This window comes from Myxocyprinus asiaticus, chromosome 7 (assembly GCF_019703515.2).
Source record: "Myxocyprinus asiaticus isolate MX2 ecotype Aquarium Trade chromosome 7, UBuf_Myxa_2, whole genome shotgun sequence".
NCBI lineage: Eukaryota > Metazoa > Chordata > Actinopteri > Cypriniformes > Catostomidae > Myxocyprinus > Myxocyprinus asiaticus.
Window position 1 is genome coordinate 19,996,082 of NC_059350.1, and position 260,208 is coordinate 20,256,289.

General features: G+C 38.9%; 4 protein-coding genes and 1 long non-coding RNA gene across 15 annotated transcripts; 2 read left to right on the forward strand and 3 right to left on the reverse strand.

Moving 5' to 3' along the window:
• Positions 1 to 30,343: 30,343 nt before the first annotated feature.
• On the reverse strand, positions 30,344 to 37,753 carry LOC127443952 (U6 snRNA-associated Sm-like protein LSm6). The gene is made up of 4 exons (XM_051703041.1): positions 37,652 to 37,753; positions 37,154 to 37,252; positions 30,778 to 30,891; positions 30,344 to 30,544 (listed from the first exon to the last, which is right to left on the reverse strand). The coding sequence occupies exons 2-4, from the start codon at positions 37,245 to 37,247 to the stop codon at positions 30,510 to 30,512; spliced, it is 243 nt and encodes an 80-aa protein (XP_051559001.1). The 5' UTR covers positions 37,248 to 37,252; positions 37,652 to 37,753; the 3' UTR covers positions 30,344 to 30,509.
• A 76-nt stretch (positions 37,754 to 37,829) lies between these two features.
• Positions 37,830 to 40,773, forward strand: LOC127443957 (uncharacterized). Its single transcript, XR_007897726.1, has 2 exons — positions 37,830 to 39,116; positions 39,533 to 40,773. It is a non-coding gene; the product is annotated as an uncharacterized LOC127443957 (long non-coding RNA).
• A 33,070-nt stretch (positions 40,774 to 73,843) lies between these two features.
• LOC127443875 (zinc finger protein 827-like) lies at positions 73,844 to 195,775 on the forward strand. Of its 6 annotated transcripts, none has more exons than XR_007897714.1 (14): positions 73,844 to 74,443; positions 109,636 to 110,841; positions 119,018 to 119,190; positions 119,695 to 120,190; positions 134,569 to 134,796; positions 153,911 to 154,150; positions 156,770 to 156,824; positions 156,935 to 157,035; positions 171,530 to 171,667; positions 178,331 to 178,669; positions 183,309 to 183,506; positions 184,092 to 184,278; positions 190,961 to 191,011; positions 191,320 to 191,405. XR_007897714.1 is itself a non-coding variant. In XM_051702877.1 (14 exons), exons 1-13 carry the CDS (start codon positions 74,401 to 74,403, stop codon positions 191,007 to 191,009), a joined length of 3,444 nt encoding a protein of 1,147 aa, XP_051558837.1. In that variant the 5' UTR covers positions 73,844 to 74,400; the 3' UTR covers positions 191,010 to 191,011; positions 191,350 to 191,486. The 6 variants fall into 6 exon arrangements, 5 of the variants coding, with proteins under 5 accessions (XP_051558837.1, XP_051558835.1, XP_051558834.1 ...); XM_051702877.1 differs by having other exon boundaries at positions 184,092 to 184,269; positions 191,350 to 191,486; XM_051702875.1 differs by having other exon boundaries at positions 73,845 to 74,443; positions 184,092 to 184,269; positions 191,320 to 191,458.
• A 22,477-nt stretch (positions 195,776 to 218,252) lies between these two features.
• zgc:152968 (uncharacterized protein LOC564848 homolog) lies at positions 218,253 to 231,453 on the reverse strand. The gene is made up of 16 exons (XM_051702881.1): positions 231,345 to 231,453; positions 228,103 to 229,910; positions 227,782 to 227,868; positions 227,234 to 227,438; positions 226,918 to 227,138; positions 226,692 to 226,832; positions 226,470 to 226,584; positions 226,300 to 226,371; positions 224,667 to 224,807; positions 224,407 to 224,520; positions 222,769 to 222,842; positions 222,475 to 222,579; positions 219,107 to 219,222; positions 218,873 to 219,011; positions 218,561 to 218,681; positions 218,253 to 218,344 (listed from the first exon to the last, which is right to left on the reverse strand). The coding sequence occupies exons 1-16, from the start codon at positions 231,451 to 231,453 to the stop codon at positions 218,253 to 218,255; spliced, it is 3,660 nt and encodes a 1,219-aa protein (XP_051558841.1).
• Positions 231,454 to 238,511: 7,058 nt separating this feature from the next.
• Positions 238,512 to 251,112, reverse strand: mmaa (metabolism of cobalamin associated A). Of its 6 annotated transcripts, XM_051702972.1 has the most exons (8): positions 250,929 to 251,112; positions 248,917 to 249,336; positions 248,617 to 248,739; positions 242,583 to 242,753; positions 241,484 to 241,569; positions 241,087 to 241,236; positions 240,210 to 240,403; positions 239,227 to 239,374 (listed from the first exon to the last, which is right to left on the reverse strand). In XM_051702972.1, exons 2-7 carry the CDS (start codon positions 249,308 to 249,310, stop codon positions 240,224 to 240,226), a joined length of 1,104 nt encoding a protein of 367 aa, XP_051558932.1. In that variant the 5' UTR covers positions 249,311 to 249,336; positions 250,929 to 251,112; the 3' UTR covers positions 239,227 to 239,374; positions 240,210 to 240,223. The 6 variants fall into 6 exon arrangements, with proteins under 6 accessions (XP_051558928.1, XP_051558927.1, XP_051558926.1 ...); XM_051702968.1 differs by lacking the exon at positions 240,210 to 240,403 and having other exon boundaries at positions 238,512 to 239,374; positions 250,938 to 251,112; XM_051702967.1 differs by lacking the exon at positions 240,210 to 240,403 and having other exon boundaries at positions 238,513 to 239,374; positions 250,942 to 251,112.
• Positions 251,113 to 260,208: the final 9,096 nt, after the last annotated feature.

Sequence of the window (260,208 nt, forward strand, 5' to 3'; positions counted from 1 at the left end):
GAAGTTGTATACTCTATGTTATGGAAATGTTTGTAAATGTTTTGGATTTGTATGCTCCAATGTTGCTGTATCTTTAGAGATGGTCCTTAAATTTGCGGCTATTTGTGAATCAAGAATGTCCAACGTCAGGCCAACTTTATTGCATTATTTATTGACGTGGAGACGCTTGGTCACTTGTTTCAGATTGCACTGCAGTATTGTGGAAAAATAAACTACATGTAGCCGTGCCAACGATGCCAACGTAGGATCAGTACATAACAACACATTAAGCAACATGGAAAAGTGGATCAAGTTGGGTTCTGAGCTCGCAACTACATTGGTACAGCTCGTAAAAACATGCATCAAACATCCACACCAACCCAGCCTTGTTTTTTTTTAGATTTGCAGCCAATATTTTTTTTTCCTTCTTTTGTATGGCATTGGAAATAAATTGATAACTTTAAATTCCTTGTGTACATTTGTGATCTAAAAATTCTGTAGAATTTACAGAATTTCTGTCTGAAAATTTGCTTTTGGTACAGCATGTCACAGTCAGTAGTGAATTTTTTTGGCCACCCAAATAAAATCACTGGGTCTTACCTGGCCACCCCTGAAAAAATTTCTGGCTACACCCCTGGCTCCTACCATTGGAGCAATTTAAGCTTGATGTACCACATTGATGTTTTTGCAAATCTGTGGCAGTAGGTGGCAGTCAGCGCAACTCCAGCTGTACAGGCAATGCACCTCGTCAAACCAATGAAAGCAGGCTACTCAGCATTCCACAGATATCGCGCTGTTGCACTCAAAGATAGCTGGAGCGTTTTTCAAAATTTCAAACTACATTTAACTTGACATTGCATCCTAAAAACACAGCACTTATGACTAGAGACGCTGCAAACTAGTGAGACATGACGCAACCAAAGTGAGATTCTCCAAAATCGTCTGTCTGACGTATGAGTACATAAACCAACAATTCAAAAATAGCACAGACAGAATTCAGCCAATAATATAGTTATATTAAATGATATGGAAATAAAATAAACAATATCTTGACTTTTAAATCCACTTTTTGTAGCCTATTGTCTAAATGCTATACTTGTCTTCTGCCAGAATACATGTACTGTATGTGATGTAATGTTTTTGAATGACCTGAATTAAAATATTTATTATATATTAAATGCATTTTTAATTATTATATACAGTACTAAATTATCTTTATTTAGGGGGCCTTTCTCAGTAAATATTGATATATGCGATTCATTTAATTAATTTATCAGCACATTTTGTAATTACTTCGATTGACAGCCCTAATTATAATTATGATATTAAACTGGAACATTTCCTTTCTCATTGCTTTGTCATACCTTTTATTTAGAAGATAAAACTTATATCCATAGGGTCGACATGGCATAGTTGCTTTTAAAAGAGGTCATTTCACATGGTGGCGCTACATAAGGTTGACTGTGGCCAACTGTGCATTAAAGATCCATCTCTCTATGGACATGCGGTAATGCAGCCCTGCAAAGTGCTTCGCCTCATCTACTCACACAATGTACTTGTCTGTCTCCCTCTCTCTCCTCACAATCGACCCCCATTTCCAAACAATCTCCATCCCATCTACAACTCTTAGCCAGAGATGACTTAAGTCTGAGGAAGAATCCATTTACAATGTGTGCTTTGGAACAGCTCCCTGACAATGCATAGCAGATTAGAGTGACATTTGTGATGAATCTTTCATAAACACTTTCTCCAGCGCCTAGGCATCTCCAAGTTCCCTGTGCTGTAGTGAGTGCCTGTTCAGATGTCATCTCAATGGGTCCTCCGACTGAGGGGAGAGTGACACGGAACCCACTGAGTGGGGCATTAAAATTAATCCAAAAGTCACACACAGCTGCAGCGCATCACAACGACAACCCCCCCCCCCCCCCCCCCCACCCACACACACTAAAAGGCACAGCGACATGTGTCCACCAGCACGTACAGCCTTCAAATTCAGAGTCAATTTCATGTCCTCATCAATTCTTCACTGTGATTCTCCGCATTTGTTTCATTTGCATAACTTTTGTCTGTCTGTTTTTGCCTCTTTGAGTTGGAACATAGTTTTCCTTTCTTTGACATCCTCTTTAAGAATGCGGCTTCAAATTTAATGCGAGCAAAAGAAATATATAAATATATCAAAGGTTGACATGACGTTGCTCCACATTATTCTCTTTGAAACGAGGTTCTGTACATGCATTAAGGATACTGAGAGATAAGTGACAAGAGGGCACAGGCGCACACTGAGACACAGGTTACCTCAAGCATTCATGCCACATCCTATTCCCATCTATCTCCTGGCAAAAGTCTGTCTGCGACAAAGCTGGTATGCAGCAGTGATACTGGCTACTTAAACAAAGCAGCAACCGCAGCTTGCCTTTGATTTGAGTTGACATTTGATTTCAACACCATTAATATCTACAATATTTGCTATGCCTTTTTAGATCTTCTTCAATAAGAGAGATGTTAAAAAAGAAAAATGGTTTTGTCAAAAATGTTTCAATACTTTGAAGCTGCAAACAACTACTTTCTCCCATGAAACATGTAACTAAAACATACAAACATGCGTAGCTATGGCCCCAAAGAGAGAATCACTTTTACATCTTTTATTGTATTTGAATTCTTTATGGCAATATTGTTTTAATTCATATAGTTATTATTCATTTTAATTTATCATTCTTTTGTGCACTGTGGGCCCACCACATTTGCATGTACATGGCTTTTATAGTACATTGATGGTGTGGAACATTCTCTTTAATCCATAGATACATTACAGTCCTGCTCTAAGTATGCAAAGGACACTGACAGGCTGATAAATGATACAGTAGCCAATTTTTAAATGCTTTTAACAGTTCATACCATCTCTAATTCAATCTAGAACAACTTGAAATGAAGAAAATATGGCAAAACATTTCTGAAACACCAGCACAAGTGCAGCACACAGGCGAAAGCCCTCTCTAAATGTTTCATTACCTTATCTTATTGTAAAAAACATAGTCCTACTAGAGTTTCCACTCATTCACATACAGTGAACTTGCCGGTTCCCAGAGTACTGTTGATTCTGATGGATTTTCCGCATTTGCTTGCTTTTCCCACTTCCAACGTGTAAGCGCACTCCATTGTCCACTTTTGGGGGGTTTTGCGTGGGAAGTGGGGTAAAGATTCTGAAAGAAGCTGATGCAAATAACTTCTAGTATTAAATATTGATCCCATTCCATTTCAACTCAAGGTAAACCTCAAACTCGCAAACAGGCACTTGTCTCTTTAAATCAGCAGAGCTGTCGCTTTTGTGGCTGTCTGTTTACAAAATAAGAGACTGAAAATGAGACCTGGTCCCAAAAGACGACCTCCTTGTTTAAATATGAATAATAAATACATATTAGATAAATAATTCTGCATTCTAAATTATTGAGAAGAGGAAGGATTTATGGATTTGTGAAACTCTGAGTGCTGAAACTAGGGATAATGCCACGCAAGAAGTGTCACTGGTAAGGATGATGCACTTTGAAAGAAAGAAAGTTGAACATTTAAGAGAATCGGAGGTTGACAAGTAATCTTTCAGCATGACCTCAGGCACAAAATAAAGAGTGAAGTCACAGCTCATCACGGGTGATTTGTAACTAATACACAATATTAAACATTAAAATAAAAACAATACCATGACACTAAATGGACATACAGTGGCCCCAAATGTATCTGGACACTTAAACTACACTTAAAATGCATAAATGTTGTTGCATTAAACCAAGTGGTACCTGCAAAACAAATAATGCTAGATGTTTTCTCAGAACTAACTTCAATTTTCAAAGCCATTTTTTAATATATTTTTTTTACAGGAATATTCCAGCTTCAATGCGAGTTAAGCTCAATCGACAGCATTTGTGGCATAATGTTGATTACCACAAAAATGTATTTTGACTCACCCCTCCTTTTCTTCAATAAAGTAAAAATCTGGGTTCCAGTGAGGCACTTATAATGGAAATGAATGGGGCCAGTCCATAAACATTAAAATACTCACTGTTTCAAAAGTAGAGCCACAAGACATTAACATTATGCATGTTAACATGATTTTAGTGTGATAAAATCACTTACTAACCTTTCCTGTGTAAAGTTATAACCAATTATACAACTTCATTGTCATGATGATGTAATGTCAACAAACCCTAAAATGACTGTAAGAATGACGATTTAAACAACTTTACAGCTGAAATAATACATGCGTTTTAACAGAAGAATTAATGTAAGTGCTTTTATAAAATTTTAAGCTTCACATTTTTGCCTTTAATCCCACCAAAAATTGGCCCTATTCACTTCCATTGTAAGTGCCTCACTGTAACCTCGATGTTTGATTTTTTTAAAGAAAAGGATGGACGAGTCCAAATTAATCTTTGTTGTAATCAACATTATGCCACAATTGCTGCCGATTGAGCTTAACTTCAATTGAATCCGGAATATTCCTTTAACTTACTGGTCTCAACTGAATGCAAGTCATTGATCTCAGGAAAATTACGTGACTGCAGTAAATTATTTGCAAAATTGACATGGTTCAATACACATATCGCGGCTGTTCCGAGGTAAAAATTCACTGTCACTAAAAGTGAGTTAAATGTAAATGTTTGCCTAAAGATATGGTTTTTAAGGTTAATGCTCTACCCTAAATCTTAAACCTAAACATAAGCAAATGTCACAATAGTCATAATGTGACATGAAAAACAGATGAGGTTGTTAAAGTTAATGCTGTAGTAAGTTTAAATCAACAAAACAGAGCTCCCTACCCTAAACATTATACCTAACCAGTAGTGTCATAAATGTGACATGAAAAAAACAATTGCAGAAGCAACCATATCATTTTGAGGTGCATCAGACATTATTGGTTCACTTTTGATTTGCATGCTCTTCTGGACTCGCTCCTTGGTTTTGCTGTATTTTAATCGTTAGAATAATGTAATGCAAACTTTCAATGTATCGTCTATAGTATGCACTATAGTAAAAGTGTTTAGATGCCATAAGATTTGTGTGAGCAACAAAGCGAAAAGTAAGTGTTTATGAACTGATAATCTGACGTTTTACTCAGTTTGTCGTAATATATAGCGCCTCTAGTGGTTATTTCACATGGAAACTGCCGAAATACCTACAATGACCCATGTAAAAGCATTTTGCAAAAATGAAGGTACAGTATAGTAACATGTTTCTATAAGACCAGGTTGCATACAAGTTCACACAGGTGTCCTAGCAGAGTAACTACAGATAGTAGTTCATCACATTAAATAGGGATGTGTTTGTTTCACAAGAAAGTGTCCAAAAACATATTATTATATATTTTTAAACAATATATTTATTGTTTTATCATTTGAAGCCTAACAAACTACTTTTAAAAAAAAAAAAAATTTGATCGAAAAGTGTGCCTATCTTCTTTCAAAAAATCAAATGCCACTTGCTTTGAAATGTTGTCATATAATGCAAAGACATTCATACAGTTTTAAGTGTGGATAAAGTGTCCAAATACTTTTTGGGGCCACTGTATGCATATAAAAGAAACCGCTCATTCAAGATGAGGCCTGATCATTTAAAACAGATTTAAGAGGCCAAGAGAAAGAGGGAGAAAGAGGGAAAGTTCTGTACACTGGGGGCAGTATTTTAGCACCAACAAATAAAATAAAAAAATATAACATAGGTTTTACCTTCCACCATTGTGCTGCCCTACCTGAGCACCAAAATGAATGTCTGTTTGCCAATAATGTTAAAGTAGGGTCAAAAGCTGGTCTAATGTACACTTTTCAATTGCACTGTTGCTGCAGGTTCTGGGCAAACCTTGTTAACTCAAACAACACAAAAATGTGCTGATGGTCCATGTGTTAAATTGGTTTTGTTGCTATTATGTAGCCCTTTCCAAAGAAGAAATGCCTTATAAACCCATCTAATGAAAGAGGTGGTTTACTCCCCTGAGCCAAAGAGCAAAAGGTGGCAAGACTCATCCCTAATAACGTCATTTAGAATTCACCTTCTCAAAATAGACTAATGCCCTCTTGCCTTGAGGGCCCTTTATACCTTAACAGAAAACTCTCTTTAGTTCAGGTTCCATTAAGAAAGAACACCATGCCTTATTAGTGCAATGTGTGCAGCAGAGAATGAAAAAGAAAGGTGTACCAGTAAGATATGAGAGAGAGCGTGAGAGAGTGAGAGAGAGAGAGAGAGAGAGAGAGTTTGTGTGTGCTACCTGAGGTGATCCTACTTTTGTTTTTAAACGCTTTGAGAGAACAATGTCACAGTGCTTGACAGCTTGTTAATGTCACTACGTTGTTCCTAAAAATCCCATGGTGCTTTACATTAGCACTCTGCTTACCTCACACCCTCGGGCGGCCTCACAAATGTAGCACCATGAACACACTGCCCAAAAGCATTACTCATACACACATGAAAGCTCAGCAGTACACTGCAACCAATGCAGTGTGTTGAGGAGAAACTAAGGCTCTGCGTTTTAACTGGGCTAGAATTATTGGTAAAGAACTAAAGCATACAAGCATGTTCATACAAACACACTCATGTGCACACATACACTATAACACCCAGTGCTTAAAAACATATTCCATAACTATATGAAACAGATATGCAAGTCATGTTTCTCTCTGATCTATACAATCAATAAGGATACAAGAAAAGGTGAAATAAATATCACACTGATTTATGATTCCCTGTATACAGGAAAAACATTTTGAAGAACAAAAAAACTATATGATAAATCAAAACATATGATAAAACTATTAATTTACCAAAAATGCAATTATTTTTTTGCCCTTCTAAATATATCATATAAAGAAGAACTTTGCAGTCCTTGCTATAAACTATATGCCTTTAGAAGATTTCTAACACTTTTCCTTTATTTACATCATAATTACATCTATATGGAACAAATAACTGATCATTTTTGGAGCTCAGGGAATAATACATGAAACATACAGTGTGTATGTATGTATATATATATATATATATATATATATATATATATATATATATATATATATATATATATATATATATACACACACACACACACTACCGGTCAAAAGTTTTGAAACACTTACTCATTCTTTATTATAATTGTTTTTTTGTTTTTTGTTTTTTCACATTTTAGAATAATAGTAAAGTCATCAAAACTATGGAACAACAAATGGAACTATGGGAATTATGCTGTGACTAAACAAAATACATAAAAACTGTGTTATATTTTAGCATCTTCAAAGTAGTCACCCTTTGCCTAGAATTTGCAGACATGTACTCTTGACATTTTCTCAACCAGCTTCTTGAGGTATCACCCTGGGATGCTTTTTAAACAGTATTGAAGGAGTTCCCATCTATGTTGGGCACTTATTGGCTGCTTTTCTTTATAATTGGGTCCAAGTCATCAATTTCAAAAACTTTTTTTTGTATTTTTTTATTTTTTTATTATTATTAAATTGTAGTTTTGTAATGAAATAAATTAATATGGTGGCACAATTATATTTTTGTCTACAAAACTAATTTCAAACATTTAAGCATACACCTTCAGATCAAAAGATTGGGAAACATTTCAGTCAAGTGTTTCTTTTGACTGCTAGTGTATATATAGATATATACATACAGGGGCATAGATTCCAGGGTGGATGGGGGAGGTAATCCTCCAATAATCAAAACAAGCAAGTACAGGTAAATAAAATAAGTACATTTTACTTAACTTTTCGAAGCTTATGTTCCCAGCATGCACCAGGCTTGAATAATTAATGAACTTGCATAGTTTCACTCATAGTTTCTAAGTTGATTTACACATATTTTTCTGTTGATTTTGTTGTTACGTTTGGTAACATCTTGTTTTGTTTTCTACTCAAAATAACCCATTCATGATCAAAAAATTGTTTACTGTCATCGTGTTTTATGCACCAACTGTTCAGTTCTGCATGCACAACTCTGGATCTTTTGTCTATTGCCATTACAACAAGATGATTTTGTCTAATGAATGGTAAATGGTCTGCACTTATGTAGCGCTTTCTTAAACTTAGCAGTTCCAAAGCGCTTTACACTGTAACTCATTCACCCATTCACACACACACACTTACATACCAATGATGGCAGAGCTACCATGCAAGGCATGCTAGCCTGCCATTGGGAGCAACTTGGGGTTCAGTGTCTTGCCCAAGGACACTTCGGCATGTGGAGTCATGTGGGCCAGGAATCGAACCAACCCTGCAGTTAGTGGCTCTACCACCTGAGCCACAGCTGCCCCTCATTTATGAACTACATAATGAACTACAAAGCATGTATTAAGCTTACCTGTGGAAGGCTACTCTGTGTCATATGGTACATGATTAAGTAACATTTAGGCCAATTTTTTCAAATGTGAAAAACCATCAGCATTCTCATTTGGATGTTCTGCAAACAATAAGCATTGCAAGTGAGTGACATTGAAATTAATAGATTCACTGTGCAACCCTGCCCTCTAGTGTTGTTATTTGCATTCACAGCTGGAGATTTCAAATGTGATTAGTTTAAAGAAAAAGAGTTGGTTATACATCGGTGAGCATTTAAATCGGTTTTGGACACCTATCAGTATAAATAGAAAAATCTTTTTTTTTTATTAAATTCTTACTACAATAAAATCCAAAACAAAGATTTTTTTTACACTTACTGAATGCTTTTTCTTTTTTTTTTTTTTTGCATGAACCATACTTAAATTTTGAGTATATTTTGAGTATATACAAAAATAAATGTAAACTGTATTAATGATTTTAAGTTATGATTATCCATATTCATATATTAGAGGTGTTAGATGTAAAAAGATGTAATCGGAAATAAGCCTTCAAAAAAGTGTCTCATTTATCCACTCTACAGATATAGAGAATACAGATAATGACGAAGACAGAAATAGGATGGAATATGGTGTTCGCTTGACTGCTGCATGAATCTAGCACGAAATGTATTACACTAAATAACAGACAGCAAAGATAATGAAATAGATAAAAGATGTATAGGATCTCTTAAGTATATGTAAAATTAATTCCAGTCTGAAAGACTTGCCTTGCAGCCACTTTATCAGACCCAGCTTATAAAATCCACTGTGATCAGGACAGCAGAGACTTTAATGAGAATCACACCCACCCATATCCACCCCATTTACTTTCTATGTCACACAGAATCATACATACACACTCATATAACCACTAACACATCCCTCTAATGGTCGCCAAGTGAATACTGCCTTTTCCCAGGTCCTAGAGCCATGCCTGGAGCAGCCTGGTAGAAGCCACAGCTCTGGGTGGTCCGGGCAGGTTGATACGACCCATTTCCCCCAGCTTCATCAACCCTTTGTCCCTTAGCATATTGCAGTCCTTCTTTGTTCAGTTCACCCCATTTAGTCTGGGGGCCTCTCTGTCACTCAACCGAAGGGTTAGGAGAGCAATCTCATCTAGGTCACAGGGTTCTGGTGTGGGTACCTAGGGGTAGTTCTTTCAGTCCTGCAAAGCTTTGTGGCTCTGAGGGTGAACGGTCCTGTTTGAATAAGAAGCCAGTGAAACTGTTGAATGAAAGCTAAACATCTATGTGAAGAGGGCATGTTAAGTGTCTTGACCCGTTCTTAACCATATGATTGCAGTGTTTCCCCTAGGATCTTTTTCAGCAGCGGTGCTGTTAAGACCGCAACGCCGGACCTGTATTAACGTGCGTTGGTCGAGGAATATCTTAAAACAGGGGTGTCAAACTAAATTTCAGCCTGGGCCACATCAGGGTTTATTTGTGCCCTCAAAGGACCCGTTGAGAATGTGGCGCCAGCACCTGCTTTGGTAGCACCCATGCAATTACCAATAATATTACATTATACAGGTGCATCTCAATAAATTAGAATGTCGTGGAAAAGTTCATTTATTTCAGTAATTCAACTCAAATTGTGAAACTCGTGTATTAAATAAATTCAGTGCACACAGACTGAAGTAGTTTAAGTCTTTGGTTCTTTTAATTGTGATGATTTTGGCTCACATTTAACAAAAACCCACCAATTCACTATCTCAAAAAATTAGAATACATCATAAGACCAATAAAAAAAACATTTTTAGTGAATTGCATTTAGCTCATCTGCATTTTTTGGTCTCTTGTTTCTCATTTTCCTCTTGACAATACCCCATAGATTCTCTATGGGGTTCAGGTCTGGTGAGTTTGCTGGCCAGTCAAGCACACCAACACCATGGTCATTTAACCAACTTTTGGTGCTTTTGGCAGTGTGGGCAGGTGCCAAATCCTGCTGGAAAATGAAATCAGCATCTTTAAAAAGCTGGTCAGCAGAAGGAAGCATGAAGTGCTCCAAAATGTCTTGGTAAACGGGTGCAGTGACTTTGGTTTTCAAAAAACACAATGGACCAACACCAGCAGATGACATTGCACCCCAAATCATCACAGTCTGTGGAAACTTAACACTGGACTTCAAGCAACTTGGGCTATGAGCTTCTCCACCCTTCCTCCAGACTCTAGGACCTTGGTTTCCAAATGAAATACAAAACTTGCTCTCATCTGAAAAGAGGACTTTGGAACACTGGGCAACAGTCCCAGTTCTTCTTCTCCTTAGCCCAGGTAAGACGCCTCTGACGTTGTCTGTGGTTCAGGAGTGGCTTAACAAGAGGAATACGACAGCTGTAGCCAAATTCCTTGACATGTCTGTGTGTGGTGGCTCTTGATGCCTTGACCCCAGCCTCAGTCCATTCCTTGTGAAGTTCACCCAAATTCTTGAATCGATTTTGCTGGACAATCATAAGGCTGCGGTTCTCTTGGTTGGTTGTGCATCTTTTTCTTCAACACTTTTTCCTTCCACTCAACTTTCTGTTAACATGCTTGGATACAGCACTCTGTGAACAGCCAGCTTCTTTGGCAATGAATGTTTGTGGCTTACCCTCCTTGTGAAGGGTGTCAATGATTGTCTTCTGGACAACTGTCAGATCAGCAGTCTTCTCCATGAATGTGTAGCCTAGTGAACCAAACTGAGAGACCATTTTGAAGGCTCAGGAAACCTTTGCAGGTGTTTGAGTTGATTAGCTGATTGGCATGTCAAAATATTCTAATTTTTTGAGATAGTGAATTGGTGGGTTTTTGTTAAATGTGAGCCAAAATCATCACAATTAAAAGAACCAAAGACTTAAACTACTTCAGTCTGTGTGCATTGAATTTATTTAATACACGAGTTTCACAATTTGAGTTGAATTACTGAAATAAATGAACTTTTCCACGACATTCTAATTTATTGAGATGCACCTGTATGTGCATTGAAATGCACATTTGACAGTAAAGCATTGATTTTGAGGTTGGGATGCAGATGAAAATTATGATATTAACAACAGTAACATCTGCAGGGAAAAATGAACACCTAATTTTTATTAATTGAAATATTCTGACAGTGTGACTAAGTTGGATCTTCTTTACAGATTCCTTTCATCAGGCTCCTACTGATTAAACTAGTCATCTCTTGGAATTTCTGAAGGCAAACAAAACAACTTACATTTTCTTACCATCAGAGAGCATTAGAGGAGAACAGATTTTATACAGATGGAAAACTGATAGCTTGGTCCATAATAATTATGAAAAAGTACCATAGTTCTTTTATAGTATTCATAGTTTTAACAATTATATTTGTAATAAGTTCATGGTAACCATTGGTAAAACCATGCATGGTGTCACATTTAATGTGTTTTTGTTCATGTTTTGTGTTCATGTCTTTTATTTTGGAAGTCTAGTTCATGTTTCATGTCATTTCCTGTTTTATAGTCACATGTTACCTGGTCATGTGATATCCTGTTTCCCTCAATGTTCATGTGTCTTGTTTTCATTGTTTTTTTGTCTTGTTAAGATCATTATCAGTTCTAGTTTGTCACTGGTTTAAGTTCATTAGTCTTGTTATCTTGTTTATAGTTCTGTCTTTTCATTGGTTGTCTTGTTACACTTGTCCATGTATTTAAACCCTCATGTTTGCCTTGGTTCTTTGTCAGGTATTTTTTTTATTTTTTTATTTATTTTTTTTTAATATGTATATGTAATGTTGTTTGGAAGTCCAGTCCAATCCAGTTAAGTCCAGTCCATGGTTTTTGGATTCACATTTATGAATAAACTGCACTTGAGTTCTTCACATAATCATCGTCTTCATCTGCCTGTCATTGCCTGCCAAGCCACGTTACAGAATACTTGACCACACTATGGACCCAGCAGTTCAGCTCATGTGCCTACGTCAAGGGAATCGTCCCCTAGAGGAATACGTAGAAGACTTCTGCACTTTGGCCAACCAGGTTTGATTTAATGGGATCGCCCTAAGACACTTCTTCTGGGCAGGCTTGTATGAGCCGGTGTTCTCTGATGCCTGGCGGTTGGAGTACCTTCAGTCTGACTCCGTATATTAACTTTGCCCTGCAGATGAGTGGTTGTCCTTTCACTGTAGGAGAGGCTGAGGAACTATGCACTCCTACAGTGGCCGCCGAGCCAGTGTCCCACATCATGGTCCCGGAGCTTGCGCTATCTTCTATGCTCCGTGCCATATCAGAAACGACGTTGCAAGCCTCAGGGGCTACGTCATGCCATGTTACCACGTCTGCCACATCAAGCGGCCCTGCCTTGGTCCTCCGAGTCTCCAGCTCCACCCTGGCCCTTCGAGTTTTCGGCTACTCTCCGGGTTCCCAGTTCTCCAGTTTCGCCCCTCAAGCCTCTCACGGCTCCACCTTCCACACCCTGTCTTGCCGGGCCACGCCCTGCTTCAATGACCCCGCCACCCAGCTCCCTAATGAACTCCATGTGTTTTTGTTTTGCCGTTGGGAGCCGCCCCTTGTGGGGGGGGATATGTCACGTTTAATGTGTTTTTGTTCAGGTCTTATTTTGGAAGTCTATTTCCCATTCTTTAGTCATGTGATTTCCTGTTTCCCTCCATGTTCCTGTGTCTTGTTTTCATTGGTTTATTGTCTTGTTAACTCCGTTATCAGCTCTAGTTTGTCATTGGTTTAAGTTCATTAGTCTTATCTTGTTTATAGTTCTGTCTGTTCATTAGTTGTCTTGTTACCCTTGTACATGTATTTAAACCCTCATGTTTGCCATGGTCCTTTGTCAGGTATTGTTAATGTAACGTTGTTTGGATGTCTAGTTTGTTTCTGTTTTTGGATTTCACATTTATGAATAAACTGCACTTGGGTTCTTCACATCATCTTTGTCTGCCTGTCATTGCCTGCCAAAGCCACATTACACATGGCTCCTTACTACCATGATTAGTAACTATATAAAGAACTAGCATTTTTGTAACAAAAGTCTAAATAGATTTAGAAACTTTTTCTGCAACAAATACCATGGATACAGTACAGTTAGTGTTACTACAGTAAGTCCATGGTAAATGCTAGTAAGTGTTGTGATCTGAGAATTGAAAAGCATTTATGTTTTCCTTCTAGAATGTGGGGGCTTTTTTATTTTAAACTAGTTTCATCAACGATACATATGAGTTGCAACAGAGTTCCGTACCGAATTCGAACGGGTTGGTGATCTCCACCATGCATTTCACTGGTTCAGAAGCGCATATAAAATAGTCTGTTCAGTTGAGACCAGTCCGTGAATTAACTGCGGTAAAATTTGTTTTATGTTTGACATTCTTTTAATATTTGGAATAAAACCCATTTAACTCTCTTCATTGTTCAAATAAAAAAATGAAAACAACTGAGACATACAGATGCCCTTTAGTCAAGGGTGTAGATTTGGCTTGAACCTTTGGGGGGGGGGGGTTGCAATGTGAAGCATTTACATGTTTCCATTGATCATGGTATAAATATTGGGGGGGGCTGTACTAGCTTGTTTTGATTACTGGGGGGCTATCTTCCCCCCCAATCTCCCCTGGAATCTATACCCCTGTCTTTAGTATACCACATGGAATTAATTTTTTTTTTTTTTTTCATAGCAAGGTTATTAGCTCTATAAATACATTAAACAATTTAACCATTTGAAGTTAGGAAATCACACCAATTTTAAAATACTCATAGAAATATCCCTTTTATGACTCTATTTGGGGAATACACATTTTTTATGTTTTATAAAAAAAAAATGTAGAAATCTAAATTTAAATGTATTCTAGTTAAGTTCAACTCTATGACCGTTTGACCTAAAGATGTCAAACCAACAACATATTACTCAGAATATTATTCCCTACATATCACAAGCCTTCTTTTTTAAAGTTTCAGTATGGTATTTTTTATATAGAATTTTATATCCATATAAAACCATTAAACTCTTTTGCTGTTTGACCTAAAGATGTCAAACCAACTTCACAAAATTCAGAATATTATTCCCTACATAGCACAAGACTTCTTTTTTGGAATTTCAACTTGGTATTTTTTATTCAGAATTGTGTATCCATATAAAACCATTATATGACTGTTTGACCTAAAGATGTCAAACCAACTGCATATTGCTCACTATTATTCTCTACATAGCACAAGACTTTCAACTTGGACTTTTACTCAGTTCATTTTTCACTATTAAAGTGTAAATCAACTCTACATTAGTGAAATATTAACACTATAGAGTTAATTTCCCCTTAGTGTTAAACTGTGGTAACACTATTCAGTGTTGAGCAGTGTTAAATGTTTCTTCAAAATAGAGTTAATTTTATTCTGAATATGTAACACTATGGCAAGAGTCGATTTGTCACCAATTCTGAGTGGGACCAAATACACTTGGGCCCAGTGTTAAATGTAACTCTTATAGAGTTAATTTAACTGCAAAATTTACTGTGAAGGCTTGTGCTATCTAGAGAATAATATTCTGTTTTTTTTTTTTGTTTGTTTTTTTTTTGTTTGTTTTTTTTTTAGTTGGTTTGACATCTTTAGGTAAAACAGTCATAGAGTTTAATAGAATTAGAATAAAATGTAATTTGTTTTATAAAACACAAAATGTATATTCCCCAAATGGAGTCTTGTGTCATAAAAGGGATATTTTTTAAGTATTTTAAAATTGGTGTGATGTCCTAACTTCAAATAGTTAAACTGTTTAATGGAATGGAATTTAATGGACTTATAGAGCTAATAAACATGGTATAAAAATAATTTAAAAAAACAGTTTTGAAATTTAAGCCGTGTGGTATACTAAGGATATCTGTTTATGTATGTCTAAGTTGTTTTCGCTTCTTTATTTGAACAATGCAGAGAGTTAAATGGGTTTTATTCTGAATGTCAAACATAAAAGTAATTTTACCGCAGTTGCGAATTACCGCACCTGCGCTGCGCTCGCACTGCTCTGTCTTTCTGCTGTGTTGATAATTTACCCGGGTAGCATCAAGCTGTTGATAATGATATGTGCAGTCCATCAGTTAAAGCACCTTCTCTATGCTCGCACACCTCTTTCCTTTCTGCTGTGTTGATAATTGATCCAAGTAGCGTCTAGCGCTGTTTATAATGATCCGCGCGTCTGCGAATTACCACACCTGTGCTGAGCTCGTGCTGCTCTATCCATTGAGCTGTGCTGATAATTGATCTGTGCAGTGCAGTTTCATTCCGCTTTTAAAGCGAGCAAAATGCACACCAAAACATAAAGATGACGGGAAGGCTCATTACTGTAATATTCACAAGGAAAGCGCTAACTGATTTGTCAGTGAAATGTTGCGATCCTTTGCCATCCTACGTTTCAGAAATTAGCTCGCGAGCCACATGAAATTAAGCGATTTTGACGTGTGTTGTGCAGTGACGTCACTGTGAGTATGTGCGTGTATGTGTGTGGGGTCTCTTTTGCGGTGTACAAAGCACACAGCTTTGGGATAATTCATCCAAAAATTAAAATTATCATGCCATCCCAGATGTGTTAAGACTTTCTTTCTTCTGCAGAACACAAATGAAGATTTTTAGAAGAATATTTCAGCTCTGTATGTCCATATAATGCAAGTGAATGGTGACCAGAACTTTGAAGCTCCAAAAATCACATAAAGGCCACATAAAAGTAAACCATAAGACTTCAGTGATTTAATCCATATCTTCAGAAGTGATGTTATGTGTGTGGGTGAGAAACATTTTTATGTAATATTTAATGTCTAGTTTACCATAAATCTCTACATTCACTTTCAAACTGTTAAAGAAACTTTTCAGAAAGTGAAAGTGAAGATATTCTTCTAAACCTCTGGGATGGCATGAGGGTGAGTAAATGATGAGAGAATGTTAATTTTTGGGTGAACTATCCCTTTAAGAAGTGTTCGATTGTCAGAGGACAAATATTCATCATGTGGGACTGTGGGTAGCTTTTCTAATCAGAGACCTCGGCCCTGTCCCCTTGATGTGGACATGCGGTCTTGTGGCATTCATTTGCATGTTCCTACGAAGTCCACGAGACCGTAGGGTGTCCCATTTGACATACTTTTAGCACTCAGAGGGGTGCTCATGAGCGACCCCTCTGCACCCTCAATGCTCCATTCGGCTGAGGCCGCATCAGTGGGAGCTCCACAGCGGACTGCTACCCAACAGTACCCGCTGCTGGTCCTCTTGACCAATCACAGCGAACTGGAGTTTCTGTGCAGGAGGAAAAAACATAGTGGATGAGGCGATGTAATTATTTATTTCAATAATAATTTTTTCCTGATTGGCAATGACAGATCACTTACTTTTCATGTGTATATAGTATCACTTTTTTAGTCTGATGTGTATAAATGGTTCAAACTTTGTTTTATTCAGTTGTCCCGAGATGGAATTACTTCTATTATGTATTTATTAAATAGTTTTTCTTGAGGAAGTTTTATATTCTTAAAGGTAAGTAATCTAACACTAAACCTTTGCTATCGTTGTTTCAAAGAGGATTTTATTATTATTGTGCATCTCTAAAACATTAAGACATGAGAGAGTACGTTCCTGCACATATGCTGTAGCTTGAATATTTATTGATATAGCAACATTCGGTCTATTAGCGATGTATATACCTGCAGACGTGATTTATGCGATATACGGTGGTGTGTGACAGAGGTTCTTTGTTAAATTCCCTAATGCTTTATTGTCAGTGTGTTGCTTGGAATTATTCAATAAAAAACACATTTCCAAGAGTTAAAGTGTGTTCCTTTACCCTATCTATCAGTGTCATGACTTTTCAAATAATAATTGATAACTGCATGTATATGAAAAAAAAAGTAATATATGAAAATGCAATTATCTTATTGAAGTCTGTCCCAAATGCACACTTTTATAACTCATGCACCCTCAAGGACTTGCTGACTAGCACCCAATGTCTTTCTAGCAAGTCAGTTCATTGTCGGCCATCTTTGGAACACTCTCAGGAGGCTATTTCCAGTCATGCCAGTGCTGCTCCTATTTTCTTGAATGGAGAACGACCAAAATCTCAAATATGGTTGGTCAAGATTATAATCAAAGAACATATTTCAAATCAGCAATAAAATCTGACAATACTGGTGTCATAAATTTTGATTCTTTACCTCATATTATGCTAAAAAATGCAATTTTCCCTGCTTGTATAGCTAATGCTCATGCGCATTAGCGAGTTGATTGACAGGTGATGTCTGTATCTAAAAGGTGATTGGCTCTTTTAACTGTAAAGTGGGACTTCCTTTCTACATCCGTTGACTGTTAGGCGCTTAGAGCTCCTTGGTTGACCTTTCCAATTTCTCCCATTCATTGTAATAGAAGTGGCCCATCTCTTCTAAATAATCTATGATAGCGCCTTATCGGTTTGCAATCACTTATGTCACCAAAGTCTGGACTCATTTGAGGACCACAAGGGCTTAGTGTGCCAATTGGAACAGGGCCTTCTTTGTAATGTTTGACTGTCTATGAGCATAATGGCTGTAACCAACCACAAGAGGTCAGCAAAAGATGATCCAGTGCATATTTTAAAGGCCAGAACTAAAGCGAGGTAAAATGGGCACAGATCTAATGGAATGCGCTTGACAGCACATTCTATATACCTACATATTCCGCACAATACAATCTGTAAAATCACAAGCAAACTGCATTATTAAGTACTTAACCTTATGTAACAAACACTAACAAAACTAGATTTTAAATCAAAAGTAATCAAAGATGAGACATAAACACCCATAACATGCCACCAATTTACCATTGTCATTCAATAATTACCTAACAACAAAGGATTTTCACTTTTGCAGGTTTACAAAGTTATATGTTCATTCAACTTGTTTGACCATTCACACTAAATATGTATAACAGGTTACAAAATATTGAAGTTCACTTTAAATCCATGTTCAGTTCCTTGATTGCACCATAAACATCACTGGCTTTACAGCAAATAAGATCAATCTTGCTGTCATGAAGACCGAAGAGCTGCTTGTGGAACTTCAACATGAACTTTGATGGATAAGGTTATAAAATGGATAAGGTTATGAAAAGGTTGGCAAAGTTTGAACCTCTCTAGGGGCACCATAATGTCCATTGAAGCAAAATAGTAAACACATGACACAATCCAGATACTGCTAAGATCTGGCTGTCCTACTAATTTGAGCAAACAGGCAACAAGGGCAATTGATGTGACAAAAAGTCTAGCTGACTGAGTTCTTCGACTGAAATGGAAGAAACTATACAGATATCAACAATGTCTTTGGCAGAGTGGTTTGAATAAATCAATTTTTGAGAAAGGCCATCATTGAGTCACATCGGAAGTTTGTTGAAGCCATGCGGCAAAACCTGTAACATTTTAGTAAAAAAGTCTTGTGGTAAAAAATTGAATTTTTTTGGCCTGACTTGAAAGTGCTTTGACTGGAGCAAACTGAATACAGCCCAACATCCAGGTAACATTACTGAGTATGGTGGAAGCTGCATCATGCTGTGGACTTGCTTTTCAGCAGGAGAAACTGAGTGCCGTGTGAAGAGATGAATACAGGCAAATCCACAAGGAGAACCTTATTCTGTCAGCTGGAAGTTTGCTTTGGTTTAAAATTCCTTTTCCAGTAGCACAAAACCCCAAAGCACATAGCAAAAACTGGCCTGAAAAAGCAGAGAAGTATTCTGGAATGGCCGAGCCAAAGTTCAGATAGAATTCAGAAGCATTTTGTGGATGACTGCTATAGAAACAAGTCAATTGACTTGTATTTACTTCTTTCTGGAGCCCATTTTTTTCCTTTGCATAAAATACATGAAAAATATAGTCAACTAAAAGGTCAAGCAATATGTCTTGGACATGGATACATTTTTTGTAATTTAAACACATCTGTTGGGTTGAAAGATAAAGGTATTAGAAATGACACTTCACACTTCAGCCAGTGGATATTCCAGAGCCTGTTGTCATTTACCTATTCAAGAGGTTAGGAAACAATTAAAACAAAAATAAAAAAAAGCGTGAGAAGTGATTCCCTGCTGTAATAGAACTTTATCAATCAAAAAACACTTAGAGAGTAGCAAAAATATATGCCAAAAAAGCCCAAATATTAATTAAAGCCCTGTCTGGGTGGCTGTATATGTCTCGAATGGTCTTTAAGTGGAATGGAATTTAGTAATCTTTAATAAAAAAATAAATAAAAATGAAAAAAAAAAAAAATGTTTTATTAACATTATTTTGTTAAAGATTACACAATTCAATTCGATGGAATTTTTTTTCATGAAATTGAATTGTTAATATCTTAATCTTCCTATTCTGTTTGATCATTTTTGACCGAAATACATTTTTTCCGATGTAATAAAAAATGGTTTGCTTATTTTGAGCGGTGCAAGACTTTGTGACTTTGACCCATCTGAACACACACAAAAACCAACCATAGGAAATGAATGGGGAAGACTAAAAAAACAGAGCAACTTTTTTTTTATTTGTCAAATACAATATATAAATCAGCCACAATGCAGAAAAAACACACAGAAATGAAGAAGTGAGACTTTAACTAATTTTGATGTTTGAAATAAATGACTGGTAACAAAATGATTATTTGATGTCTTCTCTTTGTAACACCAGGTCAGGTTTGACTGCAAGCATAATGTGACATTGCAAAAACTGACACTATAAACAGTTACAAAAACAAAACAAAAACAAATGCTAAACTTTGACTAATAACAGTTTAATAATGTCTAAATATATATCCAAATGCATAATTTGTGATAAAATTTTGAATTACTACACAATATGTGGCTGCATAGAACACTGCAGCCATCTACTGGCTATTATTCATATAATCATAACATAACATAAAATGAAATCATAACATGATTTTCAAGTCATTTTATTTTTATTTTTTCACCAGATGGCAGCAATCTGCCCTCTATACAGGACACATGCTCATATTTTCTTCATGTTTCAACTAGGTTTTTACTGTAGTGAAGTTACATTAATTTGAACATTTGCATATGCAAATTAACGGTGAAATCAATACATTTATATATAAATAAGATTAAAAAAAAATTTTTTTAAACTTATTTTGCTGACCACAAACAGCAAAATAAGCAGCCCTACTTTATCAGAATAGGAGGGTAAAAAATAGGCTATTTTTTGAGTGAATGCTCTATGTATATTTAATATTTATAAATACATTTGATATTGAAAAAAATGAATAAGCTTAATTAACAAGATCTTTGTTCTCTCCAGGTTGTTCACAATTTAAAGTTAGTTAGTTCCTCTCATGATTTACTCACCTTTAAGCCATCACAGATGTGTATGACTTTCCTTCTTCAGCAGAACCGAAGTGAAGATTTTTATAAACACATTTCAGCCCTTTTTGTCCATACAAAGCAAGTACACAGGTGCCATCAGTCTGCTGGCTATTTGACAGTCCAAAAGTCATATTTAGGCAGCATAATCCACATGACTCCAGTTGATCAGTTAATGTCTTCTGAAGCAAATTGATAGGTTTGTGTAAAAAATAAATCGATAGGGGGCCTGGGTAGCCCAGCAAGTAAAGACGCTGACTACCACAACTGGAGTCACAAGTTCGAATCCAGGGCGTGCTGAGTGACTCCAGTCAGGCTTCCTAAGCAACCAAATCGGCCCGGTTGCTAGGGTCACGTTAGATTAACCTCCTCGTGGTCACTATAATGTGGTTCTCGCTCTCGGTGGGCCGCGTGGTGAGTTGTGCGTGGATGCCGTGTAGAATAGCATGAAGCCTCCACATGCGCTAGGTCTACGCAGTAACGCGCTCAACAAGCCACATGATAAGATGCGTGACTTGGACAGTCAGACGCGGAGGCAACTGAGATTCATTCTCTGCCACCCAGATTGAGGCGAGCCACTACGCCACCACAAGGACCTAAAGCGCATTGGGAATTGGGCATGCTAAATTGGGGACAAAAGGGGAGAAAATAAAAAAATAAATACATCGATAATTAAAACTTCAAAACGCAGGTAACCAGCTGAATCCCACTCGTGATCGGGACTGGGGATTGCAACTATTTACCATCAACAAGGAATTCCCAGTAAGCACGGGTCCTTAGCTTGCATTGATTAAGTCCCTGCCCTTTGTACACACCGCCCGTCGCTACTACAAATTGGATGGTTTAGTGAGGTCTTCAGATTGGCCCTGCCGGGGCTCCTCGCGGGCCTTGGTGGAGCGCCGAGAAGATGATCAAACCTGACTATCTGGAGGAAGTAAATGTCGTAACAAGGCTTCCTGCCAGCAGTCGACACAACAGTGACATAAGTGCAATGGTGCGTTTATGTGAAGTCAGAAGTATGCACTTTGTATACAACAGAGGAACGAATGTCACACGAGAGTTAGGTCATTTCAAACAGCAATACAGCGCTGAGTGGAAGCAACTATTTAAAGTTAAATACTTTTTAATTATCGATTTGTTTCTTACACCAGCCTATCAATTTGCTTCAGAACACATTAATTGATCAACTGGAGTCATGTGGATTACATTTATGCTGCCTAAATGTGACTTTTGGACCGTCAAATAGCCAGCATTCTAATGGCACCTGTTTACTTGCATTGTATAGACAAAAAGAGCTGAAATGTGCTTATAAAAATCTTCACTTCAGCTCTGCTGAAGAAGGAAAGTCATACACATCTGGGATGGCTTAAAGGTTAGTAAATCAGTAGAGGATTTTCATTTTTGGGTGAACTAACCCTTTAACTCTTGCATGCTAAACAATGCCTAAAGTGCATTGTGCTGTTTGACCACTTGATGGCAGAGATCTTCAAGGTTGACCTCTTTATCAAATAATGAGCTACTGTATTTCAGCTTGCTATTACTGGAACAATCTGAGATGTAACAATCTGGTGAAAATGACTGCAGTGGATCTTGATCAAACTGCCTCTGATGTTTCTACAGACTTTTTAATCAAATAAAGGGTACCTCACAACAGGTTAAATAACTGATCAGATATAACCTTCTTGGGGGTTGACTTTACAGATATGCTAGATGATTAATATTAAAATGATATGGTGTCAGTGCATTTTTTTATTTATTTTTTTAAATGCCTATGGATGAAACAAAAAAGTAACCACTTTACTCCTGTCTCTTTTGGACTCATAATGTGGAAAATTCAGCTATAAAAACATAAAAATCAGACCCCTGCCTTGCTTTTACCTGCGTTGCCATTTACTAATCATGTTAAAAGAGCCAGCTCTCAGCCTGACAGGCTTAAGTGGCAACTCAAAGGGTATTTATCCAAATTGTAGGTTTTTCATTACTTTCCAGCAACCAAAAGCATGGTGTTGAAAGCAAGTAAGACTACCCTGAAACTCACACTCTGATAAATACATGTATCTAATATTATGTCCTAGATAATATGCCCTAAAACAATGTAATGCATTATGTGTCTTGACACAGTAATAACAGCACTATGTATTTCTTATTTATGTTGTTCATTGGTTTCCTACCATCCTTGTAGGTCAAGTGTGCATGCCATGGAGACATAGTTTTGGTAACTTGCTAACAGCATCCATTTTAGTTTGAGCAGTGAGCAGCTATCTTCCCCCCTGACATCCTGGCCGATAAAATTCTCAAAGTGACACTGCACAGCAGACGTAAGTGCTCAACTTGCCATGTCACTTTCAGTCTAACAGCTCCTAACTTTACAAAACAAGATCTTGGTAGCTTTTGTGTTTGTCATGACGTAAACATGCTGCAACTCACATGCAAGACCATGCTTTACTCTGTTAGCCTAATTATATGTAAGAAAATGCACTGGTCTTCTGGGATGCCAAAACTGTGATTGTGTGGGTCAGGTTTTGCTTACATTGAGGGGACCAACTGTGTTTTTGTATTTCTATGTTTGATGCTGCACTGAATTTACCCTAATCAATAAAGTATTTATCTAGTAACCATGAACATACAATGGCAAAGTGGTGCAGCACTTTGCCATTGGCAATGATTATAAAATGTCAGCCAAACATTTATTAGACCATAATTGACAGCAGTGAGACTGCATGCAGCCTGGCATTTGCACATATTTGTGGCAGCAGCCTTAGACTCAACCATTATGGCAACCATTTGAGTACCCTTTGTCTCTTAATTAACTACAGGACAAATAGTGAATAGATTTGCAGAGATACCGAGAAGGATAGCTGCAGCCCGAGCTCCAAAAAGACACAGCAAAGGCTGTACACGATATTAGGCAGGTGATTTTAATGTTTTGGCTGATCGGTGTAGATGATCTCAGAACATTCACACGTGGACTAAAAGCCACAAAACTCTAATTTTGCTTTCATGGGATCTTTCAGGAAAATGCCAGATGTTAAATATGATGTTGATCTAATACTTTTTCTCTCTATCTATCCATTACATACACTCTCCTATTTTGAGTCTAAAGTGTGCCCCTGATGTCATAACATGGCAAGGCCAAAGGTACTCAGTGATTCCTAAATGTGGCGGCTACAGGACACACTCAATTACCATTGGCTAACTCGGAGACTTGACAGCACAAAGCAAAACACTCTGGCAATTCCATTAGCATGCTGGGTGCTTGCCAACAACCCTCTGCATTATGTTCCATAGTAGACAAATTGGCAGTCAAAATGGTGTTGTGAATGGGGCTAATTGCTTGAGTGCAGGGTTAGCCTGTATTTCATGCGAGACTCAAAATATACAGGGAGATGGGCTGACCAAACTGCCCTACTGATGCAATGATAAAGATAATGCCAGAACACCTCTGGTTATGTCTGCTATTAAGGCCTGACTTTTTCTTGTAAAGGAAAATGCTATTAATTAGCTTTTTGCTAATGAACGCGAATGAGCCAAAAGCTTAATTCACACACTTGGATCTTAGAAAAACTATTTCAATTCATCTTAAATTCATTCAGTCATAACAGAGCTAGCCAAAGTCAACAAAATATCAAGCAAAAAAGCTGTATCATAGATAAAAAACATATTATTAAAATATGTTCAAAAGCCTTTGCTGTGTGTGTATTCGCAACCCTCTCAGTCTGGACTAAACACTTTTGACATCCACATACAAGATTCATTAGCCACATTTTAACAACAGATTAATGAAATGTATCATGAACAGTGTCAGTATAGGCACCTGAACACTGAAAATGAGTGCATTTACATGCACTTCAGTATGTACCCATATCTTCCAAAAATCTCTAAACGTGTGGCGAGCACCCCATGTGCATACCAGAATCGCCCTTGGAGACTGCAGTGAAGATCAATCAGAAAGAGGCGTAGCAGGCTGATTATGCACACCTGTCACTAATCGCTCGGCAGGCATATAAACGCAGACTCTGGAATAGGAGGAGCTGAGACTCCAAACTAGAGACTAATGCTGTGTTCATCCTTCTCTTTTATATTTCAGGACCGAGAAATTAGAAGCCTGCACCTCTAACACCAAAGGAATATTGCTTCACTTTGCAACTGAGAGATCTGAGAAATCACCACAGCCACAGAGTTTGATTATATTCACCAGCTCACACACACAACTTTCTACAATTTGTGCAATAAAAGCCCCTTCGGGGTAAATATTTACCTGCAATCGCTGTCTGTCATCCTTTGTCCCACTACACAACTTAAGAAAACCACATTTACATGATATCTGAAATCATCAGATAATTCTCTGTTCCATACAACTGAAAAGCTGGTAATACATTAAATCTTCTGTTAAAACTTGTGTATTAATTGAGCTGTAAAGTGATTTAAATCCTCATTTTGGGGTTTACAACCATTATGTCATCATGGCAACAGTTGTAAAATTGGATATAGCTTTACACAGAAAAGGTTAGCAAGTGATTTTATCACACTAAAATCGTCTTGTGGCTATACTTTTGAATCTGTGAATATTTTAACGTTTACGGATTGGCCCCATTCACTTCCATTGTAAGTGCCTCACTGTTACCCAGATTTTTGCATTTTTAAATAATTGAGGGACAAGTAGAAATACATTTTTGTACTAATAAAAATTATGCCACAAATGCTGTCGATTGAGGTTTACTTGTATTGAATCCAGAATATCCCTTAAAACCCTTTATTAACTTACCCCAATAAGTTAAGCCGTTTAATGCGTTTATATGAGCAGACACGTTGTCAGCTTATTAAGCATAATCAATGGAAGAACATGCATGTTAACTTTTTAGTTAGCCTAAACTGAGGCAATGTTCTTTTTAAAGATACAGATAGTATTTGGTTACACCAATCAAATGTCACACGCAGACTGATGTCTACCTTCTCTAAATCAATGAGCAGACTCCCAATGCTCCCGCACACATTACAGCATAAGTTGAAGTAATCACTTTTCATCATAGAGGTATAATAGAGAACCACAAGAGGTCGATATACACACACAAGTAAGCATTGCTCTCAGGGCCAACATTCCCCCTGGGACAAATTTTTTCCAAAAAAGAATGCCACTTCTTTCAGCCAACCAGCTTCACTTTGCCATTTGTAGGTTAGCCCGGATAAATCATTCAGCCCCCACTTGCAAACATCCAGAACAGTTCCTTTCAGATAATAAGGTCAGGGAGCACATTCCAGGCCAAGGTTGACAGTATTGGAGTCTAAATTAAGAGTCTGCATGTGGTAGAATGCTAGTCAACAACAGCCCATGAGCTTAAATGGCCCACATATGACATTCAGAGCTAAAGTCCACGAAACCTTATTCTCTCTATTATTTTAACCTTAAAGGAACAGTATTATTATCCACATACAATGGTTTAAGAAAATAAAGACTTCTGGCAGGTTAATTCAGAATACTGCAGAGGGAAATATAGCAGTCAGAGAAATAAATGAATAAATATATAACTGTATAAAATGATAACCCATATAACATGACTCCAATAGTATGCCCTCCGAAATGGTGTAAATTTGAGCAGAAGGTGATCCCTTTCATTTCTATCTTCTCTGCCAGACAGGCATGGTCTCACCAGATTAAGTTCACACACTGTGATATATGGCACTGCCTTAGTCACACACTCTGCTAGCTTTACTTTGTAAATTCGGGAAAATTCTATTACTTCTAGGGATCAGAGAGAAACAGTTTTTATAATATCATTCATAATATTACAGGGTGTACCTTTGTTTACCAAATAAAATACTGGAAAGCCTAAATAATCTCGTATGACTTTTTGACCCAAACTCAAAAAAAATTGCTCTTTGGCTGAACTTGACTCAATTGTGGACAGTGCTTCCACATGTTTGAAATGGGTTTTCATTATTTAAATATACTATGTAATCTCAACACAAACACATTGTGAACATTGAACTGAATTAGGTAAACCTAACAAAATTAGATATGTCAATGCAACTCAATTAAATTTCAACATTCAACCTTTTATTCAGCCGTTCAATAACTGTATAAAAGGGCTTCCGATGAGCCCAGATTACTTCCCAATTTTGAAGGGTTAAGGCATTACAAAGGACATTGTGAGATCTGACCTGGCTCACATTGAAGGGGTCAGCAGTCAGCAAAAGTTTTTTTGTGTTCCGGTTGCTGCCGGCACACTGCACGAGTCTGTTTGTTTGTAGCTTGCTTAACATTGCTTATTCCTCTACGCTCATTGTTTTATCCTTTGCCATTTTACCGCGTGCTTATTCCCCCCCCCCGCTTTTCTACATTTTCAACTGCGTGTATTACAGCGTGCACCATTTTCTTTTTTCCGCTTGACTACATCTCACTTTTCGACTGCGTGCATTCGTTTTCTCCTAGTGGAGGTCAATGAGAAAGAGAGGCCGGTAGATACTGTTTTGGATGTGGGTAGAACAGCGAGCAACACACACACTTTGATCCCAGCTGTTGAGCTTATTAAGACTATTAGTCTTAATAGTGATAGTATTTGACTAAATGGGGCCCAGGTCAGGAAGCAGACAAACTGGCTAATCCGAACGTCTGCTGGCTGCTTAGAGACGTCACACGGGTCACATTAACTACAACGCATAGAGACTGTATCGCCTAGATTTCACATAGAGACTGTCCATTCCCCAAACTACCAAACACAAACTGCATCAAATTTAGAAAAAATTTGATTACGGTAAAACTTGAAAATAACAACAAAAATTTTTTAGATAAACATCAAATAAAGGTAGAGCTACTAAACATTAGATCTCTTTCAACCAAAGCACTAATTGTAAATGAAATTATTACAGATCATAGTTTGGATGCGCTCTGTTTGACTGAAACCTGGCTTAATATGAATATATTAGTTTAAATGAATCTACTCTCCCAGGTTATTGTTATAAACATAAGCCTCGTCTGAAGGGTCGAGGAGGAGGTTTTGCTGCAATTTACAGTGAAGTTTTTGGTGTTTTAGGATATAAGTTTGTCTTTTGAACCAATAATGCTTAATGTGACACCGCCAGAAACAAATAAATCATCTCTGATGTCTTTTGCCCTTGCTACAGTATATAGATCACCCAGGCCGTATTCTGATTTCCATGGTGAATTTGCTAATTTTCTATCAGATTTAGTAGTTACTGTGGATAGAGCTTTAATTGTTGGTGACTTCAACATTCACATAAATAATGAAAATGACACATTGGGATTAGCATTTATCGATATTCTAAACTCTCTTGTAGTCAGACAAAAAGTGACAGGACCATCTCATCACCATAATCATACGCTAGATTTAATTCTGTCATATGGAGTTGATGTTGATACTATAGAAATTCTGCCGCAGAGGGATGACATCTCAGATCATTACCTCATCTCTTGTTTGTTGCGATCAGTTAATGTTACTCAATCTACACCATGCTATCGTTCAGTTAGAACTAATCTTTCAACCACTAAAGGTAGCTTCACTCATAATCTTCCAGATTTCTCTCATATACTCAGTAAAACAAAAAGTCTAGAAGAACTTATAACAAAAAAATATATAGTCTTCTCTAGTACTCTTGATACAATCATGTTTAATCAAACTACACAATGATGACTCTTAAGACTTTATAGATATTACAGTTTCATTTTCTGTTAATGCATGATTTTCTGTAAAGCTGCTTTGAAACGATGTTGTGAGAAGTGCTGTACAATTAAAAATGACTTGACTAACTTCTTTATGGGCTAACTAGTGAAAGTGTATACTAAATACATGCAGGGTGGAAACACTACAATGTGCAGTATAGAAACTATGCTGGTTAGTACAACATTTACAGTGCAGGCAATCATTTTAATGTGTATAATTTACCTTTCCTTATCGTTAGCTCAAACTCCACTCTTCACCATAATGGTAACCCCTAAAACTCAAACATAAACTCTTCTAAATCTCAAGATGACAAAATATTAAACACTAACACTTATCCCCATTCATATTCATCTTGCACAAAAACACATAAAATAATGCTTAACTATAACATTTACTCTCCCTTCCATGCAATGCATGCTGGGAAATGGACATCCCCTGCCTAGTTTCATCAATGCTACCTTAACACCACAAAGTATTAATAATCCCAATTCAAGTGGATTAAGTAAACTTCCATTTTACATATTTAAATGGACAGAACACAATGAGATCAATTTGTGACAAAATGTTCTAGAATTGTGTTGCTTTAGTCCATTTTAAGTGCATTGCGTACTTACAATTCATCCTTCACCCCTGAATCTTACTTTAGATGTGTGATTCATATTTTCAAGCTAGCAGGACTGATTACCTTAAGCAAACATTTTGATATGTATAAATATACATTATTAATATTAGTCTGTATACATGTAAAAAAAAAAAAAAAAAAATTACAAGCCGTGCATTCACATTGCCGTGAAATATAAATATCAGCATTACATGTTTTATTAATTCCATTTTTTTTTTACATTCTTTTGACTAAAGTATGTGTTAGGTTGCAGATAACAGCTAATATTTTATTTTACATTAGTCTATGGGAATTGGGGCTAATTTCTGATCATTTGCAATGAGAGGGTCCAACTGCTTGTGGAGCTGCAGACCTTAAACTCACTGAAAGAACCAACATGTTCACATGAATGCAACAATCCACAGTCTAATAAAGCACCCTAGAAGTGCAACCATGCCATATCTGTTCAGTCAAAATAGTATTATATTAAAGGATAAGAAATGAAAACATCTAAAATATCTCTTGAGCATTCATTATAACCCAAAAGCTATAATGCAGTGATCAAATTCATATGAATATTGCCGATCCATAAAATAAATGCAACACGATGGGAATAACTTGTATAACCCAGCCATAGGTGCCAGTTATGATGCTGCAGGCTGTTACTCTAGGTCATTAGAGCAGCCCTCATAAGACAGAAGCTATTTAGTCATTGGGTCATTACTGTGAACAGTGCTAATTAATCTCGGAGCGCAGAGAAGTGTCGCGTGAGGGGCTTTGGTTTTTTATTACAGTAGAAAAGCATTTGCTGCGGTAGCCATGAAGATACCAAGCTCCTGATAGAAAGCTCCCACTCACTCCGGTTACGGACAAGGTTTAATCAATACCGTGTCCTTCATCCTGCATTCAGAGCCGACCTTGGCAGCCTTTTGTCTCCTAAATGAGGGCAAAGAGCACACATATATATAGGGATTCAGGGAGAAAAGAAATAAAGGTCCAAGCAAACCTCTTGCCCATAAAGACACAGCTCATTAGAAGCCTCATTAATCATATGTTTAGCATTTTTTTTTTTTTTTTTTTATCTTAGCCTAATGAACTGTCACAATGCCAGGATCGTTTGTTAATGTATTAGAGCCTCCTAAAGGAGGCAGAAAGGTTAGAAATGTGCAGACAACACCAGCACACAGAAATCAGGGTGCAGTTGAGGTGTACCTCTTGATAAATCTGAAGTTATTTTAAATCAAATAATAAAATTACAAAATCTGAGAGCTCCTAACAGAAGACCATATACTGTGAAATATGTACAGAAAATAGCCTTGAACAGTCTCCAGATCTGGAAAGGCCAATCAGCAATTCCTTATGACTGAATTTCACAATTAACATTTTTCTTAGACGCACCTCAGGCACAGATCTATAAAATTAATAAAAACAAAAACAAAATCTATCATTGGAAAAAATGTTTTACTGCATTACACTGTGCAGGACACAAAAACTTGAGTTACAAAACATGTAACAAACTTAGACATCATCAACTAACAAAAGATTATGAACATCAGCAGTAAACAATTCACTTATCTACTAATGAATAAAGAAACAAGTAAAATGGCTTCACATCTTCCTCTTCTGGGTACTGATGTATAACACTAGAGGACAAAGGAAAAAAAAAAAAAAAAAAAAAAATCAATCAATCGCAGTGTAGAATGTGAAGAAATGAGCAGTCAAACATTTTATTTGTATCTGGAAAAAAACTTGAGCATGCACACAGAAAGCTTGAGAAACTAAATTTCTGTTAAGAATGCACTGAGCCTGCTTAGGTAGCTCTCAGTAACAGAGAACACTAGATAAACAAAAGAAAGAATCTACAGACACTACACACCATTGTTTCCTCTAAGAAACGCATCTCCATATTTGTTCTTCAGCTGGCCATTGACATATTCCTCCGTCTGTTCCACAGCGATGTTCATGTAGCCATCTAGGCAGGCAAGAACTCCTGAGAGAAAGACACTCATTAACCCTCCTAGGCTCTGCAATAAAGGTCAACACCTTGGCTGTTCGCGGTCAGAACGGGTGTAACTTAATTTTTTTTAAAGAAATGATAACATTGCTTCTTCCCTGAAGTAATAACAATAAAATTGTGTACTTTTGTAATTGCATGCTATGTATATTTTATTTGCCAGTACATTTCTAAATTGCACCTTTAATTTGCATATACAAATAAGCAAATTTGTCAACTTGACTTAAGTAAAAATCTACACTTCTATAACTTGAAACATGAAGATAAAATAATATGAATTTGGGGCAGATTGCTTATATCTGGTGGGGAAAAAAACTACATGACTTGAAAATAATGTCATAAAAATAACCAATAGATGGCTGCAGAGACTGTGTGGCCTGATATAACTTAATTTTTGATTTTATAATTCTAGGTTTAAATTATCACAAATTATGCATTTGGATATATATTTAGACATATTTACTATTTTGTAAAATGTTAACATTTTTACACTTTTTTGTAAATGTAAATTTGGGCAATAATGTGACACTACTCTGTTTACTGTCAGACCTGACAATGGTGTTACAAAGACATAAGACTTTTTTTTATTTACCAACAATTTATTTAAAATATCAAAAAGTAAATTAGTTTGTTTCCATTACAAAATGATGCAGTGTTTTGTCTGTAAGGTGCAGTTCCCACACCTAGTCAAATACATCGCAGGGCTCCAGACTGCGAATAAAATGCGACCAAAAATAATTTATTGCGACTATAAATTTAAAATCTAGTCGCCATTGGCGACAGTCGGGTTGTGGTTCGTTCATATGCGGTTTCGTCAGACATCTTGTGAGTTACAGAATACATGTATAGAGCGTGCACCAGTGTGTCTCACGCCTCTTTTCTGCCGTTCCGTTTCTGACGAGCTCGCTGCACCACACGCAACAACAAACCCAGCACGCGAGAGCCGTGAACAAATGACTCTTTTTGAACTGGATCTTTCACGAATCACCCGAAAAGAACTGAAGGTTTGAACTCAGGAGCTCAGGTTAGCTCAAGGAGCTTTCTCAGCGAATCAGCCGTCAGTGAGCTCACAACTGGGAGTGCACACACTTCAAAATAAGAGTCCCATGTGTATTTCGGGCTTCTTTATAATTAAAAGTCCCATATCATATAAGAGATCAAGCTTTCGACACTTAGGACAATTGAGGGACTTGTTCACACCTATTACACAAGGTGTAAACATTCACTGATGCTCAAGATGACAAACTACTATATGCATTTATGTAATTATCTGTAATGTAGATTATGAAGAGCAGTATTAAATAAAACAATATTTTATCTCTTACATTTGTATAAATGATGAAAGAGACAAAAGGGAATGCAAACTTATCTTCTCAACTATATAGTTTATTAAACCTCTGATTAATGGGTTTTCAGCTGTCTTCCTTTTCTTTGTCTTTCTATCTAAATCGAGCAATTCTGTGAGTTGGCGACTAATAACAGCCATTTGGCTCCTTAATGTTTCAGTTTAGGAGCCAATGGCCCAGCATTGGAGGCAGACTCGGAGTTTGTTTTTAATTCATGAAAAAAAAATAAAAAAAAAAAATAAAAAAAATTTTAGTCTCTCCCATTCATTTCCTATGGTCAGACAATTTTGATCACAAACAGCAAAAATGTCAGGGGTTTTCTTCTTTTTTTCAACAAGTACAGGTGCATCTCAGTAAATTAGAATGTCGTGGAAAAGTTCATTTATTTCAGTAATTCAACTCAAATTGTGAAACTCGTGTATTAAATAAATTCAATGCACACAGACTGAAGTAGTTTAAGTCTTTGGTTCTTTTAATTGTGATGATTTTGGCTCACATTTAACTAAAACCCACCAATTCACTATCTCAACAAATTAGAATACATCATAAGACCAATAAAAAAAAACATTTTTAGTGAATTGTTGGCCTTCTGGAAAGTATGTTCATTTACTGTATATGTACTCAATACTTGGTAGGGGCTCCTTTTGCTTTAATTACTGCCTCAATTCGGCGTGGCATGAAGGTGATCAGTTTGTGGCACTGCTGAGGTGGTATGGAAGCCCAGGTTTCTTTGACAGTGGCCTTCAGCTCATCTGCATTTTTTGGTCTCTTGTTTCTCATTTTCCTCTTGACAATACCCCATAGATTCTCTATGGGGTTTAGGTCTGGTGAGTTTGCTGGCCAGTCAAGCACACCAACACCATGGTCATTTAACCAACTTTTGGTGCTTTTGGCAGTGTGGGCTGGTGCCAAATCCTGCTGGAAAATGAAATCAGCATCTTTAAAAAGCTGGTCAGCAGAAGGAAGCATGAAGTGCTCCAAAATTTCTTGGTAAACGGGTGCAGTGACTTTGGTTTTCAAAAAACACAATGGACCAACACCAGCAGATGACATTGCACCCCAAATCATCACAGACTGTGGAAACTTAACACTGGACTTCAAGCAACTTGGGCTATGAGCTTCTCCACCCTTCCTCCAGACTCTAGAACCTTGGTTTCCAAATGAAATACAAAACTTGCTCTCATCTGAAAAGAGGACTTTGGACCACTGGGCAACAGTCCAGTTCTTCTTCTCCTTAGCCCAGGTAAGACGCCTCTGACGTTGTCTGTGGTTCAGGAGTGGCTTGACAAGAGGAATACGACAACTGTAGCCAAATTCCTTGACACGTCTGTGAGTGGTGGCTCTTGATGCCTTGACCCCAGCCTCAGTCCATTCCTTGTGAAGTTCACCCAAATTCTTGAATCGATTTTGCTTGACAATCATAAGGCTGCGGTTCTCTCGGTTGGTTGTGCATCTTTTTCTTCCACACTTTTTCCTTCCACTCAACTTTCTGTTAACATGCTTGGATACAGCACTCTGTGAACAGCCAGCTTCTTTGGCAATGAATGTTTGTGGCTTACCCTCCTTGTGAAGGGTGTCAATGATTGTCTTCTGGACAACTGTCAGATCAGCAGTCTTCCCCATGATTGTGTAGCCTAGTGAACCAAACTGAGAGACCATTTTGAAGGCTCAGGAAACCTTTGCAGGTGTTTTGAGTTGATTAGCTGATTGGCATGTCACCATATTCTAATTTGTTGAGATAGTGAATTGGCGGGTTTTTGTTAAATGTGAGCCAAAATCATCACAATTAAAAGAACCAAAGACTTAAACTACTTCAGTCTGTGTGTATTGAATTTATTTAATACACGAGTTTCACAATTTGAGTTGAATTACTGAAATAAATGAACTTTTCCATGACATTCTAATTTATTGAGATGCACCTGTATACCACTTATACTCATCGAATCAAGTCCAATTTTTTTTGTGTAGATATTAAGTCTAGGAAAAGTCACAAACTGTTGTACCACTCAAATTGAGGAAACTATTAAAAAAAAAAAAAAAAATTGGTTAAATTTTTAAAAAAATGGCCAAACAGCGCTGGAGGGTTAAACATCACATATAAGCCATAAAGCTGAAGCGTGTAATTTCTGCACCACCAAACAGAATTGTAAAATTAAACATTGTTTTCAAAAGGGCTTTCCGAATACACCCCCCATCTTCTGTTGATCGAACAAACAGATAGTTCCAACCACAACTCAAGCCATTGGTTGAGTCAGTGTTGTTGTGTCGGGCTGGACTGTCCACTCAAAAGGAAGAGGAGTTATTATAGTACCACAGAGACAGTGTTTACAGAAAATTGCAGCTGAAATTTTATCTAAGCACAAACGCAACATTTCAAGCAGAATTCTCTGTTATTTTAGTGGATTACATGTATTAACATGAGCTTCAAATGTGTGTGCTTGTAATCTGTGTCCCTGCATGTTGATATCAGACACACTGAATAAGATCCGTGAAGTTATCATGCTCGTGTATGTATCTGCTTTTTAACATTTTCCGATCTAATGATTATTTCCTTTTAAACGGCAAACTTTAAACTCTTGTTTTAGCACAGCGGTTGATTGACAGGTGAGGTGTTTCACTGTTGTGCGGAACAAATTCAGGACTGATAGCGTTTGCACCACAAATGTGATGTGGTCACATGCATTTTTGACAACATTTGTATACTGTATGGTTTTTGTTATTCGATCACAAACATCATTCATCCTGACCCCATTTTCACCTGTATTTAGTGCTGACCACATGTGATCCGATCACCCGAAACGGATCTACTAGGTGTAAACAGGGTCTAGGATGGGAAAGGAGTAAAGATTTAACCCCTAAAAGTTTCACACTTCAGCTTTAAATGTGCCTTTGAGAATTTTAGCCATAGTTGCAGTAAATAGGATGTGCCAATCAATAAACTATAATAGTTTCATAATAAAAATAACAATACTAATCTATAAAAAGCAGAGTTTTTAAACTAGGAATATTAGTGTATGAGCAGCATATGTCTGCAGAGTGTGCCGATAAAACTAGCGGTTTAAATTAACTGAACCAGGTCTAATTGTATGACTCCAGATTTGAAAATGTCTTGTTTAATTTAAAAACCCCATGAAATTGCGTGACAGTTTTCTTTCCAGCGTTAACACATTTCCTATTGCAACAGGAAGTTGGGCCAAAACACAAAGGTTCTCTTCTTTTAAATAGCCAATAGAGCCGTTCAGCCGTGACGTCAGTTTGTGGGCGAACCCGGGAATTCACGTGAATTTTAAAGCCGGCAATTTAAAAAAATAATGTAATTCAATACGGCTTCAAAATTCACGTTTGAGGTATGGAAGTGTAATTGATAGGAAAATCCAGAGGGAACTCATGGTGAATTAGATTTCCAGGTTTTTAGACTACAAGCTGAACAGCTCCATAGCCTTTTATTTATATCTCCAACATGAACCATGATTTGCTAATTGCTATTACTACTCAGAGACAGGCAGGATGAGAGGGAGGGAACATTCTCATTCTAGAGAACATTTTTAATATATTTAGGACAAAAATACACCTGTAAGTGCAAGATGAGTAGTGAATATTTTTGGTCAGATTTCCAAGACGTGAAAGACTGTACATTTAGGATTTTTATATCTTCTAAAAAAATAAAATAAAAAATAAAAACTTTAGATAACCTACAAAATGGGGCCTGGGTAGCTCAGCGAGTAAAGATGCTGACTATCACCCCTGGAGTCACGGGTTCGAATCCAGGGCGTGCTGAGTTACTCCAGCTAGGTCTCCTAAGCAACCAAATTGGCCCGGTTGCTAGGGAGGGTAGAATCACATAGGGTAACCTCCTCGTGGTCGCTATAATGTAGTTCGCTCTCGATGGGGTGCGTGGCGAGTTGTGCGTGGATGCCGCAGGAAATAGCGTGCAGCCTCCACACACGCTACGTCTCCACAGTAACACGCTCAAGCCACGTGATAAGACGCGTGGACTGACGGTTTCACACGCGGAGGCAACTGAGATTCATCCTCCGTCACCTGGATTGAGGTGAGTCACTACGCCACCACGAGGACTTAGAAACTTAGAGCACATTGGGAATTGGGCATTCCAAATTTGGGTGAAAAAGGGGAGAAAAAAAAAAAACTACAAAATTACTTGTAATAATTCCTTACATTTATATAGTGCTTTTCTAGGCACTCAAAGCGCTTTACCTAGTATAGGGGGAATCTCCTCACCCGCCACCAGTGTGCAGCATCCACCTGGATGATGCGACGGCAGCCATAGTGCACCAGTACGCTCACCACACACCAGCTATTGGTGGAGAGGAGAGTAGAGTGAAGTAGCCAATTCAGGGATGGGAATTATTAGGAGGCCATGATTGATAAGGGCCAATGGAGGGAATGTGTCCAGGACACCAGGGTACACCCCTACTCTTTACAAGAAGTGTCCTGGGATTTTTAACGACCACAGAGAGTCAGGACCTCGGCTTAACATCTTATCAGAAGGACGGTGCCTTTTTACAGTATAGTATCACCATCACTACACTGGGGCGTTAGGACCCGCACAAACCACAGGGTGAGCACCCCCTGCTGAACTCCCTAACACCTCTTCATGCATCAACCCTAGTTTGCTAGTTTGTAGATGACCTATAAAAGCAAAAAAAATCTAATTGTGATTTTCTGGGGCCTTTAACAGGTCTTTAATGTTTTTCAAACAATATCAACATCTCACAACATTTAAGCTATAAAGCTATGGCAAAACTAATTAAAAAATGGCATCTAATTGTTCAACATTAAGGGAGCTAGAAACGGTTGGAAAGAATTAATTTTGTGACTATTTAACAAAATACGATCATGTCTACCAAACAAAGGTGTATTTATGTTTTCACCTCTATAATCCACACCAGAGTTGAGTTTCACCACCACTGGTCTTCCAATGATCTGCTTCAAGAAATCACTTGGTGTCTGCTTCCGGAGACTCATTTTCACTACAAAACAATATCAAGTTGTTATTACTCGCTGGCTGACATAGAAAATAAAGGATAAACGTATCAGCTTGACAATAAAATGCAATGCTGTTTGGAGATGCATTTGCAACTTTAGTTAATCGACAATCGAATATACTAAACGCATGTTAAAATAAACCAGTGAAGCTTATATTTTAAACGCTGAACTTTAAAGTGATACAGTTATTTGGATAGAGTGAAAACACCGCACTACATTTAGCATTAGCGGCTAATTTAGCCTGCCTGCATTACAACCCAGTGCAGCATACAATAACCTCATTGCACCTGTTAAATTGTACACACTTTAAGTCCAATTAATATAAACCTCAGCTAAGCTCAACTGCAGCACTTTTATTCAAGCAATATAAAGCAGTATCTCACCTCTATTGACGCTCAACGTTTGCTGCAAGTTTCAACTAAGTGTTGATGTGACCAATGAACTGGGTCGCTCAGTCTATGTCAGGGTGATGACATCACGCAGCCAATCAGAGTCTTCGATAGAAACACTGCGTATGGAAGCCGCCGAGGACCCTTCATCTTCTTCTCGTTTCTAAGGCTGCGTGCTAGGTAGGGCGCGTCCTTTGAAGGCTGCAGTATACAGAGTGTCCTCCTTTAAACAAGCCTCATTTAAACGAGACGGCCTTCCTAAGACAAACGGAAACGGAACGTAACATGGTTGCTATGACAGCACGCCACTCTTTAACAAGCGCGAGCGCTTTGAGTGAGAAGGGAACAAAGTCCCTCTGGAAGGCAGTGTATGAGGTACATTTTAGGAGAGTTATAATGATGTAAAGGGAAAGAACATAGATTGTTACAGGTGTACGTTTAGTCTAATACTTTATTTTAATTATATATTAATATAATTATACATATTATATACTCTGCACCCATCTGCTGAGGTACTTCAACTTGGGAATTAACATTCCTCATATTTACCGGCAAATTGGAGTAATTTTTTTAGACATTTCCGTTGAAGCAAAGAATTGTGGGTTATGAGTGCCCACGAAGGACACACCTCATGCATTCTCCGAATTCCCGTGAAAGAAGGTCGCATTCGAAAGCAGCATTCGAAGTGTCCTACTCGCTTTTCTGAAAGGAGACAGCCTCGGTGACGTATGAGGACGCATCCTTCCAAACGAGACACAATCAGCTCCCTATATCGTGAACACGAATTCGAGCACTGGGAAGGGTACTGATCCACTGGGACACTTATGACTCAAGCACCTGCAACAGGTTAACGAGCTCGCGCACTGAAGCGCAGCTGTTATTAATGAGCACCATCGTTGAATAAATGGACACGATCGATATTCAAACCTGCAATGTTATTATAACAGAAATGGCATAAGGGTGGCTCTCCTATTGGAGGCACTTTTATGTCCCTGCACCAAAAAGTCATCTAAAAACACTTAACTATGAAACAAACTGTTTAGTCATTAAAAACAATAGTAATTTTACCTTGAAAAAATTTACTGTACCAAAAAATTATGTCTTCCTATTTATTTTTTAAATACCAATACTTTGCTACTTTGGCCTTGTCCCCAACCCAGACTTTTAAACTTCTCTGTTTCGAAAAACTATTGAAAAGTGATCAAATCATGAATATTTCTCATTGTGTGTCTTCATAGTAGTTTAAAAAGTTTTGAGCTATATACATTTATTTTACATCTGTACAAGTTGTATATATTTTTGGACAAGATATCGCTGTCCCCAACATTCTCGTCATTACCATCACAGCATATTGTTTCCGGGGGGTAACACCTGTTTAAGTGATAACCATGGAAATAATAACTGACAGAGGAGTACATGCCAGCCATGAGAGAAGTCTGAAGATTTGATGTTAACAAAAGTGAGTAATTTTATAATGTATTTCTTCTGATCAAAGAGTATACTTATTCACCGTCATTACCATATATGAACCTGATGCAATATTTTACAAAAATAGATGCATATTTTGCTTTATTTTGATGTATTTAAAGTGCATCTTATGTTAGCTACAAAGTAGTGTTAGCAAAACCATGAGCTAGCCTCATTTTTCCCCCCAAAACTAAGAAATGTCATGTCATTACCAACACATTTCTAGTTGTGATGGTAATGACACCTGGTGATTGTAATGACATCCTATCAGTTTATTTTCTAATATGTAGGGATTTCTTTTGTAATATTTAGATTTCTTCTCTGATGTTTAGAGATTAATCTTTCTTATGACCATAATTATGATGAAAAAAAATAAATGAACTTAAATTTTCACTATTTCTCTTTAAGATATCATGGCCCCAATGACGGCAGCACAACGGTCTAGAAAATACAGAGACAAAGTCAAGGAAGATCCTGTGAAATATCAAGAGTACCTTGCAAGAGAAAAGGAAAGATACAGGAAAGCTTAAAACAATCTCCCAGCTTTCAAAATGGGAAAAAAGACATAAATGCCGACAATGGAAGGTTAACCAACGAAATGAAAGAGCCAGTTATAGGAGAAGACAGGAAATACAGTAGTATTTAGCAAGCAACAGCCCATCTGAGTCTCCAGTAGACCAGCGACAGGGACAGAATGATGCTCAACATTTCCAAGAATGTCCTGAATGTTCAAGTGCACATCATAAAACAGCTCACTGACGAGGACGGAAAAAGAAGGCAAACAGAACAAAAGTCTATCGTGACCTTAGTGCAATCCAAAAGAAGCTAGAAGAATCTCAGAGAAAGATGGAAAAATACAAAAAGAAGTGTACTCGGCTTTCCCAGCAGCTTTCTAATTTGGAGTCGCCAATGCTGAAAACTAAAAAACAAATGCAGCTTAAACCAAAGGCCTTAAGGAGGACATTACTCTTTCATAATACGGTCTTGTCAGAGCTTAGAAAAAAAATACCATCAGTCTGGAGTGAAAGACAAGGAAACTCTCAAAGATTCTGGCTGGGAAGGTACTGAAGAAGTACCATTTTCTCAATGAAGTGAAAAAGCAAATTGGAATCTCTTGCAAAACAATGAGCAGATTTTTCCTTCTCATGGGCTACTTTTATGTTAAGTGTTGTTTGTCTCTGTTTTAATCCATTTTTATGTACCATGTTACTAACTACTGTCATCTCCAACATGTTATGTCATTACCAAAACACTGCGTCATTACCACCATGACACTTATTTTTCTGTAAAAGTTTTGCTTAAACTGTTTGTATCCTCACCATTTTGCATGGGCTAATTACCACTCCATCAAAAAGAAACACCAGAAGGGGGTTTTCTGCACATTAATCAAAAGTGAATATTGCTAGAAAATGAAAATATTATTTTGATGGTGAAAACATGAAAAATATGTAATATGTTGTTTGTTTAAAAAAACTCAAAAGTTTTTTTTTTTTAAGTAACCAATGTTTACAATATGAATTAATTTGAAAAACTTTCTTGTTACATCCTTTTACGTGAAAAAAATTAGTTTTTAAATGTTGTGATGATAATGACCATTTGCTGTGGTGCATCAGGGAAAAAAAGCTAAAATATTATAATTCTATATGGGATACATTTAGGCCAGCGTTTGATCTTTATTTCATAACATGTAAAGATTGTTTACGCAACATTAAAAGAACAGCATTAGTAATTTAATTTCTCAAAAGTTTAGGCGGTCAATTGGAGAATCACCCATAAATAAAGAAATACAAATATATTGGAGTGCATTTTAAACCTTCTTTTAACAACTCAAATAATTAAAAGATTGTTTCACTTTCATGGTAATTATGAATGAAAGGCATTACAAACAACATCTCTTTTGAAGAGAAAATAAGGCTTGGACTTCGTAGTTTTACACTTGTGCTCGTCTTCAAAAAACTTGAGAGACTTCAAAAGACATGACGACGTTTCCGGTAAGGGAACATCGTGAGCAACGATACTCCCTAGTTTTTACGGTGCATTGTGAGTTTTTTTTTTTTTTTTTTAGGGAGCAAACGTTTCTGTGCATTAGAAGGATTCTGTGAATGAGACAGCCCTAAAAATGGCTGACTCCTTGATCAGTGCCCTGACTACTGAACGCCTGATTGAGGCGGAGAAGAAAATAGACATTATTCACGCTAGCGCCATCTTTGATTTTTAATGGGAATGACAACGAGGCTGTGAGGGATAGACTTACAGTCTCTTCAATGGGCTGCACTGCAGTTTAAACTGTTTTTGGATTGTTCCGTGAACAAAACATTAATAAAATATCTGTCCAGTAACATTCAGTATACAAAGAACTCCAGACAACATGAGTTGTGGAAAATCAAATGTGATCTAGGAGCTTTTATACAGATTTATACCGTTCGTGCCATTGAAGAGATGTCTATCCCGGACAGCCTTGTTGTCATTCCCATTTAAAATGGCGCTAGCGTGAATAAGGTAAATGGCGTGAATGGGACAAATAGACATGGGTCGGCAACAGGAGGTCAGGAATTGGCTGGTTAACAGGTCCCTGTTCGCACCTGCTGGTAGATGCTGGTACTACACTACCCGATGGCAAAAGGCATGCTTCTCCATAGACAGCCATTCAAAAGTAGCTGTGTTTTATGACTAAATAAAATATTTTCCAAGAACCATTTCATATTAAATTATTGCATTACATTATAGCACATCGTCATCTGGTGACCTACAACTCTGTAGGTCGTTATGCAAGTGAACGGTGATCAGACCTTTGTAGCTCCGAAAAGCACATTACGGAAACATAAAAGTAATCTATATGACTCCAGTGGTTAAATCTATATCTGCAGAAGCTATATGATAGATGTGGGTGAGAAAGAGATAAAAATTTAAGTCCTTTTTTTTACACTTTCACTTTTACACCTGAAAGTCATATATGGTGCCTGTTTAATTTCATTTTCACATTTGAAAGTGAAAGTGGATATTTAGAGTAAAACATTTTTTTTCAGAAGACATACATTTGAATCTGTTTCTCACCCACATTTATTATATCACTTCTGAAGATATAGATTTAACCACTGGAGTCATTTTTAGATTACTTTTATGTTTTCTTTATGTGATTTTTGGAGCTACAAAGTTTTGGTCACCATTCACTTGCATTGTATGGACCTACAGAGCTGAAATATTCTTCTAAAAATCTTCATTTGTTTTTTGCTGAAGAAAGAAAGTCATACACATCTGGGATGGCATGAGGGTGAGTAAATGATGAGAGACAGAGCCAGCCAGCCAACCAGCCAGCCAGCCAGATAGATAGATAGATAGATAGATAGATAGATAGATAGATAGATAGATAGATAGACAAGAAATAGTCTAGAAACCCCATTTAAAGGCATCTTTCTATAACCTAACCTTTTATTAAATAATATGAAATAATTTGACTCTAAATTGTTTTACACATTTTTTCAAATTCAAAGCATATTTGAATTTGTCAACTGCATAAAAAAACTCTCGTCCCCTTAATCTGGTACACCACTTCTCTGACATTTACAGTTATTTATGTGTTTTGTTTTTTTGTTTTTTGTTGTTTTTGTTTGTTTGTTTGTTTGTTTTTTACGCATTTTGTTTTCTCAGGTCAAGCATTAGTGCAAGGCCTAACAAGTGTGCAAAAAATTAAAAAAAAATAAAATTAGTTTTAAAAGAATAATTGTCCCTTGATTTCATGTCATTGGTGTTATCAATATTAAAAACTTTTATTTTGAAAATACAAAAATTTGTGGAAATGAACTTCAAATGTCAAAGTTCAAAGGTAGAACAGGATGCTAAAATGTGCATGTAGAGATTTTTTTCACCATGTTGAAAAAGTTATTAATTTACATTTTAAATGTAATTTTTTCACATGGTTCATTGTAATGTGTCACTGGTGTTACACTATTAATTTTCATGTGAAAGATTTTTTTTGGGAACAAATTTATTTAATGGTAACATTGATTGATTTTAGTCTGATCAGGGGTGTATGTTTTGTGATGCTATTGACACCAACTTAGAAAATAAATCTTAAGAGAATTTGTAACACCAGTGAGATAACACCAGCGACAAATTTGTCTCTGGTGTTATCTCACTGGTGTCACAACCCTTGCTTAATTTGTTAAACAAAATAAAATAATAAAATCTAAGAAAGTCAAATGGTCCTTTGTGAATAAAAATAATGTTGTGATGTTAAAAATGTTTACCCTCAGCTTTTATGGTGGAAAAAAAAAAAAAAAACGGAACTGAACTGAAAATGTTAATATTTTCTAAGTTGGAAAGTCAACATGTTTTGAGAATGAGACAGATGGACAGATAGATAGATAGATAGATAGATAGATAGATAGATGTCACCTTACAATGTTTTAAAAATGTTTACATACAGTTGCTACAAAACGTAAAAACAATGTTTTATATATATATATATATATATATATACATACATACATACAGTTGTGCTCAAAAGTTTGCATACCCTGGCAGAAATTGTGAAATTTTGGCATTGATTTTGAAAATATGACTGATCATGCAAAAAATATTTTAAGGATAGTGATCATATGAAGCCATTTATTATCACATAGTTGTTTGGCTCCTTTTTAAATCATAATGATAACAGAAATCACCCAAATGGCCCTGATCAAAAGTTTACATACCCTTGAATGTTTGGCCTTGTTACAGACACACAAGGTGACACACACAGGTTTAAATGGCAATTAAAGGTTAATTTCCCACACCTGTGGCTTTTTAAATTGCAATTAGTGTCTGTGTATAAAGAGTCAATGAGTTTGTTAGCTCTCACGTGGATGCACTGATCAGGCTAGATACTGAGCCATGGGGAGCAGAAAAGAACTGTCAAAAGACCTGTGTAACAAGGTAATGGAACTTTATAAAGATGGAAAAGGATATAAAAAGATATCCAAAGCCTTGAAAATGCCAGTCAGTACTGTTCAATCACTTATTAAGAAGTGGAGAATTCGGGGATCTCTTGATACCAAGCCAAGGTCAGGTAGACCAAGAAAGATTTCAGCCACAACTGCCAGAAGAATTGTTTGGGATACAAAGAAAAACCCACAGGTAACCTCAGGAGAAATACAGGCTGCTCTGGAAAAAGACGGTGTGGTTGTTTCAAGGAGCACAATACGACGATACTTGAACAAAAATGAGCTACATGGTCGAGTTGCCAGAAAGAAGCCAATGCCGCAAAAAAGCCCGGTTACAATACGCCCCACAACACCTTGACACGCCTCACAGATTCTGGCACACTGTAATTTGGAGTGACGAGACCAAAATAGAGCTTTATTGTCACAACCATAAGCGATATGTTTGGAGAGGGGTCAACAAGTATTGTGCTAGATTTAATATTAGCAAACTATAGTTTTGGCAAGTTGTTTAGGACATCTACTTTGAGCATGATGAGTAATTTTTCTAACAATTGTTTACAATTTTCACTTTTAATTGACTATATCACAATTCCAGTGAGTCAGAAGTTTACATACACTAAGATAAATGTGCCTTTAAGCAGCTTGAAAAATTCCAGAAAATTATGTCAAGCCTTTAGACAATTAGCTTAATTTCCAGATGCCTGAATGTACCACGTTCATCTGTACAAATAATAGTATGCAAGTATAAACACCATGGGACCACGCAGCAATCATACCACTCAGGAAGGAGTTGCATTCTGTCTCCTAGAGATTAATGTATTTTGGATGGGCCAAAATTCCAGCAACTTATTTTGAGAAACTTGTGAAAGGCTACCCAAAACATTTGGCCCAAGTTAAGCAATTTAAAGGCAATGCTACCAAATACTAACAAAGTGTATGTAAACTTCTGACCCATTGGGTATGTGATGAAAGAAATAAAAGCTGAAATAAATAATTCTCTCTCCTATTATTCTGACATTTCACATTCTTAAAATAAAGTAGTGATCCTAACTGACCTAAGACAGGGAATCTTTTCTACGATTAAATGTCATGAATTGTGAAAAACTGAGTTTAAATGTATTTGGATAAGGAATATGTAAACTTCTGACTTAAATTGTAGATACTGGTATACCTGTTTCCTCCAGCATCTTCACAAGGTCATTTGCTGTTGTTCTGGGATTGATTTGCACTTTTCGCACCAAAATATGTTCCTATCTAGGAGACAGAATGCATCTCCTTCCTGAGTGGTATGATGGCTGCATGGTCCCATGGTGTTTATACTTCTGTACTATTGTTTGTACAGATGAACGTGGTACCTTCAGGCATTTGGAAATTGCTCCCAAGGATGAACCAGAATTGTGGAGGTCCACAATTTGTTTTCTGAGGTCTTGGCTGATTTCTTTTGATTTTCCCATGATGTCAAGCAAAGAGGCACTGAGTTTGAAGGTAGGCCTTAAAATACATCCACAGGTACACCTCCTATCAGAAGCTAATTGGCTAATTGCCTAAAGGCTTGACACCATTTTCTGGAATTTTCCAAGCTGCTTAAAGGCACAATTAACTTAGTGTATGTAAACTTCTGACCCACTGGAATTGTTATAGTCAATTAAAAGTGAAAATCTGTCTGTAAACAATTGTTGGAAAAATTACTTGTGTCATGCACAAAGTAGATGTCTTAAACGACTTGCCAAAACTATAGTTTGCTAATATTAAATCTGTGGAGTGGTTAAAAAATGAGTGTATGTAAACTTCTGACTTCAACTGTGTGTGTGTGTGTGTGTGTGTGTGTGTGTATACAGGTGCATCTCAATAAATTAGAATGTTGTGGAAAAGTTCATTTATTTCAGTAATTCAACTCAAATTGTGAAACTTGTGTATTAAATAAATTCAATGCACACAGACTGAAGTAGTTTAAGTCTTTGGTTCTTTTAATTGTGATGATTTTGGCTCACATTTAACAAACCCACCAATTCACCATCTCAAAAAATTAGAATACATCATAAGACCAATAAAAAAAACATTTTTAGTGAATTGTTGGCCTTCTGGAAAGTATGTTCATTTACTGTATATGTACTCAATACTTGGTAGGGGCTCATTTTGCTTTAATTACTGCCTCAATTTGGCGTGGCATGGAGGTGATCAGTTTGTGGCACTGCTGAGGTGGTATGGAAGCCCAGGTTTCTTTGACAGTGGCCTTCAGCTCATCTGCAGTTTTTGGTCTCTTGTTTCTCATTTTCCTCTTGACAATACCCCATAGATTCTCTATGGGGTTCTGGTCTGGTGAGTTTGCTGGCCAGTCAAGCACACCAAGACCATGGTCATTTAACCAACTTTTGGTGCTTTTGGCAGTGTGGGCAGGTGCCAAATCCTGCTGGAAAATGAAATCAGCATCTTTAAAAAGCTGGTCAGCAGAAGGAAGCATGAAGTGCTCCAAAATGTCTTGGTAAACGGGTGCAGTGACTTTGGTTTTCAAAAAACAAAATGGACCAACACCAGCAGATGACATTGCACCCCAAATCATCACAGACTGTGGAAACTTAACACTGGACTTCAAGCAACTTGGGCTATGAGCTTCTCCACCCTTCATCCAGACCCTAGGACCTTGGTTTCCAAATGAAATACAAAACTTGCTCTCATCTGAAAAGAGGACTTTGGAACACTGGGCAACAGTCCAGTTCCTCTTCTCCTTAGCCCAGGTAAGACGCCTCTGACGTTGTCTGTGGTTCAGGAGTGGCTTAACAAGAGGAATACGACAACTGTAGCCAAATTCCTTGACACGTCTGTGTGTGGTGGCTCTTGATGCCTTGACCCCAGCCTCAGTCCATTCCTTGTGAAGTTCACCCAAATTCTTGAATCGATTTTGCTTGACGATCATAAGGCTGCGGTTCTCTCGGTTGGTTGTGCATCTTTTTCTTCCACACTTTTTCCTTCCACTCAACTTTCTGTTAACATGCTTGGATACAGCACTCTGTGAACAGCCAGCTTCTTTGGCAATGAATGTTTGTGGCTTACCCTCCTTGTGAAGGGTGTCAATGATTGTCTTCTAGACAACTGTCAGATCAGCAGTCTTCCCCATGATTGTGTAGCCTAGTGAACCAAACTGAGAGACCATTTTGAAGGCTCAGGAAACCTTTGCAGGTGTTTTGAGTTGATTAGCTGATTGGCATGTCACCATATTCTAATTTGTTGAGATAGTGAATTGGTGGGTTTTAGTTAAATGTGAGCCAAAATCATCACAATTAAAAGAACCAAAGATTTAAACTACTTCAGTCTGTGTGCATTGAATTTATTTAATACACGAGTTTCACAATTTGAGTTGAATTACTGAAATAAATGAACTTTTCCACGACATTCTAATTTATTGAGATGCACCTGTGTGTGTGTGTATATATATATATTATACATACAGGGTTGGGGAGACATGAAATACATGTAACGGGATTACGTATTTAAAATACAAAATATAAGTAACTGTATTCCACTACAGTTACAATTTAAATCATTGGTAATTAGAATACAGTTACATCCAAAAAGTATTTTGATTACTGAAGAGATTACTTTGCATTTTATTGTCATTTGTTTAATTTAAAATTTAGTCCTTTCAGATGGAAAACATTTATACATATTAACGATGCGATCCAAAGTGCATTTGAACAGCGGTGAAACACTATCTTATGATGTGTTACATTCATACGAGCAGACAGAGAAGTAAGTTTGAAGTAAGTTTGGAGCAGAAGAAATAGAAATAAACCTTGTGTAAATTGTCAGTTTTACGCTAAGCTAAAATGCTATTTCTAACCATTTTACATGCACGTTACCAGGCATGATCATATTTCTTTATCAAGAAAATTCACATTGGATCATAATTTCTGTTTTTCTAGTAAGACCTTTGATATTAGGGCAAACATCATATTCTTGATAATAATTTTTGTATTATTTTCCTGTAACAATATCTAAAAATCCTTAAAACAAGATCAATTAAGTTTATCTTGTTTTATAAACAATACTGCATAAGATATTTAGGTTTTTCAGATAATGTATTTTGAACATGTGTATTTTGTCTTACTGTACTGGCAGAGTTTTTATTGTCAAAACAAGTGAAAAAATCTACCACTGCTGAAGAAGTAATCCAAAGTATTTAGAATACGTTACTGACCTTGAGTAATTTAACAGAATATGTTACAAATTACATTTTACAGCATGTATTCTGTAATCTGTAGTGGAATACATTTCAAAAGTAATCCTCCCAACCCTATATATATATATATATATATATATATATATATATATATATATATATATATATATATATATATATATGAAAATATAACCATACTAAACTGCAACTTTAGTTGGTTAATTTATTCAGGTGTTAAAATAACAATCTGTTTTAATATAGTTGTATAGTTATGTTTGACAGACAGACAGACAGACAGACACACACTCCACTGGACAGTCCACTGCAGTCCACCACCCCTTGTATAGTAATAGCTGAGGTGTAACTAAGAACATACATGAGTAGCCAAAAAAAAAAAAAAAAAAAAAAATGATATGGCGAAATGAAACTTGTCTTTTGTTCACAGGAAGAGGAGGGCATGCACCTGAGAGACAGAATCATAAAGCACTTCTGGCGCATCCAGACAGTTTGCTTGTTAGCAGGGCACTGGTAGCCCTGAGGAGGCAAGAGGTTAATTTGGTATCTGGTGCCGTGTTAAAGTAAGGTCAGCACTACAAGTCCTTAAGTCATAAACAAGTGTGGTTAAGAGCTGTGTACACACCTAGGCACAAGTTAATGAATATTCAATGAGTAATTTTCCCCCATTGTTGCCAGAGTTCAGAGTTCATGTCCTAAAGGACAGTTAATAGAAAGAAACACATATTACATCACATTTTTTTCTATCTAGGAAATCATTCATTTAAAATAAGGTTGTCAGTAATAGACATGCCATGTTCTGTGGTAAATAAATACAATATTATTTGAGCTGTATGAGCTGACATGCATGCACACTATGGTGACCTCCTTGGTGTACAACTGCAGCACATTCTTGACTTTACTGGAAAAGCACGAATAGCTTGGCTTGTTAAGTGATGCTGAATAAAAACATAATGGAGCTGTACAGACACAACCTGAGTTTCACAAGCTTTTTTTACTTCACTATTGTGCCTGTTGCTTGGCGAAGGACGGAGAATGTTTCTCTATAACTCTAGGTCTGAAAAGAAGTTTCAACCTTACTGTAGGGATGGGCGGATCGATACTAAAGTATCGATACTTCCGATACTGATGTGGTATCAAGAATATCGATCCTCACATAAAAATATTGATTCTGAAGTTTTTTAAACAAGTGATCTTATTATTTAGATTACATGAATATTAATGCATCTCATAAGCTTCGTAGTGAAAAAAAGAATTATATGAGCGAATAGTTGCATGGCACCAGAACTATTTTTTCTTCTGCTCATCTTGATGTGCAGAAATGCTAAAATACACTAGCAGTCAGACGGCGCTCATCCTTTCAGTCATAGTGTTCGTTCAAAGAGGGAGCAGTGCTTTCCTGAGGTAATGACAGAAAAACACACCTAGACGTGATGTATTATAATGGGCTTGTTTGACAATTTTTACAGGTTTATTTAAATTCAGAGTTGTTAAAACACTGAAAATTATCTTTAATCCTCGTTAATAAATGATACCCTTATGAAAACTTACCATGGATTTACTGCAGCAATATTGTATTAAACATGACTAGTAACCACGACTGTAGTAACCATGTTTATTTTATTTTTTTTTGCTTTTTGGCAGTAACCAAGGTTTTGATACAATTGACCATGGTTTTACTATAGCATTACTGTAGTATCCATGGTAACTTAGTTTTATTAATAGTAACCATATATTAATATCTATGGTTAATTTTGAGGTTTTATATGTGGCTTATACTAACACATTTTTAAAAGGTAAACAAAGCAGCCTAATAATTTTCTGTTTAGGCCCATAAATATATAAAACATTTAAGTAATAATAAAGTTATTAATTTTATCCAAAGATTTCGTAAAAATTCAATATAATATTGGTATCGGTATTGGTATCGATATCGGTGATATTGGCCTAAAAGTACTTAGTATCGGATCGAAAAGAAAATAAGTGGTATCTCCCATCCCTATCTTACTGTCCTGTCCTTCAAAACTTTGCTGCTAAACATTTTCTGTATTGACATGAACATATATTAATTGTATAGTCATGCTGAATGGCTAGACTAGAGCCAAAAAAAACGCTTTCACGTTATTCAGCACAGACAGTCTACTCTCACTATGAGCCTGGGAATACAGAAGCATGTTGGTAATAGCTGTCCAGCAATATCAGATGGGACTGTTTTCACCCTGCTTTCAAGGTGCTGGTGAGCTCAGATGAACAGTGGCACAGCTGATTTGCTGGTACGACCCGGCTCACCTTTCAAAGCCCCCAAAGACCTGAGAGGGAGTGGAGGAAAAATGAAAAGATTACAGAGTCAGCTTCAACAGGGTTAGGGGGGTGGGTCAGAATGAAAGGTGTGAGATAGGAGGGGGGCGTTTGGGGAGGAAGGATTTCTCCGTTGCCACAGGCTGTCTCAAGGAAGAGAATGGAGGGGCATAGAGAGAAGAGTCTAGACTAGGCTGACCTTTGCGGGCCAGGGCTTTTTCTACAGGGTCAAGTTGGATATGGAGGGGGGGGGATATTGGAAAAACCTCAAGGGAGTTTTCAAATGAAATCCAGATTGGCTGCTGGCATGTAGTATTTCTCCTCCCCTTCTCTTTCCATAATCCCAACACTGCATGGGGGTAAAAGTGTGGAAATGATGATGGAGGGGTTGTCTTGATCAGAAATGAGCAGTGGAACCTCGGTCACCTCTTCTATCATTAATCCATTAATGCCCACTATAAATCTGCACAGCATCTGCAGGCCAGGTTATCGAATGCAATTCCAGGCACTGGTTGTAGCCTCTAGACCATTGTCAAATACCTACAGTAGCTGAAATTATTTTGGAAAGCTGCCTTATATTTCTATTCTTATACAGAGTACTTGAAATGAGCTTATGTGAATGTATGAGATTTTCGAATTTGTTATAAACTGTATATTTGCTCATATATATGACACTAGGTCAATGTTATCTTTTTAGAAAAACATTGCAAAAAAAAAAAAATCTCACATTTGAAATATATATATATATATATATATAAAATCAGTTTAAAACATTTGCAGGTTTTACAAAATGGTAATTGTAAATTTTCAATTAGCAATTTAGAGGTCTAACCTTGAGTGAAAGATGAACCGCAGATGTGCTCACAATGAACTATTAGCCTTGTCTGTCTGTGTTGTTGAGTATAATTGCTAATTAAATAGCTAATTGCTAATTAAAGCTAATGAGACACATCAATAGGTTCCCTGTGCACTCCACCATTTTGAACGTGTTTAGCCTTGCAAAAGTATTCAGACCTACAACCAGTTCTCTCATTTTAAGGAATTACACATCCTACAGTACATTTCAATTTTGTTGTCAGTGCTACTGTCATTTTGGTGTTATGCAGAGCTAATATGGTTGACTTGTGCACCTTTAATCCATTCTCAGCTACTGAACTTTGTAGCTTCTTGTGATTGTTTGCCTCTCTGTGGTTTCTCTCACAAGTCTCTCATGTTTGCACAGAGAGTTTGGGGGTACAGTCTTTTCAGTGTCTACATAGTTTGATTTAGCTTTGTGATAACTGAAACAGCAGGGCCCACTGGGATATTAGATACTGCTATTGTGCTGTAAACCATTCTTTTGCTAACTAATGCACTTGTTTAACTGTATTTGTTTAACTGTAATTCAGTTTCGCAACCTGAATAATGCAATGCTTACTGTTCTCCGTCTGTCAACATTGCAAAAGGTGGCTAGGCTAAATGTTAAATGTGTGGATTGAGTATATATGCAAACAACAGCATTTTCAAACTGGTCTCATGGCAAGTCATAGTAATAGTACAAGATGGAAAAATCGTAAGAAATTTTACAAATTGTACAAAAACATATGACTTTTACTCCCATGGAGCAAAATAAACAAATCAATGAACAATGTTATGACGATTTTTCGGAAGCAAAATCCCATAAATTGTTTCCAGTGACAAATTGTTTTTCAACTATAACTTACAAACATTTAAAGACAGACCAACCACAAGCTCTGAGGTTGTTCATCGATGGTATATGCTTCTGCTGAAGCCATAAGTCCACGTTATTTCAACTTCATTGTTTAAAAATCGTGTTTGATAGTGGAATTCCTGGTAAACATCTAAAATACCCATTGTACAGCAGAGAAATCTTCACCAATAAGAGAACGACGGCCAACCAAGCCCGTGAAACGTGCCTCGGAGCAACCGCCCACCCCCATGACACACTGTGAATAATGTGATCAAGCCCATCGCTCTTTACCCCTAAAATATTTTGCAATAAATGTAAAATGTATTGTTTTTATAATTATCAACAACGTAAAATCAATAGTTTTATTTATTCACATCGTTTTTACTGTGTTTTTTTATAAGTGCACAATCTTGTACCTTTGACTTTTTGTCTGATTTTCAAGTACTTTTTTGCCTCAAAACCAAGTTTGTGATGTTGTGATTCACCTTGGAAGTCTTTTATGGAGGATTTTATGAGAAAAAAAAAAAAAAAGACCAAAAAAGTAACCCAATTTGTTCACAGACGTTAAACTTTCTTAAAATAAGTGTTGGATAGGAGACTAGCTAAAATGTGATGCCTGTACTGTATCATTTTGAAAAATGTGTTTGTTGATTGGTTTGTGTCTGTGGGAATAAAAGTCATACCTTTTCGTACAAGCCAAATCACACAATAGGTTACGATTTTGCCATTTCATACAAATTATTGTAAGTTGTCATAAGACTATGTTGGCATATTTCAGGTTTACATTGTTGTTACAAATAGTTTCTAAGCTAAACCAATGCACATTCAAACAATTAATTTTGAGTTTTTGTGCTTAGATATAGGAATAACCCAACAAGAATTTGAAATTGGATTTTTAATTCTGTACAATGTGAGAACTGGTATTGGCACTGCATGTCTTGTCTTTGCCATGGTAACCCATTACCCCTGAACTCTTGCTGAACTGTTTGTGTAGGCAGTGTATATACATCTGTGTGGATGTTAGAGGTAAAGGGAGAGAAGGTCTTTGTACATTGAAGTCTGATGCCTTGCGGTTTACCAGTTTCAGACCACTATATACTTTATGCCAACCTTCAGGACCCACCCTGGAACTATAGCTCATCCAAAAGGCTTCATTAAAAGGGTGGGATATAAGCTGGGCAACCCATCCAACATATCCCAGGCAGAGGTAACAGATAAAAATGGAAACACTCTTAGATAGAAACTGAGAAGTACCTGGCACTTGACATGTGACTATGTCAGCCATATAAGTATTCAATTTGCTCATGTTTCATTAAGTAAAACAAAGTAATTCCTGTGTTCCCAGCTGTCTTTTTTTCTCTATCTAATGGTTTTGTTGTTTGCACCCTCTGGTTGATGCTTGAGATCTTTTTCTAAAATGCCATGCTTGTGTGAAAAAGGCTGGGTCATTTTGCTAGCATACCTGTGGTTTGATTGCACGTGTCATAAGTGATGTAGGGAGAAATGTTTGTGACTGGATGAAAGGGGAGTAGAGCATATACAAAAGAAGCACTTCACATCCATAAATATGCATTGTGACATTTGGAACAAAGCAACCTCATCCTACTTTCATGAGTTCTGTTTGCATCCTGCAACATATTGCACATACAGATTCACTGGCAGTCTTGCCAGTTCATCAGGTTTGCTCATTGCAAAAAAGGTTGTTGTCAGAAAATAGAGAAGCACCTTTTTTCTCACAGGTATCTACATATAGGGAGAGCATTGTCTAATTTGTGAATCAGAGTGTAACGTTGTTGCTGGCATTGGCATTGACGAAGACAATGAAGAACCCAAGTGCAAATTTATTAACAAAAGTGAAATCCAAAAACCTTAACTACAAACGTTAACAAAAAAATAAAAAAACATGAACTGGACCACACAACCAAAGTTACATTCAACAATACCTGACAATGGACCATGGAAAACATGAGGGTTAAATACATGACATGGGAGAACACATGACAATGATAACCAATAAACACAAAGAACTCTAAACAAGATAACAAGACTGTAACACTGTTCAGTGGAAAGGAGAACAGGGAAGTGAGGTTTCCAGGTTCAGGTAAGCGTTTAATTTGGCCACCTTGATGCTTACAACTTCACAAACTCATTAGCTTCACATGCACATAGTAACTTAAACACTGAAGCAGCAAGGCCTTCCTTGTGCCAGTCTCTCCCCCGTTTGCTGGTGGCGTGGCTGTTTATTTGCCGCTCTCCCCCTGCTCACTGGAATTAGAGACAGGTGTTAAACATAATCTAGCTCAGATGCAAGCGTCCTAACCGCTTTCTCTCTCTCCGGACGGACGCTTGAACATGCCCCCGCTGCCACATATCCCCACTGACTCAGGCTGGGGAGGCATCCAGCCTGCCTACCACTCCCCACCCCCCATTTCTGGAAAGGAAGTCGGCGACAGCCATCTGCGCCCCCGGTCTGTGGACCACCTTGAATTTAAACGGCTGAAGAGCCAGATACCAACGGGTGATCCGCGCGTTGGTGTCTTTCATGCGGTGGAGCCATTGGAGCGGGGCATGATCCGAACAGAGGGTCCGCCCCAACAGGAAGTATCAGGAGTGAGGACCGCCCACTTGATGGCGAGACACTCCTTTTCCATGGTGCTATACTCAGTCTCTCTCAACATGAGCTTACGGCTAATGTACAGCACTGGGCGCTCTTCCCCCCCCCCCCCCCACCACCTGCGAGAGTACGGCCCCCAGCCCCCTGTCTGAAGCGTCCATCTGTAAGACAAAAGGGAGAGAGAAATCAGGTGAATGTAAAAGCGCCCCCCTGCAAAGTGCGGCTTTAACTTGCATGAACACCTGCTGACACTGCTCCGTCCACTGGACCAGGTCTGGAGCTCCCTTTTTAGTGAGATCAATCAGCGGGCTGGTGACATCCGAATAGTTAGGTAAGAATCTTCTATAATAGCCAGCCAGCCCCAGGAACTGTCTCACCCCCTTTTTGGTCTTGGGCCTCAGGCAGGTCGCAATCGCCGCTGTCTTATCAATTTGGTGACACACCTGCCCATGGCCCAAGTGAAACCCCAGATACCGTACCTCCACCCGCCCAATCGCGCACTTCTTTGGGTTTGCTGTGAGTCCCGCTCGGTGCAGCGATCACAGAACTGCCCTCAGATGTTGCATGTGCTGCTGCCAATCATTGCTGTAAATGATGATGTCATCTAAATAGGCAGTGGCGTAAGCTGAATGCGGTTTGAGGATTCGGTCCATGAGACGCTGAAACGTAGCCGGGGCCCCAAACAAACCAAACGGAAGTGTCAGAAACTGGTGTAATCCAAACAGTGTGGGAAGGCGGTTTTTTCACTGGAAATTGGTGTCAAGGGGATCTGCCAATAACCCTTCATCAAATCCAATGTCAAATAAAATTGAGCAGTGCCCAACCGATCGAGCAACTCATCAATGCGAGGCATTTGATACGCGTAAAATTTAGATACCGCGTTGACTTTCCTATAATCCACACAGAACCATACAGACCCGTTGCTCTTAGGCACTAGAACAACTGGGCTGGACCAATCGCTGTGGGATTCTTCTATTACCCCCATATCGAGCATTGCATCCAATTCTTCCCGAACGATTTTCTTTTTGTGTTCGGGTAATCAGTAGGGGCGGCTATGTACCACGACCCCCGGCTCGGTCTCTATGTGGTGTTGAATGAGGTTCGTACGACCTGGTAGAGGGGAGAACACATCCGCAAACTCCTGTTGCAACCTGGCAACCACGGCGAGTTGACTCGGTGAGAGGTGGTCTCCACAAATGACCGGGGTGAACTGTTTATGTTTTGAATTCACCTCGGGTCCGAGCTCCGCCCTCTCCGGAACTACCATAGCCAACGTCACAGGGACCACCTCCCTCCACAATTTCAGGAGGTTGAGGTTGTATATTTGACGTGTGCCCCCTCTATCGGTTCGTTTAACCTCATAATTGAGATCCCCCACTCGTCGTGTGACCTCAAAGGGCCCTTGCCAGTTGGCAAGTAATTTAGAGCTCAATGTGGGAAGTAATACAAGGACTTTATCTCCTGGTGCACATTCCCTTAGCTGAGTTCCCCTGTCATACAGTCGGCGCTGTCGTTCTTGAGCTTGGAGCAAATTCTCCTGTGTTAGTTGTCCCAAAGTGTGGAGTTTGGCTCTAAGATCAAGAACGTTTTGAATTTCATTCTTACTATTTGAAGGTCCCTCCTCCCAGGCTTCTCGCAATACATCAAGCACACCGCGTGGGCGTCGCCCATACAGCAGCTCAAATGGGGAGAAGCCAGTGGAGGCTTGCGGGACCTCTTGTACTGCGAATAACAGGGGGTCGAGCCATTTATCCCAATTTCTAGCATCGTCATGCATGAACTTATGAATCATGTTTTTAAGGGTTTCATTAAATCATTCCAACAGGCCATCTGTTTGCGGATGGTACACGCTGATGCGAATCGATTTAATGCTCAATAATTCGTACAGCTCGCGTAGTGTCCATGACATAAACGTTGTGCCTTGAACGGTGAGGATTTCTTTCGGAATCCCCACCCGGGAGATTATTTTGAAGAGTGCCTCCGCAACACTGCGTGCTGAGATGTTGCGAAGAGGCACTGCTTCCGGATATCGCGTTGCATAGTCCACTAGGACCAATACAAAGCAATTTCCACATGCTGACCGTTCTAATGGCCCGATGAGGTCCATTCCTATTCTTTCAAAGGGGACCTCGATCAGCAGAAGAGGGCGCAATGGCGCTTTTGGGGTGGCAGGTGGGTTAACCAGCTGACATTAGCACACCACCTGCAGACATCGCCGCCAATGCCCGGCCAATAGAAGCGGACTATTAGACGGTTCAGTGTTTTCTTTCTCCTAAGTGACCCGCCATGGGATTATAATGAGCCACCTGGAATACCATTTCCCGACGGCTCCTTGGTATCAAAAGTTGGGTTGTATCTTCTTTTGTCTGAGCATCCTGTGTCACTCTATACAACCGGTCATTTATAACTGCAAACTAGGGGTATGGTTTCCAGGTTCAGGTCAGCGTTTAATTTGGCCACCTTGATGCTTACAACTTCACAAAATTATTAGCTTCACATGCACATAGTAACTTAAACACTTTAACTTCACAAAACACAACAGCTTCTGTAGCAGCGTGGCCTTCCTTGTGCCAGTCTCTTCCCCGGTTGCTGGTGGCATGGCTGTTTATATGCCGCTCTCCCCCTGCTCACTGGAATTAGAGACAGATGTTAAACATAATCTAGCTCAGGTGAAAGCGCCCTTACCGCTTTCTCTCTCTCCGGACGGACACTTGAACACGCCCCCACTGCCACAAAGACAATCAACCAATGAAAAACAAGACACAAGAACATGGAGGGAAACATGAAATCACATGACATGAAACAGGAACTAGAATTTCAAAATAAAAAGACATGAAAAACATGAACCAACAAAATACACATGACATATCTCCCCCATTAAGGGGTGGCTCCTGACGCCCCAACACATGAACAAAACACATAAAACATGGCATAATTTTCAAAGTTCAATAGGGAGCTGAGGGGGGGGGTGTCTTGAGGCATTGCTTGGCAGGGTGTGGAGCATGGGATCAGGGCAGAGCCCGTGGGGGGTGGAGCCATGAGAGGCTCGAGGGGCAGATCCAGGGAGAACTGGATACCCAGAAAGAAGCCGAAGACTCAAAGGGCCAGGGTGGAGCCGGAGACAGGGAGGACCAAGGCGGCGCTGGAGGCTCGGAGGAGCTAGGGGATCGGAAGACTGAGGCAGAGCCGGTGGGACTGAGGACAAAGGTGGAGCCGTAGGGAAGGAGGTCCCCGGTGGAGCTGCAGGCTCGGATTGACGAAGCGTAGCTGTGAGATAGAAGAGCTCAGGTGGAGCCAGGTGACTGACTGACCAAGGCGGAGCTGGAGGGATGAGGGACCCTGGTAAAGCCGACAGGCTGAAGGACCACAGTGGAGCCGAGGGAATGTAGAGCCGAGGTGATGTAGAGGGATCGACAGGCCAAGGCTGATTCCAGGGCTCGGAGGGTCTAGGCGGGGTCGGAAGGTTGAAAGTTCCCCTTGCCTGATCAGGAGAACTAAGCGTAAGTACAAGGGCGGGAACCATCTCCAGGTCCAATAGCCCAGATGTGGCTATGACGTGGCGTGGAGCAGGCTCGGGCGTTGCTGTGACATGGCATGGAGCAGGCTCAGGCGTGGCTGTGACAAAAGATGGCTCTAGCTCGGCGGCCATGTCATGGAACTCTGGCTCGGCGGCCATGTTGTGGAACTCTCCCCCACAGTGAACGTGGAACCAATAATCTGCAGGGCGAGGTTGATATATTGAGCCAGGCTGTGGGAACTCTGACTGCCTGGCATCAGAGAAGAGATTTCCAAATCGGAAACAGTCCTTGAGGGCCACCTCATTAAAATCCACACTGCAGGCCAGAGTGCAGAATTCCTCCACATAATCCTCCAGGGGACGATTCCCCTGGTGAAGTCGAAGAAGCTGGATTGCTGGGTTCATATTGCGTTGGTCCGGTATTCTGTAACATTGTTGCTGGCACTGGCAGTGACGAAGAGGATGACGATGAAGTAAAGAACCTAAGTGCAAATTTATTAACAACAGTGAAATCCAAAAACCCTATCTACAAACGTAAACAAAAAAAACAAGACCTTGACTTTAACTTGACTAAACAACCAAAGTTACATTGAACAGTACCTGACAATGGACCATGGAAAACATGAGGGTTAAATACATGACATGGGAGAACACATGACAATGATAGCCAATAAACACAAAGAACTCTAAACAAGATAACAAGACAATCAACCAATGAAAAACAAGACACAAGAACATGGAGGGAAACATGAAATCACATGACAAGGGAACCACATGACATGAAACAGGAACTAGAATTTCAAAATAAAAAGACATGAAAAACATGAACCAACAAAATACACATGACACAGAGAACCATGAATTAATGTACTTAAAAGGATAATGAACATTCTCTCATCATTTACTCACCCTCATGCCATCCCAGATGTGCATGAATTTCTTTCTTCTGCTGAACACAAAAGAAGATTTTAGAAGAATATCTCGGCTCTGTAGGTCCATACAATGCAAGTGAATGATACCAAAACTTTGAAGCTCCAAAAGCACATAAAGGCAGCATTAAAGTAATGCTTATGACTCCAGTGGTTAAATCCATATCTTAAGAAGTGATATTAGTGTGGGTGAGAAACAAATCAATATTTAAGTCCTTTTTTTACTATCAGTATCCACTTTCACATTCTTCTTCTTTTGTTTTTGGCATGTCACAATCTTTATGAATATCGCCACCTACTGTCCAGGGAGGAAAATGTATAGCAAAAAAAGGACTTAAGTATTGTTCTGTTTCTCACTCACAGAGGGCCGGATCTAGGGGGGTGCTGGGATGAAGCAAAAGGTTGAATTGTATGTCATGGCCCTAACCCTAACGAATGTGCTGGAACTGAAGAAACGCGCACTGCAAGCCCACTGCGTCGTCAACGGAATACAAATGCGCAACTCTGTGATATCTTATTACCCCCCTAATGTAAACGTTCCAGTTCCAGATACAAGCCTGCACCACACCTATCATATCGCTTCTGAAGAAATAGATTGAACCACTGGAGTCTTATGGATAACTTGTATGCTGCCCTTATGTGCTATAGAGCTTCAAAATGTTGGTCACCATTCACTTGCATTATCTGGAACTACAGAGCTGAAATATTCTTCTAAAAATCTTAATTCATTGTTCAACAGAAGAAAGAAACATCAGGTATGGTATGAGGGTGGTTAATAATGTGAGAATTTTCATTTTTGGGTGAATTATCCCTTTAAGATCTGATATGCGCCAAAGTCTCTATAAGGCTAGTCAGGTCACTCAACGGCAATGTTTTTAACGCCTCCAGGCAGCTATTTTCTACTGAAACAAGTACAGCTCCTACTGTATCTACTTTAATGGGGAAAGACCGAAATCTCCAAAACAGTTTGTCAAGATTTTCTCTGAATCTGAGCATAGTTTAGTCAAATGCATCTGTCACAGGATTTTGGTTATAACTCAATTTTGTTAAAATGTGTAGTTACTTTTTTTAGCCTTTGAAGGGCAGTAACTGTGTAATGTGTTTATGCTTGTCTGTTGCAACATTCTGCTTGTATTCATAAAATTTCCTTTAGACAGTCATTAGCATTAGTCCCTGAGGAAAGAGAGACATCTTCTGCTGCTTCTATAGCCGTAAGTCTTACATAGCAATGGTATGCCGGTTTCTCCTTTCTAAACACCTCACTGCTTAAAAAGAGATAAAACTCCTGGCTGCCAGGAAGCTAGCCTTTCAAATCCTACACTCCTCTCTCCTTGGGTGAGGATCTCTTCTCTCTCTGTGTCTCTCTCTCTCTCTCTCTCTCTCTCTCTCTCTCTCTCTCTTTCTCTCTGTCTCTCCTTCTTTTATAAACACAAGCATTCATACACAAACTCCCACTCTGTCTTTTGACACCACCAGTGTTTCCTACCACAGGAGTTGTGACTCAGAGGCAGGCAAACAGTGGTCTTTGCTAGCTGAACATTCATTGGACCGGAAAAACATCCTGATTTTATTTTTATTTTTTTCATTTAGCATGTAGACTGCAAAAAAATAAATAAAAATAAAACATTTTTTTTAATTTTTTTTTATCAGTATTTCTGTGTAGCTTTCCAGTAAAAATATCTGTACATCCTTAACCACCATGATATGTTCGGGTCATTTTGACCCATTTAAGAGTTAGAAATAGTGAAAAATTAATCTTAATCTTATATTTGGTCAAAATGTCATTGGATTCTCCACAGCATATAATAATTGTAATTTCAAGGGGTTTAGGGTGGTTACTGGGGCATTGCTAGTGTGTTGCTAGGGCATTACTAAATGGTTGCTAGAAGGTTGCTCACTGGCCCAAGTCAAAAGATACCATCCCCAAGTCTTTATGATATCCCGATCCCTGTGGGGACCTTTTCAATGGAAACTGATTTTTCCTCTGCTGGGTGGACACTTATATTTTGAAATTAAATTTTTTTTAGAATATAAACCAAGATTCTGAATTTGTTTCAAACAGATACAATATGCAAGTATTCAAATTATCAGCTTTTTTCACTTAAAATGAAGAGTTGAGATAAAATGCTAAAAGCTTGTGTTGAGCACAAAAAACAAGCCTACTGAATGTCTATGATCATGTTTATACTCAAAAGGGAGGTGTGCTTTATGTCTACAGTACTTTACAATGTCTTATTTAAACCCGAACAGAATGGTTTTTAAGAATTTGCTTACAAAACAGAAGGTTTTTAAAACAAAATAAATGTACTTTTTGCAACTTAAGATATTGTCTCGGACAATAAATCTTGAATTCAGTTTATTTTTCTTACTCGATTGGCAAATTGTAAAAAATAAACTTCACTGAAGATGCAAGACATGTTCTATGAAAATTATTCTTATTGATATTTTCACTGGAAAATAAGCCAAAAAACTGATTAGGATTTTTTTTTAGAAGTTGATATGGGCAGATACAGTAGATAATTGCATAAAGAAATCAAAGAGGGAGAGAGTGAACAGCACAGCACAGCACAATGCCTAACATTAATTTCTTTATCATCATCACTGGAATGGCGTTTTACAGAACATTCTGGAGGCAAGTCTGCCCGGGCTCTTTCTCTCTCCCTTAGCTTGTCTCAGTGGAATGTCAGCTGGCAAGTGCCCAGATATTGAGACTTAGCCTTGCAGAATGCACCAGTCTCACCCAAGCTCCATATTAGAGCTTCAGAAATGAGCAAGTATATAACCACCAGTCCCCTTATCAAAGCGCTTGTCCAGCAGGGCTCACGGCTCACTGAACCACTGATCACCAAATCCTCTGACCTGCCGTTAACCCGCTTGAATCAGAGCGACAGTGACAGAATAGTCTGTCATGGTGAAGACCTACAGAGGGTCTACAGAGACCTAGAGAGTTGATGTGATGTTTAAATTCATCATGCATCATGTGTTTGGTCGTGAACAGAAATTCCCACACTACCCCACACCACAGTGATTGTTATTATTTCACAGTATTATTTCTGGGAACATCAGACATTTGGGGACATTTTTAGGACATCTTGATTGCATCTATAGGCCTATCATGCTAGTGGTGCATTTGATTTCAACTAAACTTCTCTTGTAAATCTGTGAACTGGGCTGAATGGGCCATCCCATTATGTCTCATTATGTCAAACTTGTAATAAAAAGAAATAGTTTCTTCCATGGAACACAAAAGGAGATGTTAGGCAGAATGTTCAGTCTCAGTCACCATTTACTTGTATTGCATCTTTTTTCTATATAATGAAAGTGAATGGTGACTGAGACTGAACATACTGCCTAACATCTCCTTTTGAGTTCCATGGAAGAAAGAAAGTCATATGGGTTTGGAACAATATGATGACAAAATTTTCATTTTTGAATGAACTATCCCTTTAATCATATACACTCACTGAGCACCCTTATTAGGAACACCTGTACACCTACTTATTCATGCGGTTATCTAATCAGCCAATCATGTGGCCGCAGTGCAATGCATAAAATCATGCAGATATGGGTCAGGAGCTTCAGTTATTATTCACATCAACCATCGGAATGGAGAACATTTCTGGATCAAAGTGATTTTGACCATGACATGTTTGTTGGTGCCAGACGGGCTGGTTTTAGTATTTCTGTAACTGCTGATCTCCTGCGATTTTCACGCACAACAGTCTCTAGAGTTTACTCAGAATGGTGCCAAAAACAAAAAATATCCAGTGAGCAGGAGTTCTGCAGACAGAAATGCCTTGTTGATGAGAGAGGTCAATGGAGAATGGAAAGACTGATTTTGGCTGACAGAAAGGGTACGGTAACTCAGATAACCACTCTGTACAATTGTAGTGAGCAGAAAAGCATTTCAGAATGCACAACATGACAAACCTTGAGGTGGATGGGCTACAACAGCAGAAGAGCACGTCGGGCACTTTTTTAGGACCATAGTGTTCCTAATAAAGTGCCCAGTGAGTGTATGTCCAGGTGACAGTTAGTAAGTGGGATACATTTGTACAGTGTGTTCTGAAAACCTTTTGAAACACTGTATACATGTATTCTGAAATAATACTTTGTTTTATTTTGAGTTTGTAAATGATCAATCCAATGCACCCACAGATAGTCCATAACAACATTCATGACATGTATAGTATAGTGTGTTCATTTGCTGATGCAATATCTCTTTCACTTGATGGAGAATTATGTGCAATTCTCTTGTGTGTTCTGGCTCGTTTTCATGCCTGGTTCATTTTCAAGGTTCAAATGCAGCACTGCCAAATCTAAATTAAGAACTTCATGTTTTCGCTATTCAGCTGGCCATTTTCGATACCGTACAAGCCAAGTAGAGCTGCCAGCACTTGGCTCTGTTGGTTTAATATTTTAATGTGTTTAATTACGACAGGATAGGCTCGATAACCTTCTGTGACGTTCAGGCAATTGTCAGCAAATGAATGAGATTACAGGACAAGCACTGAATGACAGTGCAACCCAGCGCTCAGCCTTCCTGCCACTTATCTGATGGTAGCTTAGCAACAGATCCCTGACCTGGCATTGACCTCCACCTGATAAGGTCAGCACCTGAAGTGTCTCTCATTGGTGGGCCCAATGAAGAGGAGGAGGAGCCTTGAAGGGAGGGAGAGAAAAGGAGAGAAACAAAGGGAAATGGAGAAAGGGCAGAAATCCCATCAGAGACAAAGCCATAGCCACACAAAAGCATTGAAGGCTCGTGTTACAGTGTAAGGATCAAAAGAGAACTGCAATCACCATAGGCTCTGCTCGTAGTATCTCCCATATGCAAAGCAAGAACAGCACATTTAGCCTCTTTCATGAAAGTGTTGGAGAAATGGCCAGTTAAAACGAACAAGGAGAGTCTATGATTTACAATAAATACAGCATTGACAGCACTGCAAAGCATTGCTAAAACACTGCATCTTAGGTTGTTTGATAGAATGACATGCTGGCGTTGTTTTGTAAATGCTATTAATTTCATGCATTGCAGCAGTACACTATGTAAAGCCAAATGGATGCAGGAATAGCAAATGGTGAAATAATTGCCTTAGAGAGCTTGCATTCAACTGCTAAATGTCAGTGTTTGTGTTTCATGGGCTGAGATTGCTTCCTGCTTCTTAGAATGAATGACAACTGAGTATCCACAGCTGAGAGGTTTCCCATTTTGTTCATGTCACCAGTATGCCAGTGAAATGTATTCAGAATCTATTAAAGCAGTAGATTTTCATTGGAATTTATAGAAACAGATGAGATTACTAAACAGAAGATTGTCATAAGGGAGAGGAACTGAACTAACTGACCACAAACAGACATATGCATGAACTTTAAAGTCAACTTGAAATCAAAACAGACTCTGTTTACTTTCTTAAAGGCATGGTCAATTTTACTTTTGCATGGCAAAATTCTGTGGGCAAAGAAAGTGTGGACGGATATTGAGTGTTTGAGAAACCAGTAAAAAACGAATTGCCGAGCAGCCTCTTTTTAATGTTGCACTTTAAACTCTGGAAGAGTAAACTTAAAGCTGAAGTATGTCATTTCTGCGCCACCAGCACCAGAATACGGAATTGCAAATATAACTTTATTTTCAAAACAGCTTTTCAGAATATCCGCAAAATCTGCGAGGGGAAATTCTTCGCCACCAGAAGTCCATTGCGCGATATGACTGCGCAGATTCCCATTTAGATGACTGTATTTCTCCTGTGGAATTTCGCAGTGCAAAGATAAATGTGAGCCCCTCTTAATACAAATTCGTAGTCTTATTTTGAACGATTCATCACTGCACATTATTCTAAAGAAAAAGAAAAAAATTAATTCCCATTTTTTCATGTTGAATATCCTGTTTCACTAGGAAATAAATTCCATCACGGAAGTAAAATGGGTTGCTAACGCCATTTCATGTTGACTTTAAAGACAATATTTACAAAGATACAAAGAAAGAAAGATATAAACACACATACAAATTGTAGAAAAGTTAGTGTTGTTAAAGGGTAGTGCTGATATTAATTCAAATTGTGATAACTAATCATTGTAGCAGTATTCTGTTATACTATAGCATTAAAATCAAGCAAGAACCTGCTGCCACTATCAAAAAATGAAATTAATCAGTGTAACAACCCCAGATGCAAATGCACTAAACAAACAAATATATTTACATACAATGTTTGTTTGTCATTAGTGGTGATTTTGGGGTTAAAGTACAGTATCTTCTCTAGCTTAGAGGCTAACCACCTGAAAAGCTCTTTAAAGACTAAAGAAGCATGAAATGTGCCACAGTAATTAAGTAATTAAAGCAATTAAAGTCTTTGAGTGTCAGACACTCTGTAAGGTAGAATAAATGACTTCAAACTAATTGTCTTTTATGAAATTATTCTTGGTCACAGAGCTTTAAAGAGCAACTGGAATAGATCAGAAAGAGGTCTTAGACTAAATTAAAAGGTTATTGTTTTAAATGGACAGTATTGTGATATTAACTTAATAAAGCCCATAGATGTACAGGTAAATCCACAGTGAAATTAATACATTTATTTAGAATTATTATTGCTAAATGCAATTAAAGGTGCACTGTGTAATTTTTTGTTTATGTTGCGCTGGCTGATATGGTAGTCAAACTGGACTAAAGGGGGTATTTACACTTGGTCACTTCATGCATTTTTACTGATCGGATTGCTATCCAAATGAAAAAACACATTCTATTTACACATGGCCACATAAATGTGTATTTTCCAAACGGATTTAAATACGATCTTCAATTCACTTCTGTGATTATGCTAATGCCGGAAAGCATATTTAAAAGATGTGATTTATTATTTGATTCCAAGTGACTTTGCCCAGTGTGTGGGTATCTGTTTGTGTGCGTGCTGAGTATTTTTCCCCTCGGGGCTTGTCGTAGTTAAGATATGTCCATGCGTGTCAGCTACGCTCATTGTTAGAGTTTAATTTCAGTTTCTTCAGCGATCTGAAGAAAAAGTTGTCTCTCCTAAAATATGATTTTCTTAATTTGATATTATTTATTGCACGATGTGAGTCTTATGCAAATACTCGATGGCAGCTGTTATGTTTCACATTTTCCGTATGCTGACGTAGCGCTGTTTGGGACGGAGTAAACTTTACATGTGTGGCTTGAACAGCCAGATGCATTTACACTTGATCGAGTTTTGAATGGAATGCATCTCAAACCACCTGATCCGATTTATATCCATCTCAAATCGTCTTGGAAGGCCTTTACACTTGGTCTTTTTATGATCAGATAGCTATCCAATCAGTATAAGCGCATGAAGTGACCAAGTATAGATACCCACCTAGTGACACCTAACTCTGTCATAGCTTTCAGGAGAGGTGGGAGAAGAAGAAATCTGCTCTTCAAGGCTAATATCGTTCTTGGTGTTTACCAGTCACCAACTACTACTTTGTGCTTAAAAAAAACTCCTAAGACTGGAATAGAATTATTTTGCCTTTCTCTACTGGATAATTAAATTTAAAGGTCCCCCCCAACCTAACCCTAACTCTAAGTGACTGAATAGTGAAAAAAACAAGGAAAAAAAAAACACTCTTTGTGTGAACAGAGCAAAATTTGTTGTTAGAACGAAATATTGTGACTACATCAAAAACATAAAAACTCATTGGTTCTCATTGCATCTCATGGCCAAACTTTATGTTCATTGAGAAGAATCTGCAGGATGAGAAGCTTTTTTTGTGAGGTATCCTACCAGTTCAAAAGGTCAGAGAGCAAGTGCAGGGGCAACCACCTGCTTCTGTCACACTGCTGAAAGAGGGAGTAAGAAGAGAGGGAAGGGGGACAGGTGGCATGCCGGGAATGACACTGGTACTAGCTTCTGCCATAGTAATCTCTCTATTTCAAAGGTAGCTTCAGTCAGACAAGACCAACGGGTCACTGAATTTGATGTTAAATCATGGTGACCTAGAGTTAAGCCATCCCTCCAGGGTTTTCAAACTTTTTTATGCTAAGGACCCCAGATATGATGATCCCCTTACGAGGGACCCCCTTCCCAAAAGCAGCTATATTACTGTATACAGATACATTCATACTATGTGGATAATAGCAACATTCTGTGTCCAAATTAAATTATTGGCTTTTATTTTTCATACTTATTATTGTAATATCATATGGAAAATATTTACTTTGTATAAAGTTCAAAGTGTACCTTTTTTATACCTGATATTAAAATATAGAGAAACATTTTAGTTCTATTTAAATGTATATGCTTTTCACAATAAACATCTTCCTAAAGCAGCTTTATAAAAATTAGTGCCAGTACCAGTGAGAAAGCAATAGGGACTTTAAACAACAGCTGCAGACGGGACGGCTACGGTGACCGGAAGTAAACTGATTAACTGTCGTATCCAAGACATGAAAAAAATAATTAAGCTACTATCCTACAGGACAGAGGAACAGAGCATTCAATCATTCAAGTACAAAAATGTAATTGAAAACAGCGAATGAATGGTTGCTTTTAGTGTTACTTGATAACATACTGTCAGAAGAAACGTTTTTATTCTTGTCTAAAACCTGTATATTATTATTAATATTACAGATTTCTTTTTTCTTTTCTCCCCAATTTGGAATGCCCAATTCCAATGCGCTTTAAGTCCTCATGGTGGTGTAGTGACTCGCCTCAATCCGGGTGGTGGAGGACAAATCTCAGTTGCCTCCACATCTGAGACCGTCAACCCATCTTATCATGTTGCTTGTTGAGCGCGTTACCACGGAGACATAGCACGTGTGGAGGCTTCACGCTATTCTCCACGGCATCCATGCACAACTCAACACGCCCCACCGAGAGCGAGAACCACATTATAGTGACCATGAGGAGGTTACCCCATGTGACTACCCTACCTATCAACCGGCCAATTTGGTTGCTTAGGAGACCTGGCTGGAATCACTCAGCACGCTCTGGATTCGAACTCGCGACTCCAGGGATGGTAGTCAGCAACTTTACTCGCTGAGCTACCCAGGCTCAACACCAGGAAGAAGCAAGTTCCAAGTTGCACATGCGCACAAGAACATAGAACTCCGTAGCCGTCCTGTTGGCAGCTGTTGCTTAAAGTCGCTATTGTTAACAATGGCGATGAAAAACTTTTTAGATATACAGTATCCAATATGTATACATACTATTCTCAAACATATGTACATTGCAAAGAAGGACAGATAAACATTTGTAGATATGGTGTTTAGTACTTACTATTATAATACATTTTGTAAATGAAATATTTTTTTTTCCATCAAATTTTCCAGGGACCCCCTAGTGCCCCATTGCAGCCCCCTGGGTTTCCCCATTCCCCAGAATTAAAACTCCTGCCATACCTTACACTGCAAATAATTGATGTTAATTTGTAATCAACAATTTACTGTGTTTACAGACAAATTAGGAAGAACTTCACAAGATGTATTTACTGGTGTTGGATATGTCTGAGAAACACTTGTGTCCCATGTGGTAATAAGAGATAATCCCACCAAAACAAGGCCTGAAAGGGTTAAGGAATGAATGATTAATTATGTCTAAAAAAATCAAAGGTTCTGTTTATCGACTAATAGTTCTATATGGGTTTAAATTAAAAGAATAGTTCACCCAAATGCCATAATTACTCACCCTTGTGTCGTTCCAAACCTGTATGCCCTTCTTTCTTCTGCGTAACACAAAAGAAAATAACTTCCATTGTGATATATCGACAGCACATACTGTAGATACTCACTTTAACGCTTAAAGGGATAGTTCATCCCCCCCCCCCCCCCAAAAAATGTTTTATCTCATCATTTACTCACCCTCATGCCATCCCAGATGTGAATGACTTTCTTTCTTCTGCTGAACACAAACAAAGATATTTAGAAGAATATTTCAGCTCTGTAGGTCCATACAATGCAAGTGAATGGTGGCCAGAACTTTGAAGGTCCAAAAAGCAGATAAAGGCAGCATAAAAGTAATCCATATGATTCCAGTGGTTAAATGTATATCTTCAGAAGCGATACGATAGGTGTGGGTGAGAAACAGTTTAATAATTAATTCCTTTTTTACTATAAATTTCCACTTTCACTTTCAATTTCACATTCTTCTTCTTTTGTTTTTAGTGATTCACACTATTTGTGCATAACACCGCCAACTGGGCAGGGAGGAGAATTTATAGTAAAAAAAAAAGGACTTAAATATTGATCTGTTTCTCACCCACACTAATCATATTGCTTTTGAACTTATAGATATAACCACTGGAGTTGTATGGATTACTTTTATGGTGCCTTTATATGCTTTTTGTAACTTCAAAGTTCTGGCCACCATTCACTTGCATTGTGTGGACGTACAGAGCTGAGATATTTTTCTAAAAATCTTTGTTTGTGTTCAGCAGAAGAAAGAAATTCATACACATCTAGGATGGCGCAAGGGTGAGTAAATAATGAAAGACATTTTCATTTTTGGGTGAACTATCCCTTTAATAAAGCCCACAAAATTGTCATAAAAGTAGTCCATATGACTCGTGCATGATATAACAAGTCTTCAGAAGCATCCGTGGAACACACACACATAAAAAAATAGAAATGTTGAAGAATATACTGGCCATTTTTTCCATATAATGAAAGTAAAGCACCATAATGACAAAAAAGCATCATACAGGTATTAAATCACAACTAAAATATACAATGATTACAGCAAAATGTTTAAAAGAACAAATCTCACCTTACTTTATGGCTTCATAAGTGCATGAATATGCCATATGTGCTAACTACCTTAGTAATAGTGATATGCTGAAAATTCTGTTATTCGAGCTTCCTCCTGACTGAAAATCATGTCACTAACCCTCTAATGGTATGTTCAACTCAGTGTTCTTAACACAATCTTGCATCCTAACAAAGAGGAAGAGGCAACAAGGAGTTGAAAAAGCGGTAACCCACACCACTATTCTTGGCCTCAGGGAGAGATATACCTCTTTATCCAACCTCCTTTATCCACTACTGAAGCACCTGAAATTCATTTAGATCTCTAACAGCCTGCATTGCTGCAGGGGAGCCATTTTAATAAGTAGTAATAACGGTAACAGACAAAATGAGTTGCTTTCAGAGAGCGACAGAACAATCACGCTTATCAATAACGTAAAGGAAACTTAATTAGATGGATGTCTGAGACTAACTAAAATTTTGGCAAGGAAAGATATAAGGTTAATTTAGCATGGTAATGGCAGAATTCTATTTTTTGTATGCTCGTAACTGCACTGCAGATTAAAAATGAATATAAAAGGGTGCAACATTGAAACCTATGGAAATCTGATAACATAACATGTGAATGCTTATTTCTTTTTTAATGTGCAGTTGTGGTTTATGAATATGTGTGAGCATCTGTATGATATCTTCATTTGTAATTTAATTGTGAATAAAAAGGGTTAAAATATAGAATGGAAACAGATATGTCAATGGAATGGTCTCCTTTCTTTCACAGATGTTTGTCACTGTCAAGTCCAGTTCATACAGTGCCCATCAAAACCTGATGTTTGCTAGGTGACCTTTAGGTTGCTACAAAGTGTGAGGTCATGCTGCTGTTGCCATGACTACTATCTGCAGATTGTCTGCTTGCACGCATTACCTCAGCTGCCTGGCATCGATGGGGTTACAGAACAGACTGTGACCTCGCCATGGAGACTAAACTAATCTTAAACAATAACAAGCAACACACACTCATACAGGGAAGATTTAGTACGATTACCATAAAATGTGCTACCAAATATTACACCTTACATTAGATATTGCAAACTAGTTCATGATAAAGGGGAACGAGCTAGATTCTTGAGGCACCACAAATATTGAGATACACTGTGAAAGGTAGGTAACCTAAAGATTGTGCTTCATGTGCTATAATTTAAATTAACAGATTTTATTCAAGTTAAAAATATGATTTAATAAGTCTAAATCAACCTGAATACATTAGGTTACATCAACAAAAGTTTTTAGGTCAGATCAGGAAGAAATAGCTCCATAGAGCATCTAGCAAATGTAATTCCATTGCCTACTTAAAGGGATAGTTCACCCAAAAATGAAAATTCTCTAATCATCTGCTCACCCTCATGCCGATCCAGATGTTTATGACTTTCTTTCTTCTGCTAAACACAAACAATCGTTTTTAGAAGAATATCTTAGCTCTGTAGGTCCTTACAATGTAAATGAATGGTGACCAGACATTTGAAGCTCCAAAATTCACAGAAAGGCAACATAAAAATAATCCATATGACTTCAGTGGTTTAATCCAGGTCTTCAGAAAAGATATGATAGATGTGGGTGAGAAACATATGAACTTTTTACTCTAAATCTCCACTTTCATTTCTGAAAGTCACATGTGGTGCCTGTTTAGTTTCACTTTCACATCTGAAAGTGGAAGTGGAGATTTAGAGTAAAAAAGGACATAGATATTGATCTGTTTTTCACCCTCACCTATCATTTCGCTTCTGAAGACATGGATTTAAACACTGGAGTCATACAGATTACTTTATGTTGCCTTTCTTTGATTTCTGGAGCTTTAAATGTCTGGTCAACATTCACTTGCATTGTAAGGACCTGCAGAGCTGAAATATTCTTCTAAAAATCTTTGTTTGTGTTTAGCAAAAGAAAGAAAGTAATTCACATCTGGGATGGAATTAGGGTGAGTAAATGATGAGAGAATTTTCATTTTTGTGTGAACCATCCCTTTAAGAACTTTTTTGCAATAAATTCTCCTCCCTGCCCAGTAGGTGGCACTCTGCACAAAGAACGCGAATAGACAAAAACAAAAGAAGAATGTGAAAGTGGAGATTTAAAGTAAAAAAGGACATAAATATTTATCTGTTTCTCACCCACAACTATCATATTGCTTCTGAAGATATGGATTTAACCACTGGAGTTTTATGGATTACTTTTATGCTGCCTTTATGTTATTTTTGAGCTTCAAAGTTCTGGCCATCATTCACTTGCATTATGCAGACCTACAGAGCTGAAAAATTAATCTTGAAATTTACATTTGTGTTCAGCAGAAGAAAGAAACTCGTACACATCTGGGATGGCATGAGGGTGAGTAAATGATGAGAGAATTTCATTTTTGGGTGAACTATACCTTTAAGTTAACAACTGCATATTTTACAGTGTATTAAATAAAGAAAACATTATACCAGACTTTTTATGTAGACGAGAATCTCTCATCACTTTTACTTTGATGCACACATAAACACTGTACCATTGAGGTCCAAAAGTTAACAGTTGAGCAGAGCCTCTCTGTGAACTTTGAGGGGGGACAATGAGGCAGAGGCATCACGAGGCTGCCATATTCTAATGAGCAAGCTATAAAATATGTGTCTGTCACCTGTGCAGAGGCGAAGTGGGCTAATTTTGGCCTGCGCTAATTGCCACGGTAACGAGCTGCACGTGTGGATGGTTGCGAGGAGGATGGCAGCATGGCATGAGGGAGGATACAGTCCTCCTAGCACCAGAGAGGTGTGAAAGAACGAACTTGTCCAACAGCATGCAGCCTGCTGGAGACCAGCCCTGAGTGGGGAACAGCCGGCTGGTTCAGTGCTATGCATAGAACAGAAGCTTGTGTGTGCTGATGGCTGATTTTTAATCAGGTTACATTGTAGTTGTTACTGTATTATGAAGTGTATTAACAAATAAATATCTATAAATCTTTTGTGCTGCTATTTGCTTTGTTGTAGCTCTGAAGACAATCATTTGATAACGGATTTTTATTGAAGTTACATTGTTGTTACCATGTATTAAAGTATAATAATAAAAAAATGTGTCTACACTCCCATCTGAATAAAAAATAGTATAATTAATTTTATGATATGCATGAAAAGGGTATTCATGCATATCACAACATGAATTATACTGATTTGGGGGTTTCTTTATGGGTGTTAAAAAACTCAATCTTCAATGTAATTCAAAAGCTGGCCAAGATATTTAACATAAAATAAATGCAATTATAACTTTACAATAAGGTTCCATTTTTTAACATTAGTTAACATGAACTAACAACAAACAATCCGTTTACAGCATTTTCAGTAACACTTTACAATAAGGTTCCTTTTTTTAACATTAGTTAATGCATTAGGTATCATGAACTAACAATGAACAATATTTTTTTTTTTTTTTTTTTTTTTTTTTACAGCTTGTACTAATCTTTGTTTATAAAAATACAGTTGCTTAATGTTAGTTCATTGTGCATTAATTTTTTGATTAGGATGTTTTGAAATGAACATCAACCAAGGTTAATAAATGCTTAATAAGTATTGATCATTGTTAGTTAATGTTAACTAATGTTGTTGACTAATGTTAACAAATGGAATCTTATTGTAAAGTGTTACCACATTTATTAATATTAGTTAATGTTAATTTCAACATATTGAATGCATTTTTAAAATGCAAAGTTGCAGGGGCGTAGATTCCGGAGGAATGGGTGGGACGTACAATTGTTTTTTTATTAACTAGCAGTAACAAAGATAAATAAATGCTGTAAATATATACTGTTCATTGTTAATTCATGACACCCAATGCTGCTATTATATACTAAATCACGCTGTGTTGAATTTAAGATTTACCTCATTACATCATATTGAAACATTTGTGAAAAGAGCTATTTCTGTTACATTTTTTTTTTTTCTCCAAGAGATTTACATATGCATCAGTCACAATTTACCATTTATATTACGAATATTAAAAAAAATCCTTCGTGGTCAGTCAAGTATACACCCTGAAAGCTTGGGGGCACCTTGTCCCTTTCTCGCCGCTCTGGCGCGCGAGCTCCTCTCTCTGCGAGCATGTGTGTGCGCGCGCGCGTGTGCTCTGCTGTTGCTGCCCTTTGATCCCTGCATTAGTGTTAGTTAGGGGCTCGGAGACACACACTTACAGAGAGCAGCCATAGTCAAGACACGGCAACAACAACAACAGCACCTCCTCCTCTACTCTTCCCAACAATACACTTAACCGAGGACAGCCAGGTGCACAAGTCCCTGCCAGCAGGATCCCTCGCGAAATTTCAATGGGAAAAGACCTTTTTTCTTCTTATCCCTAAACAAGAAGGAGAATGTGATAAAAGGGGGAAAATGCCAAGGAGGAAACAGGAGCAACCCAAGCGCCTGCCTTCACGTAAGTCGTTTTCTCGCTCGCCGCGATTTTAGCGCTTCTCCGTGTGTTTTGCGCAGTAGTTTTGGATTAAAGAGGTGAAACAGACAAAGGCACGGCGTAGGTTATTTTTCCTTTTTTAGGTCTGTGCTAGGCAGCCATGTTGACGACGAGGGGGCTAGCGGAGCGAGTGCACTAGCGGTGGCTTTAATTGCAGAGAATCGATAAAGGTCCCGTTCCGCCTAAAGGTTGCGGCCAGTAAAGCTCGCGTTATCGCCGCTTATTTGGCGCTTATGGCAGCGCGTGTTTTCTTTATATGTATCCGCGCGAGCGAGGCTGAGTCGCGCGGTAGGGAAAGGGGAGGATCTGGCCGCAATAAAATGAAGGGTCAGTCGGATCAGACTGCGAGCCAGACTCAGCCTTCCATCCGTGCCCCTGCCTTTACTTAGCTCTAGCGCTATCTAGCACTAGTCCGCAACTTACAGATTCGCCCGAAAACACATTCGTCCAACTTTCCCCTTCCGCGGTTGTGTGTGTGTGTGTGTGTGTACTCTGTGTGTGACGCTCAGTGCGCGACTTTTTCTTTCGTTTTTCGAAGCGGGATTTTTTTATGCTGAGGTATTTTCTTCCACCCCTCCCAGTTCGGTGGGTGTTCATGTCTGCAGGCTGCCTGTGTCAAAGCCATGGTCGGTCACCTGAAGTTCAGGGTTTTTTTCCTTCCTCATGCAGCCATTCATTGCAGACAGTCTGCGATCAATAGCGCGCAGAGGCGAAACGCGTTTTTCTCTCGCTTCGAATTGTTGTGCGACGGATATCTTACAGCCTCTGCTGCAGTGCTCTGGTTGCGGTTAGAATGACTAATTACGATATTTGTTCATCTGACCCTGTGTAGTTGGATGGTAAGATTGTGCTTTTATCAGCTCCGTTATAAAGGAATGCAGTTGCTTGTACCGGACGCTAGAGGGGACATGAGGTAGAGTGTGGAAAACATCGATCAAATGTGACACGCTGCATGTTTAGTACTGTATGCACGAGCAAATCGTTCGTAGTGCATCTTTTTAATTGGGTTACCGTTTACAACAGCAAAACGGCGTCTGTTGGGACTGTTTTGAAAGTGGTGGATTTTTTATTTTCCCTTCTTGAGAGTTTGCCGGCGTCTGGAATTGGGAATAGAAAAATACATGAACTTTCTACATGTTTTAGCTGCATTGACTAAAGGTAGAAAGCTGTTGTGTTGGTTAATGCGTTTTGCTGATTGATATGAAATTAGAATGCATTAAATATCTATGGATTTATTGCATTACATTCAATAGTGAAACTATGTCTTAATAGTAGGTTAACGCAGGATCCTCAGTTATATAAGACTGTTAAGAAACTAATGAACAGTTTTCTTGAAATATGAATAACTTCTTTTATGATCTCTTAGTCTTTGATGTTTGAAGGAATAGTCCGGGTTAAGCTCAATCGACAGCATTTGTGGCATAAAGCTGATTACCACTAAAAAAAAGAAAAAAAAAGAGCTAAAATCTGGGTTCCAGTGAGGCACTTAAAATGGAAGTGAATGGGGGCCAATTCGTAAACGTTAAAGTACTCACTGCTTCAAAAGTAAAGCCAGAAAACCTAAACAATATGCACGTAAACATGATTTTAGTGTGATAAAATCGCTTACTGACCCTTTCTGTGTAAAGTTATAGCCAATTTTACAACTCTGTTGCCATGGCAATGTAATGTCAACAAACCCAATAATGACGATTTAAACAACTTTACAGCTCAAATACACAAGCTTTAAGAGAATAATTAATGTAAGTGCTTTTATAAAAGTATAAGCTTCACATTTCTGCCTTTAAATCTCCAAAAATTGGCCCCACTTCCATTGTAAGTGCCTCACTGTAAGTTCAATTTTGCTTTTTATTTATTTTTTTACAGAAAAAGAGGAATGAGTCAAAATTCATTTTTGTGGTAATCAACATTATGCTACAAATGCTGTCAATTTGTGCTTAAATTGTATTAAAACCAGAATATTCTTTTTTACTACATAATATCTTAAAATCCACAAAATCTGTTATATATGCCCCAGTGCTGATCAATGCTAAAAAATTACTCACTCAGCGAAAGCTCATCCAAAGTTTTGGTGGCGCACTGGTGTCCCATACTGAGCCAGTGAGGAGTGATGTAACTTTTCAGTTGTACTTTCTATTTGTATTCATCATGCTTTAACACCTGTGAGCAGCAAGCCAGATGACAAGAACCATACTTGATCTAAAATGTATCTCGTCTGCATTTGATTACTTTATACTGCCTTAGTTAAAAAAATGCCCAAGTTAAGGGCTGTGCAAATGAAACATGTGTGCTGAAACTATTTGTTTACTTTGCATCTGGCATTCCTTTCATTTCTGAACATTTCTATGTAAAGGCAATGACATTTTCTTGTGCAAGTTTGTCTTTCACTTCCCTTTCTTAAGAATACATAGCTGAGTATTTACGCCATGATTGTGCATGGGTCAAGACTTGTAAGAGGGCATTAAGGCCTTAATACTGTCAGATGATCTTCTTGATGGTTAAATATGACCTTTGGCTTTAGTGCCACTATGAAATCCACTGGGATTACAAAACTTTGCTCCTTATAACACTAATGCACACTCCTATTTCCAGAATTCATACATTTTGTTCGAACTGCAGGTCACAGTTCACCAAACTTGTTGTAAATTAATCCAGAGAAGGGAGCCTAGGTTAAAATGTTTCTTCCTTGTAAAGCTGTTTTCGCAGGATTTCCACTCAGAGGTGTAGCGGTCGGCTCCCCCCCCCCTCTACTGTTCTTTGTCTTTTTTGAAGGCCACCATTTTGTGGAAGTACATAGCCCTATCATTCTTTCACCCTGACCTTTGCCATCAGTTAAAATATCTCCCAATGTGAGCCAGCCATTTCCCATTATATACACATGATCTTTAAGTTTATTTGCATTTGCAAATGGAGGAATTGGAGCATTGCATGGATTTTGCCTCTCCATTACAGACCCATGGCGGAGTGTGTGTGACTGGGTGACTCTCCACCTTGCTGTAATGGTGGGTCACTGGCTCCTTTCCACTCATCTATGATTATAATGACCTTGGCTGGGCCAGGGCTTGAAAACATTGGATTAAGGGGAAAGGAAAATGAGGAGAGGTTTCCATTTTGCTCTTGGCATCCGATTTGTAGGGAAAATCTGCCAAGAATATCTCCCCCCATCCCCCCACCCCTCTCCTACTCCTCCTCCACTTCTTTCTCCCCCCTGCCCGACCAACTTGATCAGGCTCTCTCACCGGTGCCTGCCCATTTGAGCTCGAGCGAATAATGTTACACAGGCTTTCCTCTCAGAAATGAATTAAAGGGCAGGGGAAGGGTGGTGGATGCTCTTCTGAGCAAGTGCTTACACAGAAAGTGGCCTCAGCCAGGCATACTGAACCAGAACATTTAGATTAATTTGGCTAGCTGGCTTCTCTGGCTTTCATCACAGGTGTAGTGTAGCAGTGAATGCTCTGTCAAAGGCACTGTGGTGACATAATTAAAAAGAAAATTTCTTTAGAATGCCTGGATGACTGTGATGGACCAGGCTCATCAAGTGGAAGATTCATGTGTATGGATGTATAATGTGTTATTAAAGACTAATGTGCATATTTAAAATGACTGGCCACTAAGAAGCCTGGATTTGCCTGTGATAGTAAGTTTTTGAGTTCTTTTTTATTGACCAAAGATATTGAAGACAACATCTCCATCTATCCTTCAAAGCCCTCAGTTAAAGGTAAAAGTAAAATTGTGTAATTTCTGCATCATAGTGTCACCATACAAAATTGCAGATATAAACTGTGTTTAAAACAGTTTGAAAACACTATTATTAACAGTATAATTTCTGGTGGTTCAGAAATAACACACTTGATTTTTAAAGGTCCACACTAGGGCTGCACGATGTATAAAAGTTATGTAAAAATTGCAAATGTACATATGGCAGGGGCTTGTGATAATAGTATGATTTTAATACAGTAATGTTTTAGGCGACGCAGATAGCAGAGAATAGATTGGTAGCACAATTGTCACTTGGTGTGTGCGCGTGCAGTATGCATAGGCGCTGACTCAAATAATGGAGCGTGTCACAGTTTGTGCATATGTTGTTGTAACCAGCGCTGTCCTGTGCTTTCACTCAGCATTGTGTGTGTACAGATAATAATGATACCAGACGCCAGTACACAAACTCAAACTTGGCTTGTTTATTAGCCTCTGTGGTCTGTGTGAATAAATCAAAGGATGGGTTTCAATTAATGGATTGTCCCGTGAGTTCAGCATGGACTGACAACAAGCATGTTAAAACAAAGCAGAAAGCTATCGGCAAGTGCTTCTGGATATCTTTTTTCAAAACAAAGTCCGACATTGAATTAACTAATTTTAAAATTAATACGAACATGAATTACTGTGTAAAAAAATTAATTAAAAATATTTTACAACACAGATTATTTTAGGATATCCCACAATATTGTGAAATTAACTTTATATATTTAAAAAAAAAATACAAATAATTAAAAATGAATTTTAATATCTGCTACATAGCTAATGGTAAAACATATATAATATATTATACGTAGTCTGTATGCAATTTGGAACAAAAGACAACTATGTTTGTGATCTCTGGGATAAATGGTCCTTTTTTATTACAATACAGTTCAGTTTATTTGGCCAGTGGGGGTTCTGATGTTCCGCACTCTGCTGACGTCATCATAGGATTATCGCATTGCATATCGCATTTTCCAACAACTTACCGGATATTGCATTTTTCCTCCATGTGTAGTTCACTCAGTAATTTTTTTAATGTCATCATGGTCTTAAACTAACACCTAGGGGCATGGATGCAGCCACATTCAAACACAATATATTTCAGGTACTGATGCCATTGTAGAAATTCACTATTCACTAATATAAGCCATTAATAATTCGATTTAAGAGTGAAAGTGTCCAATAACAAAGTGGTTATGGAGATTAAGCAAGTAGCATTCAACTGGTCATGTAATCCTAACATGGCAGCCACCGTGTGGGGACCATTTCAATGTAGAATAGGCCTGTCGCGTTTATTACATAATCGCTCGTTATTTGGTCTAAATAACTGCTATTATTGTGCACTTCAAATTCCAATCACATTTTACAGTTCAAATAATAGAATTTAAGTGAATTTGCCATGAACAGTGCATTTGTGAGTCTCATTTCCAAGTGTTATTGCCACTCCATATGCACTTTGACTGATGCCCACTGCGGACCGCACTCAGAGCAGCTCCTGAAGAGAAAAAAACTTTTCTGAAGTGCTCTGATGCACGTGCTGAGTTTCGCGCCAAACTCCTGCAAAAATATAAACAGAGATTTTGACAGTGAACACAAAGCGCTCCGGTTTCAGTTTAAATTAACGATCGTGTAATGGCAGATGTTCATGGTCTTTGTGGATTCAAACACGCAGTGCTAATGACATGCAGTGACACAGAGGAGGAGATGTCCGCTTACTCTGTTACTGTGAATATAGAATGAAGAAACTTATTTTCAACAGAATCTTAAGGTCTTTCTTAATTAGAAAAATGTAGGGGCTCATGGGTTTAATCAGAAACCCTTAAATAACGTGAAAGTGAATAAGGACAGAAATGTATTTTACTGTTGCATAATATAATACAATATAATTTAACAGCTATTCAGGTTGGCAACAAAACAACAGTATAAATATAAAATGGATCAAGACAAAAGTTAATAAAAAAGAGAGACATATTTTTAAGTATTTATAAATATTTTGATATTTAAAGGGGTCATGAAATGCTCTTTTTTAATAGTTTTATTATCTTCCCTGAGGTCCACTGTCAATGTTAGTAAAGGTTTTTTTGCATTAAAACTGAATTAGTTTTTTAGTAATAAATTATAATTTCCACCCTATTTTTGGCCCTCTGTCTGAAAGCTCAGTTTTGGCTTAAGTGCCTCCTTAAAACTTCAACGTAAACACCTACTGTTCTGATTGGCTAACATCGTGCAGTCCCTTGAATAGAGCCATTTTTGAAACTCAATTGGAAAGAATGAACCAGCTCAACAACATTATAAAATGACATGTTATTTACACATATCGCACGTCCAACACATTGCATCCCTAGCACAATAGTTAACACTCACACCCTGTCTACACCAGACACGAGAGTTGCATTGCGTCAAAAGCAATAGAACCCATTATAATCAATGATGCTATCTACGATGGAAGTATTTGTTCGGCGACAGTAAACAGATGTCCCATTCGCGTTGGTGCTACTACTGCCGGTTTAGAAAGTTTATGTTAATGCGCCCAGTGTAGACAGCCTTAAGCTGTTGTGTCACGTCAACGGACGCGCCTGGTGTAAAGAGGACCATAAACAATCACACTGTCATGACATATGAAATATTCATGAATGAAACTTTTTACCCATGGTTTTTGTGATCGCGTCCAAGTGTTTAAACTGCCCCATCCTTCATTAACAGTTCCTTTGTAAAGCTTGAATCATATTATGACTGGTATGAAATGAGCTGAACATACAATCTACTCTAAAATACGCTGAAGAGACATCCACATCCAGTTTCCAGTATTATTCTTTCATGTTTTCTTACACCAACAACTAAAAATAGCGCATGACGCATTTGTGCTCAGCTGAATGACAGAGAGCTTCTCTTCAGAGTTGTAACTTGACACTGCTTCTTTTAAAAGTGGCCGAAATATGTATCAAGCAGTCAAAGACGTCTCTCTTTGCACGTTTATGTAGAAAAATATTTAAATCCAGACAGGCACATGAATGTGTCCTGTGTAAGCCCACTTAGGATGAATCTCCCATGACAGGCCCCATCTCTCTCCACTTCAACTGTGTGACTGACTGAGCACCAGTGGGCGGGGCCAAGGGTGCAATGACGGAAAAATAGGTGTTGCATATGCAGATGTATTTGGTCCTTGTGACGTCAAATGTTCCACAAATTCCAAACGAACTTGGTTTAAATAAATGCTCTTTTTCTATTAAGGAGGACGTTTTCAGTTCTGAAACTTACAGTAGGCTATGTTTCTATAGTAGAATGACCTCTTATATGTCAAAAGATCAAGGAAAATTTTATTCCTCATGTCATGACCCCTTTAAAATATTATTTTAAAGGAAATTGTATATCCCTATTTTATATGATTGCAAGATAAATATGAATAAATGACTTTTTAAGATGTATATGAAGCACACATGATGACAATTCGTATGACAATTTATCATCATATTTGCATGAAAGTCCTAAAACAGACAAATAATGTTCGTAATCACAATTGTTTGGTTTACAATTCATCTTCAGCCAAATTTCATAATTGTGACATCCCTAATGTAGAATAAAACAGCTTTTATTAGGTTACTGATGTGACTCGAGTCTTGATTTTATACATACGTTTAAAAATTACTATTCTTTTAGGCACAAATTACTGAGTGCACCTTTAAATAAACATTCTCACTTGGTAATATCTTTCTCGGTTACTGCGGGACACACCTTTATTGGCCTGCTATATGAGGTACTACATACTTTTGAATGAAAAAAAAAAAAAACTCCAAACACAATCTTTCCCCCACCCAAGTCTCAATCAGAGCCTGCGTGGAGTAAAAGTGCCTGAGCTGGGTAACGATTTTCCGCATGTTGACAAGTCACAACATGGAGATCTACAGCTTGGAGAGCAGCCCTTTGGCTAGTGGCGGCCCAGCACTGAGTAATAACCATCTCATAACAGCCATTCTGTTGGCAGCGGTTCATAAGGAACAGCTCACTGGTTCAGCTGGGTGGGGTGCTGCTGGAGAACTCCAGGCACTGTCTTGTGTTGTTGTACCACACAAGTGCATCCATCCCCACCAGGACAGACCTTTAACAGGCGTCTAACACTAGGCCACACTGCACGACAGATCAAACAGACAGGTCCGACACAGGCCTGAGCTGCATCGCTATGCCAAACAGTGATGTGATTTATGAGTCAGTACTCTGTGCCTGTCTTAAGAGGATATGAGGCTTACTAGGCAGAATCTAAGAGCAGTCTGTTTAGCTGACGGGAATGGGAAGAGGCAAGCCCTTGTAAATTTTTTAAATTGTTTTTGAATTGTCAAATTGTCATATCTTAGGCAAAGATTTAAGGCAAGAGGGTGGTTATAACAAAGTCTAACCAGAGAGGGGGTGCGAGTTTCCTTCAAACCAAGCAAAAGCAACAGGCCAGTTTTAAAGTAAAATGTAGCGGACTTTTTGTTTTCATTTCTCCACCTTGAAATGGACTCCAGGCCACCTTTATTGAATCCATTGCAATCAGCTTTAATAGATTGTCCTAATCAGTTCTGTTACCATTAAGGCTACTTAATATTTTATTTATTTTCTTGTTGTGATTGGGAAGGCTGATTTCAAACCAACAAAGTAGCACAAAAATGGCAAGTCTCAATCAGTTCAAATGTTGAACTAGACAGTGTTTTACTCACTGAGTTGCTCATAATTATTGGATGATCATAATCTTAGTAGCCTAATTACACAATAACAATAATTATGGTAATTACTATCATTGTCATTATTAACATCAAGAGATACTGGAATGGTAATGTAGTTTCAAAATGAACTGGTCATATGTATACGTTTGTCAGGATTTTGTTGAGCTTATAATGCTTAGGTTAAATGTTATAAGTGCTCATAATGCCTAGGTTCATATAGCCTATAAAATCGAAATAAGTGCTCATAATGCCTAGGTTCATATAGCCTATAAAATCGAAATGAAGTCAAATTCCATTTTCCTCTATTCCCAAGATGAGTCATAATTTCCTAAATTTAGGGAATTCTCGTAGCACAGTGATTCCCAACCATGGGCATGCGTACTTGGAAAGATTTTTCTTTGTTTAAATAAAATATTACATTTTTTAGGGTTGTTAATAAATAATTGCAACTAATGTCTTTGGAAATGTATTTTTTGGCAGTTCCTTTTGAAGGTAAGACAGCAAAACAAGGAATATGAAAAAGTTGTGTCTGTTTGTGTGGAAGAATTTGGAGAGGAATACATGAATGTAGCCAATATAAAGACACCGGACAGAGGTTGATTTTTGCAACTCTTTACTCAATGGACCCTTTTCAAAGACTGTGATGATGTTTCTGCCTTTTTTTATTTTATTATTTAGTGTAAATTTAAAACCCTATATATCTGATGTTATATTACCCTGGCATTAATAATAATAATTTTAAAAATAACTAGTCACAAGTGCTAGTCAACTAGTCAAATACAGCTGCTGAGGGAGTGGCAGTAAGGCCAGAAAAATGCTTTATGCAAGTAAACGTGGGCAGATGCAAGTGCTTGGTCAACGCATTGCCAACACGCTTGGTTGCAGTTGAAGATGCAAAGCGTGCGTTCTTGCTTTACTGTGGCGGTAACAAACATCAGTAGCCTGCTCAAGGGGTGATGAAATTATTTCAAACGTCTGTGCAATAAACTGAATGTGTTATTATTTAGGTAAGTTGCTATAAATACAGGTATATTGACTTTTAATTACCTGCTCAGCAATATTCTCCTCACACTGTTGCTCTGCCATTACAGTAGTTGACTTGAAAGAGAAAACTCACCAGAAAAGCAGACAGTTCACACTAATGTCTATATCGCCACTTGCGGCAACGTTGAGAATGCAGCGTGTACTTGCGTTGTGCTATGAATTGCTGACACATTTTGGAACGCAACAGCACACATAATTGAGCTTGTGAAAATGGAAGCAAATGCGTTCATGTATTTGCGTGGAGTATGTGTCGTCCTTACATTTGTCACCTTTCTCTTTTCTGACTGCCGTTATTCACCAGTCTCTCTCTTTCTCGCTTTATTTTTTTTGGAAAGTCATGGAAACGTAAAAGTGAATTTTTTTCTTGTGTTGTTGGATCAAATGGGAAGTTTCTCCCATTCTGCGCTATAGAAGTTTACCCCACTATAGTTTACTTTCACATTCCAAACCTGGAAATGTATAAAGGGTCCATTTAGGATAATGCTAAATTATTTCCAGTATAATATGAGTTCGAATGAATCAATTTCAGGTTTGGTGTCAATAAAGGGATACTTGAGCCTAATGGATGGGGCTGTGGGTGTAAATAAGACTAAAAAGGTTGGCGAACACTGTCCTAGCAAGGCTAACTTCACCTCCATGTCTCTAAGACAGATTGCACTGTCCAGCGCACAGAGCATAAGCATGTTAATGAGTTTAACTAGCAGACTAGCAGCTGTGCTCTAAGTGTTTTTCTGGAGACGGGGCTGTGTTATAGCTGAGAAGATTAAAAGTGCCAGGAAGGAAACAGACACAGAGTAGTGGCACCCTGAGGTATTGACAGCCTCCAACAGAAGCACTATATCATCCGCAATATTAAAGGTGTTTGGCCGCTTTACAAAGGCGAGAAATTATATTCATGATGTGAAGTCATCTCTGTGAAAGCTATTGTCACTATGTCTGATGCTGATTTACGAGGCTTAAAACGTAGGTGAGTGCCTAAGACTACTCAGCCCCTTGTGTAAAAAATGTCCTTCGCATTTGCAGATGACTTCACAGTATGTTTGATTACTCCTGACCTTGATGCAGAGCTCCAGTATTCATGTTTAGTTGTTACAACGAGGACAGTAGCTGTTTTAGGGAGTCTACACCTGTCTGGGAAGCCAAGCCTATTTGAGTGAATAGTTCTATAGGCACGAGACATACTCTATGCAAGTAGGTGAACGCAGACGATTCTAGCTATGCTTGCTCCATTTTAGGGCTGCGCAATTAATCGCAATAACAATAAAATTGTGATATGAGCAATTGTACAATTTCTAAACTTCAGCAAGCTACAATTGTATTTATTTGGCATACACTCACGGAGCACTTTATTAGGAACACTATGGTCCTAATAAAGTGCCAGATGTGGTCTTCTACTTTGTAGCCCATCCGCCTCAAGGTTCGACATGTTGTGCATTCTGAGATGCCATTCTGCTCACTTAAATTGTACAGAGTGATTATCTGAGTTACCATAGCCTTTCTCTCAGCTTGAACCAGTCTGGCCATTCTCCGTTGACCTATCTCATTAACATGGCGCTTCCATCCGCAGAACTGCCACTCACTGGATGTTTTTTGTTTTTGGCACCATTCTGAGTAAACTCTAGAGACTGTTGTGCATGAAAATCCCAGCAAATCAGCAGTTACAGAAATACTCAAACCAGCCCTTCTGGCACCAGCAATCATGCCATGTTCAAAATCACTGAGATCACATTTTTCCCCATTCTGATGATTGATGTAAACATTAACTGAAGCTCCTGACCTGTATATGCATGATTTTATGCATTGCACTGCTGCCAAACAATTGACTGATTAGATAATTGCACGAATAAGTACAGTTGAAGGCAGAAGTTTACATACACCTTAGCCAAATACATTTAAACTCAGTTTTTCACAATTCCTGACATTTAATCATAGAAAACATTCCTTGTTTTAGGTCAGTTAGGATCACTACTTTATTTTAAGATTGTGAAATATCAGAATAATAATAGAGAGAATGATTTATTTCAGCTTTTATTTCTTTCATCACATACCCAGTGGGTCAGAAGTTTACATACACTTTGTTAGTATTTGGTAGTATTGCCTTTAAATTGCTTAACTTGGGTCTAACGTTCTGGGTAGCCTTCCACAAGCTTCTCACAATAAGTTGCTGGAATTTTGGCCCATTCCTCCAGACAGAGCTGGTGTAAATGAGACAGGTTTGTAGGCCTCCTTGCTCGCACATGCTTTTTCAGTTCTGCCCACAAATTTTCTATCAGATTGAGGTCAGGGCTTTGTGATGGCCACTCCAATACCTTGACTTTGTTGGGCTTAAGCCATTTTGTCACAACTGTAGAGGTATGCTTTGAAGACCCATTTGAGACCGAATTTTAACTTAATGGTTGATGTCTTGAGATGTTGCTTCAATATATCCACATAATTTTCCTTCCTCATGATGCCATCTATTTTTTGAAGTGCACCAGTCCCTCCTGCAGCAAAGCACCCCCACAATATGATGCTGCCACCCCCATGCTTCCCGGTTGGGATGGTGTTCTTCAGCTTGCAAGCCTCACCTTTTTTCCTCCAGACATAACGATGGTCATTTTGTCCAAACAGTTCAATTCTTGTTTCATCAGACCAGAGGACATTTAGCCAATGGTTTTGGAGCAGTGGCTTCTTCCTTGCTGAGCAGCCTTTCAGGTTATGTCAATATAAAGGACTCGTTTTACTGTGGTTATAGATACTTGTCTATCTGTTTCCTCTAGCATCTTCACAAGGTCCTTTGCTGTTGTTCTGGGATTGATTTGCACTTTCCGCACCAAACTACGTTCATCTTTAGGAGACAGAATGTGTCTCCTTCCTGAGCAGTATGATGGCTGCATGGTCCCATGGTGTTTATACTTGCGTACTATTGTTTGTACAGATGAACGTGGTACCTTCAGGCATTTGGAAATGCTCACAAGGATGAACCAGATTGTTAATGTTTTTTCTTGGCTGATTTCTTTTGATTTTCCAATGATGTCAAGCAAAGAAGCACTGAGTTTGAAGGTAGGCCTTAAAATACATCCACAGGTACACCTCCAATTCAGTACACCTCCTATCAGAACTTAATTGGCTAATTACCTAAAGGCTTGACATAATTTTCTGGAATTTTCCAAGCTGCTTAAAGGCACAGTTAAATTAGTATATGTAAACTTCTGACACATAATTGTGATATAGTCAATTAAAAGTTAAACAATTTGTCTGTAAACAATTGTTGTAAAAATTACTCATGTCACGCACAAAGTAGATGTCCTAAACGACTTGCCAAAACTATAGTTTACTAATATTAAATCTGTGGAGTGGTTAAAAAATGAGTGTATGTAAACTTCTGACTTCAACTGTGTGTGTGTGTGTGTGTGTATATATTTTAACGATTTCAACCTAAGTGTATGTAAAATTCTGACTTCAACTGTAGGTGTACAGGTGTTCCTAATAAAATGTTAAGTGAGTGTATATATTATTATTCTATTCTAACTGGTGCATATGTTTTGCACACTGACAAGATCTTGGTAATTACAATTCAGCATGCAAAAAAGGTATCAGTGAGAGAACAAAACAAAAACAGAGAAAGTAAAGAAATAAAAAATAAAATAAAAAATTTACTCAACCATCTATCACTTACGCAAAGACAAATTTTCCTTTTTGAAATATGTTTTTGACCACTGACATTTTTAATTGTAAAATGTATGAATAAGTAAAAACATTTTATAAAATCGCAATTAAAATTGCAACTGCAATATCTATCAAAAAGTCCATATTGTCCATATTGCACAGTCCTACTGCATTTTTTGTGTTGATCGAGTTTCAGATCGCAAGTTTCAGGTCCTTATAATGGAAGTACACGGGTGCCAGCACTTCGACGGTTCAGAAGTCACATTTAGGCAGCAAAAAAGTAATCCATGCAACTCCAGTCGATCAATGAATGTCTTCTAAAGCATTCACTTTTCACCCGTTCTGTTGTGATGACGAGCTCGCTGCACCACACGCAACAACAAACCCAGCGCGAGAGAGTCATGAACAAATGACTCGTTTGAACCGGGTCTTTTTCATTAATCACATGAAAATAATTGAGGGTTTGAACTCAGGAGTTCAGGTTAGCAGTTTGAATCAGATTCACTTTCTCAGCGAATCAGCCATCAGTGATCTCACAACTGGGAGCGCAGACATTTCAAAATAAGAGTCCCAAGTGTATTTTGGGCTTCTTTATAATTAAAAGTCCCGTATTGTGTACCACTTTTTTTTCTTCTGGTAATTATTGATTGGGATTGGAGTAGCACAATAAACTGCATCTGGTATTTCATTAAATGTGCATATATATATATATAACACACACACTGGTGGGAAGTATATGGAATAATGTACAGATTTTGCTGTTTCGGAAGGAAATTGGTACTTTAATTCAACAAAGTGGCATTCAACTGATTACAAAGTATAGTCAGCACATTACTGATGTGAAAAACAGCACCATCACTATATGAAAAAAGTGAATTTTGATCATCTAGACAGGCCCAATTTCCAGCAGCCATCACTCCAATACCTTATCCTTGAGTAATCATGCTAAATTGCTAATTTGGTACTAGAAAATCACTTGCCATTATATCAGGCACAGTTGAAAGCTAATTGGTTTGTTAAATGAAGCTTAACATTGTCTTTGTGTGTGTTTTTGAGTTGCCACAGTACGCAATAGACTGGCATGTCTTAAGGTCAATATTAGGTCAAAAATGGCAAAAAAAGAAACAGCTTTCTCTAGAAACTCATCAGTTAATCATTGTTTTGAGAAATTAAGGCTATACAATGCTTGAAATTGCCAAAAAACTGAAGAATTCATACAAAGGTGTACACTACAGTCTTCAAAGACAAAGGACAACTGGCTCTAACAATGACAGAAAGAGATGTGGAAGGCCAGATGTCCAACTAAATAAGAGGTAAGTACATCAGAGTCTCTAGTTGAGAAATATACACCTCACATGTCCTCAGCTGACAGCTTCATTAAATTCGACCCGCTCAACACCAGTTTCATGTTCAACAGTAAAGAGAAGGCTCAGGGGTGCAGGCCTTATGGGAAGAATTGCTAAGAAAAAGCCACTTTGGAAACAGAAAATCAAAAAGAAAAGGTTACAGTGGGCAAAGAAACTCAGACATTGGACAACAGATAATTGGAAAAGAGTGTTATGGATCTTAACCCCACTGAGATTTTGTGGGATCAGCTAGACTGTAAGGTGCGTGAGAAGTGCCTGATAAGCCACCCACATCTATGGCAAGTGGTACAAGAAGCGTGGGGTGAAATTTCACCTGAGTATCTGGACAAACTGACAGCTAGAATGCCAAGGATTTGCTAAGCTGTCATTGGTGCACGTGGAGAATTTTTTGATGAGAACTCTTTGAAATAGTTTAAGAAGTTTCTCAAATTGTAATAGTCATTTTCACGTTATAAATGTCCTGACTATATATTGGGGTCAGTTGAATGCCACTTTGGTGAATAAAAGTACCAATTTCTTTCCATAAGAGCAAAATCTACATTATTCCAAACTTTTGGCCGCCAGTGTATATGAGATCTAGCTTTTGACACTTAGGACAATTGAGGGACTTGTACACAACTATTACACAAGGTGCAAACATTCATTGATGCTCAAGAAGAAAACACACTACTATATGCATACTATGTGTAAAAATCTGTTATGTAGATTCTGAAGAGCAGTACTAAATAAAAAATTTGAAAGGGGTGTGAACATTTAAGACAAAAGGGAATGCAAACTTATCTTCTCAACAATATACACCGATCAGCCACAACATTAAAACCACCTGCCTAATATCGTGTTGGTCCCACTCATGCCACCAAAACAGGTCTGATCCATCAAGACATGGGCTCCACAAGACCTCTGAAGGTGTCCTGTGGTATCTGGCATCAAGAGGTTAGCAGCAGATCCTATAAGTCCTGTAAGTTGCAAGGAGGGGCCTCCATGGATCAGACTTGTTGGTCCAGCACATCCCATAGATGCTCAATCGGATTGAGATCTGGGGAATTTGGAGGCCATGTCAACACCTTGAACTCTTTGTCATGTTTCTCAAACCATTCCTGAAATTTTTTTGCTGTGTGACAGGGCGCATTATCCTGCTGAAAGAGGCCATTGCCATCAGAGAATAACGTTGCCATGAAGGGGTGTACGTGGTCTGCAACAATCCACATGAATGCCAAGACCCAAGGTTTCCCAGCAGAACATTGCCCAGAGCATCACGTTGCCTCTGCCGGCCTGCCTTCTTCCCATAGTTCATCCTGCTGCCATCTCTTCCCCAGGTAAATGACGCACACGCACCCGGCTGTCCACATGATCTAAAAGAAAACGTGATTCATCAGACCAGGCCACCTTCTTCCATTGCTCCATTGTTCAGTTCTGATGCTCACATGACCATTGTAGGCGCTTTCAGCCGTGGACAGGGGACAGCATGGGCACTCTGACCGGTCTGCGGTTACGCAGCCCCATACGCAACAATTTGCTATGCACTGTATGTTCTGACACCTTTCTATCATGGCCAGCATTATGTTATTCAGCAGTTCGTGCTACAGTATGTCTTTTGTGGGATTGGACCAGACGGGCTAGCCTTCGCTCCCCATGCACTTCAATGAGCCTTCGGCGCCCATGACCCTGTGTCATGAAATGGTTAGCAGGAAGAAGGACCCAAGCACAGAAATGAGTGAAAATAAAATACTTTTATTAAACAACAGAAACAAACAGGCAACAAAAAAACTCAGAGAAGGGAGAGAAAACAAACGAAACAAACCAAAATAAAAGACAATAACCAGGACCGACCGGAAACAGGAACAGGACTGGAACAGACAAACATTCTACCAAAATGAATCGACAAACACAAGAGGAGTGATAGCACAATATATAGAGGAACATACATGGGGACAGGTGCAGACAATCAATATGACTAGGACTAAAAAAGGAGGCGTGGCAGGAGAAAAAACAAGCAGGCAGGGAAAGCAGCGCGCATGGCAGACAGAAAACACAACAGAGCCATGCGCTCAAACACAAGACAGACACAAACACATTCACAGACAACATAAAGGAGAGGGCTATCAGACCGAGGTCATGGACAGGACTGGGTCAGACCGAGTGAGGACCGCAGAGGGCTGGTCAGACTGGGCAGGGACCTCACAGGGCTGAACAGACTGGTCGGTGATCGTTGGGGACAGGACTGGGTCAGACTGGTTGACAACCACCGGGGACAGGACTAAGTGGCACCCACTGGGGACTGAACAGACTGAGCAACAGACTGGTGACTGGAGTCTGATGGGTGCTGGTTACTGGGCTGAGCTTCAGACTGGTGTCTGATGGATGCTGGTTACTGGGCTGAGCAACAGACTGGTTGCTGGTGTCTGACAGGTGTTGGCTACTGGGCTGAGCAACAGAATGGTAGCTGGTGTCTGATGAGTGCTGGCCACTGGACTGAGTAAAAGGCTGGTCGCTGGTGTCTGATGGGTGCTGGTTACTGGGATGAGTAACAGACTGGTAGCTGGTGTCTGATGGGTGCTGGCCACTGGACTGAGCAAAGGGCTGGTCGATGGTCACTATGGACTGGATAGGATAGTCGACGGTCACAGGGGACTGAACAGGCTCGTCAAAGGTCACCGGGGGCTGGACATGATCGTCGATGGTCACAGGGAACTGGACAGGCTCGTCAACAGCCTCGGAACTGGACAGACTTGTCGACAGCTATGGGGAACTGAACGGACTCGTCGATGACCACGGGAAACTGAAAGGACTTGTCGACAGCCACTGGGAACTGGACAGGCTTGTCAACAGCCTTAGGGAACTGGATGGACTCGTCAATGGCCACAAGGAACAGGACAGGCTTGACAGTAACCTCAGGGAACTGGAGAGACTCGATGACCACAAGGAACTGGACAGGCTCGTCAACAGCAACTGGGAACAGGACAGGCTCGTCGATGGCCTCAGGGAACAGGACAGGCTTGTCAACAACCTCAGGAAACTGGACAGACTCGATGACCACGGGGAACTGGACAGGCTGTGTGGCGACTGCCGTGATCGGGAGTGCTGGCAGTAACTGGGAAACGGCCTCCATGGCAGAGAACACTGATAGTGGCAGGGGAACGGCCTCCGTGGCCGAGGGAGCCGGCAGCGTCTGGGAAATGGACTCCATGGCCGGGAATGCTGTCAGCGACTGGGGAACGGCCTCTGTGGCCATGAACGCTGGCAGCAACAGGGGAACGGCCTCCATGGCAATGAGTGCTGGCAGCGACTGGGGATCAGGCACCTTTCTCGGCTTCCTTCTCCTCCCCCTCTGGATGGTCAGAAGCACTACAGTGGGAACGGCTGCTGCCTCCTTGCGGTCGGCAGCGGGAACGGCCACCGCCTCCTGGTGGTTGGCAGCGGGAATGGCCACCACCTCCTGGCTGGCAGCCACGGACTCAGGAGTGGAGCTCCGTCTTTTCCTCTTCCTCCTACAAGTGATGGGAAGAGGGGCTGCAGCACCCAAAGTCGGTGAGGGGGCAGCACTGACCTTGGGCTGGGATGAAGAGAGAGAGCCTTCCAAGACACAGGCTAAGATAAAATAATACCACTTTAAAGCCAATTTTATTGTTTTGGTAACACTCCCCTCTTCATCCCCAACAGGAATAAAAGGCTTGATGGGCTCAACCAGGCCTGCCACAAAGAGATCAATGAGGCATTCCTGGTTGAAGCCCAAACCTGAGACCAAACAATAAAAAATAAAAGACAATAACTAGGCCAGACAGGAACAGGTCTGGAACTGGAACAGACAAACATTCTAACAAAACGAACTGACAAACACAAGAGGAAAGAGGGCACAATATATAGAGGAACATACATGAGGGACAGGTGCAGACAATCAACATGACGAGGACTAAACGAGGAGGCGTGGCAGGAGGAAACAAGCAGGCAGTGAAAGCAGAGCACATGGCAGACAGAAAACAAGACAGACACAAACACATTCACAGACAACAAAAAAATAATAAAACATCCACAGATCACAAAAAGGGGTGGGCTGTCTCACCGAGGTCGTAACACCCTTTTACCGGCTCACTGGCTGTCCTTCCTTATGCTGCCTTCATGTGCTATCGGAATGATCCTACTTCCCACTTCTGAAGTGGTAATTACAAGTATGTCGTGTTCACGTGCTTTGTTGTCGGAAAGAACAGGAAACATGGACTACACCAGGTTCATTCATACATATTTCTTGAGGAACTTTTATTTTGACACCATAATACATATTACTCAGTTAGCTTGCTGACGATAATGGAATTTTGGTCAAATACAAGCTATTTTCACAGTGTAAAAATGTACAACATGCATAGAATGGTTGCTGATATGCATAATGAATTTGACCAAATCGGCAAGCACTAACAATTAGCTGGATTTAGAAAAATGAACAAAACCTGTTATTCACTGCCATGTTGAAAGTTTAGAACTCCTCCCATCTCAGAAACTTGGGTATCAAAATTATCTCAGAGTTTCCCAGTCGTAATTACGACTTGAGTGGTCATTCATCTGCAACTTCCAAGTGGGAAACTCGTAGTTATGATAATTCCGATAGCACGTGAAGGCAGCATTAGACCACTTTTGGTAGGTACTAACCATTGCACACAGGGAACACCCCACAAAACATGCCGTTTCAGAGATGCTCTGACCCAGTCGTCTAGCCATCACAATTTGGCCCTTGTCAAAGGCGCTCAGATCCTTACACTTGCCCATTTTTCCTGCTTTCAACACATGAAATTCAAGAACTGACTGTTCACTTGCTGCCTAATATATCCCACCCCTTGACAGGTGCCATTGTAATGAGATAATAAATGTTATTCACTTCACCTGTCAGTGGTTTTAATGTTGTGGCTGATCAGTGTATACTGTTTATTAAACCTCAGATTAATGGGTTATCAGCTGTCTTCCTTTCCTTCGGCTTTCTATCTTGTTTCTGAACAGCAATCTAAATCGAGCAATTCTGTGATTTAGTGAATAAAAACAGCCATTTGGCACCTTAATGTTTCAGTTTAGGAGCCAGTGGTCTGGCGCCCTGCTAAATGTGACTTTTGGACCATCAAAGTTCTAGCACCTGTGTACATCCATTGTAAGGACCTGACAGAGCTCTCTCTTCTTATAAAAATCTTTTTTTGTGTTCTGCTGAAGAAAGACAGTCATACACATCTGGGATGGCATCAGGGTAAGTGAATAATGAGAGAATTTTCATTTTTGGGTGAACTGTTCCTTTAAGTCAACTACTGTAATGGCATAACAGCAGTTTGAAGAGAATATTGCGGAGCAAGTAAGGTTGAGTCAATGTGTTATAACAACTTAACTGAATATTTTGACATTTATAATGGCGTTTATAAGTACAAATGAATAAACAGTAAAGTAAGGCACATTAACAAATTGAAATGACTAAACAAAAAGAACCAAGAGGGGTCTTTTTATTCATTTTCTAACAAACCAAGTGTAACGAATGAGGTTGGTATCCCTTCAGCCGACCGCCAGAGGGAGCCCTCTTATGAATACTGACACTGAATCGTTTTCTTCTATGGTGACTTCCAGTTTGAACCATATAAATTGCCAGGCTTTTCCATTGTGACTTTGCAAAGTATTGCCAGTTTCACTGTCTTATCAAGTGTTATTCTCATCGCCTGTTTCATTGCCTACTTGTTATGACAATTGTGCCTGCTTTACTGGATTACCGATTTTGGATTACTGTTTTGCTCTGTTTGCCTGGTTGGACTGATTACCTGTTAACAACTACTTTGCCTGCTTCAACGATTACGTCTCTGCCTTGTGTTTTGGATTTGTATGCTGATTGTAAATAAACTTCCTGCATTTGGATTCTACCTTCGCCTCCATGTCGAGTCCCTCACACCAAGGTCCTGTAGGTATAATCCTGGTGTGACTTGTTTAGATTCTGAATTCATGACACTAATTCGCTAACACGTATACGCGGCCATAATATGCACTGATTACACTCTGTTATTGTAATTTATGATGACACTGATACTACTGCAAAGATACTGTAGGTTTATAAAAGAGTGTTAATATTCAGAATAAGACAAAACAATGGAGATGAGGCATATCTAACTTTTGGGCAGATGTGTGAATGACTTTTGCTGCAGTTGGCACATGACTGAATGGGCAATTAAGAGTATTTGAGTAGATTTGATTCCTTTTGTAGATGTTCATGTTGAATACTGAATGAAAAACGTAAACAAAGTAGTAGGTGGAGCTTCATGTCATACCTACCAATGACGTGGACCAATGACAGCAAGGTGTTCAGCAGCCATTTAGAAGTTTTCCTAAAAGTTTGCTCAGGCGAGCTGTTATGAACCATCGAAACGAACGCAAAAACACCTTTTGGGCCAGATTTTGTTCAAAATTACCTCATACCCGTTCATTCTTCGATTTCGTATAAAGTATATCTGGGCCTTTAGTAGGCCCATGTTCTTGCACAAAGTATGTTTCTGGCCATAGGATTGTGTTGATTCTGGCCTTATTATTTCCGCCATTTGGTCAACTGTAGCATGGTGAGCATTCCTTTATTACACCCTGTCTACACCAGGCGCATCTATTGACACGACACATCGCAACTGCTTGAGGCTGTCTACACTGGAAGCGCCATGCATATAGCATGGACCAATCAGCTTTAGGTTTGAGTAGATTTCAGAACTATTTAAATGGGTGAATAAACTGTATAATTATTATTATAATGTTATTGTTGCTAAAACTGCATATACATGTGGTTCAAATCAACTAGAGGCCAGAAGTATCACAAGCTGACTTTAATGTAAAAATCACGCCTCTCACATCCAGTTTAGACAAGGTGTTTGTGTTTTATGGATTAGCACAAACTATATTGAAGTTTTAAATCCTCATCTGGCACGTAGTGTGGACTCTATGCTCTTTATCTTCCTCTTAGTCCACAAGAGCTGTAAGTCACACATATTTTTGCAGGTATAGTTTACACTTGTAGTCATTTAGTGGTGCAGAGACTCTGAAATTAGGCACTAAGGTTAACACAAAATGTTGGCTCTCCAAAGGCACAGTTATGGTTGTCATAGTGATCATATTTCTTGCAATCATTTGTCACTGGCATAGTGTAGGTTTGAATTGATGCACCTAGTTACACTGCCTTTATGCAAAAGTGAAGGGGAGAGGTGACCAACTATTCCTGTTTACTCTATTGACATGGCACATTTTCAGTCATATGTGAGTGCTGTTCCTGTTATCTCGCTTGTATGTCTTTACCCTTTGAAAAGCGAGATGGGTATCGGCGTGACAAAGAGCGCTAGCGCCAAACAATGCAACTGTAACCATCGGCTGCCCTGACCACCATTTAACATGGAGATTGGAAAAGGAATCAGCTCCTTTCCTCCAGGACCTTCATGCAAATGAGGTTAGCCTCTCCCGCTGTGCAATAGCTCGATTCCCCCCACTCTCCTCTCCATCTCTAATGGCTGCAAAACTGCCTCCCCCATTCTTTAGGAAGAAACTTGGACCAATCCTGATTAGTGCCCTTGTCTTGAGTGACAGGCTTGGATTCAGCAGGCATTGCCATGGGCGCCAATGCCAAGCTGCTGTCAACCCAGTATCACTGTAAAAAAGCCATACCCCACCCCCTCACCGCACACATTCCTCCACTCACTCTCACACCCCCTCATATTCTCTCTGTCTTTCTGGGTGGCTGGCTAGTCAAGCTTGGCTGCATCCCTTGCCTGTGCTACTGGGACAAAGTGTGATTTACAGTAGTTGGAGAGGTACACGGAGCATTACTTGTAATATATTGTTTTTGTGAGTTGCGGGCACAGCGAACAATCCATTTTACCTGATCCAACCATCCAGTTCCAGTGTTTTACATTATTAGTTTTCCTACTATAAATGTAAGATCTTCAACAGCATCGAGCTCTGAGCTCCATGCCCCACTTTTATGCCCTCATAGAATCATTATCATAGTTTATAGGAGATCCCATTAAAATTATAGTTCACCCAAGAATGAAAATTCTGACAAATCATTCACTCATCCCCATGTTGTTCCAAACCGACTTTTGACCAACTTTTCTGTGGAACACAGAAGCAGATTTTAGGCAGGATGTTAGCATTAGTAAATGGTGAATGAGGCTATCATTCTGCCTAACATCTCCTTTTGTGTTCCATGAAAGAAAGAAAGTCAGGTTTGGAACAACATGAGAATAATGCATGATGACAGAATTTTCATTTGTGGGTTAATTAAAGGGAAAATTATCATCTCAATGCTTTTCATGTTCACTATGAACACACAGAGCTACCAAGTGGGTTAGTTAGTTTTTGATTGTACATCTGAGATAACAAGTCCAGGCGCACTATTGTTTTTGTTAGTCTCTATAAATGGAAGTTGGGGGAAATAAACAAGAGTGCAAAAGGGCACTTAATCTGCAAAGAGGAATTTCAGAGGTCTGGAAGCCAAAGCCATCTCGAACTCTTCCAAGAACACATCTCCTTCCTGTCTCACCTCTGGCACCCTGCCCAGCGTGCCCACAGACCGCTGAGGCCATGCGGAATATGCACAGATGGTAATATGTAGTATACTTTGCTACTACATGCTGATGAAGGCCACGTCTCAAATGAGTGTCAGATTTTAGGGATGGGAATCGCTATAAATCATACGATAAAATATTGTTACAATACAAACGGGAAGTCTGCATGTTGTTTTTCAAGAGTTCCGGTAACGTAGGATCGGCCACATTATGCCGACTCACGACAAACGCCAAGTGGCATTTCCTATCAGACTTTTTTGCATCGGCTCCAGTGTGTTTACCTTCCCCTGAGGCGTGACCAGAAGTGCGTTGCTTCAGCAGCGTGGAAACCCCAGGCTCAGATCCCACGTTGAAACCAGGAAGTAATCGTGTTCGCATAATCAGTGACAAGCATGATCCGGAGGTTGCATTTTTTCCTCTAACATTACATTTTAACACAACTGATGGTTAGGTTGAGGTTTGGGGTTAAATATACAGTTAAATATGCATTCCTCTTCACTGTATTACATAGGTCTGGGTATCGATACAGATTTCCCAGTTCGATTCCGATTCACAAGCTTTCGATTTGTTTCCGATTTCAGTTAGATTAGATCAATATCGATTCATATGGGTATATTTCAGTTATAATGTCCTTTTTGCTTACATATGAAATAAATTCAGCTATTTCTGTGAAGTATACAGGGGACCTTCTAACTAGGTACAATATGAAAATATAAATTTTACTAATTATAATTTATTAGTTTTCATAATTTTGGCCACATTTAAGCTTTTTAAAAATGAACAAATCAATGTATTCAGAGCTCCAGACTGCGACTAAAATGGTCGCAAATGTGACCAAAAATAAATGATTGCGACAATAATTTAAAATGTATTTGCCATTGGCGGGGATGGTCAGGATGTGTGCTTTCATATGTGGTTTCATCAGATATCATCTTGTGAGATATTGAATACATCTTTAGAGCGCCAGTGTGTCTCGCACTGTTTTTTCCCTTTGTGTTGATGATATGAATTCACTGGCTGCACGCAACATCAAACAGTACGTGAGCCGTGATGTCCGATTCGTGAACAAATTACTCTTTTGAACTGGGTCTTTATAATGAATCACCCAACAAGAGCTCATTTGAACTCAGGAGCTCAGGTTAGCATAGATTTCGAGTCACTTTCTCAGCGAATCGGCCTTCAGTGAGTTCACAACTGGGAGCGCAGACATTTCGGGCTTGTTTATAATGAAAAGTCCCGTGTTATGTACCAAATCTTTTTTTTCCTGGATATTATTGATTGGGATTTGAGGAGTACGATAAACTGCATTTGGGATTTCATACAATTTGCAGTCTTTGTGTCTGGGCCATCTAGTCACAGTAAAGGAAGGCTAAGATTTTTTTTTAAATTATTTATATATATATATATATATATATATATATATATATAAATATATATATATATAAATAAATATAATATTATATTGCATGTATTATAATTTGTTAAATTTTTATTGTTTAATTTCATAATTTGTGCTATTTACAGGCATTTACAGCGATTTGTTTAACACGCTAAAAACCGGTACTACCTCTTTAAGGGAATCCTGCATTTCTGTAAATAGTGTCTTTAAATAAGCGCATTTTAACGAGAGAGACTTAAATGGCTTTATCTCATCTGTGCTATGCCTGATTAGAATTACATGTTTATTTGTTGTTTATGATCAACAACTGACTGTAAAGAACAGAAAGGGTATTAAAAGAGACATTATTCAGTGACAAATGGTCCACGTGTATCTTGTCTTTGGACACGCATTAAACGGAACAACTTTTACTTTCAACACGCAGTGATAGGAACTCGCTGCTGAATACTCCACCACTGTACTACACAATTAATTCACTGGTGACTGAAATCTAAACATTTACCATCCAGTTGCCAAATATAAAAAGTTTTAGTCGCATAGCGTGAAATTTGCTTGCAAATGTGAGTGATTTCCTCTCATTGTAGTGTAGGTTTGCGCATGGTTTAACTAGGTACAATATGAAAATATAAATTTTACTAATTATAATTTATTAGTTTTCATAATTTTGGTCACATTTAAGCTTTTTAAAAATGAACAAATCGATGTATTCAGAGCTCCAGACTGCGACTAAAATGGTCGCAAATGTGACCAAAAATAAGTGATTGCGACAATAATTTAAAATGTAGTTGCCATTGGTGGGGATGGTCAGGATGTGTGCTTTCATATGTGGTTTCATCAGATATCATCTTTAAAAGATCGATCCATGGCTTTTGAGAATCGATAAAAAGATTGTTCAAATGAAGATCGCAATGTATCAGAAAATCTATATTTTGACCCACCCCTAGTATTACATCCTGTACCACTGAAAACCCGAATTTCGGTAAGCACAGGCTGATTTTAGCCAAAGAAAAGTCAACCTACTGTTTCTGATTTAACGTTGAGATCAGTCTGCAAAATACTTCGTTTAAAACATGGTACATGTTGTGGTATTTTTTACGTGGTGCGATACAACAAGTTTTTAAAAGAGATTGTTGTGCTTTTATCCTGTTTTATTTAGCTATAGTGAGTAAGACCTTGATTTTAAAAATCTGATTTTCATATGAAATTCATTTTGAATAACTTTGAATTTCACTTTGAATATTGACTGCTCATCTTGATTCTGTGGGAAGCAATGCTAACTTTTGCCATCAAGATTTTCATGCACAGTTTTTTTAATTTTTATTTTTTTATAATCTTGCAAACTTTACAAGCAATACCTTCAGGTCAGAAAATAGTAAAGGTTTAAAGCCTTGAAATTACAAAGAATTACAATTGAAATATCAATATTCACTGTCAGTGTTAGAATTCAGTATTGTGACAAAAGAATATTGCTATAATATATTATACCCACCTCAGTCAAACATGACCAGTAACTGTTTTTGTTTAACAATTAAAAATAAAGTTATTTTTCAGGGTTTATTATTCAATTTGTTATTTTTCGGATATCAACATTAGGGCTGGGTAAAAATAAATAGCGTTGATCGTAGAGACTCTGTATGCAGCTACCATTTAAACTGACAGTGATTTGACTCTTATATAAACAGAAAAAATTCAAATGTATAGTTTGAAGTTCATGATAACATTATTGATATACATCATTTGAAAGCTGATACTTTTTATTATTATTAAAAACAATGGAAAACCCAAAACATAATTTTATTTTTCCAAAAACAGCCCATTGCAACTCATTTTGGTGAAGCGTGTCACATACAGTATATGCAATGTCAAGACATCATATTTATTAATGTAATACACAGAATTTGTAAAAAAAAAAAAAATAAAATAAAAAACTACAATGTGACCAAACTGATTTTTTTTTTTTCTATAGGATGGTATTGAAGTCTTTTTCTTGCTAGTTCCTAGTTTCACTCAGATTGATTGCACATTTTCCCAGAGATGTGGACTAGTCATACTGGAGCGTTCCTGAGAGCCACCTAATTAACACAATTACTTCCCATCTCTGGTTTCTGTGTTAGTCACTCATGACGATGCGTGGCTGGTGGCAGCAGCAGTGCATTCTTCCCACCATATTGTCGGCCGTCGGCTAATAAGGTAGCGTTGACCGGCGGATGGGCTCATTAGCATTGCCTGCGGCCGTGGTACCCCCCGCCAAGGGCCCAGTTGGACACTTAATTACCGGCACCACTCTTTATCTCCCCTCCAAATGGCACCTCCCCATCCCTCGAACGCCACTGGCACTTGCTTCTACAATCCACAGAGATTGCTGGGTATAGATGCCAAAGTGGTGGTTAGTTAGCCTGTAATATTCAATAGCAGCGCTCACAATGAGGCACTGCAATATCTCTGATAGAGTTAAAGCCATTCGACCCGAGCCTCTCATGCGAGACTGCGTGAGTGTGTCTTTTCATTGGCATCAGTGGAATATTGATGGGTCCACCCCAGCTTAATCAACTAATGGCCTCTCCTTCACTTTGCTGAAGCAGCCTCCCTTCCACCCAGCAAAGCCTCTCAGTGCCCTTTCTGTGACCTCTGGGTCAGGCAGGCCGATGTTTATGTGGCCGATTTTTATGCTTGACTGAGTCGCAGAATAGCCTCAGTGTATTGGTAGGCAACCTTACGTAAGTCATGTGGTTTCTGGCCTTAATAGAAAACGCTCCCATTCTCCTCCTTGCCCTTTTGGCTTGAGATGTTGTGGAATTAACTGTATAGCTGCCAATGGCTGTTATTTAAATGAATCTCATGAAATATATAACTACACCAGATCCATGTGCTATGGCAAAAAACAAAATAGAATGGGTCCTTTATTGTTCACCCACAAAATGACAATTCTGTCAACATTTACTCACCATGATATTGTTCCAACTCCGTATTCTTTGATGTTTGGGTGAACTATAGATACATCTTTTCCATTCATTGACAGTGACATAGTGACCACGGGCTGTCAGGCTTCAAAAAATACAAAAAAGCACTATAAAAATCTGTAAAAGTTGTCGTTATGACTTCCCAAGTCTTTTAAAGTCATATAATAGCATTGTGTGAGAAACAGGCTGAAATTTATGTCATTATTCACTGATAATCTTTCCTTCCGCTGTAGCTCTTAAATCAAATATGGCATCTTTGCAATAGGTTTATCCTCATGACATTTGGTTACAAGACTCTCAAACTATTGAAAGGAATATATTTATGTGAAGATTCTTTAAAAATTATTTTTGTGTGTTCCACGGAGAAAAAAAATATAACAAATGGGGTTGGAATGACATGTGGGTAAGTAAATAATGACATGATTTTTATTCTGGGTGAACTATTCCCTGAAAAGTTGCTTTTTAGTCTTTATTTTATTACAAAGAACAAAGAGTAGTATTCTGTAATACTGAAAAACGACTTTGCATTCTTTTCACTTTTCATGTTCTGTTGAGCTGATGGTTTGCATTTAGCACTTGTGGTTATAAGGTCATGTCCGCAGCAGCACACAATCGTAAGTGCAGTTTAGCCTCGAGAGAGACGAGCAGAGAGTCTCAGTGTGAGTGACTGATAACAGATCTAGACCACAGTACCTACCTCAGCCGTTTTTCTGGCCACACAAAGTCATCCTCACCATTTCGCCAGTCACAAACCTCTTAAAAGCAGACGGCCAGTATCTTGTCGCTCATCCCAAATTGTCAGGCTTGTTGCTATGCGATAGCATTGTTGCTGTTGCAGTTAACTACCAGGGTTTTGTTCCTCTTTATGAAGCCACTAGTGAAGACGCTGTAGGAGTATGTGTGTGTGTATGTGTATTAGAGGCAGGGGGTTGTTTCAGACAAAGCCATGTGGAACTGGGCTCCGAGCCGTGACCTTGGGAAATGTCAGGCCGCCCACAGAGTAGCTTGCCTGTGTCGGCCTCTCCTGTGCAGTGAGGAACAAGAGTGGAGGTGCGTAGCACAACCTAGCTTAACCTAGCGTGGCGAGCACAGGGTTCAGTCTGAGTTTCTGCTACTGCCTTAGAGACCTCTGGTCAGAAATCTAGCCATTTCTCACTAACAACATTATGGTCATTACTGCCTGTTCTCCCTGGTGTTGCATGGAAATGGGTCACACCTCACATACTTCACTGCTGTGCTCAGGTGACCGAGAGCTCAGTCAGTCAAGCACACCAGTGATGTGTTTCAAACACTTAAATCCCTTTTCCACAGAAATAGTGCTAGTTTTCATGCCGGTGTTTGGTTGGGCGATTGGCCTGTGTTTTCACTGACTTGAGAGACAAATGATGACACAACTGACTAGGTTACTACCTACACTACCCACAAAATTAGTTTTGCTAATGGCTAAGCTTTTAAGCACAAATATGTTTAAAATGTTTAAACTCACCTGAGTGAAAAAGTCCTTGATTCTGAATGGTGCTGACCGCACATTCATGAGCGCTACCTTGTTGAGATCATATGACCAGCTTAATTATGCTTGCTTTATTTCAATCATCTTGTGTAAATGGATGTTTTCACTCACTAAATAAAATTAATCATGGCTGACTGCAATTAGCACATTTCTACAATTCCATCAGTAACTTAAAAATTTGTTCTTGTGTGATGCTGCATCTACGAGGTGTCCACAAACATAAACACAAATATTACTGAGTGCACCTAACATCTCAAGTAATTTGTGTTTTATTGCAAGCACTAGCTGCTTTTGATGCATCGGTCAAAGATATAATGTGTAAAATTCATAGCAATCGATACACATGTATGGTATTTGTAAAAAAACAAAATATATTATTTAGCCTACTTTTGTGCAACACGTGACGTGTATTGCATTGCTACATCGGACACTTCCTGTGTAGACAGCATTGTTGATTATAATAGTGAGCTAGTTTTGTACAGTGTATTTTTGTTTTGTGTCAGTCTTGCATGATTAAGTTGTTTTTGATGAATTGTTGCCTCTGATGTTAGCAGTTCCTGGTTCAAGTCCTGCAGGTTTTAGGGGCCAACATGGAGCCAAATTTCCCAGCCCAGAACCATCTTCTTTGTGGTGTAAAATAGGGCTGGGTGATCTGTTGAATATTCACGATATAATCACAGTGATTTTGCTGATGATATAAACAACAAAAACTTTTGCGCCCCCAACCCTGTAAACCGATTCACCAGTTCATTTACGTCATCGCGTAATGACATCACTATACATAATGCTAATACGCCAGTGTCGTAGAATACATGCACAAACGCATTCAGTAAAGCCATATGTAAGCGCGTATTGCTAATTATTACATTTTATTTAATTACGTTATAATAATAAGGGTGATTATTGTCATCAGTGTTTCACTGATCTTACAACACATCCTACATTAAAGTTTTGCACCCAATAATGACACTGATGTATAAACGCGGATGTTCTACGCATGTCTAAAGCATATAAAGTGATTAAAGTTGTCTTTTGTGTGTGTGTGTGTGTGTGTGTGTGTGTGTGATTGTTCTCGCCTTTTCTCCCCAATTTGGAATGGCCATTTCCCAGTGTGCTCTAGGTCCTCGTGGTGGCTTAGTGACTCGCCTCCTATTAAAGTAGTCTTAATCAACTACAGAAACCATGATCCAGCTCATCACAACTTCAGATATAATCTGCATGCACAATACTCAATAGTAAAATTTGTTTACATCTCTTGACTGAAACGTTTCCACCCTCATTCAAGTCCTCAGTTCATGCATGCTCATCAGCAGCTCACTGATCAGCAGTGCTCAGTATTATGTCCGAAAGAGGCGATTCTCAGTTAAGTGTAGTAGTGACTCGCAAACTGCTGTGATTGACGCAATGTACTGTTGACGCGAGAGTGGCTGTTCTCAGATCAGTGTACTGTTGACTTGAGAACTGTTGCGAATGACTCAATGTACTCTTGATTCAAAAGTTGGTGTCCCGGGATCAGTGTTCTGCTGACTCGAGAACTGTAGACTGGATCATCTTCATACGTTGATAAAACGGTAATACAATCAAGTCATAAACATATTTCCAGTATGTTTTATTTGTTACACTTTCTGTTGTTCAGCAAAATCCATCTTAAACATACATTTTGCCCCTTAATCACACGCATGCTCAATGTTGCGACCCGAGCGTTCAGTCCAATTTGTGAACTAGTTGGAGCGGTTCATTGCAAAGAAGATTTAGGAAAAGCAGATATCACCAGTTCTAAGATCATATTACTCCCGGTTATCGGCTTATTTCGAGTCGGTGTGTCAGGCACATCCGAGAGACAGGTTAAGATAGATCAGTGTTGACTCGAGATACAAACTCTTTTAAACGATTCAGTCCGATTTGGTGAACTGGTTCAACTCGTTCACTAAAAAGAACCGGTTCAAAAGAAGGATTAATTCATGAACTGGACATCACTAGAACGCACCTGACACTGCTACATGCTTTGTGCCTTTTGCGCTGCGGTGCATGTCCAAAGTTTAAACAAGGCAGGAGAAAAGGCAGATGTGTACAAATTAAGCTCTAAAGGTGTTTTTAAAGATTTTCTGTTTCAATGGCATACCCAAAATTAAAGGCTTTTTAACTCAAAAAAAAAAAAAAAAAAAACGAGGGTCAAGTATTTGGTATCATTATAAAGAAAACTTTTCAAATGTTTTAATGATATAGATGATGATACATTCTGAGGCTCTCAGCCTAAGAAACTGCTGAAAAATCAAAATATATATTGACAGTATATACTGTATCTCTGGGTGTAAATAAGGTGGCTCTTAAAAACTGCTTGTTTTGTTACCGATCATTTCAACTGTATCTGACAAATTTTTTTGTGTTGATAGGACAAAGCAATCAAAAGTTATAGCCTACAAAATTATCATAGTGTCCAAAAACGTGTCCATTTGTCCAAAAGCCTCTCCAAACAAATAAAACATAATAATTGTACATAAGAACTAATTACACATGCAAACACAACGACTAGAGGTTTGCATTGCATGGAGACATGATTTTAGTAATAAGATTTCATAGAATGAGTGCCTTTTGACTCGAGTCTGTATCGAGCTTGTTACTTCTTTGGCGCCATCTCCTGGTGGCCATATGCAACATTGTGTTTTGTGTGGATTATCTAATGATCTATGCATCCGATTACCTTGTGTGGACTGGTTTGAAAGATAATCACCTCTAAGTAATGGTATGTGATATTTTATGTTTATTTTTGTGTTATAAGTTATAAGCGAAAACGCTGCATATAAGCAACACCAACATAATTGGCAAATAGATATACTTAGCTATTACTCACTATATTTTTGTCTGTGAGTAAAACAAATTGGCTAGTTGTATTCTGCTCTTTGAGAGCTTTCCAACAACATATGACAGGGCAATTGTTTTTTTGTTTTTTTAATTATCAAAATGGAATACTTCTGATTTGTCTCCAAATTTCAAAGCACTTGTTTAGTTTTGGTCATAATGCCTACATGAAAGTAGAGCTTTTAAGCTTTCCAACGATACCTATTTTGTTTTGGTCAAGACTGTAGTTATTCATATTTTGACTATTATTAAATTTCTTGTGGACCCGTGGGCGGGCCGGGCCTGCCGGCTCGCCCATACGAGCTTAAAGGGTTAATGTGCTTTTTATTTGGCTATAATGTTTCAAAAAGGGCGAATCAGTAGACTAATTTTGCAAACCTTCAGGGCTGCACAATTAATCAAAATAACACCAAAATGGCAATATGGTCATATGTGATTATACAACTGAATAATCGGGTGACGCATTGTTCTGTGCAGAGCTCATAGGCTCCTGTTTTTAGCAGTTTTAGAGCAGTTAACAATACATTGTAAAATCAAAGTACTGCAGGTTCAAGCATTTGCACAATTCCAAACATTAGTAACCACTACATGTTATTATACAAATCTACAAACGCCGCATAGTATAACAAAAAATGAGATGACAGCGTTCCACCAGATGTGGAACATAGTAAACTACACACTGCATTTTCAGTATCAAAATAAAATAAATAATGCTTTAAGCCATTATGTATCATTGTATATAAATATAAATGTGCATATCAAAGAAAATGATTAGATCTCATTCTCCCTTGTGTTAATTTAGTGAAAACTGTGGTGAAACATGCCTTTTTAAAAAGATTTTTAATCAAAGCCTTTAAAATATTTAATCTACTTGGCTGCAATAGCTGTTTGGATGAAATTATGGTTTATCTGATAAAAAAAAAGAAAAAAAAAGGAAAAGAAAATCACTTGAGCCATTTCAGAACAAATACATAATTTTTGAGACATAAATTGATTATAGTCAATAGGATGAAAAATATTGAGATATAAATTTTGTAGCCATATTGCCCAGCCATTGTATAAACGCATAGAATGGTTCTAGATCAGGCACTGTCGGTGGAAATGGGTATTAGACTCGCTCCATCTCCCTCCTCTTAATGATGAGGTAGGGGAAGTGAGGAGGAAGGTCACACATGCACACTAAACCATATTTCAGGGTGTGTGTTGGGTTTATATCTTATTTTCTTTAATTTTACGGGTGATACAACATGCTCTGCAGTATTGTCAGTATCATGGTATATGGTAGCATGGGGTCATGCCAGTTGCCACCCCTCTGGACCAAAGTAAGCAGTGCTGGCCAGATGTGTGTTGACTGTAATGATCCCTATGGGTCGACAGGATGCCGTTGCCAGGCAACGGCTTTTCCTTTCCCCTGTAAACAGAGAGCTTACTCACCAGGCTTATGTTGGGGTCGGCAAGGTGAGACCAGACTTTATGTGTCTGAGCAAAAGGCGAAGAAAAGATGCTCAAATGAATTTTTTTTTTGCTGATCATATTGTGATGTCAGGAGTCCTTTGCCCTTTTTCTGCTTGATCTTTAGATTCTCTAGATTTCTCCTGCTTGCACAGAAGTGTCAGGACTTCATTTGGTCAAGTGAACAGTTTTCTTTGTATAGGAGAAAAAAAGTTCACTGGATATGTTTTGACATCCTACTCATCCAGGCTTGTTGCTTTTTGACATGCTCTTGTGGAGGGTTTGTTAATATGTATCAGGAATATTCACATTTTTTGTTCGCCCTTGTATGGCAAGCTGTAATGTTTTGCTTATGAATATTGATAAATTAAGTGTATATTTATGACCCTTGCTGACCTTAACCCTATCCTTATTGGCTCCCTGGTGGTATCGGCAGGCTCATGAATATTAATATAGTTCTGTAACCTCCATTACCCTAATCTTTGCTGTCTAGCCTCCCGGAAGGGCCTGTCACCATGGTAACCCTTTTAGTAGACTCCTTTAGACCCTGGGAAAAAATTATAATAACATGGGTATTTTTCCACTGTTCCTTGTGAGGGAAGCCTTAGATGCTCACTAGGACAGTTCTGAAATGTATTGCTCATCTTTTCAGAAAACAATTCTTTTACGCCATACATTTTAGTCCTGATGAGAATGTCGTTTGGAAAAGGTCAGTGGATGGCTATAAGGAAAATACTGTCAGTGTTTTGTCTTCACAAAATTCTTCCTCCAGGATATTACATTTATTAATAATTGTGCAAATATATAGCAGAGATGATACATTGGTTTGTTTAGGGAAACAATTTAGGGAAATTCTGTTATTATTTACTCACTCATGTCACTTCAAACCCGTGTTCTGATATTTTTTCAGTGGAAAAAATATGAGAATTGTGAAGAATCTTCACGCAGCTTTTTTCCATACAATGACAAATTTATTAGTAACGGACTGTGGAGGTTCAAAAAGGACAAAAAAACACAATAAAAGCACCAATAAACTAGTTCATAAAACTCATGCACTAATAATCCATATGTTTTCTTAAGCCATCTGATATCTTTGTGTGATGATCAGATAAATCTAAATAATTATTCGCTCTCAAATCATAAATGCAATTCATTATGCAGCTCTCAAATTAAATATGGCATTTATATATTTAAAATCAGGAGTTACATCTGACAACAATGGTATCATAAGTTGTGCTTCTTTAAGTCAGATCACACAAAAAAAACAAAATTTTTCAGGCCGGTTTAGCTAATGCGCATACACGTTCTCAAGTAGACTGACTGATAGCGATGTCTGTATCTAAGAGGTGATTTGCTGCTTTACTTAAGGCAGGACTTATTTTTTTACATCTGTTGGGCGTTCCAGTTTCTCCGATTTATTTGAATAGAAGTGGTCAGTCTCTGCTAAATAGTCTCTTTTATTGCTTAGATTCATCAACATCAGTAGCATCAAAGATTGTTGGTTCTTGCATGTGTTCTTTGATCGTAATCTTTACCAACCATTTTGGAGATTTCGGTCTTTTCCCCATTCAAGTAGATAGGAGCTGTACTTTTATGCCGCTTGTTAACATTGAAAATAGCTGCCAAGCCTGCCCGGTAGCATTCCATAGATGGCCGCTAAGTGGACTGCCTTGAGAGGGACTTTGGCTATAGTCACCATATAGTATGGAAAAAGCTGCAGAAATATTCTTCAAAATGTACCTTTGTTTTTTATGGAGAAAATGACAGAATATAGGTTTTGATTGAGGTTTAGATGTTGATGAATAATTTATAACAGAATACATTTTTTTGGATGAACTGTAAGAAATAATAAGAAAATTAGATTTTTTTTTTATGTTGTTTTGCTGGAAAAAATGTTCTAATTTGTTTTTTCTCTGCATCACAGATGTGGACACGGTAGAGGATGGAGGGCCAGAGGGTGGCTCAGTAGAGGAGGACAGCTGGTTTGGGAATACCTCTGACAGCCCCTCTGAATCGTCCTACGGTGATGTGCAGGATGAGCTTCGGGTTTCCCCAGACAATGTCCCCCGACTGGACCACGACACCTCAGCTGACAGCTCCCTGGGCTGTCCCACGCCAGTTCAGCGGGTCTCCCTGGAGCTGCTGGGTCTGGATGGTGGGGTCCTCTCCACCCAGGATGCTCTGTCCTCAGTGGTGTCTTCTCTTTATGGAGACTCCAGCCAGGCCCTTGGCAAGCCGCTCAGCAGCAACCTGCGGCGTCTGCTGGAGGCTGGCTCGGTGAAGCAGGAAGGAGGGGATCTGACCGGGCGTGGATCGTCCAGAGGACCAGATTCACCCCCAGTGAGCTTGGTACTATCTCCATCTTCACATCATGCACAGCAGCTGAGTAACCTCGCAAGGAGACTGGCTAACAGCAGCAACAACAGTGGCAACTCCAACTCTGCCTCACCCGCATCTGTAGCAACTATCAAGCAGGAGCCTTGTGACCCGTTTGGCCCCAGCAACGGCCCTAACTCAGGCAGCAGTGGCTTTGTATGGGTGGGCATGGCAGATAAATGGTCATCTGCTGGTTGCTCGGCGCCCAGTGGCAGCAGCCTATCGCCAGACTCAGCCATCCAGAAGTTAAAGGCGGCAGCCAATGCCGTGCTCCAGGACAAGAGCGCAGTGGCCTCCTCCACCTCTTCATCATCCTCTTCCTCCTCCTCCTCTTCAGTCACCTCTTCCTCCTCACTGGCAGCCCTGGGTGCTCGCACGGATGATGCTGTGCGCTTTGAAGCTTTTGCGTCACCCTTCAGTCCACAGTCAGCCAGCTCCACACTGGCTGCCCTCTCAAAGAAAGTATCTGAAAGAAGTCAGCAGAAGGTGGGTTCATCTGAGCATCAGCCCTCAGCTGGCTCCTTTGTCTCACTGGTTTCCATGACCTCCTCGGCGGCTCTTTTGAAGGAGGTGGCAGCACGAGCAGCAGGGAACCTTCTGGCTGATAAGAAAGAGCCGTCTTTAGTATTGGGTGCCTCCGAGGATGTCAAGCCCCTGTTAGACAGGAACCAGAAGGTGCCCACCCCAACTCAGACCATGGACCTTCTGCTGCCAACAATCCCCAAGGGAAGGGCCAAGCCCAGCAGTCAAGCAGGTAACTGTTTGTTCCTTAAACAGATGCTTGCAGCTTTGTTTGCTTTATTTGTGTATTTTTGTTGGGGAATTGATAATTACTAGCAGGTGAATTGCAATGCTCAAGCTAAATGAAATTGCACTAGCTAAAATGGAATGGTTTCATGAAGAAATATATGTGTATTTGTGCAATGAAGATACATAAATGTTATCACTAGCCAGGGCTCGACAATAAGGACTGCCCGATGGCCCGGGGCCAGTGAGAGAGAGATTCAGGCCAGTTGCTAGAACTGTCACTTGCCTGATCGGGCCAGTGCTGCATTTATAACATTAGTGCAAGAAAACAACAGGTGAGAGAGCACAAAAATTACACTGAGCAAACGAAGTATTCTAACCGACGAGCAAGCGCGATTCTGTTTAGCTCGCAAAGATGAGCAAGCGCATAATATACTGGACGCGCCAAGGCACAGTCGCATGCAGACACCGAGTGCACTCTCCTAGTACTGTCCTCGCTCTTTTCCAAGTGTCTTAGCAGCAGTTATTACCAATGTGTAGAAAATAGAAGGGAAAAAAACCCCACTTAATGAATTTCGTAGCGGGATTGCACGTCTTGCGCAAAATTGTAAGTATCCCCGCACATTCCGTGTTCACAGTGCTTGAAATCCCCACATTTTTTGTTTTTACATGTTGGTGAAAAGCAGTAATCCACACATTGCAACACAAGAAATCAACAGTTTCTTTCTATAGGACTGAAAGTCTCTCCGTGCATATGTCTCATCATCATCATCTCTCTCCATGCAGCGTAGACTGTTTAACATGCATGCGCTCTCGTAAAGGGACAGAGCGCTAGTTTTAATCCCACTGTAAAATTCTCATTAATTCGCCTTTAGAGATGAAGCGCCGAATGAGACGTAATAAACTTTGTTAAACCCCAGTTATACACATGTCTGGAAATCACGAGCTGCTCCATATCCAAAATGTAAGTATAGATGTAATTAGGTTTGTTTCAAAACGTAAAAATTAATTTGACATAATAATAGCATTTGATATGAAAAGAAGCAAAATCACTATGGCTATTAGGCTATTATTATCAGAGCTGTTCAGCTGCAGGGTGAAGATGAATATTCAAAACAGTCTACTTCATATCATCCTCATGAAACACCAGTTACATTTCTCATTTCTGGACTGTACAGGTATTTTTGTTTTTGTGCTTTGTGCAACAGTTTGTGTTGGTCTTTAGGTTGTCTGATTTCATGTTATATACAGTACACATTGTTAATTCACAGATTAGGCCTAATATCTCCCTAATGTATAATACCCGTCACAACCGATTTGGTAGCAAGTCTCTTTTTAGGGATTCATATGTTTATTACATTCAGACAATAATCACATCTTTAACTCAGTGATTAAATCTTTGATCCTGTTTGTGAATCACTACACATGGCCAAAAGTTGCATGACAGCATGACTAAACGGGTGACCGAAAACACATCATCTCTTCCACAGAACTGTTCACTTAAAAACTCATGTGTAAATGGCAGTATGGCTGAGGTTAATATGATGTATTTATTAATTTATATCTGTGCTTATATGGGATTACAGTGCATCCGGAAAGTATTCACAGCGCTTCACTTTTTCCACATTTTGTTATGTTACAGCCGTATTCCAAAATTGATTAAATTCATTATTTTCCTCAAAATTCTACAAACAATACCCCATAATGACAACGTGAAAGAAGTTTGTTTGAAATCTTTGCAAATTTATTAAAAATAAAAAACGAAAAAAATCACATGTACATAAGTATTCACAGCCTTTGCATGACACTCAAAATTGAGCTCAGGTGCATCCTGTTTCCACTGATCATCCTTGAGATGTTTCTACAACTTGATTGGAGTCCACCTGTGGTAAATTCAGTTGATTGGACATGATTTGGAAAGGCACACACCTGTCTACATAAGGTTCCACAGTTAACAGTGCATGTCAGAGCACAAACCAAGCCATGAAGTCCAAGGAATTGTCTGTAGACCTCCGAGACAGGATTGTATCGAGGCACAGATCTGGGGAAGGGTACAGAAAAATTTCTGCAGCATTGAAGGTCCCAGTGAGCACTGTGGCCTCCATCATCCGTAAATGGAAGAAGTTTGGAACCACCAGGACTCTTCCTAGAGCTGGCCACACGGCCAAACTGAGCTGGGGGAGAAGGGCCTTCATCAGGGAGGTGACCAAGAACCCGATGGTCACTCTGACAGAGCTCCACCATTTCTCTGTGGGGAGAGGAGAAACTTCCAGAAGGACAAACATCTCTGGAGCACTCCACCAATCAGGCCTGTATGGTAGAGTGGCCAGACAGAAGCCACTCCTCTGTAAAAGGCACATGACAGCCTGCCTGGAGTTTGCCAAAAGGCACCTGAAGGACTCTCAGACCATGAGAAACAAAGATTGAACTCTTTGGCCTGAATGGCAAGCGTCATGTCTGGAGGAAACCAGGCACCGCTCATCACCTGGCCAATACCATCCCTACAGTGAAGCATGGTGTGGCAGCATCATGCTGTGGGGATGTTTTTCAGTGGCAGGAACTGGGAGACTAGTCAGGATCAAGGGAAAAATTAATGCAGCAATGTACAGAGACATCCTTTACGAAAACCTGCTCCAGAGTGCTCTGGACCTCAGACTGGGGTGAAGGTTCATCTTCCAACAGGACAATGACCCAAAGCACACAGCCAAGGTAACAAAGGAGTGGCTCCGGGACAACTCTGTGAATGTCCTTGAGTGGCCCAGCCAGAGCCCAGACTTGAACCCGATTGAACATCTCTGGAGAGATCTGAAAATGGCTGTGCACTGACGCTCCCCATTCAACCTGATGGAGCTTGAGAGGTCCTGCAAAGAAGAATGGGAGAAACTGCCCAAAAATAGGTGTGCCAAGCTTGTAGCATCATACTCAAAAAAGACTTGAGGCTGTAATTGGTGCCAACGGTGCTTCAACAAATTATTGAGCAAAGGCTGTGAATACTTACGTACATGTGATTTTTTTTTTTTTTTTTTTTTTTTTTTCGTTTTTTATTTTTAATAAATTTGCAAAGATTTCAAACAAACTTCTTTCACGTTGTCATTCTGGGGTTTTGTTTGTAGAATTTTGAGGAAAATAATGAATTTAATCTGTAAACATGTAACATAACAAAATGTGGAAAAAGTGAAGCGCTGTGAATACTTTCCGGATGCACTGTACCTAAGGCATAAATCATATCTTGCAAATTATGTGATTCAATTTTGTGGGACATTGCCTTAAAAACATAACATATGTAAAAAAATATTTATCTTCAGACACATTTTTAAAGCCATGATGGTAAAAACAGCTGTTTATCATTTTTTGTGTTGGGGCCAGTGAAAATTTTGGCAGGGCCAGTAAAAGTCTGAAGCACTGGCCCGACTGGGCCAGTAGAAAAGATCCTTAGCGTTGAGCCCTGCTAGCTATACGTGTTCCCTTGGAATTGAACCAAGACCTTGCCGTTTCTGGTGCCTTGGTCTTCCACTTTAGCTACAGTTCATATATGCATACAAGTTTATGAATATCTGTCCCACATTGATAAAATCAATCATGTGGTCAAATAATAAAGCTTTGCAAATGGTAGCACGTAATAGTATGTAACTGTTTAAATGGGTATCAGTATAAAGCAATTTAATACTGACAGAATAAAGCCATTAAATGCTAAAGTAAAAAAATGAAAATGTAATATGATGTGATTATGAGTTTTCTATGCTAGACTAATTTGAATCAGACTGTCATTGACTCCATTGATAGGATTTACCTCCATTCTTGACTTTATATCTAAATAATATCTTAATAGTTTTTATTTGTTTTCCAAGCTGACTGTCTCTGATTATGGCACTACCGAAGAATGTGCTGTGTAGTGATTTAGTAGTGCCATAAGGTCATGCTTTGTCTGCAAGAGGTTGGCTACAGGATCTGGGAAAGGTCTGTTAGCACAGTAGGAGTTTGCTGGAGTTGGCGGCATGTTCCCAGACCCAGCTCATCTCCCGCGGATGTGGAGCTTGCCAAACGGAGGCCGGCAGTGTGTGCGCTCCCCAAAGCCTGAACAGTCAGAGACCATCTCAGCAGATTCCCCCAGAAAAAAACAACCATAAGAGTTTTCATTCAGCACAGGCTTGGGTTAGTGGGGTAGATATGGCTGATCTTTGGGGTATTCTTGAAGTTCTGTGGCTAGACTCAGGATTGATTGAATTTCAAGCAATCATAAGTATGGTTGGGAATACTTTTAAAAAAAATACTGAAACCAAATTAGTTTCATGACATTTGGTTCTGTTAACAGCTAAACGGTAAACAATACACCTTTCTATTGCACTGTCCTTGCTGGTCGTGTGCAACAATAAACATATTGCTTGACCAGTTCGTAAATTTGTAAATGGTTCTTTTTAATGAATCGAGTCCAAAATACTAAAATCAGTCTTAAACTGATAGGTTTGAAATCTGTCTAATGACTTACTTGCTAACTGAAACTGAACCGAGACTACAAGGTCTAATAGATTAACCAAATAAAAAAGGCTGTACTTATGGCTTGTGAGAGCCAAGTCAGTGTACTGATAATTACTGACTAGTTGTTCATGGCATTATGTTGTTAAAGATTTACATTCAGAAAAGAGTTTTGTTGTAATTAAAGGTTTTGAATGAAAAAAAGTTAAATGTTATTGAAAATATTATTTTTTTTTGTTTTTGTTTGTTTGTTTAATAAATAGTTATGACCAATTATTCAGGGTTTGAGCCGCTTCGTCAAAAGTACAAAAAGAATCGTTCTAAAAGAATCGTATTAAAACAGTCATTAATGGAATGTTTAAGCTGAATTGTTAAGTGGAATCTGAACCAGATTCCCATCCCTAGTCATATTATAAAAAAGGATTGTGGATACAGAGATTGATATTACAGTTGTGCTCAAAAGTTTGCATACCCTGGCAGAAACTGTGAAATTTTGCCATTGATTTTGAAAATATGACCATGCAAAAAAACTGTCTTTTATTTAAGGATAGTGATCATATGAAGCCATTTATTATAACATAGTTGTTTGGCTCCTTTTTAAATCATAATGATAACAGAAATCACCCAAATGGACCTGATCAAAAGTTGTTTTGGTCTTGTTATAGACACACAAGGTGACACACACAGGTTTAAATGGCAATTAAAGGTTAATTTCCTACACCTGTGGCTTTTAAATTGCAATTAGTGTCTGTGTATAAACAGTCAATGAGTTTGTTAGCTTTCACGTGCATGCACTGAGCAGGCTAGATACTGAGCCATGGGGAGCAGAAAAGAACTGTCAAAAGACCTGCGTAACAAGGTAATAGGACATTATAAAGATGGAAAAGGATATAAAAAAATATCCAAAGCCTTAAATGCCAGTCAGTACTGTTCAATCACTTATTAAGAAGTGGAGAATTCAGGGGTCTCTTGATATCAAGCCAAGGTCAGGTAGACCAAGAAAGAAAAACCCACAGGTAACCTCAGGAGAAATACAGGCTGCTCTGGAAAAAGAAGGTGTGGTTGTTTCAAGGAGCACAATACGACGATACTTGAACAGAAATTAGCTGCATGGTCGAGTTGCCAGAAACAAGCCTTTACTGCGCCAATGCCACAAAAAAGCCCGGTTACAATATGCCCGACAACACCTTGACATGCCTCACGGCTTCTGGCACACTGTAATTTGGAGTGACAAGACCAAAATAGAGCTTTATTGTCACAACCATAAGCGCTATGTTTGGAGAGGGGTCAACAAGGCCTATAGTGAAAAGAATACCATCCCCACTGTGATGCATGGTGGTGGCTCACTGATGTTTTGGGGGTGTGTGAGCTCTAAAGGCACGGGGAATCTTGTGAAAATCGGTGGCAAGATGAATGCAGCATGTTATCAGAAAATACTGGCAGACAATTTGCATTCTTCTGCACGAAAGCTGCACATGGGATGCTCTTGGACATTCCAGCACGACAGTGACCCTAAGCACAAGGCCAAGTTGACCCTCCAGTGGTTACAGCAGAAAAAGTTGAAGGTTCTGGAGTGGCCATCACAGTCTCCTGACCTTAATATCATCGAGCCACTCTGGAGAGATCTCAAACGTGCGGTTCATGCAAGACAACCAAAGACTTTGCATGACCTGGAGGCATTTTGCCAAGACGAATGGGCAGCTATACCACCTGCAAGAATTTGGGGCCTCATAGACAACTATTACAAAAGACTGCATGCTGTCATTGATGCTAAAGGGGGCAAAACACAGTATTAATAACTAAGGGTATGCAGACTTTTGAACAGGGGTAATTTCATTTTTTCTTTGTTGCCATGATTTGTTTTATGATTGTGCCATTCTGTTATAACCTACAGTTGAATATGAATCCCATAAGAAATAAAAGAAATGTGTTTTGCCTGCTCACTCATGTTTTCTTTAAAAATTGTACATTACCAATTCTTCAAGGGTATGCAAACTTTTGAGCACAACTGTATATTCATAACTGAACTATACACTCACTGAGCACTTTATTAGAAACACCTGTACACCTACTTATTCATGCAATTATTTAATCAGCCAGTCATGTGGCAGCAGTGCAGTGCATAAAATAATTCAGATACAGGTCAGCAGCTTTAGTTAATGTTCACATAAACCATCAGAATGTGGAAAAATGGGATCTCAGTAATTTTGACCGTGGCATGATTGTTGGTGCCAGACGGGCTGGTTTGAGTATTTCTGTAACTGCTGATCTCCTGGGATTTTCATGCACAGTAGTCTCTAGAATTTACTCAGATGCTGCCAAAAACAAAAAAACACCTTGTTGATGAGAGAGGTCAATGGAGAATGGCCAGACTGGTTCGAGCTGACAGAAAGGCTACAGTAACTCAGATAACCACTCTGTACAAATGTGAGCAGAATAGCATCTCAGAATGCACAACACATCGAATCTTGAGGCAGATGGGCTACAACAGCAGAAGACCACATCGTGCATGTTATTTGGACCATAGTGTTCCTAAAAAAGTGCTCAGTGAGTGTATTTCAAAAGAGAGTAGTGTAGAATAGATTGTAATTGGCTATGATATAGCACGTTAGAAAGTTTGAAGCTTAAATGCCAAGTGAGAATACCTCGATTAAAATCATAATTGAGTTTCACCTAGGCTGAGTTTCCTGTACTGTAATATCTGCGAGACAGACATGTGCAGAGTATCTGTTCAATTTATAAACAAGACCAAATGTGCCGAAAAATTGTGAAACCAGCTAATGGCTCCTATTTCTTTCCCTTGATACCAAAGACTTAGAGTCATTTTACCTCACGAGCGGTTTCCACCGTGATCTCATCACCGGGAGAGGTTGAGCCACAGATGGTGGTTTATTGTTGCAAATAGGCAGTCTCGAAGTTTTACACCCCGGGTCAATGAATGCCTGAGCATGGTAATTTCACCAAACACTGATTACCAGATGTTTTTCGAGGAACACGACTGGAATACTTATGAAGCCATCCTGACAGGCCCTCGTAGAATTTGTAATGCAATCATGCCAGCTTCTAATAAGACCAATTAAGCCCTAATGGACACCGGATAAGGAGCCAACAACAATAATCGGCTTACTAAAAACATTCTTGTGTTTGGCTTCCTTTGGCGTCTGTGGCACTGATCGGTGTAATCATGCCTCACAATTTTTATCTCATTCACACGAATTGATGCAAGGGTGACAAGAGTAAAAGGCTGTTTAGCCTACATGTTATTGCATGCCAAAAGCATATCTAATATTTGTCATCTTTGCCTACCTTAATAGTTCTTGTTGAAATTATTCTATTTATAAATACTTGTACCACTTTGCAGAGTCTCTGTCAATCCGTTTCCTTGTTTGCAATAAATAATTTTGTTCTGGTTTGTGATGTAACTTTTGATTAAGATTTTTTTCTAATGATTGCGATTCATAAATAAATAGAATAAAACTAATTTTAAACATTGTTTTGTTAACAGTGTCACATACAAAATAGTCAGGCCTAGAAAACTTCACACATTGTAAAGTGACACATAATCGTATATATGCAAAACAAGTATGAAGTAAATATTAAAGTAGTGGTTAGACATATTTAGCATAAACTCTTCACCACAGGCTTAGTGTTATACTGCATATCCTGCTATACAAAATATGGTCAATAAACAATTTGCTGGTTTCTTTCAGGTTCTCCTGAGGATGGAGGGAAACCCTTTCAGTGTCCTGTATGCGGTCTGGTTATCAAGAGAAAGAGCTACTGGAAGAGACATATGGTGATCCACACGGGCTTGAAAAGCCACCAGTGTCCCCTCTGTCCCTTTCGCTGTGCTCGTAAAGACAATCTCAAGTCCCACATGAAGGTGACTCCAGTCACTGAGAATGCAAATGCTTAGCCCATAAATCATGAGCAAACATCATAACATCTATATGTAGATCATGGGTTCTGGTGGGTCGCAGCCCAAAAATGGGTTACAGGTTGGTTCTGATAGGGTCATGGACAGCAGGGAAAAGCAATGTAAATGCAGATAATAAAATGTAGGTAACAGACAATTGTGCAAAAATAAATAAGCTTATCAACTTTTTAAAGGGAGGAGAAAAAATGCTTCTAAATTTTTTGTTATTGACGTCAAAGGCATTGCGTCCAAACTCTACAGTATTTTGGTGCCAATTAATGTCACTTGGCAGAGGCTAGACAAATTAGGCAAATGTCAACATGGACAGGCTGCGTGGCATGATTTCCATGAACAAAACTATGCAAGGTAAAAAAAAAAATGACCAAAACTAGATTAAGTATATGTTCACCTGGATGAGGATTCATCTTTGATATGCATCATCTAATCCAGACTTTTCTCTGATGTTCTCAGGTACATCAGCACCAGGACCGAGGGGAGACCTTCCAGTGTGAGCTCTGCCCCTTCACATCCTCTCGCCACTTTAGCCTCAAGCTGCACATGCGTTGCCATCAGCACTTCCCCCGTCCCGACCTCAAAGTCAAAGAAGAGCCTGGCACAGACACAGAGGAGGGCGAGGGCCTGCTTATGGGGGATGTTAGAGTCATTAGCGATCAGGCCATGAACACAGACGCTTCCACATCTCCCACTGTCAGCCATCCGGATGGTCGATTGATGTCCTCCCCTGGAGAACCTTTGAACCACGTCCAGATCAAGGAGGAACCCCAGGAGAGGGATGTGTCTGTGATGTCCCCATTCGCCCTCTGTAGGGAGCGACCCAGCAGCAGCAGTTCTCTGGATCTGTCTAGGCCCAAATCCAGTCCGCCGGGCCCTGGACCTACAGCTGCCTCACTCTTCAGCCCAGACATCTCCACCAAGACGGCTACGGACCTCCTCATGAAGCTTTCGGGTAAGATCTCAGCTAAAGGTTAAGCCACAGTATTTGTGTAAAAAGCAGTGTGAAGGCTTGAGATGCAGGATTACGTAAACTAGCTTAATTTATCCAGTTATAATTCTTGTAATTATGATGGCTGAATTGGGGGTGTAATTACAGATTGGCAGAGGCAGTAGAATTCGAGTTCACTAAATGGGAATCCAAAGCCTAGATCCTGCAGGACTGTGTCTGTGTGCATGATTAAAGAAAGGGATAGTTGCAGAAAATTCTCTCATCATTTACTCACTCTCATGCCATCTCAGATGTGTTTGACTTTATTTCTTCTGCTGAACACAAACAGATATTTTTAGAAGAATATCTCAGCTCTGTAGGTCCATACAATGCAAGTGAATGGTGGCCAGAAATTTGAATCTCCAAAAAGCACATAAAGGCATCATAAAAGTAATCCATAACACTCCAGTGGTTAAATCCATATCTTCAGAAGCAGTTATGTATGGGTGTGGGTGAGAAACAGATCTTAATTATTTTTTTACTATAAAATCTCCTCCCTGCCCAGTAGGTGGCGATATACAGGAAGAATACGAATCGCCAAAAACAAAAGAAGAATGTGGAAGTGAAAATGAAAGTGGAGATTTATAGTTACTTAACTATTTAAGGACTTAAATATTGATCTGTTTCTCACCCACACATCATATCACTTCTGAAAACATGGATTTAACCACTGGAGTGTTATGGGTTACTTTTATGTGGCCTTTATGTACTTTTTTCAAAGTTTTGTAATTCTTCTAAAAATCTTTGTTTGAGTTCAGCAGAAGAAATAAAGTAATACACATCTAGAATGGCATGAAGGTGAGTAAATTATTTTGGGTGAACTATCCCTTTAATACTTATCCTCTGTTATAGCTCTACCACAGAAAGCCAGTTTATTATAGATGTGCTTTTTTTTTTTTTTTTTTTAACCTTCAGTCTTGCTACCTAATCCTGCCACACCTTGTTTCTTTTAGTTTGGTTCAGTTTATTCAGTAGTTTTAAAATTTAAGGATTATATAAAAATGGAACACAGAAAGTAAGTGACTCATTAATGTTGTAGTCCTTATTGAAGATGACATCAGGGTTCCCAGTCATGGAAAATAAATAAAATCTTACAAAGTAATGGAAAAGCCATTAATATTTCTATAGATAATAATATTAATTTTTCTAGTTATGCTCTGCTCAAAAATATTTCATGAACAAGAAATTGCTCGTTGAGTGCAATTTTAATAAGATTATATTAAAAAAAGTATAACAGAATAATACGGTCCAGATTATGTTTAATTTGCTTCCAGAAACGAAACAACACAGTAGACGAAATCGTAGTTAATGTACATGCTGATATTAATGCTTTAATTAAAGGTATCATTTAATAAGCTGTTTAAGGGTGAGATTTGGCTGATCAGGTACTAAACTAACCATGGCACTTGTCAACAAAACCCAAACTTTAGACCATTAAACAAAACCCAAACTTTAGACCATTAAACACATGTTGTTGTGGTGGAAAGTATAGGTAATTGTGAGACAGCAGCGAGATTGATGCGAGAGGGTTGACCAGGGGTCGCCCAGGAGGTCGGCAACAGGGTCGCTGCTCCCTTGCTTAATGCAGAGTAATTAGATTGAGATCTCGGTACAGGGAAAAAAGAAAACCTTTGGAACATTAGATTAATTAAAAATTCATGCATAATTCATAATTAAAAAGGAATCCGTAATTGGAAATGATTAGCGGCCTCAGCTCCATCGCGTGACCTATTGCCTGGAAGCGCGGGGACTGTTCCAGCTTAGTTAACTTCATCTCCGTCTTGGTGGAACGTGCAGAGCCCATGCTCGGTGCACGGCTACCACCTTTTCGCCCATGACACCACGTTCTAGACTTCCAATCAAGCGGGTTTAGGTACTACATGATTGGATATACTCCTCAACAATGTCAGCCTAGAGTTGAGAGACAGCAGAGATATTTCCGGTGTTCAGTTATTCAAAGACAAGACGCTTCAAGACATTAAAGGCGGGTTTATACTTCTGTGTTGGTGTGTCTGCTTGTTCTGCGAGTACACAGCCAAAGTGTTAATGTATTAAGAAAAAAAGTCTTCATTTCTGAAATGATTATACATTTTATAAATAAACAAATGCAATGTTATTTATGGGTTCGAAAGTACTTATTAAATTGCATTAAAAGAGTTCATCAAAGTATGTGAGCATGTTGACATTTAAGTACATATTGTTTCTCATACATGTTGTCTGCCATGCAGAGAGAAAATAAATCAGGAGTAAGTCATCTAAATTATTATAATATATTTAGCATACTTAAGCCATTTTACACTGCAAAGGTGGCACAGAAATGATGCTGCATTTAATTTACACAAAACCAAAGCAGCATTAGAACAGCTTTTGATACGAGGGACTGATGTGGTCAGAACAGGCATAATTAAGTCTGGCTTTTATGCACCATTGCGTCTTTACACAGAATTTGGAGCAGGCACAGAGCAGACTTAACTCAGCTGTGAAAAGCCATCTTTTCACACGCTGTGCTAAAATAATAATCAAATTAATTAACTCCTACTCATTTGACCAACACAAAATGGGTGTCATTTTAAAGCTTAGAAGGTGGACTTTACCATTCATATAGGCAGTATAACCAACTCTTAACAGGTGCTTTTAGAAGTGTTCATTTTCATAACTTATGAAATATAATTATTTACTGTACACAATTTCCGCTCGTTATTTCATGAAACATTAAACAGAATATAAAAACAGCATATGTTCCCGATTAAAACAACACTCCCAAGTCCAAATACAGTGTGATATTATGCATAGATCTTAAAGTAATCTTGGAGAAAATGCGATGCTACCTCAGATATCTTTTTACCATCCTGGGGGACGGTCTCTATTTAAATCATCCACAGTTTTTGCACAATGTGGGGACTTTTCAGACAGCCCCTTACCACACCCTCCACAGTATTAGCATGTTTCAGCACAATGTGTGGACTGTTCAGATGACCCCTTACTCACCGTATGAAAAATGTCCAACTTATATCAGTTTTAAATTAACGATCTGGAACAGCCAGTTTCGCCGTGACGCCATCTGACCAGCTTACGGGACAAATCGTGTCCCGTATTGATTCGATACGGGATGTAACATTTCATATTTAGATACGGGAGGATCCCGTATTTTACGAGACTGGTGGCAACCCTACCTGGAGGTCTAATACATTCTCATGAGCAAAGTGTGGATGTGGAAAATCCTGAGTTTATCGGGAGAAAATGTAAATCGGGAGTACATCGGGAGGAGGGGTGGAAAAACGGGAGAAACACGGTAAATTCAGGAGTGTTGGCAGGTATGATTAAATATATCGGTAATGTAAACACTTGTTTTCCACCAGTAAAGATGGCAAAGTGTTTGTGCACATCCTCTAAATGCCTAAAGCAGTGTCTTGAGTATTATTCTCTTTTGCTTGATAGCTACTGTTGTCATACATCCTATTGTAATCCATGAGGGAGAGACATAGATAGAAACAAAAGAAATGAAAATGGGAAGGGAATTAGAGAATAGAGGATGAAGAAGAAGAATGAAGTGAAAAATAGAAGACTAGTGCTTTTAGAGTTCCCCCGGTGAAACACACACATGGGGTGACCTCTCGCTGACCTCTGGCATAATTGGCCTATCATTTCTTTGGACTGCCTGGTTCTCCTATGAGCTTTAGACCAATCCGCTTTGATTTTCCTCCATGCTGACACAACTGTTAGCCATCCAGCCATGATTTGGAGATGAAAGCTGGAGAAGTGCTTTGAAATGCGGGGCCCTGCACATGCTTACTGGACCTAATTCAATAATGACAGTTTACACATTGTCTCCTTCTCTGTGACAAAGTGACACAGGTGTGACTGACTCTGGTCATGGGCTAATAATTGGCCAATGCAGTTCTGGGAGGTGTTGAAATAGTTAAATATAAGAAAAAAGAGTGAGAAATAGAGTGTGCTCTCATTCACATTGTTTTTGTTTGTACTCGATTAATTTTCGAAGCAGTGGGTTTACACATGCTCTGTGTCCAATATATGCACTTCCCTACTATACAGTATGCAAAAAGCAGTATGTGTAATGAATCAGAATATGCAGTATTCATTAAACGGTTGGTGAACAATTCATGGATGACCTACTGCATCTGCTGAGATTCTGAAGAGTGCAACCACTGGACACTTTGCTATCCCATAAGGTCACAGGATTTGAGGAGCTGTCAGATTCAATACATTAAATTCAAAAAGAGGAGAGAACAGCGAGTCAGGTGGCTCTTTTTAAGTTTAAGTGCTATAGGAACCAAGAAAGTTGTTCCTTGTGGTTAAATTGTAATTGTAAATTATTTTCACGGTTGTTGATAGTATATCATATGTCCAAGAAGATACATGCCTCTGTCACAGGACAATGCCCATGTTTCCGGGTGTAGTATGTTCAGGAATTTATTTATACAGGGTTCTGATGGTCATGGAAAACCTGACAATATTAGGTACTTTAAGATTGTGTTTTCCAAGTCTGAAAAAGTAATGGAAATTAATACAAGTTAATGAAATTTCTATATTGAAAAATTATTCTATTTGTGCTCTGTTCTAAAATAGTTCATTGGCTGCATATTGGTCTTTGGTGGAGTTAAACTTGCTCGTAAACCATAATGATGTCCCATTGGTGAGCGAATTGTTCTTTTCAATGAATCGGTATCAAGTGATTCATTAGTGAATCAAGTCTAAATTTAAAAAAAAAATTATAAGAGCTGTCAAATTTAACACGTTTACACATGCGATTAATTAAACAAGTTTAACGCATTAATTTTTCTTAATCACGATTAGCGCATTTACCATTAATAAGGCATACACCAGCATGTACACTGGTCGGAGTAGTGGGGAACCTTTGCTATGTGTCTGCCCGGGAGTCATTATACTGACGCACACACAGGGGTGGGCGATATGACCAAATCTTATATCGCGATATGAGTAATTTTATATCACGATAACGATATGTATCGCAATTTTGTAATTTTTTCTCTGGAAAACCAATAAAATCGGTTAAAATAATAATTAACCATATTGTGATGCCTATTTTGGGGAAATCTAGTCAGTGAAATAAATACTTTTTAAATGAAATCTACTCCCACCCTATATAATTTTCTCTTTATTTAGAACTCTTTATTCAGTTTTAAAGCAACCATAATACTCAATTTCACATTATGCCACATTTCAGTCTGATATGTTGTTGACAAGTGTTATTATAAACTTTCCTCAAGAAACTGAAGATCTTTTCAAAGCAAAGTCACAACGTCATGCTGAAAATTAATTTAAAATATATTTATAAACACTTATTACAAAAAAAAAAGATAAAAAAGGACAGAATTAATGTGAAGTGCATCTTCTAGCTTTCATAATATTCTTTAGCGTAGTTCATTTTAAGGTATTAAAACAGATTGTTTGTATTACCACAAGTGATTATCGTCGCGCGACAGTTTGCAGATTAAATTTTCTTCTGCATCCTTCTCTGTAGAGCGCTCAGAACCGGCCCACAAAATCAGAATCACAAAGAATCAGCCACGAGTTTGTGGGCGCGTTTGCGGCGGTGCCTGATAGGGCTGGGCAATATGACGATGTAATCGGATATCGACAAAGATCCCGATGCCGACTGCGAACAGATGATGATCGACAATATCGGGAAATGGCAAAACCATGGATCAGGGAAGTCGCCAAATATATTAAACATCGGCCAGGTTGTGAAACTAGCACCCGCCACTCGCAAAATGCGACGAGGCTGAATCCAGTTTGCAAGCTCCTCGTCCAAATGTATTTCATGCGTGCGTAATTTTCCTCATCTGCCCGCAATAAGCGGGCGACCTGTAAGACAGAGTGACACACGACAAGAAATGTTGTTAGTCACAAAAACATGCGCTTGAAGAAACACACTTGAATATATTTTTAAGAACAGACAAAAGAAAAGCCGTCAATGCTTGTCTGATTCGCTGTTTGTTCAGAGACGTGCAGCACGAGCCTGTCTTGTGGAACAAGCGCATGTAAAGTGTTTTCAGTCTTTTTTCTCTGTTTCATTCATCTAAAAACTGTTTGCAAGAATAACGTCATCTATGAGAATGCTGCAAATTATCTCTGATCATCTCAGGATGTGCTGTGAGATTAGTTCGCGTTTTTTCCACGCGGTTAGCATGCATTGTGAACTCAACTCTGCAGGTTCAGTAATATATATCTTTGTATTAAAGAAACAAAGACAAAAGTCTTTAAATCATAAAGTAATACAAGACACATTCACCTTGAACCTAAAATTGAGTTTTCTTTTCTTTTCTTTAGGCAGCATTAACGTATTACCAAAATGCAATACAAACACAAATTTGATAAGACATTCGACATTTGGCATTATTATTTTGTTAACACAAGGGAATTTATTAGGTCTCAAGTTATTATGATTATTATTATTGTCTTTACATTAATAATTGTCTTTGGTTCTTAATCTGTAGGCTATTAAAATTGAGTGCCATCTGGTGCCGTTGACGGATTCCTAATGCAAATGGAGCTGTTGGATATTTGGGGAGGTGGTTAAATAAGATTTTTTGATCACTTTGTTATTTTATTGCTTTTTTCATTTAGTTTAAAGTGCAATTTAAATTTAGAAATTTCTTTTATGTTTTTCGTGTTTCAATAAATTAATACAATTTTTAAAGCAAAAAATAAAATCACCGACCCTCGGCAGGGGGGTTGACGATGTAATCAGATATCACAATATTTTTTAAGGCAGTTATCGCTAAAATATTTTTTACATATCGCCCAGCCCTAGTGCCTGATCTATAATTCCTTTAGTGAATCTGGAGTTAAACCAGCGTGTGCAAATAACAGGCGAATTCATTCCCTGCTCAAGCCTGGTTTCAGTTTCACGTGAAGCATGCCCATGGATAAATACGGTCACACTGCTCACATGGATATTTACATATCACGATATAGCAAAATCTCTGTTGATTAACACTTTATATCATTGCCACGATATATATCGTCATATCACCCAGCCCTACGCACACATCACACATACAGTTGTGCTCAAAAGTTTGCATACCCTGGCAGAAATTGTGAAATTTTGGCATTGATTTTGAAAATATGACTGATCATCACTATCTTTTATTTAAGGATAGTGATTATATGAAGCCATTTAATATCACATAGTTCTTTGGCTCCTTTTTAAATCATAATGATAACAGAAATCACCCAAATGGCCCTGATCAAAAGTTTACATACCCTTGAATGTTTGGCCTTGTCACAGACACACAAGGTGACACACACAGGTTTAAATGGCAATTAAAGATTAATTTCCCACAACTGTGGCTTTTTAAATTGCAATTAGTGTCTGTGTATAAATAGTCAATGAGTTTGTTAGCTTTCACGTCGATGCACTGATCAGGCTAGATACTGAGCCATGGGGAGCAGAAAAGAACTGTCAAAAGACCTGCGTAACAAGGTAATAGAACTTGATAAAGATGGAAAAGGATATAAAAAGATATCCAAAGCCTTGAAAATGCCAGTCAGTACTGTTCAATCACTTATTAAGAAGTGGAAAATTCGGGGATCTCTTGATACCAAGCCAAGGTCAGGTAGATCAAGAAAGATTTCAGCCACAACTGCCAGAAGAATTGTTCAGGATACAAAGAAAAACCCACAAGTAACCTCAGGAGAAATACAGGCTGCTCTGGAAAAAGATGGTTTGGTTGTTTCAAGGAGCACAATACGACGATACTTGAACAAAAATGAGCTGCATGGTCGAGTTGCCAGAAAGAAGCCTTTACTGCGCCAATGCCACAAAAAAGCCGGTTACAATATGCCCGACAACACCTTGACATGCCTCAAAGCTTCTGGCACATTGTAATTTGGAGTGACGAGACCAAAATAGAGCTTTATTTTCACAACCATAAGTGCTATGTTTGGAGAGGGGTCAACAAGGCCTATAGTGAAAATAATACCATCCCCACTGTGATGCATGGTGGTGGCTCACTGATGTTTTGAGGGTGTGTGAGCTCTAAAGGCACGGGGAATCTTGTAAAAATTGATGGCAAGATGAATGCAGCATGTTATCAGAAAATACTGGCAGACAATTTGCATTCTTCTGCACGAAAGCTGCGCATGGGACGCTCTTGGACTTTCCAGCATGACAATGACCCTAAGCACAAGGCCAAGTTGACCCTCCAGTGGTTACAGCAGAAAAAGCTGAAGGTTCTGGAGTGGCCATCACAGTCTCCTGACCTTAATATCATCGAGCCACTCTGGAGAGATCTCAAACGTGCGGTTCATGCAAGACGACCAAAGACTTTGCATGACCTGGAGGCATTTTGCCAAGACGAATGGGCAGCTATACCACCTGCAAGAATTTGGGGCCTCATAGACAACTATTACAAAAGACTGCACGCTGTCATTGATGCTAAAGGGGGCAATACACACTATTAAGAACTAAGGGTATGCAGACTTTTGAACAGGGGTCTTTTCATTTTTTTCTTTGTTGCCATGTTTTGTTTTATAAAAACTGTTATTCTATTATAACCTACAGTTGAATATGAATCCCATAAGAAATAAAATAAATGTGTTTTGCCTGCTCACTCATGTTTTCTTTAAAAATGGTACATATATTACCAATTCTCCAAGGGTATGCAAACGTTTGAGCACAACTGTACAAACACAACAGCCATGTCAGTGATCAAATTATGGGGAAAGAAGCTCTTAACGCTATCTGTTGTACAACACAAGCCCATATGGGCCTCTGTAAGGCGCAATTTAATTACCACAGAAGCATGTCAAGTCTTAACTATCACGAAAATGCAGAACACGACGTTGTTTACAAGTGCTTTTAGTGGAGTTCAAAGCGGTGCTTGACGCTGGTGTTGACACCCTGACACGAATCATGAATGCAGCTGCACGATTGCTGCAGTAAAGCGTTCTGCCGGCTGATTAATATTATGGAGGATGAGAGTTTAAGAGGTTTAATGCCCATTGCAATGAATATGCTATCTGTGGGTGGACTAGTTTTTTCAATTAGTGAACCTCCCATTTAGACTTTGGGAAACGTTTAATGTTATTTGGTGCTATTTTAGTGCATTTATATCTTTATAGTGTGGAAGGCTTTGTTTGGAAAATATTAATAACGCATTAGTGTTACATATTGTTTTGTTTTCTTTCCTAAGAAGGAAATAAAAGCATTTTGACAGGAAAATAAGTATATAGAGTAAAATTTCAGCACTCTCAAAATCTGCGATTAATCGCAATGAACTATGAAAAATTATCTGATTAATCGCAATTAAAAATGTAAATCGACTGACAGCACTAGTTTTTATTAATTAAAGACAAAATCCTTATCCAGTAATCACAAATGACTTGACAAAACATGGAAAATTCATGGAAATTCATTGTGTTGCAACCCTGTTTATAATACACACCTACATACCTTAAGAACATACTTTATTTACAGTTGAGAAGTTTTCAGAATTCAGAACATACTCTGTAAGTATGGGACTTCAGATTTTTCAGTATGCAGATACAGAGTTTTGCCAGCCATTTCTCACATTCACAATGCAGCGCTTCCTCGTGGCCCCTGCTGCAACCAGCATACAGCGATGTGTAGCTGCACCCTTGCTGCTTCGTGTGGCAAAGCCTGCCGAAGCAGACTGTTGGCTGTTGTTGCCCCCTTAACCTGACACTTTAAGCCATCCTCGGCGGAAGCGGTGACCAATTGTCAGAGCTGGGAGCAGAGCTGCATGACAGAGGTGGAAAGCTAATGAAGTGGTCCAAGAGTGGGCAGCCACAAAAGAGTGAGAGGTGACAGGGTACTGGACAAGCGCCCAGCAGAGAGACGAATCAGCCCACAGAGATGAGGACAGGAGGAGGAGGCAAAAAACTGAGACCAGGTGACAGCAACGGCAGATGACAGCCTCACCACCGGGAGCAGAGATAGCTCAGTGTTGATGTAACACTGACCGGGTACATCACTCCAGTCACAGAATGAGAGAGAGAGACAGAGAGAATTGAGACAGCAAGAGAGAAAGAGAGAGAAGGCAGCTGTTTGGCAAACTGTTAATGTGGAAATGTATACCCCTTCTTTAAAGACCAGCATGGGATGCTGGTGTGCTGGTGCTCCTAGTAGGCTTCTTAACTAAGTTAACCGGCAAGAGTAACTTGGTCAACCATCATCACTAGAAAGCGCATGCAGGTCAACCAGCTTCAACACAAGTTTTGCTGGTCCACTTGCTAGATCAGCACTAACCAGCAAAAACCTGGCTGGGCCAGCATTTCAATTGATGCTGGTCTATGCTGGTCTTTTCAGCAGGGTAAGACCTCAATGGTAGCTTTATGAGAGAAATAAATGCTTAAGATGAGATTATGACAAGATGGAATCTGAAAGATCAAGATAAGACACTTGGGATCATGGTTTATGAAAGTCTAATAACACAGTAAGTAAACAAAAAGTACTCATTTTCGGTGAGCTTAATCTTGGTATTTTGGAGTCATTTGTGACTTATAAAGGAAAAAATAACAAATTTGGCTGGCGGATTTAGCTGATAAATTATTCAGTGCTCACTGTAACATGAATTTGAATGGAAATTTTGCTCTATTTTTAGCGGCTAACCGAAAGGTCACCGGAGTGGTGTGACTTTGTATCTCTGCACTCACATCTCCAGCTTGTACTTTTCTGCTTATCTTCGAAACAAAGGGCATGTGTGCGTGTGCCACACGCCCCGTCTCTGTCTGATAGGACACGCGACCCAACACGCTCTTAATTAGAGAATGCCTTTCCAGGTGCTGACTGGGCTACACTAGGTCCATCCGCTGACATCTGACTGGTGACATTACCAGCCGGTGCCTCCTCATACAACACCCCATCGCCACCTCGCTCACTGCCTGCACTTGCGATATGAAGCTTGCAAACTCTCCGAATGGCTGCTGATGCTCTTTAGCTTGGGTAGTCGTATCCTGTACCCTAACCCTGTTTTACCTTAAAACCTGTTTAGGATGCACGTCATCATTAATCAGAGGCATCGGCGTGAAGCGTGGTTCGCCTGTGCAGATTGATGAGAGGGGTCAGCTCTGTTGTGGATGGTGTATGTACAGGATTTTGGGGTGGAGGGGAGATCAGATGACTGCTGAGGAGAGTGTGGTACAGACAGGGGTGAGTGATCATTGCTGATCTGTAAGAGAGATGAAAGGAGCGGAGAGTGAGGGAGGCAGGGAAAAGGATGGGTAGGCACTTGCAAGGAAAAGACTGACAGTAAAGGAGAGAAAGTGTGATACTGAGATCAGACACAGGCGGAACAATTTTTGGCATTGTGAATTGCCTTAGTGACTAGTCGACTAATTAGTCTGAAGGAAGGCCTTTATAATTAGGTTCACTTGACCATAAACGGACACCTTTCTAAAGCCCAAAGTATACTTTGTTTTTACGCGTATGCTAGCGTGTGCATACAGGGTGCATGACGTAAATTTCGGGTACGCTAGCACTGTACTCGTGCAGACCTATTTTTTTCTAACCGTGCATACTCTGTACGCGTATTCTACGTATGCACCTGAAGTTGTTTGCATTAATCACTGCAACACTCACAGTTGGGCCATTGTTTCAAGAAATATTGCAAGACAACATAAATGCTGGTGAGCAACAAGAGACGAAGGTGAACACAACAACCATGAATATTCACGTAATGAGCACGTGTATGAGGTGGCCTGGAGATACCTGCGTTTGTTTAACTCGAGTCTGAAAGACTGTAAAGGCATCTTTATGGGTGTAACTCCTGAAAAGCAATAGTCCAGTATCACATGGCAGTCGTAGTGTGCATATGTCGATCTCATGTGTACGCACGTGTACACGGTCAGATGAAGTATAGTTTGAAAGGCTAAAGCGATCAAGCGTATGCGTACATTTGATCGCTTTAGCCTTTCAAAGAACCAAAGTATACTTTGGGCTTAAGGGGGAGTTTACATAAGACCTGTTTTTAAGATGAATGGAGCATAACGAAATTATGCAGAATGCAGGGGTCACAAAATGTTTTTTTTTTTTTTTTTTATCTTCACAACTTAAAAATACAACGCTTGTGGTAGGACATTCATAAACAATGTGAAATGAGACGCAACGGTCAAAGTTTATATGGCTGTAGTGGGTTTTTCTCTGCAAACTGTCTAAGAAGTTCTGCACAGCATGCTAGTTAAACCGCCAAGACTAAAATATATAATGACCCCCCCCCAAAATCAACAAGAATTAGTCAAACTCACTAATCGACTATTCGGTTGTTGGGAGAATAGTCAACTAGACAATCATTGTGTGTATTAATAAAGTATAGGTTTTGTTAAAAGTAGAGGAAAAAGGCCTGTGTGTAAATTTGAAACAAGGAGATGGTGTGTGAGACAGAACCAATGGCCTGTGTTCTTCTCCTGGCACTGTGGCACCGATAGGAAGTGGCTCCATGTCTTAATGTTAATTATTCATTGAAGCCTGATTAGAAATGGCCCACTTTTACGGCATAGTGAGTGAGAAAATAAATGGTTCTTACTCTCATCAGGATCTATGAAATGGGCAGTGTGAGCTTTGTAATGCTGAAGAAACAAATCAACACCAATTCTCTTGATTTTTCTCTTGTTGTAATGAATAAATGTCAAATATAAATGTAATTTTATGCTTAAATACAAAAGGTGAACATAAACACACTGTTAGATCTTCACACCAGATGATTTAGGCAGAGCATGTTCTTTGTTTTCATAACACAGCACTGCCCATAAAAAGGTCCCTCTGGTCTTTCAATCAATTCTAGTGGTCACATCATCTATACTGAATCTGCAAAGATGATTTAGCTTATTGCTTCTTCATCCATTTCCATCTTGTCTAATTGATGATCCCTTCCTTTTAATATGGAGCCCAGATCCAAAGTCAGACTGCGTCAAATTAGGCATCAGTGGAAGCAAGTAAAAAATCATCTTCTGCATTGGTGCTGAAACTTATTACCACGCTTTCATAAAAATCCACAACATTAAAGGTTCCCCTAAAAATTAAAATTATTTTGTGATTTATTTACCCTCAAGTCGTTACACAACGTAAGATAGCTTTGGCTTCAAACTTGGCACATAAAAACATGTTGAACTAGGTTTGGCGTCAGTGAATCGAAATGGTTTGACATCAGTGGTCTCGTAACCAGTGCTGTATAGGTTACTTCTAAAATATAATTAGGTACTGATTATTTCGATAAATATCTAATCATTAATTTCAAATGTATTAAGTAGCAATTAACACTCCTTTGAATAAACATTAGGAAACATAAAATCAAATGGAAACTTGCTATTTGTCAGTTGTTGACTAAAACAATTCTTAAAAGGGTCATAAAAATGAATGTTACGCAACATAAAAGACAACGAGAACATGCTTGTATTTTTAATTTAAAAATAATTGTTGTTTTTGGGGAAATTAGGAATAGGGATTGGACTTTTTATTATCCAGTTTTGAAATCAATAATGAGAGAATGTCTCCAGTTATGTTGTAGAGATGATATATTTTCTGCTCATAATTATTCATGAGAAGGTGTGGCCTTAACCTAAGACCTTTGCTTTTTCTGCCATCCTGAAGCATGTGCATTTGCAGGGTGCGAAAGCACAAAGTTGCATGTGACTGACCCTGTTTTTTGTACAGAAGAGTGTCTAGAATTATGGACAGGTGGATGAGGCCTTGTTTGAAATGCATTATTTTCGATGCAGAGTGAAAATACAAACAGTTTAACATTTATTTGTGCTATTAATTTAGAAACTAAATTTAAAATGGAAACCAAATGCCCTGTGTGTATTTGTGGATTGTATTAAGCAATTTCAGTGCAGTGTATTAATTTTGTTAGCTACATGCACACATGGCTAGATGTTACATAAAATATGAAAAAACAGGCCACTCAGACCATGATCCATATGTAATCCATAAAAATGTAACTATAATCTGTAATGTAATGTTATCCAATTACAAGTATTAAATTTTTGTGAGCTGAATACGTAAAACAGATGTAATCTGTTACTACCCAGAACTGTTCATAACTGAACTTATCACATCAAGTTTGGATATGTGGAAGCGCAAATGAGATTTGATTAGCGTAGGGAACGATTTTCAGTAAATAGCAATTTAAATTTTAGTCTGTTACACAAAGCTGTTGTATGGCCTCAGAAGACTTGTATCATTGTCATATAGACTATGATCATATGACAGAGTTTTTATTTTTAGGGAAACTAATCCTTCCTTCAACTAAGCTTTCATGTTGCATGTTGCTGTAAACAAAAACATGAGTGCCAGAAAATGGTTCAAATCCCTCTGTTCTCCTTCTCTTGCCCCACAGCAGCGAACCAGAAGGAGGCCCTAAAGGGTCAATTCTGTGTGAAGGAGGAGCCCCAGGCGGAAGAGCCCCTGAGCTCTCAGAGGGGCCCCAGCTACAGCTTCTGCCAAGAGGGGCCTCCAGGGGCCACCAAGCCACGAGAGGAGGGCAGTCCCATGTTGGGCAAGAGCTGCATACTCAGCCAGGACATCAACGTCAAAGTGGCCTCTGAACTGCTTATGAAGCTTTCAGGTCAGCAGATGTATTTTGGTGCATGTGCTTATATGCGTGTGTATTTTCAGGCATGCTTCCTCAGAGCTTGTGTCTATGTATGCTATTGAGGAAACTCAAAGGCCAGAGGACTGAGTGAGTGGGTGTGTGAGGGAGAGATGTATGTGCTTTATATTTTGTTTCTTGTCTTTGACGAATATCTTAAGGTCATATTTAGAGTAACCTTCACACTATACAGCTACTAAGGTTACAGGAAAATCAACAAAAGATTATAAATTGACATCATAAATATTAAATGTCTATAAGTTATGTAAAATGCTCAGGATACCACTGTCAAGTCACCATAAAATCAATCATTCATTTATGTTTGGACTTATTTGTATGTAAAAATCTATGACAGTCCCTGAATACTAATCTATCTATCTATCTATCTATCTGTCTATCTGTCTGTCTCAGCCAGCTAGCTTTTCTTATTTTTCTTTTCTTTCTTTCTGTGCATCTTTTCTTTTTCTTTCCCTCTCTCACTCTCTGACCTGCTGCTATCCATTCTACCTATACTACATCACCCACTCACATGTTTTTTGGGCAGAAGGAAGAGGGTCAATTCCTTTTCATGTTGTTCAGTCAATGTGCTTTTTATCCTGGGCTGTCCTCTGCCAAAATAAACCCATTGATTGCTCTTTTGAGCCGCTGGTCCAATCTTTATCTGAACTCCATAGGACAAGGGGATTTAAAAGTTCAGGACTGAGAAGTACTCTTTCACATCCATCCTGTACACTTTGCTTACATGTACACTTACTGAGCACTTTATTAGTAACACATGTACACCTGCTTATTCATGTGATTATCTAATCAACCAATCCTATGGCAGCAGTGCATAAATCATACAGATACGGGTCAGGAGCTTCAGTTAATTTGGTAATCACATCAACCATCAGAATGGGGAAAAAATTTGATCTTAGTGATTTCAACCATGGCATGATTGTTGGTTTGAGTATTTCTGTAACTGCTGATCTCCTGGGATTTTTATGCACAACAGTCTCTAGAGTGTACTCAGAATGGTGCCAAAAACAAAAAACATCCAGTGAGTGGCAGTTCTGTGGACAGAAATGCCTTGTTGAAATGAGAGGTCAATGGAGGATGGCCAGACTGGTTCAAAGTGACAGAAAGGTTACGGTAACTCAGATAACCACTCTGTACAATTTTAGTGAGCAGAATAGCATCTCAGAATGCACAACATGTCGAACCTTGAGGCGGATAGACTACAACAGCAGGAGACCATATCGGGCATTTTATTAGGACCATAGAGCTCCTTTGTCGTTTCGGGGTGTTTAGAGGCGGGCTTATCGTAGCTTTATCAAACCTTAATAAAAGACAGATGTAGGGGAAAAATTATTAATATAATGGCACGTGAGTTTTTGTGAGCGATTGCACAGAAAACAATCGGGAGAGTAGCAGAAAATATGTAGAGAATATAAGTACTGCAAAGAAAAAATAATTATAGAGAATTTCTCAGACATAGTATACAATGCAGAAAATGCAGCTCTGCTCGTGGACTTCTGCTTTACTTTCTGCCACTTGCCTCAAGCGAAACTCTGAATATCTTTAAAAGATTTGATGTGACTTACCTTGCAAACTTGTGCAAATTTTGTGATTATTTAGTCCTCAAAAACACTCATTGTATCAACGCGGAACCTTGTGAACACAACTCGGCTTCCAGGCTGACTGATAAAATGTCCTGTGTGTGTCTACTCACGGAAGTTCCATCGAACCAGCCAATCAGATTTGCGCTGAGTTGATAGGGAAAACGTTTTGTGTGCAATAAGCATCAGACGATCAGAGAACGAACTGTGGGCGGTCCGTGGGTGTGCTGTCTAAGGCTGAGACTACTGCACCACTAGCGCAACTGAAAGGAATTGCAAAAATAATCATTGTTTTCAACCAAGCTTTTCAAATAGGCCTCTTATCTCGAACTTGCGTCTCCTACGTGACTCAATATGTTGGACCAAATGAGCCATTATGCCATAGTTCCAACAAAATGAAGGGCTTTTTTTTCCTCATATTAATAACCATATATAAATAAATGAATCAGTAAGGTACAAGGGGGTGTACTATGCCCCTTATACTAAAGTCACAGCTAAAAGGGTGTTTAGGCAAAAATATATTCACAATATAGTATAGCCTCAAGTACCTTTTAAAAAATGGTTACTTAAAAATTAAAGACTCATATTATAATTTAAACATTATTTTATTATATTTTATTAAGCAAATTCATTATGCAAAATCTTTACACTATCTAACAAATAAACAATAACAGAATGTTATTCTATTTGTGCTGCGTAGTGATATACTTAGTGGCAAGGTGAACAGGAAATCAACATGCTGTATTAACCAATCAGCATGCACCAGAACAGTCGATTTATGATTTTAATTAAACAATACTAACTATAACTAAGATAATAGAGGTGAGATTATAGACGTGCTTTTAATGTAATAAAAGAGCTTGAGAGAGAGAGAGAGAAAGACAAAAAAAGTAAGCAAAGCACTTGTCAGAGGAGTCTATTACAGAGGATTATCGGGAGTGATTCACTCTAATGCAGTACATTTGACAGGCACCACACACCAGCTGCTGCTGTTCCCTCCCTCTGATACCTTACACTTCAGGGTGACTCAGCCTCACCAAGATAGAGCTGCTTTTCACACATGTGCTTCCTGACTGCACAGCCCCAGGTCACATTTCCCCAGAGAGAGTGAGAGAGGGAGTGAGTGAAAGTGTGCGTGAACTAGAGACACGCTTTCACCTCTAATTGAACATGTTTGCGTATACAAGTATGATAACCATATCAAGATGTTTGAAAAGGAAGTACACTTCACTGACTACATTTACATGGACACCAGAAAGTGGATTATTGCGAGAAAGCAGCGTTCCCATTTACGAGCACTGTATAAGCGGCATACTCTTTACTCACTTATACATGCTGCTCAGTCAGTAAGCAGCTTTCTCCACAGCAACGTAATTTACTCGCGACGTTTGTGTATATAACAAACATGGTATCTGAGAAAGACTTCACTATTTTATTCCCCATTGCTTTATGTTATTTCCAGATATTCCATATAGAGTTGTTGCTGTGTTTGTAACCTTAACTTCCTATCGTGACCTGCAGTGGAACTGTGCTGCAATAGTGGTGTTTCCCTCTTACATAAAACTTCAGGAGTCCCCCAATTTACCAGTACATATACACAAACATTAGGGATGGTTGAAATTTTACATTGGTGTGTAGAAATGGGTATAGTTTATTGTGTATGTGCTTTTCCCTCTACACTCCCAGAAATGTTTAATTTTTCCCATTTTTTGACTTTTTGGCCTCCATCCTATGACGTTTGTTATCTGGTCTTTTCATGCACATGCGCACTCCTCAAAAACCTGTAAGAATGACATTATGCATTTACATGACCACATAAGCCACAAGCCTGTAAGAATGATGCTTATGCGTTTACATGACCACATAACGCTTTATCCGGGAGAAACCTGGGTGTGTTAATCCACTTGCTCTTAATCCCTTAAACGGCATAAGGAAATTAGTGTTCTGGTTTACATGACATTTTAGAACGCGCTTACTGCAAAACCCTTGGAATAAACAGTTTTCTTAAGTGCATGTAAACATGGTCACGAGCCACTCTTCAAGGGAATGGGATGTCCGTCGATTAAATGAGCATCTTATCGCAGAGAGGGCTTTTGCAGTGTAAACAGGTTAATTCATAAAAATGGGAGTGATCGTATTTTGTGCAATCTAGTTTTGTTTTGCATCTGCTTTTCCAGACTGAGATATTGAAAACTTTCCTGCAACAATAATGCCCCCAGCCCAGCCTCTGACGTTAGGGGTTCTTGGTGTAAAACCAGCAGATTTTAGGGGCCGGTGTGGTTTTTCTGGCCTGGAGCCACTTTTTCTGCAGTGTTAATCGAGCACCCAAAGCTCAATGACAGGTCACTGTGACTTTTCACATAACGACACTCTGTGTGCCACCAAGAGTCTCTTTCCTGTACATCCCACCTCCAGGATGTGTTTTCTCAACCTTTTTCTCTTTTTGTCTCCAGAGGCCAGGAACAGGAACCAATTAGCCTGTTTGTTGTCAAGCTGTGAGGCATTTTTTCACAACATGGCCTCATAGATCCGTCTCAGCACGGCCACAGCGGCGTGCAGACATGCAACCATGTGGATCTTAAAAGCTGCGCTCTGCTAGCTGCAGGCTGTGGATCAATGCCATGGAAACAATGACATCGTCTGTGGTTCTGTGTGTGTGCGCGTGTGATGCAGTGGTGCAGTCTTGAGAGGTCAGCCGGGGGAAGGTCGCCACTGTCTGACTCATATGCTCATAACCACACTGCCCTGCTGACCGAGGATGTCTTGGCAACCCCCTTTGCTCATTCTTAAATGCAAAGTTCACCCAAAAATGAAAAGTGTCATAATTTATTCAGCCTCATGTCATTTCAAACCCATATGACTTGAGTGAGCCATGAACCAGCACTATTGTATACTCGAGAAAGACATTTATCCTAAGGTTATTCCAGGGGGATTGTCCCTGTAATAAGTTCATGGTGAGATTGTGTGAAAGTCATGGAAAGCAAAATCCACCAGACCTAAAAATGGGGGGAAAGAGATTTAAGCTGCGGTCACACTAGACTTTGAGCGAAATTCCTTCGGACACCACATAGAACAGGATATGTAGTCATGCTTGAAGGCTTCTGGTTTTAATAAATAATACATCTCTAATAAAAAATATTATATTCTAAATTTTTAAATATACCATTTACTCGCCTTCCTGCAACAATAAAAAATATGCAGCTTTGAAAAATGTATTCTTTATATTGAGCCAAGATTGGTTCACAATCTTATTCACACGTTCTCTCGTTATACAAGTTTGCCAAGCTTGAGCTTGCATTTCCAGTCTCCCACTGTTGGATGCGTATGAATTGAAGTGAATGTAGTGCAAAGTGTAGTGTGACCGCCCATCTTGCTGCTTTTTTACAAGACATCAGTAAGAATACGTTAAGATGTAAATGTCTTTTTCATGGTATAGATAGCAGCTTCCCGTTTTGAGGTGCTGCATCACTTGATTCAAAGTAGGTCACCTCCCCCACCCCACTCCCCATCAAACCAGTTAACAATGTGTTGACTTCCTCCACATCTGTTTGATGCTAGCTGTTAGCATCCTGGGGCTAATTACCACTGCTGTGTTAGTCCCTCTGCACTTATGGTTCCTGGGTTTCAACAGATGGACCCTGATGCGGAGCTTCACCAGGGGGTACTCAGAACCTGAGATAGGACTGCTTTTCTCTTATTCTTTTGCCTTTGTTCCTATAAATGAGATCCTTTCTTGACCAGGTCATCTCCTTTTCTTTTCTATCTTGGCCTTTGTTATTAAACCTATAGACAATAAGAGGCATCATAACAGAGCCCGTCAATAAGGCTACATGAGCCAGGCTAGCCAGTGGAGATGCGATGGGCTACAGAGTTGACATGTCCTCACAAATCACACTTAAGAATCATACCTCAATGAGCCAGAATTAAGGCTCGATCAATTTGGTGAACTTTGATATGCAAATTTACAACTCTGACCAATAGGAAGCTGCTTTGTGTGACAGTGACCAGTGTGGTACACTGTATATATTTACAATTGATGAGAAAATTATTTTAGTGTTGAATTTCTTTATAACTTCACTCTCCCAGAGTATAAAGTGCTGTCGCTCATCAAACTGCCAGACGAGTAGTTTCTCTGATTTCACATTTGCTTATCTGGCCATACTTTATTACCTGCGGAATTTCAGTGTGCAAGGGTGAATATGCCTAGCCTTTAGTTTGGTTGGAAATGCATGTCCATACACATTTTACAGTGAGAAAGGACTTACGTTCAATAAACACGGACTGTTCTGCCTTTTTTGACAGTTGTTAGTGATGTTGCAAGAATGTGCAAAACTACGTATTTTCAAACTACTCTCGACTAGTCGGTTCGAATAGTCAGTATACATTTTTTTTCTGAAGGGCCGTTTACATGTGTTTTGTGTTAAAAAAAAAAAAAAAAAACAGCCTGCAAGGCCACAACAGAATGGCAACAGCCAAACACATCTATCTGCATGTGTATCGGGCAATGTAGGGGGAATACATTCCCAATACAATACATTCAACTCTATGGCATGAAGCGTCAGCTTCAGTGTTATTCCCATTGCTGTTTTGTGCTTCTGGCCAGCATTGACTCATCCCTAGTTTGAAACAGTATCCCCACCACATGCATTTTATGAAATTGCTTCAAGAAGACAGTCTTTACACAATATAGACTGCAGTTACTCCCCATAAATTGAAACCACTGTGAAGCCTGCATGGCTTTTTGACAATTTCCTCCATCATTCACAGACCTAGCATCACTACATTAGCCTCTTTAGGGCCATGAGGATTCTCTCACTCTCTCTCTCTCTCTGGCACAGCTGAGGGGAGTGTTGCATCATGATGTGCTAAATTATTGAGAGACTGTTCAGCCGCAGGTCTGGGATCAGCTCTCCCTTGTCTCTTTGTGGGCTGTGGTTGCACTGGAGCTCTTTGAAGCGGCTGAACTCTTCACCTCGTGTCTAAGCGGGTCATCCTTTCTGTCGAGCCAGAGGAGACATAGTGCAGAATGACAACCTTGTTCTCTGTCCTCCTCCTTCATCTTTCTCTCTCTCTCTCTCTCTCTCTGTCTTCTTCATTATCTTTAGCTTTTCCTTCACTAATGCTCTATTCCAAAAAGTAGTGAGCTGCCTCCTGAGGCCGCATTTTAAGCTATCATAGGTGCAGTCTTGATGCAAATGCTATTATGATAGGTAGGTAACTTAATTTTGCTGCCTCATAAGATACTTAGTTTTGACCAAATTCTAAGGCAGCATTGCATGTATCTTTCTTGGAGACAGGCAATCCCAAAATGTGATGCAATGAGATCAGTGAAAAATAAATCCATGATGGCGAACAAAGGAAAATAACTGTTGATTCAAAATATACTCATAATTCAGTCAATACTGACAAATATAGATAAAAATAGATCTATAGCTAATTAAAAATAGACTATTTTCCCCCATATTTGTATCTTATGTATTTTTATGTTTTTAAGGGCTTGTGCTGATTCCAGTAAGATGATTCCACAAAGCTGACAGGCTGGAAGTTAGCTTAGCAACATGCTAACACCAAATTCTGTTGCAAGTAATTGTGAGTCGAGTCTCGTGAGGAATGCTATTTGTGTGATATATAGAATTGCTTCCTATGCAGAGCACTCCAAATCAGTCACTAATGTGGTTCTGTCTCTGTTAAGCCTGATTCATAAATGCAGCCACTTTATTACTTGATGTTGCTAGTCCCTGTACTGTGAAGTGGGTGTTCCTACTGCTGTCGCTCTAACGTTATTGGCGGACTGCACATCTAGCCAAATCTTTTGAAAATTTTATCACAAATAAGACGTATTGCCAGTAAAACTGAGATAGCATTCTAATTTGACAAGGAATTTGTTTTCTTGTCACTAAAAATGAACATTCTGGAGAAACTGCTGACAATTTCTTTTCCACGCATAATTTTTTAATATATCAATGTATGTGGTTACAAACAAATCATATAGAACAGTGAAATCGCTCATAGAAACTTTAACTTCTCCTCTGTCTTGCCTCTGCACTCCACTCCACCAGGAGATGGATAACGTGAGCTTCACTGACACTGTCTTCACTCCTATTGGTAGTCGCTGCAAACAGTCGCTCATCATTTGCATAAAGTTAAACTTTTCTCAACTTTCAAAGTTGCAGGACATGCCCATATTTAGTCGCCAATGGTCGCTGATGCTAATGTCGCCCAGAGTCACAACTCTCATTGAAAATAAATGAGATCCTGTTGTTTTGTTTCTGGAAGTTGCAGCATGCATGAAGGGGGCTTTAGGATACTGCCTAAAGGCTAGTGTATACTTTGTTGTCCTGTGTGCCATTACGTTTGGGCATTCTAGTCTTTTAAAGTATAATAATTTGACCATGAGTCTGTATGAACTGGTTCAAAACCATGTGCACTACGACTGCTATGTAACCCTCTTTAGTATGGTCAAATCCAGGCACATGCACAGACGATGCACACAGTCATGTACAGGTACTTGAGGCTAGAAAAACTGGGCTGTGCACTGACTGTGCTGATGTAGAAATGTACATCGTGCATACCTTGTGTGAGACATAATGGTATACGGATAAAAAAGGCAGTTTAGAAGGCAGTTGCCAATGTAGGCAGTGCAAGACATAGTGGTATCTGGATAAAGAAGGCAGTTTAGAAGGCAGTTGCCGATGTAGGCAGTGCAAGACATAGTGGTATCCGGATAAAGAAGGCAGGTTAGAAGGCAGTTGCCGATGTAGGCGGTAGGTTTTGGAACAGACCTGAAGTCTTCCCACTTGTAAATGTCTTTTTTTAATATTCTGCTGTTTCCTCTCTCTCTCTCTCTCTCTCTCTCTCTCTCTCTCTCTCTCTCTCTCTCTCTCCTTTTTTTCAATCTTTATTTCCTCTTCCTTATGTCTGTACCCCCACTCATTTTCCTGGTGTCTTCTGAGTGCATCAATTTTCTTTCTCTCTCTCTTTCTTTCTCTCTCTCTCTCTCACCTGATTTCATATTCTTGGGCTACTGTACAGTGCATCAAAGGGCACGTGATGAGGGGGGTTTGCATGTGTTGAATGACTAATGCTCTAAGGCCTGTCAGATTGTTTAGTATGCCAAACGGATGCATCGGGAACGATGGTTGATTGATGTCTTCATTGTCTAAATGGGGGTTATGAAGTTTGCAGCGCATGTCTTTGTCACCATCCTTCGTCTGCTTTATGCTTCACACTTCTGCAAAACTCTACACTAACATTTTGGTAAACATTTTAAGGGCACAGTCAAAAATGTAGGGCACAATCAGAGGTCAGTTGTTTTAAATCTGTTACAAGGCGCGAGTTCGAATCCAGGGCGTGCTGAGTGACTCCAGCCAGGTCTCCTAAGCAACCAAATTGGCCTGGTTGCTAGGGAGGGCAGAGTCACATGGGGTGACCTCTTCGTGTTTGCGATTAGGGGTTCTCGCTCTCAATGGTGCATGTGGTAAGTTGTGCGTGGATCGCGGAGAGTAGCATGAGCCTCCCATGCTGCGAGTCTCCGCGGTGTCGTGCACAGCGAGCCACATGATAAGATACGCGGATTGACTGTCTCAGAAGCGGAGGCAACTGAGACTTGTCCTCCGCCACTCGGATTGAAGTGAGTAACCACACCAGCACAAGGACCTACTAAGTAGTGGGAATTGGGCAATCCAAATTGGTAGAAAAAAAAAGTCTGTAACGTGTAACTGTTAAAGTATTATTACAGATTCAGAAACAAAATATGCTTGATATGTAAAGTACATCTTCTCTGATAAACCTTTTTCAGGCTTTTTAAGCTAACTTTACAGGCAACACCAAACAACATCAGTCCCAACTGATCACCTTTATGAGCATCTCATAAACTAAAAATTTATAAATGACACTATATACTTCCATTTGCCAGTAAAAACATTATATTGGTAATTTATGACAGATTAGTAGTTCATCAACACTCAAATATTACTGTATAATCAAACATTCATGACATTCATAACTGTTTGAATGTATTTTCAATTGCAACTCTAAGCATTGTGTAATGTAAAAATGTTTAATGTTAATGTTATTCTTAAAAGTTATGAAATACTAACAATATATTTTCTATGACGTGCACATAAACTACCTCACAGTTTTATTGAAGATGCATGTCTGCATCCGTATATGATGTTTTTAATTGTTTTTCTATGAAAACCTGTGCTAGACTGAGGTCTTTCACCATTGCGCTGCATCTCACCGAATCTTGTGCATGAGCGCCATGTTTTTAAAATATCAATCATAATTCAAACGCTGTCCGTCATTTTGATATTAAAGAACAAGCAAGAAACTGCTTAACCCATCTTTATGTAGTATATCTGCATATGTGGCTCTGCATGCTAGTAAGAGAGAGGAGAGTGCTCGCAACTAGGGCTGCTCAGTTATGGCAAAAATCATAATCACGATTATTTTGGTCAATATTGAGATTATTCAACACGATTACTAATTGACTTTGGAATCATCATGCATTTATTGAACTTTAAAAAACAAAAAATCTGTGGATTAACAGTGGATTTCCTTTAACTTGAAATGTAAACTGCACTGGGTAGGGGATGAGGCTGTTGTCATATGATAATAATTGTATGTTATGTATGGTAGTCAAATAAAGGAAAGCCTCCATCGCCATCATTTACTGCAGGGATGCTCATAGTTCTATGGAATGAGATCTACTTTTTCATCATGTTATTGCAGCAAGATCTACCATGTACAATAAAGGTTATACATTATCACAATACCAAAATTTCTGCAGTCGGTAGTGAAATGTGATGATTCTCAATACCAGCTTTAATACCACAACAAATAATAACACTAACTAATATGTTAATTATGGAAGAATGGTTTCAAGTTCTTAAGTAATTATTCAAGACTAGTAAACAGTCAGTAATAAAATAACTAACATTAAAAAACAGCAATGTATATAAATTGATTAAAAATAATAGAAACAATTTAAGAAAAGTCTGTGCTTTTTTAACAGCTTTAAACATTTTTAAAAGCAGCATCAAATATTCAAGTAAACATTTAGAATGAAATGCAACATAAAACTACTACTGGTCTTCACTGTATGATTATAAAACATTAATACTTTTTAAAGCTACTAAAGTTATTCAGTCAAGAGCAATGAGTGTTTTCTCGTTTTCTTGTTATGGTTGTTTGATAAATAATGACACACTAGACAGCAGCAGGTCTATTAGCTTACATTTATACTTACAAGTCCGACATTTTAATTCAAATCTGCTTTTTTCTCCACTGTTTATGATCACTCTCTGTTTACATGAATACTTCACCAAGATGGGTATTTTGGTGGAATTTTGAAATGTATTTGACCGTTCAGGTGTGCATTAGTGCGAGCATTTTCGGTACACACGTGCATGTTCAGCATACACACATATGCCGCCTGTCAATCAAACAGGGCGCAGCTGTTACTAGATCACTAGCGAATTATAAAATTATGGGCTCTGGATTACTTTCAAAAGCAGAATAAGAATATGAACTTTCTAACAAGTGAGGCCTAGGCTATCACAAATATAGCCGGTTATTTTTTTGTTATTGACATTTTAATCAGTCTGCTTAAGTAAATTCTCTTTCATTTGCCCCTTTAAAAATCCACTTGTCCGGACAAGTGTTAATGTCGAGCCCTGATTAAATAATGGGTAACACTTTATTTGGATGGTCCCAAGTAGATATTTAACTGACTATAAGTGACTTATCAACTGGCTTGCTATAGCTAGTAAACAGTGTTTCAACAAACATTCGGTAGACTTTCAGTAGCCTGTATATAGATCTTTATTAATGACCTTTTAATGAACTGATGTTCTCAACAATAATGTAAGTAGGTCATTAATAGAGATTTATATACAGGCTACTGAAAGTCTACTGAATGTTTGTTGAAACACTGTTTACTAGCTATAGCAAGTCATTCGATAAGCTGTTACTTTGCTGCCATTATACAGGCTATTGATAGTCTACTGAATGTTTGTTGAAACATTGTTGAAACACTGTTTACTAGCTATAGCAAGCCAGTTGATAAGTCACTTATAGTCAGTTAAATATCTACTTGGGACCATCCAAATAAAGTGTTACCAAATATTGTATTCAACATTCTCTGATAAAATTTTTTTTCTTCTGCAGTATAGCTCCTAAAGTAAATGTATGTTGTTTTAAAGGAGTTTTAGACATTATTTTTAAATACAAGCCAAAAAAAGACTAATCAAAAACTTATTTTGTTCCAGTGTATAATGGGCTAAGACTACACTCTCTCACCTTTGTGTTCACTTCAATCCATCTTTAACTAAAAAAAAAACAATCTTTCTCTTCTTAATAGAGCTGCATATCATCTTCATGATAATATACACACAGTGAACGGGACACATATATTATGATTCACTAGGTCGCGAGCCATCACATTATAATCTAGCTGCAGCAAACGCATGCGAGTGTGTGTGTGTCCAATAGTATCCATCTGCAGAGCCACAGATCAGTGTGAGTGTATAAACTGCTATGCACTCTCAAATTAACTCTTTCTCCATTGCAACTGGGAGATTTCAGCATGCGAGTCATGGGAAGTTTGATATGACGAACTCTTCACAAACTGGAAGAACTTCAAAGATCTTTCAAAATAAAAGTCCCACTGAAATGAGAGCTCTATTCAACTGGATTCGGGAAATTGAAGACATTATGACAGAAAAATATTATTACTGTATAAAAGTGTAATATTCAAAGCAGTCGCAATAATACTCATAGTAACAATAATAATATTATATAATATTAAATAGTTATATTATTAGTATTAGTATTATTATCTTTAAGCAATATCACAAAAGCTGAATACAAGTACTTAATATCAGCATGTTGTGATTCAGCCATGGCAGCTTTTCGCCTCAGGTAATCAGATTTTTTCATTTAATGTGTTCATTAATATTGTAAAGCTCTGTTGTGCATCTTTTTTTTTTAATTATTATTCACCAAAAATAATATATATATATATATATATATATATATATATATATATATATATATATATATATATATGTATATGGTGTGGTTGTTTCAAGGAGCACAATACTTGTTGACCCCTCTCCAAACATAGCGCTTATGGTTGTGACTCCAAATTACAGTGTGCCAGAAGCTGTGAGGCGTGTCAAGGTGTTGTCAGGCATATTGTAACCAGGCTTTTTTGTGGCATTGGCTTTGTTTCTGGCAACTCGACCATGCAGCTCATTTTTGTTCAAGTATCGTCGTATTGTGCTCCTTGAAACAACCACACTGTCTTTTTCCAGAGCAGCCTGTATTTCTCCTGAGGTTACCTGTGGGTTTTTCTTTGTATCCCGAACAATTCTTCTGTGGCTGAAATCTTTCTTGGTCTACCTGACCTTGGCTTGGTATCAAGAGATCCCTGAATTTTTCACTTCTTAATAAGTGACTGAACAGTACTGACTGGCATTTTCAAGGCTTTGGATATCTTTTTATATCCTTTTCCATCTTTATAAAGTTCCATTACCTTGTTACGCAGGTCTTTTGACAGTTCTTTCTGCTCCCCATGGCTCAGTATCTAGCCTACTCAGTGCATCCACGTGAGAGCTAACAACTCATGGACTATTTATACACAGACACTAATTGCAATTTAAAAAGCCACAGTTGTGGGAAATTAACCTTTAATTGCCATTTAAACCTGTGTTTGTCACCTTGTGTGTCTGTAACAAGGCCAAACATTCAAGGGTATGTAAACTTTTGATCAGGGCCATTTGGGTGATTTCTGTTACCATTATGATTTAAAAAGGAGCCAAACAACTACGTGATAATAAATGGCTTCATATATCACTATCCTTAAATAAAGACCAAAAGATCAATGCCAAAATTTCACAATTTCTGCCAGGGTATGCAAACTTTTGAGCACAACTGTATATATATATATATATATATATATATATATACACACTACCGGTCAAAAGTTTTGAAACACTTGACTGAAATGTTTCTCATGATCTTAAAAATCTTTTGATCTGAAGGTGTATGCTTAAATGTTTGAAATTAGTTTTGTAGACAAAAATATAATTGTGCCACCATATTGATTTATTTCATTATAAAACTAAAACTTAATAAAAAAAATAAAACAAAATAAAAAAATAAAACGTTTTTGAAATTGATGACTTGGACCAAATAATAAAGAAAAGCAGCCAATTAGTGCCCAACATAGATGGGAACTCCTTCAATACTGTTTAAAAAGCATCCCAGGGTGATACCTCAAGAAGTTGGTTGAGAAAATGTCAAGAGAACATGTCTGCAAATTCTAGGCAAAGGGTGACTACTTTGAAGATGTTAAAATATAACACAGTTTTGATTTATTTTGGATTTTGTTTAGTCACAACATAATTCCCATAGTTCCATTTATGTTAATCCATAGTTTTGATGATTTTACTATTATTCTAAAATGTGAAGAAAAAAAAATATTATAATAATTATAATAAAGAATGAGTGTTTCAAAACTTTTGACCAGTAGTGTGTGTGTGTGTGTGTGTGTGTGTGTGTGTGTGTGTGTGTGTGTGTGTATATATATATATATATATATATATATATATATATATATATATATATATATATATATATATAGTTGAAAAGTATTATATTTTCATTTGATTAAAGCTGTACAGTATGTATGTGATTAAACACAATTTGTTCATAACATTTAATTAAAACTAATTTAATTGAATCCAGAAAATTAAAACAGAAATTGCATAATTTGTATCTATAAGACTTTATGCAGTTCTTTTAGAAAAGTAATTTTCTGTGTAATTTCATCAAAAACCTAAGGTTTTTTTATTTGTTGCCTAAGTATCGAGTTAGTTTCGATACCGAGGTACAAGGGCTGGTATCGCACCAAAGCCAAAGTTTTGGTATCGGAGCAACCCTACAGACAAGAAATTATTTAGGACACTTTTGAAAAGACCAGCATTTCTGGACACCAGCATTTTTGTTTTGGATGCTGGTCCCCATCAAGGAATGCTCATGTCCCCACCAGATTCATAACTACCTTAACCAGCAAGACTTCCTAAGCAAACCAGTTTTACCAAAAAGACCATGCATTTTTTGCTGGTGATCACCAGCTAGACCAGCACTAACCAGAATAAACTAGCATGGAAATTCATGCTTGCCTTTTTAGCAGGGGAGAAATAGAGAGGGGATGGGATCGGGACACAATGCGGGTAAGATTTGAACCTGCATCTATCTCATGAGCACTCCAGCTCAACATGTTTGCGGAAACATGCTCTTAACTGCTAAGCAACAGCCCTGACAGCTTCATGCACCACAGCGACTGTGTTTTCTGTTGTTTGACATTAGTTTGTGCTGGTGTAAGCATTACAGTGCTGAATACAAGAGGTTTAACAAGCAGAAATCTTTGATAGACCAGATGGCTAGACAGATAGTCAACCTCAGTTTAACCTTACGGCACCAGCACACTTTTAATATGAGCGTGTGTGTGTTGGTTAATTTTGCAGTATTTTATGTTTGTTCCATTCTGTATTTTTATATTTTACATTATTTTGTGTTGCTGACTGCACAGTGGTCCCAGTAAAGTATTTGGACACTTTTGCACACTTAGGTCACACTTTAAATTATTCTTTATAATTATTGTCTTAAAGTGAATTTCAATTCCAGTCAGTTCCCCTCAAGTTAACACAGGTGTCCCTGTGGACTAATGTTCCACAGAGTTTGACAACCAGAAAGTGTCAAAATATTGTCCTAACTTTAAAACTTTATCTAGTCTTTTATAATTTTAATATTAAAAAAACTTTGCATGTGAAATATTTTGCTTGAAAAATGTGTTGTGCTACATTCCTTAAAAATAAGCCACAGGGGTTAATATTTTATTATAAAGTGCAAATACATTCAAACATTTTTAATAATGGCTTAATTGTCCAAATAAGTTGTGGCACCATTGTGCAGTATGTCTAACACACTGGCTATTTTGCATGCTTTAAAAACACTACAGATTAGAGGCGTGTTCACAGTACGTCAGCTCCTTTGCCCTCGTTGACCTGCTCACTACATCACTCTTTCTATGTACATGTGTATAAATGCATTTGAAAGCAATAACTGAAGTCGGTGAACCCGAGACGAGAGTGCATCACTGTGTGTGTGAGACTGCGTGTCCCCTAAATGACCCCGGCTCTCAATCTGGCTCCAGGCAGTTTATTAAGGGATTAACGGGCTAGTGGTTGTCAGTGTCCTCATGTGGCATTGCTTCCTCCAGCTCGTGACACCTGGGCACACTACTTCACCCCCCACCCCAACACACATATGTACACTAACACACTGTAAAAATGCACTGTACTCACACTCAATCTAGGTCAGAGCCTGACAACAAAACTCGGACAGATCCTGCCCAGTAACACTCTCTGTTAATGGGAGGGGTGGAGGTCACCCGGCCAGCCCACAATCTATTGCTCCCTTGTCCCCGGCAAGACAAAATTCATTTGATTACACCCCTTCACCCCACCCCCAGCTGTCTGATCAAGCTTGGCTACCTCTAAGAAGCATATGCCATCTACTGCTCAGCTGTATATAACCTACTGTCAGACATCTGATCTGATAAGAGGAACAGGCTAAACTTTGAAACATACTGGAAGTTCTGCAAGAATTTTTGGCATTTTTTATTCACCAGGAATTTTTATTGCTCAGAGGTTTCTCTTGTATGGCTTCTGAAGGAGATTTATTTGATATCTCAGTTATGTTTCAATGAAGGATGAACTTTGTCTAAGATGTTCCTCTTGAAATTTTTTGGGAGAAATCAAAATAGAAGCAAAAAAGACAATTTTTGACATACTGTAAAAGGATAGAGCTATAAAATTAATGTGGATAGCATAGTGTGGTCTCCAAATTACAGAATTTGGAATTAGGCATGTCATAAAATATCAATATATATCGATTATTGGTCGTCACAAGGCATCAATATATTACCATTAGCCGACATTTAAATTAGAAGCCTAATTTGCATGCTTTCCAACTCACTCATTTGGGCTTCTGTTGAATGTCTGGCTTAATAGCGTTTGGAGCCCACAAGAGTGAGATATAACATTTACTGAAGCAGGTCGCAGGGCAAAGGTATCAAAACATAGGATGGGTATTTTAGAGCTCCTTGCACAGGACACATAAACACAAAATTTTCAAAGTTTTTTCTACTTGTTCAAGAATGAAAGTGATGTTGATGAGTTTGCAGGTTATTGAAACTGAAAATTGGTTTAACTGCGCAAACTGAATGATTACAAATTATTATAAAATTTCTCTGCATGTATCTTGAATAGGTCTTTCATTCAAGCTGTCAAACCACAAAAATACTTGTAACTAAAAATACATTGTGTAGGCTGTATACTACAATATATCATCCACTGATGGCTAGAGTAATAATCTTTGTCCTTTGATAATGATTTAGGTTGAATTTAATGGAAAACTATGAGAGTTACGCTCCGTGGCGCTGCAGATTTTTGAGCAGCCTCGAGAGACGGCAAGAGCGTGCTGTGTATGTACCTTCATAGAAAATAATTATTTAGAATTTAAGAATGCTCCATGTCGTGCGCCAGAAACGTCCGGTGTGCAACCCCCTTTAATTTACCTTGCCTCTCACACTTTACTAAAGTTGTGTTGAGATATATGTTTGAAAACATAAAGACTACTGTGCAATGAGCAGCCCTATTTATATCTGAAAAAATCGTGATATTTATATCAATAATCATCGGGAAAAACTTTTCTATTATCGATGCCTGAAAAAGGCATCGATCCCAAGCCTATTTGGAATAGTTAGTTGAGAAATGTTAAAATGTTCATAAGAGTTCACATTGAAATCTCTAACATTTGATTGCAGTGTTTGATATTTTTGGAAAATCTAGGTACGTTTGAGACATTGTTGAGACCTCTACTATAACTGTAGAGAGACACATGTTATATTAATAGGATCTTTTTTTTTTTTTTTTTTTTTTTTTCAGGAGAAAAATCTGAGAAGCAAGAGGTTTAAGCAGGGGTCTCCATATGATCTCCATTTGTCATGTGGGCGAAACATCTTAGATCTTATCTGTAATTTTCTCATGATTATGCAGAGACAACTTTAAGTAAGCAATTTATAGGTTGATTTCATCATGGCACTATCAAAACATTGCTCTGTTTTTAACATGACGACCAGCCTGACTCAGCAACGTTGGCTCAACCAACAGCATGAGTATGGGGGAGGGCTGTATGTTTGGATGACCAATGGAAGACAGGAGAGTGTTCAGGAAACCTGTTTGAAAATAGAATATCGAAACAGCAGAAATAATAAAACTAATATGCTAGTATGCTATTCTGAACATAGCCTATCATTATTTTTGCATTTGGTGCCACTAGTAGTGCAGAAATTATGTACTTTAGCTTTAAACAAAGGGAACAGACCTCTTTATTTTCCTATATCAAAAAGTCTGAGTGAGTTTACAAGAGCTGGTTTTCATTAAAATAACTGCAAGGCCTATGAGCTCACTGACTGACTGTCTTGTTTGTCCTTTCATGATGCTGGCATCTTGACTAAGCTTGTGTTTTAGGCTAATGATAGAAAGTTCTTGAAACCTTCAGATGTTTGTAAATATACTGTCAAGCTCAACTCTCATTATTGTGTTCTGTACAACACCACAGCATTTATGACCACAAAATGTACACAAACACACACATGCCCTGGGTATTTAGCCCAACCTGGTTATAAAGTGAATCTGAATTGTTTTTGTAGTTTGGCGTTTGTTCGATTTATTTTTTGTCCATGTTTTTTTAAGAGTTGGACTAGGAATTAATTGGTGGGAGGAGGACTGTAATAGCTTTTTACCTCCTCTTTTGGGCCCTGCCATAGCAGTGAGTAAGAAAAAATCATTCTGCCTCATTTTGACCAGACTTTAAACTTTTCTGAAGCCAAATTATTGACATCTGCTTCAATTTTAACTGACTTTGGTAAAAGCCTTATCTCAATGATGCCCTCGTCTCACTAGTAGTTTAGAAGTCAAATGAGTCACAAAGCAGATAAAAAGGCTAAAATTAATACATTGCACATGACCATGAGTTGAGGTCGGCCAGATAGCTTTTGGGTAACAAAATCTTGCCTCGTTGATTTGTTAATAACTTTTAACAAATACAGTATTGGTTTCAAAGTATAGTGCTATGCTAGGGTGTTGCTCTGTGGTTGCTAAGGTGTTCTGGGTGGTAACTAGGATATTATTAGGTGGTTGCTTACTCAAAAGAACAAAAGTCAAAAGGGCCAACCCACATGTTTCTATGATAGTTTGGTCCTGCAAGTCTTTGTTGTCTGCTCTTACTTTATTTCACCTTTATTGTAATTGTATTAAAAGATTCCAATCCCATTATTTTTATCTATTCATTTCATTTAGTTAAAATGGGGATTACTAGCATTACTAGGGATTACTTTGTTTTCTTTTTTATTTCAGAGAATAACAAAGACACTTGCCTCCAGAAAGCCATGGTGAAGGCAGAGCCTATGGAAGTGGACCCGCCCACTGAATTAGCCCCACCCTCCTCTCATCTGCTGGGCTTCAGCACTTTAGGGGCATGTGAAAAGAAGGAACCAACGGTCAACCTCCCAGATCCTTTGCTCCGCCCCAAAAATGACCTCTTCTCCCAGGACATATCAGTCAAAATGGCCTCTGAGCTGCTTTTCAAACTGTCTGGTAAGTCGAAATAGAGGGTGGATATTACTTTTCTTCAGAAAGGCCATGTTTACACCTAGTATTAAGATCTGTCTTAGGTGATTGGATCACAAGTGGTCAGATGAGATAGATTGCTGTTTACACCTGGTAGTAACATTTGTTTCAAATGTGTCTTTTTTGACCCCTTCCACAATATAAAGATAGAAATTCACTAATGTAGCACTAATTCAAGTAACGTTTCCCAAAGTCTAAGTGGAAGTTTGACTAATTGAAAGAACTAGTCCCCACATAGGCTGCATATTCACTGCAGTGGGCATTAAATCTCTATAACTCTCATCCTCCACAATATTAATCTGCCGGTAGACTGTGACTATCCACTTTGTTACAGAAATCGTGAAGCTGCGTTAATGATTCGCGTCAGAGCGACAACGCCAGCGCCGCGCACCGTTTTGAACTCACCGTGAAAAGTGCTTGCAAACAAACACACAAAGGCTGAAATATACTTGATTTCTATCACAAGTCAAGTAGCATGTTACAACAGTACCGCCCATATAATGTCTATGGGACCGCCACGCTGTACAAGCCTGTAGTCTACTCTTAGCTTGTAGAAGGGCTGTGGCGCTGTGGTGTGTGCATCAGTGTAATGTCTCCGGGTGGACACATTACAAAGGTTCCGCCCTTCACACCAGTATTTATGCTGTATTAACGGTTAATGTGTTAATCACGATTAAGAAAAATTAACGCGTTAAACCTTTTTAACTAATCGCATGCGCTAACGTTTTAATTCTGACAGCTCTAATTTTTTGTCATGTGATGCAGTCATGTGATCCATTCAACCTAAAACAATCAAGATGGCGGCCATGTTGTAGCTGCGTTGTTGTGCCCAAAATTAACTTTGATAGTGTTATTAAAGATAAATGTTACTTTGTACAACCTTCACATTGCATTCCTTCAAAGGTGACGGGAAGTTTACTAGAAACTGATGTTTGTAGACAGAACAGAAGGACAATTGCTTTTCAGACCATACATGGAATGGCAATTTTTCGCATGCGCAGTAAAAGGATTTCAGAGTTTTCATATGTTTCTGTGTGGACGAGAAACTTTTGGAAAATTCTCAAAAACGGCAGTGTAGACAGAGAGCGTTTCGAAAACGAAAACACAGTTTTCAAATATATACAGATTAATGTGGACATAGCTAAGTATGCGGCCCTTTGATGTTATCAGGAATGCATTAGGGCAGATTAGCTTGTACACTGTTGCCTACCTCTGAATGTGGTTTAAGTGATCCAATTTCTAAATGTTTTAGATCACGTTCACAAAAGCATTTAGCGCTTTCCACTTGGGATCGAATAACCCAAGACGGATCTTACTAACAGATGTAAATGGGGACCAAGACTGTTCATTTTTAACGTACTCTTTGTTGCGAGAGTCTTCAGGTTTTCTTCTCCATCTTGCACTGACACACTAGAGAGTGGAAGAATATTTGTGGTGTTAAATGATGGCAGGATTGAGCTTTGCTTCCAAGCATATTCTTAGGATTAGCAGAGACAAACCTGCCCCCAGGGCTCCTCGCTGCCAGCTACGGTTCTTTTTAAATGCCATCTAGCACCTAGGAAGCCACAAAAAAAATCCACTCCCCACTCACACACACATATATACACAACCCTCACACACACGCCATTCACACCCTAACAACCCCCCCACCCCCCATCCCCACGAGAGTGGTGTGTAGCTGCACAGTGTGTATGTATAACCCATCAACCCTCGACTCCCTCAGATTGTTCTCAAACATTCTGGCTCAAGCACACTCGGTTTCACACACTTCCCTTGTCTTTCTCTCTCTTTCTCTCCCTCTCTTGCATCGTCATGGCAACACAGAGAACCCTTTCATCCTCTGTGAGCCGTGTGACCGAGAGGGTGTCAAGGAAAGGGAGCTTAGGAAGTGCCACCCAGGGAGCAAGGTCATTACCAGACCACCAGAATAGAGAGAGACAGACAGATAGATAGACATATCAGAGATACTGTTCTCTTTTGCCATGCATTTTGTCCATTTTAAATGCAGTTCAGCAAAACAATGGGTTAAACATGTTTCTGATGCAATGCTGTGGATTAATGGTCATTTGTTACCTATTTCAAAATTGAGTTATTGCTTAAAGTTCTCCCAAAAATGAAAATTCTGTCATCATTTACTCACCCTCATGTAGTTCCAAACCTGTATGACTTTCTTCTGTGGATCATAAAAGGAGATGTTAAGCAGAATGCAAGCCTCAGTAACCATTCACTTTCATTGAAGAAGGAAAGTCATACAAGTTTAGAATGAGGGTGAGTAAATTATGTCAAAATGTTTTTGGGTGAACTTTTCATTTAATTCAGATTCTAATTCACATATTTACATGTACTGGTTACAACATTTGTTTCACAATCATTTGTCCTTTTGTTTTTTTTATCAGTTATTAAATTAAAAGTGGTCAAAAGTGCAATGAAATTATCATTTTAGGTTGTAACTATGGCACCACTTTAAGCTTGCTAAAAAAATAAATAAAAAAAAATTAAGGCAGCAAATAAACTTGTTTACAATTGCAGTCTGTTGACTTTTTGTTTTGTTTTGTTCACAATGTACTGTGTTTCTGTCTTTTTCAGAGAAAGTAAGTAAAGCTCACGAAAACAAAGACAATGCATCTTTCGGTATACACAGGTAGGTTGTTGTGCACCTGTTCTGCTGATTATTCAACTAGCTGCCAGCATTCTAGCTTCTCACATTTAGTTAATCAGAGTGACTCTAACTGTGGTGCTGTGTGTTTCTAGCCCTTTCGTAGATGACCGCTTTAGACAATCACCTTTCAGCACACGCTCCAAGAGCTCTTCTCCAGCTGAAGCCGGCTCTTCAAGCAGAGTTGCCCAGCAAGGTGAGCCCCTATCCTCCATGCTAGCCAAGACCCTGTACTCACCCACACCTACACAGATCTAAGCATATGAGAAGGGTTTTTATAGTTTTTATTTATTTATTTAGTTTTTTATTTAGTTTTCTACTCTGTTATTTTCAAGTTGTCCTTTTATTTTAATTAAGTTTTAATTATTATTATTATTATTTTATTTTTTAAGTTTTAAAGGAAAAGTCTGGGTTCAATACAAGTTTAGCTCTATTGACAGCATTTATGACATAATATTGAATACCACAAAATTTTTATTTGACCCGTCCCTCCTTTTCTTTTAAAAAATCTAAAATCTGGGTTACAGTGAGGCACTTACAATGGAAGTGAATGGGGTCAGTCCGTAAACATTAAAATACTCACTGTTTTACAAGTATAGCCACAAGACATAAACAATATGCGCGTTAACATGATTTTAGCATAATAAAATCACTTACTAACCTTTTCTGTGTAAAGTTATATCCAATTTTATAACTTCGTTGCCATGACGATGTAATGTCAGCAAACCCTAAATCCCAAAAATGACTGTAAAAATTATGATTTAAACAATTTTAAAGCTCAAATAATACATGAGTTTTAACATAAGAATTAATGTAAGTGCTTTTATAAAATTATAAGCTTTAGATTTCTGCTTTTAAACCCTCCAAAAATTGGCCCCATTAACTTCCATTGTAAGTACCTCACTGTAACCTCGAGTTTTGTTCTACTTTTTTTTTTTAAAGATAAGGAGGGGCGAGTCGAAATAAATTTTTGTGGTATTCAGTAATGTAATACAAATGCTGTCGATTGAGTTAACTTGTAGTGAACACGGAATATTCCTTTACGTTTTAATCTTTCAGTATAATAAAGCAATATCACACGAACAAGAGTTCTGTTGTTCCATATATCAGCACAGAGCTGTAATTCTTTTATACAACAGTTCAACAAACAATAAATAATATGAAATAGTTAAATAATAATAGTTAGTTCGTGCATTTCTTTTCCACCATCAAAAAGAGTTCCAAAAGAAGCCAAACCATCATGCACAACTCCTGTCTCTGAACTGTTCTCAAAACTCTGTATTGAACTAGTGGTGTTTTGTTTGTAAACAAATCAGTGTTTTTGAATAAATATATTAAGTGGATGAACCGTTCTTGATCACTTCCAATGTTTCGCTGCTAATCGGGTCTGTGGGGCGAATTCACTAAACAGTTGCATCACTTTTGCGCATAGTATTATAGCGCAAAAAGTTGTGTTTTATTCACTAACCCAATCTAGTTTAATTAGCGCTAAAATGATGGTGTGTCTTAAGTAATTGTCATTCCTTTCCACGCCCTCTTTCTGTGTATATTAGGCTCATTATAGATTGCGCTTCATTCACAAAAATTGCCATTTACGTTGCGTAATTACCACCAGATGAAAGGTGGTAAAATGAATTTTATTTAAAAGAGATGTTTGTGTAGATTTTCTGTCAGTTATTTGAGCAATAATTCATCCAGTAATGATTAAATGATGGAGAAGGCCGTTATAACCTGGCATATATCCAGATGCGCAGTGAAGCAGCATGTTTAAGAGATGATTCATGTGTCTGGATCACAGTGATGCTGTACAGTCCCAGCAGAGTGTGTCAGATTGCGGCGGTCTGCTGCATCCTTCGCTATATAGCGCTCAGAATCAGCCCGCAAGATCAGAATTGCACAAGCAAATTGCATTCAGCAGCATTTTGTGGACGTGATTACGGTGTTGCCTGATCTGCATAATTCTTAAATCAGCGCAGACAGCATGTGCAAATAACCAGATCTTTTACCAGGCACAATTAATTCTTAATGAATTCCCTCAAGTTTTTTAATGAAGCAGTTACAATTTATTTGCCCTTTTGTCGCCACCTACTGGTATAAATATGCGATCTCCAGAATTGGTCACTGAACAAATCAGTGAATGAAATCCTTGCCACTATATGGAAAGCCATGAACAAGGAGAAGCAGAGTGATACAAATAGTAAAGTGTCCCTGTGCTGAGCGTCCCAATCTGATTTGAGGAACGGAAGTAACTGTTGTGTAATTAGTTTCTAATATAGTTGTAATATTCAAGGGCTGTCAAAGTTAATGTGGTAACTGAAATAATTTAAATATGTTTAACAGCACTACATTTTTCTACCATTTTTGACGATGTAGTTGCATGTTCTTGTTTAATGAAGGGGGATTGTATTTCAAATTTCATAATATACAGTGTTAGTGGTCATTTTTAATGTATTTTAGTTAGTTTTTGAGTCATGAAAATGTATCTTAGTTTAGTATATGTTTTTTTTTTTTTTTTTTTCCAACTATGTTGTTTTTATTTCAGTTAATAACATTTTTCATTTAGTTTTTGTTAACTATAATAACCCCCCCCCCCCCAGCTTTGTGACCACTGCACTGGGCAGCTGGCACTCCTTGCCTCCCTCTACTGGCCCCTCTGGCAAAGGGTAATTAGTTTGCACTTGCCTGGACCGATTCCCTAAACCAGTTAATGAAAAAATGATTGGGTTTTTCGTGTCCAGGGTTAGTGAAAGTTAATTCACTACACACTCAGACATGTGTTCTTTCTTACACACAAACTGAACATGCATGAATCACATAAGAATGGCCATGACCCTTGTCTGCCTCTTTATCTCTCTCTCTTTCTCCCTCACTCTCTCTCCCTTCTTATTTTGCAGTTTGCTAAGTGTCCAACACCTTATAACCTGGTGTGGGTAGTAACTCCCACTCCTTAGTCAAGACAAAGAGCTCTCATTTTGTATTGCTATATTTAACCGAACAGTCAGTGATTGAAAAAATAAATGGCTGTAAATAGTTTTGTATTCATGCCATATTTGGTCATATTTGATAAAAACAATTGTCATTATATTGTTTTTGACTGTGTCAGATAAATGTAAATCTTGTATATTTTTCACTTAATTGCATGTTAGTTTACTTAAGTTCATTGTGCCTGTGTCATCTTTTATGTAGGTGTGTGTGTGTTTGTGTGTGTCTGCACTTGCTTAGCAATAGTTTGGGGACAAATTTGTACACAAAAGTGAGCCAAATCAGACAAAACCTCCCTTTGGGGACTTAGATTCATACATAAATGAAAAATATTTTTTTTTAATAATGCAGAAAGTTTTCTGTTAGGGTTAGGTTAAGGGTGTGGGTTAGTGTTAGTGTATAGTAGCTATAGTTATATAAAAACAGTAGAAGCCTATGGTATGTCCCCATTTAGAAAGCTGAGCAAACAGAGGATGTGTGCAGTAGCAGTCTCCTCTATTTCTAATAACTCTAATCAAACCATTAACCACTTTAAGGCATTGATGTAGATGCTCTAGTGACTCAATTAAACATCATGACATTTGCTTTTTTTTTTGCAGGGTCACGAACTCTGTAACCCTAATTTTTGACCCCATGCTTAGCATGGCCAACTTCCAAACTTGTTATTTTGTGTACACCTTTTAAAGAAATAGTTCACCAAAAAGTGATAATTCTCTCATTGTGTACAGTACTCTGTGCATGTATCAAGCATGAGGAATACTAATCAAGCTTGAACTCATGACTGCCAAAAAGACTACAGATGGCAAGATTTAAAGTGGAAAAAGTTAGGGCTGGGAATTGCCACAGACCTCCCGATTCGATATTACATTGATATTTCCCAGCCGATTCGATATGTAATGCAATATTGCGATTCTGTGAGTATTGCAATTTGATGTTTTGATATAAAAACTTAAAAAGATAAAAAAAACGTCCTGGTTACTTTCGTAACCTCCGTTCCCTGATGGAGGGAACGAGACATTGTGTCGATGTAGTGACACTAGGGGTCACTCTTGGGAGCCCCAAGCTTTTTGAAAAAAGGCCAATGGGAATTGGCGAGTGGAATTTGCATGTCACTCCCCCGGACATACGGGTATAAAAGGAGCTGGTATGCAACCACTCATTCAGGTTTTGTGCTGAGGAGCTGAGACAAGGTCCCGGCCATTTCAGCGGGTAGTTCGGCATTGTGGCAAGAGGGACACAACGTCTTGTTCCCTCCATCAGGGAACGGAGGTTACGAAAGTAACCAGGACGTTCCCTATCTGTCACTCACTCGACGTTGTGTCGATGTAGTGACACTAGGGGTCCCTATACAAAACACCACGACTACTGAACTGTGTTACGTGGACTAGCGGTGTGAGACAGGCAGACCTCTGTGTGCCTCATAGCCAGCACACCAGGCCATCGACTGCCCAACAAATAGGGACAGGCTAGCCCAGCCGTGGCCTCTTTTCCTCTTTTTTTCTCCCCAAAATGAGTAGAATTTGTTAACCGACTGGGGGCCATAAACGTCTACGTCGGGGGTGTGTCACTGCCAAGGGGAAGACCACACCCCACCCAGAGAAGAGGGGGGGGGGGGGGGGTATTTCGAGTGGAAATACGTCACATGGTCTTACCGAGTCTTGTCGGAAGTATGTCATGTGGAGAAGTCGCCTGGTAGGTCCTACCCAAGGGGGATGAGTTTCTACAAGCATGGTGACTGGGGGCAGAGGGGCTCTGCCCAAGGAAGACACAGTTTACCGACAGGGAAACGATTTAGCGGAAGATATCACATGGGGTCACCTATGGGGAACCAGCGCATGTGGAGCACCTACCCCAGTACAGGGCTTAGTTAGCACATGTACTGGGCCGGCAGCGAGTTTCTTCGCAAACTCGTCTGCCACAGGGCTAAGGAGAAAAATCATACAGGGATCACAACTTGTGAACACAACTGGGAGTCAAAGGCGCACGCCTTCACCTCATGGGAGGGGAAAGGCGCTATACGCAAGTGGTACACCCAGCCAGCTGTCCCGGAACTTACCTGTTCAGACCTGACAACATACGGGACGAAACCAGCTCAACCCGGAGATTATAGAACCTCGCAAAGGTGTTGGGTGTCGCCCAGCCCGCTGCTCTGCAGATGTCTGCCAAAGAGGCGCTAATGGTCAGGGCCCAGGAGGCCGCTACACTCCTAATAGAGTGGGCTCGTAGCACCACGGGGGGCGGCACGTCCTGGGCATGATATGCCATTACGATGGCGTCAATGACCCAGTGGGCTGTTTGGAGACAGCGCTTCCTTTCCGCTGTCCACCAAAGCAGACAAAGAGCTGCTCGGAGCTTCTAAAGCTCTGTGTGCGATCCAAATAGATGCGTAAAGCACGCACCGGACACAGCAACACAGCAACTCAAGCTCAGCTGACTCCAGGGTCTCAAAGGGGGCTCCCCGTAGACCCCGAAGGACTACAGGGAGGTCCCATGAGGGGATGAGACGCGGTCTGGAGGGATTCAACCTCCTAGCGCCTCTTTTTTGAGTGAAGTATTCCTTAAGAACCTCATGCATCAACATCAACCATCATGGACAGAGAGAAAAAAAAGACCAGCTTAGACCAGCAGGAATTTTGGTGCACAGTGGTTTATGCTGGTTAGCTAGTGGTCTGGTCCTTGACTGTACTGATAATGAAATTCCCATCACGCATAATGTGCAAAAGATTAAACTGAACATGGAAAATCGGAGTATTCTTTGGCCTTAAGTCTTCTGAAGGTATACAAAAAACTAATTTAGGTAAAATCCTGACATTCATTGTGCAGTCGTAATCGTTTTGTTTAGCGCTAAAAGCAATGCAAGTTCTAACGTGAACACACGTGGCACTGTGAGCAAGCTTCTCTCATGCACTCATGGACTACTTTTATGATTCTTTTGGTTCCTTTGTAAAGCTTTAAAAGTGAGTCACTATCAGCTGCTTTTATATTGAAAAGACAGACTGGAATATTAAAAAATATATATTTTTGTGATGTACAGAAGAGAGAAAGTCATAGAGGTTTGGAATGACATGAGGGTGAATAAATTATGACAGAATTGGGAACTATTCCTTTAAGAAAACCTTTGTGGGGACACCAGCATTAAAAACACAGCATATGCTGGCGACAGCCATGCTTTTCTTTTTCAGCAGGAGCATGAGGAGGAGAAGGTAGAGAGAGATTGATAAAAAGGCATCAGCAACAACAAAATGAAGGTATTAGATGATAGTCATAAACATTGCACAGAAAATCATTCACTCATGCACCCCCACTGAGGCATTGTGGGAAGGTGCCATCTTTTCCCTGGCAGTCCCCAGGCTCTGTGTCACACCAGAGCTGTCAGCACCGCATCAAGCCGCAGCGCTGCTTGGTGAGCCATGAGTCAGGCACACAGGTTCTTATGAGTGATGTGACTCAATGGAACCGTGGGCCTCAGGGTGACGAGGCTGATTAAGTGTCCTGTGTTGCTTTTCAAAACTTGCATACACTGTATAGATTGAAGCAGAGGGCAAAACACCCACAGTAGTTTTAATTAAAGCTCATGTACAGTGCAGGTCAGTGTGGGGGATGGCTGGGAGATGCCACACACATGGCACAGTTATTTAATTATGTGGTTAAGCCATGCTTATTCATGCTGGTAGTGTGGCACTACTAATCAAGTTGAAGCTCTAAGGTTTAATGTATTGAAACATAATACATTAATTTGAAATTTGGCATCAACAAGTGCTTAAAAGTGTCAAAGGTACAATATCGCTGTTGAAACGTCTAGCTTAGACCAGCATGAATTTTCATGATAGTTTATGCTGGTTTGGCACTGGTCTAGCTGGTAGACCAGCCATGTTGTTCACCAGTAAAAAATGCTGGTCAACCAGCTTGGTCTTTCTGATGAATTAGATGACCATTGGTGGCTCACTGGTTAAGCTACAGGGTCACCACAGACATGGAAAACTCGGAAATATAAGGAATTTCAAAGTTGTGCTTTCCAGGCCTGGAAAAGTCATAGAAATAAATAATAAAATAAATTAAAAAATCATTGAAATGTAACTTTATTAGGAACACTATACTAATACTGGGTAGGGCCTCCCTTTCCTCTAAAAACTGCCTCAATTCTTCGTGGCATGGATTCCACAAGATGTTGGAAATAGTTTCTGGTCCATGTTGACAATTGCATCATGCAATTTCTGCAGATTTGACAGCTGCACATTCATGCTGTGAATATCCCGTTCTACCACATCCCAAAGGTGTTCTATTGGATTTAGATCCGGTGATTGGGAAGGCCACTGAAGAACAGTGAACTCATTGTTATGTTCATGAAGCCAGTTTGAGACAACTTTTGCTTTGTGACATTGTGCAACATCATGCTGGAAGTAGCCATTAGAAGATGGTTAAATTGTGGCCATGAAGGGATGCACATGGTAAGCAACAATACTCAAATAGGCTGTGGCATTCAAGCGATTATTGATTGGTATTAACAAGCCCAAAGTGTGCCAAGGAAACATTCCCCACACCATTACACCACCACCACCAGCCTGGAATGTTGACACAAGGCAGGTTGGGTACATGGATTCATGCTGTTGGTGCCAAATTCTGACCCTACCATCTGTGTGCCTCAGCAGAAATCGAGATTCATCAGACCAGGCTACTTTTTTCAAGTCCTCAACTGTCCAGTTTTATTGAGCCTGTGCCCACTGCAGACTCAGCCTTCTGTTCTTGGAACCCGACGTGGTCTTCTGCTGTTGTAGCCCATCTGCCTCAAGGTTCGACGTGTTGTGCATTCTGAGATGTTATTCTGCTCACCACAATTCTAAAGAGTGGTTATCTGAGTAACCGTAGCCTTTCTGTTAGCTTGAACCAGTCTGGCCATTCTCCTTGACCTCTCTCATCAAGGCGTTTTCGTCCACAGAACTGCCGCTCACTGCATGTTTTTAGTTTTTGGCACCATTCTGAGTAAACTCTAGAGCAGGGGTAACTCAAGTTCCAAGTGGACCGGTCTCTACATTTCTGTGGAATGTTATGTGGTCATGTGTCTGTCAGTGGGGAGAGAGGAAGCGGTAAGAGCCATCACCTGGTGATTATTGATACTAAACACCTGTGTCTTGTTTCAGTGAGGGCAGAGATGGGCTTGAAAAGGCCGGCAGAACGCCAGAGAGGCAGAGAGAGTACATGCCACACACAACCCCTGAAGCTCCACACTGAAAAGACGTTATACTGACTGAGTTACGTTTGTGTTGACTTTTATCATGGAAGCTGTGTGTGCCAAGTAAAACCTCTTGCTGGAAAGCAATTTTGAGTTAAAATTCTGTAAATAAAATTGGACTTACGTGGACTGCACCGCCGACTCCCGCGTCCTCCTTTCCCCCTGACCACTGACGAATGTTACACTGGTGCCGAAACTGTTATCCGTGCCCTGGCTTGATTACTTAATAACTTTATGAAAATTAAAAAAATAGTAGTATAATAAAATATATTTAAAATAATATTTTTTATATAATCATATAATCGGAAGCAGCGATGAAGCCGCATCTTCTGCTCTCAAAGATGGGGCCCCAGGACGATCCGGAGGCATTTGTGAGTCTGTTTGAGCACTCGGCCACCACCTCCAGCTGGCCGCGAACCCTGTGGGCCCTCCACTAGCTGCCGCTGCTTTCCGGGGTGGCCCAGCTCGTGGTGAAGCAACTACCCACTGAGGACCACCTGGACTACACGAAAATGAAGACATCTGTCCTGCAACGGGTTGGCCGCACCCCAGAACAACACCGCCAGTGGTTCCGCTCCCTCACCCTGAGCAAAGCCGGCCGCCCGTACACCCAGCAGCTCCGTGATGCCTGCCGAAAATGGGTGCTAGCCATTGAAGGCCGCAGCGTGGAAGATTTCATCGAACAGATGGTGCTGGAGCAGTTGACCGTTCACCTGCCCCGAAGAACCGCATGGGTCCAGTGCCATCGCCCCACGTCGGTGGATGACGCCATCCAGCTGGCCCACATGGCAGCCTACCCAGAAGCCGATGAGCAGCAGTCCAGATCTCTCACTCTCTCCCTCTTGCTGCTCGTCCTCCTCTTCTCCCTCCCTCTCGCCCTAAACCCGCTCCCCAGAAACGGGGAGTGTTTCCACCCAAACCGACGCCCCGCTTCCATGGGTTGCACTATGTGCAGGCCCCCTCCCCTACCCCTCTCCGTCGCCCTTCCCAGGATGATGTCTCCGCAGCCACGAGTGCAGCCGGGGAGCCTGGGCCGGTCTGTTGGAGTTGAGGGGAGCTAGGACATGTCCAAGACCGGTGTCCAGTAATGGAGGTGGGGACGTCCCCGATCGAGCTGGGACATACTGCATACCGGTAAGAATTATGGAGCGTACATACCAAGCCCTGGTAGATTCCGGCTGTAATCAAACCTCGATTCACCACGGCTTGGTTCATGACAGGGTTTTGGGTGCAAAACACAAGGTGATGGTGAGGTGTGTGCATGGGGATGTTCAGCACGCAGATATCGGTGTGTATTAGTCCTGGTGGATTATGCAAAGTGATATCCGGAAGCTGTGCCTTTACGCAATATCTCAGCACGCAGTGTTGCGGAGGCACTCTTCAAAATTATCTCCCGGGTGGGGATTCCAAAGGAAATCCTCACCGATCAAGGCACAACCTTTATGTCATGTACACTGCGCAAACTTTATGAATTGCTGGGGATTAAATCGATTCGTACCAGCATTTACCACCCACAAACTGATGGGCTGGTTGAACGATTTAATCGAACCCTGAAAAATATGATTCGTAAGTTTGTACACGAGGACGCTGGGACAAATGGCTGGAACCCCTTATTATTTGCAGTCAGGGAGGTCCCAAAGCCTCCACGGGGTTTTCCCCCTTCGAACTCCTGTATGGACACCGGCCCCATGGGGTGCTTGACATCATACAGGAGGCGTGGGAGGAAGGACCTTCCCAAAGCAAAAATGAAATTCAGTATGTCCTTGATCTTCGAGCAAAGCTACACATGTTGGGTCGGTTGTCACAGGAAAATGTGATCCAAGCTCAAGAGAGACAATCCCGGCTCTATAATAGGGGTGCCCAGCTACGGGAGTTTGCACTGGGAGACAAAGTTCTTGTATTACTGCCCACTTCGAGCTCGAAATTACTCACCAAGTGGCAAGGACCCTTTGAGGTTACACGGCGAGTCGGGGATCTCGATTATGAGGTTAAACGAATGGAAAGAGGCAGAGCACGTCAAATATACCACCTCGACCTCCTTAAATTATGGAGAAAGGCAGTGTCCGTGTCCATGGCGACAGTAGTTCCAGAGAGGGCGGAGCTTGGGCAGGAGGTGAAGTAAAGCCAATCCATTCACCCCGGTCCCTTGTGGAGACCACCTTTCTCCGTCCCAGCTCGCGAAGGTGGCCAAGTTGCAAAAGGAATTTGCGGACGTGTTCTCTCCTCTTCCCGGTCATACGAACCTCATACAACACCATATCGAGACTCCGCCGGGAGTAGTAGTACGTAGTCGGCCATACCGCTTGCCTGAACACAAGAAAAAAGTGAATCGGGATGAATTAGAGGCAATGCTCGAGATGTGGGTAATAGAAGAACCGCAAAGCGATTGGGCCAGCCCGGTTTTTCTCGTACCTAAGAGTGATGGGTCAGTCCGGTTCTGTGTAGATTACTGGAAAGTCAACACGGTGTCTAAATTTGATGCATACCCAATGCCCCGAATTGACGAACTGCTTGATCGGTTGGGTGTGGCTCAATTTTATTAGACACTGGATTTAACAAAGGGGTATTGGTAGATCTCCATATCTTCATTATCCCAAGAAAAAACTGCATTTTCCACACCATTCGGATTACACCAATTCGTCACTCTTCCGTTCGGTTTGTTCGGGGCTCCCGCCACGTTCCAGTGCCTCATGGATAAGATTCTCCGGCTGCACGCCACATACGCCGCTGCCTATTTAGATGACATCATTACATACAGTAACGACTGGCAGAGGCATAAGCAGCATCTGAGAGCCATCCTAAGGTCGCTGAGGTGGGCGGGGATCACGGCAAACCTGAAAAAGTGTGCAATTGGACGGGCGGAAGTACGGTATCTGGGCTTCCACTTGGGTCATGGGCAGGTATGGCCCCAAGTTGATAAGACCACATCGATAGCGGCCTGCCCACAACCTAAGACCAAAAAGGAGGTGAGACAGTTAATGAGGCTGGCTGGCTACTCCTCTGGTCGGATCACGCCTCGCTTCAGTGGCTCCACCGCATGAAGGACACCAACATGCGGATCACTCATTGGTACCTGGCACTTCAGCCGTTCAAGTTTAAGGTGGTCCACAGGCTGGGGCCGCAGATGGTTGTGGCTGATTTCCTCTCCAGGAATGGGGGTGGGGGGTTAGCGGACCTGAGTCGGGCGGTGGGGGTATGTGGAGCAGGATGTGGTCGTGTGTCTGTCAGTGGGGAGAGAGGAAGCAGTAAGAGCCATCACCTGGTGATTATTGATACTAATCACCTGTGTCTCGTTTCAGTGATGGTGGAGATGGGCTTGAAAAGGCTGGCGGAATGCCAGAGAGGCAGAAAGAGTACATGCCACACACACACACATATATATATATATATATATATATATATTCCTAAACAGTCAAAATAGTCTCTTCAAAACTGGGCAGGGATGAGGACATTGAGGGGATTTCTCTCTAGCGCTGAACGCACTTTATTCCCCCTACAGTGACAAAGATTTCTCTCTAGCGCTGAACGTGCTTTATTCCCGCTCCAGAGAGAAAGATTTCTCTCTAGCGCTGAACGCGCTTTATTCCCGCTCCAGAAAGATTTCTCTCTAGCGCTGAACGTGCTTTATTCCCTCTCCAGAGAGAAAGATTTCTCTCTAGCACTGAACACGCTTTATTCCTGCTCCAGAGAGAAAGATTTCTCTATAGCGTTGAACGGGCTTTATTCCCGCTCCAGACAGAAAGACTTCTCTCTAGCGCTGAACAAGCTTTATTCCATCTCCAGAGAGAAAGATTTCTCTCTAGCACTGAACACGCTTTATTCCCTCTCCAAAGAGAAAGATTTCTCTCTAGCACTGAATGCGCTTTATTCCCTCTCCGCACGTATACACGTATGCTTACACAATCACTTAGCCAGGTGTCAGATAACTAGCACAAAGATTTAGAGCTTGGTCAGGATTGAAATGTCCTTCTGTCTGGATCTGGACTGGAGCCTATTAAGTGCCCCTGCTCTAGTGACTGGGAAAATCCCAGGAGATCAGCAGTTGCAGAAATACTCAAACCAGCCTGTCTGGCAGCAACAATCAGGCCACAGTCGAAATCACTGAGATCACATTTTTTCCCCATTCTGATGGTTGAGGTGAACATTAACTGAAGCTCATGACCCGTATCTGCATGATTTTATGCATTGGACTGCTAGATAATGCATTCATGTTTTTCATGTTAAATATTTACTTGTTTATATTAAAATTACGTAAGTGCTGTGAAAGTATTGTTCAGTGTTAGTTCATGTTAACTCATGTAGCAACCTAATGTTAATTTCTTTATTGAATATGAATTTTTGTAGTTGCTCAGCTATAAAATATTTAAACTGCTAAAAATTGCTCTGAGGGCAATGTCTATAAAATGATTGTTAATCCAAATCCATATCCAAGTTACAGAAACCCATTGGTGGGAACCCTGGAACTAGTTAAGAAACCTGGTAGAGACACCAGCCTCCAAAACACAACAAATACTGGTGATCAATATTACTGGTCTTTTCAACAGGGAAGAGGGGTTGAGATGGTGCTTTGACCTAATTCAGATGAGGGCAAGATAGTTTATTGTTAAAAACACTTAATGTCCCTACTTTTTCCCATTGACTCAAAAGTGAAGTAATGTGCCTCATTTTTCAGAGGTAAGTAATTCATCAGCAGTAAAATCAAGCAGGCGAGCTAGACATCACTTATCCTTATGTCTTTTAAAATAATGATGGATTTCAGAAATGAAGCACAGGATGGATGGATGGATTTGCATTAGTTTTAACAGCTACTCTAGGATCAATAAAAGCTTTGGCATCTTTGTACATGATAACAATGAAATTCTCACGCTGACATTAGCTTGCCCTTTAGACGTGTATATATACCTCAGATGGGTCTTTTTTTAACCAAGATCATTGTGGTCAACAGGATATGTTGTATCCAGACCAAGGCTGGCATCCCTTCTTCAGTAGCTTATCCAGCAAGCCTCAGAGAGATGATGCTGGTTGACCTACAATTTATAACTGGTGAAAAACATGGTTGTGCTGGTCCACCAGCTAGACCAGCACCATACCAGCTTGGGAACAGCAGGGTGAAAGGGCACATTTAGCTTTAAAATTATATTGTTCTCTTTGACATCTCAAGTATTTTGACAAGTCAAACAACCCTTCCATTGGACCACTTTAAGAATTGTCTGGAGTTTTGGGTTTGGTCGTTGGCAGATATGAGCAGCCCCATGAAAATGTCCTTCATGTCTTGTATCCAAGGCCAATGCATCTGCTTTTAATTGCCACCATTAAATCCTCTCTGAATTGCCAAAATTTCTGCTTCTTCCTAACCACTTGCCCCCCTTTTCCTCGCAATGCCCCCATCAATCCTGAGGCTGCATTGCTTATGACAGCATTTGTAAAAAATAAATGTGCCTATTTATAAGCAAACCACAAGTCCAAAGGGATGGACACACATCCGCTGCATATCTAAAAAGCCCCTTGCATGTTTATTGAGCAGTTCAGAATGCCACGGTATAGGCATGGCTAAAAAAAAAAGCCTTTGAGTCATTGATATGACCTACAAACACAAAACACTGATCTGAATGCCTTGAGATGATTAAAGGTCACTTCAGTTGTAAATCTCAGCAAAAAATGTTTTATTAGTATACATGCACCTTGTCTGTTTTGGCTCGTAAGGAAACATTCCTTAACATTTGGCAACCTCTCTGCCACTGTCTGGTACATAAGAATAATAGCCATGCGTTCATATTGCACCAGACTTCCATTTGAAGAGGCTGTGTTGCATGATGACGGAATTTCTCTTCGGTTTATATATTTATTTATCTATTCATTTATTTATCTTTCTCTCTCCCTCCTTCCAAAGTGAGAGAAGGCGTGGCGCTGCATTTTAATTTGATGCCGAGCCAACCTTCATCAGAAGGTTAATTCTGCCACTCTCCTCCACTTGTGTGGCATGCTCTCTCTCTCTCTCTCTCTCTCTCTGTCTGTCTTTCTCTCTCTCCCTTCTCTTGCTCTTCTAATGAAAGGTGAAAAAGGGTCACACAGTCCAATGTCAAGATAAAAACACCTTGTTGGCTCCCTGATCTGGATGTATGGACTCATCAACATAATATTCAACACTGTGTCAGAACATGCGCCTGACCTCTTGCTGACCTCCATGTCCCTTAGAACAAGGGGATTTGATGATCTTCAATATACCTGCAATTATCATAGCCTGTATGTCTCACAAGAGTAAAATATTTCAAGAATTTCAAACAAATGCATCTGAGGAAGAAAATGTTCATGTGCCTCGTTGTAGCATGCACATTGTGATCTCACGGATGTCTACAGTACGCAATCACAAGATTTATTGGGATAATATTTGAAAATTTCCAATTATTCCTCTACTAGGCATTTCTCTTTAATCAGAAAAGCTGTAGCAGTCTGTTTTTGCATTCTGTTGGCTGTGTAGATTCAGAGAAGTTGAGTGGAGAGCCAGGGAATGGACTCACTCAGTGGAGACTCAACGAACAGCTCTTTCCCTGCCCTATATGCAGCAAAGTGTTTGGTCGCCAACAGACCCTCTCAAGACACCTGTCCCTACACACAGGTGAGAATTCATACACGTAAACAGTCAACAAGCACAACATACTCTTGCATTGTGAACTAATCAGTAAAAGTTTACATTTTAGTGTTACGTACTGTACATTACCAGTCAAACGTTTGGTTCCTCGTGATCTAAAGGTGTAAATTCGTTTTATACACAAATGTAAATTGAGCGTACTTATGTATTGCTTTACAAAACTAAAATGAAGGGCTGTCAATCGATTACATTTTTTAATCAAATTTATTGCATGATATGCCGAATAATTAATCGAGTTAATTAATATTTAAATATATAAATCAATATTTACTGCGAAAGGACCGCAAATAATATAATGTTAATTAATACATTACAATATATAATAAATATTATAATTCAGACAATTCAAATACTTTACAACATACAGTATAAATATATTGTGGCAGCAGACAAGTAAAGCATTTGGACAGTACAAAAAAATGAAAATATTGTTTGTTTTATTTCCATATCATTGAACACAACCCTATTATTGATCTTCTCTATTTAAAATTATTTGTTTTAGTACTCATGCGTCTGACATGTGCTTTTGGAGTGTCTCACTTTTGTTGTGTTGTGTCTCAATAGTTTTTAGTGCCTCCAGTCCTAAGTGCTGTGTTCAAACGTAGTTTGAAACTTTAAAAAACCACGTCTCAAGATACCATCTCGGTCCAGCTGTCTTTGAGTGCAAAAGCACGTCTGTGGAAGGCTGAGCTGCCTGCTTGTGAGATATATCCATCTGCAGCCTCGCAGAACCTGCAGTCTCAGGACGGAGCTATGACATGCTATTTTCATGTTAGAATTTTACTCAATTGCAATATAAAACACATTACACTAAAATGCGTGCTTTTTTATCATCAACCCTTTTGTATATCTTGTAGCATGATTATTCAAGTGTTTTATCCACCACATGTTAAAAAGCAGTATTTGGGCAAGTTGTGCCCATAAAAATAGCCTAAATTTAAGAGGTGAAACACGTGATATGGCTGATACAAGTTTAATGGAAGACCCTTAAATATTTGTTATTACATTTATCAGCCTCATCGGACAAGGAATGTAGACTTTGTTAAAATAGCAGGCTACAATAAAATTGTAAAGTAAAAACCCAATGAATAAGGATTTAATAATGATGAGGATGCAGTTACGAAACTCTAAATAATATGCAGTTATAACAAGAATTGCAAAAATCCAGATCATTTCTTCTCAAAAATGTAGTTTGTTTGGCTGTAAAGACATAATGGAGGGAATGTCGACTGCTCAATCTACATTAAAAATAGCAGGCTAAACAAGTATGTCTGAATATTAGTGAAATACTGTGCTACGAATATAAATCGGTACAAGTAAACAACTTCAAAATACAAGATAACTTGCGTAACGTAAACATCCATCGCTGAATGCTGCTGGTTGAAAACTTACTGTGGTGGCGTAATACTTCAGCTCCGCCCCAACTTCTGCCCAGAGACTGCAGCCCTAGCGCTTCTGCCCTGAAACGGCAGGTTCTGCGGAGCCGCAGCTGGATACTATTGCTGCTTGTTGGTTTGACGAGGAGCATTGCCTGCACAGCTGGAGCACTGACTGCCCCCTACTGCATCAAGGTGGGACATCAAGCTTGAATTGCTCCTATTACAGATCGGGGCATTAGTAATTGTGTTATTTTTTTAATGTGTTATTTGTTATATAATTAAATTGCACTAAATGAACGAGTTAAACTGACAGCCCTACTAAAAAGTTTATTTTTGTATTTTTTTAATAAAACACCAGTATGTGTTTTCATTCAAATGGATGAGCTGGTGGAAAGGCAGCCAAAAAGTGCCCAACACAGATTCAGACTCCTTCAAGACAAGAAAAGCTGTTAGAAAAGCATCCCAGGTGGCTCCTCTTGAAGTTGGTTGAGAGAATGCCAAGAGCTGTAATCTAGGCAAAGGGTGGATACTTTAAAAAAGCTAAAATATAAGTGTAACAGTATAAGGATGGGCAAGGAGTAGTTGGGAACCAGCTGAACAGTAAACATAAAGTTTAATGATATAAATGAACTTAAACCAACATAAAACATAAACAAACACAGACACATATGCATCGCGGCCACGTGCGTCTCTCTCTCTCTCTCGAACTGGCATCTCCCCTCCCCCCCACATCTCTGGAGGGGAGATGCTGCCCTACCAGCCATACTGTCAGCTGGTGGTCCACCCCACCTCCTGTGAACCTGAGGGAGAGACACGGGGAGGTCTGGGGAGAGGGAAAGGGTGAGCGGAGACACACAGAGAGATGAGAGAGAGAGAGAAGAACTTGCTCGCCTGCTCCTGGATGCACTGTCGCCCGGTCCTCAACCGCTTCTCCACCCTCTGGCAGACGCCAGCTCGCTCCTCCCCTGGCGGACGGCAGCGAGTCCTCTGGCCCCTGGCAGACGGAACCGCTCCTCCCCTTATTCGGCGGACGGCAGCGGTTCCTTTGTCCCCAGGCGGACGGCCACTGCTGCTCCCTAGGCGGATGGCAGCGGCGAGGACTCCACGACTGTGCATCCCTCCTCCCTCCCAGGTTTCAGCACCACTGAAACAGTATAAGGACGGGCAAGGAGGTGGGAACCGGCTGAACAGTAAACGTAAAGTTTAATGATATAAATGAACTTAAACCAACATAAAACATAAACAAACACAGATACACATGCAACGCGGCTGCGTGCGTCTCTCTCAAACTGGCGCCTCCGGCTCCCTTTTATCTTGCTCTCCCGCTGATCAGCTGATTCAGCGCCATCCATGCACCATCACGGCCTGGTCACGCCCTCTTCCTCATCACAATAAGATAGTTTTGATTGGTCACTACATAATTCCCATTAGTTCCATTTATGTTATTTCATACATTGTGTTTACATGCACTGTTATAAACAAGCTAAAGCAATTTTTTTGCGAAGTTGAGTATACATGACACAATACGTAATCAAATTGCGCAATGCGCTGGGTGAAATACTGTTCATGTCACACATCGCCTATTTCTTTCAGGTTTTGCATGCGCAAATCAGGCCGTTTGATGTCCAATTAACGTAACAAAGCTGAGCTACAATTTCTTCATCTACAGTAGGTCTGTAAGTTCGACTTTTCAAAAATCTGACTTTTTTAACAATTTCAGTCAGACTAAAGACCAAAGTATATTTTGTTTTTCCGTGTTGCTGATCGGAACGCGCACCGTATGCATGATGCAAATTTTGTCATCAGCACAGTCTGTGCGTGTGCGGCCCAGATTTTATCGACCCGGGGACAGCACTCGTCTGTGTGCTTCCGTCGGATCGTGTGCGAGACAACGCAGAAAAACCTGAGCCTTAAAAGCGTTTAGATGAAATCGAATTTTTAAATTGCATGTAATTGTAGCGATAGTTTTGATGCCTCTGTTATTCTTCTAAAAGGTGAAAAATAGCAAGAATAAGTAGGTGTGTCCAAACTTTTGACTTGCCAACTGCGTTCATTAGGATAAGGGCATATGTTGTTTCACAACAACAATTAGCCCAAGTCTGGTTTGTGTAAAACTGTATTAACACAAAAACACATACATGTCCGACAGTGTTGTATGTTGTCGTTAGGACTAGTAATGCCCTAGGTAAGTAAATAAGGTTCACTGAACTAGATTACCCTTCCTTTAAAGAGATTAGGCTACTGATTAGTCCTGGTGGGAAAAGTGCCCAAGTAATTACTAAGCTGTAAAGAAGTCTCCCTGAGCACTAAGCTCCCCTGGAGCACGGCACAACCATGACCAGGCTCGCCTGATCCTGGAACAATCACATCCCACAGGTCTCTGAAGAGCATCAATGAGCCGTCTGATCACGGGCTAGCCAAACACATCTCAAACTGGACTACAGAACAAATAAGTATAGTCATGTGGGGTCAGAGAGCCTGAAGATCTCAGAATAGCCCAGACAAGACAGATACACTACACACTTCAACTAATCTTACATTAGCTCAGGCACATTTAGGAGTGTTCATGTTATGCAATGATCAAATTGTCTTTAGTAATTTAATCCTTATCCTTAAAAATTAAGCCATATTGATTGTCGATTAATAAATTGCAGCACAAATGCATTCAGTAATTAAGCAAGCATATGGCAGAAACACACCCTATGCAATCATCCAAAGCTAGTGTGCTCTACAGCTTCACGTATATAATAAAAAACAAAGAAAACCATTTAAACCTAGCTAGTAAGGTCATTTGAACCATTATTACATGGGTTATCTCCCTCTGTCGCGCACATGCTGTGTGTGAGTGTGTGTGTTTGTGTGTGTGTGGGCAGGTTTGGGTGATTTACGAGGAAATTTAAGTTACAAACTGGTAATTACAAGGGTATTATGCTATAAATGTGGTTTATGAGGACATTTCTAGTGTCACCATATTTCAAAAATGTTTTTTTGAACATGTAAAAATGCAGGAAGTTTTTGGTGAGTGTTAGGTTTAGGGGTAGGGGATAGAATCTATAGTTCGTACAGTATAAAAATCATTATGTCTATGGAGAGTCCTCATAAGGATAGCTGCACCACACCAACGTGTGTGTGTGTGTGTGTGTGTGTGTGTGTTTGAGAGCAAACGAGAGAGAACACTTCAGTAACCTTGAGAAAAAGGCACTTTTTAATAAAAGAATATTGCACAAACAACTAACGTGTTACCACAAAAAGGGATGATGTAACAATTACTTTCGTTATCAGTAACTCAATAATGTAACACATGAATTTTAAAAAAGTACGGTTTCCCAATTCTGCAAATTAATAAATAGAATGTACCTGTTTCATTAGACTCATGCTTGTCCATGATTTAATTTTTTTTAATCTGTTTACTTGTATCTCAAAAGTAGGGATAGCGATTTTAATAAAAACCTATAGGCCGATAACAATATCGATATTTTGCAGTGTACCTTATTTATATATAAATAATTTCCATTGAACATTGGATCTGTTGAACACATGACAGGCTTTCACAACTGTAATATCCATTAATGGTGTTTTTTCCGCATTAACATGAGAACAAGACAGAATAATGTTCTTAGGAGTGCCAACACTTCTATATAGTGTGGCTATTATTATTTATGGTTTATGCATTTTAATTCACAGAGTTTTTACAAAGTGTGTTACTTATTAATTAAAAATAAAGAGTTTTTTCATATCGCCGTTTTCATGCTTATTACCGGCTTAAAACCATCATAGGCATGATGGTTTTAATTTGGTCAATAATTGGCCGATAAATATACATCGTGCATCCCTACTTAAATGTTTTGCCAAGTCTGGTCCCTTGTAGTTCTATATATGGATTAGGACTAAAAAAATTATATGAGCCTAATTTAACGGCTCTAAAATATGAACAATGTACCATGCATGTTAGCTGGGTTACTGCTTAAAAAAAAAAAAACTCCGATAAAATGGTGGCATGAATTAAAGTTCTGTGCGGGACTGTTTTTTTCATCCCGCTCCTACAAGTTTCTATCCCACACCTGAATGCTCCCACTGAATTGTTCGCCCGCTCTCTGCCTGCAGTGATTTCCCGCAACCCCACATTTGTTTTCCATATAGGGCAAAAGCCATACAAATAAAGAGCAAGTGTACACAAATAACGTTATCACGTTATAACGTTGTTATTGCTATATCAGATGACGCATGACTTGATGCCCATCTGACTTGTCTGAGATTGATTTTTTTAACACTTAAACTGACAGTCCCAGTTTTACATCCTTTGATGACACAGTGTGTCCATGCTTTGCTCTGCCATTCTTGTAAAGCGCTGTTGACTATAGCCTACTCTAAATATTGCATATTTTGATGCACGTGTTGTGTGCACATTTTTACGTTGGATTTTGTTGTTATATAATCTAAATGAATTGTAAAAAATATATATATATATATATATATATATATATATATATATATATATATATATATATACGTGTATATACAGTGTGTGTGTGTGTCTATATATATATATATATATATATATATATATATATATATATATATATATATATATATAAATCTATTATAAATTTTTATTTTTATTTTTTTTTTTTTTTTTTTTTGCACTCATAAATGCAATACTTTTATATTAATAGCCTTATATAAAAATAGAAATCCACATCTGATTTTTAAGGCTCTTCTCTGACCGCCCGCTCCTGCACACAACTCATGGATGTACCATCTGCTACCGCCTTCAACTTTGAAATTTCCTGTGGGAGTTCCACAGGATTGCAGACCTCTAGTACAAATTGTCATTTTTAATGTAGACATTTTTAATATATTCAAAATAAAATGTACATAAACAAATGGATTGACGGAAATTGTAAAACTCAGTCCTTCAGAGTGACAGATAATAATTATTTGTAACGCAACCTTTGGTTTTAGCCTCAAACATTATGAACAGAGATAAATGAATGATAAATTGCCTAAATGTATTAAAATACTTTGAACTGCAAATTTATTTAGAGGAAAATACAGATATTTGCATTTCTTAAATATTGAAGTTATAATTAAATGTGTGCTATGTTGCCTACTTAATTGTAATTACAATCGATTGTGAAAAATTCCTGAAAATGGACATCCCTAGCCACATTATAAAGATTATCTACAGTATCAACAAAACTATTTTGGAGCTATTTAATAGGAGTTATTTTGTGTGTGTTTGTCTCTGCAGACGAGAGAAAGTATAAATGTCACCTGTGTCCATACGCGGCTAAGTGCCAGGCCAACCTCAACCAGCACCTCACCATCCACTCGGTCAAACTTGTGAACACAGATGCTGAGCAGATCGTTACCGCTGTGACCACCGATGGCCAAGAGCTAAAAAACTGCCACTACTACTACAGCTGCCATGTCTGCGGCTTTCAGACGGAGTTGAATGCTCAGTTTGTCAGTCATATGTCTCTGCATGTGGACAAAGAGCAATGGATGTTCTCTCTCTGCTGTAGCACCTGTGAGTATGTGGGTGTGGACGAGGCTGAGATGAAAGCTCACATCAGTGCAGGGCATGCAGGTAAGGTCTCAATGTTCTTACAGTTTAGACATAGCATATTGGTCTTATTGGATTTAAAATGTACATGCTTGGTAAACATTGGCGCAAGTCCATTATATTAGCCTTTATATGTTCAGCTACTGAAGTTGCAACTAGTGAAGACCTGAGAGGCAGGAGGGGTGTTTCATGTAACAAGCTGTTTTTGTTTTTGTATTTGCTCTGTTATGCCACACTTATAACAAGATTATGGTCTTTCAGCATCAATAGCCTCCAAATCTGTTTGTCACCTTGCAAGGTGTAGCTGGAACTTCAGCAGATGTTAGCTTGAGATAAGTTCCTAACCAAATGTCGCTGTAGAGGCAAAGTGTTTCTGCTGGAATTTATCAGTGTAGGTAACCACAGTAGCAGGTATTTATTGATGGACAGATGGTGATGGTAAAAATTAGATAAGACATTTTGCCCAGCTTTTGAAAATGGGCCAGGCAAACATAATGATTGGACCAAATCAACTGCCATGGATTTGAACCCTCCTCTTAAAGGTGGTGTGTGTAATTTCTTCAGGGTTAAAATACTTTACCTTTGCAATAACTTTAATCCCACTATACTGCCCTAGTAATTACACATTTTGTCAAAATGTATTTATTACCTAAATTGGGTCTCTTAGACTATGATCTTTCTTGTGACGGATTGGCTCAGCTATGCTCCAATTCAGAGAAAACAGTGAGACTATTTTATAATCCACATTTGGCTGGGCAATCAAGCCATTTTTTAAAAAAGTTTCAGTGATGGTGTAGTTACTGTGCCTTGGCTTTGTAGGTCAGTATAATAAACCATTTGTTGGCTGACTTTCCTAAAATGTGTAAACACTTTGACTCTTGCCTCTGTGTGGCTCTCTGAAAACATTTTGTTTGTTTGAGCATTCTCACATGTTAAATTCTGGCTCAACCAATGGCGTGAGCTTGAGGCGGGATTATCTTTTTGAACAATCCCAATCACTGGGTGGATATTTTTCACATAAAAGCTCACCAGGTTTATTACAGACAAAAACCTCAATCTTCAGGTTTTATGTTGGGTTAATTTTTGAGTCAGTCAAGGAACTGACTGAGGGTGTGTGTGTGCGTGTGTGTGTGTGTGTGTGTGTGTTTTAACTGCAAGGCGTGGTGTTGTTAGACCTAAGGAGGCTGAAAAATCGATAGCCCCAGTCGCTCACAACTAACCATCCAAGTAGCCCTACACGGCCACGTCTCCCACACTTCCCCTCATGCCACTGGCATTTACACTGAGCCTGAGTCCACTTTCAACAAGACAGTGAGCTCTCAGAGTGACAGCAAAAGAACAAGTTGGTTTGTCAACTGCGATTTAGCGCCAAAGGCGCCCCTTGCTACAGATTGACTGACCCCGGGTCAGCGCCTACCAGCCTGCACTTCTTTCTCTACTGCTTAGGAAGTTGGCTGAGAGTTGTAGCTGTTACTGGAGTGCCTGCCTGGCAGCTGTTGTCTCCATCAGAAATGCTTTGCTGTATACTGCAGGTGTTCTGCTTAACCCAATCACTAATTCATCCTGATATTTGGGGCAACGTTCGGCGCTTATCGTAGCCTAATAGAGGGCGTCAAGTTCACTCACGTAGATAAAATCGTTTTCTTCAAATGGAGTTCATAACACACACAAGTCACATGGCGCATCTGTATTCAAAGATGTCATTGTGGTTGACAAAAGATTAAACATGACTACCTACTCTGTATTCTGCATGCATGCTTTCAAAGGAACAGAAGTCTTAACATGTGAGCGAAGCCTGTGCGTGAGCTGGCATCGGCCATTTCGAAAGCACTGAGAGCCCTAAGGGAAAGTCATGGCTCGAGATGCTCCCGCCATCTTAGCTGTGGCGGCCCTGACCTAAGCAGCCCCCCTCCCCTGCTGCTCTAAGGCACAGTGGAGATCAATAAGAGCACTGGCTTGAGTGTTCTTGCTGCTTGGATACAGAGTCAGGCTAAAGCCGCAAGAGGGAAGAGAGAAATGGAAATGGAGGATTTTCCATTCCAAAAAATGGAAATCCTATCATAATTTACTCACCCTCATTCGTTCCAAACCACCATGACTTTCTATCTATAGTGACTCACTTTAAAGCTTTATAAATGACCCAAAGATGTCATGAGGTAAAGTCATCCAAAGTAATCCATAATCCAAGTAGTCCAAAATCATAACTTCTGTCATATCTCTGTTGTGTAGTTCACACGTTTTTACGTCGGCATTTATGTTACATAAAATATCTAAATAAGGCCTGAAAACATCCACATTGCAAATAGACGCCACCTAGAGGTAATGTGGTATAAATATTAATATGAACATAAAAGTCTTTCACATAGCACTTAAAAAGACCAGTCATACACCGATCAGCCACAACATTAAAACCACCTGCCTAATATCGTGTAGTTCCCCCTCGTGCTGCCAACAGCGCCAACCCGCATCTCAGAATAGCATTCTGAGATGCTATTCTTCTCACCACAATTGTACAGAGTGGTCATCTGATTTACCATGGACTTTGTCATTTCGAACCAGTCTGGCCATTCTCTGTTAACTTCTCATCAACAAGGCATTTCCGTCGACAGAACTGCCGCTCACTGAGTGTTTTTTGTTTTTGGCACCATTCTGAGTAAATTCTAGAGACTGTTGTGCATGAAAATCCCAGAAGATCAGCAGTTACAGAAATACTCAAACCAGCCCATCTGGTACCAACAATCATGCCACGGTCCAAATCACTGAGATCACATTTTTCCCCATTCTGATGGCTGATGTGAGCATTAACTGAAGCTCCTGACCCGTATCTGCATGATTTTATGCACTACACTACTGCCACACGATTGGCTGGTTAGATAATCGCATGGATGATTGTTGGTGCAAGACGGGATGGTTTGTGTATTTCTGTAACTGCTGATCTCCTGGGATTGGACCGTGTGAACCAATCAGACATTTAATAAACACTTTTCAGTGTATAACAAAACAAAAACACGCACTGCTTTTCAGCCAGCTACGTATAATCATAAAGACACACACACACACACACACACAAACAGGCTTCGTGCATCTCCCGGCTCCACCTTATCCCTCTCCGGCTAATTGCGATCATTCTCCCCCAGCCGTCCCTTATCACTTGGCCACATCTCGGCCACGCCCAGAGTAATTTTCATAGTAGCCTAATGAAAGGAACATTAATAAGACCTAAAGTATAAATTTAAATACATATTTAACATCAAGTTACCATACCCTTGTTCTGCACACCATGCCAGCAAAAACTTACAGGTACCTACATTTCAGATCTGCATATTGTGATGGAAGGTGATAGAGGAAAAGTTATTGCTGCAATCCATTGGAATAAAATAAGACTGTTTGCAGGGAGATAACAGAACCAGAATTACATGCTTACAAAGTTAGGAAATCAACAAAAAAAAAATTGTTTTTTCTATTCATCATAAGATTGTAAACATATACAATATTATTTATTAATATTATTATTTATTATTATTTTTATTATTATTTGGGGGGTTTTCTTAAACCAATGTTTTAATGTGAAAAATTGCAGGTGGCAGCCCAAAAATACCCCAAAGTTGAGGAGGTTAATGTTGAATTCAGTATGTTGCAAATGTGTATCTTTTAAATACACGTTGCCATATGAACAAGTGTAATTTCTGAATAAATAACTTCAATGAATAATTGTAATTACTTTAAGTTTCACAAACCTTAAAAAAATCTTGGTTTGTGGACAATACTGTAAGTAACGTCTTTACTTGTGGTTCAGTAAGTGAGTCAGATGTTCATTCAGTAACTGCTCTGATAGATTTAGTGAGTTTATTCAGTGAACGATTCGTCAGACTGATTACAACCGATAACCTGTGAGTTAGTGAGTCATTTGGAATGATTAATTCCAAAGAATCAGTTCTTAAGAGTCATTTGTTTGTGAATTAGATTATACTAGCTACGCATTGTATGTTTGCTTTTAATTGCCAGTGAACGCAACAGAAATACAAGCAGAAACACATGTTGCTGGTGTTGCCGTTATCTTGTGGTACATGCTCTTTTTATCTTATCACATTCAATTTAAACTGCAAGCTGCAAGTGAATTTCTTTTGCCATGGTGCTGGAGATTGAATTGCTAAACAGCCATGTAGAAAACACTGCAGAAGTCAAGATTTTCACTGTAAAATAACTTCAATTTCAGGATGAATATGACGCACAAGTCACACTGACTACTTTAAAGCTTAAAAAAGGACTCAAAAGTGTCAAAGTAAGTCACTATCCACTACTATTGTATGGAAATTAAAGATCGGCACATTCTTCAAAATTAGGTTTGGAATGGCATGAGGGTGAGTAAAGGATGACAGAATTTTCATTTTGAACTATTCTTTTAAGGCTTAATACTTCACTGCTCTAGGCATGCATATTCCCACCTGGCTCACTGGGTGGATTCCGATCAATCATAGGATTTTTCTGCCTTTTGCTTTACTCGTGGAATTCATTATCAAACCTTGAGTGTTGAAAGATGCTCCTATCTAATTCTCTGCTGGCTTAAGCTAAGCCAGGTCTTTGATACCATCATGTCATTCAAATACGGAGGTTGTCTGTTGTTCAGGAAGTGACCCTCAATGTCTTTTTTAAACACACACAGGTCTCAATTCTAGAAGCCCTTTGAGTGAGACCAAGAGCACTTCCTCCTCTCTGTCGGCCCTTAGCGACTCACTCAACAGCTCTGAAGGTGGAGATATTGCCCAAGGTAATGAAGAACTAAAAAACCTTTTGGCCCCTCCTTCTTCTACAGGCAGCCAATCAAGCTTAGGACCAGGAACAGAAGAAAAGGCAGAGAAAGGTGAGATTGACCACTTTCATAGGTCATAAATAAAAATGTATACACAGGTATATATTTTAGTAATATATTAATATATATGTATATATATGTATATCACACGAGACAGTTATATCAGTAGCCTAGAACAGAATATTTAAATTAGGGTTCAGGTATGAAATATTTAAGAGGATTTTTTATTTATTTATTTATTTTTACAAAATGTATTTTCATGGCTTTCAAAGTTAATATGCTAAATGAAATATGTTTAAGGCAATAAGACATTTAGATTATTATTGTTTAAATGTTTCATTTTGCTTTTTAAAGACTCATCACAATGATTTTATAGCTATTTGATGTTTAATGGAGAGGCTCGCCTCATGGTGTTCTCCATGTTGACATACATGACCAGTCGAATTCAATATTGTTTATTCCACTATGCCCTGAAAACTTTCCATAATACTTGGATCACTGAGTACAACTTTGCATTGATCGTATGTTGTTATGTTATCCAATTCCTTTATACTAACTCATGCCGACACTATAAGATGATATCTGAGAAGATAATGACACTTTGTTTCTCCCTCCCTTCCTGTCTTAATCCCCAAGGTTTTGAATGTGTGTTCTGCAACTTTGTGTGTAAGACTCGGGCCATGTATGAGCGTCATCTTCAGATCCACCTAATCACGCGCATGTTCGAGTGTGACGTCTGCCACAAGTTCATGAAGACGCCCGAGCAGCTCCTGGAGCACAAGAAGTGCCACACCATCCCCGCTGGAGGGCTCAAGTAAGGAAAGCAAGTACAGCAAGAGCCTGCCCCACTACCTCCACAAAACCCCGCCCCCACCCTACCTCAGCCTCATCCTCTCAGGCAGCACACAGCCCAGCTTTGAAACAGGATCTGTCCAGGAGCACTGCTCGAGGATCAGGCTGGATTCACCACAGAGGGTGTTTCTGATATCAAGCAGTGCTTCAGGGTAACGCCACTGTAGAGCCACATAAAAGCATGTTATAGACATAGGAAGTTCCTGAATGTGCCTAAAACATACATGCAGTATACAAACACAAGGCCATCTATCTATATATTATCCATAAGACTACCTATGAGTATACTACCTACAACCTCACCTTACCGTTAAAAGAATAGTTCACCCAATTTATAATAGTTCACCTTATGTTATACCAAACCAGTATGACTTTCTTCTGTGAAACACAAAGGAGACATTTTTAAGAATGTTATGGTCGGCTTTTCCCATTCAATTAATAGGGACTGGAGCTTTTAAGCTTGTGCTAAAAGCACAAAAAACTCCATAGAATTATCATTAAATTGGTTCTTATGACTTATGTGCTATATTTCAAGTCCTCTGAAGTGATAAAATAGCTTTGTACGAGGAAAAGACCAACATTTAAGTTGTTATTCACTGATAATTTTCCACAACAGTGAGCTTGAGAACTGCAACTGGATCACTGAATCAGTAACTGAACTCAAAAACAGGATCTCAATCAGGAAAATCCTTTTAGACTGTTTTTGTGAAGCCGATTAATAGACAACTCAAAACTGTTGAATCACAAATCAGACATCACTGCTTTTTTCATGAACAAGCCAAGGAGAGCTAGGGCAAATATAAAGATAATAATTGAACACAAAAAATGTTTTGTATCCTGGGGGATACAAACATTTAAGAGGCTGGGGAGAGAAGCAATAAGTGAGTCGGTCAAATGTTTGTGAAAAATATTGAAAAGGGGGTCCTTGCAAATACTGAGGACATGCGACTTTGTATATAAAGTCTGGCATGAACTCACAGTCTTTATCTAAATGTAAAAAGACAGCATTTTTGGAAAAGGCAGCTGACCTCGAGGCAAACGCTCCTGTCTTTTCAGTGTTATTTTCATGATTTCTACAAGCTATAAAATAAAAATAAAAAAAACATGGAAATGTGCATGGTAAAAAAATAATTAAGCAAACTTAAAAGTCAAGGCAACATGATGCGGTAAGAGTTTTGATTAGTAACTGTCCTCAATAACATTGCTTGGTTTAGTCAATGTGAATTTGTTTGTTCACTAAATGCAAAAATTCTTGTTGAGCGAACTACTAATTTCTTGTTGAGCCAACTATCAAATCGCAATATTAGAACTTTCATTTTGTCACCATTTCAATTATATTTACATGAAGTTAACTGCAATCTTTGCCTCTGAATAGAGGTGCTGTATGTCTTGCAAGGCAAGGCGGTATGTACGATTGTTTGACATAGACACACCATTGACATCAACCCTTAACACACAAACCTCAATAACAGTGACAGTCAACAAGCTGCATTAAGTTAAAAGATGAGATCCTAACATCACCACAGCAATTCATTAACAGTGGCAACAAAAACAGCTTACATAAAGTCAGTAGACAGCGAAAAATGAGCCTATAACACTAACCGCATAATTTATTAATGTTCCAATGCATGCTGGGAACTCGCAAATAAGCTAAATTGTTTAACATGAAATTGTTCGTTCATACAACTCTGTTGGACCACGTTACCACCTGGTGTTATGATCGGGTGATCCGATCACATGTGGTCAGGTGGGACACATGGCTGTTTACACCTGGTTGTTTAAATGCGTCTCCTGTGACCACTTGTGTTCCAATTTGGAGGTGCGGGTCTCTGTTTCATGACAACATACATCAATCACTATGTCTGTGTTACTGCATGATATTAAACTGCAACAAAGTCAGATAAGACAAAGAAAGCACAAAAAAATGGTGCACTGTTTCTCCCAGATGCAGATTAAATTTTATCTAAGCACAAACGCAACATGTCAAGCAGAATTATCCATTATTTTAGTGCATTACCTGTGGTAAAGGAGCTTCAGATATTCTTGCTTCTCGTCTGTTTTGATATCAAACACACTAAAGAAGATCCGTGAAGCTCTCGTGATTATGTATGTATCCACTTTTTGAAATGTCAGATCGGATGGTTATTTCCTTTTAAATCCGGTTGTAAACAGCAAAGTTTAAACTCTTGTTTTAGCACAGCAGTTGATTGACAGGTGAGGGGCGGTGCTTCACTGCTGCCGGGACGCATACAGGACGGATTAGCGTTTACATCTCAAATGCGATCTGGTCACTTGCGTTTTTGACCACATTCATCCGATCACAAACCGTTTTAGACTCAATTTAGACCTGTATTTAGGACTGACCACATGTTATCACCCAAAACGCATCCTAATACCTGGTGGAAACGGGGTCTTTGGCTAGTTGGGACAACATTTGGGGGAATATTGTTGGTCTAACATATGTTTTTATGTAGATTAAAGTAATTCACATGTTGTAGTATCTTTGACAAAAAAAACAAAAAAACATAAGCTAGATAAAATGCCGTTTCTTTTTTTTTTTTTTTTTTTTACAGTATATATGGGCCCTAATGTGTTTCAATTAATTTTCAGAGGTACCTTAATATGCTTGTCCTTTTTATGGTTAATAACAACTTAAATTTCAGTCTTCCTCACACAAAGCTATTGTTTGGCTTCAGAAGATTTGAAATATGTGCTATATTGAGTCATAGGTTTCACTTTTATGATACATTTATGGTGCTTTTGCATCCTATTTGAAGCTTGAAAGCTCAGTCCCCATTCATTGCAATTGCATAGAAAAATGTGAACATTTCTCCATTTGTGTTCCACAGAAGAATGTCATAAAAGTTTGGAACAACATGAATGAATGTTACATTTATGTAGCGCTTATCTGACATAACACTCAAAGTGCTATACATCGTAAATGGGACTCTCCTCAACCACACGAGGGTGAGTAAATGATGCCAGAATTACATTTTTTGGGAGAACCTTTAATACTTCTTTATCGTGCTCACAGTGCCATCATATTAATTAACTGCATCATGCATTAGACATTGCTAATTTTTTTAAAGGAATTATAAAAGAACAGATTCCGGAAGTAGGGCTCACTATTTGGAAGTCCACTTTGCAGGCGCAGATCACAGGCACTTTTAGGAACGAGCCCCTTCCCTTTAACAGCCTGTGGTAGACATTACTGCAAATGGTCTGTTCCCGCATGTGAAAATATATCTGAAGAAATCACAACAAGCCAGTCAGCGTTTGTCAGTCTGTTGAGCAGCTCCACTGCCAAGAACATTAGGCTACAGTTCACACTGTTCTTTCTCAGCCTTTCATAATCGCCACCACAGTTACAACAACACATTTAAACACACTCAATAATCATCGTGAGTCAAATAGATATCCTTTTTACAAACACTTACAACCCATACTGACCCCAAAGTTTATATCTTGTTTTGTTTTTTTCTCAAACTGAACAAGCACAAAGTCCAGTCTTTGATATTTTCTGTTGTATTTGTCTAGTTGTTTGACATACATAATTCATGTCTTAAGGTCATGTATTTCAGATTTCATTGCCTCATCTTGTCATTTATGGCTATGCTTTCCCATGCTAGACACATTTGTCAGCTTGTAGTTATTTGAAAGCTTGTAGTTATCACTCATTAGAGCACTTAGCCATTACAAGCAACAGGCAGGGAGAGAAAAAAGAAACTCTAGATAAGTAGCAATATTTCTCTAATTTGGACGGACAGACAGTGGTTTATAATGGGTCTAAACTGATTATTCTTCAAGGAGGTGTTGATATTTGTCTTATTTGGCATTTAGAATACAGGCAGTGTTATTTGGGTATTTTCTATTCCAAATTTGACCTTAAAAGTTTAAAACATCTTACCGCCTTAAAACATGGTGGTTTTAAGATAATAATAACTACGAATAAAAGCAGGCCTGTCTAATTTCTGCCTTTTATTTAATAATGGATCAGATGTGAACTATTTGAAAAGTCAGTATTTGAATTATGATTTATAATTCTCTTTTATTTGTTAGCTAAAGAGGCCAGTGAAGCAGTTAAATAAAAATTACTCTGGGTTCTACCAAAAATACACTGTACACAGTGTTCATAAAGTATATATTGGTCAGTATCCGGAACAGTTGATGTTTTGACTACATTTTGGATGTGTAAAAGTTCAATGACTCTGGGGTTTTAGAGTGTGTGGTCAGCTTTAATTTAACAGTATATGTAAAGCAGCTAACTGCTTACAAATGACTGCATGTATTTTCATGGAATCTTTCTCCCACAGCAGGGTTCCAGTAGGCTGGACTAATGTCTCCTTATGAATATTCCATACAAAGTGTCATAGCTGGACTGTTTTTTTGTTTTGTTTTGTTTTTGTTTTTATTTAAATACCTGATCACCTAAGTGTCCTTATGTTAGATATATGGTCTGTAGAGATTCTATGGCAATTCTCAACTATTACATAATCTTATATATTTGCATTCCTTCTCATCTTTAAACATAAAATATGATTAACCCAGAAAAGCAGCAACCAAGTAGATGCACACCATAGGAAATCTTATTGCCCAGATGTTGCTCCTTCATGGCTTAGGAGACTTAATGGAGCTCTCTGTTATGTTATGTTATGTTATGTTATGTTATGTAGGAGAAAAATGTGAGGCTCAATCGACAGCATTTGTGGCATAATGTTGATTACCACAAACATTAATTTTGACGTCTATCCTTTTCTTTAAAAAAAGCAAAAATCTAAATTACAGTGAGGCACTTACAATGGAAATGAACGGGGCCAATCCGTAAACGTTAAAATATTCACTGTTTCAAAAGTAGAGCCACAAGACACAAACAATATGTGTGTTAACATGATTTTAGTGTGATAAAATCACTTTCTAACCTTTTCTGTGTAAAGTTATAGCCAATTTTACAACTTCGTTGCCATGATGATGTCATTTCAACAAACTCTAAAATGACTGTAAAAATTACGATTTAAACAACTTCAAAGCTCAAATAATACGAGTTTTAACAGAAGAATTAATGTAAGTGCTTTTATAAATTATAAACTTCACATTTCTGCCTTTAATAAACCCTCCAAAAATTGGCCCCATTCACTTCCATTATAAGTGCCTCACTGTAACCTCGATTTATGCTTTTTTTAAAGAAAAAGATGGACAGGGGCCTGGGTAGCTTAGCGGGTATTGACACTGACTACCAGCCCTGGAGTTGTGAGTTTGAATCCTGGGCGTGCTGAGTGACTCAAGCCAGGTCTCCTAAGCAACCCAATTGGCCCAGTTGTTAGGGAGGGTAGAGTCACATGGGGTAACCTCCTCGTGGTCACGATTAGTGGTTCTTGCTCTCAATGGGGCGCGTGGTAAGTTGTGTGTCGATCGCGGAGAGTAGCATGAGCCTCCACATGCTGGGAGTCTCTGCGGTGTCATGCACAACGAGCCACACGATATGATGCGTGGATTAACTGTCTCAGAAGCAGAGGCAACTGAGACTTGTCCTCCGCCACCCGGAATGAGGTGAGTAACTGCACCACCACCAGGACCTACTAAATAGTGGGAATTGGGCATTCCAAATTGGGAGAAAAGGAGATAAAAAAAATGTAAAAAAGAAAGAAAAAGATGGACAAGCCAAAATTAATGTTTGTGGTAATCAACATTATGCCACAAATGCTGTCGACTGAGTTTAACTTGTATTAATGGAATCTTCCTTTAAGTATCGATCTCACATTTTTCTCCTAAAATTACTTAGGAGAAATAAAAATGCACAAATGAGACATACTGTAAGAGCTATAAAAAATTAATGTGGATATCATAGCAATATGATGAGAATGTATTAATCTTATTAATTCTTATTGAAATTGACTTTTGATTGCAGACTTTGCTATCTTGGCAAATCTGAGCACAGTTTGTGACATTGTTGAGATCTATTCTGAAACACACATGTAAGATTATTGTTTTTGTTTTTTTGTTTTCTTGGGAGAAATATATAATTCTGAAATATTTAACAATTGAGATATACAGAGATCTCTTAAGATTTGTCTCTTCTTTGGGACAGTCCACAACATGACTTCCATGTTTTTCCGAATGGTTTGCTTTTGACAACATGCAATTTTTTTTTTTTTTTTACAACATTTCCTTCACTCTTCTATGCCCCTTTTCAGAGTAATATTCATCCGACAATAGTTCTAGAATGGTACTGCCTTGATCCACCTATTAACAGGCTGGTTTGTAATTGAGATGTTCTTGTGGTTTATTTTATGTGATGTCAAAGTTTCTGCTGGTACACATGCCAAGAGTTTACTTCATTTGTGAAATTAGACATTGTCTTGCCATTGAGTGTTGTTTTGTTCATTTTTACCTCAAGATAATGCACAATACGGCTAATCTTGGTGTGTCAAACTTCAGAGTCGTTGCACAATACAGATTCAAAATGTAACAGCACACAGAAGAAAACTGCAATCCCAGTACTGATCAAATACACCGTAAATAGATGGTTAAAATTGGAGAGAAAAAGTTTGCTGCTGTTTTAGTCAGTGTGAGAGAGTTTCACAGCGCTCTAGATCAGTGTTGAGGTAGAGAGGCGCCCTTCACAGTGTGCTTTCTGAGGTCATTCTGTTCTGCAGGGTTTGTGAAGCGCTTTGGGGCCCTGAGCAGATGAAAGGTGCTATTTAAATGTAAGTGCCACTCATTTATTCATTTACCTTCATCTGATTCCCATTCCAACCTGTCCGCAACCACACAGCCATACACAAACACACACTCTCTCACATATACACACAGACTGTAGCTTTTATACACAAGAGAGAGGGTAAGACACACTAAACCATCCATCATCCCTTCCCTTTGTCCATTCTGTGTGTTCTCCATTTCATAAAAAAAAAAAAAAAAGAGAACAGAGTGTGTTTTTGTGTTTGGGAGGTGCATTATTAAAGGTCTCCCACCTCTGTGTCCTACACCCTGCTCCTCCTGTCTCTTTGACCAGGTGCCCTCTCTGCATCTACTCCACCAACAGGCCAGCCGCTATGGAGGGCCACCTCAAGACGCACTACAAGATGGAGTACCGCTGCCGTATCTGCCAAGCCGTGTGGGCCAATCAGGCAGAGCTGGAAAGGCACATGCGTGCCCATCGCCTGGGCAACCACTACAAGTGCGAGCAGTGCGGCTACCTCTCCAAAACCGCCAACAAGCTCATCGAGCATGTGCGCGTGCACACCGGCGAGCGGCCTTTCCACTGCGACCGCTGCAGCTACAGCTGCAAACGCAAGGACAATCTCAACCTCCACAAGCGGCTCAAACATGCGCCAAGACAGACCTTCGGTTGCGCTCAGTGCACATTCACGACCACCCACCCGTTCGTCTACAGCCGCCATGTGAAAAAGCACCAAGGTGGGGAGGGGAGTGCCGAGGAAGGTGAGGCGCAGCCGGGTACGCCGCACCCAGGCTTTTTGGAGAGTGGTGAGGGTAGCAGTGGTAGTGGGGACAGCGGCAGCACTAGTCCTCTGATGAGCCTGTCTGCCTCTCAAGTCTTGCAGTCTGTCGCCCTCTCCATCACCAGCAAGCAGCGAGATGGCATGCCGAGGCAGCGCTACCTCACTGCCAACGGCACATTCTCGACCTTGGCGGCTCGCTACTTGGAACAGTACAGAAACTATGACCTGGCTCACCTCATCCCCCTCACCACGCTCTTTACCGCCCAACGCTTCACATTCCACAGCCCCTTTCCCACAAACTCCTCGCCACCCTTCTCCAGAGTCTGGTCCGACTCGTCCGTGCAGTCCCCGCCCTCTCCCACGTCACTTAAACACTCCTTCCTGGCATACCTGGGACTGACAGAGAGAGCGAAGACCATTTGACCAGATTTCATCACCCTCCCTTTCCCCAAACTTTAAAGGGATAGTTCACCAAAAAATTTAAATTATGTCATCATTTACTCACCCTCATGCTGTTTCAATCCAATATGACTTTCTTTCATGGAACACAAAAGGAAGCGTTAGGCAGAAAGTTAGCCTTATTAATTTTCATTGCAGATTTTATAACCTTTTGTGTTCCACAGAAGAAAGTAATTTGGGTCTGGAACAATATGAGGAAGAGTGAATGGTGACAGAATTTTCATTAATGGGTGAACTATCCCTTTAATAACTGTTCCATAGGCAGGCTGAAATGCTACCCTAAAAAGTAGAAATTATAGTAAAATATCAATTTATCAGAGGAATGATTTTGTTTTCTGTTGTATTATTTCTCTTTTTTTTTTTTAAGAGGTCTTATAACAATTATTTGCTTTACTCTGCCAATAGTGAATGACCCAGAATCTGATAAGAGTGCTTTATCTATCCAAGTTTTATATTCATTTTAATGGGAGAAAGGAAATGAACATATATATGCTTGCAAGCTCTAAGCTTTTTTTGTTTTTGTTTTTTTGGTGCATTTTGTCGTTTGCCAAGAATCAGGCAGCATGTTCACTATGTGTTGCAAATGTTTTTTGAAGTCATTTAGGGGCTCAGTATGAAATATCTTGATGTATATACAGTATGGCACGACAAAAACCAATGAAACAGATTGCTGTCTCTCGAGTCTTGTTTCCAAAGCAAAGGCTCAGACCACACACTTCTTAATTTATCAGACTGTACATAGTTTTGTAGTCTTTCTTTTCTTGACTGGTTTTGCTGAATGGTGAGACCATGGCAAAACTCTAATATTGCCTCAGCAACAAGCATAAGGCCCTTTACGAGACCTACGAGGCACAGCTGATAGCATTTCTTAATACAAGCCATTTGGGGCATGCTAATGGCAAAAGCAATCATTACCACTAGCGCAGTGGTCGTCAGCCCATGATGCAGCCTCGAAACGTTCACCATCCTCGCCCTACTATTGGTCAGTACAGATTGTGCCATAGCTGACTGAGGTGGGCTGGCCGTAGGCATGAGAAAAGATGAGTGACCAGTCAAGCACCCTGTGCATAGCTATCATATGTAATGCGCACCTGTACGTTTTAACAAGATGTATGAGGTGACAGGTTTTTTGGGGAAACCTCCATTAATTCTGTCACAAAGGCCGATTCAATGGTGCTTTTTGGAGCTTTTTTGTAATTTTGTGTGTAAAAAAAACTGTTCCAAAATGACTTGAATGAATGTACTTTTTGTTGTTTAATGTTCATGTGATACAGAGGTAGCTGGACTGTGCTAAGTGAGAACATGGAAAAACAATGGTATCTCGGTGGCCTTCTGTGTCTTAAAATTTTTGTTCTTCTAGTTGTTTTTTGTTTTTTGAAAGAGCCTTTGAAATGTAAAATACAAATATATATATAAAATATATATATCCTGTACTAACAAGCTATTACGAGAACCCCATTGGAAAATGGCTCTCAAGTGCAATGTGGAGGCAGCCATTATTTTGAGTTGGATTTGTGGAAGCATGGCTTTCCATAATGGGCAAACATGGTACCATAATTCTATGTTCCCCTCTCCATGTTTTGAGTTTTAATTGCACTTATTAATTTTTTATAAATGTTACAAGAAAAGCACTTAGACCCAATAGAAAATGTTCTCAATGCCAATTTTTTTTTTTCTTTGTCTGCCAGAATGGTTGAAAATACAAATTTGAAGCTTCTTCCTTTAGTTTTTTGCCAAACAGCAGTGCTTGACTGCTCTGTTAAGATAGATATAAGATATTATGGCTTGTGTAATACAGACAACTGAGGTCAAAATCCCTCCTGGGCACCAAAGGGCCAGGCAAAAATTTTAACAGCGGTTTTGCACAGTGCTGTAAAAATTGCACTTTTCCAAACATCAGAAGTATCAGAAGACAATTATATTCAATGCTCTGTAATTGAAAAACATAAATAGAATGTTGGCAAGCTAAGAATACAATATAAAATGGTTAAACCATAGCATTGGTAGTAAAGGATGGATTTGATTTGATTAGCACTTTTCCTTGATTTCCTTTAAGTATTTAGAATAGTAGTACACTTTTTAAATTGGTGCAAAAAGAGTACAGTCTACTTTAGTGACCAAGCGCCAATCAGCTGTTACCCATAATCTCAAAATGGCCAAATGTGGACCGATTAATATATCAATCTATATACACCTGCCTATTAATCATGTAAACGTGCAATTGCAAAGATTGAGTCTCTATCAGGTCCATTTTATTGATTGACAATAGATGCATTTTAACTGAGCTGTCATCCTTTTCCTCTTATTAATAATTTGAATGTTTTCCATCATAGATGTACAATGCTCTTCCGCCCTCATTCATAGCGCCTCAAAACATTGCCTGTTAAGACAAAAATCACATCAGGGGACAAAAGGTTTCCCGATGCAGCTGAGCTTAGACTTTTAAAGAGAAAGCAGTAGAAGCATTACTTTTATAGGTCAACCTTAACCACAAAGAAATAATTCTTCACTCTCTATTAAGTTTATTCTCCTCTAACTTGTCCATTGACAGGATTTGGATGAAAATATATCTATTTAAGGCCAGTTCGTGGCCATTAAAATATGGCCCCACACAATATCCTTGTTATATACTTATTAATATATTTTCTGCCATCACCATATTGTTCCCTTTACTTCATGTAAATGCCCAGCATGCAGTCTAGTGGTATGTTGTATTTGAAGTGGAGCTTGTTTGCTTGTTAATAAAGCTCCTGCTCAACCCATTATCTATTATGCTCTAGTGCCACTTGGTGGAAAGGAGTGGCCCGTGAGCCTGAGATTAAGTGAAACTGATTCTCAGGACCCATTTTGCTAGAATGAATTTTAAATGAAATGTCCATTTGGGCAACATCCTTTTGTCTGTCTGCCTTGGAACACCATGTAATCATCATGTAAAAGAACATGGCTGCTGCTCTTTCATGCTCAGTTGTGTCGGCAAGAGGAGCGCAAAAGGGATCGCTCTCTGTTCCAATACCAGTATTTATAAATACCTAATATTTGGCGTTCTGTTTGCCTAATTGCAAAGAGCAGTGATTTTTGTTTTAGCATCATTGCGCATCACAAGACTGACAACCTTTTTAGCACTTCAAAAGATGCATGAAATTGCTCTTGATCTCTAGTTTGTAGCACTTACATTTGTTTTTGTTTTTTTGTTTTTGTTTTTTTTGGGTCAGAAAAAAAGGACGACTTGTTTTGCATTTAGCTTTGCGGGTTATTCTGCACAATCTGTTTGCTTTATCTCTTGCTGTACTCTACAACTCAATAAGGCTCAAGTGTCATTTTGATTCTTTCTTATTTGGCACCCAGTAAACTTATGTGCTGTATAAAGCTTTTTTTATTACTTCATTCTTAAGGCTGTACAGGGTTGTTTGTGACAATAACTGGTAATTAGATCATTTGTACCTTTTATTTTGTTATGTATTTTGGTTTTCCTGGTTTTCATTTCTTTATGTTCAAGTTGCCAGTTCTAAATGTAACAGGATTTGAAAGTAAAGCTTACATAACATATTACCTTAATTGTCTTGTCCATTTTATCAAAGCATGTTCAACTTTGATGTCCTCAAATTTTGGAACCCCCATTTGGTTTCTTTTGGGGGAACGAGCTCAGTTATATGGTCAAGAATATATGAGGATGCAGGAAATGACGGCAGTCGGCAGCTAAGCAGGTAGGCTGGGGTTTGCTATAAAGATAGTTTGAGGACTAATACCCTTTTATTTTCAGTGCCCTTGTAACTTGCACTTTGTAAAAATATTTATCCCCTTGTTGTTGTCAGGTACGAGCAGGTAAGTTGCAGGACAGCTGGCCAGGTGTACTGCTTGCATATAGCACCTTTCCCCTCCCAGAGGTGAAGATGTGCGCTTTTTACCCCCAGTTGTGTTCAAGAAGTCATGGACCCTGGATGTCCTTCCTCCTTAGCCCTGTGGCAGGCGAGTTTGCGGAGAAACTCGTTGCCGGCCCAGTACGTGTGCTAACTAAGCCCTGTACTGGGGTAGGTGCTCCACATGCGCTGGTTGCCCATATGTAACCCCGTGTGATGTATATTCAAGAAGGTTCCTCCGTTGGTGAACCTGCGTCTTCCTTGGGCAGAGGCCCCTCTGCCCCCGGTCTCCGTGTTGGTAGAGCTCCTCCCCCCCTGGGTAGGACCAACCACGGGGACTTCTCCACATGAGACACTGCCGACAAGACTAGGTAAGACCATGTGATGAATTTCCACACAATTTCCTCCCCCTCGGGCAGGGTGTGGTCTCCGCGGTGTCTTCCCCTTGGGAGTGACAGCCCCCCCCCCAGATGCAGACGCTATATGGCCCCCAGCTGAACGATTTTTCCTTTTGGGGAGAAGAAAGAGAAGAGGCCGGTTCCCATTTTTTGGGCAGTCGACTTGTCCCCGAGGTGCAGGGGACTGTACAACGCTCGTAAGAGCATTGGGGAAGGTTATGTGATGGCAGGGTGAGCTGGCTACAAGGTACACAATGGTCTGCCCGTCTCGCACCGCCAGTTCACGTAACACAGTTCAGCTAGTTGTGGCATTTTGTATAGGGACCCCTATTTTCACTACATCGACACAACGTCGAGTGAGTGACAGATCCTGGTTACTTTTGTAACCTCCGTTCCCTGATGGAGGGAACGAGACGTTGTGTCTCTCCTGCCACAACACTGAACTACCCGCTGAAATGGCCGGGACCTTGTCTCGGCTCCTCAGCACAAAACCTGAATGAGTGGTTGCAAGCCAGCTCCTTTTATACCCGTATGTCCGGGGGAGTGTGGCATGCAAATTCCACTCGCCAATTCCCATTGGCCTTTTCTCAAAGATCAGAGGTGTTTGGGGCTCCCAAGTGCGACCCCTAGTGTCACTACATCGACACAATGTCTTGTTACCTCCATCAGGGAACGGAGGTTATGAAATTAAACAGGACGTTAACTAATACCACTTTTGATTTTAAAAATGTATTTGTATGTTTTAATTATCATTAACTAAGATTAATAAATGCTTAATAAGTATTGTTCATTGTTAGTTCATGTTAACTAATGTTAATAAATGGAAACTTATTGTAAAGTGTTACCACTTAATTTTAAAATGTCCCATGCAAAGCATGCTGAAAAATGGAAATTCCCTTTCTGGTTTAAGCAATACACTGATGCAACAAATGTTATTCACATATTCCCAACACAATTAGATTAAGTGAACATAGATGGACTGTACACAATGAAATTTAGTTGAGGTCAAATGATAAAGAATTGTGTTGCATTAGCTAAGCAAGTAGTATAAATCACATTGAGTGAACACCGTCCATTTGAACATTTCATATCACATTTCATAGTGATATGATCATATCACTTTTTGATGACTGTGTTGAATATAACTTGGGCTTTACACAATATATGTTCTCATATTAAACATAGATGTATTAAGTTGATTTCAAGTGTAGTATTTTCAGTAGAGCTGCCTTTTCTTTCTTTTTTCTTTTTGTGTATCATGTAATTAATTTGATTAAAACATTTTAATCAATTGACATTCCTAGTAAAAATATATTAAAGAGTATGAGAGTATTCATATTTTTAGCTGAAAGCACAATCAAATTAGCCAAAAATAAGGTGCAGGGGATGTGTAGAATTTTATGAATGACTGGCATTCCAATTCTGCAGGAATTTGCATAGCTGTGACATAACATTTACAGTACTGTGCAAAGGTTTTAGGCACTTGTGAAAAATATTGCATAGTGTGGATGTCTTCAAAAATAATGACATAAATAGTTTTCATTTATCACTTAATGTCATACAAAGTCCAGTAAACGATAAATAAATATTCAGTGTGACCATCTTTGCCTTTAAAACAGCACCAATTCTCCTAGGTACACCTGGACACAGTTTTTCTTGGTTGTTGGCAGATAGGATGTTCCAAGCTTCTTGGAGAATTTGCCACAGTTCTTCTATCTGTTTAGGCTGTCTCAATTGCTTCTGTCTCTTTATGTAATCTCAGACTGACACGATGTTCAGTGGGGGGCTCTGTGGGGGACATGACATCTGTTGCTGGGCTCCCTGTTCTTCTATTCTAATCTTTTCTATTTGCAAAAGTAATGTTTGGGAGTCTAACATTTATATTTCCTATTGACACACTAAAGCTGAAGATATAAATAACCATCTTAAGACAAATGATTTTGTGAAACATCTTATGTGCCTGAGGCTTTTGCACAGTACTGTATATTGGCATGTTATATACAATTTTTACCATTATGTTTGCATGACAAATATCATTACTAGGCTATAAATAACGTGTTTGACAGCATGGAGGCCCTCTGGCAGTTCGGGGGCCTTAAACTTGCTTAGCGTATAAGGAGGACCAGCACTGTTCCCAACACTCTTCAGTAAGTCAAAGTTAAAATTAACTTGTCATATCCTGTAGACAGACTCCACTTAGTTCCTCTACAATGACTAAGTTGCAAAAATAGTGTGTGGATACAACATTTGAATATCCCAGGTACCTCTTAGTTTTGGCATCCACACATTTAATATTTTGGTCCTAAATCCTTCCTGAATTTATGATTAGAGCAAGATCCTGACTCTCACCCTGCCTTGGAATTCAAGTGGGAGAAGTTTCCTGTACACTTTGCCTAAAAGAGAGAAGCACACTTCACCTTAGCTTTGGCTTCAGCAGTCCCGGGAGTGCTCCACCCAAGCCAAAGGTTGGTCCTGCCTAATGAAAACAAATGAAGCAGAGATAAAGTGTTTGCCAACATTAAGGGCTCCATTCATCACTGTTAGCCCTGGAGCTATGGAGCACCTTGGAAAGGATCTCTCCCTCTCAGGTTTGCTCTGTAATACAGGTGGAGGCAGGCAGTCTGTATAATATCCTCCCCTACATCCGCACATACTGTACAGCCAGATATTTGATTAATTATTTATGAGTCACTCTGGCTTGAGGTTCAGTTAAGGGTTTGAGTCCGTTTGGACAAATGAATAGTTCAAGTGCAGAGGAATGACCTGGAAAATTCTGCATATAGAAAACTGAATCATTGATGTACCATGGGGTGATCAAGGGTTTTCAAATTTTTTGATGCCAAGGACCTACAAATACAATGATGCCCTTGTAAAGGGCCCCCCTTCTTAAAATAAAAAGGAAGCCATATATTCTCATGTATAAAATACCCATTTATATTATGTGAGGAAAAATAGCAAGTATGATATTGCAAAATTAAATAATTGGCTTTAAAATTGTCATTTTTCTGAGCCAATACAAATTAAATGAAGTTGTAATCTGGAAAATATTTACTAGGCATTATCTGACAGTGTATATATTTTTTTTCTACCCGCTATCTGAGTAATGTTAGATGTATATACCTTAAGACAGATATTTTTCAAATGCATTGCTATAGTGTTGTCAAGAAAATGTCCAGGTCTTACTCCAAAATTAAAAGAAACACATAAGAAATACTGTAGTATTTTATAGAATATAAAACATGATGCCTTTTTTTTTTTTTTTTTTTTGTGTGTGTGTGTGTGTTTTTGCATTGTAGCATTGTTTTCAGGACACTTAAAGTGATAGTTCACCCAAAAATGAAAATTCTCTCATTATATTCTCACCCTCATGACATCCCAGATGTGTGTGACTTTCTTCTGCTGAACACAAATGAAGATTTTTAAGCTCTGTAGGTCCATACAATTAATGGTGGCAGAACTTTGAAGGTCCAAAAAACACATAAAGGCAGCATAAAAAGTTATCCATACAACTCCAGTGGTTTAATCCATGTCTTCTGAAGTGATGTGATCTGTAAAACAAATCAATATTTAAGTCCTTTTTTTAATATAAATTCTCCTCCTGCTCAGTAGTTGGCAATATGCACGAAAATTGTGAATCGCCAAAAAACAAAAGAATGTGAAAGTGGAGATATGTTGTAAAAAAGGACTTAAAATATTGATCTGTTTCTTATCCATACCTATCATATCGCTTCTGAAGATATGGATTTAATCACTGGAGTCCTATGGATTACTTTTATGCTACCTTTATGTGCTTTTTGGACATTCAAAGTTCTGGTTATCATTCATTGCATTGTATGGGCCTACAGAACTGAGATATTCTTCTAAAAATCTTTGTTTGTGTTCAGCAGAAGAAAGAAAGTCATATGTATCTGGGATTGCATGAGGATGACTAAATAATGAGAGAATTTTAATGTTTGGGAGAACTATCCCTTTAAGCACATTGTACACCCTATTTTCATTATTGTTACGCATCCTGGTGTTTTACTGTTACTATTTCCATTGTTTCCAATTATTTTTCTCATTACCATAATGCATTTCTTTTTTTTTTTTTTTTTAGGAATACCAAGGCTACTATAATTATGAATATGATTAAAAATACTTTACAGTTTAAATAGATTTTTTCACATTGCGGTAATGACAATATCATAATGACCATCTTTTTTTGTGTGTGTTGCAGTAATAAGAATTGGGGGGTAAAATCTGCATAACTGTCATGAAAATAATGTCACAATGTTAAAAAATCAGAATGCCCTAAAAATAGATATTATTTTCTATATGCAAAAATATTTTGTATTTGTTTCTTCATGTTTAATGAGAATTACCCAAAAGAATAAAATAATCAAAATTAAGCAGAATAAAGCAGTTTATTTAAAAAAATAAATAAAATTATAATTTTTAACTGCATAATTTTTTTTTTTTTTTTTTTTTTTTAAACATAGTTAAATCATTAAAGTAAGATATTAAATTCGACTGCCCTAAAAAAAAATACATTTTGTCAAATATTTTTCTCTCAAATTTTCCATGCGGCCCCCTGGGGGTCCCTAGATAGATCAAGTAAAAAAAAAAAAACCTGATCTATGTTTCTATTAAGCGATGGGATGTGCTACTATCCTTTGAAGCCATATTGTAAAGTGTTCATGAGTGGAAAAAAACACCCCTGCACGTACATCTGATCATGTGTTTAGACTACTGAACTCAAGGTCACCGTATCAAGATAAAAGACAGGTTTGATGTGTGTGAGTCTAGAGGATGTCACCTTCGAGGCGGTTTAAGTCCACATGAAGAAAGTTGCCATGTTGGAGCTTTGTGCCACTAGATTGGCTCTGACTTTAATGAATCCTCTCCATGTTCTGTCGCATCTTAATTAACATCAAAGCAGGGCTGGAGGCCGGAGAGCCTCTGCTCAGCTTGACCTCTGCGGAAAAGGGAATGTTGATTAAGTGGGTCTCTAGGGTGATGAGGTCACACACTGTATCTCTCTGCCAGATACTGGCTAATTTAGTCATATAGGCACTCAAATACAGCAATCATATTTTATTTTAAGGCTGTATCTATTTCTGCCAGTGAGCTGAGAGGGTAAAATAGAAGCAACTGATCAAATTTGAATAATATTTAAATTCATATTTTTAAAAATATACTGTTGAAACTGTAGATGTGTCTAGTTTGAAACGGAAAAGGGATTTTTTGTATTTTTTATTAAGACTCGCTTGGAGCCTGTCTACGCTGAGGTGACCTTTCAACACAGGCATGTGAAAGTTGGCGGCAAGCAATCGATAGGCTGTTGGCTTTTTTGTTTGCAGGTTCAAGCCGGTCTTGGCTTTATTACAGCCGGGTTTGTGTCATGGGGGAGTCGTAGTCTTTGGCTGCTGCAAAAGCCTGAGTGAGAGGAGCTCCCTCCTGTTTGCCAAAAGTGTAATCCCTCTGTGACCTCACACAACCCTACCTCCAGAGGAAAAGCTGCTTAGAGGAGTGCCTGTCTACAGGAAGACCCCCCCCCCCCCCCACCTCCCCTTCCTCCAATTCACTGCCTTGCTCTTTCTCTCCTCTTCTACCTTTTCTCTCTCTCCATCTCTTTTTCTTCCCAAGTTGTCTCGGCATCAGTATTTCCCAGGCTCCCTCTCTTCACCCCTGTCAGATGGCTAGATCTGAGGGCGTTAGGGAGCCGCAGCAAGCGAAGTGAAGACAGATCCCTGTTCAGGTCGGGGATGAGAAAACAAACAGAGCAGGGGCATGGAACGACATGAAATCTCTATGTGGATGCAGGGCGAGTCAAAGGGAACAATCTGCCCAACTCTGGTGTTGATTAACTTAGAGGAAAGGACCGCAGACTAACTTTGATTTTGTAGATCTTTGACTATTTGGGAAGATACAAAAACTATTGGCGAATTACAAAGTGATCGGTACCGGCTCTCAAAAAAGCAGGGGCTACTGCAACTCACAGGGTCAGTACTTGTTTACATCTGTCTGATTTATGAATTCGGTGCAAAGTTAGGATGTGTTATAACTTGTTTCCCGATAATGATGACCAGAAAGACTAGAGATAGACCAATAATCAGTTTAACTGATATTTTTAACCGATATTTATCCTTTTCCATTTAAGTTATCAGCTCTTTAATATCAGGTTTACAGATAAATTTAAGCATAGCCCAAAACAAAGATGAATTCATTAGATTAGAGATTTAGACGAGATTTAAAATTGCATTAAGTGAAGAGTGAAGTGTTTGTTGACAATAAAATGTTAGTTGAATAATAAATAATTAAAATAATTAGTTGTTGACTGTGCACAATATTGGTCTGGTAAAGCATCCTGTTCAGATGTTAGTGATGTCAGTTGGTTCTGGAAGTATTTGTCCCATTCATTGTTTTCCATTGGGATTTAATAAAATCTTTCATAAAGAGTTATTATGAGCCAAGAACCAAACCAACCAGCTCCTAGTTCACAACACTACAAACTTTGATTTGAAGCAAAAAGGCATTTGAAAATCTGACAAAAAGACAAAGGTATATATTGGCTCTGTTCCAAAATTTAGTGAGCTGCCTTGCTGTCTCCTGCCTGCATAGGCAGCTGTCTTCTATGACAGCACCCTTACTGAAATGATGCCTCATAGTAGAGCAATTTGGAACGCTCTACATCAGTGGCGGACTGGCCATTGGGAGAACCGAGACTTATTTGTATTGCTGGCTGCTAATACGTCGTTATTTCCTACATAAGAACAATAAATTCAATCTATCAACAGGATCAGTTGTTCAGTCAACACTAAAACATTTAATGTAGGTTATAGCATTTAGATACGGATATTATACATTTAAACTAACAATTATAAAGCTAGATTGAGCTTACTACACAGTCATCTCCCACAAAATAATTGTATTTTATCCAAAAAAATGGCAGCATGACAGTATCATCGCCCGAGTCCTGTATTACACGAGCATCCTGCTGTCTGGACCCCCCCTGTATCTGCAGTAAGTACATCTCAGTACAACAAACTCTTCAGGTTCTGACTAGACTCAATACATGCTTTAAAATAAACATAATTATCTACAGTTCTCAAAACATGTCCAAATTTACAGCTGTGAAGGTGCTAATAGGCTACATAGCTTGTCGGGTTAGTCTGCTCAGGTTCTTCCATAGATGGATTAAGACTCAACAAAATAACTAAAATGCTTCTATTTGCGATATTTGGCCATCATCCTGAAACCCATAATCATAAACAGATAGGTGGGCAAGAACAATATCACCTCGCTATAATTCTGTGATCATTTGTTCTCAAGTTTCTGTCATTTTTAATGCTGCTTTAGTACATAACATAACAATTATTTACGCTTAACCGGAAGTTCCGCCCACATTGCCCGCAAAGCATCATGGGAGTCTGTGGATAGAGGTGACGCAACACGATACTCTAATGAGCATAAATATGCATAGTACACACACATTTTGGGTAAAATAGTCAGTCTTCTATGACATAAAAAAAAAATGTATCGATAATTTTCAGTATTGAATGTATTAGAAGTACGTTTATAATCCAAATTTCTCTTGCTTCGTCCGCCATCTTGGATTTATTTTCCTGTCGAGCTCATCGCGGTGCATTTTGGGATCGCCTACCCGGGGAAGGATACATACGATCACGCTACATTAAAGTTTGTCCAAAACGATCTTATGAGGCAGCATAATTAAGATACCTACGTTTTGGAACAGCCTTTGCGCAGGGAGCGCGGCTATGATGTCTTAAAATGCTGCCTCCGGAGGAAGCTCACTAGGTTTTGGAACAGACCCAGTATGTACTTAACATCACCCTTAAATGCATATCTTGTGTCTTTAGTGACCCAGGACCTCATTGCACCCCCTGTACCTTGTCCGTTGGAGTTGTGCCCACACCTTTCTCACTCTGTCTCTTATAAATAGTGTAACACACAATTTTTTTTTATAATGGCCTAAGTACCAAAAGTGTATAGAGTCATTATAGACCCTAGGTATGCAATAGTGTTTGTTTTGTTTTTTGTTTTTTTTGCACTTCCATAAATTATATTTTATAAATTATAAACATATCTATATATGTTTACTATCACAGGATATCTATTTTTTTGTTTATTACAAGAAAAATAAGTACTATATTCATACAAATAAAAATATATCACATTGATTTTTCTGTGCAATAATGGTGAATTATTAGTATCCCATATGCATGAACACATGCATACTATACATGCTATTTGTTACTCGAGGTGGTGCTGTTGTTTCAGTGATTGACTTGATTTATGCTTGACATTGCTATTTGATAAACATACAACATGGAAGTAACCTATAGCAAGTACAACACATGAACAGTATAATATGACTATTGTCATTTGGGTGTACTATTTAGACTAAATAAGTGCCTGAGAAAATACTTATGTGTAGCCAAAGTCTTTCTAGCAAGCAATCTTTGGAACGCTCTCTGGAGGCTATTTCCAGTCATGCCAGTGCAGCTACCATCTACTTGAATGCGGGGACACTGAAATCTCAAAAATGGTTGGAATGGTCAAGATTACGATCAAAGGACATTTTCAAACAGCAATAAAATCAGATAATATTGGAATCATAAATTGTGCTTCTTTACTTCATATTATGCTAAAACACGCAATTTTCATGGATTGTATAGCTAATGCATATGTGCATTCTCGAGATGATTGACAGGCGATATCTGTACCTAAAAGGTGATTGGCTCTTTTACCTGTAATGTTGGACTTCTTTTCTACATCCGTTAACTGTTGGGCGCTAGAGCTTCTTGGTTGGGCATACCAGTTTCTCCCATTCATTTAAATAGAAGTGGCCTGTCTCTGCTAAATAGTCTCTGGTGTAGCTTATATGTATCTTATGTGTTATGTGTAGCTTATGTGTTTGAAAGCCAGTTGCGTCTCATGATATTTTAGTGTGAAAGTAATGAATCCTTTTCTAAATTTGTTGCATTTTCTCTTTTACATATGAAAAATTAAAAAATTTAAATATATCAAAATACATTTCATTCTATTATTATCTAATTGTCTTAAAAATATTTTGAAAATGTTCACTATCTGGCTATTTTGTAGATCCATTTAGGATAGATATACATCTGCGATCTCTACAGACCCAAATATGTAAGAATGTTTGGTGAAATTCCCATGCATTTAAGGGTTAATGGGAGAATGAACAACAATCTCATAAAGCATTGCAAATGATGTTGTCTAATTTAAACAATGGAAACATATAAAACTATTGATTTGAAGTTGTTAAATATAAGTATAGAAGCAATATATAAAAATGTTATTGCAAAATATTCAGATATATACAAGTGCATGCTCTAAATAGTAAGAAAGTATAAGGAGACTGACTCAATTACTCAATTATTATTGTTCGCAGTGCATCATGGAAATTTGTTGCAATGGTGCAATTTGTTTGCCGTGATTCTCTGATTGGTGGAGCATTTCCCATGAGAATCAGGGGTAATGTAGTTCTTCACCAGGAGTTCCTCTATTAAACACAATAAAAAAAATAAAATAAAAAAAAACAAGTTTAAATAACTGACTGATGGCTTCAAAAGAAGCATGTGCAAATAATCAACAACCTCGGAGCTCAAGGAAGGTCTGTTTTTAAAGGTTTATAGGTCATTATTAAAAATCAATTTGCCTACTTTGGGAACAATTATTGTGTCAGAGCTGATTTCAGTCATAATAAACAATATCGGTTGATCTTTAACAGAGAACACACCCACAGTATCCCCCCATAGTGTGATCCTACTTGTCAGATAAGACCAGGAGTGTACTACACAAGCTCAGTGGGAAGCCTAACAATCTGGAGGCGTGACAAGGGATGGAGGGATTACGCACCAGTCCTTGGAAAGCTAGCCTCTCCAGACAAGGGTGGTCTTTCAGAGAGGAGTGTTTACATTTACATTTATTCATTTGGCAGACGCTTTTATCCAGAGCGACTTACAAAAGAGGAAAACATAAACTAATCATCTTAAGGAGACAGTTGTACGAAAAGTGCCATATTACAAAGTTTCACTAGCATCACAATTGCATTCAAAACAGATTAAAGTGCAACAAGGATTCACTGCAACAAAATTAGACAAACTATCTGGCTGTATGAAGTGTTCATTGCTTTTTTTCCTTAATGACACTGCTGTTCAGATGGTGGGTTACCATGGCAGCAGCTTAGAGGATAACGTCTTCGTCACATATGTAACCTTGGTTCCCTGAATGAATATGGGGAGTGTCCTTCCACATGACCTAGTTTAAACCTCTCTACAATAATGGCAATATTCTAATATTGGCTATGGTGTTTGAGCCCCGCCTTTTTAGGCACGTAGCTGTCTGCTATAAAAGCGGGCGCGCAAACACCATTCCTCAGAATTTTCTGACTGAGGGATAAGGAGTGCATCGCTCGCACCTCAAAAGAACTCTGAGTCTTGTAGTGCGGCCACCATTCACAATGTGTCATTCCCTTCGTCTCAGGGAACCGAGGTTACGTACGTAACCGAGACGCAGGGTTGGGAGGGATACCTTTGAAATGTATTCCACTACAGATTAGAGAATGCATGCTGTAAAATGTAATTTGTAACGTATTCCGTTAGATTACTCAAGGTCAGTAACGTATTCTAAATACTTTTGATTACTTTTTCAGCACTGTTAGATTTTTTCACTTGTTTTGACTATAAAACTCTGCCAGTACAGTAAGACAAAATACACATGTTAAAAATACATTCTCTGAAAAACCTAAATATCTTATGCAGTGTTGTTTCTAAAACAAAATAAATCAAATTGATCTTGTTTTAAGGATTTTTAGATATTTTTTTTACAAGAAAACAATACAAAAATTTATCCAATGTGAATTTTCTTGATAAAAAAATATGATCGTGCCTGTTAACATGTGCATGTAAAATGGCTAGAAATAGCATTTTAGCTTAGCGTAAAGCTGACAATTTACACAAGGTTTATTTCTATTTCTTCTGCTCCAAACTTCAAACTTACTTCTCTGTCTGCTTGTAGAACGTAACACATCATAAGAAAGTTTTCACCGCTGTTCAAATGCACTTTGGATCACATCATTTATATGGATAAATGTTTTCCATCTGAAAGCACTAAATATTAAATGAAATAAATGACAATAAAATGCAAAGTAATCTCTTCAGTAATCAAAATACTTTTTGAATGTAACTGTATTCTAATCACCAATGATTTAAATTGTAACTGTAGTGGAATACAGTTACTTATATTTTGTATTTTAAATACGTAATCCCGTTACATGTATTCCGTTACTCCCCAACCCTGCCGAGACATTCCCTTATGACTCAGTACACTTGACATTGTGTTTTGCTAATGCATATGGGGAACAGAATTCCATCATGCCGCACTACACGACATAACCTTCTAGAGAGGAAACATGATGCCACAGTCCCGTGGGACGGCGACCGACATGAGTATGCAGTAAATGAGTGACCCTCATGTTGGGCCAGGAGGGGAGGACTCAGAATGAAAATATGAACTATAGTCATATAGTATGAATTAACCCCTTCACGAACCAAGTCAGGAAGTGAGTTTATTTATAATGAAAGTGCTTGTGACTTATGGTAAATTACAACGGCCTGAATGCAGACAGTTGTGTAAAATGATGGGGAGCCCGTACTTAAAAGGAGGGGCATAAGTATGTGTTTAGCAAACGAAATAGCAAGTGCTCTAAACAGAGAGCACTTGTGAAGAGAGAGACGTTATGTCTAGGTTGTAAAACCTTGCGAATGAGTTTTGAGAAGACCATCCTGCTGCAAAACAAATCTCATAAAGACACACCGTTCGTCCATGCCCATGAGGAGGCCATGCCTCTAGTTGAGTGTGCTTTAACACCATTTTGGCAAATCTTACCCTGCGACTCGTAAGCCAGGGCAATCACATCAACGATCCACTGAGAAAGTCTTTGCTTGGAAATGGACATTCCTTTTGTGCATTCTGCATAGCACACAAAGAGCTAATCAGACAGTCTGAACTGGCGGGTGAACTCAACGTATGCGTGTAGCAACCGCACAGGGCATAACAAATGCAAGGATTGTTCCTCATCCGAATTAAATGGAGGAGGAAAGAAGAAGGCTTGAAGGTGAACCACCTGCACTCTGAAAGGCGTGGTTAGAACCTTAGCCTTTTATGGGTTTGACAGTGGCTTTTGAAAGACCGGGGCCAAACACCAGACGTGAATTTTCAATTGATAGTGCATATAAGTCACCGACCCATTTTACTGAGGCCAGAGCCAGCAGTAGTGCAGTCTTAATAGAGAGCATGCGCAAGTCAAAAGTCCAAAGGCTCGAAGGGGGGCCCTGTGAGTGCTTTTAGGACCAAAGTTAGGTCCCAAGTCGGAACTGTAGCCAGCAGAGGTGGATTTAATCACTGTGGCAGTGGGGGGTGTGGTCGAACATTAGTGTGTGAATGGAGAGAGAGATCGGGAGATGAGAATGGTAAGGACTGTCACCTGTTTATAATGAGTCTAACACCTCTTTCTTGTTTTAGTGAGGGTGCGGGAGAGTTTCAAAGGAAGCCAGACACCGGAAAAGACAGAAAGAGACTGACAAGCTTTTCCTTTGCGCTTGTGTATGTTGGAGTGCCCAAAAGACGTGTTAATGTGTGTGTGGTGGAAAGCCTGATTTACGTTGCTGCTGGAAGGCTGTTCTTTTGTTTGAATGTAAAATAAACGATACGTCGACTGTACACCCGGTCTCCTTATTATGAACTGTTACATTGTTACACTGGTACAATCATCTTACTCCTCTATGGAACTTTATGATTAAATCATGTTTGCCTATAGTGGTGCCGGCTTCAGGTCCGTGATACGCAGACATAGTCATCACATAAACTTTGAGCGTTGACGGAGTGAGTCCTGTGTCTAATCGCTCTTGAAGAAATATGAAAATTTCATGTATAGGGCAGTTTACTGGGTCTTTGCCATGTGAAAGACACCAATCTGTGAACATACTCCATTTTAGCATGTAGAGGCATCTCGTGGATGGCGCTGTGGCCTGTAAAATGCTGTTCATGACTGAATGCATCAGTTCTGCATGTTTAGTGCACTTCGTTCCGGAGCCACACATGCAGGTTCCACAGCTTGGGCTGATGGTGCTAGACTGTGCCTTGCGCCTGAGAGAGGAGATCGTTCCTCAGCGGTATTTCCCATGGAGGCCCGTCCAGTATTTCTACCATCTCCTGAAACCAGGACTGATTGGACCATTTTGGCACAATTAACAGAACTGTTTCCATGTCCACTCGGACTTGCTGATGACACAGTGGAGGCGGCGCACCTAGGGGAAGCGCATACTTGCGTTTTGCCGGCCGTACATGAGCCAGTGCGTCATGGCGACATATATATACACCACTACTGTTGTGTTGTCCGAACGAATTACAATGTAGTGATTCACAATTTGGGAATGAAAAGCTCTCAAAGCTATAAAGACAGTCAGTAGCTCTAGGCGGTTGACATGTCACAGCCGTTTTGCACCTGTTTCCAGGTGTCGAAAGTCGGGTATCCATTACACACTGTGCCCCAACCTGTGTTTGATGCATTTGTGGTCAGTACTTTCTTTCTGAAAACTTGACCCAGCATAACACCCTGTTGATAGAAGGCGGGTGCTGTCTATGGTGCTAGAGCAGCCAGACAGTGGTGATTTACCACGATGCACATGAAAATTAAATGATTTCAGTGGTAATGTTTTTTCAGTTTGAACTGAAACAGACACTGAAGAATGGTCTGTATGCGCTCGTTCATGAGGTGCACATGCATGAACTCCTAAAAAGGAGATTTACTGGCTGGGGAAAAGTGTGCTTTTCGCCCAGTTGACATTAGACCAGATTTTCCATATGGCAAAGCGGCAAGTCTCTGTGTTCCCTCAGTAGTGCTTCTGATTGGCTAGTAATAACCAATCGCTGAGGTAATTCAAAACACACACACTGTTTATTTTCAATTGGGCGAGCGTCACATCGATACATTTTGTGAACGTGCAGTGAGCCAGAGACAGACTGAAATGAAGGACTTTAAATTGATACGCAGTTCCCTCTAATGTGAATCTAAAAAGCTGCCTGTAATGCGGTGCAATTGGTACATGAAGTATATGTCCTTCAGATCTATTGACGCAAATTGTTCTGAGAATGGATGTGCGATAAGATCCCTTTCTGAGTTAACATTTTGAATGAGTGCATCGCGAGTGTGCGATTCAAGCCGCTCAGAACTAGAATGAGCCAAAGCCTGGTGTCCTTCTCCAGAATGAGGAAATAACGGCTGTAAATCCCACTGTGTGTGTCGCAGTCTGTGCACACAACACCAGCATATCATGTGGTCAGACCACAGATTGTGCTCGATCGTTGTAAACACCAGCTCTGACACGCCCGTGAGGACTTTCCACGCATTCGCGAAGCAGGACAGCAAGCTTATTAATTCATATGAAACAACCTCTATTGCGTTCTTTGCGAGAAGATTTTGTATTTCGGCTCGTAACACTGGGGCGTCTTTGGACGGAACCGTGGAAGACAGAAAACCATTTAAACAGGGCGGCCGATGTGCAAATTGGATCGTATAACCATGTTCGATCGTTTTTTAACACCCAGTCGGAATTCCAGTAAGAGCTCACCATGCATCCGTGTAACAGGACAGAGGACAATTTGGTATGTTCATAACATGATATAATGCGTCGCTCACCATTGGGAAGCAGTTGCAATTAATGTGAGGCTTTGAAGAGAGAAAGCTTTTTATTGAAAAAGTGTGAGCGTTTCGTGCGAGCGCTGTACTCTTTTTACAATCTTTGTATGTTCATACATGATATAATGCGCGGCTCACCATTGAGAAGTCGTTGTGCATAATGTGTGGAGTGGAAAAGCCCTTATTGAAAAAGTGTGAGCATCTCGTGCGCACGCTGTGCTCTTTTTGCAATCTTTGTATGTTCATACATGATATAAGGCACCGCATAATGTGCAAACTTTATTGCAAGTGATTAATGTGAGACAGAAAACAATATATTGAACAACATTTTGAACAACAATACTCCTTTCCCAACAAGGGGCTTGCACCCTCGTTTGGGCCATGGCTTGCGTGGCTTTATCGGCGCCTCTGTGGCAACATTTGGTGTCACAGAGGCAGATAGTGTGGGATTTTTAGCTGCCCGCTGGCCAGTGACAGAGTGGGAGTGAGCCGGTTGTGATGGAGTACTGCTCCGTTTTGCATAAAATGTTTCATAGCCTGTGATTTTTGCCGAGTCGTGATGTAGCGCTCAGCAATTTTATTCACAGAGCCTCCGAAAAGGCAGGCTGGAGACACCGGAGCATCAAATAGAGCGGCTTTTCCCACATCACGCATTTCCATGGGGGTCAGCCAAATGTGACGATCCCAAAAAACTAGGCTGCTCATTGACTTGCCAATGGCCTGTGCAGTGACTTTTGTGGCTCACAGCACTAAGTCCGTAGTGGAGCTCTTTGAACATCTATGGATCGTAGCCTTGCTTGTCCACTTGTTTGAGGAGTTTAGCTTGAAAGACCTGGAGCACCGCCATCACATGGAGTGCTGAACCAGTTTGGCCTGCCACTGAGTATGCTCTTCCAGCCAGTGTGGACGTTAGTCGACACGGCTTAGAAAATGTAATGGGGCGTGAGTTCCACACCCTGCTACTCGCCGGGCAGAGGTGTGCCGCTACCACCTCTTTAAGGGGAGGTAGTTAGGCATAACCGTTTTCTTCCCCGTGATCCACATTAGAGAGGATATAATCGCTGCGCAGGCATGCTGAATAGGGCGCGCCGGGATTTTGACAGTTCGTTATGAACTTCAGGGAAAAACAGGGCAGATCTATGGGACGCATTCGCTTGACATTGTCCGCACTGCAGGAACCATTCATCAAGGCGAGATTGTGTAGGTTCCTTTGGAAGAGACCACTCGATATCGAGCTCTTCGCCCGCCCTTGAAAGGATGCGAAGCATCTCTTTGTCAGTGGTGTGTACACGCTCCTCACTCTCGCTGGGGGAAGGGGCGTAGTGTCATCCACTGACCACTTGCCTGATGCAGCGAGAGACATGACATCATCATCATCCCCAGTGTCAGAACTGCCTAAAGAGACAAGGCACTGCAGGGGAGCGGAGAGTTTTCTCGTTGCCGTGAAGATCCCGCCTGTTGAGTCGTGTAGTCAACGGTGAAGCAGTAGAGGGCTTCTAGACGAGAGATGAATCGCTATCTTGAAGGAAGAAAATTCTGAGGAATGGTGTTTGCGTGCCTGCTTTTATAACGGACAGCTTCGCACCTAAAAAGGCGGGGCTCAAACACCATAGCCAATATTAGAATATTGGCATTATTGTAGAGAAGTTTCAACTAGGTTGTGTGGAAGGACACTCCCCAAATGCATTAGCAAAACGCAATGTCAAGTGTACTGAGTCGTAACAGAACTACAGTGTCCCTAAGGATTTTTGAATGTGTGTACTGTATGTGCCACATCTTTTAAAAAGAGAAGCACACAGTGGATAGCGCACATGCTTCTGACATAAAGAGCTGTTGTGCTCACAGGGATGCAGGTTCAAATCTGGCTTGCATCATGTCCTGATAGCATTCTCCCCCTCTCTCTCTCTCCCTTCAATTTCTGTTCTGGTCTCAACTGTCCTATCTATCATTAAAGCCAAAAGCCCTTCAGAGAAAAACATGACACTGCAATCATAACTGCTCCTTGTATGCTGATCTTTTTGTTCATTTATAATGACATTTTGAGTCTCAAAAGTCCACAGAACACTCCCCAACAGCAGTTTCAAGAGCTTAAGAACACTTTCAAGTAGAAAAGCATTTAAACAGGAATTAATATGGCATTTCTTTTCACTCACACAACACAATCTAGAATAAATTCTGGCAAGGAAAAGAAAAGATATTAAAGATACTGATCTAGGAGTTTAAATCGATTCTTATTTAGGAGCTTTTCTGTGCACCAATTACATCAAAGGTGCACTCAGTAACTTTTGTCTTTGTGTCATCTTGGATTTACACTGACACCTAGCAGCTTGGATGCACCATCATTTAAAGTCAATAGTTTTCAATTTCAGATGCCATTGTTGAAATGTAGTGTAGTGCACTGTCAGCCACAATTACTTTAATCAATGATTGAAAGTGTCAAATAACAGGTCAGTTACTGGGATTAAGCAAGTAGTATTCAGCTGGTCATGTGATTCTAACATGACAGCCCCCATGTGCGGATCCTCACCATGAAGAATAAAAGAGCTTTTATAAGGTTACTGATATGACTGGAGTCTTCATTTTAATGTGAGTGTTCATGATTTCCTACTTACATATATTGCAAAATTACAATTCATGTCTTTAGGAGTTGGACAAAACTACTGAGTGCACCTTTAAGAACAATGGGTGGCAGCACCAGCTATTATCTAAAATGTCATCTACAAATCTCATCTAGCATGAAAAGTGGGGCCCTCTGATTTTGAATTATTTTTTTACATTTTCTTTTTTTTTTACATCATTGTGGAAAAATATAGGCTGATTTGACATTGAAATGACAGAAATATGACATGTATTCATTTTTCAATACACACAATATTCATTTTTATGGAAATAAGAAGCACAATACTGCATAGCATTGCACTCCAAACCATGCTGGAATAATGCCCGAAGACCACATCCAGCATGGATTTGCCCGTCCAGCTGATAATGCCAGGCCAACTGTTTTAAGTAATGCAATTAACTTTGTGACACTAGTTTATCTCTTCAGCAATCACACCAGGCTGCATGCTAGCAACTGGGTGCTGGTTTGAGAGCAAAAAAGGAATCTTTGAAATCGCTACCAATTTTCTGATGTGTCTTGTTTCAGGATGAGTGGTCTGCATTGAAATGAAATTATTTTGGCTTGTTTTTATTTATTTGTTGTGGTTGAAGTTAACAGTCAAGGATCAAATTCTATTTGAAATGTTCTCCCATAAAGAGTGCTGGATCACATCTCCCAAAAATTATGTAATCTCATTTATTTTGCATCATGTGAATCTGAACAGAAGAAAAAGGTTAAGGTTGGATTTCCTTCCGGATTGATTTTATTGATTCAAAAGGTAAACCTAATTAATCTTTAGTGAGTTTTTAAGGAAACGCAACATACTTCAGATTGAATGAATTTTCCATGTGCCATTGAATTAGCCTAACTGAATTCCTTTCCTCCATCAATTAGCATACCACCATGTGCTCATTTGTCTTACAATTAAGACAATGGGTACCAAGTCATTAATTCTGTTTTGAGGAAAGACCTGGTCAAACAAATTAAAGGAAGAGATATATATCTAAATGTCTGATTCAAAGGGACAGTTCACCCAAAAATAAAAATTAACTTACCCTTATGTCTACATTACAGAGCCCCTTGGAGGACAGGGAGGAAATTTATATTCTGAAAGGCTTTTGCATTCCCACACAACAGTTTATGGTTAATTTAGTAAAGCCTTGGTAAATATTGTGATTACTGTGGCTTCACATAGTTCAAATACCATAATTCAATTATGGTTACTGTGGTAAAACCATGGTTAATTTCCATAAGAGATGAATAAAGATATTGCGGGGGAATGCAAAACTTATTGCGAGAGAACGTAAAGAATTGTGAGGGAACGCAAAGCTAATTCAGACAATAAATTCCTTTCCTGTCCTCTAAGGGGCTCCATTCTTTATGTTGTTCCATATGACTTTCTTCCATGGAACACAAAATACGTTAGGCAGAATGTAAACCCAGTCACCATTCACTTTCACTGTACCAAAAAAAAAAAAAAAGTTGAATCTTTTGCTGTGTACTTTTACTTTTGTTGAAAGTGGTGGCAGAAAGCCAGCAAACTGTTGGGTTAGATTTGACAGATTAGACAGCTAGCACTAGCTAGCTCCTCTAAATATCGCTAAAAGATAATATAGAATAATATATGCCTTCAGGTTAAAAGCTAGCTAAGTTTGGGTACACTACTGCTAGTAACGCAGCTAGTTATATATTATAACAGATACTATTTAGCAGGGATGGGCCACTTCTATTAAAATGAATGGGAGAAATTGGAACGCCCAACGGTCAATGGATGTTGAAAGGAAGTCCCGCCTTATGGGTAAAAGAGCCACCAATCACCTTTTAGATACAGACATCGCCTGTCAATCACTCCAGAACGCCATTTGCTATAGCTATACTAGCTGGGAAAATGGCGTTTTGTAGCATAATCTGCGCAATTTACGATAGGAGTGTTGTCAGATTTTACTGCTGATTTGAAATATGTTCTTTGATCGTAATCTTGACTAACCATTTTGGAGATTTCTGTCTTTTCTCATTCAATTAGATAGGAACTGCACTTGGAGCTGCCAGGGAGCGTCCCAAAGATGGCGCCGAGTAGACTGACTTGCTAAAATGACTTTGGTTATAATCATAGATTAAACAAAAGTACGACACAAATCCATTATAAATACAGAAACATTCTTAGCTATACTATTATTATAATGATACTTGTTAAAAAGAATACCTGTAATAAAATGTTTGCTACAAAGCCACGAGTTGGAAACAATCTCCTCAGTTCAGTCAGCTCTGTTGATGGTATCCGATATAAGTGAAGCCCTCAGTTTTTGCCATTGCAATTTTGCCAGCCAACAGCGCAGCACATTTCATTCAGCTTAACCAGACAATTTAAAGGTAACAGCTAACTTTTTGAAGACTGTTGGTTCAGCTAACTACAGGTTTGGTTTACTGTTCACGACAGTCTTTTTGCCACCACTTTCGTCTGTGATTGTTGTTCTAGACAGTGATGTTGTCAAAGTATTGGTTTATAAAGCAAAACAAAAAATGTTTTCCCCAGGCCATGCTAGCATGCCTAAAATTTTCTTTTGCATTCAACAAGAAAACATACAGGTTTGGCACAACATGAAGGTGAGTGAATGACGACAATATTTATTTTTGGGTGAACTGTCTCTTTAACTACTATGCCCATGTAAACTGCTCTATTGCCTACTATAGTATAGGTATACAGTACATTGCCTTTCACATTCCAAAGTTTTTTTCATTTGAGTGCACTGTTACATTGATTATAAACACCTTTCAACATGTTCTGTAAACTAATCATTAATCTCCATGCAAACAGATTTTCCTACATTCCCAGCTGGAAGGGGGAGCATCTGGTTTCTCTCTTTCTGTGCCAAGAGCAGTGTGTTCATCTGGCTGTGGGTACAGTAGTCCAGCACTGTCACGGAGGCATTCCCACCAGCCAGTTGGGCTGTGCTCACACAGCATGAGCCCAAACGGGCAACACCAACAGTGCCCTGGCTCTGCTCCCGGCCATGTCAGCCCACTGTTTCACCAGCCCTCAAACTGGCTTTTTCACTGCAGCCATGGCCCTCAAACACCTGGCAAAAGTGTGGAGAGAATAAAGCAGCAGGTAGAAATCCACCAGGAGCCATTTAAATGTCAATTCAGAGCAGTAACCTCATCTCTGATTCGTCCTGTCGCTCCTAACTCTGAGTCTAAAGCCTGTCATGGAAGCCCTACAGGTTAGAAATGACTATTATTGGCATTCAGAATTAGGTCATAGTACAAAAAAGCTGGTAAATTGCTTTCTGAAATAGTATAGACATGAATGGATTATAATTTAATGTTCAGTATAGATGTTTGTGTAATCCGTAAATCTGTTTTTGGATGCTTATGAGCGCCAACCTATTTAATTAGATAATTTCTTTACAAAGCATTCAACACCATTTCTGTTCAGTATCCTAACCCTACCCAAAATGTGCTTGTATTTCTTTTTCTATTGGCAGGAAAACAGACAAAGAAAACTGCGATGTATTTAGTTCAGTTAATTCAGCCAAATGATCGAGTGCCTGGAATCAAAAGAAACCTATATAATGCATGAAAATCTGTGTTAACCTTTTTAGCGTAAAAGTACAGCACCAAGTTCTTCAGTCTATTTTTGGATTCATGCATTTCAATTGAATGACAAATTTCCATCAATCTTAATTGGAGTAATCTTTATTAATGTATACATTTTGAACTCACTAAATGTAATCTAATTAAAATGAATGAGTATGGGCTTTTAAAACCAAGTAAACAAAATGTGTTTTGACATTACTGTTTGGTACATGCAAAAGATTTGCTTTGGGATTAATTTAACTCACTTTATAACTTCGCAAAGTTAAACATATTTCTAAAATATAATTTAAAATTATTTGTTTATAGTAAATCTTACTTTTGCCAGGAATCATTTTTTTGAGTGTTGAGTCACCTTTACCTTCCCCCAAAACTGAATGAGATGCAATGCATGTGGTACTTACAAATGGTACAATCTTATTGGCTCAAGAAACAAACCATCTGATTACACACCTGGATGCCAATCAGCATTTCAGGTTTTTGTCAAAAGAAGTCACATGAGGCAAGTATCTTGTTGATGCTTTTAATTTCATTCCACGCCCCCACCCCCATCCAGAATTCTCAGTTCACATTTTTCCCCACAGTGCATTATAAGCCAACAAATCAAATTATTTTAACTCCTTTCTTAAATAATGCAAATTTAAATTAAGGAAAACAAACAATAGTATGAATCCAAAGACATGTTTTATAACCAAATACAAATTTATGCATTTATCCAATACCCATTTATAATAATAATAATAATAATAAAGAAATCCACAACACTCCACAAGATCTTTATACAAAAAAGCAAAATCAAACACACTGGTACGCACCAGTGATTGAACAAAGAAACAACAAACTTTATTGAGAGTCACCATCTTTTCACTTTGGAGTCTTCTTTCACCCTCCAAAGCATGAGCTCCATACATGCAGTGGCATCCTCACATGTGTCATGACCCACCGCTGTGGTGAATGAGATGTGTTTTGATTTTTGGTATGGAGTTGTATGCATTTCATGGTAGTATATTCAATAGACTTGAGTGTATGTGCAAGGAATACAAAATATTCAGCTGGAGACCTATAATATCTCACAGCACAGCAGCTCCTGATTCAGTAAGGTTCAATCTTGGTCATTTCTCAAAAATGTGTGAACAGACTAAGACATGTTGTTAAACCTACCACTCTCTTGGATAATTCTCCTGAGGTAGTCTGCAGTCAGACTGTTAAGTTCTTTTTTGTGTGGCAGACCCAAATGATGCGGAAACACCACAGAGGTGTCAATCACAGAGTTGTGAATAATCTGAAAATGGCAGAACAACCAAATGACTCATGACCTCAGTCCACTGACATTCTAATGCAACACTTGAGATTCGAATCAAAAGCCACAAACATCACAAGCCAGTGTCAAGTTCGTAATGTTCACGACGAAACATTTCATTGTAATTCAAGCAGAAAATGCATACATTTTGAGAGCACACCTTTACAACTCACTTTGAGAGCAGCCAAGTCATTCTCCAAGCCATGGCCAATCAGAATTGTGTCTGCATTAATAAAGCTCAAAAGAACTGCTTGAACATCACGCAAACACAAGCTGGTTCCTTTCACATCATCCTCACTGATGCCGGAGAACCTGAGCAGGAAGAATAAGTCATGTTTCACACCATTTTCATCAAGTTTTATTCTAGTTAAACTAAATACAAACTTAAATGAACTTCAAGTTCCCACCTGGTGTTATAGTCAATGACATCATTATCAGGCTTGACAAAGGTGTCAAAGATGACTTGCAAACTGCTGTTGACTACAGTCACTCTTGCTAGTTCCAAACCTTGAGTTGTGTAGCACTGGCAAATAATAGGTCATCAATTTCAGAGGATATCATTTTTTTTTAAAGAATAGGTCATGCATGTCACTTTAAAGCCAAGTTCAATGTTACATAAATGCACAACAGTGGAGATAGTTTTCTCAAGTATGATTATAAATACTAATTTTCTACCAGTGCTGGGTGTAATTCAGTTAAAGTAATTAGTTATTAATAATTACTTTAAAATAGTAGTGTAATGCATTACATTTTAAATTCTTGTAATCAGATTATAGTTACTGACTTTAATTTAATTACATTATAGGTTTATGCTTATTTCTATTATGTAGAATACATGAATTATGGCTCCGTAACAAGTCATTGTGAAGAAGAAATGTGAGGTGCTTAGTGTATGACTTGTGTGCAATAATGAACAAGACAGACATTATTTTGAATTTGTTGAGTGGAAAAGTATTAGAAAGTAACTTAAATTTAAAGACATAAGTAACGTGATTACTTGTCAATTAAGTAACTAGTAAAGTAACCTGATTACAACTTTAGGTAAATTAGTCATTTGTAGTGGATTACTATTTTTTAGTAACTTACCCAACACTGTTTCCTACTTATTCCCCAAAGAGACCAATGGCATCTCTACATTAGGGGCAGGAAGGGCTGCGTCCCACCAGATGTGGCGCTGTTGTGCAAAATGCGTTGCATTATCATACATTTATTTTAAGATATACAGGTGCATCTCAATAAATTAGAATGTTGTGGAAAAGTTCATTTATTTCAGTAATTCAACTCAAATTGCGAAACTCGTGTATTAAATAAATTCAGTGCACACAGACTGAAGTAGTTTAAGTCTTTGGTTCTTTTAATTGTGATGATTTTGGCTCACATTTAACAAAAACCCACCAATTCACTATCTCATAAAATTAGAATATGGTGACATGCCAATCAGCTAATCAACTCAAAACACCTGCAAAGTTTCCTGAGCCTTCAAAATGGTCTCTCAGTTTGGTTCACTAGGCTACACAATCATGGGGAAGACTGCTGATCTGACAGTTGTCCAGAAGACAATCATTGACACCCTTCACAAGGAGGGTAAGCCACAAACATTCATTGCCAAAGAAGCTGGCTGTTCACAGAGTGCTGTATCCAAGCATGTTAACAGGAGTGGAAGGAAAAAGTGTGGAAGAAAAAGATGCACAACCAACCGAGAGAACCGCAGCCTTATGAGGATTGTCAAGCAAAATCGATTCAATAATTTGGGTGAACTTCACAAGGAATGGACTGAGGCTGGGGTCAAGGCATCAAGAGCCACCACACACAGACGTGTCAAGGAATTTGGCTACAGTTGTCGTATTCCTCTTGTTAAGCCACTCCTGAACCACAGACAACGTCAGTGGTGTCTTACCTGGGCTAAGGAGAAGAACTGGACTGTTGCCCAGTGGTCCAAAGTCCTCTTTTCAGATGAGAGCAAGTTTTGTATTTCATTGGAAACCAAGGTCCTAGAGTCTGGAGGAAGGGTGGAGAAGCTCATAGCCCAAGTTGCTTGAAGTCCAGTGTTAAGTTTCCACAGTCTGTGATGATTTGGGGTGCAATGTCATCTGCTGGTGTTGGTCCATTGTGTTTTTTGAAAACCAAAGTCACTGCACCTGTTTACCAAGAAATTTTGGAGCACTTCATGCTTCCTTCTGCTGACCAGCTTTTTAAAGATGCTGATTTCATTTTCCAGCAGGATTTGGCACCTGCCCACACTGCCAAAAGCACCAAAAGTTGGTTAAATGACACCAATGGTGTTGGTGTGCTTGACTGGCCAGCAAACTCACCAGATCTGAACCCCATAGAGAATCTATGGGGTATTGTCAAGAGGAAAATGAGAAACAAGAGACCAAAAAATGCAGATGAGCTGAAGGCCACTGTCAAAGAAACCTGGGCTTCCATACCACCTCAGCAGTGCCACAAACTGATCACCTCCATGCCACGCCGAATTGAGGCAGTAATTAAAGCAAAAGGAGCCCCTACCAAGTATTGAGTACATATACAGTAAATGAACATACTTTCCAGAAGGCCAACAATTCACTAAAAATGTTTTTTTTTATTGGTCTTATGATGTATTCTAATTTTTTGAGATAGTGAATTGGTGGGTTTTAGTTAAATGTGAGCCAAAATCATCACAATTAAAAGAACCAAAGACTTAAACTACTTCAGTCTGTGTGCATTGAATTTAATACACGAGTTTCACAATTTGAATTGAATTACTGAAATAAATGAACTTTTCCACGACATTCTAATTTATTGAGATGCACCTGTATTTTCTGCATCTTAAACTTGTTTTATGTCCATTATAAAAGACAATAGTATATATTCTTTTGAGAAATGTTATTAATTATTAACGTGTTATGTTAAAGCCACGTTATTTTTCTCCGTCGTCCTTTTTTTTTTTTTTTTTTTTTTTAAATAAGTTCTAGGGCTACATTCAGGGGTGTAGCGTCCATTATAATGGCACTTCAATTACAGTGGATAGGCCTATTTGATATTTTTTGACTCCCCATGCTTGAGCCTGGTGAAACAAATGAGTTCTAGGGTAAAAGTTCTCTGTCAATCAACCGCTTTGCTAAAACAAGTTTTTTTATTTGCAGGTTAAAGCGCATACATTCATAAGTTCACAGAACTTTTTCCAGAGTGCCTGATATCAACATAACATGTCACAGATCAGAAGCGCACACATCTCTGAAGCTCAGGTAATACATTTATTCCATTAAAATAATGGAGAATTCTGCTCTAAACAATGTTTGCGCTTAAATGCAAGTATAATTGGAAGAAACAATGCAGCACTTTTTTTGCACCCTTTTTGTTATTATAATTTATCATTCATTAACACTAGTAATTATAGATTTATGCAGTCATGAAATCAGAGAGCCTCTCCTTGAAATCCGAACACAATTGGTCAAAAGAGACGCATATTACCAGGTGTAAATGGCGATGGTGCCTGTTAATACGCATCTTAATACCAGGGAATAAACAAGGCATACAGACACAGCGGGAGTGTGTGAGAGAGGCAGGAAGTCAAAACTAATGCACTTGGTTAAAATTATTTTGTGGTTTATTTTTTATGTCAAAATGCCAGACAGCATTAGGTCAGTGTTTCAAAAATTGGTAAATGTGACAATTTTCAGTTAATGCAACCCTTGACATGTTGGGGTTAAGTGCTTGTTTGTGCCCCACCAGGTATAATGAACCCGAGATGCCACTGAAAGAGACGATGCAAATGTCAGAGCATAAAACTTACCATTTGGGTGTCAACTGCAAAGACTCCTGGACATGTTTTGCCCACCGGGGATTGAGAAAGAGTGCTCATAAAGCCCTGAAGGCTTACTGCATCATGCACATGGAGCTGCAAACATGTACATCTCAGAAAACAGTGGAAATCTCTTCTTAAAAAAAAAAAACAATGAAAGTGAATTACTAGGTTAACTGCTTTATAAATTTGGTCAAGCACTACAATATCAATAGAGTGGTGATAAACCAGGTGAAAAACCCAAGCTTGGGTATACGAGTATAATTTCAATACAAATCCCAATACATTGAACACTTGGCATCCAGGTGACCCAACTGCATTCTCACAACAACTGTATCGTGTCTCGACACCTCCTGGCACTAAAAGAGAAGACATACAGCAAACATAATAGACAGTGATAGAAATACCAATACTGCAGCAACTAAGACAATTTACCAAAGCTAAAGTTACATTATATAAAACTCAGCAAAAAAAAGAAACATCCCTTTTTCAGGACACTGTATTTCAAAGATAATTTTGTAAAAATCCAAATAACTTTACAGATCTTTATTGTAAAGGGTTTAAACAATGTTTTCCATGCTTGTTCAATGAACCATAAACAATTATGAACATGCACCTGTGGAACCGTGATTAAGACACTAACAGCTTACAGACAGTAGGCAATTAAGGTCACAGTTATAAAAACTTAGAACACTAAAGAGACCTTTCTACTGACTCTGAAAAATACCAAGAAAGATGCCCAGGGTCCCTGCTCATCTGCGTGAACGTGCCTTAGGCATGCTGCATGGAGGCATAAGGACTGCAGATGTGGACAGCGCAATAAATTGCAATTTCCGTACTATGAGACACCTAAGATAGCACTACAGGGAGACAGGAAGGACAGCTGATCATCCTTGTAGTGGCAGAACACGTGTAACAACACCTGCACAGGATCGGTACATCCGAATATCACACCTGCGGGACAGGTACAGGATGGCAACAACAACTGCCCGAGTTGCTCCAGGAATGCACAATCCCTCCATCTGTGATCAGAGTGTCTGCAATAGGCTAAGAGAGACTGGACTGAGGGCTTGAAGGCCTGTTGTAAGGCAGGTCCTTACCAGACATTACCGGCAACAACGTCGCCTATGGGCACAAACCCACCTTTGCTGGACAAGACAGGACTGGCAAAAGTGCTCTTCACTGAAGAGTCGCGGTTTTGTCTCACCAGGGGTTATGGTCTGACTCGCGTTTATCATCGAAGTAATGAGCGTTACACCGAGGCCTGTACTCTAGAGCAGGATCGATTTGGAGGTGGAGGGTCCGTCATGGTCTGGGGCAGTGCATCACAGCATCATCGGACTGAGCTTGTAGTCATTGCAGGCAATCTCATCTCTGTGCATTACAGGGAAGACATCCTCCTCTCTCATGTGGTACCCTTCCTGCAGGCTCATCCTGACATGACCCTCCAGCATGACTATGCCACCAGCCATACTGCTCATTCTGTGCATGATTTCCTGCAAGACAGGAATGTCATTGTTCTGCCATGTTCAGCGAAGAGCCTGGATCTCAATCCCACTGAGCACGTCAGGGACCTGTTGGATCGGAGGGTGAGGGCTAGGGCCATTCCCCCCAGAAATGTCCGGGAACTTGCAAGTGCCTTGGTGGAAGAGTGGGGTAACATCTCACAGCAAGAACCGGCAAATCTGGTGCAGTCCATGAGGAGGAGATGCACTGCAGTACAGTTGGTGGCCACTCCACCCCTTTGTTCAGTTTATGTCTTAGTTGTTGAATCTTTTTATGTCCATACAAATATTTACACGTTACGTTATTTTTTTTTTTTTTTTTACACATACCCTTGTAAAAATATATATATTTCCACACATTATGGTCTCATTGTTTCATAACGCACCAATTTTAAAAGATACACTGGGCCATTCTTACCTCGATTCTCGATGACTTTTCCATAATGATAGTTACACTCCTCTCTGCGAGTGTGCTTTCCACTTTTGTCAACAGAGAATGTTGCTCCACATCGACAGCAGATCCTCTTCAAAGCTGTTACCATTGTATTCCTTAGTCATTTAAAAGACTAATAGCTTTATTATGAATAAAATCTAGTTTGTTCTAAAAACGATTTTAACAGTAAAACAAAATCCTAAAGAAACTGGAAAGGCTCTAAGTGAAACTCTGATTGGACTCACGGTCACTTATTCCCTTCTTCATATCTCCATACTGGATGGCAATGTCAGCTTTGTCCTGATGTTTACGAGGGTAGTTGTTCATTCTCAACATGTCCTCAGACAGAACATGCTCCTTTAACTGCTCATAGAGGGTCAAATCCCCTGCATCAGTAATGCAAGACAACTGTATTCATGATATACTCCAAAATCACCACTAAATCTACAATAACCAATTTGAATAAAAAAAATAAAAATAAAAACAAACCATTCAACACATTTTCTCCCCTTTTCTCCCCAATTTGGAATGCCCAATTCCCACTACTTAGTAGGTCCTCATGGTGGTGCGGTTACTCGCCTCAATCTGGGTGGTGGAGGACAAGTCTCAGTTGCCTCCGCTTCCGAGATGTCAATTCATGCATCACGTGGCTCACTGTGCATGACACCGCAGAGACTCCGCATGTGGAGGCTCATGCTACTCTCTGCGATCCACGCACAACTTACTACATGCCCCATTGAGAGCGAGAACCACTAATGTGACTCTACCCTCCCTAGCACCGGGCCAATTTAGTTGCTTAGGAGACCTGGCTGGAGTCACTCAGTACACCCTGGATTCAAACTCCCGACTCCAGGGGTGGTAGTCAGCGTCGATACTCGCCGAGCTACCCAGGCCCATTGGGCCTCATTCATGAAAAAAAAAAAAAACCTTAAAACCATTCTTATCAAATAAGATTGTTTTATTAAATTTAAGAATGGTTTCATGAATGATGAATAATGCACACAAAAATTCCTTCTGCTCATGTTTCATAAATGAGGCCCATTGTTAGTGGGGCTTGCCAAGGTGAGCATCACTATTACTAATGTTCATACTTAAGTTGGGGATTTGAAAAATGAAATCATGCAGTTTATTAAAGGGAAGTGTGCTATTACTTAGAGATTAGATTTAAGATTGTCACCCGACAGACGTTAAAATGCATGAAAAAAAAAAAAATCCCTAAAAAAAATTGAGGTGGTACCTGAGCCATGTTAGTATAGAATGAGACGGGTCACTGGTATACTTATGAACGGGACAAATCATAACACTAAGTATGGTGGCTCTATGAATGGAAATCCCGCCTTACATTTAAAAGAGCCAATCAGCTTTTTGATAAGAGCTTGAGAACTTGTTTGTGCATTAGTTGGACCAGTCCTTTAAAATATATATATATATTTTTTGCATGATCTGGGCTAAAAAATAACTATATAAGATACCATTATTGTCAGATTTGACTGCTTATATGAAATATATTATTTGATTGAAATGTTGACCAACTGTTGTGCGTTTTCAGTATTTCCCTATTCAAGTAGATAGGAGGTGTACTTGTAAGCCGCTTGTATCCATTGAAAATAGCTGCATCGAGGCATTACAAACATGGTCTGCAAGTGACCTGACTTGCCTAAAAAGGACTTTGGCCAGTAACTAACTAACCAGAACACCGTAGCAGATAGAACCTTATAATACTAAGGTCACAAATTGTTTTATTTACACTTATACACAAAAAGTACACAATGAAAACAGAATATTGCATTCTGTGCATTTTGATATACTGCATCTTTAATTTCATAGTGATAAAGGCTTCTACTCTAGTATGACCCTGAAATGAGAGCCAGCTCTTACCAGGTCCCTGAAGTGCTTGAGTATTTAGTGGTACATTGCCTCTAGACACATGCTGATCTCTCTCACTGGAATCTGTAAATACATATAAGCAGGGTGACCTGATGAGTGTACACTGCTGTAAACAAAAGTGGCTGCAGCAATATTAACAAATATAAACATACAATACATACCTTTGGCAGGCAAGACACTTTGGCTTTTAAGCCTTTTGAGTGCATTAACAGCTACACTTAGATACTTGAGCTTATTGATACTGCGGTCATAAACACTTTTTTCTTCTGCTAGAGCCTAAAGCATTTGAATAGATTTGTTGAAAAAAAAAAAAAAAAAACATTATAAAACAAATCAGGGCATGCAATAAATAATGCATGTACATTTTCAATCTTGAGACAGACCTTCTCAAACGCATCTTGCACCGTCACAGATGTTTTCATGAACTCCTCCACAAAGAGGTTCACATAACGCTGCCGAACATCATGTGGTACCTTTACCCCAACCTCATGATGTATTTTTGCCTTTCGTTTGATTCCCAGTGACTATACAAAACACATATCGTTCATATTTTAAACCTAAAGGAGTAGTTCTTCCAAAAATGAAAAGAAAAACCATTGACAGCTAGACTACAGGAGTAAAGTTAACCTTAGCAGGTGTGTAGTTGGGTGGCTGTGAAGGATGTATAGTTTGTGGAAGTTGCATAGGAGGGGAAGGCTGTGGTGGTCGTTGGATGGACATGGTGGTTGGAATCAATGTCAGAGGTAAAGCACAATTTCCATCAGGTACAATGAGGTGCAGGTTTGCCCCCAGCTGCAGAGTAGCACCAACCGGAATGACACTAACACAGGCTGTAAAATATAGGTTTAAAAGACAAAACATGAAGCAACAATTCCCCAAACTTTGACTTCCCAAGCTGATAAAATTAATTGTAAATGATGCTTACAGTTTTGCACAGCACTTGGATGAATGATACTGGGTGTATAAACTTTCTTTGGAGCACTGCTCATAACTTGGGAATGGCACCCTTTCATTGCTGCAGTTAAAATGGCTGCTCTCCTTTGGCATGATTGAGTTCGGGAGGGAATGGTCAACTGGGAGCCTGCTTCTCGAAGAGGCACAATGATCTGTGCTTTGCTTTTGCTGGCCAGCTGTTAAAAATAAAAGATTGCTTAAGTCAGAAATGTTTACTTTCTATTTTTGGGTTAACTACTTCCCGAGGATTCTTATATTAAATATGCACTTGTGCCGAGGAGGGCGTGGCCAGGCCATGAGGATACATACCCGGCGTGAGTTGCCTAATCAGTGGGAACCGGAGTAACGAACAAAACTTTAAACTGAAAACACACACACACACACACACACACACACACACACGTCTCTCTCTCTCTGGCGTCTCCGGCTCTTCTCTTATCTCCCTCCCACTGATTAGGCAATTCAGCGCCTCGTCACAACATTTTTAATATGAGAATACAAAGAACATGAATCTCATACCTCAACCTTTGCCACATGTGCAACCCTTTTCTTTATCACAGGTGGTGGATTGGCCTTTACCTCAATTTCTGGGCTCTCTAACACTTCCTAAAAGTAGAAGGCAAAAGGCATATATATTGTGTATATGGCCCCTCAAAATTACTATGCAAAACAAGCTCCCCTCTACAGAGAACAGTCCTGAAGTGCTGCAAGAAACTTAGATGTGTACCGTTAATGTAATTGCTGTACACTCGTAAGGGTTATATCCTTTTCTCCTAAAAGGTCTACAAACAGTATACAAGAGGAAATGATATGTTGATTGAATTTACTTACAGGCAGAACACATTGGACCATAGGAGCTTCCTTTTGGCTGGCTTCCATAAAGATTCTGTAGCACTCCTCCATTGGGTCGGTTTCAGAGAGATCTAGATCCGAGTACCTGAGCTCCTCTTCAGAACTAGAGTCAATTACTATGGTTTCATTATTACCCCCTTCCATCGTTTCAGATGCAATGGTCGGTGAGTGAACAGATGCTTCACAGGAAACAAATGATGCATCTGATGTAAATACTTTTTGCTCATACTCAATAGCTGTTCTTGGTTTGGGTAGAGTAGTCGATGGTACAGATAGAACAGTTCCAGTGTCAATCCCTGAAATATATGCAGGAATGTTCTGAACAAGTGGCTCAACAGGACTTTTCTGAACAGTTGACCAAGATGTCTCAGCCAGGCTTTGAGAGTGAGGACCACATCCAAGCAAATTATTCTTATGCAAGGATGATATAAAAGATTGAGATGAGACCAAAGGGGAGTATTGCTGAAATGAAGAACCTTGCTCTTGTGAGATATTTTTAGTAGCTGCAGTTTCTGCCTTCTGAGCACAACTTGAGGTGCAGTCTATTTGTGGTTCTACCCCAAAAGTAGCATACTGAACAAGACCTGCAGCAGACTTTGAGGAAGTATCTTCCTCCCCTTGGACAGAAGTAACAGGGAGTAGTTTAATATCTTGAATGCATTTGATCCTCTCACTCTCACTTCTCAGATTGTCTAGACATGTGGAAATGTCATCCAGGACATTCTCAATATTCTGTGCCTTTTCCTCCCTATGCATGACAAATGTTTCGATATTTGTGGAGATATTCAGTTTAGCCACAGGTTTTTCTGTGGAATCCTCCAGAAAAGCTTTGGTTTGCCTTACAATTGTTACTCGTTTATGTGAGGGCCCTTTCTTGGCCTCTTTACTATCCTCAGCTGAGGTCTCACTAATAGGGAATAATTTGGATGAATCCAGTAGTTCTTTGGTTATGGTTCCACATTGCTTTGAAAGTGTATGTTCATCTTCTAAAGGTGACACATCAATGACCAGTTCCCCCTCAGAGGACTCTTGTTCAAGTGTGATTGTCAAAGGTTTTCCTGAGGTCCTCTCTTCCTCCTGGTCCACAACATTTATAATATCACAAATTCGGGACCCTTCAGAAGACAACCTTTCCTGTTGCTGCCAGGGTTTTGTTTTGTCATTTTCAAAAAGAGAATTATCAATTGAATGATTCCCCTCAGATGAATGCAGTGGTTTAATTATTGTCTTTCCTTTCTGTTTAGCTCTACGTTTTCCCTGACTTTTCTCTGAAGGTGCGATGTCAATGACCAAGATCCTCTCATCATCTGAGTCATCAAAATGAGAGGAAAGAGGCTGAACATTTTGTCCTGTTCCATTACTCTTGAAGCCATGTTCAATATCTACTTTATCTGTTGACCTAAGCTTACATTCTACTGAGCTGCCAGATAGCAAGTCTGCAGAGAAATTGGAACACGGGTCATATTCCAAATCAGTCTTGGGTCTGGCACGATCAACCACATACTTACGGACATTGGTTGAGGAAGTAGGTTTTGTACGTCTCAAGAGGTTTCCATTCTGGTCTTCAGCCTGACTGTTGGTGATTTTTAAATATTTCTCAGAGCAAACATCTGCACCCTCTGTATGTACAAGTGACTGTGATGACTGATATTGAGACAGTCTTTTTTGTTCTTTCTCCACCTCACTCCTCACTGCCTCTATTTCTTTGTTGATCCTATCCAATTCCTCAAGACAAGCATGGTTGTCTGTGTTATGGGAGCCTCCAATGGCAGGAGTGACTTTGAGATCTCCAAGATCTGGATGTGAAGCAGAGGAAAAGTTTAAATAATAGAAACCATACACTTCTGAAAAAATGGTTTGAGGTGCACAAGTTATACAGATGTTTTTCAAATCTAGTCCTTCATAATGGAACTGCAAGTGGTTCTTGTGATTGTGATAGAAATGCCAAAGCCAAATCAAATTAAAATAATAAATACATTAAAAAGCATAAATTAACAACTATCACACACTTATGCCACGTCCACACTGTTTTCGTTTGAAGACATCTTTTTCCATCCACACTGAGATTGCGTTTTTGACAGCGAAAAGAGCTTTTTGAAAACGCTCTCCCAAGTGGATACATTTTAGAACATCTTTGCATTGTAGTGTTGACAGCAGTGGCGTAGCCAAGGGTGGGCCTGGGCCCACTGAAATAGACCCAGGCCCACCCAGAATATTTTACTTCAAATATACATTTATAAAATAGTTAAAAATGCATAAATTCTGATTTCTGAAAGTGTGAAAAAAACTGTTTGAATGTGCTGCCTTTCTGTTGCTAAAGAAAATTTGGAGATAAGAAATTTAGGTGAAAATTTGGCCCATCCATTTTTTACTGAGGCCCACCCAAAAGTAATTTCCTGGCTACGCCCTTGGTTGACAGGGAAAACAGATTTCTGAAAATGATTACGTTTTCGCAGTCATGTGATCCATTCAACCCCAAACAATCAAGATGGCGGCCCATGTAGTAGCGGCATTGTTATGCCTGCTATTCGCTTTGATAGCACTGTTAAAGATATGTTTGTACAACCCTCACATTGCATTCCTTCAAAGGTGATGGTAAATTTACTCTGAATTGCTGTCCGGTGAAATTGCATTTCAGACTGTACATGGAACAGTGATTTTTTTACATGCGCAGTAAGGGGATGTGTGTTTTTATACATTTTAGTAAGGACAAGCAACTTTTGGAAAATGCTCTGTACTAAAGCAGGTCCAAAATGTACACCATAGTGTACTCAAATCTAAATAATACTGAAGCTGTTATAAAATACCTGAAAAGTGATTGATACAAGCAGACAATTTACACCCTTTGCAGATGTGGCTTTTAGTCCCATTGTACCATACTTCAAATCTCAGGGGGTACTTCAAGGATATAATTTTAGTTCATAGAAGTACAGTAGGCTAGAGTTGACAAAACAGGTTGGGAACCATGGTCGACAAGTAGGTTCCATCTATGAATGTCTGCCAAACTGACTTTGAACACAATGTCACATGTGTGCCTGGAAATTAATCTCACATTGATATTAAAATATTGAAGTGAGCAAACCATTTCAGTGTGGGTAAAATGGAGAGAAAACAGGGTAATTTTGTCAAAGTTACATCTTAACAAACTGTACAAGTATCAATTATTTAAACACTCCCCATAATTCTGGCAGCATGTAATTTCAAATAATATTAATAATTACATAATTTACCTGTCTCCGTATTGTCTTTGCCGTGACTGTACATGCAATAAGGTCGCTTGCATCGTCCCCATTCAAAGGGGCAGTTTATTTCAGCAAAGAGAGCTGTGGATGAAAACATAAGCGCTGGACGTGCACGAAACACCAAGTTATTCAGAGTTCTAATTGTCAATGTAAAACATTATTTCTCAGTCTATAACTCTTGCAGTATTCTGCGTTCAGCACTTGTAACACGGCAAGATTTGACTATTTTTTATTTATTTTTTTCTTAAAATCCTACGAGAACACGGAAAGGGGGACAAACTCCATGCGAGAAAAAGGTAAACCTCTTTCAGAGTCTCTAAATAAAAATATGTCGAAACTGATGGCTTTGGCTACGTCAGCGTCTAGAAGTGAGCGGTGCGTTAATTAATTTACCGCCAGGTGTGACTGATTTGTGAACAGCTGCTCAGTCCGGTTGTCCAAGTTCTTGTGATTCATTTATTTTCTGCTTCATTACAGTGTTTGGAGCAACTAGTGTATTCATATTCCTCAGACATCCTGGTTAGGGTTTGTTTTGCATTCCTAAACCGAAGTATTAAATACTGTAACCCGCTCAAACTTTTTTTTTATATATATAATTTTAGTATTGTGTGTTTATTTATTGTTAACTTTATACTTTAAAAAAAAATATTAATTAGAGTTCGAAAATCTCCCGTTTACTTGCATTGATAGAAGCAGCAGCATTCAAAATGTAACGGACAGCGATGACGTCATCGTGATCTTTATACAGAATATGTTAGATATTTGCATTTCTACTGTTCCCTTTTATTAAATTATTATTATTATTATTATTATTATTATTCATAATAAGGGGCCGGATTTATGAATATTTTGTTAAGAAAAAGATTATGAAAGTATATTAAAAGAAATCCGATATTGTTTTGCCTTCGCAAAACTCGTTGACACAATGCCAGGGTGTTGCAGTGCGGTTGCTAGCATGTTTTCGGTGATTGGTAGGTAGTTGTTTCCTGGCCCAACCCTTACAAAAAATCAGTTCTGGCAAACTAGCCGCAAACTTGCCACAAATTTGCCACGCGTTATTTTCACATGCAAATGAGCTAGCAATTTCGCCTCAAATGTTTGCCAGAAGTTTGCAGCTCAGTGGTGAACCTGCAACAACCTTTGGAAACAATAGACAGTTTGCCGCAAAGATTTGCATGTGAAAATAATCAGTGGCGAATTTGTGGCAAGTTTGTGGCAGATATGCCATAAACTCTTGATTTTTGTAAGGGAATTCAAAAGACCCCATCCTTAAATCTCTGTTATATTATTATCCCTAGATATAGTTTGGGGATTTTTTTTTTTTTTTTTTTTTTTTTTTTTTTTTTATGGTAAATTTTATTGGCCCTCTGGCAAAAATCGTAAGTCCAATTGCTATGAAATGTAATAGCATGCGTCTTTTTAACAAGCCACACAATTTGAGTTACTACTATTGTTAATAGGAGGATGTGGCCGTGTGGGATGAGTTACATGCCAAAGTTTTAATATGAGCAATACTTATAGTGATACTTCTATATAGGGTAGAAAAGTCAGGGTGGAAACGCATCTTCCCAGGGGCAACATGTAGTTAAAGTTTACCATATCATCCTGACCCCAGTAAAATTGCTAAGGATTGCTTCTTCTGCTGGTCACGAGGAGGGAAAAGGATGGCACACTGCTCTTGATGTCTCTTTTCTTTTGTCTTAACACTAGCCTGAAAGCCGCTGGCTTCTTTGACAGGTGTGCTGCCACGTTCCTGTCTTTTGTTTAAATTTTAAACTTCTGTAAATCTAAGATGCTATTACAGTGCACTCTAGAGGGACTGTTGGTCTCACAGACAGCCAGCAGCAGAATTCACTTTGGCTGGCAAGCGAACAATAAGACTCAGGATTACAAAGGATTGAGTTTATAGGCCTAAGGAGAATGTGTCTGCCATCTCGAGACACTCCATTACCATCAAGAACACAAGCCATGCTGAGTTAGTGCTTGAGGGTAGGCAGAAAGAAAAGCTATGCAGAACTGGCCGGGAAAATACTTGTATTTGAAGAGGGTGATTTTGACATCAACATTTTGGAGGCAATAGTATAACCAGTGGGGCCGTGGCCTGATCAAATCCGGATTTTGGGACAGAGACCAGATGGAATTCATTCACATAAAACAATATTTGTAATAAGTTTCTTTGGCATTAACAAAGCTTTCCCCTCTATAGGCATGCCAATTTTTTTGCACAAGGTAAAATGTAGATACATTGCTTAATTCTGCCACCGTGCTAAACATCTTAAAGAATGATACTGTAATTTACACATGTGGCCATAGGGATTACAAAACACTTGTCGCAACAGGGCTGAAATCACTTCAGTTGCAGTTTAATTGAATGGTCTGCCACTCTCGTCCAAGTATGCCAACAGGAGTTTGTACTGCCCCCTCCTACACATCCAGTCTAGTCCCATTAGTTTGTCACTCAAAAGATCATTTTGCAGTTCAAGTCCAGCCCCGAAGGAAATGCTTACACACTTATCAGTCACTAGAGAGATGACGAGGCATCCAGCCGAGTTGTCATAGACATGTGAGTGTTGATGTAAGGGAGACAAACGCAGCAGGGAGAGATTGTCACCAGTGAAACCACAAAGAACTTGCATTATACAGTACAGTAGGTGGGCTAAGGTTACATTTCTTTTAAATGGGGCCCAAATACAGGCCTGTTATTCACTATTTTATTTGAATGCTACCATTATCTCAGCATGTCTGGCTGTGAATGCTTTCACAACTCTGATTCAACAAAAAAAATGTGACTATGATTTAGTTGTTGACTGCTGTAACCTCCTAAGTTTACCTTGGTGTCCTGTGCTTACACAAAAGCAATCCCTCTAAATGTTAAACGTGTGTGTGAAGCACTGTTTAGGCTGCAAGGGTTTAACATGATAGCATGGATTGAAGAATGTTTTCTCCAGACAAACCACAGTTTTGGACTGCGACTAGAGCCCAGACACTCTGATCTAACAAATCTCTACTTACAGAGAAAGGCCAAGAGCTACTATTTGTGATTGATGGAGAGGGGCGGCCCTTAGGTCTTTGGAGTTCATCAGTATTCACAAAGCATTCCAGTATGAGTCATAAGACATAATGACTAGAAAGCATGTGCACAGTAGGCAGAGTGATCTGTACACGCACAGCTTGCAGGACACTAACAATGAGAAGTCGTATGAACTCGGGACTCTGGAAAAAGAACATGTTCAACATGGCATATTCTCAGAGTTTGTAAATCTTGGTTGTGGTAGAACATCAGGACAGGAATCAACAGGGTTGGAATAATAGTCAGAAGAATGTGGCAAGGTGATGACACTATTGTGGGCTGAGACTACCAGCAGTGGGATGCAGAGAGGGGCTTATTTACATAATGGACTAAGATCTCTCCAGGCCTATGGTTCCATCTAGTGTCAGTCTGAGAGTACATCAACTACTGAAAAAATACTACTGTGTGAGCAATTAGGTAATATCAGAAAGATCATGAATTGCCTGGAGGAAATGGCAAGCTCTGGTTGATTTTGCTAGGGAAAAAATTACTCTTGAGACTAATCAGAGGTGCATGACTGCATTGTGATGATTATCATTGTCATATTTATTTTTATTTCTTTCTTCTCAGGGAAACATTCAATGCCTTGACCAGACACAAAATTCTTTACATTATGTATGACTTATGTTAAAATATATATTAATGGGTGTTTCTTCAGGCAACATCACAGGGGTTGATTTGTATTTAAACAGATTATTATTATTTTTTATCCCCTTATCTCCCAATTTGGAATGCCAAATTCTTAGTAGCTCCTGGTGGTGGTGCGGTCACTCACCTCAATCCGGGTGGCGGAGGACAAGTCTCAGTTACCTCCGCTTCTGAGACAGTCAATCCGTGCATCTTATCACATGGCTGGTTGTGCATGACACCATGGAGACTCACAGCATGTGGAGGCTCATGCTATTCTCCGCATTCCACGCACAACTTACCACGCACACCATTGAGAGCGAGAACCCCTAATCACGACCATGAGGAGGTTACCCCATGTGACTCTACCCTCCTTAGCAACCGGGCTAATTTGGTTGCTTAGCAGACCTGGCTGGAGTCACTCAGCACACCCTGGACTCGAACTCGCGACTCCAGGGGTGGTAGTCAGTGTCAAAACTTGCTGAGCTACCCAGGCCCCCTAAAACAAACAGATTTTAACTTTTTCTTTTTGTTTTATGGAGGTCTTACTAAGACTGAATTGAAACTTTTTACCATGCCTTCATCATTTAGATTTGGTACTTTATAAAAACCTTTTATAGATGTTACTGTTATAGCCTTCTCCCAGTCCCAGACTTTCAAAATTAAACCAATTATAAACCATTTTAATATTTATTGTATGAAAAAGATTTCTATCAATTTTTTGAAAAAATTACAATTGTCCCACAATTGTGGCATCATTTTCATCATATCAAATAATTCTGCCCCTTATAAAGTTTTTTTTTTTTTTTTTTTTTTCCAAAAGTTAGTGTACTTGTTTACCAAGTCAACAAAAGTGTCATTAAAGAGCATGCTTGAGACGTAGTCTAAGTGATGTTTGAAAAAAAGAAAATTCAAGTTATATATCACGTGCTTGGCGTAATTTCCAATCAAGCTGTAATTTTTCTGTAAAAATATGCAAAAAGTGTGAAAATATTATTTAATTGTGTGTATTTAAAGGGAAAGTTCACCCAAGAATGAAAATTCTCTCATCATTTACTCAACCTCATTCCATTCCAGATGTGTATGACTTTCTTTCTTCTGCTGAACACAAACCAAGATTTTTAGAAAAATATCTCAGTTCTGTAGGTCCATACAGTGCAAGTGGATGGTGGCCTTTGAACTACTCACATAAAGGCAGCATAAAAGTAATCCATACAACTCCAGTGGTTAAATCCATGCCTTCAAAATCAATATGATATAGTTGTGGGTGAGAAACAGATCAATGGTTGAGTTCGGAATGGCATACTACCATACTATTTCTGCCATAGACACATTTTGCAGTACACTTCCACATTTTTGTTGTGTTCTTGAGGATTTGCATTCTTCGTGCATATTGCCACCTACTGGGCAGGGAGGAGAATTTCTTGAAAAAATGACTTAAATACTGATCACCCACACCTATCATATCGCTTCTGAAAACATAGATTTAACCACTGGAGTCCTATGGATTACTTTTATGCTGCCTTCATAAGCTTTTTGGACCTTCAAAAGGTCTGGTCACCATTCACTTGCATTGTATGGACCTACAGAGCTGAGATATTCTTATAAAAATCTTTGTTTGTGTTCAGCAGAAGAAAGTAAGTCATACACATTTGGGATGGCACGAGGGTGAGTAAATGATGAGAGTATTTTATTTTTTGGGTGAACTATCCCTTTAAGATACACAGAATGTTAGCTTTGAAATAAGCCTGCAATTTAATTTTTAAAAAAAACGTTGAAAAAAAAAAAAGTTATTTCCACCCCGGAATACTATTAAATACAAGGCAGAATTTAGGATGCCTGAAATGACACTGTGGTGGGAATTTTCATGACTTTTAGAACAAAATGACAAAAAAAAAAAAAAACCCCACACAAACAAAGAAATACAGTGCATCCGGAAAGTATTCACAGCACTTCACTTTTTCCACATTTTGTTATGTTACAGCCTTATTCCAAAATGGATTAAATTCATTATTTTCCTCAAAATTCTACAAACAATACCCCAGAATGACAACGTGAAAGAAGTTTGTTTGAAATCTTTGCAAAAAAAAAAAAAAAAAAAAAAAAAAAAAACCAACAACCCACACACACGTACATAAGTTTTCACAGCCTTTGCTCAATACTTTGTTGAAGCACCTTTGGCACCAATTACAGCCTCAAGTCTTTTTGAGTATGATGCTACAAGCTTGGTACACTATTTTTGGGCAGTTTCTCCCATTCTTCTTTGCAGGACCTCTCAAGCTCCATCAGGTTGGATGGGGAGCGTCAGTGCACAGCCATTTTCAGATCTCTCCAGAGATGTTAAATCGGGTTCAAGTCTGGGCTCTGGCTGGGCCACTCAAGGACATTCACAGAGTTGTCCCAGAGCCACTCCTTTGTTATCTTGGCTGTGTGCTTAGGGTCGTTGTCCTGTTGGAAGACGAACCTTTGCCCCAGTCTGAGGTCCAGAGCGCTCTGGAGCAGGTTTTCATCAAGGATGTCTCTGTACCTTGCTGCATTCATCTTTCCCTCGATCCTGACTAGTCTCCCAGTTCCTGCCGCTGAAAAACATCCCCACAGCATGATGCTGCCACCACCATGCTTCACTGTAGGGATGGTATTGGCCAGGTGATGAGCGGTGCTTGGTTTCCTCCAGACATGACGCTTGCCATTCAGGCCAAAGAGTTCAATCTTTGTTTCTCATGGTCTGAGAGTCCTTCAGGTGCCTTTTGGCAAACTCCAGGCGGGCTGTCATGTGCCTTTTACTGAGGAGTGGCTTCTGTCTGGCCACTCTACCATACAGGCCTGATTGGTGGAGTGCTGCAGAGATGGTTGTTCTTCTGGAAGGTTCTCCTCTCTCCACAGAGGAATACTGGAGCTCTGTCAGAGTGACCATCGGGTTCTTGGTCACCTCCCTGACTAAGGCCCTTCTCCCCCGATCGCTCAGTTTGGCCAGGCGGCCAGCTCTAGGAAGAGTCCTGGTGGTTCCAAACTTCTTCCATTTACGGATGATGGAGGCCACTGTGCTCATTGGGACCTTCAGTGCTGCAGACATTTTTCTGTACCCTTCCCCAGATCTGTGCCTCGACACAATCCTGTCTCAAAGGTCTACAGACAATTCCTTGGACTTCATGGCTTGGTTTGTGCTCTGACATGCACTGTTAACTGTGGGACCTTATATAGACAGGTGTGTGCCTTTCCAAATCATGTCCAATCAACTGAATTTACCACAGGTGGACTCCAATCAAGTTGTAGAAACATCTCAAGGATGATCAGTGGAAACAGGATGCACCTGAGCTCAATTTTGAGTGTCATGGCAAAGGCTGTGAATACTTATGTACATGTGATTTGTTTTTTGTTTTTTTGTTTTTTTATTAAAGATTTTATTTTATTTAAAGATTTAAAATAAACTTCTTTCACATTGTCATTCTGGGGTATTGTTTGTAGAATTTTGAGGAAAATAATGAATTTAATCCATTCTGGAATAAGGCTGTAACATAACAAAATGTGGAAAAAGTGAAGCGCTGTGAATACTTTCCGGATGCACTGTATCTCCTATAAAAATTGAAAGTGTGAAAAATGTTTTAACAAGGCTGTACTTTCTATAAGTGCATAGTGCTAAAAGTGCCCAAAGTTGAAGATACACACAAATATAGGAAAATAAAGGAAAGGTAGAAGTTAATTTACAGTAAATCTTTTATCTAAAAATCATCTTATTATAGATATTAAACAAGCATTTACAGGCAATAATTATGCATTTGATTGTTGTGTGATTAACTGCATTTTTACAAAGGTCACAAGGTGTGATATTCAGTTCCTTTTCTTTTAATACAGTTTCACTCACTTTGCAAAATAATACAACAACAATATACAACAGTTATGTCACCTATAATGACTATTAAATGCCATTAAAGCTTTTAAAATCTGTTAAAATCAGATAAGATACAATAATAAGAAATCAAAGCTGATAAGACTCAATCTTCCTAATGTTTTTAAGCCCTCCATGGAACGGTTTCCATCACTGAGTGGTGAAGGCTTTAAGGAGGAGGTCAGCAGCAAGGCCAGGTGAGATATCACCACACGTGACCCGTCGTTCCAGCTCCGGGAGTGCAGAACGCACAGCTGGATGCTCCTGGAAGTGACGTACAGAATTCTCCTGGATCAGATTCCATAACCACACCTTCTGCTGAGCTTGCCGTCGGGCTTGGAGCTCCCCACTGCTCAGCATCACATCCCGGAACTGTAGCATGGTATCCCACAGCTCAGGCACACCCTGTCCCGTCTGAGAGGATAAGCGAACCACCTAACCAGACACAAGGATGAGAAAGAGGATCATAAAGAGAAAAAGTGTAATATGAAATGTGTTAGAGTAGATTTGGATGAGGGGCAGGGAAGACAGAAGAGGTGTACAATGTGGAACTATAGGCTTCAACAACATTATTAAAAGGGCTAGTCCACTCAACAATACTCACCCAAGTGTTGTTCAAAACCCATTTGGCACTATTTCTTTCATGGAAAACAAAAGGAGATGTTAGCCTCAGTCACCATTCACTTTCATTGCATTTTTTTCAATACAATGAAAGTGAATTGTGACTGAGGCTGTCATTTTGCTTAACATCTTACATTTACATTTATGCATTTGGCTGACGCTTTTATCCAAAGCGACTTACAGTGCCCTGATTACAGGGACAATCCCCCTGGAGCAACCTGGAGTTAAGTGCCTTGCTCAAGGACACAATGGTGGTGGCTATGGGGATTGAACCAACAACCTTCCGCTTACCAGTTCAGTGCTTTAGTCCACTACACCATAAACAAATTCATATGGTTTTTGAACAACAGGAGGGTGAACGATGACAGATTTATTATTTTTGGCTGAACTAGCCCATAACTATTCACATAATTTCCTTCTGATTTTAGCGGTAGCTTATAGATAGTCTTAGGGTTGGGGTGAGGAATAGGGTCAAGACTGAAATAGTGACCTTTTTGACTGTGTAGAAAGATAAGAATAACAAAAAGCAGAGGGATAAATGAACATAATGGAAGCTGGCAGTTGCTTCACATAAAGCAGCCTGAAATGTAAAGGATGAATGGTTCGCCCACACATATCACACCATCCTCAGTATCAATGAAAGACCTACACACTGGAAAGTCTTCAGGGAGGGGAAAAGAAATCAATATGACCATCGCATCCTCCAGTCAAAGGGATGGAGCTCAGAAACCATGCTGCTGGGAGAAGACAAAGGCTGTAGCGTCTCTCACCCATGTTGGTGGCCTCTAACCAGCGAAATGCATGAGGCAGCTTTTGGCCATTCAAAAGCGGGCAGAAGTAATACTGGGGTTGATGGGACAAAGAGGGAAGATATGACAGTGCAGAGTAGTAGGGCATTTTTCAATGACTACACTGACTACTCAGCACACACCTCTTATGCAGTGTGACTGAAGATACATAAAATGTTTTTTAACATTCTTGATCAATTCTTACATGAGAGAAAAGTAGATTCAAAGGGAAAAGTGTTACAAAACAGTTAACTTTAGGACAGGGCTTTAAAGCGATAGTTCACCTAAAAATGTAAATTCTCTCATCATTTACTCTCCCACATGCCATCCCAAAAGTGTATGACTTTCTTTCTTCTGCATTACACAAACAAAGATTTTTAGAAGAATATCTCAGCTCTGTAGACACATTTGTGTTCAGCAGAAGAAAAAAAGTCATACACATCTGGGATGGCATGAGGGTGAGTAAATGAGAGAATTTTCATTTTTGGGTGAACTATTCTTTTAACATATTTTTGCAGTTTGTTTTTTAAAAAAATAAAAAAAAACATTTCAATATAATTTCCTTTAAACAAGGCTGATCCTGGCAATGACGGTCATATTACATTATAGTAAATACAAAAATTAGGTACACACTTTAGGTAAATCCAGCTCATAATGAATATTAGAATTGATTGCTTTTTGCTTTTAGTGTATGTGAAAAAATGGGAGTGTACAGGATAATTATAAAATTAAACGCACCTTTGGTTTCCAGATGTTGGACTTCTTTCGAAGCAACTTTAGGGCACTTGTATACTCTGCCTGAATCCTCCGCGCTGGAACAACCAAATCGCCATCGGATTTTGTAACTACAACCAGGTCTGCCATCTCAATAATGCCTCTTTTGATTCCCTTTATGAAAATACAATTTAAGCCACTCATTAACACTGTGTACAATTACAAAAGTGATATCTTCTGTTTTTATTTCATTGAATTTCAATGAAGCAAGTTGTCTTGAGGAATGCTGTATATTTATTATATGATGATATAAAATATGAAATAAAACATTCTACTTTTTCCAAAAAGGATGCAAGTAGTTCAGTGTCAAAAGACTACCAAAAGCTTCAGATGATATTCTATGGCAAAAAGGTCTGTTTACCTGTAGTTCATCACCCCCTGCTGGTGGAATCAGCAGCACAAACATATCCACCATGTCAGCCACAGCAAACTCAGACTGACCAACACCTGTACAGAGATATAATGCACAGATAGGACTCACAGAACATTTCCTCTGAACATGTAATTGGAGCACAATCTTTTTGGTACAAATAAAAAGGTAGAGTTTTTTGCTCATGCTAAACATTTCAAAATTGACAACACAATTAAACTCTACGCCTCAGGCCACACCCACACTAATCCATGGTCCTTTGAAAACTGGGTTTTCAGCTTCCCAAAGTGTGCGGTAATGGAGAGTGTTTTCGAAGCCCTCTGTTTTCTCTGGAGAAAAACGCAGTTCCAGTGCGGATGTGAGGCGTTAAAGGAATAGTTCTTCCAAAAGTGAAAATTCTCTCATCATATACTCACCCTCATGAATCCCAGATGTGTACAGGGGCGGACTGGCCATAGGGAGAACCAGGACCCCTCCCCCCCACTATTTTTAGAAGAATATCTTAGCTCTGTTGGTCCTTACAATGCAAGTAAACTGTGGCCAGAACTTTGAAGCTCCAAAAAACACATAAAGGCAGAACAAAAGTAATATATTTGACTCCAGTGATTAAATCCATATCTTCAGAAGCGATATGACAGAAACAGATCAATATTTAAGTCCTTTTTACAATAAATCTCCACTTTCACATTCTTCTTTTGTTCTTGGAGATTTACATTATTTGTGCATATCACCACCTACTGGGCAGGGAAGAGAATTTATAGTAAAAAAGGACTTAAATATTGATCTGTTTCTCAACCACACCTGTCATATTGCTTCTGAAGATATAGATGTAAACACTGGAGTCTTAATGATTACTTTTATGCTGCCTTTATGTATTTTTTGGACCTTCAAAGTTCTGGCCACAATTGCATTGTATTGTATGGACCTACAGAGCTGAGATATTCATCTAAAAATCTTTGTTTGTGTTCAGCAGAAGAAAGAAAGTCACATATCTGGGAATTTTCATTTTTGGGTGAAGAATCCCTTTAATGTAGTGAAATTTTGCATTTTTACAAAGCAAAATATTTATTTAAAAACTAAAAAGACTTACCCACGGTTTCAACTAACACAATGTCATAGCCTGCACCCTCACAGAGGACTATGGCTTCATTGGTGGTTCTCGTCACACCACCGAGGGTTCCTGAGGTTGGAGATGGTCTGATGTAAGCATTCATGTCCCTAGAGAGCTCTGTCATTCGTGTTTTGTCCCCCATCAGTGAACCTGAACACAAAGTTATAACCAAATTGTAAAAAAGTTTAATGTCTTCTCAGACCAAGTCCACACTAATACATTTTCGTTTGAAAACGCATTGATTTAGCTATGTTTACGCCTCTCATCCACGCCGGAACTGGATTCGAGACTTTAGAAAACGCTCTCCATAACTGTATACTCTGGAAAACAATGACATAAGAAACTTAAAAAAATAAAATAATTTAGTGTGGATTAGTGTGGATGTGGCCTTACAATGTGTTTTTTAAGTTCATTTATATGTGAAAAGCTACAGAACCCACAAATAGTCCAAGTATATTTTCTTACATTTAAGGTGAATGAATTCTAAATGAAACTTATTTTATTTTTATCACTCTTAAAATGGGTCATTATATTATAACATTACTTCTGCAGGTCCAGTAAATGCATGACAAACTAAGTGTATTGACAGAATACAGGTAATACACAAGATGAGAATCTAGACAAGAAACTCGTTTATGAAATTCGAGTTATGTAATCGATTTGGATTCCACAAATATATTTGTCACACAGTTATAAAGTTTACCACGAGTGTTGAATTTAATGCATGAACTAATATACAAATCAGTTATAATTAAGCAACTATATTACTGAAGCAGCATAATTTTGTATGAAATGAACAGGCTAGTGCTGAAAATAAACAACTAAGTAACCGCTAATCTCGCATAGCCACAATGTTGGCTTGTACAGTATGTGAAAATGAACATTGTAGCTGTTTGCAGCACTTTGCCGTGCGGTTCCTTTAAACATGCTTTGAAAACGTAAAGCGCTCTGTGTTCCCTGTATTTACACTTTAGCATATTTCCAAATATATTTACATTGCCTATATTTGAGAATGTATTTGAGACGCATATGGAACAAGCGCAACAGAAATCATAGACGTTGTATTTTTGCTTCGCTATACGCAATGCATAATTAAAATGAATAAAAACCGACTGAATACTGTTCACAGGACTCTAGACTGTCATTTAAAGGGTTAACTTCTGACTTCCTTGAAGCGCTCCTACAGACGCAACACCAACAAAAGTGCATCTAGTAAGAAATCTCTTTTTTTGGGGGGGCAAGAACTGCCTGTTCAATAACAAACCAGGGAGGGGCTCTCTCAGGTAGAAGTGACCAATGAGCCAAATGTCTGAGACTGAACGCATAGTAATAAAACAATATCTTGGGTAGGCCTAGCCCTCCTTTGTCAATCGGCCTATGTAACTTATTAAAATGCAATCTGGGACATTTCCCATTCCAAATGAAGGACTTCACTATGTTATCAAATTGCTTGAAATAAGAGAGGGGGAAATCTACAGGGAGAGATTGTAGCAGGTAGTTCAATTTTGGAATACATTTTAATAACATTAACCTTCCCAATCATTGATAAATGTAATGAAGCCCACCTTCCCACATCGCTCGAAAATCTTTCTATTAAAGGGTCAAAATTAACACTAACTAAATCAGACAAATTTGCTGGGAATAAAATCTCCAAATACTTAATGCCCTGTTGGGGCCATTGGAAGGCGCCTGGCTGGAAAGCCGTTACTGGACACTACGCTGTCAGAGCCAAAGCTTTGAATTTAGACCAATTAACTTTGTATCCTGAGAACTTGGAAAAGGAATGAATAATTCTGTGGAGGCAAGGCATAGATCTAGTAGGTTCAGAGACAAATAATAAAATATCATCTGCGTAAAGCAGAAGCTTATGCGCCACACCTCCCACCACCACCCCTGGAAAATCATCCTCCCCCTTTATCACGGCTGCTAATGGTTCCAGGGCATGATAGAACAATAAAGGGGAAAGAGGGCAGCCCTGCTGAGTGCCCCCCTATCCAGAGTCAAATAATCGGAAATTAATCCATTTGTTTGTACCGCTGCTACAGGGTGTCTATAAAGTAACTTAATCCAACCAATAAATGTACTCCCGAACCCATACATTTCCAAAATCTTAAAAAGATAATCCCATTCTACCATATCAAATGCCTTTTCGGTGTCAAGTGAGATGGCAGCGACCGGAGATTGATCATTCGCTACTGACCACATGATATTGATGAGATGCCTGATGTTATTAGAAGAGCTACGGCCCCGAATAAACCCCACCCGATCTATATGTATAAGAGATGTCATAACCTTACTTAATCGATTAGCCAAAATTTTTGACAATATTTTTACATCTAGTTGGATCAGGGAGATTGGACGGTAACTTTTACACTCGCTTGGATCTTTGTCCTTTTTAAGAATCAGACTCATCCGGGCTTGTGTCATGGTTGGAGGAAGCTTTCCATTCTTTAATGATTCAGTATAAACTTCTAACAAAAGTGGAGGCAGTTCTGTAGCATAGGATCTAAACAATTCTGCGGCAAAACCATCTGTCCCCGGAGCCTTGCCAGTAGGTAGGGACTTAATTACCTTGTCAAGCTCCTCCAAGGTTATCTCAGAATCAAGAATTTTTTTTTTGCTCAATCGTCAGTTTAGGAAGATCTAATGGTTCTACAAAGTTTCTAATATCTTCATCAGTAGAAGAAGACGTGGTACTATAAAGATCAAGATAGAATTCTTTAAAGGCATTATTAATATCAATGGCTGAGGTAAAAATTTCACCACCAGCAGATTTCACTGAGGGAATGATAGAAAGAGACTCTCTCTGCTTTATATATCTAGCCAAAAGCTTCCCTGCTTTGTCACCCTACTCAAAGTATGACTGTCTTGCCCTGAATAACCAAAACTCCACTTTCCGTGACAAAATAGTATTATATCTATATTTATATAGGCCATAAGCTGACAGACAGCGCTTCAGCTCTGCCTCTGCACTTTTAATATTCTCTTCCAACTCCACGAGTTCTTGTGCTTTGGATTTTTTGATGAATGAAGCATACTGTATGATCCGACCCCTAAGAACCGCCTTAACTGCCTCCCAAGCCATGCCCACAGAGGATACTGAGGACCAGTTGGTCTCCATATAAACATTGATTTCAGACTTTAACATTTGTTGGAAATCAAGATTTTGCAAAAAAGACACATTAAGGTGCCAACTATATGATTTCTTATTCTCTGTATATGGCAACACCTCTAAACTCACCAGGGCATGATCTGAGACTAAGATATTTCCAATTGAGCAATCAATCAACAACAGATGAAATGAGGGATTTGGATATATATATTAAAAAAAATCTATTATAGAATAAATCTTATGGACTGATAAAAAAAATGTATAGTCCCTACCAGATGGGTTCAAAAGTCTCCAAATATCCATAAGACCAAGATTTTTACACATCCTGTGAAGCGTCAATTTTGCTCTAGGGGGTTTACACACTTTTGCTTCACTATGATCAAGGACTGAGTCCATCAAAAGATTAAAGTCTCCTCCCAATATTACATCATGAGGGGTGCCAGCGGTTTGCAGCATCCCTTCAAGATCTATAAAAAAGCCCTAATCATCAGCGTTAAGTGCGTAAATGTTATCCAAAATCAACCTTTGCCCTTGAATTTTAGCTAAAACAACAATGACTCTCCCTAATTTATCTTTAGTCTGTTTGAGACATTTGAATTGTAGATGTTTATTAATCAATATAATGACTCCCTTGCTCTTACTTGAGCAAGCACTAAAAAAAACATGTCCACCCCATATCTTCCCAAATTTTTCAGCTTCCTGCGGGGAGAGATGTGTTTCTTGAAGAAACACTATATCATATTTCTTAAGTTTAAGAAAAGTAATAACCTTCCTTCTTTTTATGGGGTGCCCCAACCCATTTACATTCCATGTGGAGAGAGATAGTACACTCATTAACATTTGACATTTTGATATAGTAGAAAAAATAAATTGTGTCAAAAACAACATTTTACAGACCACATTCCCCATTAATGCAACAATCAAACCCCGAACTTCCCCCCGAACAAAACAAACAGAAAAAAGAAAAAGGTGCGCATTAACCCCACGCACGAAAGCGCCAACCGGCGACAATCCCTTTAAACTCAAAAGGTCCATGAACGGCCACAAGCACCCACGACAACTTTGCCATCTGATTGCTCAATTTTGCCTCACAAATTTGTGAGTCAAAATTACATAACAGAAAATACTTTGTAAAATAAACCCCAGCCAATAGGAAGAATGAACACAAAGAACATGTAGATTCATTCACAGAACTGTCTCAAAGGTGTGATCTTCCACAAAACAAATTCCAGCTCATATAAACCGTTCAGATTCCTTGGACAGACAAACGAATATTCAGTGAGCCGGCTGTTATGAGTTCAGCGGATGATGTAATCATTCCAATGTCCCATAAAAATACTCAACAAAACAAACTCCAGCCAGCAGGAGGAATAAGCACGAAGAACGAACAGATTCATCCACAGCTGTTCCAAAGGAGTGTTTTTCAGTAGAACAAGCTCCAGCTGCTAGGTGGAACCAATACAAAAACCAATAATTTGTTTTGCCTCAAAGAGCAAATGTGTAACTGGATGTATCAAATTTCACCAGATTATAACATGAAAATAATTAAAAATTTAGCAAAGTGCGCAGAGCTCGTCGCTCACACGTCTGCTTCTTGCATGGCGTCACGTGACCCGGCCAGTAAGAAATCTCTTTAAATGTTTTCACTGAAACCTGTTTGGTTGTAAAGAGGAGAGACTCTAGTTTAGTTTGATATGCCGCATTAAAAATCTGTTCATTTTTCATACGTCAGCACCCTGATAAACATATGTCCACATATGTGGAAACACATACCACATTTCCTCAAAAGTAGAAAAAACTAACACATCTGTGGGTCATTTCACTTCATTTTAATATACATTTTGTTATATTTTATTTAGTTATCACTATGCAATACGATTCTATTCATTTTCACATTGAGAATAAATGGGTTCATCCAAAAGCTGAAAAATGTTGTTTTCAGAGGCTTTATATGGAGTTAGGATGAAAATAAGGTGCATTTCAATCTGTCTGAGACCAGTGAAGGCAGACAGCACTCTGGAGGTTAAGTCATTCACTTAATAGGGAGCATCCTATAGCTTTCTATGTAGCTTAGTGCATTAAATCCTAAAATCCCACCAAAAGTTCAGTTTCAGGCTGCAGATGTTGTTTAGACCACTCAACATGTTTGGCAGACATGGTACAATTGTAATCAGTACATAGATTACTTTAGATTATTTTAGCATGGTTGGCAGTGATTGGATGATGCTTATAATTAGAATTATTTATTCAGCTTTACAGAAAATCAGCTGTAATGACTGTAACGTCTCAAAAACATGAATAACAACACTTCTGGAAACAAACAATTTGATGAAAAAAAAAAATCAGACTTTCTATAGCTTAGTGTTATTTCAAATTTCACAATGTAGTCCCACTGTCCACATATGTGGATATAAAATAAAAAATAAAAATAAAAATCGGAAAATGTGTAGAGAGTCAACGTACAGCATGAAAAACCTACAGAATAAAGTTACACTCAAGGATATCCAATTTACATTGACACTACGTGCCTCAAACAAAACTTTGAATATATTTAAAAGATCTGATGTCACTAACCTTGCAAACTTTGTCAAATCCAGTGAATATTTTATCCTCCTAACCGATCAACCTGGAATCTTGTGAACATGACATTGTTTCAAGGCAGACTGATAAAATGTCCTGTGTGCTTTTACTCACCAAAGTTCCATCAAACCAGACAATCAGTTTACCGCTTACTAGATCGAGGCAACGTTTTCAAGTTATGTGTGCAATATGCATCAGATGGTTAGTGCATGGACAGTGGCCAAATTGAGTGCAGATTACTTATTAAGTCAAGTACTGAGATAAAACTGGCACTGTCGCCTTCAGGCACAGAAACCTTCCCACATTTGTGTGTCTGCTCACCTCCAGTTGTGCATGAGGAAGGATCCACAGCCAGTACAGACACTTTATGCCCTCGTCCTGTCAGCATTTTCCCAACGACCTCAATGAATGAAGACTTTCCGGCACCAGGGGGACCAGACAGTCCTGAAGTCACATGTACAGAGAGGTGACAGATGATATGAAGTACCTGACACACTTTGATTTCCACCTCTAAACTATTTTCAGATTCAAAAGTATATCTATTTCCTCTGGGTTAAGGATGTTCATGCAAACAGCTACACGGGTTAGCCTCAATTCTATTGTACACATCACCTTACTGACCCACTCTGAAGGCCACTGGTTTTCCACCATTTCTTCTCTCCTGCTCCTGACGGATGGCCAGCACTCTTTGAAGCAGAACCTGGGCTAACTCCTTCTTCCTGGGATGCTGGGTTTCTACAAGGGTTATAGACTCAGCAAGAGCTGCTCTTTGGCCCCCGATAAGTCCATCATAAAGCTTGTTCAGTAGTTTTTTCTCCCTGTCAGTCAAGTCTGAAACATGATGGCTTGTGGCAGCCTCTACAGAAACACCTCTTCTCTGTTGGAGGGTGCAGAGGGAGGCACAGCACTGTTTTACAGCAGGCTTACAAAGGGAATGTCTTAATGCTGTTGTGGTGTGTATAGGAGAGAGAGAAGCAACACAATGCAGAATTGGTAAAAACCCCTTCGGACCCATCTTCCTTCTGTAAAGTAGAACTAATTCTGCAATGGAGAAGAATATCTACTTTAAAAGCATCCACACGAGTAAACCTTGGCACAGTGAGGTACACACAGAAAGTGCAAAAACACCAGTGTCATAAAATTGGAATCTTTAACACACAATGTGCTTGATTAAGTGGTAAATAAACACAATTTATTTATTTATTGGATCTATTCAGTATTTTTAACCTGAAGTGCAATGAAAAGTCTTTAGATATCACATTAGATGTTTCACAAAAACATATGTCTTAAGCAATTATTTTATATCTTCTCCTTTAGTGTGTCAATAGGAAATATAAATTTTAGATTTCCAAACATTCCTTTTGCAGATAGAAGTAGAACAAGGAGTCCTGCAACATATGGTATAGGCCTCACAGTGAAACAATTTTGTTTTAAATTATTACTAATATTTGAAAAACCTTTGTTCAAATCAAAGTCAGGTGGTGTGACTAACATGCAGGTAGCCATTTTGTAAAAAATAAAAATAATCTATAAAACAAAAATAATTTTGAGTCATCCCCCAAAAATCGAGGTTACAGTGAGGCACTTACAATTAAGTTGAATGGGGCCAATTGTTGGAGGGTTTAAATGCCAAAATGTGAAGCTTATAATTTTATAAAAGCACTTTTCTGTTAAAACACAGCTGTAAAGTTGTTTAAATCATCATTTTAGGGTTTGTTGACATTACATCATCATGGCAACAAAGTTGAAAATTGGCTGTAACTTCAGAAAAGGTTAGTAAGTGATTTTATCACAATTAAATCATGTTAACACATATTTTGTTTATGTCTTTTGGCTATACTTTTGAAACAGCGAGTATTTTAACGTTTACGTTCCAGCCCCATTCACTTTGATTGTAAGTGTCTCACTGGAACCCAAATTTTTGCTTTTTTTAAAGAAAAGGAGTCAAAATTAATTTTTGTGGTAATCAACACTATGCCACAAATGCTGTCGATTGAGCTTAACTTGCATTGAACCCGGAATATTCCTTTAATGTTTAAGCTGTGTACATTCACATATATTCAAGGAGCAAGGAAAGCATTTTAATGGCATTTAATTGATGGTTACACCTTTTACACTTTTTAAATCATTAAACAATTGTTTTTTTTTGTTTTTGTTTTTTGTAGAAAATGCTATAATTGTTTTTTCAAAAATGTATGAAACCAACATGAACAGATTTTTTTTTTTTTTTTACGAACTTGATAGGCTACATGTGTGTTAAACTAGGGTTTTTAAAAACTTAAAGACCCAGCCCCTTTAAAACAAAATCGCCGTAGTAACCACAGTCTCTGAACAAATATCAGTAATAACAGTAATTGTTAGGCTTCAACAATATAACTTTGGTAATTAGTTTTGGTATTAGCCAACACTGACTTAATAGATGACAGAAACATTCGGAAAGCTTCTTACAGAACAATGCTTTAAAGAGATGCAATATAACTTCATTATGGTTTTACAACAAACACTGTAGCAACTAGCGTATTTTTGTTTGATACTATAGTTACCATTGTACATTTTTGAAAGGGGCAGCTGTTAACAACAACATGAAACCTGTTAAAGATCAATGAATCAGACAAAATAAGTCAACTGACAACCTTGATTACCAACTTCAAACTGTGGCCTTATTACGACTTTTGAATCCGTCTCCTTATGCACCACTTCCTCTTCTGTATATAAGCTGAAGCTCAGGCTCTGTCTTCACTCGGGAAGAAGGTTTAATGAGAGAAATCTTTACTGATGTCTCGCATGGGTTTACTGTGTTCAGCTATGACATTATCACTGCTGCTGAAGTCAGCTAAAAGAAGGACTCACATAGTTTTTAAAATAAAAGCCCCGTTCTTCAAAATTAAAGCCCTTATTTGGGAACAAAATTACATGCTGTGTTACAGAAAATAATGAGCAATACATTGACGTAAGAGACTGTAGAAATACCACAGTTTAAAAAAACAGTATTTTAATATAATTATTTTGTGAGCTTTTATTATGGGACGATTTTCAAACAGTTTAAGAAATAATTTTAAATACAACTTTGTACTTTTTAAAACATAAAACAATTGTATTTTTTTTTTAATTGTCTTATTTGAAAATTATTATCATATTTCAGCAGTGAGAATATACTGTACATCTTGGTTTTGCAGTAGGCCTTCGATATCAGTAAAGTATGAAATAATTCCAAGGGTCAGCACTAGTTACATTTAAATAAATGACCAATTTGAGGCACACAATGACATAACTAGGCCATGTTACTCCAATTGTATGGATGTCATAAATAGCAATGAGTCAGATGTATTCCTAATTAAAAATAATAATAATGCACACCACATTTAAACAAAGAACTTGACATGTATTTTTTTAATGCTTTTACTGAAATGTTTATTGGCAAGCTGGCATCTTTTTAAGTACTATTTTTGTGGGACTTAATGGGAGTAACTCGATAGGAAAAAGCACCAAAGGGCATTGAGACAGAGACCTACTATTGTCCAATCAATAAGTTTACATTTAGTTAAACTCCACACTGCTCTTAAGCATATGTAATCAAACTTGAATCAAAATATTTTATCAATTGCCTTTGGATTCTTAACGCTTTTACTATTTTTTATATTAAATGTTTTATTATGACTTCAATAGGCTGATTTATCATTTAATTAATGGACATTTTGTATTCCTGATATAGCTGCATCCTTATAAAAAATTACATTTTTTCACCCACATGAATCATCAGTTTTAAAGCAACAAACTAGTCAATATGTATATATACACACTGTGCCTTCAATATGTATATATCTAAAAAAAAAAGAAGAAAAAAAAGAAGAAAAAAAACTTTAAAAACCTTTGTGCTGAATAAAATTAGACTTAGTTTAGAGCTGAACTTTCTATTACATCACATTTTAATATGTTATGATACAGTAATGAGTAGTAACGAGTTTATAAACCTTTAATACAAATTTCAGATTTGTTCTATTGACACATTTAATGTACCATTCCTTATCCACCACACTGAAATGTCGCATGAAAGCACAAAAGACTTACAGGTTGTTTACCGTTTGGTTGACTCTTATTCTTCTGTTGAAATGTGCTTCTTTCTCTCAGTGAGCTCCCTTTAACATTAAAGCATGTTGAACACATTCAGGCACTGTACATGTACAGAACAAAGTATGGATGTACTACCACCTTAATAAATTAACTTTATTATTTCCTTTAATCTGCATTTGTTTTAAAAAAGATCTGAGGATACACACCACCTCACATGTAACACATACTCCCAAAATAAAAAGTTGTAAAATGAATTAAAGAAGTATGATAATAACATTAATCCTTTAAGCTTGAATGAGCCAGCGAGAAAAAAAATAAATACTTAAAATAATATATTAATGACTGCAGTCTTGACCAACACAAAATAGGTATTGTTTGATATCGTTTTATATTCTAATTTCCAATGCATGCAGGCATTATGACCAAAACTGAACAAGTGCTTTGAAATTTGCAGACAAATCAGAAGTGTTCCATTTTGATAATTTATGGAGAAAAAAAATTGCACTGTACATATTATTGCAATCAGTAAAAACATTAAACTCATCAAATAGCCATGTGTCATATGTTGTTGGAAAGCTCTCAAAAAGTAGAATACAACCAGCCAATTTAGCGAGTAATAGCTAAGTATATGTCTTTAACAATTATGTTGGTGTTGCTTAAATACAGAATTTTTCACATATAACTTCACAAAAAATAAACGGAACATAAAATACCACATACCATTACTTAGAGGAGGCTATTATCTTTCAAACATCCCACACACAAGTTAATTGATGAGATCATTAGATAATCCACACGAAGCACAATGTTACATATGGCCACCAAGAGATGGCGCCAAGCACATGACACAGATTCATTAAGTCAAAAAGCACTCATTCTGTGAAATCTCATCACTAAAATCATGTCTCCATGCTATGCAAAGCTATAGTCACTGTTGTGCTTGTTTTGATTCCATCCCCCCTGGAATCTACCCCCTGTTGGAAAGGCATTTGGACACATGGAGACATTCTTGGACACTATGATAAATTATTTTTGTAATGCTATAACTTTTGATTGCTTTGTCGTATCAACACAAAATTGTTCTCAGTTACATTTGACATGATTGGGAACAAAACAAAAGCACCTTATTTACACCCAGAGATATATATAATGTCAAACAAGAAAAATAAGGGGGAAAAAGTTTTTTTTTGTGTGTGTGATTTTTAAGCAGTTTCTTCACCCTTCAGCAGTGTGATTTTTGAGAGTCTAAGAATGTCTCATAATCTACATCATTAAAATATTTGAAACGTTTACTTTACATTGATACCAAACACTTGACACTCCTTGTTTTTTTTTTTTTTTTTTTTAGTTACATGCTTTTAATTTTGGGTATGCCACTGAAACAGGAAATCTTTAAAAACACCTTCAAGGGTTATATATACAGTATATACATATTAAAAAATGTAAAGAAATATAATAACACGGGTGCCAATCTGATTATGTTTAAATTTAACAACAATCTTTTATGCAATGATAATAATTCTTTCAGTAACAACTAGCAAAGTGTATTCTGACAGTTGTTATAATGTAATAAACAATAGCTCAACTTTATTTGCATGTCCTAAGAGATGAGGCCCTAATCCTAAAGATACAGAAGATATTTTATACCTTGACCCAAACAAATACAATCTCTATATAGCTGTCAAAACAACATGTGACCACAAGATGGAGGTATTTGTGCTGTCTGTATCACCACAGATAGGAGAACACAGAAAACTGATGGTCATTTTCAGTGACTGAAAGGGTTTAGCCTAACCAAAACTAATACAATCTCTTGAGGACTATTACTTAAAAATGCTTAGCGTTAGGGGATAAAATTGTCATTATAAATATCGTTAATATTATTATTATAATGCAAAACATTTTCTTTTAGGGGTAGGATTAGGTTGTGGGTTAGGGTTAGTTTTGCATATAAAAACAATAAAAGTCTTTGGTATGTCCCCATTTAGATAGCTAAGTAAACATGTGTGTTGGAGGGAGGGGAGGTGCTGTGTTGTATCAGTGTCCTCAGAGTGCTGCGGTTAATTGGCACTGATTAGAGTGATGGAGGGAGAGAGTGAGGAGAATTGGAAGGGAAACGTGGATTCAGCATCATGTGGGAGTGAATGGGAAAACATGATATCCAGAAGCCCTCCCTTTATTGAGCCAATTCAATTAAGGTGGTTTGCTGGGCTATCTGAGTGACCTTTGACCTACCACGGCTACAGTTACAGCACTGTGGTGGTAGCTATGGTGGTTACGATCAATGATGTGTTGGGGATGACATCATTGCACACACCGTCTTACTCACTCTCAATTGATAATCAAAGGAAAATCTAACTAGTAGGTCCCCATGAAATGTTTAAAGATTGTAGCCTTATGTATAAAATGTCATACTGATTTTTCATTACATATGATATTATCAGCATAAAAATCTGAGTCAAATGTTGAATAGAAAGTAAACATGAATGACAAGATTTCTATATGGTATATTCCCCTTTTGCTTTAATGTCAGCATGCACTTGAGCTGGCATTGACTCCACTCCAAAACCTGATGATCCATGTTATTCCAGCATGATTTGAGAATGTTCCAAAGAGCATCTTGAGTGCTTCAATGCAAGCAATGTAATCTGACCTTTTGTAAAAAGGCACTTCCATACATTATATATTACATCTTGAATGTCTCTTGATGTTTTCAGCTGAAGTGTAATGAAGCGTTAAAAGGATAGTTCACACAAAAATGAAAATTCAGTCATTGTTTACTCTCCCCTGTGTTGTTATAACCCCTTAAAAAATTTTTTTTCTTAATACAAGGGAGAAATTGTGAAAAGATGTTGTGCTAAGTGATGTCATACAATGGCAGTACTCCGGTTCAAACAAATAAGGCTGGGCATAGAAATGCATCTACAAACTTTTCTGAAATGTTTCGTAAGTTCTGTTCTCTGGTTTGTGTGCAGTTCGTTGTGTTTTCTGTTGTTAATATTGCTGATGGTCCAATTGAAGCAAATCACCCATCTTGTGAGCGGGAGCTGCGCGAACTGCTGCTCTCGTGCACTCTCATGAATGTGCACAGGATTTCAACGGTCGGTGATCATTTTTCACTAAATAATACATTCGATTTCGGTTTGTTTCTCACCAAACCTCATTGTATGCCTTCAGAACAAGGCATGAGTCCCATACAATAATATATTAGACTTCTGAATTATACTTTTGCATCCTTAATGAAGCTTGAACAGGTGGTCACCATAAAATGCCATTGTATGACATCACTGAGCACAACATTTTTCAAGATTTTTCCCTTTGTGTTAAGAAAAACAAAGAAAGTCATATGGGGTTATAACAACACAGGGGCAATTAAACAATGACTGAATTGTAATTTTTGGGTGAACTTTTCCTTTAAATGTGTTTAACACACTTTGCAGATGAAAATTACAAATGAAGGGTGGATCTGGCTTTTGCTGTAACATAAGCTTCACTGTGTAAGGCACACTCCTCCTTACAAATGCTGAGCAGAGCCATAACCACAATATACTTTGAGGGGAAAGTCTCCCCCAATAATCAGATACGGCCAGATTCTCACCCCCCAATAATTGATATCCTTGTTGCTGTTCTGCTGCAGTCCATTATGCACCGCTGTCTAATTATCATTAAGTTGTTGCAGGAATAACATGATGGTTTTAAAAAAAGTTACATTTTTAGGGTGCTCAGTAGTCTAACACCACTCGTCAATGTCATTTGAGATAGCTGATCAAATCGATGAAGGTGGGATTTAAATGTAAAAAGCTAAGCGGGAACCTCGTGGATTATTCCAATGCAATGCATCAGCAAGCAGTTCAGGTTAAAAGTGGTAGTGTCATGTAAGATGTAAGTATCTACTAAACATGCAATATTTGCCCACTGTTTTATGATTGAAATGTTGTACTGACTGACAATAATTTTCAATGGTGCAAACTATTCACTTTGAAAAATTGAAAATGTTATGTACAGTACATTTATATGTCATTTATAATTGTGAATGTGAAAACATGAACGGAGCCATTTTCAGCAAATCACGCTTAAGACAATGATTGAATCTGTGAATATTGTAAAGGATCTGAATGAATGTGGTAATCTGGCAGGCTTTTGAAGTAGCTTCTTAGAAACTTCACTTGACATTGTCTAAGAAAATGACCAATAAATCACAAAGTAGAGCGTTATCATCCTCAGATCAGAACTAGAACATGGTAAGACCTGTGACTTCCATTGAGTTTTTAGATTGTGGCAAGGACCATGTCATATATTCTTAATGCAAATATTATTAGGTAATAATTTACAATCAATTTAAGATTTTCTAAATAATTTCTTAGTGTCTTTAATTAATTCTGAATTTTGTACAGCATATCCTAAGAATCATCTTTTAAAAGAGACACCAGTTAAAGGAGTAGTTCACCTAAAAATGGAAAAGTTACTTTTACTCACTAATTTACTCACCCTTATGTTGTTCAAACCCCATTTGCTGTTACTTTTGGAACATAAAGTAGATATTTTAAGCAGCTCTATTCCATAGAATAACAGTTTATAGTGAGCAGGAGCTGTCAAGCTTAAAAAAGGACAAACACTATAAAGCACTATTAAAGGTTCAGTATAAAGACATCATAACAGTAGTCCATATGACAAGTGCAGTATATTCCAAGCTTTCTGGGGCCATACAACAGCTTTGTGTTGTATGGACTACTTTTATGGTATCTTTATAATGTTTTTTTTTTCTCTTTGGAGCTTGACAGCAGGTAGGATTCTTGAAGAAAAGATTGTGTTACGATTCAATGGCTTGGTCCCCCCCAATGTTCAAGACATAGTTACGGCCTTGATGCTGAGTTATTCTCTTGCTAACTGTTGTAGTCTTCCCTCCTATGTTTTCTTTTGGCATTGAAGTGCATATACTATTATTCCTTTCTAAGAAAAGCAAATCAGACATTGGAAACTTTGTTTACAGGCTGAGCTATTTTTCACCACACAGATCTCTGTTTAGAATACACCACAGGAAAGGGTGATGTCAGAGAACTATCGCTTACAATATCTCCAGATGGACACAGCTCCACAGCCCTCGTCCCATGAGAAATTACCTTACATTGTGGAATTGAAGGAACATCTGTGAGATGGTAATAAATATATCATTCTGACAGTCTTAACCCTAAGTTTCAATAAAGTGCTAGTGCATGCTGTGTTGCAGGAATTATACTTGCTGACCACACAAACAACAGCACCACCAACACCTGTCAAATCAGAATGATCTCACAGTGAAATAGGAAAAAGTACGTTGACATTTCTTTAGCTAAAACTGTGGGAGATGGCGCTTGTCAGTGAGTCAGCATAATATGGCCAATCCTAGGCTACTGGAACTCTCAGAAACAACATGCCGACATCCAGTGTGATCATGCCGGTCAAATCTGAGTCTCACTGCTGCAAATTTGGTGATGTTATTAGTGCACATAGTCGACAATGTTGTGTAAGTTACTTCAAAATAGTAATTCACTACAAATTATTAATTATTTCTCTAAAATTGTAATCAGATTACTTTACTAATTACTTCATTGGAAAAGTAATCACATTCCTACTTACTTTTAAGCTACTTTATAAAAAACTTCTGCTCAACAAATTCAAAATATTGTCTATATTTTTACACACAATATACAGGTGCATCTCAATAAATTAGAATGTCGTGGAAAAGTTCATTTATTTCAGTAATTCAACTCAAATTGTGAAACTCGTGTATTAAATAAATTCAGTGCACACAGACTGAAGTAGTTTAAGTCTTTGGTTCTTTTAATTGTGATGATTTTGGCTCACATTTAACAAAAACCCACCAATTCACTATCTCAAAAAATTAGAATACATCATAAGACCAATAAAAAAAACATTTTTAGTGAATTGTTGGCCTTCTGGAAAGTATGTTCATCTACTGTATATGTACTCAATACTTGGTAGGGGCTCCTATTGCTTTAATTACTGCCTCAATTCGGCATGGCATGGATGTGATCAGTTTGTGGCACTGCTGAGGTGGTATGGAAGCCCAGGTTTCTTTGACAGTGGCCTTCAGCTCATCTGCATTTTTTGGTCTCTTGTTCTCATTTTCCTCTTGACAATACCCCATAGATTCTCTATGGGGTTCAGGTCTGGTGAGTTTGCTGGCCAGCCAAGCACACCAACACCATGGTCATTTAACCAACTTTTGGTGCTTTTGGCAGTGTGGGCAGGTGCCAAATCCTGCTGGAAAATGAAATCAGCATCTTTAAAAAGCTGGTCAGCAGAAGGAAGCATGAAGTGCTCCAAAATTTCTTGGTAAATGGGTGCAGTGACTTTGGTTTTCAAAAAACACAATGGACCAACACCAGCAGATGACATTGCACCCCAAATCATCACAGACTGTGGAAACTTAACACTGGACTTCAAGCAACTTGGGCTATGAGCTTCTCCACCCTTCCTCCAGACTCTAGGACCTTGGTTTCCAAATGAAATACAAAACTTGCTCTCATCTGAAAAGAGGACTTTGGACCACTGGGCAACAGTCCAGTTCTTCTTCTCCTTAGCCCAGGTAAGACGCCTCTGACGTTGTCTGTGGTTCAGGAGTGGCTTAACAAGAGGAATACGACAACTGTAGCCAAATTCCTTGACACGTCTGTGTGTGGTGGCTCTTGATGCCTTGACCCCAGCCTCAGTCCATTCCTTGTGAAGTTCACCCAAATTCTTGAATTGATTTTGCTTGACAATCATAAGGCTGCGGTTCTCTTGGTTGGTTGTGCATCTTTTTCTTCCACACTTTTTCCTTCCACTCAACTTTCTGTTTACATGCTTGGATACAGCACTCTGTGAACAGCCAGCTTCTTTGGCAATGAATGTTTGTGGCTTACCCTCCTTGTGAAGGGTGTCAATGATCGTCTTCTGGACAACTGTCAGATCAGCAGTCTTCCCCATGATTGTGTAGCCTAGTGAACCAAACTGAGAGACCATTTTGAAGGCTCAGGAAACCTTTGCAGGTGTTTTGAGTTGATTAGCTGATTGGCATGTCAACATATTCTAATTTTTTGAGATAGTGAATTGGTGGGTTTTTGTTAAATGTGAGCCAAAATCATCACAATTAAAAGAACCAAAGACTTAAACTACTTCAGTCTGTGTGCATTGAATTTATTTAATACACGAGTTTCACAATTTGAGTTGAATTACTGAAATAAATGAACTTTTCCACGACATTCTAATTTATTGAGATGCACCTGTAGTTGTTACATACAAGTCATACACTGCACCTCACTTTTCTCCTTCAAAACGACTCCTTACGAGGCCATAAATCATGTATTCTACATAAATAATATATTAGAATTTGATTACAGTAACTAATTACTTTGTAATTGGATTATATCCAACAATGGTGGTCGAACACAGAATATTGATCAATTCACATTTTTGAGATAGTGACTAGAACAATATAAGGGTGAGTAAATGCTGACAGAATTTTTGGCGGAACTTTAAAGAGTTGTGCCTAAATGGTATTTTTAACAGAACATAATAATGTGTTCGTAAAACCATGCTTTTTTTTTAGCACTTCTTTGAATAATATATCTTTTTGGACGACCATAGCAAACGCACTAACGTGGTCTTCAGCATTCAAGCCCTCCACAAAGTGACCATGGCAGCTGTTAAAGCATCTTGAGCCCAATGCGAAGCCCCACAATTGTCCCCTTATTCCTCTCTACCACCCTGGGGTAAGGCAGACCACCCTCCTAGCAGCCATGGGGATTGCCGATGGTGGGGAGGGGGGTTAACTCTAGTCAGGCCTGGGGTGGGTTCATC

Coding starts and splice junctions, on each gene's coding strand:
- LOC127443875 (XM_051702872.1), top strand. CDS start 74,401: ATGCCAAGGAGGAAACAGGAGCAACCCAAGCGCCTGCCTTCAC. Junction 154,151..156,769: donor GCTGCTTTTCAAACTGTCTG/GTAAGTCGAAAT, acceptor TGTCTTTTTCAG/AGAAAGTAAGTAAAGCTCAC. Junction 184,270..191,319: donor ATCCCCGCTGGAGGGCTCAA/GTAAGGAAAGCA, acceptor CTCTTTGACCAG/GTGCCCTCTCTGCATCTACT.
- mmaa (XM_051702968.1), bottom strand. CDS start 249,310: ATGGGTCCGAAGGGGTTTTTACCAATTCTGCATTGTGTTGCTTCTCTC. Junction 248,740..248,916: donor ACCAGTGGCCTTCAGAGTGG/GTCAGTAAGGTG, acceptor ATGTGACTTCAG/GACTGTCTGGTCCCCCTGGT. Junction 241,237..241,483: donor CAGGGGGTGATGAACTACAG/GTAAACAGACCT, acceptor ATTTTCATAAAG/GGAATCAAAAGAGGCATTAT.
- zgc:152968 (XM_051702881.1), bottom strand. CDS start 231,453: ATGTTTTCATCCACAGCTCTCTTTGCTGAAATAAACTGCCCCTTTGAA. Junction 227,869..228,102: donor AAGCTCCTATGGTCCAATGT/GTTCTGCCTGTA, acceptor TTCTACTTTTAG/GAAGTGTTAGAGAGCCCAGA. Junction 227,139..227,233: donor TCCAAGTGCTGTGCAAAACT/GTAAGCATCATT, acceptor TATATTTTACAG/CCTGTGTTAGTGTCATTCCG.
- LOC127443952 (XM_051703041.1), bottom strand. CDS start 37,247: ATGAGTCTCCGGAAGCAGACACCAAGTGATTTCTTGAAGCAGATCATT. Junction 30,892..37,153: donor CTCTGGTGTGGATTATAGAG/GTGAAAACATAA, acceptor TCTTTCTCTCAG/GAGTTCTTGCCTGCCTAGAT. Junction 30,545..30,777: donor GTTTCTTAGAGGAAACAATG/GTGTGTAGTGTC, acceptor TTTGTCCTCTAG/TGTTATACATCAGTACCCAG.